General features: G+C 27.4%; 9 protein-coding genes across 13 annotated transcripts in view; 5 read left to right on the top strand and 4 right to left on the bottom strand.

The window, feature by feature from the left end:
* The window catches only part of LOC129963768 (uncharacterized), a 12,223-nt gene extending 6,341 nt beyond the window's left edge, over positions 1-5,882 (bottom strand). Inside the window, exons 1-4 of one of the 3 annotated variants that reach the window (XM_056078314.1) lie at positions 5,694-5,882; positions 2,566-2,642; positions 1,425-1,573; positions 1,203-1,268 (exon numbers count right to left, since the gene is read on the bottom strand). The gene's annotated coding sequence lies outside the window, so the exon portion shown is untranslated. Of the gene's footprint in view, positions 1-1,202; positions 1,269-1,424; positions 1,574-2,565; positions 2,643-5,385; positions 5,571-5,693 lie in introns of those variants that run through there. The other 2 variants (XM_056078315.1, XM_056078316.1) reach the window with 2 other exon arrangements.
* An 8,557-nt stretch (positions 5,883-14,439) lies between these two features.
* On the bottom strand, positions 14,440-39,298 carry LOC129964142 (probable leucine--tRNA ligase, mitochondrial). Its single transcript, XM_056078839.1, has 20 exons — positions 39,016-39,298; positions 37,775-37,855; positions 36,886-37,011; positions 35,368-35,459; positions 34,420-34,480; positions 34,222-34,311; positions 33,186-33,329; positions 32,154-32,511; positions 29,732-29,841; positions 29,433-29,597; positions 27,258-27,373; positions 26,397-26,563; positions 25,280-25,453; positions 23,132-23,223; positions 22,868-22,958; positions 21,570-21,730; positions 20,876-20,953; positions 20,274-20,426; positions 16,064-16,132; positions 14,440-14,774 (listed from the first exon to the last, which is right to left on the bottom strand). Exons 1-20 carry the CDS (start codon positions 39,118-39,120, stop codon positions 14,538-14,540), a joined length of 2,670 nt encoding a protein of 889 aa, XP_055934814.1. The 5' UTR covers positions 39,121-39,298; the 3' UTR covers positions 14,440-14,537.
* A 243-nt stretch (positions 39,299-39,541) lies between these two features.
* Positions 39,542-44,779, top strand: LOC129963817 (60S ribosomal protein L13-like). Its single transcript, XM_056078390.1, has 4 exons — positions 39,542-39,672; positions 39,829-40,080; positions 41,444-41,617; positions 44,521-44,779. The coding sequence occupies exons 2-4, from the start codon at positions 39,835-39,837 to the stop codon at positions 44,743-44,745; spliced, it is 645 nt and encodes a 214-aa protein (XP_055934365.1). The 5' UTR covers positions 39,542-39,672; positions 39,829-39,834; the 3' UTR covers positions 44,746-44,779.
* A 12,201-nt stretch (positions 44,780-56,980) lies between these two features.
* Positions 56,981-62,787, bottom strand: LOC129962475 (phenylalanine--tRNA ligase, mitochondrial-like). The gene is made up of 5 exons (XM_056076207.1): positions 62,150-62,787; positions 60,853-61,012; positions 60,256-60,387; positions 59,276-59,436; positions 56,981-57,312 (listed from the first exon to the last, which is right to left on the bottom strand). The coding sequence occupies exons 1-5, from the start codon at positions 62,744-62,746 to the stop codon at positions 57,028-57,030; spliced, it is 1,335 nt and encodes a 444-aa protein (XP_055932182.1). The 5' UTR covers positions 62,747-62,787; the 3' UTR covers positions 56,981-57,027.
* A 226-nt stretch (positions 62,788-63,013) lies between these two features.
* Positions 63,014-70,666, top strand: LOC129963597 (LYR motif-containing protein 4B-like). Of its 2 annotated transcripts, XM_056078065.1 has the most exons (4): positions 63,014-63,123; positions 66,058-66,178; positions 68,927-69,015; positions 70,329-70,666. In XM_056078065.1, exons 1-4 carry the CDS (start codon positions 63,041-63,043, stop codon positions 70,333-70,335), a joined length of 300 nt encoding a protein of 99 aa, XP_055934040.1. In that variant the 5' UTR covers positions 63,014-63,040; the 3' UTR covers positions 70,336-70,666. The 2 variants fall into 2 exon arrangements, with proteins under 2 accessions (XP_055934040.1, XP_055934041.1); XM_056078066.1 differs by lacking the exon at positions 68,927-69,015 and having other exon boundaries at positions 63,026-63,123.
* A 17,158-nt stretch (positions 70,667-87,824) lies between these two features.
* LOC129963642 (glycogen-binding subunit 76A-like) lies at positions 87,825-97,000 on the top strand. Its single transcript, XM_056078132.1, has 2 exons — positions 87,825-88,188; positions 95,962-97,000. The coding sequence occupies exons 1-2, from the start codon at positions 88,173-88,175 to the stop codon at positions 96,795-96,797; spliced, it is 852 nt and encodes a 283-aa protein (XP_055934107.1). The 5' UTR covers positions 87,825-88,172; the 3' UTR covers positions 96,798-97,000.
* A 23,905-nt stretch (positions 97,001-120,905) lies between these two features.
* LOC129963049 (glycogen-binding subunit 76A-like) lies at positions 120,906-174,302 on the top strand. Its single transcript, XM_056077071.1, has 3 exons — positions 120,906-121,460; positions 133,254-134,535; positions 168,106-174,302. Exons 1-2 carry the CDS (start codon positions 121,052-121,054, stop codon positions 134,303-134,305), a joined length of 1,461 nt encoding a protein of 486 aa, XP_055933046.1. The 5' UTR covers positions 120,906-121,051; the 3' UTR covers positions 134,306-134,535; positions 168,106-174,302.
* Positions 174,303-195,974: 21,672 nt separating this feature from the next.
* On the top strand, positions 195,975-202,953 carry LOC129963702 (protein phosphatase 1 regulatory subunit 3D-like). Its single transcript, XM_056078218.1, has 2 exons — positions 195,975-196,424; positions 197,784-202,953. The coding sequence occupies exons 1-2, from the start codon at positions 196,073-196,075 to the stop codon at positions 198,542-198,544; spliced, it is 1,113 nt and encodes a 370-aa protein (XP_055934193.1). The 5' UTR covers positions 195,975-196,072; the 3' UTR covers positions 198,545-202,953.
* A 2,830-nt stretch (positions 202,954-205,783) lies between these two features.
* Positions 205,784-223,460, bottom strand: LOC129963665 (zinc finger protein 341-like). Of its 2 annotated transcripts, none has more exons than XM_056078159.1 (9): positions 223,333-223,460; positions 223,016-223,111; positions 220,482-220,669; positions 218,387-218,971; positions 217,344-217,508; positions 216,595-216,714; positions 214,835-214,963; positions 213,629-213,828; positions 205,784-210,105 (listed from the first exon to the last, which is right to left on the bottom strand). In XM_056078159.1, exons 1-9 carry the CDS (start codon positions 223,361-223,363, stop codon positions 209,067-209,069), a joined length of 2,553 nt encoding a protein of 850 aa, XP_055934134.1. In that variant the 5' UTR covers positions 223,364-223,460; the 3' UTR covers positions 205,784-209,066. The 2 variants fall into 2 exon arrangements, with proteins under 2 accessions (XP_055934134.1, XP_055934135.1); XM_056078160.1 differs by having other exon boundaries at positions 223,260-223,353.
* Positions 223,461-288,358: the final 64,898 nt, after the last annotated feature.

Below are 288,358 nucleotides of genomic sequence, written 5' to 3'. Positions count from 1 at the left end.
ATTAATTGAAAATTAAGCGAAATGTCAAAATTTTTTTGCCATAACTTCTGAAAATATTATTGCACAAAAAGAAATTTTACAATAAGTTAACTCTCCAAGTGACAAGCCCAGAAAAACACAGAATCTTTTCTCCCTTCAAAAAGGCGGGCCCGTAAAAAGATAGAAACAAGAACTTCCTTGAAACTGTTGCTGCCCGTATTTTTACGGATTCCAACTTTTACCTTCCCCTAATCTCAAGCTGTGAGATAAGGAGAAGCGAATCGTTATCAGTGGACGACATGATTGATGTTTTCCTGCTTTTGTCCTTTTAAGCATTTTAAAATTTCGCTTACATTCTGAGCTGTTACTTTTGAGATTTTGATAATAAATACGCATCTAAAATGAGTTTTAAATAACAGGAATAAAATTGAACGTATGAAAATATATACCTGGAATATACCTAGAATGGTGGTGTCCTCAAATGAGGACACCTGTCAATCAGCCAATTTGATTTGTTCTTAAATTAATTTGATGATTAAACAAAATTATGATTTAAAACCTTATTGATATTGCAGGGAAATGGGTAATATATTTTGATAAAATTTCATCGCTTAAGAGGTAAAAATAATTCCCAAATTGAGGGGGAGAAAGGGGGTATTTTTAACATAAGATTAATGCCATAAAAGCAATGAAAATTGCTCATGCTGCCATCTATTTTTCTAAAAGGGGACTAAATATTACTTTTCCAGCAATTTTTTGGGATTTTAGAGCCAATAGTTTTTTTATACAAAATTTTAAAATTGGTGTTCTTTTTTACGACTACTGCTCCTAAGAGAATTAAGGCCTTTATAATAGTATCAGTGCTTTATGACTGTCAAAATTTGAAGCTTAAAAATATTTTGATGAAGAAGCTATAAAAAGATAAGTTTCATAAAATATTGAAATGAAAAGTTTAATAATCATTAAGATTAACAAATCAGCTTGTCACCTAAGGCAACTAGATAACTATAATAAGGCTACTAGATAACTAACTATAAGGGATATGCATATGATTAAACATGTTACAGATTAGAACTAATTATTGACTTAACACATTTCAAATTCTCTAAAACTGTAATCTCAATGAAATAGTGTAGAAAGTACTTTTAAAGTTCGATCTTCATTTTTTTAAATTAAAAAAAATAGAAATTTAGTGAAAATAATAAAGTTAGGCATAAACATACAATTTTGATATTCTTCCTCCAAATTATTGTCTTCTATTTCTCACTTTCCATTCTCACCTTCATTTTCTATAAGAAAATTTTACTGCGAGTCATTTTAAAATCAAAATAAACCAGGATAATATATGCATACTTATATTCTTAAGAAACATTTCTATTGTATAATTCTGAATAAGAGGAATATTTAATAAATTATCAATTAAATAGAAGCAATTTCTAGCTTACCATATGCTAAAATGAATGCTGTGTATCTCTAAATTTGGATATGAAGTTGATTATAGTATAACAAATATCCATCTGAAATTTTTCAGGGCTCCTTACACTCAGAAGCTACTGTTCCCCGCTTCCGCTGTAAAGCGACAAGACATCAACATCTGAAAATTAAAAAAAATAACATATAGTGAAAAATTATTTGTAAATAGTGTTCAATGAATTGTAATTTGTTTCATATCATTTATCAATCAGTAATAAAAGTAATCAGTTAATTATTTTTCAATTCTGATATTTCTGACTGCAAAATGTATCTGAATACAGCTGCTCAGATTTAGATACTTCGAAAAATTAATACTATTCATAATGTCTCTTTTTTTAAACGATTTTTTTTAATTTACTGCATAATAAAATGCCACATTAAACCAATTTAAAATGATAACTAAATTCCAATTTTGCCACCAAGCACATATACAGCAGATATCTTCATTATTATTACATTTTTTGCATATTGCTCAAGCAAAACATGTAATAACAATGCTTTTTTTTCCCTTTGAAAATGTAATTGATCACCTACACAAAACAATAAGTAAGCCCTAGGTGAATATGAAAATTATGTTACAATAGACTGTGCGCATTGTAAGGCTATTTTTTGACAAAGTCAATATACAATGTGTTAAGTGTAGTTCACACTAAAAAATAACATATAGTTTAAACAAATCTAAACATTATTTTAATTAAAGGTTAAGAATGAAACATACGTGAACTGGAAGAATTTTAATTACTATTTAATAAAAAAGACAAAAGAGGTTAAAAAGAGGTTATGTTAAAAAATTGGTGATTTTTGTTTCGGGCAATAGCTAACACAACTCTTTAAAAGTTTCATTGTAAGAAGTACATTAATATCATATTGTCTTTCACAAAGTGTTCCTTTTTCTTTTCATATGAACCATATTTTCATATTCATCCATTATTATTCATTCATCCATCCATTAAAAAAATCAGCAAGTTCTTGAGACTGCAATTTGTTTAACCACTTATAAGATGCTTTGTCATGTTTTTCACAATTATTGCTTTTATGAATAATTGGTGTTAAAAGATCATCTAAAATATATTAGTAATTTCTCAATTAATTATTTGACTTCTCTTTTCATACCTGGAAATTTCTCACTGCCAATTGTTTATGGAAGTTGAACAACTTTTTTGGTTTTAATGGTATTGAGGCTACATAACCTATAAATGGAGAAAGGTTATTTTTAGACAAATTAAATAGAAAGAAATAAAAATTATATGCAAAATTCTAGACATCCACAGCAAATGTTTATTAGACTAAATATTTATAAAATAGTTAAAAATTTATTTTATTATATATGTTAGTGTATTTGAATTACTTTTTATTATTTTATATGAAACTAATAAATTTTGAAGCATTTCAACATCAAGTTAGAAAGAATGGAACAAGAGCAAAACACAAAATTTAGTTTTTCCCAATGGTATATTGCATGTCATGCATATGGAATAGTTTATCTGTAATCTATAAACCTCGAATAAATAATAATAATAAAACCAAGCAAAGACATATCAATTTAAAATCTGGTATTGGATACTAATTAAGACAAGGTAGATAAAATTACATCATAAAACATGAAATCACTATTGTAATATTCAGGGAGAAATTGAAAAAGAAAACATATTATAGAACAAATGTAGGATAAATATCAGTAAGGGCAAAAAATAAATCAATATTACTTCTAAGCAAAACTACTGTCATCTATGTACTTTTATTTAAGATCTAATCACAAAGAAGAAAGATTGGTCAATTAGCAAATAGCCTTCTAAAAATAAAATGAAAATAATATAATTTTAATAGATAGGTTTTGGCCAAATATTTAAAAAAAATTTTTTAGTCTTTTCAAACTGACAATTCAATTTTAAGAGACATTTTAAATTAAATGGCATGTCATATAGAAGGTGATAAAAAAAATTTAAAGCATAATAAAAGAAATTTCTTTACATGAAATTTTATTTCTCAAAAATTATATTACAATATTGATTTAATGCTGTTATAACAATATACATACGATTTAAAATATTTTAGCCAAACAGAAAAACAGCAAACATAATAACATAAAGAAATAGTAATCCTTACTTCACTAATTTTAATTATAAAATTTAAATATGTAAGGTTCAGAAGGAATAAACACATGAATCTAAAATGGGGTAAAATGTCAGAATTTTCACTTCTTACAAACGGCAGAATATTAATATTATATATATATTCCTACATTCAGACCTTTAAATCTATATACACCCCAGAAATAAATGAAGCATTGCCAGTGGTACACCAAAGGTGAGCAAAGTATAATGATTTTCTTTTGTCCCTAGGTATTGACAGTGGTTTAGTAAATATAAATGGCACATGGGCATGGCATTTTCCCCCCTTAATTTCTACATAAATTTCACATTGAAAAACATAGTGCACTAATGTTTTGTTATCATAATACTTCATCCTCAACACTTTGTCCTTAATCACTTCCATTATATTTTTTATCAGTTTTAAAAAGCAATTAAAAACATTAATATACTTATCAAAACCAAAGTGTCAAGAGTATTATATAAGATCATTTATGATTACAACATAAATAACCGTAATAAGTATTTAAATACAATAATTTCCAGATTATCTGTAGATTTGAGTGGTAAAATAGGAAAATCCATTTGATTTGAGTTGTCAGGAAAATCCATAATGAAAAAGTTGAGCAGGAAAATCCATAAAATAGGTGACAAGAAATCAATTTTTTTTTTAAAAAATGCTTCAAACAGTTTTTATCTACGGAAGTCTTTTTTACCTACACATACAAATACAACAAAAATAGATCCTGCACTTACAAGCTCGTTGGTTACTTTTTTTTATATAAAAAAAAGTAACTGTTATTGTAGTTTCGTGTGCATATGTTAAAGCACTTTTTGATTTGAAATTGTTTTCCTAATAAAGTTTTTGATACTTGCGCATGGTTGGTGATTTTCTGATTATGCACAACTGAACAATCTTGATGATATTTTTCATTTGCTTTGCAATAAACTAAACTGACTATAAATATCTACAAGTACCAAATTGTTTGCTAATAAACCCAGATAACTGACAGTTAAGTATGAACTTGGTTATTCTATTCTTCTTAAAATTACACATAACATATCACATTCCCATTGCTAACATTAAATTTATAATTTTTTTCTGCTGAAATAAGAGATTTCCGTTTTTTTTTTTTTTTAAATAATTATTCGCTATTAAATCTGAAGTTTACAAAAAATTTTTAACATTCCAATCAGAATCTTGAATGTTTACATTAATAGCAAAGCCATTTTCAGCTTGAAAATTAAATATAACCATTACTTCATGACAAAAATATTATTATATATCATAATATTAAAGTATAAATTGTACAGAGTTTTTAAAAAAAGTTTAGCATGCTACAGATGTAAATTTCTCACTAAACCTACATAAGAATAATAAATTAAATAAGAAAATTGTCCAAAAAATAAGCCTGGATTACAATATAATACAGCTGTTCATATCTCAGTGAATAATTCACTATTACAAAAATCTTAGTTATTAATACCTTTATTCAAATAACCTAGTGAAAATTATATCGGGATAAAAACCTGAATAGTCAGATTATGCTTTTGGAAATATGAATATGAGATTTGTAAATGTCAGGATAAGAAAAGGTTAGATTAGAAGAACACAATTATGATTTTAAAATATGAAACTCACTTATAATAGAAATGAACATCGATTCATTGAAAATTTTTTCATTCAAGATAACTACTTTTATTCACGAATGGAAGAAGAAGCAGCTTACTGCGCAAATCACTCTGGTTCGTTTCGTTTTAACATTGTTCAAGTAAGAATATTATAAAACATGCAAGATGTAATGAAAATATTAGATCGATAACTAAAGATGTTATTACTCACGTTGCAACAGTGCAATAATTTAATGCCAGATTTTATAATCCATTAATTACTTTTCTTGACATTATGTGCGATTTCGGCCAAACGAGAATAACGGATAAATGGCGCAAAGTTGCACCTTTTTTTAAGGCAATATGTCATCGGATATAGTACTTTTGATTTTGTTATACCATAAAGACAATAGATGAGGAAAAAGGCTTCAGCTTACAATCTTAGGCTTACATTATCAAATCAATGGGATTTTATATCTAAAAATGCAATCCCAAAACTGATCTAACACTACAAGATCGGTATATTTAAATTGCACGTACCTGTTTTGAAGATATTATTCCCTTATCTTCAAAATCATAAACAAAAACATCAAATGATGAAAAGAAAAAAAAAATTCTAACAAAATATCAGTTTAAAATTTATTCTCAAATGTCAAATATGTTTGCATTTTCAAAGCGCCTGGTAAATTTCAATACAAACTAGTATCGTTTCGGTTCGAGACTAGACTCTTGCGCATGCGTCAGGCGTTACTTATTTCTTCAAAAAAGGGGTGAGAAGGAAGTCGAAAGGAAGAGGGGGGGATTCAGATTATTCGCGAAATTAAGAAGCTTTTACTTTTAGCTTACCGCGTTCGAGATCCTGTAAAGAACAATATCATTATTATTATTAGCATTTTGTTTAAAAATAATTTTGCAAATCGATATCTTTACTATAATAAAGATAAATGCGTTTGTGTGTGTGTGTGCGCATTTGATAAATTAGTTCCTACAGTTACCAAATTTGGTACATACACTAAGTGAAAAAGGTAGATGGATAGTCATATTGCTTCAGTATTACAGTCGTTATGCTTTGTATTTTGATACTATTGATCTAAATTTCTTTTTCTTTTATTTTAAATTAGTAACCTTTATCAACCATTACAAATTAAAAAAGGGAAAAAAAGGAAATAGCATTTGACGATTTTTGGTGTGTGGAAAAAGTAGGACACATGTTAAAATAATTATTTTGAAAGATATTGTAAACCTAGAAATGGGTGTGGTATTCTGTTCAACTCTTTTGTTAAGAAAAACATTCAATTTTATTAAAAGCCACCATTTTTAAAATGCCTAGAGAAAAATCTTGAGCTCCATAAAGAACAAATAGTTGTCTACAAGAATGACGGCAAAAATGCAAAAGAAACTGCAACCAGCTACGTATAGTTCAAATACTGTTTCGTACTTCAAAAGAAATCCTAGCAGTCAGGAGACCAAAAAGAAGATTGGCAGACCTAAAAAAAAACTGATGCAATGCGATCAAAGAAAGGTCTTTCAAGAATTTAAAAAAAAAAAAAAAAAACGCATGAGAGTGTTGCCAAAGTTTAAAATAATGCTTGCATGATACATGTTTCAAGATTTCCCTGCAACTACATCAAAAACGTCAGAAATTCGTATTCAGAAAAATAAAGCACCAAACTTAATGGACTGAAAGGTACGTTGAACACCGACTGCAGAGGGCTAAAAATCACACGTCCTGGAGTTCAGAATGACCTCCATTATATTTTCCGATGAGAAAATATTTAAATTAAATGGCCCATATGGCTACCAATACTATGGGCATTGTCTCAGTAACAAAGAAAAGATCTATTCTACTCTACAAATAGAAGAAAAAAAAATGTGGGTTTTTTTTTTTTTTTTTTTGCAGTCGGTTATAGAAGAACAAGCCTAATGTTCCTTAGTGGCAAGCTTGTTCCTGAATCCTGAGTGGCAGGCAAAAACAAACAGATCCAAGTTTTGAATTCATTCTATTTTCCTATGATATTCATTCTATATTCCTATTCTTCTTTCCTATGATATTAAGCTAGGTGGAAATTTTTAGATTTTTTAAGATGAAGGAATACCAATCCACACAGCTAATGGTGTTAAAAATTGGTTTGCAACAAATAATATTTCAGTTATTCTGGAACATTTTAAGCTTGCCGGAACACATTTAAGCAGCCTTTTGCTTGCTAAAAACTAGAACCTCAACATTGTAGAGAACATATGGGTAAGGAGTGTCCGTCGGTTTTACGGAGAAGGCAAGCAGTTTGAATCTGTATATGAGCTTCGGAGAGATTTGAATGCTGTATGGGGAAATTTTTGGCAAAAGAAATTCTTTTATATGATTCGATGCCAAACCGAATCTTTGAAATAATCAAAGCCAGCTGGAAGAATTCCCTATTAATTAGATTTTTATTTACACTATTTAAAAGTGCCCTTTTACTTTTTTTTATACATAATATAAAGTAGTCTAAACTGAATTTTTATTGTAATTGACTTGTGTGGTTTGTTTCAAGCTTCAGATGTAGTCATCTATTTGTAAATAGGTTTTAAAGTGTTGCTCATTAAATTAATCTGAAAAAAATTTCACCATTCTTCATTTAACTAGTATTCTTATATCGTTCTACTTTTTTCACTCACTTTGGAGGGGGCAAATGTACAGTTCGAAGAGATTTTTTTTTTAAAATTTTAACTAATTAAAAATTAAACTGAATTTTGGAGTTTCCCAGCGATAATATCCTAAAATATTGTACAAAAATAATTTTACTGCTTTTCAAATTTTAAAAATTCTCTTTCTAATGATACCAATTCAATAGTCAAATGAGGGTGGTTTTTTTTTTTTTTTTTTTTTTTTCTGAATCTTAGCAATGTTATTAAAAATATTTTTTTCTTGATTTCTAACAATAAAGTATATTGTTGCCCCGGGAAGTTCAAAGCGTTTTCATTGTTTCATCAATTACCTGTTAACGTGATTTTTTTCCATTGTTCAAAGTTAAAGAATAAGAGACCTTTTTAGTATCTGTGTAGTTTATGAGACGGATAAACAACACGAAATTTGTAATATAAATGAGCATGTATTTATATGTTTAATAGCACCATGATGTCATGGGTCTGATCTCCATTAGAAAGTTTCGTGCACACAATGGACGATTAAAGATTGAAGCTCTTGAAGACAACATCTTGAAGATCTGGCTCTTTCACGATATCATGAAATTACATCTATACAATTTAAATGAAATTAAAGATAGCCCGAGACCAAATATTGCGAAGCAATAGTAACCCATGCCTACCTCAGGAAAATCTCCACCGATGAGAAAGTTTCAAATAGTTGTCCTGTAGGGACAATCGTGGCATTATTCTAATAAGGTGCCTCAACTGTGATATTAATTGGGACAATAGTAGAAAGACAAGTATTGCGCTCAAAAATTGGCTTCGTGTGAACGTATTTATTTTATGTACAAATTACTCTCATGAAAATCAAGATACATTTTCAAATTACTTTTTATCATAATTTTTTTATTTTATGATTGTTTTAAAAGGTAATGTTTGCAAAAAAAGCAGTAATTAATAGCAATGTTTGCATCCAAATCTTATTGAGGCAGAGTCAGCTTTTAGTCATTTGGATCGATTGCTTCCAGTAGGGCCTTGCAAATAAATGATACAAAACAGGAACTCGAACTCATTCAAAAAAAAAAAAAAAAATCTAATATCGGTATATTTTTAGATAATTTAGGTTTTTTTAAAAACTCTTTTGCTGACCAACGTGATTTTTTTTTTACAGTCATCAGTTTCAAAAAAGTGGGGAAAAAAGAAGGGGAAGAAAAGCGACGGAAAAAAGCACATTGTTTAATCTATCTCGTATGCACCACTGCTTCCTGCATAGAAGAATAGCTTTTCTTCCGTTTTCCTTAGGGCCTCAGCACCAATACAAGAAAATTTGAATTGTATTCTTGATCATGTCTTGAACAGAAGAGGTTACTTGTTTATAGCATCAAATTTATAATTATTTGTTTGATAAAAAGCATTTGAAGTTCTAGCAATTCTCAACAAAAGCAAATTCTTCCTTTCTCTCTCTCATAGACGCACATTTTGGAAGGGAGGAGGGTTCATACATTTATTTTAGTATATGTGTAATGAGATTCACTTGCCATTAAGATATGTATCTACCTTCGGAGACTTTTTTTTAAATATTTAAATTTTTAATAAATAAAAGATGTTTTTATTTAAAATGAACTAAATGATATTTAATTTTTTTTAATTTTTATTTAAAATGAAACTTTAAATTTAAATGTAATTTGTATGAAATTATGATTAATTTTGGAAATATTAATAATTTTTATTCAAATTTTAGTGAAAAATTATACTTAAGGTACACTTTCTACCAAAAATTCTAATAAATATATTTCAATAATATTTATATAGTACAGAATTAACACCCTTATCTGTGTTATAAAATAAAATATTTCCAAAATTTTGAAAAGTTTTTGAAATGTTTGAAATTTTGTATTAAAACTCATTTAAAAAAAAAGATTCATGTTTTTTTCACAAAAAAAAAGCAATAGTTTTAAAAAATGAAGATGGAGATTAGATTTTAGTTCATAACACAGATAATACATATTTAAACATTTTCCAAAATTTCCATTCAATATCTTAAAAAGATTTTTTTTTTTTTTTTTTTTTTTGCTGATGTTTCGCGTAAAGCAAAATATTGAAAAACACAGTTTTTCAGAAAACACATTTAAAGATTTTAATACAACTTAAAATTTTTTTACTCATTTTTCATTCTTAAAATTCACTATATTTGTATGTCAAACCCGCTTTAACTTCATTTTCAACTAATTTTGATTTCTGTTTATCTTTCAGCTTTTTTCTGGTCAGTTTAGTAGAGGGCAATGATTGGCGTTTCGTTTTTATAATGGGCTTATCATCGATTCCCATATAGATTTTTTAAAGTCAGGGAGTTAATTGGAATTTCCAAATGTTTAAAAATAGGTAATAGTCCTATATCGACAGAATTAAACAATATGGCTGCCATATATGCATCTAAAAACAAAGTTTCCTGTTCCACAAAATGTTCTTTAGGTAATACTGACCACAAGATGTTATTGGAACTTTCATTATTGTTGTGTGTCATACAATGCAAGCATTTTTTAAATAATTCTCTATCACAGAGTTCTAATATGTGGATATTATCACTTTAATGACAGAAATAGAGAGACCTGGTAATTTTTCTGAATATTCTTTTCGTTCCTCATAGCTCGTTCATATCGACACCAACTGTAGATCCCTTCTCGACACAGCCTATGCGTTAAATTTCTACTGCTACAACAGCAATGAAAGAAAGCAGCTATAATAGCAGACTGCATTCTTTCAATATCTACAACATTACTACAGATAGTAATTCCATAGTAATTTTGAAGTTTATCGATAAATTTATTGTTTTATTTGCATTTTCCACTGAGTACATTGGTCTTCTTTTTTAATTTCCTAAGTCGCGACCTTACTATTTTTTGAACGTGTCCTACACATTCAAGTTTTGTAACCGTATCCTTTCTATAGAAATCCTTCACTTTCAGAAATGCCTTAGAGTCACCATCACCAAAATATTAGATGTATTGTAACTCTCGTTTCAATACTGATCACACACAAATTTTATAAGCACCAACAGCTTCTATATTTTCCGATGATCCTTTGTAGTTAGAACATTCATGGTTGCAAGAAATATTCCTTTCACATATCCTACAATATTGGGTCATCACTTTTAAATTCAATATTTTTCCAGTATCTATGGATATAGCTGAGACACAGACATTTAGTGACATACGGCTTCTCCGTTGTCATGTGCCATCTACAGAAACACCACAGGTTGTGCTTTCTTTCAAATTGTGTACTTCTTTAGATGCAGATTTCAGATTTTTCTCACAACAGTACTTCACTGATTCTAACAGTTTCAGTTCATGAGTTCTAAAACTCTGTTTAGAAACAAATGGCAATTTAATGTGCCTAGCAATTTCTTCCCAGAAGAAAAACTTCTACCAATCAATCTTAATGCGAATACCAATAAAGTATTCAAAGATGATCTTTTACTCATTTTGGGGGCTGATGTGAATCCAGTCATAAATCCACATTTACAAAATACTATAAAATTTGAGAAAAATTGAGCTCCTTCTTTGGAGTTTTCAATCAGTTTCAACTTCAGTATTCAAACTTGAATTAAAAAAAAAAAAAAAAAAATGCTACCAAGTTTAAAAAATGGAAAAAAAAAAAAAAAGGAAACGTTGAATTATATTGTTAAAAAAGATTTTGACATTTACATCGCTTTAAAAAATACAAAACAGTCGCGCAAACGTATTGTTTACATTTTAGTCCCTTTAAATTCTCACTTCCGGTGGAAAAAGATCAACTTCTGGTTTATTAATTAGGTTGTAACTTCGCTTCTAATTAACGTAAGAACAAAAATGAAACAGTTTTGGAATCTTAAATGTGTAGGTTATAAAATAAGCACATAAAAAAAATTCTGTAATTTTCACGAAATCGTGGATTTTAGGATAGGCACAAACCTTAACCAAGCTGATAAACTGGTCAGTTGACAACTGGTGTAATACGATGATGCTTTCGGTAAGAAACAATAGCGAAAATGAGATTCAAAATAAACGAATGCTATTAGATTTATGGCGGAATTGGATAACTGGAAATTTACTAATTTGAAAGTTTTTAATTCTAATTCGTTGGCAATTTGAATTTTTCTTCTTGGCCTATTTAATTTTTTATTAATATAATGCTAAAATATTGTTCTTCAAGATGAATTTGTTTAGTTTATAGTCAAGTCTACAAATTATAATTTAAAAAAAGAATCCCAACTTATTTTCATTAATTAATTACAGCCGTTTTTCATGTCTATCTTGTGAATAACATTTTAAGGCCCTTAATTCCCTAATGTACTTGATTGCTATTCAGTCATTGTACCCAACAAAAAAATTAATTTTTAAAAATATCTTAAATATTTAAGTAAGTTTATTATAAAATTACTATAAAATTATTAAATTTTTATCAATAAATATGATTTTTTATTTTTAAAACTTTATGTTTTATCAATTCAGTGTGTATATTTAATATAATAAATGAATCACTCTTTATATATTTTAGTTTTAAAATTATCATTTTCCCTTGGTACATACATATTCAGTAGAAGTTTTTTTAATTCAAATTTTTATATAAATTCTGTTTCTGTGGCAACTTTGAATTAATCAAAATCTGCTCTTTTCTTTATTTTCATTGCTCACATAGTATAATGTTTTTCTCTCTCTCTCATACACACACACAAAAATGATTTAAAGGATCTGTAAATGTACACAGATAAAAACTATCATTGGATGTTCATGGTAAAATAAAGAAGGAAATCATCAGCAGTAAAGAAAGGCTAAATAGAAAAAAGAAAATCAATAATAATAGAGAAGCAACTGAAAGCAAAACATTTTATTGTGTGCCACTATTATTGTTTTTTACTTGACTTACTTCAACCTATGACACTTTGTATGTGGCAGATAGTACCTACAACCAACGCACGTACCATGCCGAAGGGAATCTGAATATGATAGGCACACCACAATTGTTATCCTTTTCTTAGTCTGTCTAGTGCAGCTAATTTTCGTGCTATAGGTACTGTTCCACCGTTAATTGATTTTCGTTGTGGAGAACACGTTCCAATAATAATAATAATAAAAAAATGGTATTGCCATCGAAAAATTTTGAATTTTGTCATTGTAACCGTAACTGGCAGAGTTTAATTGTTGTTTTTTTATATAATTCTTGAGCGCATATCTCGCGCCAAAATTTTATGCTGTTCTTGTGAATGTTTTGATAATTATGGCCTTATATATTGGAATAGATTTTTTTATAATCACTTAGTATATATAACATTATTTTGGTTGAAGCTTGAGGAGACATTTCATATTTTTAAATTAATTTTAATATCCATTCTGGGAAAGCAATTTATTTACAAGCAGGCGTGGATAAGGCCCGTCCGTCACCGCGCGACACAGAAGCAGAAATAAGAAAATTGAAGAAGGGCCGAATCAAATGATCACTAGTCTTATATAACATGGGATTTCCGACCACGCGCCAATTCAATACATGTGTTGACCTTGAGAAGGGTAACGAAAGTATCACTCTTAGATACGTAGTACTGATGGCGCATTATTTTACAAAAGGATTAATTAAACAGAAAGTGGAATTACATCACGAAATAAGAGAATATTTTTAGAATGAAGTTACTATGAGCTAAATTAAGATAAAATCTTGGAAATTAATTAAATTAAAATTAGAAATAAAATATCATTACACACACACACACACACACAGTGGCTCAAAAAATTGAGAGTACACCTTACTTTTACTTGATAAATCTGCCTTTCAATATAAATAACACATTGCCGGGAAGTACAAACATGCTTTTATTTTTACACATAACAAATAATTTAATTTAGAGGTCGAATCGGTACCATGATGTTTAGAGGCCATTATAAAGCCAAAAGACATGCAACTTAATAGTGACGCTTAGTTTCTATGCATGATATTGCAAAAATTTCATTAGTGTATTCTCAATTTTTTGAGGCAAAATTTTGCGTATGTTTATTTAAAATGCTTCTGAAACTTTTTAATTTAGAAGTTTTTCATTGATTTTTCTTTATTTTTACTCTAAATTAAACCATTTGTTATGTGTAAAAATAAAAGCATGTTTGCACTTCCCAGTAATGTGTTATTTATATTTAAAGTCGGATTTATCAAGTAAAAGTAAGGTGTACTCTCAATTTTTTTGTCACTGTATATATATTAATAAAATTATTTAATTATAAATCTAAACAATTTTATTATTCAAATTTGACACATTAAGTTTTATCAAAGGATGTAAACAAATTTCATTTTCAATCAAATATTCAGATGTCATAAAATTAACACTTTTACATCATCAATAATAAAATACACGATGATTGATAACATAAAAAAAATAAACTAATATTTAGTATTTGTGGAATGTGTTTGCTAACAAATTGTGTACCATTTAATGAAATGTTATTCTATTACCTAAAAAAATAATATTGTCAATAATGAAGAGATAAAAAGGAACATGTTAGATTAACATATAAAATTTCTTAAATTTATAAAAATCCCTAATTCTTTTTAAACATAAAGAATTTCTGCATGTCCTTCACAAGTTCGTTTCTTTACAGAATAATTCCAAAATGCAGAAATTTAAATACAAACAACATAATAATTTATAATGGTTTATTAAATAATTTAAATATTTTTAGCATGTTTAAAAAATGTCATACAAAATTTACATTATGTACAATCATGTTAGTTTATAGCTTATGCTACATTAGAAGCTTTTGATTTTTTTGCCTTTTTACCAGGAGGTTTGTAAACTATATTTATCTCAGAGTCATGATTGTCCCATGCTTTGTACTTAGCATGTTTAATTTTTGATCCTTGTAGAACATCTAATACTTTAGGCCTATTCAAAGCTGCTTCAATTGCCTTCTCAGCAGATAACTTTTCTAAGTCATTCTTTGCAATGGGTATGCTGTCAACTTCATCCCCATTGATCTATAATCAAAACAATTTTTTGACTGTGATACTTGAATAAAATATAATGCATAAAATATTGACAATTTAAACGTAAATGATTTTTTTTAAAAAGTAAAAGATTGCAAAAGTTACAAAAAATGAAAATAAAATTGTTAAGGTACTGTGATTACACAAGAAAAATTTTAATCATCATTTATCAAAGAATAATAATAAATATGTTTCACCCTTCAATCGATTTAAATTCCAAATGTCCATGCATATGGAATTTAAAAATCTATATACTTTAAATTCCATAAGCATTGAACATATGGAACTAACAACAACTGCTTTCTTAATAAGTAATCCTGAGTGGTGAAAAAAATTAAGCAAATTTTTGTAAAGTATGGTCTTGAATAATAATTACATTACTTTAATTTAAAACAGAATCTGTTCCTAAAAGATGGAATAAAAACCATGAAATTCTCATCGCAATAAATTTCACGTCACTTCAAGTCCGTCATTCACAACATGTCAATGGAGTGGTGATAATCATCTATTCCAATTTTTAGACCATAGATTTAAGTTGGTCATTCACGAGTATCCCATGACAATTTCATTTTGACCCCTAAAAATGAACTATGCTCAAATGCCTAAATCTTTGCTTTCTAGAATAAATCTCACTATGTTAACCAAGCCTCTTCCTCTCCACATGCATTCATTAAATGCAAATTTCAAAAAACTCAAGGGAAAGGGTTTTATGAAAATTCAGGGTAAGTTGAATATCCAATCTTTCCCTCCACACCATGTCAATTCTGACATTCTTTAACACTGACGATCGATTTCGGCATGCCCAATTCTGACATTGATGTGGATTGAAATGATAGTGAATATCCAGCTTTAAAGATATTTAATATGATGGAGTAATAATAACAGCCATATAGGATTATGTTACAGTTAACACATAATGATACTTGAAAATCTTTATATGATTCTTGATTTAATTCAGAAAAATTTCAAACTAAAAGGAAACAAATTTCCTTATAATACATTATGAAAATATGACATTATCTATAAATCATAAGTTTTCTGGTTCAACTATACAAAGCATCATTTTTCATATGTAAATATGAACTTGTGTCTTGTAATAATAAAAATAAAAGAATGATTATTGTTTTTTGACTTTTCTTTCCCTGTTTGATCTTAATATATTCCTGTTAAAACAATTTCTGAAAGTAATTTGAACTATGAATACTGACAAATAACAAGCCTAAAATAGTTAAATGAAAAATAATTAAAAACAGAAGAAATATTAAAAAATAATTAAATACCTTAATAACTATTTCCATGGGGCAATCAACTGGAATTTCAGGCCATTTCTGATGTAGTACTGGTTTAGTCTACAATAAAAAGAAAGTCATAATTAAGAAAGAAATAGTAGAAAAATTATTTAAAAATAATGGAATTAATAATGAAAATAAAATGTTAGTATTGTAGTCTTCAAAATTATAATAACTACAAATAAAATAATATTAAAAAACAATTACAAATTGGATTCATACTATTTTCTTATAAAATTGAAAACACAATGTTTTAATATATGAAAAAAAAAAAAATGTTTTAACATATTTTGCTAAGCAAAAGAATTTGCACATGTCATTTGACTATTAAAGAATGGAGGAGAGGGAATATTTCTTTCAAAATGTAATAAAATTAAATAAGGGTATTGATATATTATCTTTTATTATACTTTATAATCTATACTTATAATAAAGCGTAATATGTGTGCGTGTGTTGGCGCTCTACAGGCCAGACCGTTTGATCTACAGTTATCAAATTTGGTACATGTATACCTTGAAGGTCTGATATGTGCATCTGTGGTCCCTTTTTTGAATTTTCAATTAGAATTTTAATTATTAATTTAAAACTAACTTTCTCGCAAAAAAAAAAAAAAAAAAAAATCTTTATTTCCCCACCGCCAAATGAGTAAGGTTTCAGTTTTTCTTCCCACTCTAATGAGGTTAGGCTTTCGACTGATTATTTCAAACGATTCTGTTTATTTTCTTAATGTTTGATGCATTTAAAATTAAACCTTGTTAATTAATCGATCTTTCAGATTCATTCTCAAGTATTTTTGAATTAAAATAAAACAGAATAAAGGAAATTTAAAATTTCTAATTTGCATAGCGTTACCCCAACTGGGGTAGAAAAATTCAAGCATTACCATGACTGGCGTTGAAAATTCATGCATGCGCATTGTGTTCTGATTGTTGACAACTATTTTCAACGGATGCGGACTTCATTTAAATTCTTTTTAGGTTAGTTGTATGCTTTTGTAATTAAATTGTATTTATGTTAGTTATATATTTTTTGTATATGCTTATATAAGTTTAAGTTTTATATAGCATTTAAAACATTAATAGTTTTAAGTAGTTTTTTTAACCTGTTTTCGACCGATTATTTTAATTGACTCTGTTTATTTTCTTAGTGTTTGATGCATTTAAAATTAAACATTATTAATTAATCGATCTACTCATGATGAATGTGATGATGTTATCAAAATTTTGTTGACAAATTCATGAGATATTACATAAATTGAGAAAGATATTTTTTAGTACCCATAAGGTTTAAATGCTCAGTGACTCTGTTTTCAGTAATCTTATTATAAAAAAAATGCTTTGTTTCAGTAAAAAATATTATTATATTAATTACAGACTAATCATTTCCACTTTAATTAAAAGTATAAATTCTACGGGAGCTAACAGAAAATTAGAGAGATACATATTACGTTATGACTGAAGGCCTTTATAATATTATCAGTGAATTATATGACTATCAAAGTTTGTAGTTTTAAAATATTTTGATGAAGAAGCTATTAAAGTCGGAATGACATAAAATATTTAATTATTAAAATTTTAACGAGCATTAAGATTGGCGAACCGGCTGGTCGCCAACGGCGGCTAGTAAGCAATAAAGATATTCTTTAAAGATGAATATTATGATTAAAATACAAGTCCGCTTGAGAAATTCTTTTTAAGTAAAGGAAAAAAAATTCCTTTCAATTTCTTATTCTTCTAAAAATTAATTCTTTCCTACATTTTTTCTTAAATTTAGCATTTTTAAGAATAATTCTCATTTTTCAGAATGTATTTAATTTTTTTTCCAGAACTGAAAGAAATTCTTTAAAAAATTATTTAGTAATGATGCTTATTATGCTTTTGTTGTTTTTAATTTAGTTTAAATTAATAAAAAAATACAATAGTTTTATACAAACCAGTAGAGAATCATAAAAGGTATTTGAAACTTAAGGCAACAAATAACAATTAAAAACAATTGGAAATAACTTCTTAAAATAATATCAACAGCAACTGACACATTTCACCAAATTACATAGAAAGAATATACCTGGAAAACCAAGCTTAGCTAAGCAGTTTTTTTTTGGAGGGGGGGGGGGAATTGTGCTTTTTTTTTTTTGAGAAAATATTTAGATACGAATTACATACTGATCACATATGAATATTTTTCAATCTTACCTACATATGAAATGATCATTTAAATATAAAAAATCATGAATACACTTAATTTAAAACGTTATTTGAAACAATCTGATATATTACGATATTCGTTTTACAGTTTATTTGTCATTACTTAAATTTTTGAGCTTACGCTCAGTTCTACCATGGTGAAATCTGGTCTTAACCTAATACTTCTTTTCATACTAGGTTGCAGGTATGTCGAGGATTTTTATTTAGAAGAAGTACTTTTAACATAGTTGTTTGCTTAACTCCGGAAAATGCTACATACACAAAAACTGATGATCTCGCAAAATGATGAGGTGCCAATAGGTTATCATCTTATGGCAACAACAAAAGTACCACAAAAATTTACAAGACGATGTTTACGAGATGGTGTCAGTATGACAGCAGATAGAAAAAGGTTATAACAGTTAGTTATAAAAAAAGTTTTTTCCCCCCCTTTTTTTTGTGTGTGTAAGTAAAATCCCATTTTTTTTTTCAAGAAATACATCAATATAGATACACTTAAAAAGCAAAACCTTATCTAAATATAAAATTTGATCCAAACTGTTAGAGCCATTTCCGAGATATATGAAATAAATTTACATAGTATACACAAGAAGTGCTCGTTTAAAATTATAAGATACAGGAAAGTCCCTTTTACTAGAATTTCCTTTTAACTGACATCACTTCTGAAATAATTAAAAATCATAAATCAAAATATTTACTCATTATTTTCCACTCTTGTTAAATGGATAATTATTAATTAGAAATTTGTTTCATTATTTATAGCATGTCAAGGTAAACAGATACATGACGGCCATGAAGAAATACAGCTAGTGTTGTTTTACAGCTTTCCTTTTTATGGGCTCTCCTTTTTTTACTCTTGTTAAGTGGATAATTATTAGTTAGAAGTTTGTTTTGTTATTTATAGAAAGTCAGGGTAAACAGGTTTCTTTCCGGCCATGTAGAAATATAGCTTTCCTTTTTATCATGAAATACAAGTCAACTTGAAAAATATTGTTTAACACATGATTATTTTGCATAAAAAATGTTTATATATTTTATTTCCCTATCATCTGAAATTTTAACTTATATAATCTTGGCAATCTTAGTATGTAAAAAATAACTGAGTCTCCATAACATACTTGCTGATTAAATCCATATTTTCCTAAATAACAACAAACAAACTATGAAAGTTCAAGTTTTATAAATTGCCTATATTGGAAATATTTCTTTAAAGAAAAAAAAAAGTCATAGAATGATAAATACTAGAAAATTATCAGTAACAGTAGCAACCAGCTAGAGTAGTCTCCCAGAAACTTTCTGACATACTCTTAAAAAAAAGACCATATTCCTCTTCCTCTGCATAAAATTGGGGACCTTGATTAACGCAGCGAGTACCTTACTTGGTGAACAAATAGTTACGAAATATAGACCTTTGGCTTGAATATAGCATTTTTATAGAATGTATAGCGAAAATATGCATTTTTAATGTTTTATTTTGCTGAATGGTGGACAACAAAATTTGACATGAAACTGTAACAGTACTCACAAAATCACATACCAAATTTAATTGATTTAAACCATTGCATTTATATATGCGCGGAGGTACAAATCAATAGTAGGTCAACAGTTTCACAGATTTATTTCACATTTGATAGGCATCTATCTATATTTTCAATGCTAAACTTGTGAACCAAAACCCTGCTCTTTGCGTTTTGTAATTGTCGAATTCACTTGTACTTGAACATCTAGAGAATGAATTTCTTTCAAAATTTGATAGAAATCTACAAAGTTGGTCGTAATTTTATATACCAAATTTTGGCTATCCAACTCAAAGCATTTTTTTGGTTATAATGATCACAGACTGATTGATTAACAGACAGACATAATGTCAAAAATGCATTTTTTGAACTCAGAAAGGTCTGAAACATGGAGACTTGTCAAAATTTCGAGTTTGAATTTTTTGACAAGTATAATACTTCTTACATACTTCATATACAGAAAGTAAAAAGACACTTACTAAATCATATGTTGAATCTTTTCCAGAAGCAGCACTACAGAAAGCAGACCAGAGTTCAGAAGTAAAATGAGGAGCCATTGGAGCTAGCATAATTAATAATACTCCTAATGTACTCTCAAAGACTTCACTTTGGACCATAGGTTTAGGAAGACGCTAAAAAGTGAAGTTTGATTTAGTGAAAACTTCAAAGTAATTGAAAAACAACAATGCAATTTATCCACAAATTTTGAAAAATAAACTATTTAAACTGAAATATTTTATTAACCTAATTTAAAAAGTTAGAATTATAGCAAATAGGTATTTGTCACAAACAATGATATTGGTGCTATTTAAAGTACTGCAAGTAATTATTTAAAATAAGTAAAAAAATTATTAATTATGATAGAACAATATTAAATAATTAAATGGAATTTAAATAGTAATAAATTCCTTTAGCTGAAAAGCATTAATTTTTATTATTAATTGTAGTCATATATTTAAATAAAAGACAAGAAAAAAAATAGTTGTCGATTTAAATTTAAAAAAAATTCTTCATTCATTCAGCTCATAATGGGTATATTGCTTATACTTTTCAAAATCAGTAAGATATAAATACTGTTTACCCTTAATTCTCCAATCAATCCTTGAAGTTTTGCAATGACTACACTCAACTGCCTAGTATGAATGTAATTATGTGTAACCTAAAATCAAACAAAAATACTGATTTTGCTTTCTGAATAGAAATGAAATCACACAAATATATGAAAATGAATGTTGAATATCATAGAACATCCTTCTCACACAAATATGTAATATTTTATAACAGAACATTCAATTTAATTAATAAAACAAATGGAAATTACTTACCTGCAATTTTCATAATAAATTGCCATTAAGCAAATTAAATTTAAATATATGATTATAATGTGCATTATGTGATAATCATTTGCAATAACTGTTTCATATAGAAAGCCTGTATTTTTTTTGTAATCAAAAAGAAAGCCTGTATTTTTTTTTGTAATCAAAAAGAAAGCCTATATTTTTTTGTAATAAAAATTATAAAATACCTATGAATAGTTAATATTTATGTCATATCAATAAAGGTATTAATCCAAATCTCAGGTAAATAATCCAAATGTATAAACTGCATTTTCACTACTACACATACTTTCTGGAAACTTGGCAAATATTTGCCATTCCAACTGTAAACTAGTTATTTCCAATTAATAGAATCATAGACAGCAATGACTTTGATTTACTGGCTATATTAAAGTTCCTAACAACTGAATTTTGATTCTTAATAAAGTGCACACATACTTTTTTAGTGTAATAATTCCGGGCATTATGGACCTTTTCTTCGTAATTTTGTATCTCTTCCAAGGAAAGTTTTTCATGCAAGTCATTGAGCTTCTTCTGTTCAATAAAGTCAGCAACAGTTAACCAAACTCTCCACTGAAAATTTTTTATACCAGGAAATACTACAAAGGAAAAAGAAAGAATTTGCCATTTAGAAAGTAATTAATATGTATAAAAAATAGATATGATTAAAAAAATTATCAAAAAGATCAAGCAATTCAGAAGTGTCAGTGAAATATAAATGAGTAATGACTCGAAATGCAGATAACAATAGATTAATAGATTTAGACAAATAAAATAGATATAAAATAGGTATATGGCATATTCCCTTTTAAGAGTAAAAGACAAATATGAGGTATGTATTTCCTCATATATACACTCATGCAATAAATACATCAACTATGAGCTCTCAAAGCAAAATACAAAATTTGAAAAACAAAAACTCTATTGAAAGTGTTAGTAATTTAAAACTTGAGCACTATGCTTAGATGAGCACTATGCTTATTAAAGCTATGAAATCAAAGAGAACTCTTCAATTTCTGCTCAGAAAATAAAGCTTTTTTTTTTTTTTTTTTTTTGATCTACTAAAGGATGGGTCATTTCTTATAAAATTAAATACCAATATTTTTTGTATATATCATTCTAATATAAAATAATCACTTATGATTTTTTAAAAAAATGCATACATATCTAAATTTAATCAAACTAGACAAAAAAAAGCAGATAATTTTGCTACATAAATACAGAAAAAAAACTCAGGTAAATAATCCAAAAATCAAAGCTAAAGTATGAAACATTCAATATTAAAGTATAGTAAGCCCCTTAACAGAGAGAATAATATTAACTTTTTAGATGCTAAATTAGCTTATGAAAACTTCAAATATATAATTATATAAAATAAATTTATTTTAGTAAAGTGAGTGATTATTTCTTTAAACAATAAAATCTGAAACAATATTTACACCTCTAATTTTTCTATCTATTAAAAATTCATTTTCAAACACATTTTATGGAAGTTATATTCATCATCCAGAATAACAGAAATTAGAATGAAATATAAATTTGATGTAAAAAAAAACAAAAAAAACAGATCAAATGAAATCTCAGCTCATTTACACTTTTCTTTCCGACATTTTATCTTTTTTTCAATAATGTCTTAAATAAGTTATTCACACATTTCTGCTATATATCATATCAGGCTGTATGATTACTCATAAGTGAATTACTAGTTTCATAATATTACCGAAATCATAACTTACATTCATCATTCCATTTTCTAGGAGATTGAGGAGCCACACTGCCTAATATGAACAAACGAGTAGTGTCTATTCCATGCTCTTCAATAACTTTCTAGATAGATACAGAATAATATATATAAAGTAATATGAAATTCCTTACATCAATAGAAAAATCCCTAAATAATCATAAGTCCAGAAATTATTCTGAAATAAAATAAAACAAATGAAATAAAAAAGAACATTTATGTGAACTCTAAATATGCAGTAATTTTGTGAGGTACGTACTTGAGGGTCTATACCATTATATTTTGATTTACTCATTTTCTCCCACTCTTCTAGAACCACTGAACCAGAAGATTTTTCCACAAGAACTTTGTCTGAAAAATATTATTTAAAGCTATTATAATTGCATTATAAAATATTTATATTATTATTTTTATTTTCAAAAACATAGTACTTACACTGATCATTTAAATTTCTTTGATTTTACACTTTTTGAATTATAAGCATAAAATAATAAAAGGAAGCAGAAGATTTTTTTAAAAATACCTTATTCATTTTAAATGTTAAATGAAAAATCTGATAGTATAACTTAATAAATAATAAGCAAATTTTTGTGAAGGTTAATTATTAAATAGATATGAGATTATAAATGATTTATTAACAGAAAGAAAAGTTGGCATAGTATATAGTAAAATATAATCACCCCTCTTTTTTTTTTTTTTTTCAAAAATGAAAATTTCCAGTTATAAGTTTTAAAACCAATATATTATCAATTAAATTTCCAACTTGAGGATATTTTAGTTCATTGCCTTTATATAATGCATCTATTTGCACTTTGTATGCTATGTTATAATACAATTCAGTTATATAATAGCACAAACAGAACTCATCTGCCAACCAAATTCAAGGCATTACAGAAAATAAACTCCCATCCTTCTTAAGCCATTGTATGCAAAGCTAATGAATGAAAGAAAAAAGTTTTTAAAACTGAAATATGTAACTTAGTTTATCCTATATATTATTTTTGCTTCAAAATCTCTTTTTCTCAACTGACAAAAGCCTGCAACAATGATTAAAATGTCAATGACTAGGATTTTTTTTTATTAACTTATGACATAGCACATACAATTTATATCAGTTTAAAATGTAAATATGAAGAAAATGCATATTTCATTTTTCTTCAAGCTAAATTATTCCCTGTGAGCTAAATTATTCTAATAATCTTTTTGGTTTTATTAACACCAGTCATATAATGCTAAAGAAAATGAAGATTTTGCAAAAATCAATGAAACATTACATAAAACATGCAGAAGAAAATTGCATAATTAATTAAAATCGTGATTTCATGCAATTTGATAAGATGATTGCTAATGAAATGCATTCTTTAGAATTCTTAAACAGTTTAAATCTATCATAAACAAACATATAAATTATTTTGAAGGATATTGTCAAGCTAATGAAAGATTTGATAGTTAAAAATAAATTAATATATAAATATTTAACAGGATTATTCAATTGAGCAAGAATGCTTATCACCCCCACTAATATATTGTCACTGCTCAATTAAATGGCACCAAAAAAAGACTGTTGTCATTACCCTGAATTAATCTCATCTCATATTAATCCCAATCATGTATTTCTAAAGGACTAGAAGATAATTATTATGTATAGTTGTTTTTGGAATGATCATTAACAAGTCTTGAGCACAAATGTATCAAAAAGCTAGATTACATCAATAAAGTTCTTTTATTCATGGTCTTCAAAGCCTTTTCAAAAATTAAATTTAACAGTATTTTTGTATCAAATGCTAAATATGACCAAAAAAAAAAAAAAAAAACTTGATTGCTTTCAAATATCAAATTTTATGTTTAAAGAACTATTGCAAATAAATTTCCCTGAACAAACAAGCTTTGCTATTTTATTTAGAATTTAATTTCAAAAACTTAAAATCGGAATAGATTAATTTTTTAGAAGGGAAGTAGATTGAATGTCCAAAAGCTTTGCATGCACTAATTGAAGTATCCATAATTTCATTTTTTAAACCTTGCAAAATATACATTTTTTTAAACAAAGATTTTTTTTACACCTAAAAAATACAGCAAGATAAAATAAAGCTAAAGGTGTTTTGATTTTGATATGAATTTTGTGGTTTCCTTCACAATTACAGATTAGAAATAAATAAATTAAAAAAAACCCTTAATATTCCCTTAGAAGTTCCACCAGAAGAGCAAATGTTTAATACGCTATAATTTTTAAATGTATATATTCTATTTGTTAATATAATACACTAAGATATCTTGTTTTGAATACATCATGATTTTGTACATAGTTGTAGACCTTTTTTGAGGACGTATTTTATAATAAAACCGAAGTTGTATAATATTATTCAAATCACTTTCCACTAAGAAACAACTATTTGTTGCAACTTACCAGAAAAATCAACTTCTTCTTTTGTAAGATATTTTCCACTGCCTTTTACACGATAACTCTTTCCTAAAACCATACCTTGCATCAGAAGTTGAATAAATGGCTCACGAAATTTCAACATCCCAATTGAATGAAGAAAATGGCAAAAGAAACGAGCGTAAAACAAATGTAAAGAAGCTAAAAGAGAAGAAAACAAATAAAACTTTGAAGAAAATCAAATTTAAATATTTTTAATACATATTTAATGAATTAAAACAATGAATAAATCATTCAAAACTAGGAGAATTTTTATTCAAACATTTTTAACTTTTTAATATAATACCATTTATTTAGAAGATTTTTTTTAATTAACCTTTTAACTACTATGAATGTACAAATATGCTTTTATGAAATTTCTTCTTTTGTAATTTGATGTTAATTATAAAACTACACTAACTGCTTTTGAATACAGTAAACTGATTTTAAACAGCTAATGACTTTAAACATGTCTTTGAATGCAGACTGATACTCATGAAACAGACAAGAGGAATGATATTGTGATATTGTAAGGGTGTGTCATGTATTATCAAGTGATGCTGTTGCTGGGCTATAAATTTCTTATCAATAATGAAGGAGTAAAAAAATAAAGCTTTCAAAATAAAAACTTTTAAATAAATTAAAAAATGTTTTATTTATTAAACTGGTCAACTTTATCATCAATGTCAATTATTAAGATAATTAATCTTAACTAAATTTAATAATCTTTCAGAAATATATCAACAAAATAAAGTTTGATTTTAAGTAAATCAATAATATTACCACCTTATAAAACCAAATATCTAGTCAAATTTTAAAAGTTAAACTATTAATTGTCTTTGACCAATTAGATGACTTTGAAAATGCAGTTGCTAAACTTAGTTGCTTTACTCTTAAATACATATATTTAAGAGAAAAACTTTGGTTTGTGCATCAAAGGATGACTATAAAAAATAATAATGCAATGAACATATTGGCATTAATATGAGTTTTAAATATTCTGTCGATTTTGTAAAATGTTACGTTACTAAACATGATTCTTTCAAATGGCTTTGATGAAATGAAAAAAAAAAAAAAAAGAAATAGAATAATAAATCATTTTTACCATGTTCTTTTCCACCAATATATAAATCCACAGGCATAGAATTATTGATTTTATCAACATTAAATGGTTCTAATTTATTATTAACATCCAAATATCGCAAAAAGTACCAGGAGCTGTCTACAAAAGTATCCATGGTGTCAGTTTCACGAGTTGCAGGCCCACCACATCTGAAATAAGATTATATAAGAAATAGGGAATTTCTTAAGTTATAATTTATATTCTTTTAAATTATTGTCTTGATATCATTGATAATTATTATAAGTAGCAGAGCTTCAACTCTTAATGAAATATTTATCATTTAATTCTTATTATTTTTCATTTTTAATAATTTTAAATAAATTATTTAGATTGGGTGAAAATATGATAGTTTTTTTAGCATACAATTGTAAGTTATGTAACATTAAGAAATGTAATGAAATCAAATTATTATTTATCATTTATTTTGTCATATTAAATAATTAGCAGAACAGTTAATTAAATATATCTATAAATAGAGGTTTTATCTACCATCATGGATTTCAATAATCACTTGCATATTAAAAGAATTTTAAATCGGAAACTGAGATTAAAAATATTAATATTTTACTATTTAAAAGTCCTTTATTGTTACAATTAAAAATATATAGTTCATATATTACTATTTCTATTTTAATTAATATAATATGTAAATTATATAGTACAAGCTTTCAGAAACTTTTATTTCAAATATTTGTCAATCTTTTCAGAATAACTGATTAACTGTGATTCAATTATTTTCTTCCTACTGTTCATATTATGAATTATATCTTAAATTCTGAACAAAATATAATATTTGCATAACTGAATCTCTGAAATGATGAATTTGACTAGACAATAACATACTTCGGACAGTTAACTTTCATCCAATCACTGGCATTTCTCAACGAACATGATTTTCCAGTAAAATCAGATATTTTGGGAAGAAATACTGGTAAATCTTTTATTGGAACTGGAACTGCCTAGAAGAATTTGAAATGAGGACAAACTAATTTTTAATACAGTAAAATACAGAGTTGCCAATGAAATCTGGAAAAAAATTCCCTGTTTTCCCTGTATGTATACTCAAGATCTGAGCCTCATATGCTATTTATAATGGAATATGGCTTTAAGGAAGCAACAATTTAACATTATTCGAAATAATAGCATATTAAAAGAAGGTTTATATTTACATACAGAAAAAAAAATTTATTATTTAGAATTTAAAAAGATAAAATTTATATATTAAGGGGGGGATATATTATCTCTCATGCTCTTTAAATGTAAGTCACATAAAATTAAGGACTTGGGTGAAATATAACACAAAACGTTTTTGTTGTCATGATACAAATCATTAAACGAACAAATAACTTAACATAAAACAACAAAAACTTCACAAAGCAAATTACTTAACCAAAAACATCACAAAGTAAGATTTTTTTTTTTATTTGTTCATTTTTGAAAATTCAAGAATTTAGGCATCAAATTATACAACTTCTGCAGATTTTTTTAACCATCAGTTTCATGGAGCTAATGGACCTAATCCATAACAAATAAGATAGAACATTTCGATATGGTCTTATGTACATTTTTTTAGCTATTTCACTTTCTGTGAATGTAAGTAAAAATATTTCCGATATATCATTGAATGAATTAAAGGACAAATGTGACACAAAAAGTTTTAATGTTCATAAAAATTCAGTATTAAATAATTGTTCTTGATTTCGGGCATTATTTACGGACAGTAAATCTGACGTTTCAAGATTTGACATGTCATTCCTTTTAGACATTAAGTGCAGCATCAATGATGACACTTTTGAACTGGCAAGCAATCTTGAATGTGTTCCTCTTTTGGCATGACTAGTAAGTGCCTGCTTTCCCATATTACTCAGGCTTATCATCTTCTTTTCCCATATTTCAGGCTTATCATCAATGTTAAGCAAACAGTAAGCAACAAATGAATTTTGAGGAACATCTCGAACATATACAGCAAATTCAGAATTGATATTTTTTATTCATCCAATTTGTATTAATACAGAGTTTGAAAAGCTCATTGCTTTAAAATAATTCACAAATCTGCTTTGAATAAGCTCACAGTTTCTCAAATAATAAACAACCAATCAATAAACTTAAGTAAGGTTGACTAAACACCACTGCACTGCTTCCGAAGATTGAATGGTACTAATCCTGCCAGAGAAATGTATTCTATTCTTTCGCGTATGCTCATTAGCTGCAATTCGAGAATGTCATGGATATAGAACAACTGTTTCACAAATCAAAACTGGAATGACCTGCACAGAAATAAGAGGTAATGAGAAAAGGGACAAGTTTTCGCATTACACAATCGTGAATGATATTGTTTCATTTTTGGAAGCTAGGACTACAATTATTTATTCTTGCAATCTTTAGAGATCAGCAATTTTTGGGTGGGAAAAAATATAACTACGAAGCATAAAATTCCCTGTATTTTCCCTATTTTTATGTAAGTTTTCAAATATCCCTGCTTTTTTCTAGTTTTTTTAAAGACAATTTTTAAATTATCTGTGTTTTCCTGGTTTTCCCTGTTTTTTTGGTGGTGAGGCAACCCTGAATAAATTATTAAAGAAATTTAAATAAAAGCATAAAACTGCCAAGTTTTAAGTAAAAGTATGTTTCAAAATAAATATATACATATAAAAATAATTTTTTTATAGTTTTACCGATAAAAATTTGATAATAAAAAACTATGCAATTATTTGAATAAAAATTCATAATTTATTGAGTGAAAAAGAAAGGCTTAAGAAAAATTTCATCCACATTATTGTATAGGAAGTATTATCTTTTGTGTGTGTATGTATGCTTACTGCTTAATTTTTAGACCACAATGAATATTTTCTATTGTTAAAAACAATATTAATCTATAATAGTTTTTACCTCAAAATTCTGCATAAATTATGTTTATAATTTTAGATATTCAGAACATTTTATTGTTTCTACTCTTTTCCATTTTGCTTTATCTTAAATATTTGTTAACGATATGAAATAAATAAAATGAATTCCTACTTTACAAGTTGGGCAATTTATGACAGGTATTGGTGTACCCCAATATCGTTGACGAGAAATAAGCCAATCTCTCAGCTTTCTGCTGGCTTGGTAAACTTTAATTCCATTATTTTCAGCTTTAGTAATAATTTTTTTTCGGGCAGTTTTTCTGTCCATACCTGAAAACTGATAAAAAATAATATTACAATTAATATAAAATCTTGCTTACATATACATATAATAATAATTAGACAGTTAATTCATTTTTTTTAAATCAAAGTTTATCATTAATATATGAAAAATGGTATAGAAATCAATACCTCATCAGAATTTCTGAGACAGTTTGAAGCTTCATCTATAATTTCAATAATATCAATGTTATGCTTTGTTGCAAAATCTAAGTGCTGAATATTTTCATTGACAGGAATACCTGAAGATAGAAAAAAATTTCGATGATAAATTATATGATTTGGGTAAATTAATTAGATAAAACACAATATACTTGCAAAAATTTGGCGTTGAAACCATCTAGCCTCTCTTACATTCAAGTATTTTCAAAAGAATAGGAAAAAATATGAAAGATAAAAAAACATGATGCTGTATGAAGAAGTCTGTGATTATGATGCAATCTAAAAAATAGGTAGATATCACATTTTTAACTGTATTTCATAATATTTATAATATGAAGCATAATTTCTTATACGATTTTGTATATTTAGTAATATTTTGAACATTAAACACAGGTTGCTTGACTAAAATGCATTTTTTTAATAAGCCTCCACTAATCTAGCGTTTTCACTAATCTGTCAGTCCTCAAGTCAGATATCTGCAAAGAGCCTACTGCATTGGGAAGGCTATTCACTATGAAAGAATTTATTGACATTGCAAGAATTCACAACAGGAATACAAGACATTGCAAGAATTCACAACAGGAATACAAGACATTGCAAGAATTAAATAACACATAAAAGGTGAAGAAAAATTACTTAACCTATGGAGACAAACTCAAACCATTTTGCAAATTTTCCCAATTTTTTTATCTCAGAAAATAGGCCTCCAAAGCCCTATAGACCCACTTGCATTCTAGCATTGAATTTTTTAAAAGAAGATTGCAATTAATTTTAATTTGAATTTTAAAGTGTAAATTTGTTTTGTTATTAATAAATAATAACTTCAGTTTATGTTTTACACATAACACATTTTTCTGTTTTTACTGCACAATAAAGCTCAAGATTCTTTAAATAATTTCTTGCTTCATTTTTTTTAAATGATGAATATTAAATATGATATTTATGTGAAAACTCTTTTGCATTTTATGTGTTGGGCTTTCATACAACCAACGTTTTCTGCAGCAGTGGTTTCACATTTTGTTATAATTATTTTTTAAATTTGCAAACCATAATATGATTTTGAATTACAAGGATCATGTGTTAAATTTTAGTTTCCATCCCTAGTAGCACAGAAATATTGTACAATATTGTATGACATTAATAAATATTTGCAATATTGTATAATTTTGTGAAATACTGATTATTATTATATAATATTGCACAATATTGTGGAACACGTTATGCTACCTAGGAAATCATATCAATATTTTTACTAGCCTTAAGAAATAACAAAAACAAAAATAAAAATTCAAAGCAAGCATATTTTCAAAGGAAAAGCAGCTTCAGAATATAATTATAAAACTATTTTGACTAAAATTCACAAAATTTTTTTAAAAATGTTATTATATCCATTTTAATCAAGACAAATGCAGAAGAAAAATAAAGAATACAGAATAAAAAGATTCAAAATTAATCCAAATGAGAAATTCTTTTTTTAAAAATTATTTTCATAAAAATAATCAAAAAATTAAAAAATGATTGTTTGTTAAAAATAAAATAGAGAAAATTTATTAAATGAATTTTGATTTAAAAGGATTATAAAATATGATAGACAGAATAGCAATTTATTATTTTTTAAATATAAAAGCAAAAATTTTAAAAATATACAGTTAATTTTTTTTCAATAACCAATCTTTTAGAATCAAATAATGTGATAATAGGAGATTTATGCACTTTAAAAACAGTTTATGCATATAAATACAAAAATAAATAGATAAACATAAATACTTAGGAATGAAAGATTTAAAAATAATAATAATTTAAAATAATAATATTTTATAAACAAGATTTAAAATAATATTTTATAAGATATTTTTTACTTGGCAATTTTAATACACAAAAGCTTAACTGAGAGTCAGATAAATGCACTAACTAATATATTTTAATTCTAAAACTACCAAAATAAATGATAAAATGAAGTTTTCAAACAAAATGTATGTGAAGTATCAACAAATGTAGAGTTAAAACTAATTTTAAAAAAAAATGATAACTTCAAAATCCTATTAATGTAATTTAAAATAACATATAATGTTATCCATAATACAAGAAACCTTACACTTACATAATAATTAATAAAATTCTAAATCAATTCATAGCAATGGTACAAAGCTGCTCCATTAATATTTATTTATTTATTTTTGCATATTTGAAAACAAAACTACTGGTCTAAATAAAATAAATAAATTATTTTTTTTTTTCAAAATTTCAGCAAAAATATATGTTTAAAATTTTTAAAATTCCTATGCTTTATAAATTATAATCTATTTTAGGTTATTCTCAACATACATTCATACTCCATATATATAACAGATTTATAAATATATGATAATAATTCTAAGATTAAATATTTTACCTAAACAAGAATCTGTAGCAGGACTATGATTTAAATTAGATGAAACAAATACCGGCAAGAGCTTTCCAGTAAAAGGATGCTTCACTGTTATATCTAAGCAATGGTCTTTAATAGTAGATCCACCACCATATTCAGATGCATTAAAATGATTATCAGGCGAGATTCCAATGAAAGCAGCACCATACAATAATTCAGGTGTATTGGTCCACACTGTTAATGCCTTTGATAAAATTTCATTTTTATGAAATACATCAAAATGAATTATGAAGCCATCAGGCTCCCCTATCCAGTGCTGCTGGATCTTAGTTACATCTCTCCACTCTATTAAACTTGGATCATTCAATCCATCATATAAATTCTAAATAAAAGAAAAAGGTAAATAGAGATGAGTTATTTATATTGTCTAGATAATTATACATTTAAATACTATTTAATGCATAAATTTATAGAAAAAAATATTAATTTAAAAAAAAATGAATCCCAGGGAAAAAATTAATTTATGATAGAAGTTAAAATAAAATTGAAAGCTTCATTTAAATTATATTGATTTCATTGTGCTATAGCATATAACTAGTATCTGGAAATAAAAGAATTAAATAATTAGTCGTTGTCAGGTATTGTAACATCTAAATGAGGGTGCATATAATATTAACTTATTTTATATTAGTTTTGATAGTTGAGATAAGGTTATTGTTGGAGGCTTTAATACAGTGGTTGTGCAATATTTGATTTCATGAAAGATAATATCCATAATATTCTTTGATATTCTAATTCTTTGTATTAGAATATCAAAGAAACTGTAATTTATAATTACATACGTTCAAAAAAACTGTAATATTTGTGAATGCAAAACAAAAAAAATTATAGAAAAGACAATTCTTAATGAGACTTAAAATTTTAATAGCCGTAATATCAAAATTTTTTCTATCACATTCCTATATGTTATAAATTTTATGTTTTATATGTTAAAAATTTTATGCCATAATATCTCTTAATTTCTTAAAAGAAAAGAATATTGAATGAAAAGATAACCTTTGAAAATTCAGAAGTCCGAAGAAACCACTGAGATAATCGCCGTTTCTCTACTTTACAGCCGGAACGCCAAGAAAATCCATTTTCATCCACTTGTTCATCAGCTAAAACAGTTTGATCAACTGGATCCCAATTTACAAGTGCCTGAACAAATAATACATGTAAAGAAGTTCATTTAAATAAATTTAAGAATAAAAGTATATTGAATATTTAGTGAGAATAAAAATTTAAAGATACAATGGAAAAAGACTTTTAATTTTTTCCCAAAATAACATTTATTAATGATATGAAACCATTTTAATTTTATGTAAAATATGGATTTAACCATTACTGTCATGCTTTTAGATAAATTTTAATAAATTGCCTTCAAAAAGATTGGTGTATTTGCTAAGAGGCAGAAAGTTTTGAAATGGAGAGGAAGGCCCTGGAGAAACAATACTGATATAATAAATACAATTACGTTGAACTCGGCACTTCTCTTCCGACTTCTCATGATTAATATATCTTCAATCTTGTACCTTGATACATAGTTACATTTCTTAAACTTTACTACAGAATCACTTGTTATCATGTAGATATGATGTCACATCCACAACGTTATAGTACACATGGGTGATTTATAATAAAAATGCCAATTTGATTTTTTATTACTTGAACTGAGTATTTCATTTTATTCACTATATAATAAAATGAATTTTATCATTATCATAAAAAATCATTACATTTTATGAGTAGAATTATGTAGAAACTGTTATGTAGAATTATTAGCTCCAGCACAAAGTAAAATAGAGCATCAAGTTCGAAAAATTACTGCATATGTAACTGTTCTTGCATAATTGATCACTCTTGAATAAAAACATCCTTACAGATACAACATATAATAGACAAACAATAGCAGATACAACATTTCGTTTTCAAAAATAGGAAAGGAAAAAAAATATTTAATACAATAACACTATGATAATGAAACTATATAACACAAACAATATTTTATCAAACATTGTATAAGATTTAGGTTAAAATATTTTATTTATACCTGCTTTTTATACGCTAATCCATGTTCAAACATCAGGAGAAATATATATTGAGTCCATTTATAATAAGAAGCATCACATGTTTTTAACTCCTGTAATAATTAATAAAATTAAAAATAATGAAAAATAACTTTCCTAAATTGCCAAAATTTATACTTCATAAAAGTATATTAAAAAATTATTTTTCCAGATATACTTACTCTATCCCAATCAAAGCATATATTGAAATCTTTTAGTTGCTTTTTCATAGTTTCAATGTTACTGAAATAAAATATTTAAATACCTTGAATAAAATCATTAAATTTAAATAAAATGCAATTATATTTAAAAGACAAAAAAGAAGGAAAATAAACATTATTGTAACACACACACACACACACACACACACACACACACACACACACACACACACACACACACAATCTTGACAAACAATACTCTTGACTCTTTAATATAAGACCAAAAGAATATAAGATTCTTAATTAAGGGATATAAAAAAATAGCAATAACAGAAAATGAATAAATGGTATTCATATTTTAAAATTCATATCAACTTTAAAAGTGAATAAACTATTCAGAAATTTGAATTGTTCAGTTTTCATTCAAAATTACCTTTTAGAAAATAAATTATAGCTTAGGATACACTAGCTAGGATTAAAACAGAATAGCAACTGAAATTATTGCAAACATTCAATCTTATGCCACAAAATTTCTTTTTTCTTTTATAACTGTTATTTAAAATTATTTATTGTCACTTATATCAAAAGCACATTTTGTAGCTCTATTTATGTTTAGCAATTGTTTATTCAAAATTTAACATGCATAAATTTATGAACAAATACTATGAAACTAAATATGGAAGCATGTAATTAAAGATAGATCAAAAAATTAAATAATGAAGCTGAAGATGTTAATTTTGATAAAGCAATAAATATTAGTATAATTAAAAAATTATATTTATTGATGCATTAACAAATTGGAAACAGTGAGCTACATCATAGAACAATTTCATAGGTGAATTAATTCATTACAGAAAAAACGATATTATAATCTTTTATCTGCTTCTGTATATTTTTAGTCATTTTTTTAAAAAGAAGATATTTTCTGTGTGAGAAATATTTTCAACTTAAACAGTAAAAATATCTTACTTCATGGTCCAATCAAAAGGATGTACATTTCTCTCCACAGCAGCATTTTCAGCAGGCAAACCAAAGGCATCCCAACCAATTGGATGTATAACCTTAATCAAACTAATTCATTTAAACATATTATCTAAATTATACAAAGGATACAAAAAGATTTGAGACAAGTGTTGTTGTCAAGAAACTGCTTTATTTACAAATAGGGACATATTTGCATCTTCTAAGTAACCTCCTTGCTGTTCAATACAACATTTCCAAATATAGCATTCCATCTTTTCTTAAATATGTCCAACAATTCTAATTATTTTGAAGTTCAACAAACAACCAAGCATTTACTGCAATTCATATTGGGTCTCTTATAATCTAGAGAAATTTGTTTTAACACTTGAATCCTGTTTGTCATTCTATATACTTTGAGTTAATAATAATTGCAGCACTGCAAATTGCTTGCAAACACATCTGTGTCATATTTGTTAAATTTCAAACAAAATTTCCCATCTTCATTCAAGTTTTTTATTCATATTAGGATCTCAGAAGTGGGTGAAATGAGGTCACTAGAACACAAATTGTCAAGCTACCAACATGCACCATATGAGATCCACAGTACAATGATTTATGAATGATGGAACTCTTTTTGACAATACTGCATGGGGCTTTGCACTGCTATTTGTTAGCAAGTTACAGAACTTGAATGATTTGAGACAAGTTGAGACACTGAATATAAGTTCATAATTTTTTTTTAAAAAAGCAAAAAATTATTTCAGAATTTTTTTAAAGAATTTAAATCCACATATTTTATTGCAAGTTTTTTTTTTAATATTCTATATAAAACAAATATCTTTTCTAAAACCACAAAAATTCAAGAATATTTTGTCCCATATATACCAAATAATTGACTGGGTACAAATTTATAAATGAAATCAATCCAAATTTTTATTTTTAATAATCAAGTTATTTAGAAAACTGTGAGAAACTTTTGAACTATCTTAGTTCTTTAGAAGTAAAATTACACTTTAAAAACAAATGAATTACAACTAATTCTTTCAAAATAAATATAGTATTTGCAAATGCTATAAAGTGACTAGCACTTTTTAAATTAAAAGACTGTAATGGAAAATAAATGCCAGCAACCACGTACAGTAAGCTTTATTGGCAGAAGGCAAAAGAATTTTTCAACAGTTTTTATAATATACCATTCTTTTTACACTGCTTGATAATTTTTTATTTAATGGAGAACTGTCACTGATGCATATTTCAGTAAGTTTTCAGCCAAAATGCAAGTGCTGAGACTATCAATTTTAGTTTACAAGGTTAATTATAAATTTGTTTCATAATTTTTTCATAATATGTCATTGATCTTACTATCATCTGATGGCAACTGCTCTTCCAGTTATTGAACAGTGCCCATTTTTCCACCTTTTTGTTATTTCATAAAATTCTTGAAAATAAAATTATTTTAGTTTGAACATATAAGATAAAATTACTAACAAAAGTTATAACAAAAATAATACTTATTTCAATTACCTTCTTGCCATTCATTCTGAAAAAGCGAGTTAGAGCATCACTGATTGTGTAAACTCTGACATGTCCCATATGTAAATTACCAGAAGGATAGGGAAACATTGAAAGCAAATAATACTTCTGTGCATCCTAAAAAAAAATAACTTAAAATAAAAGAAATATCAATCATAAAAAATATTTACAGCAGTAATGAATGATACAAGTTAAAAGAAATCTTTTTAGGATTCCAAATATCAGTTTAATTACATTAAATCCTGTTTTAAAATTAAATTATGATAGTTTGAAGACAGGCATTGTTATTTTGAAGAACAGTCAGATGATAAGGACAACACCTAAGCTGGCAAATCTCTCTCTAAGCTTCCATATACACTGAGACTACTAAAAAAATTATAACTTTAATTTCTTACTATATATAAAAAAAGCAAAATATTTATATATTTCTTCAGTTACAGATAAAATTTAACAGATAAATGGAAAGAAATGAGATAGAAACATCTGCATACAATAATCATTAAATATTTAATTATTTAGAGATTCAGTAATTTTTGTACTTAAAATGATCCTTCAAATAAAGAATCTATTTTGGCAGTTAATTAGAATTTTATGAAAGAATAACATAAAATATATCACTTCTAACTAATAACATTTCTGTAAAATTTGCAGTTTATTGTATTGCATCATATTATAACATCATAGCAGAGATAATAATTTGATAAAATACATATAAAGGAAAAAACTACTTGCAGATTTCAAATTCAAAAGAAATGAATAACTGAGTCATCACTCAGAATAAATAAAATAATTTGATATTTTTTAACAGTAAATTAGAATAGTATCAGAATTTTAAAAAAAAGTGCATAATTTAACTTAAAAAAGAAAATATAATACATACTTTTTCAACAGGATGCTGATTTACTTTATCTTTCCAATAGAATTCAATATTCTTCTTAACATCACTTGTTAATTCAGCATCCTATAAATGTAGATATAATTCAGACATTGTCTATGCACTATACTAAAGAAAAGATAATTCACAATATAAAAGACTAATGTGAAAATATATATACACAAGAACCGATATTATAGGTGAATAAGAATTATCTGGAAAAATTGGGTTGCAGACAAACATAAACTAAATAATATGGCACAAGTAGCCCAATTTTTAAAAAAAGTGATAAACTGCAAAATATGATAATCTAATTGTATTCATAGCTTTCAGAATATCAATAATAATGGAAATTTAATACTGTTTCTTGTTATGAGAACACTAGATGTATTTAGTGATGATTTTAAGTGCCCACCACTCTTATAAATATCATAGAAATTCAGAACAGGGAAGACTGATATATATAGAACTTGCATAAGAGTTGTTGTATTAAGGTTCTTATCAATACCCTCAATAAGACAACTTTTATTGACAAGATATTTAAGATCAGATCTTATTAGATAAAAGTTAATATGTTCACTCGCATCTACCACATATAAAAGAAATTCGTCACTAGAAATAAAGATAGTGAAATAATAAATAAATAGTGAATAAAAAATTTTCATAATAAAGATAGTGAAATAGTATTTAAAATTTTTAAAAGAAAATTTCCTTAATAGAGTTTTGAAAAATAAAAGTTTGCTAAGCTATCTTTCAGCTACAATTTAATAAAATATAATATTAATTTGATAAGTTCAGATGGAAATATATGCACATTTAATAAATTCAGCCTCAACTTGACTTAATCAGAATTTATAAATATTACTTTCAATCAACACATTAAAGGAAAAGAAAAGAAAGTATAAAAATTATTAACATCCAGGTTTCACTGAAGGAAATTATTGAAAATTTCTGTACTCTAAGAGTCTTTTTACATTTTTCTTCTTAAATAATTTGGAAAGTGTCCTCAGATCCACTTTAATATTTGATTCCTATTTATAGAATATGTTTGATTATAGTAACCAAAATATCTGAACTTCATTTTTTAAAAATCAAATTCATAATTAAACTTGAACGATGCAACTTAAAAATATACCAATTAGCTCAAAATCGGTCAGGGTAGGTCACTACTGAATCAATAATTTATTTTTGCCTTTGATATTTTTTCACAGATATACAGTATAATACATCAAAACAAAGTTTCTTACCAAAAATTTATTACAGCTAAATAGCAAGCGTGTGAAATTAAGACGATGTAAGATTTTAGACCAACTGTTTTTTGAAGGATTAATTAATTTTAAAATTCGTCCCATGTTTAAAAGTATAAATTTTTTAAAAAATTTTAAGCAGATTTATTGCATTTCATTTGAATCTCAAAATTTCAGCATAATTTTATTTTAAAAGCCTGTTTACTAGTTAAACTTTCAATTTCAATAAATTCGTTAAATTTATCCGTTAATATCGAATCAAAACTAACAGCACGGTCGGCAAAAACGAAAACTTTACTTGTAAACAATCACACATGTCCAATACAGTTAAAGTTAGCAGAAATGTATGAGATAACTTTTATATTTTCATAATCTTCATTAATTTCCTCGTAATTTTTTTAAAATGAACAGTATAATGATTAAAGTTTTCTATATCTGTTCACTGTTTTTATTTGTACTAGGAGAAGGGTATTAAATTAATTTTATCTTATTAAAAGAAGATTCGCAACATTTTTCATAACAATTTCTGAAGGTGGCAACAGCTAATGATTATTTCTACCATCAGTTCATCGGTGTGGCGATCTGTCGTGGATCGTATGTATAGGGAAATTAAATCTGTTATTTAAAAAGTAATCGTTCGCCATATTCTTAAATTAAGTAAGTAATTTTTTTCTTTGAACATTAATGTATATAAATACTGTATAATTTTTTTTCAAACCCTGTCATCTGCATATGTTTTTCATTGCAATATGATTAATGAGTGTGCTAGTTAAGACTATTGTTTTTGTTGATAATATTGTGTTTGGTTTCTAGATAAAAATGGCTCCGAAAAGGAATAATATGATACCTAATGGCCACTTTCATAAAGATTGGCAAAGATTTGTTAAAACATGGTTCAATCAACCTATGCGCAAGAAGCGCCGTCATGCCAGTCGAGTTAAAAAGGCCCGTGTTATTGCACCCAGACCAGCTAAGGGCCCTATTCGTCCTGTGGTTAGATGTCCAACATTTCGTTATCATACTAAACAAAGATTAGGACGTGGGTTTTCTCTAGAAGAGTTAAAGGCAAGTTATTTATAATGTCCATAACATGAATGTATAACTTCAAGTGTATTCTAAGTAGTGATATTTTTTACTTGTTCCGTTATGATTAATAATTTTGTTGTCATACTAAAATTTCGCAAAATGAAATTATTTTGACAAAAAAATTGTGCCGTGTTTTTATTCCGATATAATTTCTCCAAATATTAACATGTATATCTTGTCAGATATATCTTGTTTACATTGATCTGATGGAAAAAATATATAATTTGTAATTACTGAATATATAATGAATTGTTTTATTCATTGACACAAATAATTTTATTTGTATTGTTTTTCTTAAAATGGTAATGGGATTGTTTGCTGTTTTCAATAATGACTGAATTGGCTCCATTCGTTAACAGCATTGTTGATAATAAATATTTTTAAGTATCTTATGTCTTCCAAGAAGTATTAAATCAGTAATTTGACTATTGTAGAGGTATGAAAATAAGGTACACAGTAGGAGTACAGGAGTTTGTTTAGAATTGTAGCTAATGCAGGAGAATCAAGTACAAGTTCTTGCCAAGAATGAGAACACTAATTAAATCTTGCTTCTTTTGTCAATATTCAAAGCTTTTGAGTATGGATAGTGTATTATATGTGATATTTAATGGATTTTTGGCATAATGTACTCAGTTAACAATGAAGCACAGATTATTTAAAATTTGTAAAACATGAAAGCAGCATATTTTGTAATGATATAAGGTTAAACAGGTCTAAAGGGATATGCATGTGCATTATTAAAATGCAATTTTTCACTTATATATAAGCATCAGCTTTCAGACAGAAAGCTATTTATGTGAATGGAAGGTGGCAGTTTTGCAGTCTGCGTTTCTTATTTTTATATTTTGTTTAATATGTCATTGGAAGAAATTTCTTTTATCATATTTATAAATATCAAGCATTGTAAATAAAACATTTTTTTCCTATTTTGAGTTTTATTTAAATTAAGTATGTTAATCATTGAATTTAATATTTTTACAGTTGCCTAGAATGTTAAAATTCAAGATATAGCATTACGACATTATATACTAGAATAATTGCAAATATTTTCACATCAATATGCTGTTTTAATTACTTAGTATATATGCTTTACTATTTAATTTCTATTTTTCTGGTCTGTAAATATAAGTTTTTAAGAATTAAATGAACTAAAAAAAAATTTCTGTTTCTTCTGTTTCCATATAGTGTATTTTTCACTGTAATTATGATTTAAATTTTTATCAAGACTTGGTTGCTGTGACTTGCTAATTCTCCTTTGAGCTATGAATGCTTTGTTTAGCATTTGTAAATATTAAATCACCTTCTGTTTTATTTTTAATATCTCTAATATATTATTAAATAGGCTGCAGGTCTTCATAGGAAAGAAGCAAGAACCATTGGAATTTCTGTTGATTACAGAAGGAGAAATAAGAATGTTGAAAGTCTGCAACAAAATGTTCAACGCCTAAAAGTTTACAAATCTAAATTGATTCTCTTCCCACGCAAATTATCCAAGCCAAAGAAGGGTGATGCAACAGTAAGTTTTTTTTATTTCTTAAACCATTTATTCTTGTGTGCTTTAAAAAAAAACTGGTTTTCTTACCTTATGATGATAAACACTTATGATGATTCCTGATTCATTCTGTAAAAACTCTAATTTTTTTTGCTGAAGGTAAGAATTTTTTGTGTATTTAAAAATTTATTATTAAAGTTTTTGTTTGATAAGTTTATCCATGTTTAAAACCACTTTTATCACATTCTGTAACAAGTATGCATAAATCCTTCATGAAGAGCATTTTTGCTTTTTTGTGATTAGTGATTTATCCATACAGATGCCCTTCCACTCTTGCAAAAATGCTGTTATTTCTATTCTTTTCATTATCAACTAATAACAAAAATTTTCAAACTTATTAAGCTGACCCATACAAATGCTAATTATATTATTTTAAGTTTTCAAAATTGATAGGGTTCTTAATTTTGTAGATATCATATGGTGGTAAAATTTGACTATTGATTAATGTGTTATGAAAATATATATAGATTGTCTCCATCTAAATATTTAAATTTTATATGAATAGTTAACCTTTAAAATTTTAAAATAAAACAAAACTGAAAAATATTTATCTGCAGATTGTAATTGATTGCCTTCGCTTCTGACCATGTTTGTTGAAAATGGCTTTGTTTTGAACACCTATATCATTAATGGATTGTGTCTTCCCACTGTAGTAAATGGGTTACTCCTTTGTGGTTATATCCTTGTCTGGACAGTAGATGTGGCTTTGTATTGTAGTCGTTCATTTCCCCCTAAAATGCAATTCACCACTATTAAATTAAAATATTATGATCTGAATGAATTCTGCTGTATAGTTATATGGCATATAAAACCCAACTTAACCAGTTTTATAATAATTTATTCTTAGAGATAATACTAATAAAAACTCAATGTAATTATTTTAAATTGTGAGAAATAATTGGCATTTAAATGTCAACAGTTATTGTTTAAACTATGAATTTAGTTGTTTGGATGTTGCAATGTTATATTTCTGGCAAATCTATTTTTATAAACAAAATAGCATTTTATGTATAATATTTTGAGACTTATTACTTGTATTTTCTATTTAAAAATGCTCTTGTTTCTCTGTTTATTAGACAGGTAACACTGAAAGTTCATTCTATAGATTAAATGCTTAATTAAATAATTTTTATAATATAATGCATTGAGATTTTTTTTAAAATATACTTCAAAATTTGTTATGAATAAATAGTAGCATTTCTCATTACATCTTTTTTGCTTAGATTGCGTATTGAAAATTAATTTTTTCTAAAAATTTCAATTATTTATAATATATATCTCTTTTTTGAAAAATACCCTTAGTTTAACATAATGGTGGAAAATATAATTCAATTAAGTAGAATTGGATTTGGTTTAGAATTTTTTATACAAGTGTTAATTATCATTTATATGTGAATTCATGCTTTTACAATAGCACATAATGTGAGATATAATGAACCTATATGATGTCCCTATAGTGGAATTGTATTTGAAATTTTGAACCCTCTGGCTCTGAGGTCAAAATCTTGCTACTAAACCATCATGGTCTATTTTTGAAGCAATTAAAAAATTCTTTAATAACTACATTAAAGTAATGGATGATAAACTTCTAACTTATATAATTTATTTAACCTTTTGCTTTCGTGCAACTGCTGTACCAATTACAAATTAAGATTTCCTGAGTAAACTTTGCGACAAAAAAAAAAAATCTGTGTTATACTTTATAGGGTGAGGAAATTTCCACCAGAAAATGCTGAAATCAGTCTTAGTGCTGATGAGTTTTGCAAATTGTTTTGGTGATTTCCCTCTCAAATAAGCAATCTTAATAGCCTACATTGTTTTTAGAAAAAGAATTTAAACCTTTCAGAAATAACGCTTACTCTTTATTTAAAAATAAGTTTTATATTGAATAAATTGAAAAATAGTAACTTATAAACAAATTGCTTATTAAACTGATATTGTGAGCCCAGTGGTATGGAGGTTTAGAAATCTTCCAACTTGTTTAATTAAAGTTCAAAATTATGACTCCATCCCCAATAGTCCTAATGTGTATAATACTAAAGAGTATAATTGTAGTGTAGTGACAAAATTTTCTTATGAAGTCAAGAATATTTTAAATACCATTTCTTCAAGGCTTGAATTATTTAAGATAAGAGATGTTTTGAATATTTTTTTTCCTCCCACTCTTGGCCACTGTAAATGACTCAGGAAACTCTGAAAAAATATGAAGATTGAAAATTGGTTACAAAACATTTGTACCATAATTAATTTTTTAATATAAATTAAACTTTTAATTATTAGTTATAGATAGATTTAAATGTTTGGTCAGAGTGATGAAAAATATTCTCTGATACTTATGATGGTATAATAAATCACTCTAATTTTTTTCTGATGGCCATTTACTCATTACATTTTAAGGTCAATTTTATTTAACCTATTTCAGATACTTTCAAATTATTTGTTATAATGTGTTATAGTATGTTGCTACTAATATGAATGTAGCTAAAAACATTTTAAGATTTCGTTTGATATGTGAGTATTAATCAGTAATGTCTTACATATGCTTTTTCATTTTCTTATACATGTCATTTAGTCTAAATATTTTGGCATGTGTGAGTATGTGTTATTACAAATGTGGTCAAACTGATGAAAAACATAGTCTGATATTCATGATGGCATAATAAATCACTCTAATTTTTTTCTGATGACCATTTTATCCACTATTTGGTATTAACATGTTTTCTTTTAATTATCCATATTCATACCAAAGTGATGAAAAATTAAACTGATATTCAATGATGTTGAATTAAATCACTCTAATTTTTTTCTGATGGTATGAAGAATTTTTACTATGTTAACTGAATTAAACTGCATTTGCTTATTTTTAGGCTGAAGAAATTAAAATGGCTACTCAGCTGAAGGGAGTAGTCATGCCTGTCAGAAAGCATGTCAGGATTGAAAAAGCACGTAAACCAACTGAAGAAGAAAGAAAATTCCAGGCCTTTATTACACTCCGAACTGAACGAGCTAATGCTAGGTACTGGGGCTTGAGGCAGAAGAAGGCTAAGGAAGCAGCAGAAAGCTTAGAAGCTGCACCCAAAAAGATAAAATAGAATGTATAATGTGAATAAAGACAGTTCGTTTCAATTTTTTTTGTTGTTGATTAATGACATTTTGACTTTGCACATTTCCTTATTCCTTATATTGGCTAATTTCTTAAGGAAAAAGGGGGAAATTGATGTATTACTTATTAAGAAATATGCAGTGTTATTTTTAAAATAAATGTTTTTAAAAATTATTAATTAAAAACTGGCATTAGAAAATTCATTTGGTATGTTTAAATCTCAATTGAGGTTTTTGTATCATTATTTTAGTATAATAAAGATCTTCTCACTCTAAAATTTTCAAATTAAAATGTATTTTTTAATTTATTTAATCTGTAGAAACTAAATAGTATAAAATCAGATGAAATAATTGGTGTAAGGGTTTTTTTTAATTGTCTTAAGGCCTCATATAAACATAGCTGGATGTATTTTACATTTATTTTTGAGGTTATGAGCTTAATTGAGCATCTGATAGTTTATACATTCTGGATTCTTAAAATAATGCTGATTTATTTTCAATAAAAATTGTTTTATTTTGTCAAAGTAATTCCTGTGTGAAATCTAATTGTGAGTGCTAATTCCTTATGTAAAGTTACCTTGAGTCATTAATATCAGTTTTTATTTTTTCTCGTCTTATTAAATTGCAATTATTAATTATATATTCAACTTGTATTTTTAAAAATCTTGTATATTTAGTTGGACTATTTTTCATACAATTTCTCTGGAACGTTTTGGATTAGAACTCTCAGTTTGCTGCTAATTGTCATTGAAGCTGTTATACAGGATTAGGATTTGACGGTTTTTAAACACTGTTTTGAAAAACCGGTTTTTTTAAGTAAATTTGTCACATTTGAAAACTGGTTTTCTGGAACCACTGAATATTCCAATTCTTCAAAAAAAGAATTTTGTCGGTTGGAACCGATTTGTCTAGCAGTTGAGGGATTAAGGTGACAAGATGGGAATTTAGTTATTGAATGTAGAGTTTGACTGTTTTTTTATGTAAATTTGTCACATTCGAAAAACAATTGTCTGGATATTCCAATTCTTTTTCAAAAAAATAAAATAAAAATGAATTATATCGGTTGGAACCGATTTGTCTAGCAGCTGAGGGATTAAGGCGATGATATGCGAATTTACTAACAAGTGAAGGTATATTTGAATTTCTGATAAACGAATTAAAAAATTTGAACACTGAAATAAGTTTGAAATTATTATATGCTTTTAAAGAACGAATTCAAAAAAGACAAGTAGAATTAGCAACTCTTTTGCTGTATTTGCAAAATCCACAAAATATTTCTAATTCAGCAAAGAAATCTAGTGTGCTTTTTTTAGCTTCAAAAACTGAAATTATTAAGTTATCTAGAAAGATATTGTCTAGAATATTTCCACATTCTTATGTGGAAACGGATTCTGATGAAGAGCAAATCGAAGAAACTACTCAACAAAGTAATGCTTTTTTAAAAGAAGCCATGGAAAAATCAATTCATAAGTTTTTAAAGACCCCAAAGAAAAACTTACAAATCCAAAGATGCTAAAAGCTGACTTTTCATTATTTGAGGCAATGAATAAGAATTGTTATTTGATGCCATGAAAACTGTAAAACCAAGTTCAGAAGCTGGGGAACGAGTATTTTCAATTTCAGGCAATATTGTGTCCAAAATAAGAACAAGACTTAGCCACTGTTGTCAATATTTTATGTTTTTTAAAATCCTATTTTCTTTGGAGAAATTAAAATTAGTGAAAACAATATAAATATTATTGAAAATTTTTGTTTTTATTATTTTGTATATGTAATAATTTATATATATATTGATTTCGTTTTTTGTTATTTTATATAATTTAGAAAAAATATTTTTCCCTATTTTTTTTTTTTTTTTTTTTTGACAAATTTGAAAACTGGTTTTTGTATAAACCCTATAAAAGATGTGTAGCATCATGAAAAGTGCTTAAATTTGAAAACAGTTTTAAAGCACCTTAAAAATGCTTAATTTTGTAAAAAGATCCTTAAAAAGCATTTAGTTTTCTCAACAAATGCAAAAAAAGTTTTTTCTTTTTACCAGGCACTGCATACAGTAAATCTAAAGCGTGAAGTTTTTTATTTACTAGATGTATCTAGAAAGAAAAGCAACAAAAAGGGGGAAATTTGGAGGAGGAATCCAAGGGTACTTTACACATGTTAAGATAATCATAACCGTTTTTTCTGCTCCCCTTTTTTTTTCAGCACTGTGCGTTGAAGTTTATTGGAATAGCAATCAGTACGAAGAGGTAGTACGAAATACATCATACTTGTTGCAATTTGTAAAACATTCAAACTTTAATTTTTATATGGTGAAGAATTTTAGTTATGCCTGATAATTATATATTTAAACATTTATATGTTGCTAAAGAATAACAGAATGATTCAAACAATGGAGTATAAGAAAACAGCAAATGAATTTGGTGCATTGAAGGAATATATCGAACTTGGGAGTATTTTCTTTAAATTTACAGTGAAGCTTATTTAATATGTTATACATTCAATCACTCTCATTAAAATGTTTTGGAGCATTCCCTTGAACTACCTATTACAGGAATTTTACTATACTAGATTGAATTGTGATTCATTGTGTTTGGTAACTATATTAGTAGATTTTGTAAAATCCAAAATGGTGAAATTTTAATTTGAAGCCATAAGTTTTCAATTATTGGGATTTCTGTCGTTTTTTAATGCTTTTAACCACTTGAAAATTATTTGTTTTTACCAGTCTTTCCAAATTTTAGTTTTAAAAAAAATACTAAATCCGATATTTAAAATTTTAAAGAAACGTTTTAATACTTTTATTATTATTCTTCAGAAATCAGATTCTATAGGTTTTTTTTTTTTGTTTTGTTACTGTTTTTGCTTTTTCTCTTTTGAACTCGGATTTTTTTTCCAGTGAAATTTCTCTTTACAAATAAAGCTTTGTGCTGATTGATAGAGCACCACACAGCATAAGCCATAAAAGTTAGTTGCTTATTGAGTAAGTTTTGAGCAATGTAATATATTATCTTGTGCTGGTTTTAAAAAAGGCATCAAATGCCATTTTTTAAATTTTCATTTTACTTCCATAATTACAAAGCTGATGTCTTTTTAACTTCGTGAATTCTTAAATCATTTTCATTTCTTCGTAAAATATTAAACTCGCATTTTTCTGTAATTTTTTAAAAGTTTTTTTTTTCAATAATCCAACCATTATTTTAAAAAAATTCAATTAGAACATAACATTAATTTATCGTTAATTTCGTGACAGTTTTGTCAATTTTATAATGATAGCCATCCTGGAATGCTTTAGTTTCTAACTTTACAAGACTTCAAATAAAATGCTTTAGGTTGATAAATATGGTGAGTTTACACAAAAGGAAAATTAACACTTGCTATCGCAATCACGTCTTAATCTTATTTATTGCTGCATATATAATAATCAAGTACATAGTTTTTGTTTGTGCTATACTCCTACATTAATGTTGGCATTTTCAGAAATGAAGTATCTATTTAAATTAACTGTTATTTGTTAATTTTAAGAAATGTTGAAAAAGATAAGACATTTTTAATCCTATAAAAGTTGATTTAATTTTTTGTTTAAAGTTTTTTCGCTTATATAATTTTGTCAAAACCCAAAAGAAGCATCATCTATTTTACAATAGAAGACGCTGTGCAGAAATACGTTAGAAAATATTAAAATTTGAAAAAATATCCTTTTAAAATTATTTTTCTTTAAAGAATTTCTATTATAAACAGAAAACATGTTTAAAAAATGCGCAGGTTTATGTATGGTTGAATATGCAAAGGTGTTTCATTTTTGGGGGGAGGGGGCTAGGATGTTAATTTTTTCAGCATATTCTCAATACGCACCTTGTTATGTAATTCCTCTTCCCCACAATGATCACGTCACCTTTAAAGCAAATATGGGACTGGCATATTATGTCAAATATAATAGAAATCTTTATTGATCTGTTACTGTCAATAATATTGTAGTAAGTGTAAGAATTGGAGATATGGACGGTGTTGCTGTTGTCGACAGAAGAATGACTTTCAATTTGATATTATATTATTGATAGAAAATAGCTGTTGACTGTTGGGACATATTTATTTTTGTTTTAGACAATTGATATAGGTCTGATAGAATTCGAGCGGTCTTTGAAAACTCTTCATTTTTATTTTGCTGTTATCAAGTCTCCGAAAAAAAACTTAATTTTTCATTAGGCCCTTGAAAAATAAGCAAAATGTACAGTCGTCTTTCTGTTTTTCCTACAGTCGTCTATTGTAACTTTCCTATTTATTATCACATCTTCTTAAAAATGTCAGAGGACAGGTTTGTTTAAATAGTTACATTGATTAACTACACTAATTAACATAATTAGTATCGAAATTTTCAAAGCGTCATCAAAATAGCAACTAAAAAAATTTATAAGCTTCTGATGAAATTTTCAAGAGTTATAGTTTTGAAAACTAATGCGTCCTTTGATAAATGAATCATAAAAACTTTTGGTAATATCTCAGAAACAATAATATATATCTCATTTAAAAAAAAAAAAATTATTTAAAGAACATAATTTTTCTACACAAATAGATAAAATAAATTTTTTAAAAAATTAATATTTTTTACAAATTTTTAAAGATAGCTGTGATAAAGTAAATTGTTAACATAGTAAAAATTTTTACATAACAGCAAAGCTGAAATACTAAAATATTGGAATCTTAAAAATTACTCGCATATCTGTAATAGTTTTTGAAAAAATTGCAAAATTCCTATTGTCGATTGGAAACTGACTCGCCTGCTTGTATATTATCGTCGCTGACTGTATATTACTTCTAATTGTTTTAATCGATTTACTCATCATGAGTTTTAACCACTGTTATAAAATCGTACGTAGATAAAATTTATGCTCACTTTTTCTGTCGTGTCAATAATAACATGTGCTTTGGACTCAAATACATTTGTAGATAGTCTCATTGTAGAAATTTGCTTTACAGATACCAGAAGTAAGTGCCCTTTAAGCCAATCGGAAAATGAGAAAAATAAATTTTCCTTCTTTATGCAAAGGTTTATAAATTAATTTGCTTAAATGCCATTATGCGAATTATTTTTTTTTTCCAATCAAATAAAATTTCAGCTAAAAATATTGGAACCAATGCATTTTCGTTCACAATAAAAATTTCTGGGTGATATTGAAATATTTAGGAGCAGATCAACTTTAGAGGTGGATTCGCAAATATTTTGAAAGGTAATGAAAAGCTTGAATTTCCAATAAAAAAAACATATATTAGTTGAAAATGATTATTCAAGTTAAAGATAATCTAAGTAACATTTGGTTAATGTTTTAGAATCTCAATGAAATAAATAAATAAAAGAAATGAGGTTAATTTAATATACACACCTTAGTGAGTTGACTTTTTTTCTGATGGAGTTTTTAGCGTACAAAATTATAATTCAAAAACTATTGTGAATTTTGGAACGAAATCTGATATATAAAAATGCATACCTTACAGAAATATTGAGGAGAAAAAAAAAATTCTGTAATGGAAAAATTTCTAATTAATTAAAACTATGTTAATTTTCCGGCGGAGGAGCAATTAATTAACTATGTTAACTCGGCTAATCAGTTTTTTTAATGTAAATAACCTTCTTGAGTAACTTCCATCGACACCAATTTAGTAATGATGCGATAATAAAAAACGAAGTTACAAATGCGTTCTATTATTTATGTCGTCGACTGTACATCCATTTTTCAATTCTCTGAGAGAGAGAGAAAAATGTTTCTGTATGATTTCAAACGAACGTCGTTATAATATCCAATTTTATGGAAATGAAAAATGATCGAAAATCATTAAGTTTAATGGTTTTAAAAAACCAGTTACCATCAAGTAAGATTTTTTTTTCTGTATCAGATTTTATTTTTGCCAACAATTAACTTTTATTATACCTACTGAAATCATAGAACAACAGTTTTTAATACATTCTTTTTTCGGTCCTCGTGTTTGGATAGGCAGAAAAATATTTGTAGTCACTTTTGGAAACTTACTTTTTACGACAAGTCGAATTTTTTGAGAAAAAAAAAGTCAGATATTTTAAAGTTTTTTATTTGGCATTTCCTTGTATTTAACACATCAAATGAAATTGCAAAATTCTCACCAAAATTGAAGGGCAAGTATTAAAATTCTTCTAAATTGAAGCTTTTATAGAATTTTTCTGATATAGAGATGTCTTAGGATTCAAGTTAATTGCATAAACCATTTTAATATTTATAGCTTTTTAATTTGACTTTTTCCTCTCAGATTAATAGCCTATTATTTAAACGCGAAAAACTTGTTTCCACTTTCCTATCACATCCCTAATCCGATAACATATTTAGGTGCAAATTTAGAGGGCTTGTTTTAATAGCCAATTCAATAACCAACCAAGATTGGATATAGTGAAGAAATTCCAAAAAAAAAAAAAAAAAAAAAAAAAATATTGAAGATTTGCGACCATTGTAGAAGATGTCCTTGGATAATTTCTTGTTACATTCTGCATCGACAATCGATCTTATTTGTCGGAAACATTTCTCTTTCTTAGACATCAATGAAACTTCTTGACCTGCTAAATAATGCCATTAGTGTTGTAGAAAGAGGCCTTTATGACTTGGAAGTATACAAGTATCTTTCTGCCAGTTTACGGCAACCACAGCAGAAGGTGCCAGTTGATAAATGGTGGATGGAATTGAAAGTTCCAAACAATCTCCTCTTGTTTCAAAAAGAGCATTTGCGATGCTCACCTGCTTTCATGGTCTTAAAGTTGAGTCGAATTTTAGTATCATGAACTCGATTATCATTTTTGAAACTAAGAGACTAAGTGTAAAATCGTTTATGTCATTCAAATTGTGAAATATGACCATATGTTTCAAAAGAAATCTGTTGCTCAGTTGCATAAAAGAACACACCCTTAATGTAACGTGGTCAGAAATCTCTAAAAACATGAAGGCAGCAGCAAGGAACTACAGAGCAAAAGTTTTTAACAAGAAAAAAAAAGTTTGTGATAAATAATCGAGTCCAGGGAAAAAGCTTGTGTCAAAGGAAGTTGCAAAGAAAAAATATATAGCGAGGCTGCCAAATTGCAGAGAAATATTCATTTGTGGGAAGAAAAAAAAAAAGTAATAATAAAATTATCATGGTCTCAAAAATTTCTTCTATATCGAAAAATCTTGTAAAATAAATGAGCTGCTTGTTGTGCCAATGCAACTGATGCTCAAAAACAAACGGTGAAGCGCCAATTGAATCATATCAATGAAAAAACAAGCCTACAATGTGTTGGAGATATTCCACAAAAGGACAACTCAGCATTCAAGAAATGTTTACTAAAATATACTAGTGAGGTATATTTACAATAAAATACTGCTTTACTCTCATATTCATTGTCATATATGCATTTAAATTTGTCCTGAATAATAATACTTCTTAAAATGCCTTAGAGAAAAATCATATGCTATCGATTTGTTACTTAAATATAAAAGCCAGTTAAACTGTAGTTTTGATAATTTTTTCAATTTAATTCATACTTTTTGCATATTTTCTTCATTGTTTTTGTGTTACATGTTTGGATTCCCTCTCTTTGCTTTTTGGTAAATTACATCTCTATATTTGTCAATTTTGTGAGCGTTAAGATGCGGTTAGAATAGTCAAACAAGGTCTGACAAGACAAGATAAAAGCCATTCTTCCTGTTTTTGTGCATCCCAAGGGCTTACAAGAAAATAATGCTATTCTATCTTTAGGAAATGGAACAATTTGTTTGAATGAATTGGCCTGTAATTCAGTAAAATTTGAGGAGTTTGTAGTATCTAAAGTCGCATTGAAAAATTTTCAACAAAATGTTGGCAAGATCAAACACTTTATAAAAAATTGTGGGAAGTAATTGAGATTCTGATTTAAAAAAAAATCCCATAGTCAGATCACAGTTGAAAAAGATTCTTTCTTAAGAAAGAATATTGAGGTTGGAAAACTTAAGGAAGAAACATGTATTGCAAAATATCTAATTTCAACTAAATTGAAAAAAAAAAAAAGTGGTGGTTTAGATTTTTTAAATTACAAAAGAGCTTATGCATAAAAATGGATGCATGGAAATTACAATCTCAAAATAGTAAAATACATAAGAAAAAGAAACGCAGTGCAGGAAAACTAAATGATTTAAAATTCAAGAAAAGGCGAAAATTGAAGACACGATTTTTACATTGCAGAAATCTGCAAACAAACTAGCTGCAAAAACAAAAGAGAATAGAACTTTCAATACATAGCAGAATTAAATAATTTTACTCAAGAATATTTTAATAGCTCATTTTCTGAATATAAAAGATTTCTTAATTAATTAGTACTTTTTGTGTTTTCCTCTTCATTCTACAAACTGTTGGTCAAAAGCAAAGTTAGAAAATCTTCTAAAATTAAAATTTTTTTTAAAAATGAATATTTGTTTGAACTAATGTATGAATTCGTTTATGAAGTCAGCACCTTTTAATAATTTGGGTAAAATTAGTATTTGATAATTGTTATGTTGTGGCTAATGGCAAAGGCACTTGCATTGTGATTTCGAAACCCCTTTCAAATTGTAAATTTTAATTTATTAACTGAAGATGATCTAACACAATGATCTAACGTCCTCTTCGTTTAACCATTTAAAAGTATTAAGCAAGAAATTAAAAATGCATTTGAACATTAATATCAAAAGTTAAGGTACAACCTATCTTTTGTATCTAATTAGAGAATGAATGAACCTGGAAACAAGAAATTTGGTGGAAATGGGCAATAAACAGTTTTTTAATGAATGCAACAAAGAAATTTTCAAAGGTCAAAACAAACATGAAGCAACACAAAATGCACTATTGGCAGAGAACACCTTTCTTGGAGAAAACAATATATCACAGTTTATGTAGAAAAATGTCGCAGAAATATTACAAAAATGGATTCTAATAAGGAATGTGCCCACTGCCCACCCCTAGCTGCAATGCATTGTTGGTATTGAGTTTCCATGTTGAACATTACAATGTTGGATACCGAAATTGGAAACGAAGACCAGATGCAGGTTAATCCTTATTTCAGCTCATCTAACGACCTTGGAGGAGGACTTAAACAGGGCCGGACACCTAGGAGAAGCAGCGGATGCTATGTACCGGGGATTGAGGGAGCCTCAATGTGACCAATAACTAAAATAATATTTTGATCAATAATGGCGGAATGGAAATTAGAGAGAAGAAATTTAATTGGAAAAATCGAAGGTTTGGAAATATATGAAGTTTACAGATATATTACAGTTTACTGGAAGTGTGCAACATATTACAAACATAAAATAAGTAGATTTACAGTAACCAATCTTAGTTACCTCGATAACTAAGATTGTCTATAGTATTTTGAAAATTCATATCCTAAAATTTTTAATATTGTTAGATCTAATAACGCCCATGACAAAGAAATATCTTTCTGGGGGTCATAAAGTAAATCCGAGTTTTTTTTTCTTTTTTTCCCCTACGAAGTAATTTTGGCTTCGAATTCAGAAGTTACAATTCAATTACACATTACAATTGAATGGACAAGAAAATTCCGCATAAACTAAATACTCGTATGCTGGAAATTAAGAAACTGTGAAATTCATTGAAGAATCGTATGTTTATACAAATGTGATCAAATCAGAAAATAAGGACGAAAATAACAATAACAAATATGATCAAGTGAACATAAATCTTCCAGTCTATTGTCTTGACCATAAATTTTATTGTCAAGTATTATAGCTGATAAGTTTAGAATGTTGTATTAAACCCAGACCTGTTCAAACACAAAAAAGGTTTTGCAAAGAATGCTGAATTTAGATAATTTTCCACTATGTTATACTTTCAGAAAAATGCCAAATGATGAAATCTAGCTTGCAACAGGTTAATATATTCAGAAACGCAGAACAAGTTTTTTTCGGTGGTATATTATTTTACAAAAGAAAAGGAAATGAAAAATCTACACGATTTATAGGTGGCTATAATTACTGAAGATAGCTGTCAAATGTAATTCAAGATCATGAGTGTTTTTTTTTTTTGTCACTTTAATTCATTCATTGCCTAGAAACAATTTCTGAAGCGATTAAATTTATGTTCGGCTATTGATAAAACAAATCAAGTTATTATAAATAAAGAAACAGTACAATTTAATTTACTATTTCAAAGAATTGATAATGTGATCTTATTTTTAGCATATAATGATTTTTCGCTTCGAGGAACCCCTGAAATAATACAAACCTCTAATAATGAAATTTTTTAAAGTTTATTTGAATTATTAATTAAATACGACTCTGTGTTGATGGATCATATAAACCGAATAAAAAATTCGAAAAATAGAATTGCGCATCATTTAACACATAGACCACAAGAACAAATTATTCCTGCATTAGAAAGTGAAGTCTTTAACAAAATTAAAGACAGTTACAAAGCTGCCACGTACTATAGTATGCAAATGGATTATAGTCCTGAAATTTCCCTTAAGGAACAAATTTCAGTCATTATTCAGTATGCAAAGTGTGAAGAAAAAGTTTAATTATAAATGAATCATTCATAAGGGTTATTGAAGTAACTGAAGAAATATCAGTAAAAACTCTTGCAAACATTAAGTCGCTTGATTTAAATATTATGAATTGTAGAGGACAGGCATATGACAATGGTAACAATATGAAAAGGAAATATAAGGGTGTAGAATCTAGAATAATTGATCTAAACCCTCATGCAATTTATGTGCCTTGCCTATTATATTCTTTTAATTTATTAAACTTGAATACATCTATCTTCATTTTATTTTTATAATCTACTTTTAATTGTACTGAAATGATAATGAGCAGACAAATATCATTCCAATGAGCGTGAATGGATATGAATTCAGTAAATAAAACAATAAAAAATATTATAAAATATATTTAAAATGGTTTTTAAAAAAAATTATTAAGATTAGCGAAAAAATTGAAGATGCTTGAAAGAATCTAATGGAAGTAAAAATAGTATCATTGTGGTTGGCGCAATATGGCCAAAGATGCCTTTGTGCCATAAAACCAAACCAATTTTAGTATCACTGAACTGCTTAATTATGGGTTACAAAGTGAGATAAAAATGGTTTTTGTGCTATATATCCTGAGAAAATTGATAAAAGTCTTGAAATTTCTTATTCATTTTAAATCAAAATTTTCAAGGACTCATTTTCAGTGAGCTTTTGCTCTCCAAGATGTAATTACCTGTCGAATTTAATAGTTCTAACTCCAATCATCTGTTTTACAGAAGAATTTTAAACTATTCTATCTTCATGCATTTGACATGGCATTGTTATGCTAGCCAATAAACATTATGCTACGAATGAAGGTAATTTGTTATTTCGAAATAAGAATTATGTCAAACAGTATTGGTGAAAATAAATTGTTTGATTCAATTTAGTTATTTTGATAAATTAGTTCGATTCTTTGGAAATGCTTATGCGACACAATTTTTTCCATAATTGGAAAAAATTGTTGAACTGGGCATATTTGATTCTGAAAATGCTGAAATCCACATTCCCAAAAAAGTGTGTAAAGTCTAAAACTTTGCTCACATTCAAAAAGACTTTTCTTTGACCAGGAAATCTGGTAGCATATCAGGCAAACTATCTTATTAAAAAGCAATGATGAATTATTGATTGTATTTTAATATTTTCTTCACAGGAATTTGTCAGTAATGCTCAATTAAATAAGTTCAACACTGTATATGATTTAAAAGATTTTTTATTTACTTTTGAAAATAAACATTAAAAGTTTGAAAGATACATTTTGAAGTTTGATTTGTCAGCAATAAAACTCTTTCATATATGAATAGATGGATACCTTATTATCAAATCTCATCCCAAGCAGAAGAAGAATGCTCTTTTTGTAAGACAAGAAAATCCAATTGTAGAATTTGCAAATAAATTAAAAAACTTAAGTTTTCTTTTGTGTAAATTTGTAAAATTTAGAAACAATTGTAAAATTATACTAATTAATATAATAATGTTTTAGGATTTTTTTAGCCTTCTTTTTAAATATGTGGTAGTTTTTTTTAATCTGTAGAATAGCTTGAATAAAAATAGGAGAAAAAAATCACACATATTTAGCAATATATAACAAATATTCTAATGTAATAAGAATTATTAAAAATGAATTTTGTAAACTAAATGTCAGTTAAGAAAGGAAAAAAAGCAACGATTTATATAGGAAGACATCACACTTGATTATGTAAATTTAATTATTTACAAAACAATTTTGTAGGAGTTTTCAACGTATTTCTACATTTAGATTCTTTATAGCAGCAGCTTCTATTTGTTTATGAATTTCATTGACTTCTTTTTGGGCTAAAGTACGTTCCATATGTCTGTATATTATTCTATATGTATAACTTTGCCTTTTCTTTTTAGGATGAAAAAACTCATCTATTTTATGAACTTGTTCAATAATTTCTCCACCAATACCTCTGGCTATATCAAAGAAGTCATTTGGATGATAGTCACTTGGCACCCAAAAAGATATGTCATTGATACACTGTGGGAACTTGCTTATTTCCTAAATTTGGAAAAAAAAAAATTGAAAAAAATTTATAAATATTATGTAATTTTATAAATATATTTTAATGACATTTTGAACTTTTAAAATGAAATTACAATGTGAGTTCCATATCTTGAAATTTATGGATTTAAACTCTTGTCCTAAATAGATGATTTTTAAGATGTCAAGAATTTTCAGCACTTATGTCCCATGACTATGAGGTATGTCAAAAATTCTTTGAGCAATTATTTTGCATCTAGTATTTTTGGAAAATTAAATATAGTGTAAAAATTCAACTTGGATTGTGTGAAAGTTATTAATTTGATGAATAAGTCATTATTAATTTGATGAGTAATACTGTGAAAATCACAATGACAACTTTAAATAATAGTTATCGTATCTTATATATAATTTAAATAACAAATGAAAAAAAAAAAAGAGATGCGAATTTATGAGCAAAGCAGTTATAGAAGTTGTTACTAATTAAAAAAAGAATAAAAATATTATAGAAATACTTAACTAATTTCAATTGTCTATTTGATTAAGTTTTTGCAGTTTCAAATGATAAAGGGATCAACTAAAACTTTTCTTTCATGACAGAAAAGATGACAAACCACAAATATAATGCTGTTTTAGTGATATTGTATTATGAAATTTTTAAATCAATGAAAGAATTAATATACTGAATCTAGAGATCGACACCACTACTCTTTTTTATAACAAAAATATTCATCATAGATTAAAACTGATATGCAAATTTCCATTTCAAACTTGGACATATCTTAATAATATATAAATCCATCAGTAAAAGAATTAACTTTCCTTCATCAATTTTACAAAATACATATACAAGGACTGTAATAAGAAAATAATTTGTAATTGAATATGTGTGCTGACATGGAGTATATATAGCTAATATGCAAAGAAGGTATAAGCAACAAATATGCAAAAAACTTAAAAAAAAAAAAAATCTTGAAAATAGTTTCAACTTTTTTAAAGAGTGCCTTAAAGTATAACTACTACTACTAATAAAAGATTAATAGCATCAATGCATGTATTAAAAAATAAAAAAATCTACTGAATTTTACACATATTTCCAACAGCAACTCAACCTAAATTCCAGATTTTCATTAAAATCAATTGTACATTTAAAATCATACACTTTATAGAAAAAAAATAATGCAAGCTAAATCTAGTAACTGTGGTAGCCAAAAAATAAATCTACACAGTCCAATGCAATACGGGTCGCAAATAATACTGAAATAATTTTTAATAGTGTAAGGTCATTTTTTTTTGAAACAGTTACACTATATCACACAGGAGAAACAATATAAAAATCTTTGGCAAGATATCCAATAGAAAGATGCCCTACATGGTGCCATTCTATATATTTAGTCAACATGTTTGTTGTCATTTTGAAATATGTTCAAAATTGTTTTATGAAGCTCACAAGACAATTGAGACAATATGGCATTGAACAAAGTAAAAGTATGGTTTAATTTAAATGAGCTCAGGAATCTGTGCCATACTCAGTTCAGGTACTTCCTTTTGTGCTATTTATATCATCACACATTGAAAGGGGAGAAGTCTGGGTGGATGTGCTTCCAAAATTTCCAAATGTATAAAATACAACTTTATTAGTAATTGCATCATCATTGCCTTTATACTCAAAATGTATTATGCACACAAATGGCACAATATAATATGATAAATTAAATCTTTCTATCTACTTGTCTTTACACAGCCAAATATTTTATGATTCCATTGACACTGCATTACTAGTTATTTAATAAAAATAAACAATTCTTTGTTTTATGTTTTTAGAATTTAGACATTTTTATATTTATCATCAACAATTAAGTACTGATGGCTGAACTGCCAGCTATCACTATAGGAGTCTTAATAAAAGATTACTGATTGAAACAGAATAGTAATTCAAAATGATTTTGATGTTAAAAATAATAGACACACATACACATACCTTATATTTGATGGGTGTATCAATATCATTTACATCAAACTGACTTAAAAATCCAGAATCTTGACTCCAAAATAACCTGACATCAGGAATATTATACAAGGTCATAGCCAATCTTTCTAATCCTATTCCAAATGCCCAACCAATTTTTTCATTTGCACCAGCTAATAAAGACAAATTAGTTTATTAAAAGAATAAGGAAGATAAAACAGAAGAATCGGGCACAAGTTTCTTTCAAAGGGGGGAGGGGAATCCAAGCCAAACTTATCAAAACTTGCCAAGATTTAAAATATCATGAAAAATTAAAAAAAATAAATAAATAATAATGTATTTGGCAACTTATTGTCTTAAAAAGTTGCAATGCCCTTTGTTGCCATGTACCTGATTCTCCGTAAGGACAAAAATAATCCTTCTAATAAAAGTAATTTGTTTATCTTGCATTCCATTTTATATTTGAAAATAATGATCTTAATATTTCCTTATGATATAATATTTTATAATATCAACATAATAGTCTTAATAATGAAAAAATTAATCAAATATGTGCAAAATTTATTACAAATGACATTTTTTATGTAAAATAAACTATAAAATAATGAAAAAATAAAATTTTACATTTTTATATACATTATTAAAAAATAGGAATTATTAAATCAGTTATTAGGAAGAATATAAATGCAACAGTTTGAAAGAATATTTTAATTATTTAATATAATGTATTTTAAAATTAGAGTAAAATTATTTTTCAGTATGAAAAAATAAATTTTATGTATTTTCAAAATAACAAAGTTCCAATTCTTATTTATTACCAGATTATATTTTACCAGAGATATTTATAAAATTAACTAATTATGGAAAATTTAAGTTCATTTTTATCTTGCAAATATTTGAGCTTGTGCTAGTTACATGATAAAAAAGAAAGTGCAAAGAATTTCACAACAACAACAAAAAATATTTTTAAAAACATCTTCAGGTACTAATACCTTTATTTAAAATTTCTTGTTCCATTATTCCACATCCAAGAATTTCAATCCAATCACCTTCATGGAATATTTCCAGTTCCCAAGATGGATGAGTAAATGGAAAATATGATTCTGTCCATTTATATTCAATATCTGAAATAAATCAACCAGTTAAGTTTGTAAAAGTCATTTTCATAAGTTGTTTTAATAAAAATAATCATTTCTTATTTTTATACTCATTGTTTTTTTTTTTTTTTTTTTTTTTTTAAAATCTTACTCCAAGTTCAAAAATTTAATATTTTAATAATTTTAGGCATTTTTTCCCTGATTAATAATGCAAAGTTGACATAAACTATTTTTTATTTTTATATGTATCTAATAACTTAATTAATTATTGACTGTCCCATGTTTTATTTATTTTGTTTTAAATATCAATGAATTTGACTTGGAAAAAGTGGGAGAAGTCAAAATTTATGTCTAAAATATAACACAAAAAATGAATGTTATTTCAAACAAAAATTAAAACATTTTGATAGAATTTTTTTTTTAGACTATATATCAATTTTTTAAAATCTTAATTGAAGGGAAAAAGAAATACCAAATGAAGCAAAATCTTACCTCTTCCAAATAATCTCTTCATCAAACCAATCAAACAATTTTTTAAATCTCTTTCCATCAATTTGACTGCTTCTAGTGTATGACAAGCTTGTTTCTCAGGCTTTCTAACATCTTTTTCAAATACTTTAATTTCATCATTTGATGGCACAAAGCTACGGACCTGATATATATAAAAAAGATCAAATCAATAAGAAAAAGAAGTAAAAAATTATGAATTTAAAGAAACAGAACCTTACAATAAAAAGTTTATATAATGTATATTAATTTAAAATCAACAGTTTAAACTATATATTATCATTAACTTATATATATATATCAGGTTATAAGAATATTAAAACTTCTCTTATAACAATGATTTGGTAGGTAAAAAAATAAAATTGTGCTTTTGTTTCTTCTGAAGGCTCTAAAAGATAAAGTTCATAATTTCTTTTATCTACTTGTTGAGATTCAGAGTTGCTATTTTACTTCGCTCTTATCGAGTAATTAACAAGACAGTTGAACGATTTGAGTAGAGACTGATTAACCAGTGATGAAGAAAAATAAAAACCCTAATTATTTATTAGTACAGCAACAGCTGTATCATCCTGTAAATGAGATTAAAATTTCACTGGCATAGTATCTGCAGTCCTTCTAGAGAAAAGGTTCAAATTTTATTAAAGGAGATACCAGCAACATGTTCTGAAAATTGAACTTAACTCAGCAACAACCAAATTATGTATAAAAAACAATAAGTTGGTAAATGGTCCCGCATTTTATGATATAAGATCATTGCATTTGGTTTACATTTTAAATGCAGTCATATTTCCAATTTCATAATAGCATTTATGTTTAGTGAAACTGCTTTTAAGCTCACAGTACTTATTTTCTTTCAAGAGATATTTAACTGTAGCTTAAAATTTAGAATCTTAAATGAATTTTTTTTTTATTATTCTACAATGATTAGCACGTTGCATTTTATTCCTTAACACTATAATGAATATATTATTCAAACAAAAGAAACATGGAAGAAATTATGAATTCAATAACTTTTGATTAAATTCATATAGTCTGCAAGCACTCCATTATTGAGAGTAATAGCTAATAAGTGCTAGTATAGTATCAGCATGCCAATGATTAATCACCAAGAATGTCATGTTGTTTTATTCTCATGTTTGCCAATGACATGCGATTACATCTATAGTTTACTGGGAATTAATGAAAATATACATTTAATATTATAAATATATACAAATACAATTAACCAGTTTCATAATGATTCAAGAAAATGATAATTAAAAGTATTAAATGATTTGAAAACCTCATGGGGTGAAAGAAGACGAACTGCTTCACATTGATGAAATACTGGATAGTGCTTTGAGTCAATTTCATCTCTTCTATACACATCTCCTATAATTACAAAATGATCTAATCCACTTTTAATTAATTCTTTTTGATGAGCAGAAGTATGTGTCCTCAATAAAAATTCAGCATTTAAATAATAAGTGTCAGTTTTTTTTCGGCTAGGATGGTCTTTGGGTATTAACAAACTATCGAAATTTTGTTCAACAGCTACTGCAGGTGGAAGATCGTCGTAGACTGAAAATAATGGATTACCAGCCCGATTTAAAAAACTTCCATACATGTAGCGCATAATTCTTCGCTTTACTAAATATAATGGGTGATTTTTAACAGAATGTAACTTTCTAGAAACATAAGACAAAATGTGTGGTGTGACATTAGTGTACTCATCTCGTAAATAATTATTTCCACAAATTGAAACTGAATCACTTTCTTTTAATTCTGGTTTATTACACTGATTTAATTTAGAAGTACTTAAATTTCTAATAAAATATTCCGATCGTAAAACATTCTTTCTAGCTAATGTTTTGATCGGCGTTATAAAATGTGACCACATTGTTACATGTAAACAAACAAACCAAACAGTTTCCGATTGGTTTTTCCTGAAACACCTGAAAGAAGTAGTTAAAGTTTTTACAGTAATTAAAAATAATGGATAATCAGATTTACGATTTTATCTGTTTTCATGAAAACGTTCATAATTATTAAAGAAAAAGTATTTTGTTTTTAAAAATAGGTTTTAAGTAACAACAGAAAAAAAATGTGAAATGCAAAATTGTTTCAGATTGTAAAATAGATTAGAGAACTTTTCTTTGCAGCGAAACTGGCAATTGCAAATCATTATTTATAAATGGCGACTCGCAGTAGGCAAGTTTTGCGGCTTTATAAAGATTTACTTCGGGAAGCCGAAAAATTCCCTAGTTATATGTATAGGTAAGATAATAATTTAAAAAATGGTTTATTTTAACATTTCTTGAGAATTTTTGCTTTTAAAACTATATTGTGAGCTCTTTCAGCATTGAGTTTTTCTGGATTGTTATCTTAGTGTATTTTCTTTTATGAGATGTTTGATGATTCTAATTTTAATTCTGTTTACATGAAATTCTGCTTATCTTTGCGTATAATATTTCGGTTACATCAACATGCCCTTCATTTCTTCTAGATATGTCTGTAGATGGTCGAATTTTTCATGTGAATTCTAACCTTAATTTCATTTTGTTTCTCAATCCTACTACTGTGCACATTTACACAGTGAATATTATATAGTACTGAACTTTTCTAATGAATATCTGGATGCTAAATAATTGTTCTAATAATAGTTAAAAACTGAGCCACAACATTGTTAATAATATTCTAGTGAATTTTATTTTGATTAACCATGTTCACATTAAAATGACGTATATTGAGCTATGCAGACTTTCCTGTATATTAATATGTATAATACTTAACCATAAAATAAGCTGGATTAAAAAAAAATTTCATCATACTCTAAGGTGTTTTAGGTTGCTTGTAAGGGTGAATTAGAAACCTTTTCTGCTTTATGGGCATTAAATTATATCTTGAATCATATCCATTCCTATTATCTAGTTAAAATAGAATTCAGTTGAAATGATTTTTTCCTCTTTAATCTGTGATCTAAATATTTACAGATTGTCTGTAAATGTTTATATGTCTTGAGAGTTTTTCTGAAGTTAGAAAAGTACATTATAGACAACAAATCATACAGCAAGCATATCTTTAGTATTGTAAGGATAGATATCAGTCTGTTATTTATTCTCCTAAATTTTTGTATTTACAATTCCATTTGCAGTCCCGTGAATTTAGAAAGAATTGAAGGAATACACTGTATCTCCTCAACAAAACAAATCTGTACTTATTAATGTTTTTGGATAATTGATTTTTCAATAATCTAGAAAATTGTTGTTTTTATAAGACTTACATAATTGTTTTGCTTTTAATATTAATATGCATTAAATGATGCTTTCAAGCTGTAAAAATCTGAGTGGAGGAAAATTAGCAAAGCTTTTGGAACCAAAAGTAAAATAAGTTAAATGAAATTCAGCCCTTGATAAAGCCTTTCAAATCTTGTAGTTTAAGCCCAGAGACAGACAGTCCTTATAAACCATCTTAGAATCGGTAATGCAAGATTGACGCGTAAGAAGCATCTATTAAATTCAGAATACGTACCTATTTGTTCACATTGTCATTATCCCCTTTGAATTAAACATATTTTTGTACAATGCTCAAGTTTTAACATATGTAGACAAAACCAATTTCGCAATAATAAAACTCAATTAAAAGACTTGCTGGGAGATAATTCACATCAAAACTTATTTTATTTTTTGATAAGCTTATTTGAGTTCTTTTCCCATTTTTCCAAAGTTGCTTTTTAGCTTTTTGTCTCTTTGAAATGTATTGCAAATTTGGAAAGCTTTTTCAAATCATGTCTTTGGTGCAGAATGGTCAAATATTGTTTTTGCACCATAAAACCAAACCAAATCATAACAAATGAGGTATTTGAGGCTTGGAATTTTATTTATTTATTTTTGTCCTGATCATACATGACTTTAAAATGTGACATAAATGAGCTGTTGTTTTGTGTACTCCCCAATTATGTGTGTTCAAGTTTGGAAAACAAAACAAAAAAACTCTTCATATTGAAATTTCTTATTTATGGAATAAGTGACTAATTTGATATGTATTTTGTCCATTTTTGTATCTAACATAAAAGTAGCAATATCTTTTGTGTGATTTAATTGTATCCATGTTTTGTATCTCATATTCAACACAGCAGAAGCAAATTTTGTTAAATGAAGGTGTTTTTTTTTTAAAGTAATTTTTATTAAGAATTTTAAGCTAACCTGAAGGATTATATGTATAAATTAGTAAATAAAAATTACTGGAATGTCATATTTTGCACTGTAAATCTGTAATTTTTAAATAATCTTGCGTCTTGGAGTAATAGTAAATTGTGAGAAATTTGACTTTCCTTCCTTATCTATATATAAATATATTTAATTATGTCTACTGATAATTATATTTTATTTTTTATAATTTTTTTATAATTTATATTAATTATTATTTTGTTATAATGCCATCTTGTCAATACATTTAATATTGATAGTTATTGAGATAGTTTATTCATTGGTAGAACTCTATAGTTTTAGATGTCTTATTTATTCACATTATTAAGAGCCAAATTATTTATCCATATTGTTATAGAGATAATATATATTTTATGTGTTCTTTTTGTTATGAAGTTTTACTTATAGCATTGAAAGGAAAATATAACATTTTTTTTACAGATTTTTTAAAAATTTATTTCATTTATAATATTTTTTTGAGCTCTATTTTTATTTGAGATTTATATCCTAACTATTGTATTATCAGTAGCAATAAGTAACAGTTCTATGAATCCCTCAATAAAGAATTATGGTCAGATGAATAACCAAGTTTGTAAATCTTGATCATAGGTTTGAATAATCATAGTTTTATTTCATCCATTTTTGCTTTTATTTCCTTCTTACCTCAAATATTTGAAGAGAAATATTAATTCTTTTTATATAACACCTAAAATAGTTTTCCAATATGTATGATTATTGGGAATTGGCTGATATTAGAGATTTGTACTAGTCACTCTATAGAGTGAAATTAGTGGCAATTTTTATAGATAACTAAGCATATATGATTTGTCCTAGATTTTTAAAATCTAATATAATATTAGCAACTTTTCAAACTTGGTTTATTTAATTATATGTTTATAAGATTCATACATGATGCACTGTATTATATTTTTATTTCATGGCTATAATTTTCACAACTGAAAATGATTTTGTCTTAAAGGATTTTATTTTTATTGCATTTCAGAACATACTCTCTACGGCGAATCAAAGATGCCTTCCGAGAGCACAAAGCAGAAACTGATTATGAGAAAATAGATGATCTTATTACATATGGAAATGCTAATTTAGATATAATAAAACGTCAGGTATATATTTTTGAGTAGATTTTTTTTTTAAAAAAAATCTATGAATCATAAAATATATGTCTTGCAAAATGAAAGGTTTTGTTGCAGTTTGCTGAATCTTATTAATATAGTGTAACTTTAACACATTATGGATGGAATTGTGATTTAAAATATATCTTTATATATATTTGTATTCACTTTTCATTGCATATGTTTTAAAAACAATCTTTCTGATTGAGTAATATTACTTATGATAAAATGTAATTTATTAACTTATAATGTTTTATTATACAAAGTTGTTTTCAGAAATTTTTTATGATTAATAATGTTTAAACATATAATGTGTATATCAGAAAATGCTTACTATTTTGAAATAAAAATTAATCGAATAGTTTCCTGCTCTTAAAGAAATATTTTTGATGACAGCTATGATATCTGTTTTTGACAGTTTTATTATATAATAATTTCAGTGCCTAAAGGTCCTTTCAAATTCTATGACTCAGCAAAATAGCTGCCTTCTCTGAGGAATGTATATCCTTCATTTACAATTATTGAACAATTGCTATGATTAATCTTGTAAAAACTTGCCAAAGGCTACAATTCTATGATTAATGCATTGCCCACAGTAAAAAAATTGTGGTCTTAAAGTTAACTTTCTCTGGGAAAAAATTTAAGTATGATTCAATTGAAGAAATTATGTATAATTTAAACATGATTAGTTATTATTGTAACTAAACAAATTGTATTGAAGGGATTTTTCTCTAAATAATTAGATACTGATATTATTATTTTGAAAAACTGTTGTTTCTTGCTTGGAATAATGATTAATGCAATTAATGGTGAAGAGCACTGAGTTCTTCAATGCCTATCACTAAGCAATCTCTTTTTTTTTCTCTTAATTTTACATTGTAAAATTTATAGGTCGTGTTTTGTTTCATTTTTTGTGGGGCACTTAATTTTTTTATTCACTGTCGGATGGTTTTAATAGACTTATCTTTGTCCAATTCTTTATGCATCATTTCTTGTTATTCTTGTTCTTTAAATCTCTTTCTTCAATATCTAAAGGTTCTTTACTCCCAATTGCTTTTTCAATTTATGTGTTATTTTTGACTTTATTATTAATATGGCAACATATCTGATACTCTACAATTTACCATATATGAATGAAATTCTGGTATTGAATATATGAAATGAAAACAATTAAAATAGCACATATATGCAAATCTGCACTCAGAAAATATTTCTTGTGTCCTATTTTATGATACCTTAAACTTATAGCTTTTATTTTAAATGAAATAGCAAAGATGCACCTCAGCAGGTAATTTACCTCTCAAGCTACCCTATTATGTAGGGTAAGTTGAAAGGTAAATGTGAGCATTTAATCACTAACTAATTTAACATTCATAAAGCCCCCATTGTTAGTGATTCTAGTGATAAAATTTTATATTGATGTCGTGTTTCTTTGACTGCAGTCTTGAGAAATGCTTGCTACGATGTTATTATCCCACATGTTCTTTCAGAAATATAAATACATTCTTTTGTGCATAGAAAGTACATTTAATTAGAAAATATTTATTTATTTAATGTTCTAATTGATTATTTTTTTAAATACATTCAAACAGTTTGATAATCCAAAAACATATATTTAAAGGTAATAGGTGCTAATATCTAGGAATGTAAGTAAAAGGGTGAAGTATCAAATGCTATAATTCCTTGATAAAATGCATTATTTTTGTATACGGAAAATGTTATAAACATAAATTAATAGGATATATGATAGTGGTCTATTGTCATACTGGAGTGTTTTATTTTGATTTAACTAGATTTTAAATGATTTAATGTAAAAATATTTTTTTTTAAATACTATGTCAGTTTCTTTTCTTTTTTTTCTTTACTTTTTTTTAAAGCTTCTTTCTTATTGCAACATTTTAAAAAAGAATACCTGGTGCAGTATCATTTTTAATTTTACCTCCCTTTCAATCAATATGTTGAAGGATTTTGTATTTGATCAAAACTGTGTGAAAAAGTATTTTCAAATTTGATATGTCAGTCTATGACAAATCATAAATTCTAAAAATATTTAAGTTTTTGAAAAAAAAAGTTTAGTTTTTAAAAATGTTTGAAATGAATTACATAACTTCTGCACTGTTTCATGAAAACTTTGATCTCTAGAAATTCTAGTAATTTAACTTTTAATCAAAGAATAGTTAGTCTTCTTATTTATAAAAAAATTTGAGCATATTATTTTAATCTATATTTTTTAGGTGTGAAATACTGAAATTGAATTTCAATTATGTACTTAAATGGAGTTTAAAGTAAATTATTTAAAATATTTAATATAATTTATTTTCCATTATAATTAGGGAATGCAAGATTAATCAAAAGTTTCATTAAAAATATTTTTCTAGCTGTGATTGTCTTTCTGCTGTATAATCATTAATAATAATAATAATAAAAAAATGTTATTGCAATGGTTAAGTTCAGTGAATTTTATATAATCCCATTGGCTTTATTTTTATGTGCTGTTATTGAATTTAGAGTTAGGTATTAGATATGAGCATTAATTTCCCTCCCCTATTTTGTTTTAAAACTATCTTCCACTACCCCCAAATTTTCTTTCCTTTTTTTTTTTTCAAGTAAATTTTTAATTGATAAACAAATTTATACTTTAGTTGTTTCTTTTGAAGTCAAAGATATATTGAGTATTAGTTTCAAAAACAGTGTACATGAAATGTGTTTCTTAGTGACACTGATATCTTCCATTTTCAGAGAGAAATTTTTGCTCTTGTGAAAAGCAGTAAAAAAAGTGGTAATTCATATTTTTTTTGGAATAAAGAAGAAAAGTTGGGCAAACTAAAGTAAGCTGTGATGAAACAGTTGGGTCCATCATTTTAGGTTTAAAAAAGCTTTTTATTGAAAATGTAGTCATTTGAAATTTTCGGTGATATGTTTTAGCCATTTGAATTTTTATTTTGGCAATTCTTTAAATGTTAAATTTAAGTTTTTTAAAGGCTATAAATTCTGCTTCATGTACTTAAAGCATGTAATTTACATATATTTGAGTTCTATCGAAAGAATGGATCTTCTTTTGGCCAATTTTAACTTTGAAATCATAGAAAAACATGAATCAACGAAATTGAAATCTGATTCTTTGCTTAGTTTCTTTATCATTTCTCTTTGCTCTTTTCGTATTTTTTATTCCAAAGAATTTTGTTTAAACTTTCTTTTTATATTCAAATTATTATTTTTAAATAAGTTAATGTGTACTAAAGTAAGCATTATTTTATTTTGAAATGCATTATTTTATTTTGAAACAAAATTTTTGTTTTGTTTACATTGATTTCTATAATAAATTTTTGCAAAATTACATCTTCAGTTGAAAATAAAACAGAATTAAGTTCTATTGAAATATACTATATATTTTTTTCTGTATTTATGATTTTAAATTAAAGCCTAAATATGTTTCATATCAAAGAAACTCAGCTTTTGCATGGTTCAAGTTTTGCATGATATCTATTTTTTTTTTTTTTTTTGCATTACAACTCTAAATGATTTATTACCTTTATTCTGTAGTAGAGGCCAGCATAACCCAGTAAATAGAAGAGATTAGTTATCGAAATATTAAAGAATCAGTATTCATAACATATAATAGTTAAATTCAAGGTATTTTTTATTTTTCTGATTCTTCTTTACGATATGTTAATTGTGTTTTGGATTCTGAATAGTCTGATTTTCAATAATTTAGAAGAAGTAATCTCATTCAAATAATTCTCGTGGGAAAAAATATGAAATAGTTGTTATATCTACAACTTTTTATTGAAAATACTTCCAAGAATTGTTGTAAAAAATCAAATGAACTATCATCTGATTACCTAATACAAGATCATATTACTTTTATTGCTATTAAGGGAAGTAACATGGTTTCCATGTACTCTAAATCTTAGTAATTCAACTCTAAACTGAAGTCTATACAAGAATTTGTAGATAAAAAAAAAGATATTATAGGTTTTAAATATTGTAAGCTATGAATTTTTGACTAATTTTTTTACTCACTATTTTCAAATTCAGTGTGTTTTTGTTTTCTACTCCTTATAGATTTAAAAAAAAAAATTTTTTTAGTTGAACAGTGGGAAATATGAGTACCAACAATTGATTAAATTGAATTTTCCAGGTCGTGATTGGCCAGCTATACCGAGGACCTGAGACTGTGATAGAGAGACATCTGAAGTCAACCACTAAAGCAAAGCAATGAATTATATTAAATATCATGCTATTTGTAGATAATTTTTGTTATTGTTCACACATGTAAGCATTGTACTTACATTTCTATAAAAAAAATAACACATAGCTTTTTAAGCCATAGCTGTTTCATAAAATGCCTGAGTCTTCCGTTTACTGCATACATACTTTTTTGTATATATGTAGAAAAGACTGTTATGCTATGAAGGTTTTGTGTCCAATTTCATGTACACATATTTGCAATTAAAGTTTTTATTCATATGTTGCTAATTTCATTGAGTATTTTGTGTCTTAAAAAAAGTAAAATAAGTTTTGAGAAATGTGCCTTGTTAAAATTCTGAAATATATTGTGGTGTTTAATGAATAATGATTGTTTAATTCTCCCCCCCCCTATTTTTTAATTTTTTTTTTTATTTTGAAATATATATATAGTATAGAAGCTATTATTTGAGTTTATTGCAATATTTATAAAATATCCTCTGGAATTTTCAAAAATAGTTACAAAATTTCAATATCAATAGTTGGCCTTTAAGTCGTATAAATGGTTTTTCACCTTTCTTGTATTCTGTTCAAATGCAGATAATTTTTACTCATAGTATATATTTTTAAAGCATGAAATGATAAAATATTCTTAATATTTCAAAACTATAGTTAAATGCAAAAAAAGTTTGGTTACTTTCCTATAAAAGCTAATTTTTCTTGCCCGAAGTCTGTCAGATCAAAATAATTGGTTTCTGGAGGTTTAAAATTTCTTCACATTTGTAAGTATTGCAATCAAATCTCTAACTTATGAGATTCCATCATCCAACTTCAAAGCTTAGTTACAAAGAAAACGATCAAATATCAAATCATAAATTAGATTGATATATAAATATGTTTCAAATTAAAAGTTTTGTAGAAAACTTTAGTATATGGATTTTTAAAGAATAGAGACTATTATATTTTTATTTGAAAATTTCCATTAATTCTGGTGTGGTATATTGAGATGTTGGATGCAATACTAATATTGGCTTGGGTAAAAAACATTTTTATTTTAAATTTCTGAAGTAGACGGGATCTTTGTTCTAATTGTGACCCAATAGCTAATTGCTAAAATGTCAAAGATTGGCATATACGTTCAATTTGAAAATGTTTTAAGTGAAGTAAAGAATAATTCTTTGCTGTTTGAGTTAATAAATGTGCCACTGAAAAAATTGCAAAGTCAATATTTTATTCACATTCCTTACCATTCATATTTAGTAAATTATATTTGACACTCTTAGCATTTAAAAAAAAGTTCCACATTTCTGTGACTTAAACACACTGAATTATGAAACTTTGAATATTATTGTTTTAAACAATTTTAGTCTACTTTCAGACAAAATTGCAAATCAACAGGTTATACTTACTGGATAAAGGCATTGATTAGCTTAATTAAATTGAAAGCTTCTCAATTTGATCAGTTTTAGTTGTAGAAAAGAGAATATTTTGATTAAAATACTGGAATGTTAGGAATATCTTTAAATTGTTAGGAGGCTGGTGAAAGTTACTGTTATATATTTCATTTTACTGAAATCAATATTATGCAGATATTGGCTTCACAGAAACACTTGCTGTAACCTTGAAGCTATGAAAAAATTTGATTATATTCTTCAAAGCATAAATTGCTTTGCAGTCTTAGGTGTAATTGCCTCAAGTTGTTCTGAATAGTCCTTTAAAAGATGTGATGATTTTTATAAGGATCCATTTAGAGATGTGAAAAGGTGAATGCTCTAATAGTATATAAAGAGGCGATAATTTTTTTAGGGGAGCTCTGTCTTGAACAATGCTTTATAAGCAAATTAATTAAAGTCAATCATATATATATATATATATATATATATATATATATATATATATATATATATATATATATATATATATATATATATATATATATATATATATATATATATATATAATTACAATAACTGCACTAGGACATAATGTCCTTATTATAGCATGTAAAGCGAGCAGGGTCTGCACAGCAAATTTAGATGAATTGTTATGCATTCCTCCAGGGGCATAACAAGCATTAGCAAGCTGGGTCAGAATCCTTTGAAATAAAATTATTTTCATTATTTATAGAATTCTTCCATTTGGTGAATATATGTTTATCTCAAAAAGTTTAGAAATTAGCTTATAGGCCATGATTAGAGGAAACTTATATATTACATTTCTGTTATAAAACTACTTTTAAAAAAATGTTGTATTTTTGCCTTGGGTATATTTGTCATATTATGAATACTTTTTTAGAAACTGGTATGCATTTGAATGAAATTCTTGTTGAAAATACACAATCTTTATGTTTACAGATACTCTGTTTATCATAAATATGAGTAATGTGTGGATGGGTAAGCTAAATTATGCAAAATAAAAGAATTTACATCTAACACAAGCCTCTTATCTAAGATTACCTAAATGCTGAGGAAAAGGAAGAAAGATTTTAAAAAACTATTAAAAATTTGCTTTCTGTTGAATGAAGTGAAATTCAATAATATTCTTTTTATGTTATGTAGATAGGATGTAGATGTAGAGTCTAGATTGTAGATGTCTTTTTATGTTATCTAGTCGTAGATATGTGTGGAACAATGTAGTTTTATTATCTTTCAAATTTATGATTTTTAAAAAATAAATTTTAAAGATTTGTTTTTATATATATTCAAAAATTATTCCTGGTAATATTTCTCGTCAATTGTGCTAATAAATAAACTAATAATGCTTATTGCTTTGCTATAAATAATGTTTATAAATTTATGGAGTATTTAGTATTATCACATGATACCTGAGTATTTCTTATTACTTTTAATTCTATTTCGAAAAATGATGCCAAAGATAATCAGTTTTAAAATTTGTTTTTAAAAAATTTCTTTGAACGTGTATTTCACAGTAAACCTCATTCATTTAATTCTTGTATCATATAATAATTCTCTATGTTACTTTTTTCAATGAATAGTTTCATGTATACTCCAAAAAGCAAGTTTTTTTTTTTTGGTCATAAATGTACCTTATTTTGGGTGAAGATATTCTAAATTCTAATATGTTCAAAATATTTATCAAAGATTGTCTCAATTTTGTTACAATATGAACTTACATGCATGCGAAATATAATAATCTGTTTTTCTTATATTACATTTTATGACCTAATAATTGGTGCTTTATGTCATCTTGTAGAGGTAACGAGACTCTTTATAACTTCTTTATGAAGTAGATGAAAACAATAGAGAAGTTTCAGGAACAGTTATTTAATTATTTTTGAAGTTCCATATTGCACTAGGCAAAGCAAACACTAACACAAAAATCATAGCCCTCAGAATACAGTATAATAATGATCCCTATGAAGGATTAAGGGAAATATACTTTGATGTTAATAAGATAACGCCATCTGTTGTATTATAAGAGAAGACAGAGTTATGTAACCACTGCATTTTAACTTTTTCCTTTTATTATATGTAAGCTAATATCTAACAGTTTGCTGCCAAAATTATAATGATCTATTTTGATATTATATGTTTTTTTAAACTTAATGTTAACATCCTTAACAAAAGGGGGTTCAAATTGGGGGGTGGAGACTTTTGTATTGTTTTTCAAATGGATGATGTTGTATTTCATTTATGAAAACGTTTATATTTTTGGAATCATTTATTTGTCTTCTATTGATTAAAAAGATCCTTATCATGAGAATAAAATAAAAATTTATATCCTTCATTAACATTTTACAAGATTATTAGCATATACAGTTGTCATATCTTTTAATCAAAAACAGAAAAAAGCGTTTTGAAATGATGTAAATTTGTCTTTGAATTTAAACTTTTTTCCTAACTAATCATTGCCCATATTAATTATATTCACTACTTCTGTTATACTAAAATTGAAAATAAAATTCTATCTTTATATTGCAGAATTATTAATTTAATCTAGCTAGTATGGTTATTTCACATATTTATCGATGCTATAAAGTCTTATGTAAAACATAAAATCTTTAAAAAATAAACTACTCATCTATAAAATGATTACATTCTCAAACATTTCATTATATCACTAAAAGCATCAAAGATTAAAAAAAAACTTATTTATGTCACACGAATTTAAGTAATTACCTATAGTTAAATATCTGGTGACATTTCAATGATATCCTGAATAACTTGAATTTTATGAATGGCAAAACTTGCGATTGAGTGTTTGAAAAATTCATATAAATACTGAAATTTTTTCGAAAATTTCGGTTTATTTTATTTATTTCTTTTTAGATAGGATTTATGAAGTCAAGACTAAATTTTTCACTTCCTTTATACCAAGACTAATTTGATAAAAATCGTTATTTTTATTGCATTTAACACATTACTTAGTATTTAAAAGGTTTCACACATTCGCCATTTAGGTTTATTTGTTGATTACAAATTCTGGATGAAAAAGACTAGTTGTCGAAATCCAATTTAGTAGCATTCTTTTTTTAATAATTAATGTCTGCTAATCTGGATTATTATAATTTTACGGATGCTGCTCCTCTTAAAATGCCTTCCCCCTTGAACATTTTATTTTTTGCCATTTTTTTTTATTGCAAATTAAAGCTGGTGAATCAGAATTCTGAAAATATTGGATTTAGGAAATCTAATCATTTAAATTATATAAATAAATTCAAATTATTCAGAAGAATGTCAAAAATTCTTTTAATTTCGATTTCCTTTTTTTTTTGTGCTTTACTTTTTTAAACATAACATTCCCAATTTTCTCCAGAATTGAGGAATTCCCTCCCCCCTCTTTTTTTTTTTTTTTTTTCTTTATCAAGGGAAGACAAGTGTTTCAACCTCAACCGTTATAAATCACCTCTTACATGACAACAGTGCTTTGTCAGCTAGTAAGAATGTAGTGTCAGATAAGTTTCAAGATTATTACCATTATTTGAGATAGCATTGATTCATGTGGGGGGATATCTTGTTCACTGTGATTATTTTGAAAACTGATTCATAGAGAATGATAGTGATTTTGAATTTGACAAGAAACTGATTTCCTTTCGCAAGTGTAAATAATTGCTGACAACATCGGTAAATCTAGTGTCCGCCTTTTGCCGATTGGACCAATTACTACCAGTTGACGTTAAGCGAAGCTCAACTGGTAGCAATTGGCCCAACTGCTGTCTATTCGAGGCTCAATTTAGTAATATAGTTATTTAAAGGCTGGCAAGGCATGGTATTTTTTTCTTAGCTCAAAATCATTAGATTAATTTTTTTTTAAGGTTCCAACCAAATCTGGAAAAAACTTAATGCTTAGAGTTTTTTTTTTTTTTTTTTTTTTTACAGCCTGATCTCGGTTTCATTAAAATTCTGCACATTTTTTTCGATTTAAATTTACTTTCATACTGTTAACAGAGAAGTCAAAATCCAATGGAGACAAATTGTAATAAAAATGAAACGTTACATTTTTTTTGTTTCTATTTTTTAAAAATAAATATATTAAAAAGATTTTCAGTCCACACTATTTTTCTTAGTTTATTTCAAATCTGAAAACGTTAAAAGAACAACGGGAAAAGTGGTACAGGTTTACTCGGAGCCAGAGGGCCAACTTTTCCAGATGGGACCTGCTTTTCTTGAATCCGATCCTGGGCAATTACATCTAAATATGGAAATAATTTCATAAAACAAATTTCTAATATCTTTAAACTTGGCCTTGCGAATAAATTATCAACTCAAATTCACCGAATTTTACTTTTGATTTGAACAGCATTTGATCTGAATTATTTCCATTTGCATATTATTTATCGATTCCTAAAACATACTTCTTTTGGTGGGGGAAATATTACAGCAACACGAAGTAACAGTCGGTCATTGCCGCATAATGTGAACATTATTAATAATTGTGTATAGTAAATTTTTAAAAAATATACATGAGAATGAGGCATTTTAAATTTGTTATGGCAGACAATTTTATGTATCATATGTAAGCATTATAATTTGGTGTTATTTGAGAATACTAAATTATGATGTCAGATTTTTGCCATTTGATTCGTTCATTTCGTGTTTTTTAAATATCTTATTGAGAAAATAGAAACCAAACGTATGGAATCAATTATTAAATTCTGTAATCTTAGTAAAGATTATTATTAATTTTATTATATTGAAATGGATAAATTGGGATATTTAGCAGCAAAGACTGTCATCCCCTAATGCCTGAGAGTCACAGATAATAGACGTCAAAAAGTTTAAATGACCGAAAAAAAATTGTAGATAGTACTTATAAAAAACAATTTTTTGGAGTAAAATTTTAAGAGACGAAATTTTTTGGAGATCGAGAATGAACTTGTTCCAAAGGTTTGTTCTATGAGTTGAATATTTCAAAAAGTATTCGAAAATGCGTTTAATATCATTTTAGTTACAGGAGAAACAAATTACAAAATACAGATTTATTCAGTAGAGGTTCAGTTCATTCATCGGAGTACCTTAGTGAGGAAGAAGTAGAACGGATAATGCAATTTGATTCTTTAGGCGGATTTATGACAGCGGGACAATAATTTATGTTTAATACTTTTATCATATGTGGTTTTTGTTTATTTTATGGTCCCCGGTTTACTTGCAATTTTTATATTACGTTAAAATTGGCAAGTTTCGGGAAGCGTAAGATGCCTAGATAGTGATAATTTGCATTTCTTGGCGATTTATCGCGATGGGATGGGCGGAGGTGGTAAAAATAAACAAGTACCAATAATCTTTTAATTAAGATTTACTCTTAAAGATAATGCACACACACAAATGTATTTAATGTTGTTGAACGCGCGTGTGCCTGTACGCATTTACTATAATTAAGAAAAATATTGTTGCAAAATATTTTCAAGATTGTTTTTAAAAAATTATTAAAATTAGAGAAAAAAAATTACATTGAAATTAAATTAATAGAACTAAAAAGCTAATGTTTTGAATTTTAAAGTGGTTTAAAAAGGATTTTAAGTGTCGTTACTTTCCAAATCAGCATTATCATGTTAAGATGTTACTGACTAAAGTTGTGAATCACATTTATTTATTTGTTAAGCAAACAAATTTATTTGTGCAATAATGCGCTTCGAAGTTATTAACTTAAGGCGGGAAAAATTAAATGAATTTTTAATTAAAAATCTAATCAAATTTTGGTTTTACCCTCTCGTGTTGAGCTCTTATTTCCCAGAAATAACTATGTGCCAAATATTGGTAGCTCTAGATAGCTTGTAGTTAATGTCTTACAAGATTTTAATTCATGAATACCCCAATTATATATCAATCTATAAACATTATTATGTTGAAATTAAAAAGAAAACTTTTGCTTTTTTTATTATGTTGGAAAACAATTTTGTTTCTCTAAAAATTTTGTTTACATTTCATTCTCTTATTAGCATGAGATATTGTTTGATATCTCAACAACGTTGTCTGACATTCTGAATGCCGGCCAACATCGTGTGCATATCATAACAGTGTTGTTGGTCATTTCGTGCTCATAGGGTCAATATGTAAATTAATATAACGCAATTCATTACCATTTTTATTTTGGTGCGCTTCGTTATTTTTAAAAGATACATTACATTGAATCATTATGTAATTGAAACACCTACAAAATTTTTCGTGTTAGTACATTCTTATATTTATTTTCTTTAAAGAAGACATTTTAGTAAAGATCGGTTGGTCATAAAATTGTCTTGTTCTTTTGAAAATGTTCTGAAAATTCATTATGGTCGACAACGTAACATTTTATACTGTGTTTGTAATTGTTCATAAATAGATCTGTATGTTTCAAAACGCGAATCGAAATTTAATGGCTTTTATAGGCAAAAGGATATTTTTTCTTATTCCTGGAAATGTGAGCTTTTAAAATTTAATATATGATCCCACTGTTTCATTTGAATTAATAACTGAAATGGAGACTATTGTCTTGGTAAAATGTTGCTATTTAGACATCTGCCAGATGTCTTGTAAGTTAAATTCCTGTAACAAAATACTTTTTGTTGAATAAAACTTTAATTAAAAACATTACTCATCACATAATAATGATCTAAATGATGTTTTATAATATCATTTGGTATTCATTCGGGATATAGATTAACATTGATCGCCGGATATTGTAAAAATCACATTATTTGGTAATCAGTTCAGATATCCAACATTGATAGCCACTCTTGGAATTTTCCATGATATTTTTCTTTCGGTATTGATGTCATCGTTTTCATCTTACTAATCTTTTATACAACACATATTCGTATAGCACAGTAAAAGATTTAGTCATAATACTAAATTTTTTAAATCCATCCAATTTCTTGTTCATTGTGCATCCCTTTTTCTGATGTGCATAAGTTTTCAATAAATGTTATTGTGGAATTTTGGTTATCTCTGTATTGGTAATATTTCTTAACGATTATCTCATTTCTGTACAAGGTAATTACCTGTTTAGACACATTGTAGTAACAATAACATATTGATAAATAGATAACTATTAGTAATTAACTTAACGATTAATAATGATTTACGAATCTCATTTCCGTGCAATAAAATAACCTGTCTAGAATCGTTATTGTAACAATACCCAATAGTATTGTTATTGGGCATTAACCCAATAGTATTGTTACGATAACTTTGCGACAATTTACTGCGTTTAAAATTTCGAACAACGCCTTGGAGATATCTCATAATATCGTGTGCTAAGATAGTATCAAGGAAAAGAATGTAGTAATTCTTCTTACCGATACTTGATAAATACCTTATTTTCTAGGTACTAAATACAAGGCATTTTACTGTATATTATGTACAGTAATTGTATACATTTTGTGACAATTAGCACTGCATTAAAATTTAGAAAATTGCTTTATATTATATATAATTGTCGTGGAAAGGGTTTGCGACGATATTTACTTCTTCAAAAGTCTGGCATGGTTGTGATTGAGGAGTTGCCAAAACAATGTCTATCTTTTTGATTCATTAACCGTACTATTTTTGTTGCCACTCTTCTATTAAAACGCTGAAAGGATTTTGGAATACATGGCCCTATCACGCGTTCTGAGTCACTGTCTTCCAGTGGTATTTTTAGATGTGGCGTTGCAACAAAGAAATGGTATGGAAATATTTGGCTCTTCTTTTATTTTTATATGGAGGCCTGTCTTTTCAATAGGTTTTGTTCTATATTCATTATCTAGATAAGCAGGGGGGTCTGAAGAAAAGCAAATTGCGCCTTGCATAACAACCTTATTTCTTATGTAAAGAAGCATTTAGTAACTACGACAATGTTTATCTACTTTTTAAATGGTTCCTTTCCAACAGATTTTGTAAACATTAAAGAACAAATGGCTTACATTGAAAGCATAATAAATATTCACGAGTGAATTAACAAATCGCATTCTTTTTCAGTCACCATATGTTATATTTTGTAAATTATAATATGTTTAAAACCGTAGGAAACAAACTTTACATTATTAAAATGTCCATCCTTTGTTTTTAGGCAGTCTCAATTTTTGTAGAAAATTGTTTATTCTCAAATGTCTTCCGACTCAATGTTGAACAATAAAATTTAGATTTTCTAATTAAATGCTTTTATATGTTATATATTAGGTGGACATAAAATACTAGTAAATCGTGGATATTATATTTATTTCCGTTCTCTAAGCAATTTCGTAATGAATTGTTGGTTTAGTGCCAAAGATGTTGGAACTATGTCATCTATTAATAAATTAGAAAAGAAAGTATTGAAATTTTGATGAACAATATTGAAGATTTTTTTTTTAAAGATAAGAATTAAATGTAAGCGTAACAGTATATTTGTATTGTTCAAATAAAAGAATGCTAACCCCTTTTTTCTTTCATTTTCATTCGATTTTTGTAACTAAATTAATTTTGTAATTAATAAATTTTAATTTTTGAGGATGAAATATGATTTTTTAAATATTTTTATAATTTAATAATATTTTTAAGTTTTACTTCTCATATATAGAATATACATGAAAAAAAGTATTGTAAATGTTAAAAAAAAATCATTTCGAACTTTTTATTATTATACGTTTTCCAAAGTTGAAGAAAAAATAATTATTTAAATAATTTTTTTATGTACCACGCTTTTAAAACGAACTGAAGTATTAAAAAAGTATAAAATAATTTCTCTTAGTCCCATACAAATTTATAATATTATACAGATAAATTTAAAAAAAAATTTTCAATCACGAATTTTCAGGACGATTCATATGTGTTAAAAATCAGTATGGTGTTTGGAGAAATTATTTTATGCTTTTTACTCCACTTTTAAAACACGGTATGTAATTTTTTAATTAAAAATTATTTTCTGAAACTCGTACGATGGTTTGTTTCCATTTGACTGTAGACATTCGATAATGAGTTAAAAGATTGATTTCTGTGCCATGTACATTTGCATTTCATATATAGAGAGATTTGCAAGAGTAGTGATATTTAATTTCTGCATGTGCGAATGATATATGTTCTGTAAAAAAGGTGGAGTGAGCATTTATTGCGAGACAAATTTTCTTTTTATTCTGGGTTATTTGAGTAAAGATTTATTGCAAATATCAAAGAATTCAAAACTTAATTCGAAATATTCTTAATCTCTAGTTAAAAAATAATAAAAATCTTTTATACTTCAAAATACTAATTGAAATTTCACGTCTATTTTCTTTATTTTATGACCTCAATCATTTAATGTCTTTTTAATATCTAGAAAAGCTATTAAGAACGTAATTTACATTAGTAAATGAGGTGCAAGGAGACTTTTTTTTTCTTACATAATCCCCCTACTTTCTTTCTTGCTTGAAAATGAAAGGAGCCAAAAATGCGTTGAACCCTACACTGAGACTTCTTTCTTTTCAATGCATAGTTTAACACTAAGATATAATTTAACTCGCTTGAGATTCTCATTCCGAGGTGTCTGATGCTTGGTAGCTCCTGGCAGTTACTACATCCAAAAAATTAGAAGGTATATATAATTCAACATAAAGAAACGAAAGTAAAAACGGTAGGACTAGGATCGTTGACAACTGAAAGTACTTTTGTTAAATCTAAATTAAAATAAAATTATTTCCTGATTTAATTTCACCTTTTTTATTTAATTAATGCAACGGAAATTCTGTAAAATTGCTTACATCGACAAATTGCCACACTGAGAGTGAAGGGATAAAAAATTGTCTAGCTAAGACATTCTTTTAAAAGATCCCTATAATTCCCTTACCAAATTCGATACGTGTAGAGAATTCCCTATCAAAATCTCACAGTATATATTCACGGGGATGAAATTTTCATGAACTTTCCCTCATTTTCGTTCTTGCGTTATTCTGTGTTGATGTGCTCATTGCTTCTGTTTGTACATAAATCATGCCTCCCGGGATGGAATAAAACGAAATTAAAAATTTCAGTTTCATTCGGCCACGATTCTGCTTAAAAAATTATGTTACACACACACACGCGCGCGCGCGCACTTTTTGAAAATAAATTTTTCTTCAATTTCTGGCACGAATAGAAATTCTTTTTATTGCTATTGTATTAAATCTTACACAGAAAATTCTATGTATCTATTCAATTCATTTTTATTTCTTTCTGCACATTAGTATAATTTTAATGTAGTATTCATAAAGAAAAATATCGTGTATTCTTTAAATTTTTAAGTTACACAACATTCAATATTTTTTAAACATTTATCATAAATATATTAATATGAAAATAAATTCATTGCAATTATTGAACCTATATTCACGTATGTTAATTTTGAAGTGATTTTTTTTCCTATGCTCCTGATGTATGGTTATGAAAGTGAAGATTATTGCATCGTAACACATATTCCACGAGCTAAAAATAACAAATATTTTAAGAAACATATATTTTTCTGCTGTTAAAGATCAATCCTTTTTTTGGGTGTGAAAGAAGGCAGTTAAATCTAAATTTCTAATATTTTTATTTTCTTCGTCTTATAAACTATAAAAGCTGGTAATCAGATGTTTAATATTGTTACAGAATTTTTCTCTACAACAAATATCGCAAATTAATCGTAATGACGCAGCTCATTTAATTGCTGTAGTTCAGCAGCTTTCTTGCTGTCTAATCCTCCAGTTTCTCTACGTGTCGGCGACTCCGACTCCGACTCCTCTCACACCACTTGTGACGATACACACGACGACTCGGACGATCCACACAACAACAACAACTTCGTAGCTTGATGGTTGGGTTGACGGGGCGCCTAGCCCCGGCAGGGGCTTATCCCCGGTAAGGAGAGACTTCACAGTGCTTTGCTGTCTATACTTTGCCGTGGCCGTCTTCGACGAAATTTGGAGATGACGAGTGTCAGGACTCATTGTGATTGTCTGATATTAGGGTGAGGGTGTGGGGGGGGTACGCTGCCGTTGGGCTTAGTAAGTTTTTACTGCTTGTGAGCTAGAATTGGCTATTGAGAAACAGTAAAATTTGAGTTTGAAAAAATAAAAGTTAGGAAGAAAAACTAAGGGGCTGAGATAAATTAAAGTAGTATATTACGGGGTCTTCTAGAGTTTGTAGATGGTTTATATTTAGGGATTTTAGCTATTGCTTCATTTTCATTCTTATCCATGTTTTTAAAGAAGTTAGTGGCTAGATTTTTAATGAATTTTTTAAGAGGGGGATAGTCTAGGCATAAGTACATATTTGTATTGGGCATGTAGTATTTCATATTGCAGAAATTTCTAATTAAGTTATTTTGCTGGCGTTCAATAAGTCTAAGATTAGTCTTGGCAGCATATCCCCACACAGGGCAGGCATAAGTTAATACTGGACGCAAGTAGGCAGAGTAAATAAGCATTTTATTTTGTCTACTCATTTTGGAGTTTCGAGAAATTAAGGGATAAAATTTACGAGTTAGGTCTCGAAACTTTAACAACAACTTCGTAGCTTCTGAGTGCCCGTCTTTTATAGTTCCGGGAGGCGGGGCTAGAATCTTCTGACCAATCAGGGCGTACCTGGCTGCATCTCGGTTGTTAGTGGATGGATCTTGAAAGTTCTCGAACTTTCCGGTACTATCCATTTAGTCGCCAAACTCGCCAAATTTATCGTCAAGCCGCCAAATGCTCGCCAAGTCTGTCGCCAAGCTCTAAGTTCATTGATCTCAGCACGTACAGGACCGATCGTACAACGGTCTTTCTTACGATGACTCTATTCGTGCCGGGTAGCAATATTATAGGTTCGTAACAATATAATTTTACAGCATTTGACATTTTAAAAGATTAATTTCGTTTCTTATTTGAGATTACATTTTGAATTTTGTATACTATATTTTATATCCAGGTATTCTTAATGACAATTGGAATGTTTCTTTCCATATGCTTTAACCTCTTTATGTTTTTCATTGACAATAGCACCTCCAATTTTTGTCAGCATATTGATATAATCACATATTTCATTAATTTTGGTCATAATATTTAATTCGATCAACAATTTAACCCAATTGTTTTTAGATCTTTCAATTTTCAGGGGAAACTCAGAGAAAAATGGTGTACCTCTCTTCATAGAAGAAAATTTCTCAAAAAACTGCTTTTTAGGTCATTACCGATTTCTGTTGCAGAAATAGGTCATAATTGGTATTTCTGCATATGCAATAAGTAATAAAGTAATTTTTTCCTGGTACATGGTTTTAGAAGAGAAAAAAGGTGCTGTCTAAAATACGATACCAGTGATATTAAAAGCAGGGTTTTGGTTCGTTCCATAAGATAATTCTTTTCACAATTATACAGTCTGAAAACAAATTTAAAAAAATGAGAGATAACGAATAATAAATAAAAATTTTTAAAAAATGTATTGTAAATATTTTTTATTTACAAATTTGGAAATAAAAATCTACACACGTGCATTTCATTTTGATCTTACGTTTCCATGACTTTTCTATTGCTCAAAGTTAGGTACGAAAATTATCACAAACGTCCGTGAGGACTTCAGATCGTTTAGAAAAAAAAATACATTGTCAAAACAATAGCATATCCATTGTTGCGCAGCGTAGCATTACTTACAGCATCCCCACAACTATAGTGCACTAACTCCATTTGTATTCTAACTTGTTTGATTTGAAAATTTTAGATAAATATGAATATTGCATTTTAAATATCTTAAACAGTCCATGATTGGCTGAAAATTTTCAAGTAACTGCTTATGCTATATTTCATTGAGCTCTTTTAGAGTTGGGTTTCTTCATCTTCTTTTTTTTTCTTAATTGAAATTTCGGTGTGACATCTTTATTGCTTTCAGACAATAGTTATATTATTAAATTAACTAATATTTATTGTTATTTAAGTTTTTGCCATGAAAATTCTTTATTATTTAACATCGGCATTACTTAAAAAGAAACAAATAGATAAGAAAAAGTAACTCATGCGAATAATTAATGCAGCCACAGAGAAAGAGATCTCCTTCTCTATGGATGCAACCTTTAAAGAAATCGAAAAAACACTATATGTTTTGTTCCTTTTCTGAGAAAGAAACTCGCCGGTAGAGCTCCCCAGCCACAACCTTTATGCATATTTCGAAAATTTTTGATGACATCTAAATACTCATTAATGGTCGGCCATCCAGTTGTTCTCCATTTCAAGATATATGCCAAAATAAAACTTTGGCAGTGCCCTTAACTTCAATGATTGAAACAATTCCACCCATTTTCGACGCTAAAAATTTATTTAACCAATTTGAAGCATTATTAACCAAGCAGAAATTATTGAAATGACTAAACTAATTTTATTACTTTAGTATTTACTATACACAACTGGGTACTTTGAGATTATCCTGTTGACCATTTTCGCCAACCCGATATTATCGCCAAAAGATAGATTTGCGCCAGTAACCGCAAATTACTTTTCATTAAGTTTAGCGCCTTTTCGCCAAAATAAAATGCGGAGATGTTTTTTTTTTTTTTTTTTTTTTTTTTTTAAAGGGAGAGAAGAAGAAACTAATTTTAGACAGACTGTTGGACTAAGCCCACGAGTTCGGAGTCCGAGAACTACTCCTTGAGTGGTCGTGTTGACTAACAACTTGTTAGTTCCCTGTGGTGTTGTTTCTCCGTATTGATGGAGAACTGAGTTTCAAGATAAACCTTCGACTTCGACTGTTGTGTCTCTTACTACAAGTGTAAATAACTATTTATTTAACCAAGATTAGAACAAGTTGTTCTTTTGTATATATAGGGCTGTAAAATAAGGAATTGTCTGGAAATTCTGCTTCGTTATTTGATCAGTCTAGATCAAGACATTACAGGATGTACTTTCAGAAGCATGCAAACGCGATAACTCAAAAACGCAATGACTTAAATATATCAAATTTGGCATGATTTTGTTAATGCGCTTTTAGTGCAGCGTCAAATTCTGGTTCCCATCAATTGGTAAAAAAACGCTTCTAAAACACAAATTTCCCATAATTAGAGATTAGGCGAGAAATATTTGTTTAGATCAGCCCGAGTGGTTACTTTCTCGTATACGAGATATATAAAAAAAGAATTATAATCGTCAAAAAATAAAACTTGAGGTTTTGACGAATCTCTACAAATCAGACCAACCTAGGTATGAAAAAATATTTTAAAAATAATGTCTATCTATCCTTTTGACAGTGTGTGAGCACTACAAATCAGAAACGCTTTGTACTAGGAGGATGGAATTTAACAGATGGATTTTACACAAAATTTATAGATTTCTATTAAATTTTGAATGAAACCATTTAGAGGAAGTCTGTCCATCTGGTTGCCCGTGTACAATGGTATACGATGGTTACAAAACATAAGGAGCTAAATAGATAAAATTTGAAATACAAGTTTATCACTTAAAATGTAGATACATATCAAATGTTGATTAAAAATCCACCAAGAGGGTTGACTATTTGTCGGTCTGTACTTTTGTTTCTATATAAAAGCAATAACCCACAAATGGGAAAATATACATATTTGATTTTTGAATACTTGTGTATAAACCGATTGGTATCAGTAAATATTGCAGTTGAGATTTAATGAAAACGCTCGATTTTCAGATACTAAGATACTCGGATGCCAGGGATAAATCGCTAAAACAATCAAGAATCACACGATAGATTTAGTAAAACTGCTAAATTCAAGCCCAAGAAATGAGAGATTTTGTAACTATTGTTCGCCAGTGCCATACAATGTATTCATAGCCTTATTCAAGGTTCACAATTTTATGCGAGATGTGGAGGATAACATCTTGATTACATAGCATACGAGAAAGTCAACCAGTGGTTCACCACTCCCGCTCATTTACTCATGTTTATCTAATTCTTTTTCTCATTTAGAACAATTGATTTTTTTTTTTAATATTCCGGTTTACATTAGGTTTGATTTTGTTTTGATTTGTTTTTGTCTTATATCAGTCACTTTCGGTGAACAGCTGGTTTGTAGAGAATATTGGTTATGCTTAATTTCAATTCAGTCTCATGTTTGGCTTGTGGCCGATGATTCACTCAACAAATATTTTTAAATATCACATTGTGACAGGCATCAAAGCCGTGTTATTTTAGTAGCTTTATCCCTGTACTTTAACAAAACCATTCTAATAGAGTTCTAATCCCAATACATCATAGCGTCATTAATTTAGTTTCAAACTACACGTTGTCTGTGATTTAATTTTTCTTTCTGATTCCTCATGTAAACTATGCAGATAATTAACAGAATCCTTCTTCCGCAATCGTGATAGAAAAATCATGTAAATAATATACTTGAAAAAAAAATAAAAATAGCTTCAATTTAATTGTAACAATGTAATCTATTGGTGCAAATCAAATAAAAAATATTATTATTATTATTATTATTTTGAAATTTTACACAAAAAAATATACACTGTAATTAAATTGGCATTACTAAAAAGAAAACTTTTGAGATTTTAATATGGTATAAAGATTAATTTTGTGTATTTTTTTACTTAATTAAAATTAATTAAAACTACAAAAGAATCTTTTTAGATGCAAATTCCTACTTTTCAAAATATATCCGTACCAATTTTGGTAACTCTACATTAAATAGTTTGCTTATATAGCGTGCTCTTATTTACCTTTATTATTAGTAGACGTTTTAATGATGTGCTCTAAAAGTCTGTATATAAACATATAAATTTTGATGATACGAAAATTATTCATAATTGTAGGCAAGTAAATGTTACTGACGGCAAATAAATAATAATAAAAAAAATAAAAGCATTTAAGCGCATCAACTTCCTATTTGACTGTCGGCAACGTTTTCAGAAAAATGCACGCACGTGAAAAAAACGAAAAAAAAAAAAAAAATGTTGACATGTTTTATGACATATCCGACAGCTTACATGAACTGATTCTTAATTGCTCGAGCGAGTTAAGTTGAGGTGCCGCAAACTTCAGGCAGAGTGATTCGTCTGCAATGAAACCACGTTTAGACGAAATAAAATTATAGAAATCAAGTAATCTACCACGGGGTTACATGCTGTTTAGCACGTGTTTTGTTTACACGATTAGTTTCAGAAATAGAAAATTACCAAACTAAATAAATGAAAAGGCTATTATTATCGTTTTTCCTTTATCGAACAGCTAGATTAAAAATAAATAAGCAAAAAGTAGGTTTGGAGGAGAAGATCATGAACCTAATCAAAGGTGCTCGAATCCGTAATCTAATCAACTCATGAATTGGGACGTAATCTTAGCTTTCTGCGGTATTTTTGGCAATTGGCATTCAGATTCCTGTAATGATTATGAGTTCTGCTCTTACGTTCAGATGATTGTGTATTGTCACAGACGGACAGGAAGTTACTCGCTAATACTAAATTATCGGCATGGATCAAAACGATCGTAAGTATTCTTTTACAGCCTTTAATCTTACATGTCTATTTTTATATTCTGAAGGTTAGATAATTTAAATAATGTTCATTGAACAGATGCTTTATTTTCTTCAACAATTATTTACCATTAATTTTGAAAATATTATGTCTAATCTGTTTTTCCTTCATGTATTAAATGCATTTTCAAGAAATTTAGAATAAATTGCAGTTTATTACGATTAAAAAAAATAAGTTATGTAATGAGCGACAATATCGACACTCAAAAGTTATTTAAATGAAATATTACGTTTGATTTCTTTTAACTACTTTTTGGTGATTTTTTTAGTAATATGAAAAGATGCTTAGCACGCCATATAGTTTTTAAGACTATATGACACTACTTTAATGCAATACTTTTAAAACTCTGTGATCTAAGTACTGGTTTAAAATAAATAGCGATCCATTTTATTTTATAAGTTTTCAGATTTATAATTAAAGTTTTCTATCATTGCTTAAGATTATTAAAAGCCTGGAATTGCCGATGGATTTTCAACTAGGCAACTGCCTAAAACCACTTTGTTGAGGAAGATAGCAATCAAGTTCATTAAAAAGTCATTATTAATTTATTATGAATAAAATATGGTATTTTATCACCGATCCTTATTATGTTTAACAGACTAATTATTACAATATTTAGTTAATTACATTCATTTAGTTAATACAGTATTTATGAACATTAAGTATCTGTCTAGATAATATTGTGAATGAACATAAATGACGCTCAGTTATGAGTCACAGTAAATAAATGAACCCATTTTCATAAGGTTACTAAAAATAAAAGTAATTAACACACTGATTAAATTAAAAATGTTTTGAAATAATGAAACTAAATGGATTAGCTTATTAAATTAGAGATCTCAAAGTGCATATTGTCCACATTGGCTAAATGCTTAAATCCAGTGTGGCTTGGAATTTGGTCAGAATAGGTTATTTCATTATGTGGCTTAGTAAATCCAATAAATTACTTGATTTAGAAGTTTTAGCATTTTTTGAGCTTGGGATAATTTACAAGTTTGCTTTCAAATCACATCATTGAAAATCAAAGGTTTCCAATCTACAGATGTTTTACACCAATGAAGTCCTAAAGCATCATTAGTACTGCTTCCGTTAGATTTTTTATACCAAATGAAGTCCTAAAGCATCATTAGTACTGCTTCCGTTAGATTTTTTCAATTTAGTAATCAAATATGATTCAAAAAGGTATTTTAATTTTAATCACTTTACTAACTTCAAATGAATGTTTTAATTTCCTTTTTTTTTAAATTATTTGTCCAAAGGCTTTGAGCTAGTGGGTTGAAATTTGGTATAGTCTTTATACGAAATTTGCAGATTTTATCAAATCTTTAATAAAATTTGTTTAGAGAAAGTCCGTCTATCAGGTTATTCGAATATAAGTTAACACGATATTTACAAAACGAAGAGAGCTATATAAATAAGATTCGGTACACAGATTCAGCATCTATAGTGTACATACTTATCAAATTTTGAGACAAAACCGACAAAGGATTGATTGTCTATCTGTCTGTACTTCCAGAAACATGTTAACGCGGCAATTCAAAAACGCAATGATTTAAATATATAAAACTAGGTATGGAATTTTGTGATTCCTGTTATTATTATGATTATTTTCTCATACTGTTTTATAATAGATATTAACAGATATTTATTGAAATTATTTCTTGATTTTTGGAGCAATTTTATTTGATTCTATCATTAAAGATTTTTATCAATGATTTCATTCTGTATTCGCGGAAGTACCGAGGATTTGAAATTTTAATGGACTATGATATTCGTTTGAATTAAAAAACAGAATTCATTCTAGATATCTTGTCACATAATGACTTTGAACTAACGATAGTTTTGTGATAACATATCTATTTTTATCGGTATTTATTATATTGCATAAGCTTTCAATTAGTAGTAAAATATGTTCAAATCAGAAAAAAATTATTTCAAAAAACCATGAATTGCGTGTTAAATATTTGTCATTCAATTTACTGCTTATCTATTAAAACTAAATATAACTTGTGCAAAAATCAACTATAAATATTTTTAGCTGAATAATGTCCACAATTTTTAACTCAATCGCAAACAATTGAATTGATGTAAAAGTAAATAATCGTCTATATTAAATCATCCAATGCATCAGTTTATCGAGAAAATTGTTTGTTCAGCTATCCAGTGTTTTGCATACATCAATTTTTTTCAACTTTCATAAAAAGAAATTTTATTGCTATCAGAGATTTTCGAAAATTTCTATCTTAAGCGAAAGTGTTATAGTTGTAAATATAATTTTACCCGAAATATTAGATGCGACAGTTTAAGAATTGTTGGGAAGTAAAAAATAAAATGAATATTCGAAATATAGCGAATAAAAGGTTCTCCTGCTGTTGTGTTGTGGAAGTTTGGAGGAAGGGGGGGGGTCATCTCAGTTGTCTTCCTCGTCATCTGACCGTGGTTCAAAAGTACGAGGTCTGTCCCAAAGTAGCTCTAGTGCTGCTTTAAATGGGGCGTTAATATCACTAAATTAAACTAAACTGGAGAAGGAAAATTGATTATTTCACTATTACATCAGTCGTATATTATTTCAGAAGTATTTAAAGTGCAATTATTTGAAAAAAAAAAGAATTAAAATTCGACATTTCAATATTAATGGTCATGTTAAAATAATTCACCAAAGGTCTTGCTTTTTAAAAAGTGAATTTTTCTGAATAAAATTTTTAACGAATTAACTAATCAGATTCAGATAAAAAATTTATAAAGCAAGCTTCTAGCATTGGGTCTGAAAGAAACATATGCAATTCTGTTGTAGCAAATTTTTAATTTGTTACAAACGACACTATTAGCTGTCATCGATACTGAAATTGTCAACACTAGTGCATCAAAAAATTTAAAGGGGGTTCGAATCTTTAGCTAACAATGAAACATCATAGCATGATAATATTTTATTCTTGATTTATTTGTCTTTATTTTGCTTTTAAAATTTGTTCTTAACTATTGTTAACTTATAGATATTAAATTAGATTGTAAGGTATCAACTGACATCTCTTATTTTTCTCAATGAACAAACTAATAAACGGGTGCTACCAACTAACTGGGCAACTAAATTATTATATGTAATCTCGTTCCCAACATTCTCCACAGCCTGGCCAACCTTGAGTAGGGATGACCAGGGAGACCGGACGGGTTACTTTTCGACCATTAACTCTCAGTTTGCAGGATCTTATATCTCCGTCGCGTCCCTAATGTAGGTCCATCACTTTGGCCTTCAGCATGTATCGTTGTCTGACGTCTTCTTGCAGGAGTACGATATCGCCAACTCGGGCGTAAACGGAACTTTCTTGATTTCGGCACCAAATGTAGGTTTTAAATTAGACTAAAAGGTATCAACCGACATCTCTTTATTTTTCACGAAGAACAAACTAGTAAAATATCCGCTGCCAGCTGGGCAACTAAAATATTATATGTTATTTCGTTCCCAAAAAATATAATGCATCAATAATTGAAAAATGCATTAAATTTTTTGCTCTGGATAGACATGCCATCGAAATGTGTTTGTCACAAAATTACCTACGGCGTGCTGTACACGTCAGCAGGCAATTATTACAGAAGTAGCCAATTGGATTAGCCTCCCTAAAACACTCTTGAATACTTTCTAATGAAGGTGTTATTACCTGCCCCCTCACAAAGAAATTGTGGACCTTGAGTAGAGGCAGAGAACGTCTTGCATGGCATTGGCGTACAATAGGTACGAAATATTAATCTGTGACATGATTTTAGCATTTTTACTGAATCGATCATGTGAACCTTGGCGAGTTTTTACCGATTAATCCCTGGCATACGGTTAATATCATACAAATTTTTCCTTGTGCCTCAAGGTGGGTTTGAGTAGTCTATTCTGATTGCAGGCATGCAAAAATATAGACAGATAGACTACCAGACTTTTGGAAGTTTTGATTCCAAATTTGACATAAAATCAATAATTACAAAATATAGATCTTTGGCATGAATTTCGAATTTTTATTGAACCTGCCATGTGATACTTGGCTATTTATGATTAATCCCTGGCATACGGTTAATATCATACAAATTTTTCCTTGTGCCTCAAGGTGGGTTTGAGTAGTCTATTCTGATTGCAGGCATGCAAAAATATAGACACATAGACTACAAGACTTTTGGAAGTTTTGATTCCAAATTTGACATAAAATCAATAATTACAAAATATAGATCTTTGGCATGAATTTCGAATTTTTATTGAACCTGCCATGTGATACTTGGCTATTTATGACTGGCATGCGGCTAACAATATCCGAAAATCGAGTTTGTATTTCAGAAGTGTGTTTTTCTTAGCCGATTGAAACCAAAATTTTGCACGGAACTATAACTGTAATCACAAATCAAATTTCAAACATTCAAGCCACTGCGTTTTTGAATTATCACATTAACATGCTTGTGAAAGTTCAAACAGATAGATGGTCAATATCTTGACGGATTTGGTTCAACATTTTATCTGTACTTACATTTAGAAGTTAAATCTGTATCAAAATTTTACCCATCTGGTTCTTTCCGTTTTGTAATTATCATACTAACTTGTATTCGAACAGCCGGATTTTCTTTGAATAGATTTTGCTCAAAATTTGATAAAAAATCTATAAATTTGATGCAAAGATTGTATACCGAATTTAATCCATTGATCTGAAAGCGTTTTTGAATTTTCATGTTCTCAGATATACAGACAAACAGATATAATGCTAAAAGCATGTTTTTCGGATTCAGGTCTAAAACGTGGAGATTCATCCAAAATTCCAAATTCGAATTTTTCGACGATTCCAACATTTTTTCTATACTTCGTATACCTCTTACCTTCGAAACTGATTTTTATTTAAATAATTTTTTATTTAATAGACTTTCTATTTTCTTTAATTGACGGACTAAAATGATAACTTTTGAGGAATTTCTCTTCCTAATTTTTTCTTTACAAGGACTAACTATTATAGATAGAATATTGAAATAGGACTTTTTATATATGGCCAATGTGGATGAATCTGGTCTGAAGTAAGAATATCGAAAAATAACTGCAAAATATTGTATTTTTCTTTAATTCATCTTTCTTTACCTTGAAAATTTTCTAATCAACTATTTAATTGTTTCTGATCTTACATAAAATTTTATTTAAGACAACTTTTTATAAAGAGCGTTATAAAATATACTCTTAAGGTACTCAAGTAGGAAATTCAGAAAATTTGGCCGCTTGAATAAAATTGCAAATGAAGAATTAAAATAAGGTGCCATGCAATATTGTGTTTAACTTAATTCTATTTTGAACTCTGATATTAAGGAGATATCTAGATCGTCAAAGAAAAGTTATCAGGATGAGATAGAAAAGATGACATGTGTGTAAACATAAGAATTACTCAAGATGCAATTGTTCTTGAAAAATAGAGAATGTGAATTTTTTTCCTTGTTTTTTTTTTCTATTCTATAATTTTTTTGCATTTTAGTTTTCATTCTAGATTTTTTAAAAATTCCTTTTCAAGTGCTATATTATTGCAGGAACGGCAATTCCTGTAATATATTTGAAATTTTACATGTTGAATTATATTATATAGATATAAAAAGGAGAGAGAGAGAAATATATAAAAGGGAGAAAAAAACTAGGAATTTTAAGTTTTGAATTATTGATTTTTTTAAATTAATCGCTGCTCTGAGAAAGCAATTTACACAATTCTAATTTATTTAGAGTTCTTACTGTTTGTGGCAGGTAAAGATGATCACGCCATTCTTAAACATTTGTATACCTTCATTATTTTTTTTTTGTTCATACTTGCCCTTTTGAACTAAGCGTCGATCAGAATAAAAAAAAAGGGTAAGCTGGAAAACAAAGGTAGATTCCTTAACGTTAATATTCTTAAATTCCTTTCCATTCGTAGGCAAAAACAATGACACATTGCATATTGAAGCGACCATATATAATGATTTTGTTGAAATCGAATAATTCCGCATTTATTCTAAAATAAATATTGAATATGATCGTGTTAATATATTTAAATAAATCAAACACATTCAAAAGAGCTATAGCGCGTGTAGCTTCTAAAATTTTCTAAAACTGATCATTTTGTCATAATATTGACAATAAATGTTTTTGCACATTTTTTAAAGTTTTTTTCAAGCTATTAAAGACAAACATAATGCTAAAAATGTGTTTTTTCGTACTAAGTATGTGTGCAAGTGCTTTTAAACGATTTAAAATTAAGGGAAAAGAATGCTTAATTTTTATTTATTTAAATGTGCCAATACAGATAATTTTAAAAATAGTCAAAGCTATGTGCTGAAAAGTGATTTTCAATCCCTAACTTCTAAGCGATTACAATGGTCGAAAAACATTTTGTTCAGAAGTTGTTCATCTTAACGTGACGTTGTTTCGCCTAATTTGATTCATTTTTCTATCTTCAGTCGTAAAGAAGATACAGAGAAATGAAAATCTCCACGCCCTTAGAGCCAAATTGCCCAACTTCGAACTCACCCAAGATTCTTATTCTCCTTGACCTTACAGTGCATCGTGTAGCCGTTTGGCTACACGATTATTTCCATTTATAAGCTTTACGTGACTGTTACAAAAGGCAACAATGGATGTTTGAAAAGCTTTTTAAATGCTTTTTGATAAACATGAGTAGACAAGGTCGATATATGGCAACAATGGTATTAGGATAAGATTTTATCTGGGAACTCGGGAAAATACTAAGACATATGAATAATTCAACCATTAACATGCATTTTTTAGGGTTAAAACGCTTTATTCTCCTTAAGGTAGCCGACTACGTTCGAAGCAATATTTTTGAAAAATTGGATTTTTTAAAAACTATTTATGGTTTTTAGATGTATTGTCAATTATAAACACTATATATACAAAAAAATTATTTGGAAATATAATATATTTTGAGAAATAGGAAAATTTGTAGTAAATTTTAATGAAATTTAACCTAAACGGTTAACACTCTACACAAAATTATAATGCAGCAATCCTATTTTTCTTTGTACAGAAGTTATAGAATATAATGATGAATGAAATGAACCACAATCTAAAACATTTTCAGATGCAAAGAAATTATGGGTAAAAACGTACGTATATATACATTTTTTCCATAAATTTACAACTTAATTTTTCTGAAAACACCTATAAATGAAAAAGTATTTCACCAACAATAAAACTTTTGGTTTATTTCATTACCCATATTATTTAAAACACACGCTGAAATTTTTATGTAAATACCTCAATTAGTTTTTGAGATATCATGTTAACGGTGGATAATTTTTATGAAAATTAAAGTTTGAGAAAATTGAAGTTAAAGAAATATTTTAGCTAAAAAATTGTTTAAAATTCTCCTGAATGATAGGTCAGACCTTCTTTTTCCTAGAAAATACTATTTTGGAAAGAGGAAAGCCTGAACTATAAGAAATAATAATAAAAGAATTCGCCAATGTGGTCGAAAACCAGTGTTTTTAACGTAGTCGGATACCTTAAATTATTATAAAGTACTCTTCTGAAAAGAGGGTGGTTTTGGGTTCTAGGTACTATGATCGGTGAAGATCTATAGAAATTTCACCAAAATCACACCTTGAGAGACATTGAAATATGCAATCTACAAAGAATCCATCTAAAACGTTCAAATATGAAATTTGTCGAAATCTTTTAATAAAATCCTTAATTAATATATTCTAATTTCAAAATTTTTCATTCTTTTAGGGAGTACAGAACTCAATTTGAAGCACAACTCCTCTCCAGATTCTCCATTCTCAGACTGCAACCCGAATTCCGATATTCCGACATTTAAATTTGAGAATGAAGACAGAGGTGAAGTATCCGAGAACAGACGTAATGGATCGGCCACTTCAAATAACGCAGATGTGGCAGAAGATGCATCTCAACATCTCACCGTTCCATCTAAAGACCCTCGCATGCTGCGTTCTTCTTCGTTGAAAATTGGTAAATCTTCTGCTGATGGTGCTTCGAGTGATAAAAAGATCGTTCGATTCGCAGATGCAATGGGTTTAGATTTAGTAGACGTCAAAGTCTTCACAAACGATGGGAGTCTTCCTAATATACCCCCATGCGCTTTCAATGACCTGATGGTGAATTTAAACAATGACAAAAAGCCTCTTTTATCACAAGACCCAACCCAAGACAAATATGTACTTGTTCCTCAGTTTGAACAACCAGGATCTGGTGCGAATTTTATAAATCGAGTGAAAGACCAAAAGGTGTGCTTAGAAAATGTGATTATACTCGATCTACAAGTGACTGGAATAGTGAGGATATCAAATCTGCATTATAAGAAAGTAATTATAGTGCGATACACGACAGATAATTGGAATTCTGTACTAGAACAGCCTGCGATATATGTGGAAGGATCATCCGACACAGTCACGGACAAATTCAAATTCACCATTCATCCCCGTCACATGAAGCCTGGTGATAAATTGATTTTTGTATTGAAATACGAAGTTTTAGACCAAGAGTTCTGGGACAACAATAACTCCAATAATTACACATTACTGTGCAAAGCAAAAAGATCGAAGTAAATATTGCAATCATATGGTACGCAAGAAAAGCATAATGTACAAACTGGTTGGTGTAATGTATTTTGAATATTATACTTTGTTACATGAACTGCTTTTAAGACTATTTGTTTTAAGTCATCAAGACAATTTGCCTTGGTTTTTTTTAAGTCATATTGAAATCTGGACATATTGCTTCGGTTCTTTTTTTATATAAAATGTTTTTAAATGAGATTGCCAATTCCTTTGTTTTGAAATACCATTACCTGGCCAATGCAACGTATTTGTTTTAGCTGATGATTGAATTCTGTTTAATTACTGTGATTAAGTTACTTTAAAAACCAAACCATGAATGAACTATGACCATCGAAAATTTAAGAAAATTAAATAGCATAAGTTATCTCATCAAATGTACATATGCCCAGTTTCTATATATTCAAATGGAGCTGAGGCAGCAATTTTGAATACTTGAAGCTATGAATAAGGTTGAAAATTGCGGTAAAATTTCAATTAAAAGAATGTTTGAGCAAAAAACATAATGAGGATGTTAGAAGAGACTTTGATGTTTTCTAATAGATTTGTCTTAAAAATTCAGAAACCGCAATAACAGGAAAATTACTGATTAGGAGGAGTTCACTCTACAATGCTTCTATATTTCACAGTCTAACCAATCTTTCAGTCACTGTTTATCAAAAGTATACAATTTTTTTTACTAATTTTTTTACCGAGTAAAAATTAAATAACCAGTTAACCATTTCGATCTCTTCGGAAAATGCGTATTTAAATTGTGTCTCAAAAATTTAGCGATACCGAGTATACACGTCAAACACAGACTATTTGTAATATGAAATTATGTTGTAATGAAATGACTTTTATTTTTTTATTTCAATAATCACATTTATTTATTTTAACTAACATACCTTTTTTTGCACATAAACGAAAAGAAACATAAAAAATTAATTATTTAAATTTGCTGTTAAAGAATGGTATTGAGCAAAGCATTTTACAACGCATAATAATATTTTATTTACACTTTGATTTCGACATGGCCTCAAAATATTTTCAACATCTTGAAATTTACAAATATGTTTGACTTTTTACTAAAATTGTAATTCTAACTGCAAATTGTCACTAATTATTACTCCTGACGAATAAACTCGTCAAAGCACATAACGTACTTTTTACAGGACGAGTATACTCGTCAATAATAGTTAACTGATTAACTAATATATTTTGAATTTTTTAACAATAGAGTAATGGATGCAACCTCATTTTGGAGTAATGCAACCTCATTTTGTTCACAAAAAAATTGTGAAAGAGAAAAACAGCAACTGTTTATACAGAAATAAGAAATATTGAGGAAAAAAACAAGAGTTATGGAATATGTTAAATATTCCCCGTTTTATTAGCATTTATTTGAACAGAATTTGAAGTCTGTTTAACCTACCATATTCCCAGTCAACACTAGTCTTAAATTGCATTCCTGTGTAATAAGAAATCAGAGTAAAAATATTGAACATTTTTATGTTAAATATTAAAATTGGTATTCTCTTATATTTAAGGAAACATTGTTACAATGAAAATTCGACTGATTGATCGAAGTCTCTTTTACATTAAAGCGCTTATTTAGGCAGGTAAGATATTAAAATGAAGTATAAATATTGGCAAACACTTGTAATTTCTTTCGCTGATGCTGAAATATTGAATAGAAATATAAAAATGAATTTTATTTTTAAAGAAATACTTATAACTATACAAATTCTTACTTCCAGCTGGCTGTACAAATGATATTTGAAGATAAAATATAAAAAGAATAGTAAAAATTGAAATTATCTTTACATTTTAGAAAACACATAAGTCTTGTAATGCATTTTTTTCCGAATAATTCAAATTTACAAATTCTTTTATACTTTTGTGAGAAAATCATGAATATGAAGGATTGAAATTTAAACATGAAAAAATATTTCATTTTCTCATGAGCCAATGATTTTGAAATTCATGTTTTAATATACCGTCTAAAATTTCTTGTCTTATCTTATGATTAGATGCTGCAGCAATATTTTCTGATTTTTCTGTCAGTTCCTTGTTTTCAGAATTCAGTTGCACAACTGAATCTTTCCTAGGAATATTTTCGAAAGTGTCTTCTACTACTTTTTTTATATTTGAATCGCCTTCTGAATTGCTGTTCCATTCTTGATGTTCAGTAACCAATGGATTTTTTTTTCTCGAATTTTGGAATTGTCTTGTTGTTCCCATTATAATATCAACATTACCCTTTTGTTCCTCGATATTTTTAGGATTCATTTTGAAATGAAATGTTTCAAAGTTGCTTTGACCATTCAGTGTACCATGATATCCGCCCTCCCCTATACTAGTATGGGCTCCTCCACTTCCACTCGCAATGACATAAACTTGTATAAGAGGAGATTCCCTGCCAAAAGTTTTATTCAATTTAACGCCAGCAGTATGAGGTTCGATTGCAGCCACTTGGTGATTTACTTGATCTTGAAAAGGCGAATTTAACTTAGTAATCTCAGTTATGTTCGATCTGACTGTATGTTCGTATGGACGCTGATTAGATGTATTTAGCATGGTAATCCCTGTTATGTTCGATGAGGTAATTGTTTGTTCGTATGGACGCTGGTGAGATGTACTTAACGTGGTAATTCCAGCAATGTTCGGTATAACAGTTTGTTGATCTTGACTATGATAAGTTACATTTTGATTTTGGACAGAAATAATTGAGTTTATTTCAGTACCGTATACTTCAGTGGTTGCCAGTTGCTGATGATTTCGGAAAAGAGAACCTGAGGTCCCAGAAAGGGGTGAAAGGGTTTGCCAAACGAGAGCCTTGTCCCTTCCTCCTCTTACTGCATCGCTTACTCTGATCTCCTCATTGCTACTCTCTTTGTCAGATTCTTCTGTCTTTTTAGAGCTTTTATGAGTTTTTCTCCTCTTTTCCTTTGGTTTCTTCGTTGTTCGTAGTGTGATTTTCTCGTCCATATTTCCTGTAAATTCTTTGAAATCAATCCCAGTGGGGAACATATCTGGTTTCCAACCTAGCCATGGAATGCATGGAATTCGTATACAACCAGGAGGAATGGTTTTCATGGGGTGCATAAAGGTATCCGCTCCATACCAGTTACCGAAACCAGTAATGGCATTAAAAAGCAACTGTCCTTTCGTCACAAAGAGGATGCAGTTGACAAGAATAAAAATCTGAAAAGACAGAAAATAATTAGTTTAATTAATAGCTATTAACGAAAATAAACTACATTATTAAACAGAAGTATCTAACCGAAGAGTAATGGATTGATAGGGCATGATTGTAGAACATTAATTGTAGAAAGAAAGTTATGTTTTCTGTAATTTGCTTAACTTATTAACTTGTTTCAGAAGACCGATAGATCCTTTAGCAACGAATTGCTAGTTGTTCTCCAGTTATCTTTTTTTCCTCCAAGTGAAACACAAATCTGTGTTAATTTTCTTTAAAAGCCTAACATGAGAGTATCTTACTTCCATATTTTTGCATCCGAGTTTAAGTCAGATTTTAAACTCGAATGTTACATAGTTGCTTTAAGGTTTCTTTGATCAATTAATGGTATCAAACTTTATTCTTGTCATAAGCCCTAGGCCCACAGATTTAATCAATAGACCAAAATATATTAATACGGAATATTCTTCTCATATTGATACATAAATAGATGATTATATTGTTAACCTCCAAGTTAGGTACATAAAATATGTATTCCATTAGTTGTTTAAAAAAAGTTTAATTCTATGACTACAATTAACAAATATTTATTTTAATTTTATAAGCGACGAAATTACTGATAAAATCGATTTTATTATAATACCAAATTTTTGTTTGGAAATAAATTTTCCCATTTATTCAGAAACATTTGTAAACTTGTTTATAAAAAGTACCGAATGGTCGTCAAAGATTGCTCTAATTCTTAACGATTGCATTTATTACAGAAAAAAAACTGTTTAGCACCTGAATAAGTAATCATTTCACAAACAGCTTATCAATTCCTAAATGCAACAAATTCATCTTTACACCAAATTTGCATAATTTTGTCAAATTTCGTGGGAAATCCATTCAGAGGAAGTGTGTCTTCCGGCTGACTGAATATAAGTTAACATGAAATCTACAAAACGAAAAGAGCTAGAGAGACAAAATTTGGTACATAAATTCAGCATCAATTGTATTGAAACAAATCTGTCGTGGGGAGAACTTTCTGCCGTTTCTTTTTTCTTTTATATTTTCACATGTATGTAATAGCGATAGCTCAAAAACTTAAAAGTGCAATGACTTAAATATGTGAAATTTGATATATGATTTTATGACTACACTTATACTCACTTGCAGGTTCTGTATGAAATTTTAATTTCGAACGGTTGGAAATAGCGCTTGTAAAACAAAATTTAATTTTCGTGTACTATAATAGGAGTACTATACGAGAAGATTAAATCCGATTTTAAGTATGTATAAATTTGCTTCAAATAAAAAAAGGAATTCATTGTAATGAAGCATAAGTAGATATGTCAATACTTGAATGTAAAACTGAAGTATTTATATTTACAATAATTGCTGAAAAATAAATTCTATAATTCAATATTTTTTTCTACAAAAATAATTCTTTAAATTGCATCGACTTTTATCCTTAAATATATTAACGTTGCGAGTAATTTTGACAGTCTTAGCGTCAATGGCCCGACTTAGATTTTATTTCTTTTCGCTTAAGCTATTTTTTTCGGGCAGTTTGTTTTGTCTGAAGTCGCTAAAGTCAAAAATTAAGATGGCTGACAATAATAGTTTTACAATATTGTGTATCTGATAAACCATCTTGATTGGCGACTTGGCATTGTTGGCATCTTTGGCGAGATAAAGATGCACTCGAAACTAGATATAAAGCTGCATTCAGGCGATTTTTTGCCACATGTAATCTTGTTATTTTTTTTATTGCAACTCTAAAAGCGATTTGTTACTATGTCTTTAGGCTACCCAAGATGGCAGACTCTTGACAAATTTTCGAAAGCCAAGATTTTCTCGATTTGGTCATGCTTGGCGAAAAATCGACACTAATCTTCTCTTAAAGATAATTTCTATTATACATTTCTTTATAGATTTTATGAGATAAATAAAAGCTTCCAATTCCCATTGAATCAGAGAATTTCGTTTATTGCGTTATTAGTGGTAGATTATCCAAGAGTTATTTTATAGCGTAGTTTAATGTAGCTTAATTAGGCTACATTTTGGATCGATGCGAGAACTATTTCGGCCGTAATTAGTTGATAAGGGCAATTCCTAGTCAGCATCTCCTTTTTGAAATTTTCATACTACATCAGTGGCAGGAAGTTTCATCATGATAGATTTAATAGACTTGAAGTGCACTAGGCTTTTATTTGATGGAAACGGCTCCTAAATCTAATATTCTGGCACCTGGTCATTACGGACTCGTCTGGTAAAACTAAAATGTATTGATTTTTATCCAATGCCAGTCAAATCAGGCCAAGTATTAAAAATTCAACAAACGTTCGCTGTCTTGGAACGAGTTTTTTCCATCCCAAACCAGGCTTTTAGAATTAAACTGAAATTAATTTAAAGATTGCATATGTCAAATTATTAGCATAGTAAAAATTTTTTGACAATGTTATCGTATACTTTAATCTAGCCCCCCCCCCATTATTTACAGTATGATTCACAAAGTTATTTTTCATCCAGAGCAATCTCTGATGAAATGTGAAATAAACTTTACAACTCAGTTGTGCAATCAAACTCGAAAGTTTTCAAGCAATAACTCGCTAAACTTTACATTATATTTAACATGTTTCGACAATTAACGACAGCCAAAAGTTTCAAAAACTTGGCAACATGATCGTGCGATGTCTTTAAGTTTAACCAATCTTTTTAAGACACACTAAGTTTCTTCACTTTCAAAACATTTATAGCAGCATTTTTTTTAAAAAATTATGATTTTTTTAAACATTTCTTCTGAAGGGCTATGAATTGATATATCTTGATAAAAGGAGTGTATAGAGATTTAGATTTCAAACCAATTATTCTGTTTTGGGTTGTGTGCAGTCTAAAAGAAAAATGAAAAATCTTATAGTGAATAAAAATAAGTATCTAAAAAGTTTTTCAAGCATTATCTTAATAATAATAATTTTTAATTACTTATTTTTATAAATTCTGACAAAATATTTATTCTAGTTTAATTTTTAAAAATGAGAGCTGACAAAGGAAGTAACCCTTCCTTGCTTCCGGAAACAAAATTTTTGTAGGAAGCCATATGTGTTGGTTTCATAGATTAAAAAAGAAGTCTGTTTTGTCTAAGGATGTTGAAAGAAAGTTTCCGCTAATATCTGTCCCTATTCCAAGAATCTTTAGCGAGTCTGGAATTTCCCAATTTGGCTGCAAAATTTCTTTCTATCAAGATTAATATCTAACATTATATATATATATATATATATATATATATTATAATGATAACATCGGTAAAGCGTTTTACGCATGTGTGTGTAAACATATATAAACTTTTAAACGGACGAGAGAGGGGGGGGGCAGTTGGTTCTTAGAGCAGTAATTTTCCAATAATTGAGCTATGAAAACTATTGCAGTAGATAGCCTTCTTACAAAGAATCTATCGAAAGCTGATCTAAAATTAGTTGGTAGAATTTTTTGATACATATCATATTGTCATTATGATATGTATCAAATAAAAAAAAGAAACGAAGAACCCTCGTGACTCGAAAATCCCCTGAAATTGAAGGCTAAGAGATGCACCATTTTTTACAGAAATAAAACAATAAATTACACGAGGGGTCAATAATGTTGGACAAAAAGTCAGATCCCTCACAGAAAAAATCTCTTCTTTTGAATCCCTGCCTGAGGGTGACCCTTTAGAAAGTTTTTAGGCCGGATTCATTTTTTATTTTGTTTGTACTTTTGATTCTAGTTTTATTCCTTTTTATTTTTAATATGTTGGTTATATATATATATATATATATATATATATATATATATATATATATATAAAATGTAAAATGTATTTAAAAAAATAAATGCAGCGCTATTCTATCAGTCTTATTTCCTGTATAGTATAATATTCTTTCTAAATTCATTTGAATGCTTTTTAGAGCTTCAGTTAATATTTGTTTGAATTTTACTCTAAATATCAAATATTAAGCAATCATTTCTTTTTTACTTGTCTTAGACAGGCAAGGAAAAAAAAGATATTCACTAGGAAGCTGACCCAGGTTTTGGCGGAAATTCTTCCTTCGCAACCACACACATACACGCTCACACGCACGCACACACGCACACACACACACACACACAGAGAGAGAGAGAGAGAGAGAGGGAAAGAGAGAGAAAGAAAGACAAACGCGCAAGCGCGAAATTTAATTTTAAATTAATCAAGGGATTTTTTTACATATTTTTAAAAAAAATATATTTAATTTTTACAATGAAATTCACACCGTTTTCATTGTTTCATCTAATATTCATTAGAGTTGATTTTCTACATTGTTGAGAAAGATTTTGTTTGTTAGCAGGGAAGTTTATCCGAGAAATAAGAAGTTAGAGTTAAAGCATTCCGAAAAAGACAAAAAATGGCAGTCAGAAGAAGATTACCTGGACCGTTAAGTTTTTAATGACATTTATTATCATAGAACTTGATTCCATTAGGAAGGTTTATGTACATAATAGAATAGAAGGCGATTAAACTAATATATATTATAGCTTTGATTTTATGACATGCTTATAACAATTTGATGAGAGTTTGAATTGTTGAGAGCAAATTTGAGTTGTGAAAACAAAGTGAACTAGAAAGAGGAGCGATGAGAGAATTAATTGAAACTAAGCACAATCAATATTCATGGTGTACCATTGGTCGCCAAAGGCGGATACCAAAAAATAAAATAGGCTAGTATCTTCAGGCATTTTCGAGGAAAAAAAAATTTAATTATGAGTTTAAGAAAATACAATGGAAAGATGATTCTGGATACTATTGATGCCAGATGGGAAAATATACGTGAATAATGCACTTCAAAAATTATTTTTGATCACATGTTATAAATGGCGTTTGTATTTGTAAAAAATTGTATTAAATTGTATTTGGCGTTTGTATTAAATGTAAAAAAAAAATAATAATGACGTTAACAGAACATTGGTGTTTTTTATCCTTCGCCAACCTTTTCACCTTTTATGTTTTAATTTAATAGTCAAATTACGATAGGAGAGACAAAAAAAAAAAAAAAAAAAAAAAAAAAAAAAGAGAAATTTATAAAGTCCAGTCGTAAAGGTGGCAAAAGTTTCATTCATCGCTAAAACGGTTGGAAACTTCTCCAATCATTGGACGTATATCATGAAATGCAGAATTAAATAAATGAAATTCATCGATGGGGGATTTAAAACAATTTTTCTAGTATCTTCAAACAATGAAAAATCAAAAAAAAAAAAAAAATATTTGTAATGCTGTATTAATATCACAATGTCTCTCTAGATTTCGCTACGAATGCGTATTCAAAAGAAGTATTATGTATTCAAAAGAAGATAAGATTTTTATTATTGAAAGCTGTTTTTAGTAAAAAGGCAAAACTTTTTCATTGGAAATGATCTTGAATAAATGCTCAAAAAATGCCTAAAGTCTTAACAAATAATTTGGAACTCGAGCTATCGCAATTAAATATCAAAATCAATATTCTTGTGTATATTTTGGCACACCTTAATTATTGGATATTCCATGTAATACCTATTTTTGGAGTCATATGTAAGATTCGATTTAAAAGAAAATGGCGGAAGGTTTTGTTAACCATAAAAATTCAGGACTGTCTCATTCGTAACAAACTCATTTTCGAACATAAAAATTAAAAAAAGAAACAACTTTTAAAGGAGTATTTTATAATTTTTTTAATAGTTTAAGCTATTATATTACTTCTAAATATTCTCTTTTTGAAAATATAACTCCATTAAATTCCTTTTCCCCATTTTTTTCAGTTAAAAAGTTTTTTGCATAATTAGTAATGAATCAAAAATGGTTTGAGTTCAAAGTTGTAGTTTAACTAAGATTTTTCACTGCAATTATTAAACAGCTACTATGGTGTTTTGTTTGAATTGTAAGTTTTAAACGAAAAAAATATATTCCTACCCGTCATAATATCGATGGGATTTTAAAGCTTATTTCCGGATCGATATTAATTAGTTAATGCACTTCTAATATTCTTGCCACACATAATTTTTTTCAAACTTATTATTTAGTTTCGACAGAAATGAAATGCTAGTTTTTCTAAATTGAAATTTCATTAGTTAAAAGTAAAGCAAAAGTGCGCATGTAAGTAAATGATTATAAAGAATTCATTTAATTTAATTTAAAAGTAGAAAGAGAATAAAAAGAGAATGAAAGAAATTGCGCTTCATGATGTGATGATATTTTGCTACATTCAGGAGGTAATTTGATTATCTTTTCTAAAACCTAACCAAAACATATAATTTATTTTTCAACGATTTGTTGACGTAGTTATGTAATATTTCCAGGTCTCTATTTTCTCTATTTGATGCTTGTTCTCTAAAAATAATAATACTTAACAATACTTTATTTTCTTTCTAAGAATTTAATTCTCTACGTTTCATAGTGCAGTTATATTCTATGGCTTAGAAAACGAAAATATATCACTTTATTTGTAATTTGTGCAAATACCTTTGTATATCATAAAATACTCACATAATTTTATCAAAGATTTAATAATATATATCATAATAATATAATACATCATGTAATAGTACATCATAATACATATCATAATTGGCAAAACTAAACTAGTACCAACCATTGGATCGATTTTACCGTTTTTTATTTTTTGTGAAATCTTATGACACCCTAGATTCGTCATCAATTGTCTCTCTCCCCCCCCCCCCCTTCGCCTACAACAAGCTCCAATTTAAATATCAAAAAATACTACTTCACTCTACATTCTCTAAAGGAAAAAAAGAACCTGGATAGAAGTCCCCAGTCTCAATCTTGTATCGATTTCATCAATTTTTATTCTACATAAAAGCATTCTACCTCTAGTACGCCATTAATAAACGTTTGTCTGTCCAATCGTTTTATTTCCAAGAAAAATCTGACAAAATACTACTTTATTACATTCCTTTTAAAGGGAATACCTTCAAAAGCTACAATTCACAGCTACAATCTTTCAATTTTGAATTTAAATGAAAGCTCATAATACATAGATACACTATTAATATTCGCAAATTACGTTCATTTTTTAATAAAAATTTCAAAACATTACTTCCCATTTTCTATGGTGCAAAAAGTGAGAGTTCCTCAATATTAACTAACCATCGTTCTGATTTTTTTAAAATTTTGATTTTAGAAGAAAACTCTTATCCCCTAGATAGGTCGTTAGTGGATTCCAACTTTACTCGCTTTATTTTCCAGACATACTGCAAAAGAAAACACCAGCTTCAACAACTGGATACGTTTTCACTAATTTATTTTGATATTTTGCAAACCAATCAGAATGCTATTAGGATATAGCTATTTCTGCATTAGCTTTCAAAATAAAGAATTAAGAAATCATTTTAACACTGTAATCTTTAACGCATTCTATATAAGAAGTAAGAAAGCAAGTTGCCGAATAAGATAACATGTAATTAGAACATGATGTTAGAAGGCAAAGATAACTAAATTTACATGTAATTATTTACATCGTTATGTCATTTGATTTGTATCCATTAAAATGATCATGTACACAATAAATAAAGTAAATATAAGGCTACTAAAACAGCGCAAGCTAAATGTATATGACAATTTGATGCTTAGAAATGATTTGTTGAGGGGATAATGGCAATCAAATCACGTATAGGAGATTTTAATGAAATTAAAAATACCCAATATTTTATAGATTCAGTTGGTCACCAATGATAGGTAACGGTATAATATATATATATATATATATGACTATACCACCAACTGAATGTGTGTCTTGCTGTATTAAAATGATTAAGTATTGTCTTGAGCTCTTCTACACAAGTAAATGCTTAAAAATATACTTTAAATGATTTTAATAATCTAAAAATTCAATGATTAAATAAACATTAAGATATCGATTTTTTTTCGCTGAAAATGAAGTAAGAATCTTCTATTTTATTTCTATATAGTTTTAAGAACAGCAGAAAAATTAATATTTATATATATTAATAACAAAATTCAATTATATTTATTTTTAATTGCAGTTAAATGTTAAAATGTTTCTTCTAAACAAAACATAAAAATTCCTTTCCTCAATATGTATTTGTTTAATTCCTATGACGCTTCACTGTTTTATCATAAAACACGTATCTTAAGAAATGCAAGTTAGCAAGTTAAGGAAAGTAAATGAAATAATATTTCGAACATAGGGTTTTAATCAAAATTAATTGATCAAACATTTACATATTTCAAGTTAAAAATTGTTTAGATTAATTATTCTATTAGCTTGGCAAAGTGTTCAAGTTCAAAAAAAAAAAAATCTGATGAAAACATCTAGAATTATACATATTGAGGTGCATACATATGGAAGTATTTAAATGTATATCTATTTATATCATCATATAAATCAGATCTGTACATATATGTTTATTCCATAAATATAATATATTCAATAATCATACATATATAATGCATATTAGGATTTAATTAATATAAGAATAAAATATTTTCGGATATAGATAATACTTACTTTTATGTAGAACTGCATGTTCAAATCTTTTGTACTGGGACAGCAATACTTTTGTAAGTGGACAGCAATTTAAATTGTGCTTTTTAACAATTCGATAAGAAAATCTAATTGCCTAAATTATGTCCTAGATCTTTTATATATATCACGTATTGATGACAATAACTTTTAAATAGACGCATGACCTTATGTGAGAATTATTTTCGTCCAATATCATGAGAGAAAAGATTTTCTCATGCCTCATTGTTCTTTTCAATGTTTTGACTGAAAAAGTCATTAATAAAACCTGATTTTATAAAACAATTCCAACTGTTTTCACATACAAATCTGGAATATTGAAGAGATTCTCTTGAATCAATTTTGAGACCGAATCTCTCATAATTAAGACCATTGACCTTCAACAGTGCTTTTTTGAAAGAATATTGATTTTTACCTTTTCAAAATCTTCAATTTTGTATTGTTTATTTGCAGAACTAAAAAAGGGTCATTGAAACTCTGATAAAAAGTCGAAATATTATGAATACAATTACATGCTATTTATTTGTGTAGATTTTCTTAAAGTAACCTATTTTAGCATCTGCTTGATGATATACCCAACCAAGCCAAAATGAAATTATTTTCTTGACGAATTTTAGCTATAAAATACACAAAATATTAAATATTAGCGTTTAATGGAATGCCAACACTCACATAAACAGTAAAAGAATTTTTTAAAAATATATAAAATAATTTTAATATAATAATCATGATATAAAATAATTCTATATAAAATATATAGAATTAATTTTAATATAAAAAATAATTCAATATAAAATATTTTAATATTCAAAGTAATTTTATAACTATTTGGAATAATATTCCAAATAGTTTTCGAATTTCATGAGCTTATGCAAAACGATTCTTAAAATCAGCTAAAAGATAAATTTTCATACTTTATTGGCTTTTTTTAACAGGAAATGTTCTTCAAAGTTTTGTCCTTCAAAAATGAGCTTTTCTTTGTTCTCTTTCTAAATAAAATTAAAAACTGTATTTAATTTAATTTAATTCTAATGTAGTTGTGCAAAATTCTTATTGATCCAGAGCTACGCTATAATTTTAACTGTTTTACTCACAGTCCAAATTAAATTTGATTTTCAAAATAGTGAATCGGAAAGATATAGTAATTCAATAAAGGACATAGTAAATAAGATGATTAAATATTTATACAATGCTCCTTCTTAAAAAATGATAACACTAAAAACAAAAAAATTTCTTCTATATTTGAAAACTAGGAGAGTTTTAATTCATTGAATTTGATTATTTAATTAACTTTCCATGTAACATTTAGTAAAAATCTTCTTATTCTTCAGAATTTGTAAGCAAAATTTGAAGATCTCTTGAATAATCTGGACTTCTATAGTTTTTAAAATTGTTTATGAATTTTCTTTTTATTTGTACAGATTTCAGGAAATAATCAAAATAGCATAATAAACTCGTACTTAAATAAATTTTCCTTAGATATATATAGTAAACATTCCGTACTCGCAGCAGTTAGTTTGTAGCATTACATATTATTTAAATCAAACGCTTTTACGCTCTTTGTACCTTAAGTATACAAAAATTTGATCTCGAGATTTCGATAAATTTACTTAATTCAAAACTTCCCGGAAAAATAATTTTTAGAATTATGTCCTTCTATCTGTGAGCACAATAAGTTCTGAAATGTTGTGAACCATATGGAAGAAATTTGGTCTGCTATTTTCAAATTAAAATTGTAGACTTCTTTAAAATTTGAAAAAAATCCGTCTGTATGTCCAACAATGGGAATATGAGTAAGATAATTCTAAAATATAATGAACTAATAAAATATTATTATGATATGTATCATTGTTCCGGAATAAAGGTTTGAATAACAAGTTCTTTTTTCTTTTCATCATATTGCCACTCAGTCAGCTGGAAGCGCAGCTGGGCGTATATTATTATAATTTTAATAAATAAAACTTGTGCAAATGATTTATTTATAATTTTTAGCTGTCAAACTTTGTGCAAATGCAGATGAGATTAAAAAGTTTGATAACATAAATGTAGTTCCGTTATGTACTTTGAAATGAAAAAACAAGGAAGTTGGATTCGATATTGAAACTAAGCTAGTATCAAATGAATTACAACCAATCGCAAATTAAAGACATTTTGAAGAGTTGACGCTGTGTATTGAATCAATTGATAAATCTTAAAAGGGTAACTCAAAACAGCTACTACAACAACAAAAAGGATATTTTTTTATTAATATCAGAATGTTATATAAGTTGCGGAAAAAAAACCTCAGTTGCAGGATCTAACAGATACGCATTATTGTACAATTATATCCATGTTAAATATTTATGTATCTCTGATGTTAAGTCTGTTAACCACGCGCCTGCATCTTCGCTATAAATTTGTCACCGTCACAGTATATTTCAGAATAATAAACAAAGGAGATACAGCAGGTAAAGTCACCAACAATTTTTTCTAGCGATCACTCGTTAAATGTGACAATACACAAAATCTTAACTGCAACCGTACAAAATAAAGATTAAATATTAAAAAAAAATTCGTTTTTTGTCGCTATCTGAAATGGCATCTGTTTGGCGACCATTTTAAATTTTGCTGGAAATTTTACGTGTTTGGCTACGAAAGTATGCGGTGTTTTTAAATCTAAGCAATGACAGCGACTAGCGGAGGAGTTTAAATGGAAACAATTGAAGAAAATTCCCCTTGTTATGAAGATAATAGGTAATGTTTCAGTTACACAAGGATATTTGTTTAATTATCAAAGCTATAATGTAAATTAAATGGAAGTATTTTACAAATTTGACCAGAAAAAGATTTTGTATTTTATAAAGCGAAGCGTTAACTAGTATTTAAAAGAAAAATTACTCTAAAAATTCATTAATGGATCTTTATTTAGAATTTTATAAATTAGAAGGATATTTAAAATATATACAAAAGAGAAACTACATTAAATTTGAATCGTAGTTTATATATTTTCTCTATCTCTTTCGCTACTTATAATAAAGATGAATGTGTGTGTGTGTTGTAGGTGTTCTACAGGCCAGACAGTTTGACCTACAACTAAGAAAGTAGACATGTGCACCTAGGAGAGATTTTTTGAAGTTTTTATTTTAATGAATTAAAAATATAATTGGATTTTGATGTTTTCTGCATTAACTTCCGAAAATATTATTGGACAAAAATAAATTTTATACCGCTCCAAAATTTAAAGAAATATCTTTTAAGTGAAACTAAATAAATAGTCATACAATTTTTAAAAATATTTTTTGTCTAATTTTTTTACAATATATTACATATTTGCCTCAAATTCTAACCGTTTTCATTGTTTCATCGAATATGTGATTTTCTTTTATTGTTAAGAGCTAAAAAAGGAAGATTTTCTTTAATATCTGAATAGCTTACAAGACAAGTAAAAAAGTGAAGTTATGGTACCACGAAAGTTAGATTACAGATGAACCAAAGAATTACATTTTCAGTAGTGCAATGATGTCATGGGACTGGTTTCCCTCAGAAAGGTCTATGAACTTAATAAACAGAACTTAAGTAAGACAATTAAAATAGCATGGATCTTAAAGTTTGTTAATTTGGTAGAGTCTGAGACATGAGGTAATATCTAAACGATTTATCTGAAGTTAGATATAGTCAATATAACTGACGAACCAGCTGGTTGCCAGAGCGACTAGCACCGAATAAGAAACAGTGACGAATCAAAACCTTTTGCTAGCATTTACTAAATTCTGTAAAGGCAAAATATTCATCATTAATACAATGGTCCGAATAGATGTTTGAAGAATATAGTAAATTTCCTTTCCTGGGTATTTCTGATCTGTTGAGGAGATCCCTATCGAAATCTTTTAGTAAAATCTCCGAAGGGAAAAATTTCTGTCTCTTTGCTCTCATCTCCTCGTGCGAAGCAGCGCGTTCCAACTTCGACCATATGTGCAAATTATGTTTTCCGTAGTAAAATAATGTGAAGTTAATTTCAAAAGTGTCTTCCTTTCGAATCTACTCTACAAAATTATGTTTACAATATTTTGCGAGCACACATACACACACACACACACACACACACACACACACACACACACACACACACACACACACACACACACACACGCGCGCGCGCGCGCGTATATTTATATATAAATGTAAGTAGTAGAATAAGAAATCAAGGAAAAACGAATAATATTTTTGTCGAATATGCAAATAAATTATACTTTGTTCTCTCTCACTCGCTTGTACACTCACTCACACGCACACACAGACAGATAGATTTGATACTGAAATATGATCATCTGCATTTCTTTTATTTGCATTTCAGTATTAGCTAAAACCATCTGTTTACAGAAAATTCCCAAAATTTATATCAAAGTTAGAAGAGAATAGTTAGGATTACGTTCAGTCTGAACAAAAAAGTGCCCGCATCTTATATAATGAAATATTACATAAAAGATCAAAGGAATCAAGTGCAATACGTTATCTAAATCAAAGATAACTTCTATACGTTTTAAGCTTTACTCTGAAAAAGATAACGAATTGTATCAATCCAATAAAAATGACAGCCAGATTGTTCGACTTTTCAACAGTTTACAATCTTTAAAGTTATGATGGATTTATGTGCGTTACTGGAATCTTATAATATTCTCTGACTAAATCTAAATGTTTCTAATTTAGGAACAGAAATAATCAATAATCAGAACATGATTACATCAGAAGATAGTAATAATTGTGTAATGGAATACCAATCAGTAGTCAGTGTATAATAACAGATAAAAATAATAATTGTTACGAAATACAATTAACAATACTAGAATCAAATGTAATGAATTATTCATTGAATTCATTTTTCCTTTATAATTTATATCTGCTAAGTTGTGCCAGTAAAATCTAGAATCCATTGCACATTTGACAGCAAGAGAAAGGAAGTGACATGTAACTTAAAGAAAATGTATATTAAATGTTGGATGATATGTGATTGTCAAGTGACTGTGACAAAACACGTCTCAATCACATGGCAAACGTAACTGCGCAGTACATATAAAATAGTATTAAACTCCTTGTTTAAAAATGTTTTGATCGTGAAAATAAAAACATTCTTATGAAATGAAAAAGAAATCATCATGGAGTAATAGAAGTACATAAATTATTTAAGAATATTTTAACATTTTCGAATTTTAAGAAACATTTGTAAGTGTGGATAATGCCTCAATTTATCTTCAATGCTATTTTTTCTTAATTATAGAAGACATAAAATATTGCGATAGTAAAAAAATTCGAACTCACGATTTTGACGAATCGCCATAATTTTAAATTTCATTGAGTCCTCCACTCCATCAAATAAATAAAAAACAACAACAAATGAATAAAATAAAATAAAAAAAAAAAAGAATTTTACTATTTGTCAGACAACACCTACTTCAAAAATGAAAGGGGCTAGAAGAATGAAATTTATCATCATTATTCTGGCGATATCGCATGTATATATTTAATTCTGATTCGAGATGGTTTGGACTAGCTTTTTTAATGTCCTTGTTTGTAGTAATAAGAGTGCCGCTTCAGGACGTTCATAACATAACAATCAATATTTCCCAGTTTTATGGCCTGGTGAAGTCTCTAACGAGGACTTTACAAAAATTCCCTGCCATATCAGTGGATGGACATTTGACCCCAACGGATTTAAAGAAAAATGTTTATACATTATTTTTTCAATGGAATCGAGTTTTGAGTGCGAAATCTTTCGGCCCACCAAGTACCTAACCACCAGGTCACCTAATGAGGGCAGGCAAGAATGTGTAATCTCATTCGTAGTCAAAATAAAACTAAATTTTATTTTCGAATAATTTGAACGAAAGAGAGGGAAATGTCTTAGCTTTTTTTTCATTGATATTTTCATCTTAAGAGACTAGTGAAATATTACTTGTTGGCTGCAAATGTACTAGTAAATCAAAAAGAAATGATTAAATGTATCTTCAAGTTAGTTAAATTGACTTCCCGTTTTGGGGTTATTCGACAGCATTTTTACGAAGTATTTTGTAAATTGAAATCATGTTCAGATGACAAGTAAAACACTTGAATTAGTATCTTTCTCATTAAATACAGGGCTTGACTTTCGCCGGATGCGTTAAGTCAGTAAACTGGGTGGATATTCCATAAACTGGGGATTCGAACTCGTGATATTCCAGTCCCAATGCCAAGAGCTCGCTTCATAGAAAAAGGGAATCTCATTAAAGAAAGCAAATTAGTTAATTGCTTAATTTGATATAATATGATTATTAATTTGATACAATAAACAGTCAACATTATGCTTTGTAACAAAATATATATGATTTTCAAATTATATTGATTTTTTAAAGCTTGGTTTCTTTTATTTATTTATTTGAGAATGTGCGTCAGAGAATATTCAATAACATTACCGAATGGCACAAAATAAACTTAAATCAAAATAAATAAAAATGAAACAGAAAATAAGTACATGAAAAATATTTATACACTGAAGAACAATATAATCAGCAAACAAAGAAAGACATCAATTATTTATGAGTTTAAAAATTGAAGACAATAAACCTTGAAAATATTAAAAGACAAATGGAAAGCATTAGGGTTTACAAAATATTTATTAACAAGATTATAAAATTTATAAGAAGGAAATTTTCGCTGTAAATAAATTTTAAAAAAGTATTCTGACGTAGTTTTTTGTTTCTCAGAGTTCTTACTGTCTCGGCAAAACAAATACTGTCGAACCTTACAAAGTAATCAATCGCATGATCTTTCATTTTATAGCGAAATAGCATACAATTAATATACACATGGGATTTCAAACTATGCACTGGTTCGCTAATAGGGGAGATGGACTAGACTTCGGGATCAAATAACAGAAATAATCCTTTCCCTCCTTCAAAACAAATTTAGGTTGAACCTAGGGAAATACTATATGTGAAATATAGAGAGTTTCCACGTAATTTAGATTAATTACTGTAACGAGAATTGTGGGTTTTATACAGAAAATAAATGTAAAAATATAGGTTGACACTTAACTGGCTCTATAAATAAGGAAAATGAAACACTTTCTTAAATAAGAAATAAGTATATTTCCCATATTTTTGTGATGACCCCCTTCTTTTCGCTGTGGGCTATGAGTACTGTAACGAGAATTGTGGGTTTTATACAGAAAATAAATGTAAAAATATAGGTTGACACTTAACTGGCTCTATAAATAAGGAAAATGAAACACTTTCTTAAATAAGAAATAAGTATATTTCCCATATTTTTGTGATGACCCCCTTCTTTTCGCTGTGGGCTATGAGTACTGTAACGAGAATTGTGGGTTTTATACAGAAAATAAATGTAAAAATATAGGTTGACACTTAACTGGCTCTATAAATAAGGAAAATGAAACACTTTCTTAAATAAGATATAAGTATATTTCCCATATTTTTGTGATGACCCCCTTCTTTTCGCTGTGGGCTATGAGTACTGTAACGAGAATTGTGGGTTTTATACAGAAAATAAATGTAAAAATATAGGTTGACATTTTACTGGCTCTATAAATAAGGAAAATGAAACACTTTCTTAAATAAGAAATAAGTATATTTCCCATATTTTTGTGATGACCCCCTTCTTTTCGCTGTGGGCTATGGGAATTTTTACCCTCCTTTTACTTCTCCATTCTCTCGGAGTGAATGTTGACTGACTATGAATATTGAAATTTTCTGCGTTTTATGTAGTTCCTACCATTAAGGTATTTTACTTTAGGAAAGTTTCTACAAGAATTCTTCCCGAAATTATCTTAAATGCCAAACGGAATAAAAAAGTTAGAGGGAAATGCAAATACACAAAGATCTCAGACCCATTAACTGGTATTTCCTCTTCCTCTCCACACATACTACAATTCGTTTGGTTAATAGTAGGGTAAACATCTTCTCTGCCGATACCAATCCACGAATACGAAATGAGTACTTTTTCTTTTAGAATGCGTCTGGAGGGAAAATGTTTCGTCTGAATAAAAGTTTTTCGGTCTGCGTCTTTTCCAATTTCTCTCTGACCTTCTCCGTTTTATGTGCCGATAGCGACTTCGAAGGTGACTTCCACTCTCTAGGATGGAAAGGGGGAAAAAAAAAATCGCCAAGATGGTGCTGCTCTGTTCTGCCATAAAAGATATTTCCCTAGTGGTTTCCAATGCAGGAACGCGTTCCACTAACGCGTCGTAAATCTAGAGAGTTGCGATAACCTATCACTTCTTATTCCAAACAATGCGGTGACAGCACCACATTGAATGAATTGAGCGCAAGATTATTTATATTCAATGTCTGAACGTCAGCATTTATATTGAAGGGTTGCTGACTAGATGAAAAGAATGGTGCAGAAACAGTCTATAAAAATGGCTGGAAATTTTCCGAAATTATGGTAGCCCTAGAACTGAATATGTGTTAATAAAAAATGTGTCTTATCTTAGAAAAAGGCATAGATGTATTACTGTATGAAGTGCCCTCGTGTTCGAATTATGGTCAGGATAGCTATAAAATAACGCGAGTCCTTTAATGCTTAATTTATTGTATGAAATAAAACAAATAACAAAATTCAACATATTCGCGCACAATGTAACATACGGTTTCGATTTCTAAATATAAATACAAATCTTTTTATATGCACTTTTCAAAATAAAATTGCTATAAGTTTCATTGTCCCAGATTGAACATCTGTTTCCGAAGGGTTTATCGAATTTTTAAATACCGAATATATATTTTCACAACTAAAGGTATACCCTATTTCAAAGTTGTCCAAATTTTTTTTCCTTTGAAAAATTATGGTTGCCCTAGAGCTGAATATGTATTAATAAAAAAATGTGACTATCTTCTTAGAAACAGACAAAGATGTGTCCCCGTATTCAAATTATACTGAAGGTATTCACAAAATAACGCGAGTCGTTTAACATTTAATCTATTAGATGAAATAAAACAAGATTCAACGTGCAATGTTTTGGAATTTCTTCTAAATACTGAATAAATATAACACTTTTATAATTAAATGTATTCTCTGTTTCTAAGTTATAGAAAGCCTTATCATTGATTTGATTTGTCTTTTTAAATATTTGAGGTTCGGCAGTGATAAGCACACTTTTTCGTTCTATATTCCCAAATGGCCATGAACCAGAATCTTCGAAAATAGCATCGAAAATATTAAACTAAAAGCTTTTACCGTTTAAAGACCATGTGAAGATTACAATAAAAGACCTTTAATGTTTTTTTGGAATGATGGCTTATTCTTTTCAGAAATGTTAGAATAGAATTAATTACATATATAACTAAATCTTTTTCTCCCAAGCTTTTCAGAGTAAATCTAGTGTAATTTCCATTATATAGTCCAAATGGATCCCTTAAAACAGTATAATTTATATTATTTCTGGAAAATGTTGAAATTTTTTTCTTAAGTTTTCATAAGCAATGATAAAACAGCTCATTTTTATCGTCTGTTGTATACTTGGTTCAAACTAATAAGTAATGGTTGGGAACAAATAGAAAAAAAAAATTAGACATTTGTGATACAAATTGTGCTATTTTTGAAATTTTTGAAGGGTTCATATGAATGGGCCTTTTAATTATGGAAAATTATAGTAAAACCTACAGCGAAACTTAAGAAATATTTATGTAATAGCTGAAAACCGCATGTGACATGGTATTTTATTGCAATAAACAACAGTCGCATGCAGCATATAACAATCTGAGAGCAGATGTTAATAACTAATGCGTCTTGCATAAATAAAATATTTCGGCACATTTGAGATATGACATTTTTATATAATATTGAAAACAAGTTTTAGTACTTCACATCTGACTTTCCGTGTCCATTTTTACTCGCCCTATTCTAATAAATATTTTTTGTTGAATTCCGAAAATTTGCAATGAATTTTGGAATTTTAAATTCTTATTCTAAAATAATTTTTAAGACAAAAAGTTGTCTTTTATAAATATTCAAATTTATTTCATTCAAACACTTACGCACAAAAGGCAAAAATTTGCTCTAATTTTTAACTATTAATAAAAGTTTTAATAGTTTTAGTTGGGAGCATGGACACGCATGCTCCCAATTCTTCACAACTATGATTGAATTGCCTGCATTTAATGACTTTCAACAGCAGGTGGCGCTTTCTGAATGTGCATTTAGCTTTCTTTTTCAAGGAGTTAATTATTTTAAAACAGCCCTAACGATGTTCTGGAATTTGAGAGTGATTAACTGAATCAATATCTAATTCAAACGTTTTTCTACTGATTCGAAGAATTAGCAAGAAAAATACCGTGTTTTATATTATTTTTCATATTTTATTTCATTATTTTCATTCTTTTTCATTATTATTTCCTTTCCAGCACATACACGTTATGTTAAAAAATTCTCGCACTAAGTAATTACACAATGAACTGAGCTTTGATGCGAGATAATCATTTAAATCTAAATATTTTTTTCTTCTAAATATCAAAATAAATAAATAAGCTTTAAAATAAAAATTTCTGAGAACTTGAAAAAGAAATTAATTACAAAAAATTATAGAATAAATAAACATTGTACAAAAATAATAAAGGGAACGACGTGATCCAATAGCGCTTGTTAATATGTTCATTAATTCAGCTTGTTGGAAACAGGAACCACTCGATTCTGTGTGCACTGATTTTCTACATCACGCAATTTGCGGGCAGAATGCCAACTTAAAAACATTATCATGTTAAATAACCCTGACCACTATATGAAGTTTATGATGAGTCTCACTGCCATGATTATAGAAGGTTAGTCTTGGAAACTGAATTATGATAAATTATTATTAGAAGAATTATTAAGCATTGCTTTATAAATATAACCAGCGGACGTGGTTTCCCTAAAACTTTCTAGCAAATATTCTAATTAAAAGGTGATCCTAATGAACGCCTTGCATTGCACTGCCGTACAATAATTATGAAATATTAACTTTTGGCATAAATTTAGCATTTTTACTGACTCTGTTATGTGATCCTTGGCGAGATTTTTTTAGCGATTTCTCCCTGACATGCGGTTAATAGTATGTGAAAATCGAATTTGAGTTTTAGGCGCGTTTTATTCAACCAATTGAAACAAAGATTTGACAAAGAATTACTATTTCAATCACACAATCACATACCTAATTTGATATATTTAAGTAATTGCGTTTTTAAATTATCGCGTTTACATGTTTCCGAAAGTATAGAGAGACAGATGGTCAATCCGTTATTGGATTTGACTAAAAATTTGACAGATGTCTTCATTATAGATGTTAAATGTATGTGCTGAATTTTACCAATCTAACTCTCTTCGTTTTGTAGTCAGCGTATTAAATTATATTCAAACAGCCGGACAGCCAGGCTTCCTCTGAGCGGATTTTGCTCACAATTTGATAGAAATCTGAAAATTTGGGTAAAGACAATATACCAAATTTCATCCGTCTAGCTCAGAACTTTTTGTGAGCTATCTTTGTCATAGACAGACGAGCATTTTCCAAAAACGTATCTAAAACTCAAGGAGAGCTAAAACGTGGAGATTCGTCAAAATCTTGAGTTCGAATTTTTTGACAATTACTATATTTCTTCTATATTTCGATATGAGAAAGTAAAAAATGCACTTAAAGAGAAATTTGAGATAATGTGATCTTTTTTTTAAGTTCTCCGTCTAAATCAGTGGTTCCCAATCGGTGGTTTACGGATCAGAGATGGTTCGTGACAGTCCCAGGAAGATTCGGCAGCATATATAAAAAATCATGTAATACATAAATGCGTCAGAAAATTGTTTTAAAATGCACTTTTTTGCATACTGATTTTCATAAAAGAAGGGAAGATTCTTGAAACAGAAGCTTCCGGAATATTATTGTTTTGAAATCTCATATCTAGCTTTGAAAAGAGACACATACGCATTAATGTTTTTCTTTCATGGCATCCATTAAGGATAACGTTCAGGGTATATGAAATCGCTCTGGTGGCCGAAATTCGAAACAGGATCAATCAATTTGAAAAAGTTTCGAATTCAGACAAGATTAGATTTAGAAAAAAGTCACTGAGTTGGTAGATTTTCACTTTCGACAATTAATGAAAAGTAAATAATAACAATCCTTTGAACGAAGCTGAAATCGGCTTCATCGTGCTGCAAGAGCGATTTTAAAATAATAGTCTGAGCAAAATGCTATTCAAATTATCAATAAATATTTCAAACTTTTTAGTGTCCTACTTTAATGCCCTCCTCACCCCAAAATTCATTGTTGGGAGGGGAGCCATAACACACGCCGGCCGGCTCGATGAAAACGAAACCATCGCGCATCTCCCACAGATGGCGCTCTGTGCCCATCCAAGGACGTTTGGCGGTCACACGAGGCAGATCAAACGACGATCAGGCGAAGAGCGCGATGCCGCTGCGAAGTCGGAAGCAGTACCGGCGACAATCGTAAACAACCAACTCTTGCCTCCGTGCCTCTCAACCTTGAGAACAAGAAAGAATTATAGCGCGCTTCTAATTTTAGACTCCACCTTTTCATGCCCGTCCTGGGCTTCCGAGATCACTTGGCTATGTCGTGTAGCCTTAACCTGGCGAGTTGTCGCCTCAGAGCGGAGGCACTAGCTCGCCAATTGAGCACCAACCTGTGGAGCCCGCGATCGACACAGGGGTCACCAGGAGACAGTGGCTGTGTGTCGCCTTGCTTCGGACTACCGACTTCTCACTTGGTGATTGACAGGCCGCCGCTCAAGATAGATCAGCATTGGAGGATGTCCAGCCTAGATGATGAGGAGGAGCAGGAGCAGCTCGTGTCGTCGTCCTCCCACCCTGGGATGCGAGGGGAAAACGGAGATGTAGGGGTCTGTGCCTCACCTCCACAAATATCTCCTCCTTACAGTCCCATGGAAAAAGCAGGACTCATGGGAAAAGATGCTTCAGGCATTTTCGGTAAGGGACCAGTGATTTGTTTGTATACAAATGCATGACCTATATGTAGGTCATGTTTTGGTTCAGCTTCTAGATATTTCTGAATGGCAGTGGGATATGAAAACTCCCGACAGGGAAAATTCTTCAATAAATGACATAAAAAAAACCCTTAACAATTTTATACGTATATATACTTTATGAATTTCTAATATCATTTTAAATTTTTGCATGTGCACCCGTAAATTATGACAAAAACAATTTCAATATTTTGGAAATTTGAACAATTATGCTACGATAATTTTCATATAATTATTAAACTGAGAGCTTTTGATTAAACATCAGTTTGCTATATCATGGTAATTGACATTAATTATTCGTAACTTAAATTTAATTTTTGTTATAGCAACACCTAGTATTGTATAAGAAATATATATATATATATATATATATATATATATATATATATATATATATATATATATATATATATATATATATATATATATATATATATATATATATATATATATATATATATATATATATATATATATACACGCACACACAATACATACAATAAATATAATAATTTAAAACTGGACCACATTAAAAAAAAAGATACGTCATTTATATAAATACATCTCTATTTCATTTGTTTTTATTAAATTTTAGGTTTATAGAATATCTATTATAAACCGATAAAAAAATAAGGGCAAAAAATCAGAAATTTTTACCTTCATTCTGTTAATATCCGCAGCTTTTTAGAAAATATATGCAAGATTTTTTTAAAAGCTGATTAAATTATCCTTTATATAAATATTTATCATTATCTTTGCCTGCTAAAAAATAATTTTTTGAGAACTAAATTTTAATGAAAAATTATTCTGTATATATTCTACGTTCCAGATTTAAAGGTCAATCAAAAATAAAAGCTTAAACAAACAAATAATTTCCAGTATTATGTATCTTCTTCTGGTTTCAGTATTATTTATATTTTCTGTATTTTCTACTAATAATTTCAATTCGATAGAGTTTTTCTTAAAAAAATACGTCATTAATCACGTTTTGCAGTTTTTTTTTAAAAAATGTTATTGATTTTGAACGCATACCTTTATAATTTGGATGTTGGGGGGGATAACCTATTTTTTGCCCTTTAAATACTAAATATATCATAAATCCCATATATACATTTTTTTTTACATGGTTGTAAAAAGTTACAATGCTTTTAGTGCTCTGATATTTTCACATTGGCAAAATGCCAAAGTTTTTTTTTTTTAATTGTGAAAAAAAAATATTTTTATGAATTATTATTTTAGTATTTTTATGAATTTGGGCTTAGCTTTTCTTTTTATGATATCATCTCTTAGCATTTAAATGATTTTTTTTATATCGCGGTATCTCTTTCTTCGTTAAAATAATTCATTTAATTTACGACTTACTTTTATGTTTCATTGTTAGAATGATTTATAATCTTTAAGAAACTATCAATCCATAAGTAAACAATGTGCAAAAACACCTATATAATTTTTCTGAATCTATATAATAATAAAATATAAAATATACATTGTATTTAGAGAGCGCTAATGCTGCTGCAACTAAAACACAAATGAACTTAACCAAATTAGAAATCGGGCCGGATTCAGTTAATCTTTCTTTTTGATTCTTTGACTATTAACTTAATATTTATTTCTAATTTGGTTATAATCTTTAACTAAGACATTTTTCTGAGATGGTAGTTTTGTTCACATTTATTAAATTCACATTTAGGCTAACTCTACCATGGAATTAATTTGAGCTTGATCTGAACAATTTTTTATATTTTATACAAGTTTTTATAATTTTCATTTATTTTAGTTTATTTTTCATATCATATTTTTAAAACAATAGTTTAAATGAATGTTTGAGCAATCAAAGATTTATATTATAAAGCAATTAGTTCACTTGTTTTTTAACAATTATCATTTTTTTTTGCAATAGATTAAATGAAATCATAAACTTTTTAAAATATGTAATGCATCATGAAGCTAAGGAAAATATATCAAATAATTTTTAATATTTCACTGAAGTATTATGTAGGAAATATGTTCGCTAAAATTGTTCGTTAAATAAGCTTTTAATCCTACTAAATATTGATCAAAGAAATAATCATATCGACAGTGGATAAAATAATTTTATAGAATTATCATTAAAAATATCAAAGTACCATCCCTCCCCGTTTACGTTATTTTTATCCTTATATTATGAATAAATTTATTAATTGACATTATAGAAATAAATTTATATTAACAAAATAAATGCTTAATTAGCACTTAAAATTGAAGTTTTCTTGCACATAACAACTTTCTTTGAACCATAATACCATTTTAATTGTATTACCGAAAAGTCTGACGTTTTATTATTAACTGTTACTGTATTTCCTCCTATCAGCGAAAAAAACTACTAAGTTTGTTTAATATTGCAACTATACATCAAGAAGGTCAAACTCAAATGCTTGAATGGACCTAATGAATAAGTCACAAACTCATACGAGCCTAAATCAATTTTTACTGTTTCCGAAATAACTTATGAAAAAGAACAAAGGGCGCGTAAGGTTAATACTTTTTTACTTATTTTCTATCTATCATCTTATACTATCTTCGGTTAATACTTTCTTTTCATATTTTCTGTATATCATCTTTCTTACTACGAGGGATATGTTGTCCTAAGTAAGTCATTTCAAAACTGATTCAAGATGAATATCAACAATTCTAGATACGACAGGACAATTATTTTCTTTCGTTAGTGAATATAATTGCAGGTATCAACAAGTACTACTAAGTATACAAATAAATTCACATGACAATTTTTCAGTGTTTTCCAATGAGGTTGACAATTATTTGTAAAATTCATGTATTCTAGCTTCCCTGAATTTTGCCTTGAAGTAGGAAAGGTTTTGGTTCTCGAGTACTTTCATTTGTATTTAGTTAGGTGATTTTATATATATATATATAAGGAGAATCTATTTTATATTTATTGATTGCTGTTAATGTTTATATATAATTATAAATTTAAAATTAAGTTGTGATTTTTTTAATTATTATATTGAATGTTTCCTATTCTATAAAGATATTCGTTTATAGATTACATGTATCCATGGACGGCGATTTTAACTCATTTGTTTTGCTAATGCACAATGCTAATTTTTCAATATGCTGGCACCATAGATACTTAGAATCATATAAATTACTGTTAGAAAGTTTGAAATAAAAATATATATGCAATTTTAATGGAAGCATAATAATATTTTTGGGTTCTTCATTTTTTGAAATTTTATTAATATAACAATTAATTATCAATTTTAAAAATGAAATGTAATAATAAATATTGAGGAATGAAATTAATGTAAGAAGACTCAAACTGCTACTTTGGTCAACAGGAAAAAAATTAAAAATATTAAATTTCCGCCTGTTTTTTTACTACGCTATTCGTCGTTTTCCTTCTAACTAATTTTAATGCTGTGAAATAATTGACTTCCCTATTTGCTAGACTACTAAATGCGCCACATATCAGAATAGCATGTAGGTATTTATTTTTACCAAAATATGTAGAAATAATTTTATACATTATTGTGCAATTTTGTATAAAAGTTAAATGAATTTAATTAATTTGTGAATTAATAATGAATAAATGTGAATTTGTGAATTAATAATTTACTAATATGTGAATTAATAATTTACTAATATGTGAATTAATAATTTACTAATATGTGAATTAATAATGTTTATTATTTTCGTTAATAATATTTATAAGTTCATTGGAAATTACAAATCGATAAAGATCGTGATATTTCTGAGATTTTTTCAGCTTTATTTAAAAAGCATTTCTCAGATCTTCAGTCTTCGATTAAGTTTTATAGATTATAATTGTGCTATCGAAAAGTGTGGCCCGTCATTGAAAAATAATCAATGGCGGTAATATATATTACGAATAATTTAGTTAATAAAAGATAGAAGTAATGTAATTTGATTTTTTATATCAATGAAAACGAATTTTGAGTACGTCTTTTTAAGTATTATCTCAATTATTTTTTTAGTTTTGGTATTTATTCAAACATTTCTTTTACTGAGACACTTCTTTTTCTTTTTGTTGGAAAATTGCTTCGAAATTTCTGAAAAAAGATAATAATTTCCTGTGCGAATCACGGATTCATTTTTAAGTCCTCCTAATTTTATGGTCAAAATACTAATGGAATTCTATGTTAGGTTTTAATATCTTAGTTTCAAACCGAATTCAAAAATTTTATTGATTTAAAAATTTTAAATGTTTTGAAAATAAATATAGATTACATTTACAAGCAAAAACTGATGTCTCCAGAAATTCATTTTAAACATCTCTAATCAAAATCTCTCTAAATTGGCTTTATTTGCATAGCTTTTATAGTATGCAAAGATATTTTAGGGACATCTAAATATTGCATTAGCAACAAGTATAAAAATGCAACAGTTTCAAACTCGGAGCGAATTAGATTACCTGCTATGTTGACTTTGATGATAACTATTTTAATTCTTTATATTAATAATATACTATAATATACATTTTTATGAATTTCTTTAAAAAATTATTTTTTGAAGTCCTTTCTGCTAAATTTTGTAATTTATTTTACCAATATAATTAACGCAAAATATTAATATTAAATATGTGCTTCAATCAATTTTGGTCATTTATGCCCAAATTAACTTTTATTTTGGAACCACACTGGTATTGATAAAAAAACTTTTTCATTATACTTTAATAGTGTAAAGATATATAGGTAGTATTGATCAGTTTTTAGTTTGATGGTTTGATGATCATAATACAAGTGCATATCCATCAAAGTCGATGTTAGAACATAATAGCCTGAAATTTTCTGTATAGAGTCGCTCTAACAAGTTGATGCTTGACGTTCGACCTTAGATAGGCGAGTATATATGCTGAGGAGCATTTTTTCTTCACTTCTCACTATTGATATATCTTTATTCGGGTGTTATATAGGAACGAGGCGCAGTCAAATTTAGCATGTTTTAATTCGAGATCACCTCCTAATTTATCAGAATAGACTCGTCTAATATTGCGTCGTTCTTGCGTCACATTCGCCGTCTCATCACAACTAGACGGTAGTTATTTTCAGTTTCTCGTTTTCGTATTTTATTATTTGCTGCGGTATCTGTAATTAAAAGGTGTCTTTGCTGCGATGCCTCTGCCAAAGAAAAGAAGAATGTAATGAAGAATGTTCTGAATGATAGAGATAGAAAAGGACACGAACCCATTTTGTATCCTATTGTTTTCTATGCCGACTTGTGAATAATGTTTATAAGCTGGCATACTTTCTGTAAATTACCACATGTGTGGTAATTCCTGCGTGATAAAAATATTTTATAACCATTCATCTAGAGATAACAAGAATGCAGAAATATCAAATTTAGCACATAATCAATTCTTGATTAATTGGTGCATCCTATAAAAGGTTTCTCAAAATTTAAATTTAATCAAAACGTTAGTGTTTTTTCTCAGTAACTTATAAGTATATTACTACGTAGAAAACATTTTTACATCGTTTTAAAATTAAGAGAGTTTTTTTAGTGATACTAACTTTATTTCTATATAAAATGCTTCTTTAATTTTAATAAAATAATATTTGTAAGTATATTTTTACTTGTTTTGGTGACTGAATCTATACTCATGCTCGTTGCGATGCTGTTAATTAAATTTTCCTGTGTATACCTTATTGCTGCTATATAATTGAGAATAGATTTTAGAAATAAGATAAATATTCACCAGAAAGTCTATCATTATCACTCTACAATATTCTTACTAGAGATTAAAATCACCTTTATATTTTAAAATCAAATTAATTAGTTTCAGATATCGATGGAAATCATTTCATCAAGATCAATAAATTTTTTTAGTAAGTTCAGGGCAGATTTTTTTTTGTTTAAAATTTTAAAGAAAGGAAAAAACTGAACACTTTAAAATTTTAATGATATGGGTTTATCAGAACTTGAAAATATTTAATAAATATAAGTTTTAAAGCGATTGTCAGTGCATTAATAATGCTATGAGTTATTTATTTAATTCTGTAATGTACTGACACTTTTCTTAAAATCATAATTACTTTCAAACAATGTGTATAATATTTTGAAAATTTTTGAAATTTTCATTAATTTTCTGCTTATTTAATCAAAGAAAAAAAAACAGATCCCCAATTTTCAGTCGTAATACATTTAATAGCAAGAAATAAAAAAACAATTAATTTGATAACATTTAACGCATTAAATGATGTTGAGCTTATGCATAACATTTATTATTTTCATAATCTTTTGTTTTCCCTGTCGAAATTTCCCCAATATTTTTAATGTAAAATGTGATCAGTTACTGTAATGATCCAAACCATGACACAAAACACCTTTTTATGAAACGATAGAATATTGAATATATGAAAGCCTTCTAACTAAACTGATCAAATACAAATTCATCTTTTAATTTTCATAAATCTCTGCAAATTGTTTCTTTAAAATCAGAAAGAATTGCGGGTACAATTTCTTTTAGCATATTATTTTTATTAAGAGAAATATCGAATTCAGCTTAATGATTCTGTTTACACACGTGGAAAATAGTTTCAAGTGTTTGAATGTGGTACATTCTGGAATGCTTCCAATTCAAGCAGATTATGAAATTAAACGGTTTTCCTTCTAGAACTTATCACCTATGAAAGGATGACAAGCAACAACATACCCCTTTCCCTTTTGGGCGAGCGTACAACTATTTACTTTCTCATGGTCTATGAAAGTATGAGTACACAGGAAGAGAGGATAGCTGTTCTTAAATTAACATCTCGTTTGTCATACGATTTCGTATGACAGGGCTGGATGCCAGCTGAAAGAAGTCATTTTCATAAGGTCGCTTTTGACGTTTGCAGCACGTGCATCTGTTTTGTTAGATGGAGTCTGCGAACTTTACTCTTGGAGGCAGCTGAACCACAATTTCAGCAGCTGTAATTCAATCTGGGTCTTAAAGCAAGCTAAAGTCTTTCGGAGTTTTGAGGGAATTTATAAAAAAAATAAGTAATACAAATGATTTAAATTTGATGTATTCTTTTATTTCATTTAAAGAATGGCTTTTTAATTGTATTTTAATGCAGGGTAATTTCTTTTGTGGCAATTTGAATAAAACGAAAGAAAAGAAATTACCTAATACAAAAGATTTAAATCTGATACATATAAACAAGCATCTATAATCTATGCCAAGAATCTGTAAATCTGTCATAATACATCTGTAATAAAAAGTTTGGGTCGAAGATTATTTTATACTTTTTAGTCCGTTTTAAAAACACTGTATATTAACTTTTTAAAAAAAATTAAATAATTATTTTAGCATAAAAAGAACATTTCTTCGAATTTATAAAATAAATTCTACTTGCCATTGTTTAAATTAATTATATTAGTAAAAATATATTTAAAAAATTATATCATCAATAGTATTTACATTTTTATTTTCATATATGCTAAAATGTTAATAAATTATATAAATATATCTTTGTGTTTATTCTCTAAAAAATTAGATTCAAAGGCTCCTAAGAGTAAATAAAGGGAAATAGATAAACTGAAATTTAACAGAATATTAATAAAAAGTCATTTGTAAAAGCCAGATCAATAAACTGAATCTTTATTCTAAAGAGTTTGATTAGTTGAATTTTTGATTGCGTTTTCAATGATAATTTTGTATTTTTAATTTAATAATATGACCCTATATAATTCATAATAGCAAATAGATGAACTGAAATTTAACGGAATATTAAAAGAAAGTCATTTTGTAAGAACCAAATCAATAAATTGAATCTTTATTCTAAAGTATCTGATTAGTGGAATTTCGGCTTGTGTTCAATTATAACTTTGCTTTTCAATTTAAAAATATAACTCTATATAAAGCATAAAGTCAAATAGATAAACTGGAATTTAAGAGAGCATTAAAAGAAAGTCATTTGCAAGAGTCAGATCAATAAATTTATAATTTAAAGAATCTGATAAATTAAATTTCGGCTTGTGTTCAGTGATGACTTTGCTTTTTAATTTAGAAATATGATGTTATGCAAAACATACAGTTTTGTGAAACCTGTATTCATCTATTTTCCCTCAAATTATTTATTTATTTTTCAAAAATTCATTAATTTCTATAATTTATTCCAAAACTGGACAATTAATCACATTCATTCCTTACTAGCAGACCAAAAGGAAATTTGATTAAAGGCGTTCTGAAAGTAAATAAAAGCAAATAGATAAACTGAAATTTAACAATTAAAAGAAAATCATTCCTAAGAGCCAGATAAATAAATTGAATCTTTATTTCAAAGAGTCTGATTAGATGAGTTTCTGCTGGTGTTCAATTATGACTTTTCTTTTTAATTTAAAAATATGACGCTATAAAACATAATGTTTTTTGAAACCTGGGTTCATTTATTTACCTTAAATTATGCATTTATTCTCAAAAATTTATTAATTTCTATAATTTATTCCAAAATTTGGCAGTAAACCACATTAATTTCTTATTATCTATCTATTTTATTTGAAAGTAATTAGATTAAAATCCTCCGAAATGTAACCAGTTATATTGAAATTAATTAACCGACTACTAAAAGAAAGTCATTTTAAGATCCAGATCAATAAATTAAATCTTTATTCTTAAGAGGGAGAGTAATTTAGGTAAAAGTCGTAAAATATGACGACATATAGGATAGGAAGAGATGGCGAAGAAACGGAAAGTGCTTTTGTCTGTCAGGGATTGTCTAACACGGAAATAGCGGCGGATGTGACGCTCGTCGATTTACCGTAACATCGATAAAGTATGGAAGAGTAGTGTCCTCATTGGAACTTCTCCAATTGTTTCAACGATAACATAAAAGTCAAAACAACATTCTTGAGATGAATGTTTACAATTCCTGAGATCCGATTGAACCCTTCGAACCCAGATTAGGTTTTTGAGATAATACATAAGATTTTGAAGTTTCCGGGAAAAATATTGATTTTATATTGATAACAATATGCTGTTATGATACTGTCTCAAGCTTATGCAAGTGAGTATAGTTTATTCATTTGAGGAATTGCCAAATCTGGAGTTAGTTTGCTTTTTCTGAAATTGTTTTTAAATGAAGATGCATTGACAAATGTTAAAATCACGAATTGAATTTCTACACGAGTTGGAATTGCGAATCTATGCTTGGGAATGAATATTAATATTATTTGCCTCGATATATCACTTGTATAATGTAACTTGAATTATTTCTTGTAGCTTATTCGTGACTGAAGAATAGAGAGATATTTTTCTTCTAGAAACGTTGTTATATCCTATTGTTTTGTTTGTTACGAAATTTAAAATTAACCATTCCATAACATGCTTGAGAATATAATTGTGTTTGTTGAATTTTAGCAACTATTGAGAAAGTTACTAGATTTAGTGCGATTTTTTTTTTCATTTCTAGATAGTAATCATCTAGATATTGTTGTTAGAACAATACATTCGAAATAAAGTTATTTGCATTTATAAAATATTGCATTAACTGACTAAAGTGTAAAAAAATTGCTCAGAGTTAAAAGGAAATTATTGTAGATTGGAAGATGATATATTTTCTCTGAAGAGTTTTAATTCTATATTTGATATAGTAGTTAAAGCCATTACTATTTATATTTTTAGAATATTTTTTGAATCTTCCTTATCCTGAAAATGATCTTTGCACGATTTAGTATGGAAGGCTGAATTTTTCTGTACGATATGTTTTGATATAGATTAAAAAACTTGCCATATTTTTCTTTAATGATGTGGAATGTTAGTTTTTAATTTAATCAGTTTTTAATCTAGTAAAGTTTTTATTACATTTTTTTTGTCTAATTTATATTTTAATAATAGCTTTTGGCAATCGGCTATTTCGCTGGGAAATTTGGTTTTATTTAATTTCAGTTAAATAGTTTCTACATTACGTGATATTTATAGTTCCTTTAACAAAATGTTTTTTAACAGCAAAAAGTGATAAATATTTAAATTGCGTTATTTATCTGTCCCGTTTATTGTGCACATCAACCTTCCTAATGAAGTAAAGTCACGGTTGCATGCAAATATAATTGTTCAAGTCACCTAGAATCAAATAAATTTCTAAATCGGCAATGTTTCTTTCTTATATGTATATAAAATACAAATTTGATTTTAATATTAAAATGACACATTTCGATTAAGTTTTAATTGAGAACATCTATCAGCTTGTTAAGTGGATTAAAACATGCTTATAAAAATTAAAGAATGGTCACTTTAATCTTTCAGCATATAGATATGTTACTTAATGTCTTAGAAAAGTTAAATAATAGATTTCACAAAAAAAAATAATGAAATAAAATATAAAAGGAAAAATTCATAACGACATTGCTAAGGAATATGAAAAAAATATGCAGAAAATAATAGGAAAAAATATACAATTGAATATTTATAAAAATAATGAAAACGATTTTATTTTTAATAAATTAATTATTTTATTTAATTAAAATAAATTTTTAATTTTAGAAAACATTGTTGTCTTATTATTATTTAACATATTTGTCCTGAATTGTTTTAAAGTACTTTTAAATTTCTTTTAAAGCACTAGCATATTATTTTTATCAGGATAATATGCTATTAGATATTCATAACATTGTATTAAATACTTAGAGTTTTATCATTATTATATAGAACATCAGATTTTCATATTTGGATTGATATTAGGAATTATTATTATTAGGAATTTATTCAATTCCATTTTAATATCAGATAGAAATTCAGTGCTTTTAAAAAGTGCTCTGACATTGGAGATCAATTCACATCCGATCAAGGTTAAATCTTGGAATTTTCATTATAATAAAAATCTTTATTCATTTTTTAAATATATGTTTTAGAATACTTAATACTATTTTAATATTGAATACTGATTTTATATTTGACTGCACTTTATTAGAAAGATTCCTCCGGTAAGAGTTGATGTTGTATCAAAATTTCCCACATAAGATCTGTGAGATCTTGATTTTTTAATTTACAAAAAGAACAGGAAATAAGTGGCGTAAATCATTTCATTACGTAATTGACTATAGAACATTGAAGAAGTGTAAAAGTAAACAACAAGGAACCTAATTAGATGAGCCGTTTGTTTTAATTTTATGCTTGCGTTTATCATTGTTGCTGACAGTATATCAACAATTATTGTTGTGGTGAGAAAAGATGCGCAATTTTTATTATCAATGCAAATGATAATTTGCAGAACTTCCATTTTTATTAACTTGCATTTTTGAACCTTAATTCCTAGCCTGATCAATTAAAAAAAATGGAGATTTAAAAGTACAGAATAAATATTTTATGTAAGGAATATTTAATCAAATTTATTTCTGAATATTTTTTCTTACTACTATCTATCCGTATCCAAAGGAGATACAACTAATCAGGAATTCATTAGTAGATTTAAGAAAATAACATGAATGGAATGAAATAAGAATTAGCGTGACTTCTATTATTGTAGTATTTTCATTCATAAATATAAAATAGATGGAATAAAAATAGACTGCTGTCATGTAACTTTTTGTTTAAAACGTCTTATAAGAAGACCGTATCAATCTTGAGATCAATTATCATATCTTACAATAATTTAAACTGTAATATTCTGTTTCTGAAAAAGTCTTAGCTATAAATGCTAATAAAAATGTGGAATGATTTTCAAAACGAAGTGATGAAAATATCTTGGGAATAACTGAGATATAATTAATAAAATTATTAATGTTTCTTTTTTTTCAGGTAATTACAATAAAGATGAGCACCACGTATGGAGACCCGATTCTCCTCCTGAGTCGTTTGCATCTGAATCCGAAATGCAGTCTGATTCTCCTGCTCTAACAATTGAGACAGAAGAACCTAGTAGCACCACTTCCAATAGTACCGAAACAGTATCCGAGCTGGCTAGTCCGATATATGACTACAAAGACGAAGGAAGTCCTCTTGCAGACGAACTTCGGAGTCGTCTGCAGCTGATAGAATCCTCTCAAACAAATGGGCTCTGTATGACCAGTCCAGTAGAAGATGTCAAAGAAGAAGACTTCAGTGTATCTTCAACCCTGTCCACTGAGACCACAGTTTCTGAAAATCTACTCTCTCCACCAGATTGCCATCGATTGGTACGCAGCACATCTTTGAAGACGGGCAAAACTCCACCTGGGACTCCAAGTCGAAAGAAAATAGTTCGATTTGCGGATGTCCTTGGTCTGGACTTGGAGGCCATTCGTCATTTCGTCAAAGACGACGACGCGCCCATAGTTCCTCAATCTGCCTTCGCTGATCTGAAAGTTCGACCATCCTCAAGCAATCCCTTTTTGCCTTGGAGTAACAGTACACCAGGCTTGACACAAGCAGGGTGCAAATTCGTTACTCAGTTTGAACAACCCGGGTCCGATCCACATTTTCTGGATAAAGTCCGGCAGCAAAAAGTGTGCCTAGAAAATTGTATTACCAACGATCTCCGCGTAACAGGAGTCGTAAGAGTGCTGAACTTAGGTTTCGAGAAACTGGTGGAAGTGAGATACACAACCACAGAGTGGGCAGCCCATACAGACCTCAAAGCGGACTATATACCATCCTCTTGCGATGGCTTTTCGGACAAATTTACTTTTACTCTTCATCTTCCTCACCTTTCTCCTGGTCAAAGACTGGTTTTTGCTTTGAAATACGTGGCTAATGGCCAGGAATTTTGGGACAATAACTCTAGCGAAAATTATGTGTTAAAGGTTCAGGCCAAAAGTCCTGAGTCGCAAGACACAACGACAGGCCCGAGGTGGTTGCACCATTTCATGTGATGTCCCATTGGCTGCCTTTTTTCCATTAGTAAAACTAAAGTAGATACTAAGAAACTTCAATGGTGCTTTATCCAGGGTTGTGCTGCCTCTAGTGAAAGAAACTGTAGAACCCCTTTCCGTTCTCAGCCTCTTATAACAAGTTTCTATTTATCAGCTTTATTCTTTTTTTTTATATATCTGTGATAGCATCTCCTTGGTCCGGGTCCTTTGCATCTTCTCTTGACATGCGAGTAAGTACATTTTTTCCCCTCAATTTAATATCATTATAAATGTATAAGATAAAAGTTTATCTGATGACACGATTAAATATAATAAAAGTCAATTTTGAGTGTTCTTAAAATTTACAACGTTGTTGGTTCATAGTTTGTTTTGAGTGAAGCTATTGAAAAATTTTCTAAATATGAAATTTTCTAAAGTGTCATTACAATTTTACTTTTTAACTTAAATGTATCCTTAATTATATAAGTTTCTTATTAATAAACTTGAACTAACTTTTTGATAAATTGATTCGATTGCTTATTGCTAAATATCAGAGCCCTATCCAGACGGCACAAACAATTACAGTGGTTAAGTTTAATATTGAAAAGAATCTGAATTGCATTAGTGTTAATTAATTTCACCTGATGACAATACATTTTCTCCTGAAACAGGGCATATCTTTTGATTTTAATAACATTTAAATTTTGATAGAATTGTACACAATATTTTGATGCTACAATAAAGTTTTTTTTTGATGAAAAATTGCTATTAAAATTATTTATCAATATTGCCAATAAATAATAACAATACATAATAATAATGCATATAATTTTTTTAAAATTGATTTTTTACTCTGTATCAAGGAATATAGGGTTTAACTGAATAATTTTGAATAAGGAGTAATTGAAAAGAGTGATTACGGTGCACACTGGTGAGGTCTTAACGAGCTAAGAAGCATGGTTTTATAATCAAAAGAAGAAATAAAAACTTTCACCTTTTTTTTTTTAATTTTTGTGTTTTTTTCTTGCAATTCTATTCTTTAAAAGTGAAACTAAAACTTTCGTAAGGCTTCATTGTTATTTCTCTACGCTGATTATATTCAAGAAAAGTTTTTTTAATTAGATATTTCTATAGAACAAAATGGTTATCAAAAATTTAATATATATATATTTTTTTGAATTTTCCTTGAGAAATAGCTTAGTTACAATTTACCTCTTGACGACTGTTATCTCAGAATACTTGGGAACATGCGTTTATAATAATAACCTATATTTTTATGTATTTGCGATAATTTTTTAAGATAGAAAGAAATATTAATCTTTTAAGGGAGATACTTTTTATGCTATCAATAATATTTATTCTTTCATGTTAGATTAACAAATGGCATTTAAAGAAACTGCTCTGCAACGTAATATTACTTTTCAAGTATAAAAGTAAGTTATTAATATTGATTTAAAGGCGTTTGACATCAAGTATAGAAGAAAGAAAGGAAACTGATGGTGAACTAGAAGAAAGCGTATATTGATGGAGGAATATGAAGATGATTATTTTTGACTCGTTTCAATAAGAAATGGTGGCTGAAGCTATAGTTCAGCAGTTCATCTCGAATCTTCCTTTATTGAGTTTTCAACAACCATACATAATTACGATTGATAACGTTGAAGGTGTCAGAATGAAGACCCATTATTCCTATGTCTGGGGGATTGGTGGAGTTGACGATGGTGAACACGAAACGATAGATTTCAGAAATTTGGTTTATCAAAATTCAGTTCATATGGCGAAGACAAATTTTTGATTTCTTTAGTTTGGTTTTGAGTTCTTTTCTTTAAATCTTTAGTTCCAGAAATAATCTTTGAAACAGATAGTGAGAAAGAAGACTTTATTTTATCAACGAGTGTACATGTCAGAGAAAAGAATGAGTAAATAGTGAATTGAACATTCTAACCAAAGTTCAAATTTTTATTACCAAATTAAAATACTACTTTTTACTGATTTTTTTGTAAGTTTTTATTTCTAATTCTTAAATATTTCTTTTTTATGTGCCATAATTCAGCAATTTCTATTTTTATACTAGTTCATTTCCCAGTTTTTTTTTCTTTTCTTAAAAAGTTCAAATTCAGAGAATGAACATGATATGATTGCTTATATGCAATATTCCATGAAATTGAATTTGATATTTTTGCTGAAAATAAGTAAAAAAGCTATACTTTGGAATGACAGAGAACAGCCAGTAAAATATATTTTCTGCGAAATGTATTTTACTGGTTCTGCATCTCATCATTTCAAATACAATCTCTTCAAATCGAATAAAAATTCTGAAAAACGTCTGGAGAAAATTTTCCAACTATCTCAATTGGCCTAATTAAAAAAAAAAATAAAACAATATGAGTTTCATTTCAGAATATTGATTTTTTTGGACCAGAGTCTACTGCAAACAAACTGAAAATATATTCTCTCTTGCACTAGGTCTGTCAACGTAAGTAGGACACCATTGTGAATTGATAAAAAATTGCACTTATTGCGAATGTCTTAAAAATTCTATTGTTCTCTCTATTTCTGCGTATTATTCCTGAGCTTTTATCCGAATACTTTCTAAGTTATTGACAATATTTTTATGCCCTTAAATGACTGAGGAAACTCTTATTTTGATTTCTTTTTCTTATCTAATCCTTTGATTATATCTTTCTGAATGTCAATAAAAATCTTTCAAGTGCCTCTAAGAAAATTATCTGATAAGATTGCTTTTATGTCAACAAGTTTGGAAGTTATGACATTCCAGATAAAATAGCTTTTATTTGTTTTGAAACGGATTTAGGACTCAATTTGTGCAATTTCTTTTGCCTGTTCAGCACATTAGATGCTAATATTTCTGCCTATATTTGGAGGAGAAGCAACATTATCAGTTGGCAGCCTGTTAATATAGTTTATCTGTAGTTCAATGGTTATTCAAAAAAAATTTATAAATTTTGTTGAGCTAAGCTGTTTACTTAAATTTGATTCAGACGATATTTTACTTTAAATTCTTTTTTAAAACGAGATGAAATAACGTGATTAAAAACTATCATGTGATCGTTATTAATTATTTAATATAATCCATAGAGAGTGATCTCTCCGAAACTTTCTCGAACATTCTCCAATATAAGTCATATCGCACTCTGCTCACGTAAAAAGTGGACCTGTGTAAAGCCGCGATTGCCTTACATGGCATTGGCGAACAATAGTTACGATATATATATATATATATATATATATAGCTGTTGTCATCAGATATCATATTGAATTTTATTAATTTAAGGCAATACATTTACATAAATACGGAAATCCAGCCAACAGACGACCAAACCTTTAATGGATTAGGTTCAAAATTTAATTGAATCTATATTTTAGATGTTAAACTGCCAATATGCCAATTTCATCTTTCTAACTCAACGTGCTTTTGAGTCATCATGTTCACAGATATACAAGTATAATGCCAAAAGTTGGTTTCATGGAGATTTTAAAAAGGGAAATTCGACGAAATCTCAAGTTCGAATTTTTTGGCGAGTCCATAAAAAGAATGAAACACTTTCCGTTAGGTACTTAATATAGTGATGCCTTTCTTTAATTAGAAACACCTATATTATGAACTTATGCGTAGTTTTTGCTTGTTTTATTGATTCTAATAATATGTCATACACAGTGAATATTTTTGCTATTCCTTTATTATATCCGTTCCCAGACTTTATTTGGCGACTTAAGCTACGCTCCACGATTGCAATTTCAGTTCACATTTGTTAGAAGACTACAAACATTTTGGTGATATTTCATCACCATCTGGACGACAATGAAGTTTTATGAAGATTGAAACTTTATAGAAATAGCTTTGTTCCATTAATTTTATAATAGCTTTTGTATTTAATGTGCACATTTTGCATATTGAATACAAAGTAAATAAATGTCTACAGAAGTATTAGTTCTTTTTCTTAGTAAATCACGGTATCATCATTTTTCAAAGTTATACAATTCATTTTTTTGTTAACTATTTTTGATAGGAATGGTTATTTTCTAAATTAAGTTCTAACAATACTGAAAAATTTAGAATTCTAAACATAGATTGATACAATTTATTGATTTCTGTGATACTTGAGAAAATTATTCGGTCTGTTATATATGTATAACAATACCGTAAATAATTACTAAAAATTGTATTTATTTTATTAAAAATTAATTTAACTACTAATATTAATGACAAATACTCTTCCGTATTTCTATAATTATATTCAATATAGTCTATAAGTAAAACTTATTTCTTGTTTGTTTTTTTTAATTAAGAAAAAATATGAAGTTCCTCTTTGAGAAAGTTTTCTCCTGATTTCTTTGTTAAGATACAAGATCTATGCTCACCTAGTTACAGAAGTTCTTCAATAAGCCCGGATCATTTATCTTCTTGAATTAATTAAGTGACTCGACATCTTTCATCCTGAAATAGATCAGTGAACAGCATGTTACCAGACGCAAACTGTCTAACTGTCTTGTAGTCAATGTATCACTTGGATTACATGAAGCACGCATATGATTATTGGATTATTTACGAGGAAATTACTTTTGTCCATATCTGATATTCGTAATTAATTGAGTAATTGCTCAAGTTTAGTAGTTTTTCAGCTAAATTTTTTCATACAAATAATACTTGTGTATTATGGTGATCTACTAGGGACTTATTTTATATCTACTGTATTTATTAAAACTTTTCAACATACAATATTTAGAATTGAATTTCCTAAATGCATGTTATTCTTTGAACTCTTATAGAGCTGATAAATAAATAGCATTTTGATTTTGAATAATTTTAACGGTATTGTTTAGGTACTTTTGAATAATTCATTTTAATTTTTAAAATTTTTTAGAAAAGTTTCCATATGAAAATTTTATTTTCAAAGTAAACTATACAGAATAGAATTTATCGGTTTTTATCATATATTATTAAGATGTTTTAATTGAAACTTTATTCACATATAACCTATTCCGATTTAAAGACTTCAACGAAAAATAAAGTTCGTAAAGAATTCTAAATGATTAGTTTTTTTAAATTCGGAAATGAAATTTTTTATCATTTATCTATAATTTAGCTAAAGATTTTGTTCCATCGTTTTTTACCGATTTCAAAAATTTTCATAACTAAAATAATTTACTCGTTAAACTAAAAATATTATAAAGAAGGTAACCACTTTTTGCTGAATGCACCATTCTTTTATTTTACTATTTTTCATTTTTTTTACTAAACTATCATTTCTCTACTTCCATTACTTCTTCTACCATACTTCTTTTATCCTTCTTTAATATTATTAGAGGATTATTCTAACATTTTGTTTTGTAATTAATTCATTCTTAGTTTTCCTTTATTGATTTATTTCATCTCTTATTAATATTGATTATAAAAAAATTGTAACAAAATTTTTTAATAAATTGTTTTACAAATTTTAAATTTTAATTAAATAGCATATTTTTTATAATATAAAAACATCCCATCATTGAGTTCGAAGACACGTGCCTTCTGAAAAAAAGCTTAGACGGAAAAAACGTCATATCTGAGAACTTTCTAAACGGATGCTTATTGGGAAATGAAGGTCCGCCTTTATTTGTAACCGATTAACAATTTCCAAGTTTCTGAATTCAATTCCTGTATTTTTCATAAAAGGATCACTGAATAAAATTGTACATAATTGCATTTTTTCCCGAATATAAAGTGTTGTTAGCAGAAAGAAGCACTTTAAATGGTTTTGTAAATGAAAAGCATTAAACATTTAATACAGATTACAAAGCAAAATCTTCCTTGCTTTAATTACAAAAAAAATTACTATAATCTGGCGTACGGTTGCTTCTATAAAGACATCTATAAAATTTTTAATAAAATCACGTACTTCAGTGAATTACAATGTGAGTACCCTTGGAATTCAAAGAAGGTCAAGGATATACTGCAATTCTTTCCAAGTATTATCCACCATTTCAGGTGATACACTAGAGACAGCATCTGCGATCCTAACTTTGAGTGTAGCAATATCTTCATCTGGCCTTGCAAACACTTTGTATGTTTTGTAACATCAGATTGACAATGAACAGTTATGACCGATTTGAAATTATGGAAGAAAAAACACATTGAATACTTTCCTTCGCTGATGCCCTTTTGTTAACAATCGAATACAAAATTACTATTTCTGCATTAACTGCACTATCTATTGAACTAAAAGACATTAAAATCACGATTATTCCGCAGTAAAATTTCACAATATTACTTTCAGGTAGTAAAAGTAAAGTACTAGTACTTTTTTGTAATCAAGAAAAGATTTTATGATTACTATATTTTTAGCACAAGATACTGTAGGATACCTCCATGATGCTTTTCGATATTTTGAATGCTAGACAATACCATGAAGATATCGGAAAATTTTTCTTGGTATTTTGTACTAATAGAATATAGTTTAAAAATACGATAGAAGTGTTTTTTGGGGTGGAAATATGAATTTTAAAATAACTTGTAGAAAGTGGTGCTCTTTACATTCTCTGGTATAAAGTGCATAGAAAAACAATATTGTTATTGCCGAGAAATTCATTCCTAAGATTTCAATTAAATTTCACACTTTAGACTTCACTAATTAAAAAAAAAAGAGAGAGAGAGAGAGAGAGAAAATATAACAAAATATATTTTCATATAAGAGATTTTGAAAATGAATTTATCATCTGAAATATTCATTGCTCAAATTTTGTGTCATTTAAACTAATACAATGGCATTGATAACCTTAGAGGTGATGCAGTTTGATTGTATACAAAAAGAATTAAGAAAAAAATATTCCCGCAGATTTAATGTTTTTTTTTTTTTACGTTTTATATCCTACTGAGAAACAAATTTTCTCTCACAGTGTTTTCATTTTAGCTTATGGAAAAATATTTTAATAATTCATACTTTTTCTCCATCGTATTTCTATCAAATTAGCGCTGTTGGAGATAGAAATCGATGAGCTTATCGCCCTAATACATTGTTTTTATTTACTCCATACATGAATAATTTAAATCCTATAGTTAAGTTATTAATTTCCACAACTAGGTTATGGAGCTTGTGGATATATTTTTGCTTATCATTTTTTCCCTACCATCGATTTATTACCTATTTATTTATTCCATTATGACGTAGCTAAAATTCATCCGTCCATTAAACCCATATATACTGATGATAACTTGCTCTTTCGTGATTAATCCTTACGATTTGATTAAATATTGATTTATATCTCATTCGTAATAAATTTTGGTTACGATGCTATTTATTATGAACTGTATTTTTTGGTTGATTTAATTATGAGGAAAAACTTCTCATTAGAAATAAATTTGATGAAATTGGACAATGTTACAAATGCCTAATTTTGTAAAAAATATGATTTTAACTCCTTTTTGGTCAAATTAGACTTGGCTTTCTGTGTTCATTGATGCATTTGGGATTATTGCTTGAATTCGGTAAATGATAGTTTGGAGACAAGATCTGTATTAAGGATATGTGTTCTTTAGAGATCCCATAGTTACTGTTACAGGCAATTTTCGAGTGTAGTGTTAATAAGTTCATTTGATCTTTCCAGATTCCTTGAACTATCAAATTTATGTGCCCTAAAATTTGTTTTAAAACAATTTTAATATCCTTGGTTCCAGATTTTTTTATAGTACGTTAAAGTAATATAAACATAGCTTAAGATGGAAAATAATAAAAAAAAAATTCCTTTCATACAGAAAATTGAATGACTAAACGAAGGGGACTTTCCATGCATTGAAATAGCGTGCATTAATTTTTAAAATGATACAGTGAACAAGTTATTTTTCTTCATATTATAAAAAAAGGGATTTTTCTAAAAAATTATAAGGAATAGAGGAAACTAGTGGGAGTGGTCTTCAAAAAACTTTGTGCTTTTTACTTTTTAATAAATATTTTTGAACATTATTAACAGTATTTTATTGGCGAACAATAGTTACAAAAGAATCTATTAACGAGCAATCTTTACCGATTTTATTTGGTATTTAGTCCCAGGAATGAGGTTATTATACAAGTACTAGAACATGAAATGCACATTTTAGACTTCCTTTTTCCTGCCAGTTTCAACTACAATATATGATAAAGAACTACTATTGTAGTTATAAAACCATTATTATTATTAATGCTGAGAGTTTTTTAAAATTTTTTTTACTTTTGACATTAGGTTTAATTCTTGTAAAAGTATAAACCAACGAAAAATCATTCCAAATTTGATAGGTGTCTACCATTCAAATGTTAAACTTGAAATGTAGATACCAAATGTTCTTAATGTTCCAAATATTATTCATCTAGCTGTATTTGTTTTGTTACTCTCACATTAATTTATAGTGTCGTATATATATCATATTGCATTCGGATTGCCGGACTGACAGACTTCCTCAAAATGGATTTCGTTCAAAATCTAATAGAAAGCGGCACATTTTGTGTAAAGACTATATAGCAAATTTCATTGTGTTTTTGTGTTATTGTGTTCACAGACAAATAGACATGATGCCAAAAATATGTTTTCCGGACCGTGAGAGGTCTGAAACGTGAGGATTTTTCAAAATCTCGAGTTCGAATTTTCGGATTATTATTATTATCTATATAAATATTTTGTTTAGCAGAAAGTAAAAAACTGCTTATTTTGAGCATTCATTTTCGATTTTTTTTTGCAATTACAATAACGTTTTCTTTGTATACTTTATATACGTGAAGGTAAACATTTAAAGGTGATTTGAAATTTAATCTGAAACATTGTGGCATGCTAATCTTTTGAGTTTTATTCATCTGTTTTTATTTTAAAATTTGCTTTTAATTATATAGCAGTAATTATGTACACATAAAAGTGAATAGATTACTAAATAAAACAACTAGAAAATTGTTATAAAATGTAATTGAAAATATTTTTTAAAAAATGTTCAAATCAGTTAAAAATGCTCAGAGCTTAAATTAATATCTCTTAAATACTATTTTTGAATTTTAAAGGGATGTAAAAATGATTCAGAGCAATATCATGATCTGATATTTGTGAGAAAGAGACTAAAAATTATTTTTAATTAAAAACTTTAAAAAATATTTTTTGAAAAAAAAACCATTTATATTGAGCGGCTACTACCCAAGAAGTAACTAGGTGCTAAATTTGGTAGTTCTAGTTCAAATGGCTCCTGCAGAGCGTTTTGAAAATTTTTTGGATCAAGTGTGTCGTATGATACAGTTTACAGATACTGTGAAAGCCTGCTAACATGCATTAAAAAACCGGTCTGATTTTTCTGTCAAACTCTTTATCTATACTTATCTATACTTTATCTATACTTATAATAAAGCTCAATGTGTGTGTGTGTGTGTGTGTGTGTGTGTTGGCGCTCTACAGACCAGGTCATTCGACATACAGCTATCAAATTTGGTACATATATACCTTAGAGGTCGGGAATGTGCACCTGGGGTCTCTTTTTTTGAAATTTTAATTAGAATTTTAATTATTAATTAAAAACTAACTTTCCCGCCAAAAAAATCTTCCATTTTCCCCAGCGCCAACTTTTCCGCCAAAAAAATCTTCCCTTTTCGCCACCGCCAAATGAGTAATGTTTGTTTGTTTTTTCTCCCAACAATAATGAGGCTAGGGTTAACATTTTTCGGCGGATTATTTCAAACGATTCTGTTTATTTTCTTAATGTTTGATGCATTTAAAATTAAACATTGTTAATTAATCGATCCTTCAGATTCATTCTGAAGTACTTTTGTATTAAAATAAAACAGAATAAAGGAAATTAAAAATTTCTAATCCGCATAGCGTTACCCCAACTCCCGTAGAAAAAAAATCACGTATTTGCGTTACGTAACTGGCGAAAAAAATTCACGCATGCTCATTCTGTTCTCACTGTTGTCATGACAACCATTATCAGCAGATGATTTAAATTATTTTTCGGTTAGTTGCATTCTTTTGTAATTAAAGTGTATTTATGTTAGTTATATATTTTTTGTATATGCTTTTAATTTTAAGTACATCGTTTTTTAAGTAATTTTTTAAAACCTGTTTTAGACCGATTATTTTAAATGATTCATTTTATTTTCTTAGTGTTTGATGCATTTAAAGTTAAACATTGTTAATGAATCGATCTCTCATGATGAATCTGAGAAAATTTTGTTGACAAATTCTTGAGATATTACGTAAATTAAAAAAGATATTCTTTAGTGCCCATAAAGTTTAAACGCTGAGTGACTCTATTTTCATTAATCAGTTTATAAAAGAAATGCTTTGTTTCAGTAAAAAATATTATTCTATTAATTGCAGATTAATTCTTTCCACTTTAATTTAAAGCATAAATTCTACGCGTGCTAACAGAAAATGAGAGAGATACATATTACGTTATGACTGAAGGCCTTTATAATATTATGAATGAATTATATGGCAATCAAAATTTGAAGTTTTAAAATATTTTGATGAAGAAGCTATTAAAGTAGGAATTGCATAAAATATTTAATTATTAAAATTTCAACGAACATTAAGATTGGCGAACCGTCTGGTCGCCAAAGGCGGCTAGTATCAAATAAATCTGCTGATGTAAGAATAAATTGGTTTTAAATAATTTATTAGATATTTAAATTCTATACTACTGACTAAATTTGTTTATTTGTACTAAATAAATGAAAATCATATGCTACCGGAGGGAGCCGTTGTGTACTGTTTTATAGAATTAGTTGAGTGAGGTAAAAATACAGTTTGATGAAAATATTTCGTTCAAAACATAAAAATTAAAATATTTCAATTAATATCATTTTGAATCTGGAAATCAAATATTCTAATTTTAAAAATTTGATTTTTTGTAGTTCTCTCAAATTAAAATCTGTATATGCCTTGATTATTTGTAAAATTTTAAACATTTCAATTTTTAAAAAAATCAGTTTTAAGTATCTAAAAGTTGCATGGCATTGACATCATGTTTAATCAGCAAGATATTTTTTTTACCCATCTTTTATATATTTATTTCACATTTCACTCATCTTAAATCCATTAGTGATAAAATTATCTGTAAAACTTACTTCATTGCAAATAATCTTTTCTAGCAGAGAAGTACTTTTGCGACGTTTGAAACTATATTAAAAATGCAGTGAAACGGGAATCGCAAAAAATGTCCGTGACTAACTGTACTCAAAGTATTTTTACGCCTTAGGCAGACTTAAAGTCAGACAGTTTCTTTTGCTTTCATACTTGAGTGGTTGATGCAAAACGGTAACGAGATTCTTTAGTAGCGCGCATAAAGTTTTGATCAAGTAACGAATAATTTAGTATCATTGATGAAATATAAATCGTTTGCCGAGGAGTTAGGCAAACGATTCCTTCAGGCGAGGAAAGATTGGCTAATGGAAGTCTGATATTCTCTCTCCATCATACTATTTTTACACTACTTTATTTATAATAAGGAATAGTTAAGGTAAGCGTTATACTTCTTTATGTTTTATTAGACACTCTGATTTAGACTTCTTTATGTTTATTAGACAATCATCACACTCTGCTCCGCTTCAAACAAATAATATTTTTCTAATTCATGTTTTCCGTGCATTTTCGCCATGATGTTTTCTTATTCTATTCTCTTGGCAGATGTAAAAACATTGGTTTATTTACATAAGAGATGAATGTCGGTAATTTTTCTATCGCCATATTGATTTACTTCTTTTGAGATGTTTGCTTCTAAATTTTTGATTTTTATGCAAATTTTAATCTAATGGGAAATTTTTTTGTAAAATTTTCTAACTAAATGCTATCGTAATTTGTTAGTACATACTTGATTTCGTTTCGTATTTTATATTTTATTGCCTTATTTGTTTCATAAGGCATTATAACTCCTTTTTTTTGTAAATGAAATTTTTCTTATTTCTTTGTTTCTTTTGCAATTATAAAAAAATATAGACATACAATAGGAATTTTGGAGATCGAATTTAATTTTCTTTTATTATATAACACACTGAACTTATACAAAATGTATTTTAACTGAATTTTACAAGTATATTTTGATAATCTTTTATTCTTCATATATAAAAAGGGCAGTTAATAAGAATTGATATTTTTTCAAAGATAAATGTGTTTTAAAATACCATTCTTTAATAATTTTATTTGTTGGAAAAGTTTATTTTAAAAAGTTGATTAATATTATGTAAATTTATTTCTGTTGGTTGAAGTTGCTTATTTTCAGCTTAGAGAAAGTAATAAATATTAATACTTGGAAAAGAATTGATAAACCGAATAGAAGATATCACAGTAATTTATTAATTGATCGAAAATTTTAATTTCAAGCAACGAATTTTCATTAGAAAATGTCAAATCAATTATTTATTTAAAACAAAAATTTATATTGCATGTATTTGACTGCCTTTTTCTTCAATAGAATTGCTCTGAAATTTGATTACCTTTAGAAAGTTTGCTTGTTATGTATGTTATGGAATTTTATGAAATATTTAGAGCATATATCATTAATAATATTTATAAATTATCGTCGATATTTGAGTATACCATATAATACATAGTGTCAACAATCATTTAAAGAAATATTGCTATTACTGCATTCAAACTGTTAAAATTTACCCAAACGATGATGTAAATTTGAACTTTTTACATATTTCGAACTGAAGCATATGAATTGATACATACAGTATTTTAATCATCTGTGGCAACTGAATCATCTGATAATTTGTAATGCTAAAATTAAATAACAGTAAGTCGTATTATCTCTTGAATGTAATTAAAGATTTTGTAGTTAACATCAATAATACAATTAAGTGAAAAAATATTTTATTCGATATTAGATAAGTATATTTAGAAATAGTTTTTGAAGCTTCTATACTTTTCTTAAGTTAAAAAAATTCCTGAATTCTGCATGTTTAAATAATTATTTGTAGATATTTTAAACATTTATATGATTATTACGAAATGGCGAATTTGTTTGTGTTAGCATCATTTGTTAAAAAACAAGCATAATATGCATATTTAAATATGCATAATATTTTTAATATGCATATTTAAAAAAAACTGATATCTGAATTCTTAAACAAAGCTTTTTTTTTCTTTTCTGGTTATTCGAACGATATAATATGAAAACAGTCAACAATATGAGGGTTTTAGAAGAAAAAAATTGTCTGTAGAAAAACAACAGAATTGTCGTCGAAATCTCATATGTAAACATCTTGGGAAAACACGCTGATATGGAGATTATTCAGTCAATAAACGATGTTAGAACTTTTCTCTGTTCTCAAAAAAAAAAAAAAAAAAACTAATTTTTTTAGTTCTAAAATGAATACAGAATTCGGATATGTACTTGCGAGTTAAACTATTATGCGTTTTCTAATTTATTTTAAATAGATCACAACCCAGTTTTTTTAACTATTTTCCTCAATATATAACGATCGATCATTGCAGATTTTCCATAATTTCAGCAGAAGATAATAAATGTCACTTCTTTCCAGAAGGACTAATGATAGGATTCACAATGGCCTCCCATTAGCCAAACAATTTATCATGGCTAAAGGCATCCAGGCATAATAAAATTGCATCGACAGATTATTAAGAAGTTTTTCTCTTAGATTTTTCAACAAATATCTTATAAAAAAAGTTTTTATAAAAGTTCTAAAGTCTTTTATGCCTAACAGCAATTTCAAATACAAATTCAATGAAGTTAGCACTTTTAAAATAAAATTGAAACAGTGAAATACTTTTGAAACTAATAAAAAATAAAGAGTTATGCATATAAGAATCTTTTATACAAATAATTAAAATCTTATTTTTATTCACATATTTTAGACTATCAGGGGGTTGTTAAGAAAACTTTAATTTCTTATGGAATATTTTATTAATAAGTTGATTAAGGGTAAAAACATTTTTGCATAGATTTTTTTCGATACTTGTTCAATGTCTGAATGTCAGATTTGAAGATTTTCGATTAAAAGACTCGAGAACATATTGATTTTGTCGATCCATTTCAGATATCATGAACATTTTAGCGTTACTTTTTCTTATTTGTGTTTAATGCAATCCTACCATTAGCCCTTCTTTTTGACTTTTTGTTTATCCACAGTATGGAGATATTACCCAAAATCAAAGGGAGCGGTTTTCCGGAAACTTTCTCTTATATTCTCTGTTAAATTTCTTATCTTTCTCCCTCGCATAAAATTTTGGACCTTGAGGAAGGTCTCGAATGTCCTGCATGGCATATAAGTACGAAATGTGGATCTTTTACGTGAAACTAGTATCAAAATCTGTAGTGCGAATATTGAATTTCATAGATGTAAGTCACTACATTTACGAAGTCACTAAGTATCTACGTTATGTGAAGGTATAGACCTGGTACATAACAATCCTTTGACAAATTAGGTTCAAAATTTATTAATAATTTAGATTTTTTATGCTAAACCTGTTATCAAATTGTATTTACCTAGCTTTTTTAATTTTATAGCTGTCGAGATTATTTATGCTCTAACAGATGGCCAACCAGACTTCTGAATGAATTTCGTTCAAAATTGTGTAGAAATCTACAAATTATGTCTAAAATCTATATGCCAAATTCTAGCTCAAAATGTTTTTGAGTTATTCATACACAGACAAACATAATGCCAAAAATGTGTTTTTCGAATTCAGGGAGATTTGAAAAGTGGAGATTCGACAAAAGATTAAAAAAAATAATAATAAACTCATAGAAATTAATACAGATAAGGACTTCACAGGATGTCATGCTTTAATAATCATCAGAGAAAATTTGAGTTAATATATTTTTCTGTTTTGAAATAAAATGAATGAAAATAAAAGAATAAATATCTTTTTTACTAATGTTAAACATAAAATAATGGAGTTTGTATATATTGTAGGATATGTGAATTTTTAATTTGAAAAAAGACAACTGGAAATGTGTGAATTGCGCTGTTTTAGTGATGGATTTCCGATTAGGCAGACAGGCTGTTTAAGCTGTTTAGAACTGCTGAATTAAAGTAGGGTCGGAGACAGATTTGCTAAAAATTTTTATTGGTTTAAATAAATTTGTAAAAACAATTATTTTCTATCATGAAAATATTAGGACTACATTGTTGTGCATATTAAATTATTAAAATCATTAATAAAAATGTATCCAATTACTTTTAATACTATATTGGAATATTAATTACTCATTAATTATATATATTATATTCCAATAGATAAGTCTTGTGTAACAATAATTTGAATGCGATATATTTTCAAACTTATTATTTCTTTATAAATGGTTATAATAATTAAATACTTATAATAATAAGTAAGGAAATCACTAATAATTATGATTAATTTTTGATGAATTTTACTTTTTATTTATTTTTCAGATCATGTGCTTGTTAAAAAAACTATATTTTTATATACATATTTAAAGTTATTAAAATAATAAGATTACACTTTTAGCATGCTAATCAATTATTAGCATGTTAAAAATATGTTAAAATGTATAATTAAATTTACCAGTTATTAAAATAGGGCCTCATAAAGTGTATTGATCAAGGCCGAAAAATATCTGCCATTGTGTTGTTTAAAAATCGTGAAAAATGTGCATAATAAGCGTGTTCATTGAAGGGACAAAATTTTTTGAGAATTATCTTTTTGTAGTTTTTTTAGAAATATGTTGAAATTTACCTTTATCTCACTTCAATGAGACTGAGATGGAGATTAAAATGCAAAGATAAAAAATATCTGCTATGTCTGTTCCATTAATTTTAAGCGAGGTTCTTAGCCTTTGATTAAAAAACAAAATAGTACCTGCATATCGCGTAATGCGAAGTTTTTTTCTCATGTATCTCTTAAGGTCAAATAAAAGCGTTATCTTCTCAACCTTGGTTTTGTTGGCTCCATCACGTAGGCCGACAAATTTATTTCAGTTTCACTTCTGTACAAGAATAGGTGCTTCATCATCACGATTTCATCTCAGCCGAAAGTGTTTATTGAATTAGACCTGATTTTGTTATCATAAACTTGCTTTTGTTTCTCACCCTACATTCATTATTGCTTTTTTTTATTCAAGGAATTATCAATTAATTTTTTATATTATAAACGTTTGCATGGATTTTATTATTTCTCTCAGAAATAGATTTTTTTTTTTTTATTTAAATCTATAAATTTGTCTTGAAATAATACTTGGTATTGTAATGAATATTTTTTAAAAAATTATTATATTATATAATATATAATAGAGCTAAAAATTTTATTAATTGATTTGAAATCAGCTTTAGATAAATTCTATATAAGAAGACTATATGTTGCAATGGTTTTCATTATTCAACTTTTCGAAATTGGAAAAATTACAGAAAATTATCCCCCTTCTCTCCCTACCGTTTACACACACACACACACACACACACACACACACACACACACACACACACACACACACACACACACACACACACACACACACATGATATATATGCGTTGCCGGCCTTATCTTGCTAATACGGTATTCCTACAAAAATGTAAGGAGTGTAAAACTCTTGATCAAATTCGTAGATAGATCATCTATCTCAGACTGAATAGATATCATGAGGGATCGACGTTTTAATTTCCCCTAATTTCTTTACTATTGAAAATAGAAAAAACAATCAATTTATGTGAATTAGCATCTTATTAACCCTTTCGCTATCCTCTCCTATCCGCGAAAATTTCTGTTTTCGCTCTGTTTTTCGTTCCATTAGAACAAACAAAAATAAAAACTCAAACATTTAAAAAGCGTTTTAAACGTTAAAAGCTTTAAAATGTAAAAGAACGGCGCTTGAAGCGCGTTACGACTGCCTTGTAGAAGTTTCACTTTGAACGCACTAGATGCGTTACGGTCAGCGAAGAGGTTAAGACGAACAGACGTTGTACTAAAATACTTTGATAGCTGCAATTATTGAAAAAGTAGAGCCTGGAAATTGCAATCTGAATTTGGCGATTTTTGACATGGTCTGTATTACCAAATTTAAATAAATTTCTTTCCTTATTTAAACATGTTTCAAATGCATATTAATTACAATTTAATCGCTTTATAAAAACTAATTAAATAGAAATGAAGGAGCAGTAATAGTTATTTGCCACTGCATGTAAAAATAGTCAGCTTAGAAAATTTCAGAAACTGCGCCTGCTTTGATTCTTTTGAATGTATTGGATTATAGTTATTTATTATTTAAATATGGCAATATAAATCATGTTGTGTTTATTTTGCAATAAATGCTGAATTGTACGATGTTAAGAAAGTCATTATCTGTGGCAAGACATTGAAACCTTAGGTAAAAACTCATGTTATAGAAAAATTTGCCTATCTTGCGTTACACATTTGAAAGATGATAGTAAAGATGCCAATGACCTGTTGGATTCACATATTCACATAGCAAAGAATTGGCAGTCGAAGGCTCTTAGATATTCGTAACGTACCGCAACTATAAAGTCAGGCCGATTTACCAAAAAAAGTTAATGATTATTACAAGTTCGTCAGATGATTTTTCTCTAAATTGAAAAAAAAAGTTATAAATTTTTAATAGTTTTGATTAAGGAATGTTTTAAAGCTACAAGAAAAGGAAAACTTAAAAATATTTGCTTATCCAGACGAAATTTTAGAATCTTTTAATCGAGATAGATATTTGATTTTATGAAGCTATCCACATTGAAATAATTCCATTTAACATAACATTCTTATTCTAATATGTGCTAATTTTTATTGGCATTTTTGAAAACAACTTTATTATTCATTTTTCTCTCAAAGAGCTATTTTCTTGACCAATGTCGCCATTTAACACATGTGCAGTTAAGAATTTGATTTAAATGAAACTAAGTTGCGCGTTTTTTGTCGTTCTCACCTATTTTAATTTCGGCATGTTACTTTATTTAATAGGGTTGAAGATATAATTTTGTGTTAGCTTTTCAAAAGGATATATAGATATTAAAATTTTTTTACTGGTTTTTCTAAAATCATGGAATTTTTTTTAAGACATCGATATCTTAACTGCTTCTTCAGTTTGCCGCTATTACCTTAATTGCTTATCACTCGGATCTTTTTCATGTGATTGAGTTGATTACTCTGCGTTCTACTCAATTACAAAAAAATCACGTTATCGTGGAGATCATGTTACATGATTTTTGTGACCGCGATCTTATTTATTCTCAAAAGAAGGATGGAAAATTATTTTCCCACCGTTTAAGTACTGTTGTCCAAGGCCTTTTTATTTCAAATGAACTATACAGTTTCACAATTTTTTTCAGGTTAATTACTTTTAGCGATGTTAAAAACATTTTGAAAAGTTAAAAACTTCTTTTTTAACTTTTCTAAAATAATCGGATATATTGATTTAGAAGGGTTAAAGTTTTCTGTTCTTGCTAATTCTATTTTAAAATTCAAAAGGTTTTTATCTTTTTTATGTGATGAATAAATGAATTGAAGAAAAATTAATTCATTTCAAGTAATTAGAGAAAAATTATGTTAACAAACTCAAGTTAAAAACTAAGCTGTTTTATGTTCAAAATCAGGATATGAGTCTTAATTATATGCTCTTTTATGCTGTATTGTGTAGAGAATTGGATATACATTTTGGAGCAATGCCTCTTACTTTTAAAGTTTGGTTCAAAATTTGTCATTTATTTACAGTTTTAAAATTCATTTATCTGGCTCTTGTTAGATTTATTTATTTTGTTCTATCGAATTATTGTTTGCGTATTCGAATTAAAGATAATACATGTAAAAAGCTCGTTGCTTTGAAATTATTGTTTACTTAATTGTCAGTAACGTGTGACATTTCTGTATACGTTCTTCACTACGAAATATATTTGTGCTTTTAAATATGTGTTAACCAGAATCAATATTTTATAAATCATGTTGAAAGTCATATATATGAAATATTCCACAGTATTTCCGCATAATATTGGCCATTTTCTGTATCTAAAGGGAAGTAAGCTAAAAAGGGCGTTAATGTAATGAAACTATTTTTTTTCTTTTTTTCCATATGAATAATTAATATAAGCTTTCCTTTCTTGGAAATGCCATTAAAAAGACACGAAATTCTTAACTTTATGTTGTACAGAGTTTTTCAAAATTAACGAAAGATTTAACGACGTCTCCATTGTTTATCTTCTGAAATACATACTCTATGTTTTTTTGGCCAAGATATGTATTAATAAATAAATAATTTTTTTTAGCTTTACCCTACATGATTTAGATTTCCCCATGGGAAATTCGTCATATTTCAAAACCAATATTGTTTCGATAAATACGGAACATCTGTCACTTTGCTACTAATGACATAAACAGTTGTATATAGCATGAAAGAATAATATTCAAAGGAATTAAGATAATAAATGACCATTATATAGTAAAATAATGGATTAAAATATGTGTAAAATTTGATTCCAAGTTCAATATATAAACTATTAAGGGAGGCAAGAAACAAACATACTCAAAAAAAGAGTCAAAATCCCAAAGGAAATCTGGCCCAGTAACTTCAGTACTAGAAGAAAATATTTTTTCCAGCATAAGTATTCTAATTAGATCGGAATTGCTCAATATATTTACCCTAGATTACTTCTTGTGAGGGAACCTTAAAGTCATATGTGTAAGTCATATTTTTAATACCTCCCCGCAGGTCTGAAATAAAATGCATCGCAAGAGTCTAAGAGGCTATTTGCAAATGTCCACACAATGCTACCTTACCTCGAGAAAACTAGACGATCCAAGCGAACATAATTATGAATTTTAACTTTTAGCATTCCTCTGACGCCACTATGGGGACTATGAATTGCAAGTATATATTAGTCTTAAAATTTATATAATACAATTTATATCTGAACCCGGCTTCATTTTCCTTTGCTAAACTATTGATAATGAATGGGAGCAAAATATGGACTGATCTTTTCTAAAGTCACAACTATTAATTTTGTTTGCTAATCAAAGTAATAACATTTTTAAGGAATTTAACCAGTGAATGCAACTAGGTGAACATTTTATTCCTCGAATTGGTTTTGGATGGAAAAAGAGAGGTAAAAGTTACAGATGATTTCGTCCAGAGAGTGATATAGCAATGGGTGACAAAAAGGCAAGGATATGGATACCCCCATCTGAAAGGCGTTATGAAGAAAAAAAATATTAAAGTGTTTGTATAGCTTTTTAATGTAAAATACAATGGGGATAAAGTGAATCATTAACCGGTGTCTTTTACCGTTTCCAAACCACTGATAATGTACGAATAGGGGGGGGGGGATAATGATATTTTGCCCTGAGCAGCACCTATCGTTGTATGAACCATTGCATCCAAACATATATTACACTGCACTCCCGAGTATCCGGTTCGCGATTATCCGCCTTTCGTACTGTCCAACCTATATTTCTTTTGTTGTAATTAAATGAAGAAGGCAAGGCAACATTGTCGAAACATTGGAAGCGAGAGTCTGCTGCGATCCTCCTACGTACCGTGTGCAAAATATAAGTTGTGACAGGAAAAGAGCAGCCTTCTGCTCGTTGTTTATTGTTTCGTCAGTGTGTCAGTTGTTGCCGCTGTTCCTGATTACGACTGCACAGTACGTAAGGATTCGTAAATTGTTCTTGAGATATGCTGAATGTTTTTTTAAAGTGTAGCACAGAAAAAATTTCAAAATGGGTAATAACCGAAAAAAAGTTGTAGTGACTATGGAGGAGAAATTACACGCTATACAGCCACTAAACTCTTGCTTAACAGCAAAATCCGACAACTGCTTCTATGATTCACCGGGCCGCGTTCACATTCTTCTTGGCTTGATATAAATGGAAGTTTTAGTACTCAATAAGAAGTATGAAAATACGAATTATAGCGGTGAGTTTTAGCATAAAAATATTGTCTTTTAGTGTTGGTGAGCAAAGAAATGAGCTCATAAAACTCCGGGCTATCCGGCTTTTTTTTTTGTTATCCAGCCTACCCTTCTACCACATTAGACCGGACACTCCGGAGTGTACTGTATCGCTATATAAAGAGTAAAAAAGCAGTACTTTTGTAGTTTATTCGGGTTGTGTTTCCATTCATAAATTACTATGTAATTCTGGGTTGCTTTTTTGCCTCCCTTTACGGTTTATATACTGAATATCTTTGTTAAGTAGAAATTTGGAAAAGAAATGCTAAAAAAGTAATTTTTAAAAATAAAATCCAATCTATATTTTTTTAAATTAATCAAGTGCAATTAAAATATTTATAAATAAAATAAACAACGTGATAAATTCAGATACCGGATATCAAACAAAGTCAAATTTGATATGTTTTTAGAAACCATAGCAAAAAGTTAAAAAATCGGGTTTGCCCATGATAAATTGTGACTTCAGATGATTTCATTATAAATAAGATAAAACTTAAAGATTGTTTGGTTCCTATATGAAATTCTGTCTAGACAGGTCAACTTTTGAAAAGTTATCAAATATTAAACAACTATAACAAAATAAGTTTTTAACTTTCCTTTTCCTGATTATATCCAATTATTTTATCAAGGAAAACGAATGAGTAGGTAATTTCTCTGACAGAAATTTAATATCTATATTTCCAATCAGAACGAAAGCAAAAGCTAATATTTGGGGAATAGATACGTCAAATAAATCGAGACGAAACTTTTATTAGTTTCGAAATCTTTCGAGACGCTTCGCATTCTTTTACCATCCTTATGACTTGTATGATTGTATATGCATCTGGGTCCGGCAAGCGCATTAAATTCTTTACGGCTTTTATCATAAATCTGGAGAGACTCATATAAAGTCATACGACTCTTGTTCAACAAATCTACGAGGTCTACGAACTGTGCTTATCTTTTATTCATGTCTTTAAAGGTTACTCCAAGGTCGAATTGTGTGAAAACCGTTTGAATAAAAGAAGATGAATTTTTATTTGTTCTTCCTAAATTTATTAAATTTATTGAATTATTTATGGCACTTTTATTTTTAAATTATATCAAAGGATGGAGTGTTAATTTTTTTAGTCATGTTGAATAGTTTCCCCAAAACAGGATGTATTTCTTTTACGTGCAACTTTGTTTTCACACAAGTTTTCTTTCTCTGCTCTTCCGTTTAATTAGTTTTCACTCTTCTTAATTTCAAGGATTTTATCTTTTACTTTTCTTACTTTACTAATGATCATAAGAATGCGCGCGTCCGCGCACACGCAATAAATTTAATTATATATAAATTTAAATAATTTTAATCCCCATTTAAACGTAAAAACTATTTCCCTTTTTTACTAACCGCCTTCAAAGACTAGCTGTTCTCCCATGATACTGATAGTATAATTTTAGGAAAGTCAACCAATTTCGATGACTTTCATCTTATCTCATCAAATGAATTATTTTAAATTATATATACACAATAAATATAGAGCAGTTTGATTGGTAAACTGCGGATAAAGAGACAAAATCAATTGCCGAATAAAATTGGCGAAATCAGTGCAAATGTTCTAAGGACTCTGTCAACATTTTATTTTGTAATATATTTCAAAAATGGAGGGTGACAGGCGACTTTTGAGAATGTCTCTAGGTATCACGAGGTTTCATCTGATGTACAAATTTACGAAATTAGCGAAGTGGTTGTGACCCGATATTTCTGTTGAGTATTTCCCCATCGAGAATATACAATGAAATAATGCTGGTTTTTTTATTTCTTTCAAACCAGAGGCTGGTAGAGGCAAGCGACCATTGGTATTATATCTTGTGTGTTATGAGCTTTCATATGAAATAAAAATTGGCAAAATCGGAATTGCATTTGGAACTGGTGGACTTCTTTGTTTTAAATCAGTCACTGTATTCCTAGGAATTTTACGAGTTCCTTCGCATCACTGAATAAGTGATTCTTTATCTACTGCATTCCAAAATAAAGATATTCTTGATTTGATTTTATAAAAAAATCTAATTTAATTAATTTTACAAATTTAATATACCCTTATCATGTTTAAGCATTTCCTGGAATTACATGGTTTCATGGTCCGGATTTCAATGAGTTCATGACCTGGAGATGGGTATTTTTTTTTATTTAACAATTTATTACACCAAAATGTTTTGTCTTTAAAATTCATGAAAAGAATGCAATAAAACATTTTGAATACTAATTGGATCGACTTTTCCTATTTAAAATTAATACACCAATTATACTTTTTAAAATATACTATTTATTACTTTTATCTTAAAATAATAATTAAAGAATATGGCAGAAAGGCGCTATTTCTAAATTTCCAGGGCTCTAAAATTCGCAACTTCAACTTCATTTCGAATCTCTTGGCCATACATATAAAAGCTTTCTTTTAGTTCAAATGTATTTTCGACATAAATGGCGCTGGCTGTTCAATATATACATTTTTAAAATACGAGAGCTGTCTTGAATAATAATAAAAGCGAATGCATGTGCATGGAGTAAATCACTGGACTTAAAAATGCCAGATTTAGCAAAAATATATTTCAGAAAATAAAAACCTCGTCTCGGAATAAATTTTTGAAATCAAATTTGTAATTAAATAAAATTAAAGCAAAATTTTGTCTTTTTTTTGTTGATAACTTTCTAAATATTATTTCTAAACTATCTATTTAAAATGAAGCAAAAATGACTTTTACATCATTTTAAAAATACAAAAAATGTCTTTTTGATAAGAACATATAATTCCGAATTTTTCCTCTGAATTTTATTCCGAGAGTACTTACAAAAAATTTCATTTAATATTTGGAACAATACTTTTCATTAATGCAGTGAAATTCCAACTGTTTTCGTTATTTCTACATGCTTCTCTGACATTGTTGAAATCCGTAAAGAAAAATTCTTTTTTTTTTAAAAATTTTCTTTGGCTATGTTTTATTTTCTTATTTTAATTTATCAATTATTGTGCGATCTATAAACAATATTTTCTAAGATATTAAATACTATATCTAGTACATTGAATAATTATATTTCATTATTCACTATTTATTCTCTTATAGTTTTTAAATTAATTTTCAAGACAGCTAGCATACTATGGACATAGTTTAACGGAGCTTCAATGTTTCATCTTCGTGTCATTTGATTCAGTAAAGCGATGGGAAATCTATTTAAACCATAACCAAATTTCTCATTTATATCTAATATGAAGCTGCTAACTTAGAACTTGATTGCATCTTTTAATTCCTTTCTTAGTATTTAGAATATTGAGGAATTTTTTTTTTTTTGTTTCTATTAATATTTTAAAAGAATACAGAATATCTATAAAAGCAAAGGAGATTGTTAAGAATCCGTAGTTAGATCGTCATTTCATTCTTGCAGCAATATCTTTTGACATGGGGCAATATGACTTGATTACAAAATTCGGAAATGATAATTTAAGAAATCTTGTATTGTTTTTCGCTTTAAAAAAATCTACTGACAGAAAATTTACAACAAAAGAAGCAGCATTTATTGTTTTAATATCTATTGTATTTTGAAGAATATTTAGGCAAAAGTCGCGTTGGAGAGGTGTTTTTTTTTTGACAATTTTGTAACTAGAAAATTTAAATAAAACCATTAAATTCTTAATTGCTTTTATTCTTTGTCTGATTTCAGTGGAATTCTTTTACTAGGATTTTTTAGCGGGAAAATGGTTGTTTCTTCATGTTCAGCGCGCTTGCGCAGACTACTTGGAATGTTTGCTTTCTTACGACAGAAAACATGAGGAGGAAATTCTACTGCTAACTATTTCAAGGATGTGAACATGAGCAAACTGGTGACAGGAAATGAAGTTCCGTAATTGATTTTCTAGTAATTGTTGCCAGATGGCAAGAACTCATATTATTTGCATTTAATGCTATGTAATTTCAAAGCATACATTTTTCAATTTATTAAAATATCATATTGTGTTCTGAATTTCTGAAAAGTACATGATCAAATGATTATGTATTGCATATCTGAGTAATAAAACCTAATTATAATTTTTTAAATTCATAATAATTTTAAAATTTTACTGTTTTTATGCTTTGAAAAAAAAGTTAAATTTTATTTATTTATTAAAAGTTAAATTTTATCAATTATTGTTATAAATTATAATTAAAAGTATAGTTTTAAGAAATTGTAGGAAAAGGTGTAAAATGTTTCGATAGATAATTTACTACAAAGAAAGAATATATAATTATTTTGAATTTCATGAGCGTTTTAAAGACCATTCACATAAAATATTCCGATGAAATCGTGTTAATACATCAAAATTGCAAAATATGAATTGAATAATATTCAACCATATTCGAAAATTCAATTTTGGCTGATTTATTTAAATATCAATCGAAAATTTCGTTTGCATTTCACGTGAACTCTGTCGTATTTCTCCATGTGTCGTAAATGTCATTATTATGTGATAATATACAAATATATTGAAAGGGAGAAATTATTATTAATTATTAAATTAAGAAATTATTATTTTCCTTAGGTATATATTATATCTTTTATCTTTTCATTTTTCATAATCAAAGCATTAAAAAAAAAGGAAATATTGTGAGTGCCAAAAAACTCTCTTTTCGAGAGTTTTATGAGTCCTGTAATTTAGACTTTTCTGAGTAAAAAAAAAATATATCAGTTTTTGTTATTTAATTTGTTTATATGTGAATACGGCAATTAAAAAATGAGTAGACAAATGAAATTTTATTTGTGAAACACCGAAATTATTTATATGTTTCACATTTTGAACAAAATTTGTGGAAGAAATGACTGTATGTATACGTATATGAACTCGATAATGCATATGGTTTTGTAACTAGAATGTATTATATTTTAAATCATATTCTTCTACCAATTGGTGATCTATTGTCAATCTATTCTACACAAATTCCCAGGAAACTAAATAAATGAAATTTGGTATATGATCTTGACAGAAAAATCCCGTCTTTATGTTGAAGTTGCAACCAAACTACTTACGGGAAAAACTCCCACAGACCAATGCAGATATATTGGATTATTTTTTGCATAGCGCTGTATTATTACGGAAAATAAAAGAAATAACACTCCGACAAGTTATTTCTTAAACTAAAGATATACTCTTGTGACCTCTTGTTCACTTTATAAATGACTGGTTGTTCCCAGAAGAGTTTGATTCTTTATTGAACCAAATCAGATTATATTTATCTTCGTTGTTATTAACGTGTTGATGCTTTTCCCATGTGTATTAAAGATGAAAAGTAAAGTGTTGAGATACGAGAATTGAATAAAGTAACCTCTTAACGTGCTTGGTTTCTATCCAAAATTTCTTTTTACTACCATTCACTAAATATAACCGTTGGCATCGTTTGTTATTTATATCACATTTCTTGCTAGGCACTCAACCGAGGAGGATGTAACACCAAAATTTTACATCAATGTAAAACAAAACAATAAATAAACAAAGAAAGAACATCTTTTGTATGTTTTAATATTTTAAGGAGATTAAATAAATATGACAGGTTTTAAATTGCTTTGAATCAACGGAAATTTTAAAAAATTCTATAATTAATGGAATAAAAAAATAAAAATTCTGTATTTATTGGTGAGAAAAAAAAAGAGTTCTATATTTATTGAAATTAAGAAGAAAAATGTTTTATCATTTATTTATTGCAGTTTTGCGAAAATAATTTTTAAGTAGTTTTGAAGTTTTTAAACATTCACTTCTTTAATTCAAGCTTATTTGCTATTTAAAAAATTAAATTTGTTTCAGTTAGTTTGTAATATAATAAGAAGAACTAGAGACTCTCCTAGTTAAATAGGACAATCTTCAATTTTGTTAGTTTGTTCTTTTCATTTTTATTGACTTGTTTGACAGTTTATTGACATTTCATGCTTGTAAAAACGTAATTTCGCAATCGATATTTTCACTCACTTTCTGATATGCTAGGATTTTGTAATTTTGCAAATTCATTTATTCTGCACTATGATATATACGTAACAAAGAAATAACTATAAAAATCTCATAATAAAATCGCTGAAAGTAAACATTTTTGGCTCTTTTGCATTTGTATAATGATGTGAACGGGCGTCAGTTTATTATCGCTTCTTGTGCATAAAATACCTCCAGTAGAGAAATAAAACGAATTTAAAAATTCAAAAGTTTTTTATTCGGTCACACATCTCCTAAAATCTGTTTACACACACACACACACACACACACCAAATATATAATTTATGATGCTTCTTTACTTTACCTATCCATTTTTATACTTTTATAATACTAATTAACTATTTCATTGTTTTTAAAAATTGTTTATTTTTTATATTTTCATATTTTTTTAAAAAATTTTGTTTGATATAACTTTTTTAAAATGGCGAATTCATTTCGTTTTCCTTATCAATTTTTTTATTGTTCGTTCTCTTCTTATTGTGTATATTTTATCAATTTCATTTCCTATTTTTTTAATGAATTTATTTTTTTCTTTTTATAATTTTGTAATTATTTATTTATTCTATGTTTTACTTTTTAATATTTTATGTCTTTTTATTTTATTTATATCTTATTATTATTTATTTTTTATTATATTATCCTTTTCTATCTGTTTGTTATTTTATCTTAATATTATTTATATTTATTTTTATTACTTCTTTTTACTTCTTTTTCTTAATTTATAACTACTTAAATATATATTAAAGTAATATTAGCTGTTAAAGAACTGACATTGAAATGAAATTCACTAATTTATGGGATGACGAAGTTATTATGAGAAAAGATTTAACAGATTTTTCATTTAATTTTGATGGAAATTATATGCAATACAACATGTTCGATAGTCTCTTGTCGAAGTTTCCTTATTTAATTTGTTATGTCTGAGAGGAGTCTCATGCGACAGTTTGTCAACAAACCACTTGTTCAGTATGGGTTGGCCGGAATTATTCTGCATTTACTCGCGGTATTTTTACTGGCCCTAGATTTCTCCTATTAATTTTTTACTTTACATGTGATCTTTCATTTTTTATGAAGTACTTCAACTTGAAAAACGATCATTTTTTGAAATCATGATTTCAAATTTTAAAATAGAGGAGAAGTTATAACATTTTTTTTGAATTTTTCTACATTTCATTAATAAAAAAAAATTCTTAAATTATTTGAATCAGTGATTTTTAATTTCTTATAAATTCTTTACCTGATTAAACTATAAATGATTCTCCTTGATAAAAAGTATAGCATCAAATATTTTGGAAATGACACATGATTCTTCAGCAAACCTATTTTTGTTAATTTTATGAAGTTGACAGAATTTCATAGCTTATGAATTTATAGTCAATCTCCTTACTAACACTACATTCCAAAATCATGTCTTTCATATAGTGCTTAAAATATTTAAACAATTATTATAACATTTGTTACACTTGGCACGGATGACATACAATTTTGATGGGGGACTGCATTTAATATCAGAAAATCATATTTCAACACTAAATATTGCAAGTAATTTTAATTATAAATAATATAGTAAGTTATCATTTATTAATCATTTATTATTAATAATTAAAAAATAAAAGATATCAAAAATTATGCCATAACATTTGCTTATATGTGTTCATAATACGACAATAACACTCATATAGAAAGGTATTCTGGAAAGAAGAAAGGTTAGCAATCATTAAACGCTAAGAAAGGTTAGCAATCATTAATGCTTTTTATCCACTCATGATATGTTTATTCTTTATCTTTCTTTAACAAAGGAACAGGCCTGCCTACAATTTCTGTACAAACAACATTGCACCATCTGTATAGAAGTGGAATCTTTTTATTTCCATTGTATCGATAAACAAATGACATATTTACATAGTATTGAGTCGAATCTAGTAATGATGCGCTTGTTGCGTCTTCCCATCAAGCGCATAATTACATGTTAAGCGCATGTTTATTATCTTTTATAAGCATAAATAGAGACGATGCATAAAAGTCTTAATTATTGATATATAAATGTTATGAAAATAAGCCTACGAAATTTGTTTTGGCTCAGTTTATTTTTCTTTATAAAAACATAAATCTGTATATCCTTATTAAATTGCACTAGAATGCGAATTTTGGTCAGACAAAGAAATGAAAATATTTTGAGTTTCTTTCTATCATAGTGAAATTATATTGAAAATCAAAACACAGAACAAACTTTTTGGCATGGGAAAGAAGAAAATCGATTTCCCTCGTGTGCAGGTGTCCCTGAAATTCGATAATGTAAATTAGCCCCCTGTAAGAAAATGCGTTTTCTTTAACTTGTATAAACAACAGAAAAACTTCTATCGTAACTTTTTTTTTCTTAATGTCTAAAAGCTTTTAGACACTGATTATCTTGAAGTTTGATATTTCCTATGGATGAAAATGCAGGATTTTCTACTAATCACTATTATTTAATAAAGAATTATAATTTATTTCTTCTATGTAATGTTTAATAAGTAATTTTAATTCTAATATCCAGTTTCTTTCAAATGTTATTTTCATCTTTTAGATTTATTTAACTTTGAAATTCTTTCAATATGTTGAAAAGAGACTGCTTGTTTTTATGACAATTTTATTGATTATTCGTTATTTCTCTGACATTTTCTGTATAGCTTATATTACAGTGTCTTCAAATTATAATGCCAAATTATAAAATAATTTTTATAATTTATTATCTGGTACTCGGCGCGTTGTTGCCGCAGAAAAAATAATTTCGGAAATATCGTTTGAAATTTAAAATAGCCGATAACATCCTATGTAGAGGATTATTCATTAATTAGAATTAAAAAAATTAGCGCTTGCACTAAATATTTTCGATTTAATTTCACTCACATTGATTGGCATCAATCATAATAATATTATTTTGTTTAATATATGTGCGATTAACTCCGAATGACATGTGCCGTTGCCGTTTACTGTCTGACTTTTATAATTTTAAAATATAACCTACGTGCAAGTGCAGGCAATAAATTGGCAAAGTTCCATCGGAATCGGTTGAACGGTACGGTAGTACATAAGGTACGAAGAAACAAAAATTAATTTTTATATATTAGATAATCTAGTTAGAAAGTATATTCAAGAATAAATGTTTTATAATTTATTTAATGTATTTATCACTTCATTAAGTCATTTCCTACATTGGAATTACGAAATGGAAGCCACCTAAAAATCTTATACCAATTAACTCACGCAAGATGAAACTTTAAAAAAAGCAGCTGATTAAGGGACAATTAAAAACTCCACGAAAAAATTAAAGTGCAATGAATTGATTTTTTTTATGTATATTTTCTTTGAATCTGCTTAATTGCCAGGATCAATATTGTTTGTTCGGTTTATTGTCTTGCATCGTTTATACTGATATCTTTGATTCCACTCGAGTACAACTATTTTAGATTTTTTTTTTTTTTTTTTTTTTTTTTTTTTTTACGAAAATGGATTTTTAAATCTTTATTGTTTCTGTGAAAGATGCACTAAAAAGTTACATTCTTTTCCTCTTGGACTTTTTTGCACGTATTCCACATAACAATGGCAGTTTTACCATTCTGGCAAAAATGTTCTTATCTATGTGTTTGACAATAAAATATTTTCGAATGGCGTAAATAAAATTTTCCTGAAAGTATCTCCTTTTTACTATCGTCGTTTTCTTACGTAAAAGCTGCATTTCAATATTACTTGGTGTTAACTTCGGAACTTTTGGGAAGAAAACCGATTTTCACGCCAACTTAAATTTATGTATTCAGGAATAAGAAACATCTTTGTTTTTTATTTCTACAATTAAATCTTAAAAATTATAGTCGCACTAACTGACTTCTAAATCAATAAGCTTTGTAATTCTCAATAAGCTTTGTATGTTTCTTTAAAATATCAAGTCATCAATTTCTTATCTAAAGATTCTTATTTGTGAATATTCTCAGTTTCTAAATTGTAAGAAGTCTAGTCACTAATTCATCTTTTTTTTCTACAATTTTACGTTTGTTCGATTATTTTCGCATTTTCCCATGCAACCTTTCTTTTATAAAAATGTACATTTTTGTAAAATTAAAAAAAAATGAGTTAATCTATCTTGTGCACTGATTTAATCTAAACTGTCATGTACATATACCTTTATAAAATAATGTTAATTTTAATCTGTATGATTCGTTGTGTTAATGAGTTAAGATTAATTCATTGTTGAAAAAATACTTTATTTTGACTCATGGAAGTTTAAAACTTCGTATTTACCAAAATCTCGTAGTCAAAAATTTTTAAAGAATAATTATAATATTTTCTGAATGAGAAAAAGGGACCAGCCGGAGAGGCCACCCCGAAATTTCCTTGCATACTCTCCAATAAAGGTTTTATTTCACCCCCCCCCCCCCGCATAAAATTGTGAATCTTGGATAAAACCACAAATGCTTTGCATGGCATTGGCGCACAATAGTTAGGAAATATAGAATTTTAGCATGAATTTAACATTGTTATTGAATCTGCAAATATGTATTTTGCACTCCTTTTCCCCGATCGATTAGAATTAAAATCTAGCACAGAACTTCAGCTGTTGCCATAAGATAGATACTGAATTTTATTGATTTAAGTCATTGTGTTTACATGCATGCCAAAGTACAGACGGAACAACAACCCTTTGACAGATTAGGTTCAAAATTTAATAAGAATCTATATTTTATTTATCAAATATGTGTACCAAATTTTATCTAACTAGTTCCTTGTGTTTTGTAATTATTGAATTTGCTTGTGCTACAGTCAGATAGACAGACTTCCTGTGGATAGATTTCTTTCAAAATTTAATAGAAATCTATATCATGTGTAATGTTTATGTTCTAAACTTAATCCCTACAGCTCAAGCGTTTTAGAGTTATCGTGTTCATAATGTGGAAAAATGGGATGATACCTCCACTTAAAATGTTCAGAGCTTCAAGAAACACAATGGCATTTTTAACATGAACAAGAGTATATTTATTTTATACAAGAACAAAACATAAAAAAGATTAACAGAAGAAGTTGAAGTAGCTCTTTGAGCTATGAAAGAAATATTAAGTTCTGGCCGGCCAGATCACATAGTGGGTAGTGAAACAGCAGTACCCACAATACATAAACAGACAGATATAATTCCACAAAAGTGTTTTTCAAACTCAGGCAGGATTGAAACGTGGAGATTCACCAAAATCTGGAAGTCAAATTACAATACTTTCTCTGTAATTCGTATAAGAGAAAATGAAAAGCAGGATTTTCGATGTTTACAAACAAACGTGGCAATTCATATAACCGATAGTTATTTTGTTTAACATTTAAAGGCAATATTGTATCAGCTGATGTAACGAGAAACTTTAGAAAAAATTTAAAACTGCTGACAAGTTTCAGAATAGAAGAAATATACCGCTTCTGTTGCTCGTAAATAATGAAACTCGTGAGAGTTGTATTGCCAAGTCTGATTGGATGCTGCTTCTTTTGAAATAAAATAGAACCGAGGAATTTCAACCTCATTTGCCAGTTTCGAAAAGTTCATAGGTTGGATGTGTACTGTTTCGTAGACAGTTGGCAAATCAGATATGTAAAATTGCTTGCAATGGCAACATTTTTTTAAATTCAAGTGAAGGATTAGTGGCGCCATATTCTTTTTAAAAGCTCTGAAAATTCAATTGTCAGAAAAAAAAAAAAAAAAAGGTGAGACGAAACATTTACACGCGTTCCAGACAGTTTATTTCCGTCGCTTAAAGAATGGCTTTCTAATTATAGAATCGCCTTTTGAGATATAAACAAAAACTTTTGTTTTTGTTTGATTTTTTTTGAGAATGCATGAAAAGTTTTGTCTTCAAGTTCAATGATAATAGAACTTTTTTTATATATCGAAAATAATGCTATTAGTTAATATAAAATCTGGAAATTTAATATAAAATCTTTGAACTTGCAATAAATAAATAATTTGAAAAGGAAAATTAATTGCAATAAAGTCATTGCTAATGATTATTACAATTTTGTATGAAGGCGATTTTATGGTCTGCAACTTAATCTTACTATTTAAAAATGATCCATGATTTTTTAAATCTTTGTATTGAAAATTTTTAATTTAGAAATATTGTATCGCGAAACGAGATCAGTGACGAAAAACAGAATATACTTTTTAAAAAATTACTTTATCAAAAATTCTTTTTGTGCATTTAATAATATAATTATAAATTTTATTCAATTAAATTATTATGATTTTATCGCTATTCTGTTTTAACCTATTGTATTATTTTTCCCAACAACAATTGATTTTAGAAAAAAAATTATTATAACCGTTTGGTAATATAGTTTTCCTAATTAAAAGATTGAGAATTGTTCCATTTTCTGTATTACAGATATTCATTTGCATTTCGTTTGCATTGCAATGTTATAGATTTAGTTAAATAAATAAATTGTTTCTAAATTCAGGTGTTTTTTTTTCGAATTTTTACCCAGTTTTTGTTTTACAAAATTCTATTTTTTACACAATTTTTTTAGATCAACTTGATCAGTACTTTAAAAAAATGTATTGTCACATTTTATTTAAAGTTTTGAACCATGAATTTATGAAATTATTTTTTGAACAAGCAGAAAAAAGTTTTACGATAAATATAGCCGTTAAATTTCTATTCCTCATAATTTAAAAAGAATGACGCTTTTTCGTTTTTATGATTCGCGACTTTTATTCTTGAATTTTGTGAAAGAAAATTTACATGCACACTGGTTATTTTATTATGGGATTTATTTCATGCACTTTAATTTAAGAACCACATGAATTACTTTTTATTGAGTGCAGAAATTTTTCTACTTTTTATCTGAAAAGACAAAAAAATATTTGTTTTATCATTTGTAATGTGATTTCAGTTCTTTGACTTTAAATAATTAAACTTGCACATGTTTTTAATGCCTTTTTTTATTCTTTTCCAGGTGGCTCAAGTAATTCCGGGGAATTAGGACAAGGAATGCTATTGTCTTCAAACTTTCTGTACAAAATTTGTGAACTGTGAACAGATGAGCGTATTATTTATGAAGAATTGGTAGATTTTATCAACAATTCACATGTATTTTTAAAGAGCTTAAAAATTTATATATTTACTAATATGCTGAATGAATGATTATATTAAAAACATGTGCATTTAAATACAAAACAAGAACATTACTTTGAATTTATCACTGAATTGTGCTTGAGAATCGAAGTTTTCTTCAAATTATTTATTTAGGGCAATCAGTGCTAAATTTGACATTAGTTCTATTGGTTAGGAGAAAAGCAATAAATAATTATATCTAAAATTGTTCATTATATTAGAAATTTTATGAAATGTTAGATGTTTGGAAGGTTGATCATATATGCAATAAATAAAATATAGTTGTGACTGATTTAGTGAAAGATAAATGTTAGTGTGAAAGAATGTTACGTTTTTAAAAGTTTTTAAGTTGAAAATGTAGAAGTACGGAAAATCAGACGTTGAAATAGTGTTTCTAACTGGAATGAAATCAAATATTTTCGGAATGTCATACGATTATTTATGGTATTTAGTTCAGTTGATAGCATGCATTCTTCGAATTGAATGACTACATTTCAGAGCCAGATATGTTGCATTTGTTTATTACATTATCTCAGGGTATTGATTCCATGCATGTATCTAAATCAAAACAGACATTGAGTATTGATTTTTCTAATAAACTTCCAAACTTGGCATTTCCTTTGTATCGTTTTGCTAAATCTTAATTTAAATAAAATTTATCCACTAATAAATCTGAAAAATAAATTTATTAAAGTTTAAAGATATAAGTTAAAAGTGAATCAGTATTTAATTTTATTGTTTTAATAAAGTATTTTCTACCTTTAAGTAAAGTGAATTGCAAATTTTGCAGTACTAATAAGTTTGTAAAATATGAACTTAAATACTTAAAAGTGTAGTCATATTCGTAAATAATATTTTTAAGTAAAAATGTCTGGAATATCAAAATTAACGTGACATGTTTTAGGGAATTCCATATACTGATTTGGATTTCTCATACATGTTATTTATTTGTTTAAACAAAATCATTTTGTAAAGTATGTGATCAACTTGTTTTAAATAATTTTAATTTGTTTCTTATTTGCTCTTTTTTTATGTATCAAAATAACTTGTATTCTATATTCTTATGCTTAATTCAATTCTCTTAAGTTTGGCTACCATCAGATTTGCAAAGACAACGAACAACCATTGACTGAATTCTTTAATACAATTTAATAAACGTTACAAATCTTATGGTCGATATTGATATTTATTAAAGTATATATTATTATTTGATAACTGAATATGACTTTGTAAGAGTTTTTCTCTTTCTTGTACAAAATATTATAGAATTCTCCTTATAAACACGCAACAATAAACGTTTCTCGAAATAACGTGTCTGTGACGAGTTGGCAGCTGATCCTCGAATGCAGGCAAATCAATTGAGAGAGAGAGAGAAATATATGAAACGGAGAACGAAGAATATTGTGAAAAAACAATATAGTTGCAATAAATATGAATATGTTGAACTTTGCGCACATTTTGTACTTCTCATTTTTTGGTATATCTTTAATCGCATGTTCTGGAGAAGAGAAATACCTGGCACATTATGATGTACATATGCCACCTAATTTACCAAAATATATTCGTCTAATATCATTTAATTCCTGTGTTACAGCTGCCAACTCGTCAGAGCCGGATATAATATCCTTTTCCTTCAGGAGATGTTACCCAAGGAATTATATTTTTTCGACACTTTTATCACGTTTGTAGTTATAAAGCGAAATAAATGTATTGCTATTTTGTCTCCTTGCCGACTCTAATATTGGTGCAAGTTGCATCTGTACACTCTCTCTGCCTCTGTAACTATGTCATTAAAATTCCTTCATTTCGAATTTTGTGTAACAATTTTAAATTCTGTTTTATTCATATTTTTTTCTTTCAGAATTTTTATTCCTGTAAATAGCAGATAAGACCCCCATACCATTTTTTTCTCTGTTTTCCGTCCACTTACAAAAACAAATTTAGATTTTTTTTGTGGTCATATTTTACATAACAGAAATATAAGATAAGAAAACACCGAGGATCTATTACTAAGATATTATTAACCTTTTAACGGATTTTGACCGGCCAGATTCGATATTAAAGTGTTTTTAGAATGGACTTATTTCTTGGCATAAAAATTATGTGGTATCTTTAAAAATTTGAAGTGTCTTATGGAAACTTATATAAATAACAATAAATTCTGAAACATAATACATTATCGAATTAGATGGAGAAAATTAAAAAGTTTTAGACTTGGGGTACACCAAATAGTTTCCTAAGATATATTATGATTTAGCAGATCTACATTTCTGCCCATTATAAAATATTTACTGAATTTCTTTCTTTATTCTGTTAATTCATCACTATTTGCTTCTTATATTTATCGATATGATTGATCTTGAAAAAAAAAACCCTGAAATTTAATGTATATCTCCCTTTTTTCATTTGTTATATCAAGAAGCAATTTGTTTAGCTAATTGGTCCAAAATTTCATCAATTGTGAAAATATAATTTTATTGATTGTATTTTAAATTTAGGTTTTTGCTGCAAGTGATCTCCTTATAGTATCGCATTTGAAAAAATTCAAAGTTAAAATCGGTCAAAAGTCAAATCTAGGAGACGACAAGATTAGAATGAGATGTATTTCATCTTATTTATTTAACTACCTGCTGCATTAATTTATTATATTTCACTGAAACTGAACTATACTATCCGACTTAACCTTTAGAGATAACAACAACTACAAAGGAGATATAAATTTCTCTTCGCCATGTATAAAATTTGTGTCCTTTCACGCAACAGCATATCATATTACAAACGAAATTCCGCATCTATTCTGCCCTTTGATGGCACGTTTTACGTCATACTCTGTGACGTCACGTCCTTTTCCCTCCTATAAGAGAATCAATGGATTCCAATATTGAGGGAGCATGAGTTGATTCCATTATTGCAAGAGGTTTTTGGATTCACTTAAATTTTTGTTTTAGTTATTTTGTTTTAGATCTGGCAAAAAAAAACAAAAAAACTTTAATTTTTTTTGGTAGGAGGCGTATGGCTTTACACTTGTTATGACTTTATTAGAAACTTGGTTTTTTTTTTCCTTTCTTTCTTTTGGACAATCTAACGTAATAGCTTTTCGATGTTTTCAGTAATTGATTTCTTTGCTAATTATGAATATAAAAATAATTATAGTTTTTTTTCCTTTTTGAAACTTAAAATATTAATAACTCTGTATGCTTCAGATATTTATTTACTTTTCATATTCTTGTATGTAAATATTTGTAACAACTTAATGAACTCTAATTTTCTCCCCTTAATTTCTATTAGCACGTATGAGCATCAATGGGCTAAAGACAAAAAGAAATGCACTGTTTAGCTTTTAATTAATTGAGAGGGATTCCTGATCCTTGATTGCTGTCTTCACTTTAAATAGCCATTTAAGGGAAAACTATTTCTTTTTTATAATTTTCCGAAATAGCAATCTTTAATAATTATTTCAGATTATTAAAATTCGAATTAATAAATAAAACATGAAAATTTCTGATAGGCAGTTTGTAATATCCAATTTGTTTTATATGTTGTTAATTATGTTTTAAATTAATATTTATTTCTGAAATTCTATAATACCATGAAAGAATTTTAAAAAATCTAGAAAATGAGATATGTTGTAAAAATAATTATTAATAAAGTATTAATTTTTATAGTTGAGATCATAAAAAGTACACAAAATATAAATAATTTATTATTTTGATTATTTATTTAGTTGTAAGTTATGATAAGAATTTATCTGAGTGTTTGAGAAAAAAAATATGAAGTTATTATACATAAATAGTTATTTTATATGTGTTCTAAAACATCTTTTATATTAATTGTACATTACATAAATATTTTTAAAGACAGAGATTTTAAACTAATAAATTAAAATATTCCCATACATGAAAAACGACCAATTATTCATATTTAAACCTATTGTTAAATAAAAATAATTTTTATTGTAAATTATTTTAAATGCTAAATATTTGAAATGTATGTAGATATGTAAAATCTATTCATTTTAGCTCATCTGTTAAAAATGTGAATATGTAGAATTATTAAAAGTGATGGGTGCTAGCTAGTCTTGTGTATTGTTTTAGCATAAATAAAAATAATTTAAAATGGAAATGTATCCTAAATAGAAAATCTATGTTAAAATGTTTCAATTGATATTATAATTCTCAAAGTATAATCTAATCAAATGATACGTCCTATTGCAAAATGGTAGTATGAATTTTGATGGCGTTAATTCATTAAGAGTATAACAAATGCCCATAGAAAGTTTATCTGTATGTCATAAATGAATCAAGGGATCCATTTAACTAATGGTTCTGAAATATAAATCATGGAATATATATTTAAATTGTGAAAAATGAATGGTGTTTAGAAAATGTTTTTAGCTGTTGATTCGAATGCAGTTTACTATCGATGTTAACATTTGTTGTTTCTTCATTAGTAATTATAATATTCTATACTGAGACAATTTCCTTTAAATGTAGTGTGTATGTGTGTTAAGAGCAAAGTGAACTAATTGAATTTAATAATGTTAGTGATCGCACTGGTGACTAGATTAGAAGATATTTTGATGACATGCTGTGACTACGAATAATTATTTTTTAAATATTTATGAAAGAAAGAGTACAGAAGTATACCTGTGTATACTTCATAACAATCAGTACATCTAGTTTCGCGAATTGTTGCAAAACACGAATATGTTCTTAAGTGTGGCTGAAGCAAATTCGCGATGATAATTATTTTGTTGGAATTTATATCAAAGATTTCTACTTTTCATATCATTTGTTCCAAAAAACAAATATTGCATGTAAGGCAAACTTTTATAAATTTATATTTATATGCATCTATTTGTGAAATATAATAGCAATAAAATAGTTTACACGAACATTGAAACTTTATCAGGCTAATTTTTTTCTAGTTTAAATAATTTACAAGTTTCTCATAAACATTTATAAAGAAGATGGCATAAACTCAGCAAAAAGGACACTGTTTTGCATAGAAATTTGAATAGCAATCCATTCATAGTTCTAAAAAATCCACTCGAAAAGATGAAGCACTTGCTGATGATAATGGTTCTGAAATGGAAACTCTGCTTTATTAACGAAAAATGCCAATAATATCATTATGATGTTGTGAAGCATTCATATTATAGAACAATATCATAGAAGTATTGTACAATATATTATGCAATAAAGAAGAGTTTCATTGCACATACACCCATCTTGCTGACTGACTGAAAGAGATCAAAGATTATTATCCTGAAAGCTGTGATTAAACTGTGTAGGTAATGAAGCATTGTACTTAATGGAATTGGCTTAGATATCTGGAGCTGCGGTTTGTCTCCACGCTTTCCATACTTAAAACCTTTGGATTTTTTCTTCCTGAGGGCTTAAAGCAGTCAGTGCAGAAAATCTTTGTGAACAATATGAGTGACTTGCATTCCTTGTTTCTGTGGAAAATATCATTCATTTTGCTATGTTTTATAACGTTTTATTACTGTTGAAAGAATTAGTGGATGTTGTATAATTTTTTTAACATTATTTAAAATGTTTATCAAAACATAATGGAAGAATTTTTTTCAAAAATGATAGGCTAAAAGTGCTTCTCTCACTTTGTTTAGTTAAAAAAACTTTTTTTTTTAAATATCTAAACATTTAGAAGTAAAGCACTATTGATTGTTATATTAATTTCGATGAAAAATCAGGTATTGTGGTGCTACAAGCAAAATCTTCCGATCAAAATGACTCTCTAAATTTGAAGCAATGTCCTTTGGAGTTTATATTTATGACATATTTTGCTCTTAACCCACACTAAAAATCTTTCCTCCAATAAATAATACATTGTTGTATTTTTGGGCCCTGCATAGCTTTAAGTACAAATCGTTGTAAATTAAATTGTACGTATTTATTTTCTGCAATGGAGAGAAGAGATTATCTCAAGAAATTATATTTGACTTATAGTTACATGTATTGTTGTATAAAGTATGAAATATGTATAATAAGTTGGCAATAAATGTATAAAATTTATGCATTTAGTTTGTTTGTGTTTTATTTCTATGAAAAACGCAATAGTTGACTTAAACATAACAGATTCCTGAATATTGAAAAATACTATTTTATTATTTTTTTAATGTAATTTCTGGACCGGTTCTGGAAAATATCCAGCTTAAGTCTGGCCTGTCTTTAACTCTTTTAAAGTAATTTTACTTCTTTGAATTAATCCCTCTTCATATTATCTGAGAAAAATATTAAATAATATGGAAACTCTAATTACCAAAATATTAAATTTACTGAATAATTATGAAAATATATGATACCATATAACTAAATTCAATTTCTTAAAAAAGTTTTTGATAAATTTCTTCTCAACTGGCAAAAGCTAGGACTTTTTAAAAGAATTAAATTTATTAAGATAATAATAAATATTCACATAACACAAGCATGGAATAGAATTAAAGTTTATATAAACAGTTCATTGAATTAAATTAATGAATAAATTAATAGACATTTACATAACACAATGTGATATTTTTAATTATAACTAATAAAAACTAATATTTATGATATAAACTAAATAATAATAAGTCGTTTAAAATACTTCCATTATTTTTTTGGGGGGATAACTTAATTATTTTTTTAAGAAGATATCATTTCCAATATTATTTATGTTATAAATATAATAGAATATAATGAACATTTCTGTTTTAATATATTTTATTTTACATGACTGATTTCTAAAGATGAAATATTTTGTAATTGAAATTTCACTTCCTGATGGGCTAGAATTTAATAATTTTGCATATTTATGTATTCTCGATGCAATATATTATTTTAAAAGTTTCAGAATTTGATTCTCTCTTAAACTGATCAACCTCTTCATCGACCGTAACGCGTCTAGCATGTTCAAGTGGAACTTCTACAGGGCGGCGCTTCAAGTGTTCGTCTACATTTTAAAACTTGTAAACGTTTAAAACGCTTTGTAAATGTTTGAGTTTTCATTTTTGTTTGTTCTAATGCGCCTAAAAACAGAGGAAAAACAGAAATTTCGTGGACAGGAGAGAACTGCGAAAGGGTTAATATGAAACTGATTACATTTTAGGAAAATACCTGGGAGTGAAACTGAGAATAATTGATTTCAAAATTCAGTATGTTTATAACACTCAGTTATAATTTTGTATTTTTTTAGTAATAATTATTTATAATTACTAAAAATAAAATAAATATTAAATATGTATATTTTATATTTTATTTATTATATATATTATATAATTTATTTAAATACTTTTAAAGAAAAATTCTTTTATCACATTAATAAACAGTTTCCAAATTAATTTTATACAACTTTAACAGTTTTCCAAATTCATTTTAAAATGTTAACTATTTTTATGATGAGAAAAAGGGCGTCATATTTTATGACTAATATTATATGATATTATTATAAGCTAAATATTTTAGATTGTATATTTACAAGAAATCAATCGTTATGCATTCCGAAAATAATTTTTAAAAGTGTGTTATACTTCTCCACAAATAATGACCATTTTTCTCTACAACAGTGACGTAACAACAAAAGAATCTCTTCCTCTCTCAATGTGTGTATATATATATAACTCAAAGGAGAATTTAATTCTTTTGTCGGAGAAAGGGAGTGTTAAAAATAGTTTTTCTTTTATTTTTCTCTTTAAAGTGAATATAACGATTGTTAGTGAAGGATAAAAATTAAACCTCAGAGAAATTTTCCATTTTCTAGTCCAATGCAATGCAAATATTGGTATTTGATATTTACCTAAAATTTTCTTATTTTAAATTGCTACTAAGATTTCATGAATTCCCATAATCGGAATACAAATAATCACATACAAATAATTATAAATAAATTTACAAATCATGATAAGTGTGAACTGTCTATAATCTCTCTTTTATTGCTTATTGAAATTAACATAAGATCGAAGGTTATTTGTAAATGAGTTGTGTCTGATGGCTGTCTGAAAAATGGAAATTATTGATCAGAATATTTGAACGCACCCAAGGTTATATACCACGTATTGATTTGCTCAAAATATTCGGGAGGTATCCAAGTGAAGAGAAGCGAATCTAAGTCCTTGACCCATACTTTACACATTTATATTTTCATACTAAGCCATGATTAATAAATAAAATCTTAAAACTGTAAACACATTTTGATTAACTTTTGCATAAACATTTAGTAGTATGGCATCAAAGTTTCATATTTAAAATTGTCAATTGAAATGTTGAATTTTTCCACTCATTACAAGTTTTTTCTGTTTTCCATGGAACTAAATGATAAATTTTACTTTTAATCTTGCTGTTTAATTAATTGCAACTAAGGAAATGAAAAGTTATTTTATTAATTGGTTACAATAATGAAACTTCCTTCAATTGACAAGATTCAATATCTATTTAAATTAAGTTGAGTACTAAAACTTTGATTTCTGTTGTAAGTTGTTAATGTATTAGTTTTTCAAATTTTATTTAAATTTTTGGCTTTCTGTATATGAACCTTTTACACTAATATTCATTCTTTTGAAAGAAAAAAATGAATTAATTTTTCAAAAATGAATTAATTTAACATCAAAAGTCTTTTCCGAAAAAAGTCCTTACGCATCTTTCAAATTTATTTTAAACTTACATTACTCGATTCGACAAATATTGTAAGATATAGTTAAAATATATGTATCTTATATCTAAAATTTATAGAAATTTAAATATTATTTATATACTGGAAAAAATATCCGTATTATTGAAATTTTATAATACAATTGGGATCGTCAAAAATTTCCAATTTATGAAACTTTATAGTGTTGTTGCATCAAAATATATAAAAAAACTACGATTAATTCAAATAATATAATTAATATTCTGGAATTAAAAAGTTACTAATTATGAAATAAACTAAATTAAATGATAGTTTATGTGAATTGGAAGTCTGATTAAATAAATCAGTTTCTAATTAATTGCATTTTATTAGAAATAAATTTTTAATAAAATACTTTGAGATTCGAAGAGTATTTAATTTTTCGAGCCACATTAATTTTGTTCAGGATTTTACTCTATGAAAATAATTTTCATATTGTTCGGAAAATGCTGAAAATAATTTACTTTAAATTCTTTCTGGTTTGATTCAATTTCTCTTCAGCGTCTGAAAGCATTACAAGTTTTCTGACTTCAGAACTTTGATGTCTATTTTATAGATTTTTCTATTGTGGAAAGTGTATATTAAAGTAGTAAAATATAAAATATCTATTTCACACTAAGAAATAGATATTTCAGTAGTGAAATATCTATTTCATAGACTTTTTTTTATTGTGAAATGTGTAGGCTTTTCTAATGCGAAATCTATGAATTAGACTGAAATTTTAAACATTTTTAAAGTATTTTTTTACATAATTTTGATTTCATTGTTACAGTGGTAATTACAATTTATTTCATTGTTACAGTGGTAATTACAATTTATTTCATTGTTACAGTGGTAATTACAATTTATTTCATTGTTACAGTGGTATTCATACTATTTTCATTATTTAGCTAAATATTTAATCTCATAATTTTGAGAAAGTTTAAGAAAGATTCACTTTATCATCTTCCCAGGTTATTTGAAAAATAAGGAAATGAAGTTAAAGCATAGCAAAGATAGATGTTTAATGAACAATGTTTTTAATGATACAATGATATCAATGTATTTGACTTCAATAGGTAGATTCATGTGCATAACAAAGAGAACAAGTGTAAAGCATTAAATAACACAATTTTAATGTCCATATTCATATAATGCTTAGAATACCTTGCTGAAGAATTCATTAGCATTAACTTCTGCATAAACGATTTAATTGAAAAACAAACGAATCAGATGGTCATTAAAAACGGATAATGTTTTAAAATTTAAACAATAGTAAATATGTTAATGTGTTATTTAAAAATAACAAACTGAGATCAACTTTATTAAACCGATCTTGCAGTGTCTTGCATAAACGTCTATTTCTTCTGCAATGATAAGAATTTCTATGCAAAATTTAATATACGATTGTTTGAGTCGAAAGTTTAACAACAAACTATGTATTTTGCAATGGTTAGTAACAATATATCAATGATTGCTAAAAAAAGTTTTGCAATCACACAACTCGAGCAACTATTCCGAAAAACATGTATTGTGTAACCATACATTCATCTTGATGCGGATCTTTCAACTAGTCCCGAACAAATAATGGGAAGAGTTGTATGTTCACGAAATGACATTCAGCCGTTTCCCACCAGAGACTTAACGTTCCACAGGGCTGTGTTTCTTCAACAGCAACCATCTTTTGCATGTTTTATGTTGCATTGTCCACAAGTAATTTACACAGCTCGTTACTTCGCTGCATCGCTCTTATTTTCAATCATTATTAGATTATGTTGTCTAGAAGAATGCCACGAGAACGTTGTGCCTGAAGTTAATGTGTTTCTTTATGAAGTGGTTTATAAACTAAATATTATTCATCGCAAAGAGAAGAAGAGGTTATTCGAAAGTATAACAAACGATCAACCTGAGAAATATTTTTACTTTTTCGCGTAAAAAATGTAATATTGGGGTACTAGTTTATACATCCATCACTAACATATGCCTTTTAAATATGTAACTGATACAACTCTATATATGTAATGATTTCCTTAATATAATTTAAATCTTAAGTAATTTCCAAATTTTTATCTTAAGTAATTTTTTAAGAATTTTTTTATTTATAATTTAGCTCATATTAACTTCATTCTAAAATGATCTTTTATTTCCTGATCCAATTCTCCCTTTTTATTTAATTAATTCTACACATGCTCTAGAAAACTGATGATTTCAGCATTTTCCTACGCTACGAGTGAAGAAATAAAAATTCGTAATGCTTACAACATTCTTTTATACCTAAATTTCCCATCCCTAAGAATTTGTGGTGAAAACTTATAAGCCATTTAACAGCTATGCTACCCGAGAAATAGTTTTTGTATTGTGGTCATGTTACTGGGCTGCGAACCGCAAGGTCCCAGGTTCTGTCTTCGCACATCCCAATTCGCCACATTGGTGACCTCTGACGATAAACCTTCAACCTTCGTACAGCTGTTGTGGCGCCATTTACCCGCAACCAAAGTCGTCAGACTCACTTGACGCAGCAACCAAAGTCGCCAGACTCACTTGGCGCAACAGCATCAGCAATCACTCACCCACACACGCTCGCCATAACGCTTGGCGCTACACAAATGGGTACAGGCGCATTAGACTCAACAGCCATATCGTTCGTCTCACCTCCGACTCACTGGAGGGAGAGTCTGTGGTGAAAGCTTATAAGCCAGTTAACAGCTATGCTACCCGAGCATTTGCTTTTGTATTGTGGTCATGTTGCTGGGCTGCGAATCGCAAGGTCCCAGATTCTATCTTCGCACATCCCATTTTGCCACACCTTCAAGTGTCAAAGAAATCCTTATCAAAATCTCAGAGTAAAACTGCCAAAGGGAAAAATTTTGATCTCTTCTGCTCTGGTGTTGCGATGTAGATTGATGTATTTCTTACCACTGTACGTAAATTATATCCCCCGTGGTGAAATGAATCGATGTTTAAAATTAAAGAAGTCCATTCTATTCGGCCACGCAACTGCTAAAATTTACTTGCATTATATACATATAATATATATATAATGTTATCCAAAACAATTGCACTGGTTACAAATAACTATAATTTCCTTGTAGAGAGGAATAAGAATAAAAAATTTGATCAAAATACATAATGAAGCTTAAAGTTTTGTTTGCATATGTAATCATGTTCATTGGTGGCATTCCTTTGTCATATGGGCAACATCTATACAACAGTCTGTTTCATTACCTACTGAAGGTATTGAAATAGATGGTATCCTCAGTCTATGGTATTTCCAGTTCACTCACAGCTACAAACAAAGGATGCGTTCAAACTGAATATGAGATATATCCTAATAAATTGAAGATATGTCGTACATCTGTAACACATGTAGTGCATTAGATAAATTAAAAGCAACGAAGGAAAGCATCTTTATTAACAAAAATAATTTTTATTAATAGATCCAATGAATTTTTGAGCGTCCATGATTTGACTTACAAAACTTTACTGCAATTTCAGAATAGAAAACACTGCAATGAAATAATAATAATTTTTTCATTAAAAAAAAAGTAGAATAGAAATTTTTTGAAAACCGCTGAAAAATCAATTAAATTCAACACAAAACTGGAATGAATTCTTTCTTTAGGTTTTTCATTCAAAGAATTTTTTAAATAATTGATTTCGGTTAAGCTGAATTTCTATACACGATGTTGTTAGAGCGAGACATTATTATGTTTTCTTTTTTATTAATATTATTTTCTTATCACGTGACAGCTTTAATACCTAAAGCAACTCTGTACTTCTAACAGCTTCTGTTAGAGTGAGACATTATTATGTTTTCTTTTTTATTAATATTAGTTTCTTATTACGTGACAACTTTAATACTTTGCAACCTAAAGCAGCCTCTGTATTTCTAACAGCTTTTCTATTGCCTGTTTTTATCACATTGTCGTTATTCTAGCAAATGTAAGCCTTTCTTTTGTTTCAGTGTTCTTTTCATTTCTATTTCATGTGAAATTCCAGAAACGCATGACAGTCTCATTGCTTATTCCGAGAAAGAACTCTTGTCGAAAAGCCATGAATGTCTTTTGTATGTGATATAAAAGTCAATTAAGATTGTTTATGGATTTAAATACTATCGGGATTAGTTATAAGGCTTTTTTCTCACAAAACGTCTTAATTAGAAATTCATGAAGCAGGTTTGCTTTAAAAAAAATTCTTATCGCCAAAAATTTTATTGGAATCAAAATGATAATATTAATTTCACGAGACAATATTTGAGTCTATTATCTTCTAGAAGAATTGTAACGCAGCAGAAGAATTTTAAAAATTGCCGAAAGCTAGTTTTCCTCATGATTATTAATAATTTTTAAAGATCGAAAAAACTATATTTAAATACTAGAAATGGGAATTTGAAGTCGAATAAAATAATTTAAAATATATTTGCATTTGTTAGGGGAAATAACATGTACTATTTTCTCATATTTGGTAGTAATTCGCAATTAATAAATAATTATCTATTTAATTAATTGACAGAGAGCCTTTTCTAACCTATTCTTTGTGTTCCATAATAATCGTGAGTGATATCATCAAAAAAAAAAATATTGAGTTGTATGAATTACTATAACGCATAAATAATTTATGCACTTCACTTTTATATTACTTTTCTTTAATATATTAAGCACTTCACAGTAAAAAGTATGCGAAAATTTATAATACAGTAAAAAGGGAAAGGATAAAAAGTTTCTGAATGTGTGATTATAAATCCATTACTTAAACATAGAATGTATTGTTTAAAATTAGGAAAATTGTATGGAATTAAAATTAGTATCAATAAAAATCTTACTTTTTGAATTTTAAATGGATGTGCAAATGGTGTTTACAAAATAATATGAATCGAAATAATTGATGAAAAACGTTATTTTTATTATTTTTAATTAAAAATTGAATAAAACCTTTGGGAGCACCAACTATTTAAGAATTATATGCAATATTTTGAAGCTCGAAATCCAACTGTTAATTTAGTAGAGCGCTTTAACCAAAGTTGCTTGGAGTTTTGAGCGAGCTTTTCATCATTCGTATTGTTAAAGAAAATCTTCAAAATTAGTCCGTAGATTATACGGTGAAATGGGTAAAGAACACGTTATTCTATATGAAAACACGAATACAGTAGCAAAACAGCACTTCCAGTAAACAACAACACACAAGCAGAAAATCGCTAATAAGCAACCACAACAGCGTAAAGCGCTGAATGAGAACTCGCTGTAGACTTCACTCAACTACTTGTTTGGACTCAACTCAGCTGCTGATTACTCTTAGAGTTCCATCTCTCTGGTTTTTATAACCTCTATGATAGAGCATTGAATGTTCTAGAACAAACACTGGAACTCGAGTTATACTGGAACTATCAACAAGATTCGGCATACTATATTTTTGTCAGCAAAATAGCTAAATTCAAGTTGTCGCTAAAGGCAATGCTGGACGTCATCGACACAGCATCCATTTAACAGTCTTTACTACCTCTGTAAAACTATCCTTCTTATCAGACATTTACAGTGCAGGGAAGCAACATTATAAATTCGCAACACTATGCTATTTTGTAAACATTATCATAATAAAATAAATAGAGGTTAAATTTAATAAGTTACTCATTGCCATTCTGATCAAAAGCTACTAATGATAGGAAAATTTAGCTTAATCTTTAAATAATAATTAAAATTAAGAAGAAATGGCCCAGCAAAATGCTTTTCTGTTATTACAAAAAGTTACCATGAAGTAATCATCGAAAATAGTAAAGTAGAATTTTTATTATTTCATTCCCTTATTCTTAAATTCTTTTCATCGTCTGTTGTCAAGATGAAAGTGTGAACGTAAGCGCAGAGTCAAAAATTAATTTTTAATGAAATTGCTTCAATAAAATAAAGCCACAATGAGTTTTTGTGATCTAGTGACACAAAATCGGCCATTTCTATTCAAAGGGAGTTCCAACTATTTCTTACCGAAGTACTTTCGAGATGAAGACTGATGCATTTCTCAACCAGATAGTTTATTGGTTTCTGATCAAAAATTTTTCTGAACTTTTAATCACTTAATATAGTTTTTCTGTGGAAATTTTGTTAGCACTTCGGATTTTTTAAAAAAAAATTCTCATTCACTTTAAAATATTGCATTTTTTTCACACTTTTGACATCAGGCTTTTATAAATTTATTTTTTGAAGCAAAATAAATTTTCAAACAAAATGAAGTGATGAATTTTTCTATTCGAGCGGGATGCAACAATTTTTATTTTACATTAATATGTGTTGTATTTATAATATTTATTTTGTATTAGCCACCTTTAAAAACCAAATAGTTTGATGATAATATTGGTTGCATTCAATTACGATAAAATCCTTTATGTATAACTTGTTGTTCATGATTCCTTTAACAAAGTCTTTTCATACTACGACAGATAGACGGAGTTCTTTTAATAGTCTTTCTTTTTAAATAATTTATTTTGTACATATATATCCTTAATTGAATTGTACAATGACATCATAGAGTTATTGAAAATGTAACTGATCAGATAATCTAAATTCTAACTGCATGCTAACTTTCTCAGCATATAAATTCACTTCTTTTTATTTTTCATGTAAACTGCACAGATAAAAAAAAAAGACTCTTTCTTCTTTAACTTTAATAAAGAAAGAATATCACGGGATTTCAATTTAGTCAAGCATAGAACATGTTTTATTTAAACTAATTTTGAAAATTATGTAAAAAAAGCACATTAAAAATACAGGAAATTCAGGGGAAAAAATCGAAAGACAGTTAAATTGGTATACTTCAAAAAAAGTCATTTTTTTAAATTTTAAAATAACATGAAATTTAGCCTTGTGCTATTATAATTTCGAAATTTATCACGGAAAAATGTTGTTCAGTTATTAATTAATTAAAATTTCAAAGCAAATCCATCCGATATGCCCATTTCTCCAATCTTTCCCAATCTATACAAATGCTAGTTTCAGTAATTCTAGGTCAAACTACGGAGCTTGTACAGAACTAATACGCACGCGCACACTCTCTTCTTCACAAATTAAAAATTTTTCTTTTCCTTTCGACTCATTTGCTGGCCGATTGGATCGACGTATATGATAAACGATTAAATTAAAGAAATACGTTTTTTCAGAAGTATACAAATTTTAAGTAGCAAAATTCTTTATCACTCAAAATTTGCATTTTCAGTACAATTAAATTTAAATACAGGTTCTTCAAGAAATACAAATCTTAAGTACTACAATTCTTCCGAAAAAAAAAAACATAAAGACCAATCATAAGTTAAAATAAATTTTTCTGTAACACAACAGACCTCCATAATTCAGAATATATCTAATGAATTTGAAATTTGTAAGGTCATTCAATGATTTCTTATTCATAAAAAATTTAAATTCCAGTATAATTGTAGATTATTGACAGTACAATGAAGCTTCTTTGTTAGTAGAAACTGTCTTCAAGTGTCGTTCACAAACGACAACCTATCAATCCGAGATTCAAAATGCAATGAGCTGCTATTTTATATGTTTGTTTCGAAAAAATTTTTTTAATTAAAATTGTCAAAATTTTGATTTTTGAAAAATCAAAATTTTACTGAAATTAAAATTTAATATCGGATCATTAATTCAATATCGAAATTCATTCAACTACAGAATTGAAATAAGCCATTGTGAATTAGATTCATATCCTTGAAAGCGTTTCTCCTATTTCACTAAGCAAAGTATAATTGAATATCTGCGATAATATAAAGATTTTCCCAAATATTGAAAAAATAGAAATAAATCAAAAGCAGTGTACAATGTGAACGATAAAATAAAGAAGTTTCATTGCATAAGTTTTAGAGATTTAATTTGATTCCAGATACCGCTTTTAACTACAATATGGAAGAAATCAATTTATGTACATCAAAAACCTATTTTTAATATTAAAATATTCTAAAATATTTTTAATAGATGTGCTTTGTATTTTATTATATAAACACAATTAAAAAATTTTAATTTAAAATGAATTTAAAAATAAGAATTAATTAAAAAATTGGCATCGAGATTCAAACACGTAATACTTTCTTTGCTGTAATTACTTCAAAAGGTTTCACAGAATTGTCATTGTCAGCCTGTTAAAAACTGAACAAAAACTGCGACAGGATAAATGTTAAAGTTCAAATTAATATAGGAGAAGAAAAGATTCAACTCTCGCGTTACGCTTTAATAATGCGTCCTTGGCATGATTTCGGGTTCACCAATAGGTCAAAGGCACAAGCACAGAAAATAACATGATCAGGTTCAATAAGCCATTGACACTTTTGATTTTTTGGTCCTTGAAGAAAAACGGTCGACTATTGAGGTCATTATCCTTCTATTGCAGCAAAAGGATATCCTGGTTTTATCATTTCACTCAACATTTAAATCATTTGCAATCGAGTGGTTTGATTTTAACACTTCATTTTATCTTTAGATACAATTATCGATTAAAATATATCATCGCCACAAGATAATATTTAGGCTTTCTTTTTTTTTCCTTCTTGAAACATTTATTGATGTCTGCCTTTTTTTTTATAGTCGACATAACAGGATTGAAACCAAGTTTTTTACGTTCTAGTATACCAAGTTTAGAGAAAACATAGTAATCGCCAAAAAAATTCGAACTCCAGATTTTCGGAATCTTTACGCTTCAGGCCTTTCTGAGTTCGAAAAACACATCTTTTGAAAATGTCTGTCTGTCTGTAACGAAGATAACTAAAAAATGATTTGAGCTATACTTTCGAAATTTGGTATACGGTCTTTACACCAAATTTGCAGATTTCTAGTCAAGTTTTCAGTAAAAACTATTCGGTGGAAGTCCGTCTGTCTGGCTGTTTGAATATAGGTTGACACGATAATTACAAACTAAAGAGAGATAGATAGATAAAATTCGGTATACATATTTAACACCTATAGTGTTGACATCAGTTAGATTTTGAGCCGAATCCAATCGTTGATTGACTGTCTGTCAGTCTGTACATTCAAAAATAAGTAACCACGATAATTTAAAAACGCAGTGATATAAAATATCAAATTTGCTGTGAGGTTTTGTGACTACAAGTGCAGTTTTGTGTCAAATTTTTGTTTCAGTGGAGAAAAGCGTGTCTAAAACGAAAATCGATTTTTGGATACTATTAACGCATGCCAGGGATTAATTGTCTAATATCTCGCAAGGATCACATGATAGATTTATAAAAATGCTAAATTCACTCCGAATGTTAATATTTCGTAACTACTATGCACCGATACCGTGTAAGGCGAATCTGCTAGAAAGTTTTATGGAGACCATTCCCATTGATTTTAATAAGGATAATATAAAGGTTAGTTTTCCCAACAAATTGTTACATAATTTTGAATGGTATGATATTAATTCTGAAAATGATTAGTTGGCATCGACTATCGACAGCGCCTGCTGATTTGTCGATCATTGTTTTGAGTGTCTTATATGAAAATAAAAGTAAAAATACTATACAATATTAATGGTAGTTAATAGCGTATTTATGCAGTCGAAAACATAATAAAAAGAAATGGTTAGAGCTGAAGACATAATTTAATTCGTTAATACTTTTTTTTTCCTCGCCAAGAAAAATTAAATTATTCAGTCACATTTTTTTATCCAATTTAATTATATATTTATATTTAAAAAAACTTTTATGTCTTATCTGCTAGATGCTGAAAATCAAAATCGAACTATTGTGACTCTTCGGTTTTATTTCTCATAAAGGTTATTTATGGGTATCCCTTCCACAACGGATCATCAGACAAAAAATAGTTCATATTTGGTCCCTTAATATGGTCTGCTATCAGCATAATATGCATAATGCATGTTTTCTACGTAAACGGCACCACCGAAATAAAAAGGAACTCAACTTAGTATTTTTGTTGATGATACAGCCATTTTTCTGTCAGCAAAAAGCCCTTTTAAAGGAAACCAGACGAATATCTTCAAAAAATCGAAAAGCTGCCGATACATTGGAAGAACTAGATATATTTTAATAAATGACAATCTATTTATGTTTCACAGTTTTTAATCACTGGTTTTTGGTCTAGAAATTTCAGTTAAATATTTTTAATAGCTTTGTCTTAATATCTTCTGCATTTTAGAAACTGAAACTTACAATTCTTTTTTCATTGTGCTAAGCTTTTCCTCAATTTTTTTATATCTTTATATCCAGTTACATCACAGAAAAATGTAGCAGTTTTAAAAAAAGCGGACGCAATTTACATATTTTTCACCATTGCTTGATTTTGAAGCTAAACCTTGGTTGCAAGTACAAAAAAATAAAATAAAATAAAAAAATGTTGTTAAGAACATACATACACTGAAATAAACACACACACACAAATCGAATTTTCATATCTTGATAATCAACAATAGGGGAAAAAAAAATGTCAAGATGACATATTAGTAGCAACAATGACAGCGATTTAAGTTTCACTTCAATAATGAAATATATTATCGTAAAAATGCAACTGAAATATTTTTTAAAAAATTAATTAAAAATACATCAACGATGTAGTTTAAAATATCAATAATCTTATATACCTAAGCAATTAAAATTAGAATTTAAATTTTTATTAAAAATCACTACCAGATGCACATTTTTCCTCTCCAAAGTAAATATGTTTTAAATACGGTAGCTCTGCGGCAAACGGTTTGATCTATGGACCGCCAACAAACAAGCACACACATATATTCATTTTTATAATTAGTAAACATGGAAATGAACTTGAACTCTTATAAAATTATCAAAAAAATTTTTATCTTAGAAAAATGAAATCATATACCTTAAAATAAACCGCAAGCGATATCTTACATATTTTCACAAGAAGAAACTTTGAAATCGCAAATATATATATATATATATATATATATATATATATATATATATATATATATATATATATATATATATATATATATATATATATGACATTTTTCTATCCCGTCACGCAGAGCGTGTGAAAGTGAAAATTTTTTGCAAAGCTTCTCTTGAATTAATTAAGTAGAGAAAGTGGAATTAGATCAGGAAATAAGAGAATATTTTAGAATGAACTTACTATGGGTTAAATTAAGATAAAACTTTGGGAATTAATTTGGATTTAAATTGGAGTTTAAAATATCTCTACACACACACACACTCATATATATAAAAATTTTCACTAACAAGAAATACGAATAAATTTACTAAATGATTAAATTTTCTAATCCAAGCATTCAAAAAACCAAGGTAAAAAGACACCTCATCGGAAATGGCTTAGCTAATCTGGGTCATCTATTGCTTTGTTACTGAGAATAACGATAGCAAGAGGTAAACTTTTCTAAAATTTATTTAAAAAAATTAAATATTGTTATTTTTTAAAAATTTATTAATGTGAATTGTTTTGAATAAAAATCCAAAGAATTATTCCTTTGAATTTATAAATTGCTGGATAAATATAACATATGTTTACCAAGTCAGTCAAACAGCCAAAAGCTGAATTAACTTGACTAATTTTAATTATTAAATGACCAGGAAATTTGCTAAATATTGTTCGCATTGATATTGGATATTTAATTTATTTTAAATGGATATCTGGTAATACATTGGCTTCGGAAATTGAAATAAAAAATAATTATAATTCAAATAAAAAAAAAAAATTTTTTGTTTTTATTGAAAGCAGTTATTTAAGCAAGTTACTAACTACTTATTTTGTAAAATTAATAATTATAGAACTTTTCATTTTTTATCTGATACAAAAAAAATAAATGGTAATTTCTTTCGATAATTCTGTTTATCCTTTTCCTTATTTAAATCAGCAGAAACGTAAAAAAAAAAAAAAAAAAAAAAAAAAATCTGACAATCACAAAATGACTGTTTTAAAAGTTATTATCTATATCATTATTACCATTCTCTGTCATTAAAAGTCTTTTATTGTTAAATAATTAGCACTAAAAAAGTTCATTCATAATAATCCTATGCATTCGAAAATAGCACAGCGTACGTAAATTACATATTATCATTCTTCGGTCAAATTTGGTAAGAATTATCAATTTTCAAAGATTGGAAGCAATTTTACAGATCTCCTTATTTTCCAAATATGTTAAAAACTGACTAAGTTTCACAAAGCAACAAACAGAGCGTAAGTAGCAAAATTCTAATGTCATTAAGTGATGCTCTGTAGTGATGAGGATGCTTTCTCTATAATTGTTTCCGAAGCTCACCTTGTCCCCTTATAGACACACTTTTCGGTGATCACGTGCACAGCACGTGAAATCTCCGTTCCCAACAAAATCTGGAGCAGATCCAGATCGATACCTTGCGCACTATCTTGCGCAGTGTAATGGGTTGCTCCCGTTTCGCGCCCAATTTAACTTGCACTACCATTTTGGCTCTACAAATATTTGAATACTGAAAGTTTCTAAAATCTCTTCTGAGCTAATAAAGCAAAATATTAGTTTTTATTAGCATTCATACGATTATAAATAGGCGTGCATATATTTAATACATTTTATATCTTACTTCATATTTTGAATTAAAATGTAAAAAATACACCTGCTTTTTAGAATAACTTCAAATGATACCTAAAGTACACACATGCCACTGTAAGTAGCGAATACGAAAGTTAAAATAAGAATAAACTGTGGACACACAAATTACAAAGAAAAAAGTGTTCACACTTTTTATAGATTTATTAAAAATTATTTAAAATGTTTTACGTAGATTTTAAAACAAGCCAGTGATTTCTATCAAATGTGTTATAATATTAATATAAATAGATGACTCTTATTTTAAGAAATTTAGCCACGAGTATTCTTTCAGGTAAAATTTTCCCAGCGATTAATTTTCAGGTAATTCTTGGAAATTTTTGCTATCTAAGGATAATAATAATAAAAAAATACCCTCTTACTTTTTAGATTTAATACAAATATGCACTTATAAAAATTTTATAAACTCATTAATAAATGTGTAAAATTTTATAAAATATACCATAATTTGAATTGTTTCTTAATGCTGTTAATTTGACTGTTAGATCCTGAAACATGCAACTAAGGCATAAGTTTGCCTGATTATATATTAGTATCATATAGTGAAATCCTAAAATTTAAACTGAAAAAAATCTATGACTTCGAGAGATTCTGTAGACATGAATTTTGCTAGTAAGTTTATCCGATTAATGACATAATATCAAAGTAGACATTTATGGTTATGTCAAAAATCTAAAAAATGAAATGTAGGTATATAATTTCATGAAATAATAAAAAAGATAAGAATGAATGATAAATTATCTTTAAATTAAATTAAATGTTTTTTATCTGGAAAAATACCAAGGAAACCCAATTTTCGAAGAAAAGATCCAAAACGAACAATTCTCACCCCAAACTAAATTAGAAAAAAAAAAAAAATCCTCTACAATTTCAGCAAAAGCGCAATTTTGCACTTACTTCAGCTAGTGATTTGGCGAGGTTGAACGAACAGAACTGTTTTCACTAATAAAATTGTTTTTTCTTTTCTTTCACGCTTTTGTTGTTTAAACAACTGCTTTAACGCTCGCGCATAGGCGCTGCATCCTGAATTCTTTCAGTGTATAAATATAATCATCACATTTTGCATGTGGTATATAACTTCAACAATTTAATATCATTCGTTTTAGAGCTTTTAAGGCACAGGGGAAAATGATATACATTTCTTCGTAAGGGGAAAAGTATTCTTAAACAATACAAGATTCCAAACACTACCAATTTCTGTTATTGAAAAGAATGAATTTCTGAAAAAGAATTCGTTCTATTTCATAGTTTGTGGGGGAAAGAAGGTATTAACGAAAATACAGCAACTTCTTTCCCTCCAGATATGTTGGAAAAGAAACTTAAAACGTTTTTATTCTGCAGAATTCTTTTTTCACTAACCTGAAATTTGAAAACGATTTTTTTAAAAATGGAGGATCATTGATGAAAAATAAGAAAGTTGTGCTATAAATTTTTTCGAAAACAAATACGATAGTAACATCCGAACATGAATATTTATCTTAACTTTATACCTTCAAGATTTTTGTTATTGATTAGCCCAAATGAGCGAATCTCGATGAACGAATGCGAGAAAAATAAACGGAAGCATATATTTATAAATAAAATTAATTAAAAATTAACAATTATTTAGAGACAATTCATTTGATGTATCTAATACACATCAACCAAAAATGTCTTGCTAGATACTGCATTCGATTGCTTTTCCCCTTCTAGTAATTAAATTATTCATAATTAATTATAAGGTGAAATGTATGCAAGTCCGAAAGGCATCATTGTATAATGTAATACACGTTACAGCATTTCACTATTTTCTATGAGAATCCAAATAAAATGTATTGTTCACATTATCCTTAGGGATTGGTAAAAATTTTCAAACTATGAATTAAACCCGCAATCGGATGGTATTAAATGGAAAAATTTCTATTACTATATGAAGAGCTGCAGTCCCACTAATAATAAGAATATAATATAATTAATTTAAATGAATATATAATATTAATATAATTAAGAATCAATATATAAAATGTGTGAAAAATTGGATATTTTTATTTAATTGGAGACCTAATTACCATTTTATGGATTTTAATTAACATAGTGTAGATAAATGTGCGCAATTTGTTGCACAAAACTGATAAATTTAAAAAGTGGTAAAAATATTTCTTATAACATAATAATTCATAACAGTAATTTAGTTTCGCTATATTTATGTCCTAATTTTACACCAAAAATTGGACTATTCTGGGACAAACTTTGTAATTTTGTCTTATAAAGCGAGCGACGCCGAAGCCAGTACATTGTTCTTAGGCTTACGTGCCGCATCTTCATACGAACATTTAGATAAGCGGATAGACGTAAAGGATTTGGAGGTTCTAGACACGCTTACACTGCCGTTTTTTTAATGGAATAAATAGGGTTTCGAACTTTCAATCCTCCTCCCTACTAGTTCGAGACTTCGCTATCAGGGTTCGTTCAATCTTAGGAAAAGTATCGTCTGTTCGTGCCTAATGTTCTGCGACAAAAGCGAGAAACCGAACGAAATGTATCTTTTGGAGATGGCTCCCTTCTACATAGCTTTACATATTAACATTTTAGGAACACTCTCACGCTGCCTGTGGTAACAAGGTTAATTATCAAAAATAACTAAATCTCTTGCCTCTGGCATGTCATTTTGTATCTTGAACACTTTCCAAGTATTCGAAACACTTAACCTTAAGATGTTAACGACTGAAGATATATTAGGAAATTAAGTACGATTAGTAAATTGGGAATTCTGGTTAATTAATGTTTACAAATAATAATATGATATAAATTTTTAAAGAATTTTTAGTCACTTGTCCAATTTATTTACTTGAAATATAAAAGCGAATTATTTTGGGAAAAATTAATTAGTGTTGTTTATTGAAGTTTCTTTTAATGATCGCGAACAATACAAACATAAAAATAAAGTTCAAGAAAGTTTTATGAAAGTCAAGCAAATTTATAAAGAAAGTAATACAAGTATAAATAAATGAACAACATTTTACACAAAAAAAAATCTAGAGATATCAGTACTTTAATAAATAAATGAGTTTTAACTAAAAGGGATGAGTTGAGATGAAACTGTGGATTTAATGAATTGTGGACTATCCATAATTCCACGAATTTCAACAGAACACTAATACATGCATATATCAATCAACAACTATTTAAAAATCTCGTCGTTACTATTACATAAAAATATCGTCTGTCAAAAAAATAAAAATAAATTACAAAACTGGAAATATGAAATTTTGGTGTAACAGCTGGACCACTAGCGCCAGATGGCATTTTGTTATAATTTAACAGCAACCACATACCATATGCATCAGTTTGAGAGCAGATGTATTTAACCTATGAACAGTAAGGCTAATGTCAGTAAAATAATTTAGTAAATTTTAATATTTTGACAAAATATTGATGTCGTGTGAAGCAAAACTTGCAGCTAAGAAGTATTTAAACTATCCTTCCAAGGAATGATATCTTTATGAAACTTAATCTGTTTAAAATAATAATTTATTTCAAACAATAATTTAAGAATTTTTTTTTTTACAGTTATTCAACTTGCAAACTACTGTTAGGCGTTCATATCGAATCTCAAACTTAAAGTCTAACGCGATTTAAAAATTACATTTATTTTAACTGAGAGTACTTGCCTGTTGATTTTAACATATAATTCCATATTATTATTGCACAATTTGTTTTTAGTTTCTTTAAGAAAGTCGCATTTTTGTAACTTGTTGGTTTTTGTCGCATTCATTTCACATATACACGAATAGATAAAAGCGAAAAAACAGATATAAGAGAAGGAGTTTATCCAAAATTTTACACATATCTGACACTTCGACTATAAGTGACATGACAAATTTCACCCATCCAGCAGGTTATGATTTCAGTTCTACATGCAGGCAGAACAACATACTTCCAGAAAACTAAAAACAGTCTTCCCTTTGATGCATTTCCCCCAAAATTTGTCATAAGACTATAGTCTTGTTGCACAAATTATAGTATAACATATTTCAACCGCGTAATTCTCTTCATTTCGAAAAACCAATTTCAAATACTTAATGCCAAAAATGCTTTTTAGAATACATGGAGATCGAACAAGTGCTCATAAAAGTCATCAGCTCAAGTTTTTTTTTTTTTTTTTTGACGATAATAGTCCTTATTATTTGCATATACCAGAAAATAAAAATCGTGCAGAATAATGAAAAAAGTTTAAAATGTTTTGAAATCTTTCTTAATATTCATATTTACTGTGTAGACATAAAAATTTATGTTTAGAAAAGGCTGATTTCACAATTAAGTCGAACATTAAATGTATCGAAATACAAATCATTTCGATATGCGAAGAGCAAAATTTATTTTCTAATATTTCAAAACAAAAGCAGTCGCACTAAAATGAAAGTTACTGCCACATTTTTAAATTCAGTTATTTAATTCTTATTTTTAATTTCATTCAGTTTTCTTAAATTCGAAATAGTTAATTAAAAAAGAGGCATTGTTCATTCACACAATACGAAAATGAACAGCGATCTGCTGTTCAAGTTCGTGAGAAAAGTTCTCGGGATTCAGATTTTCAATTAAGAAAGTATTGACTTTTTTTGATAATTTGATTCTTTAACTATTATTTTAACTTATAAGGAATCGTACGCTCATTTTGGTGAAAGGTTACTGAACTATAAATAATTTTTTTTTCACATCATTGCTGCAATATATAGTAAATCCATTGACCTTTAGAAATTCAATATTGCCCTCATTCCTCTGGAAAATATTCATGAAATGGGTAATTAATTTGCAGTTTTTTTTCTCAAAACGCTCTGCGCTAAAAAAAAAAAAAAAGAAAAAAAAAAAAAAAAGAGTCTATAAAGCTGTCCAGAATTGAAGATCCTTTTTGATATAGGAAATACTGATTAAAACATGGATACTGATAGAATTGAAATAAATAAATAGAACAAGAAAAAAATTATCATGCTTAAAAGTCAAATTTTGACCCTTAAACCTGAAATATAGTAACATTATAATGTTTTATTAGTCTGGCTTAATCGTATTAGTCATTGTATTCTGCGCATAACACCTTTTACATCATCCAATTTATAGAAAAAGATGTCAGCTTAAAGACATTGTCGTTAATAAAAGTGATAGTTTTGCCTTTTAATTACTTTTCGAAGAGAACACTTATTTTTATCGAAAGTGAACGTTTTTCAAAAGCATGCAAGCAAAGTTTGATGAGGAGAGGAAATTTATTTGAATTCCATTGCAACAATAAGGGCAGTTGTTTACATTTGCAGAATAAATACAAATTGCATTTAAAATTAATTTTGAAAAATTTATCAAAATTAAAAATAACAGAAAAATACAGAAATAGTATGGTATCACTGAAAAGCTAATTTGTTTGAATTTTAAAATGGTACAAGAAAAAAAATTATGCAATAATCTGCTCTAAAATTATAGAGAAGGAACGATCAATTAATTCTAATTAATTAAAATTTCAAAAAAATTCTCTTTAATGAGCATTTACAACCCAAGAAATAGCTATATGTCAAATTTTGCAACTATAACTCCAAAGATTATCTCTTGCATTTAGGGCGTAACGGCATATTTAAAGGGGCGGGGGGAATCCAGCTTAAGAACATTAAAAAATATAAATTTTCTGAAAACATAGGTATTAAAGAAGGATAAGATGAAGGTCTTTGCGATAAAAGCAATATTTTTTGATATTCTTGTACTCAAATTATGCTCTGAGTTGAAAACATCACGCTTTTAAGGAAATATTTTATTTGAAAAATGAAATTTGCAATAGCCTTGATTAATGATTTCGGTTGCAGCTGATTCATAATGAGCTGTTACAATGATGTTGTTCTAAGTAGGTCAAAATTATCAACAGATATTTGAACATAATAAGAATCATTACATAAATTTCTTTGATTTTTAGATCAGTACATTGTAAATTAAATTGAATGTTATTAAGACGCAATCATTTATTCTTTGAAACCTTTTAAATGACAGTTTTTAAGTAAACGAAGATACGTGATTAATAAATTAAGAGAATAATCACGTCTATCATACATCTTCGTTCAATTTTAACGGCACGTATTTTTTTACAAGTCGTGATTATTTCATAACCACTGTGGTCTAACCTCAAAATATTCACCTGCTTCACGTTTTAATAGCTTTAAAACGATATAAAAATATTCACGTTTCGTTTAATTTTACAGATTTGTATAACAATTCTACTTCACAATTTTATTGACATTAAAAATAAATACGAAACTTCTGAAAATTGGAAAGATGAGTTGTTACCTTTCTACTTCTAGTTTCTATGCATGTTAACAATAAAGAAAAAAAATTAAGGAATTGATATTTAATTATAATTATAGATTATGAAAAAAAATATTGGCATTTAATGATTTCTTAGCGAATCTTTTGTCATTTATTTTGATTTTTTTCACTCGATTTTTATTTCTAAATCTTATTTTTAGTTTACGGAGAATGGCACCACTTTCTCTAATGTCAAATCGAGGTCAAGTTTAACATGCTGTCTGCTCTCATGCAGAAGCAAAACGTAAACAAACAGTGACTCTTTTGCAATTTCTCATGTCAAAGTATTGCGAATGTCTGTCTTATCCTCTCGTCCGTCAAATATATTTACCTCAGCAAACAGAAGAAGGCAATGGCAATCTGGTTTACAAAGACAACAAAGTTTTTCATTGGACTTTCCTCAGAATATTTATGATAATGACAAACTTTCTCGCGGTTTAGATAGTAACATCTGTTTTGAAGAGCCATTGAGATGCAGAGAAGAGGACAGAGTTTTTTTATATTTACCCCGGAATTTGTCTTATTGTGAAGTTTGCTCTGATGTTATTAGAGACCATGTGCAAAAAAAAGTAAGACTTCTAAGCACTCGCCTATGTCAATATGATGATGTGCCTCCTACTCCAGACTACACTCGACCAATATTCGGTTAGTTATATTAATTTATCACTTTGTTTTGTCTACTTTTTATATCAATATTGAGTTATTTTTCTAAAGTTTTCTTCGTTAATAGTAGTTAAATAGCGGAATATGTAAATAAAATCATTATTAACTTTCTAAAACTGATGTTATCAAATAATTATACTTCTCTTCCTTTATTTTATAAATACATTTTAATACTGATTTTAGGTCTTGATCATGCTTTTAATGTTGATTATTTTGTAATACTAGAGACTACAACAAAAAATTGTGTGTAAAATGCAATGCAATGTTTGTGTTCATTGAATCAAATAAGAGTAGTATTTGTAATAAATGAAACTGTTACTTAAATGTATTGTATAAATGATGATTTCAAAATGTTGTAACTTTTTCTACTTAACTACCAGGAAAGAAAGACTTTTTTCTAGAAAAATCAGTTTTAGGCAGTGTTTTCCTGAGGGATGGGGGGGGGGATTCTTGTTGCTTGTATTATGAAAAAAAAAAAAAAAAGAAAGAAATGTATGGTGCACTAAATTTTCTTGTTAGAAGTGATATGAGTTAAATACAACTTATGTAACAGTTAAAATGGCTTCATATGTTATATCTATAATTTTTTTTTGTGCTATTCATAATTAATTTTTTGATTAATGCAGAACAAAATTCCTTTCATATATATATGCTGTCATGTAGCATAATGCTTTATAATTTAAAAATTATCTGCTATAGTTTTTCATATATTTTATTGAATTTTTATTGCCTTTATATAGTTGGTGTGAACTTGGTTAATTTCAAGTTAATGGGTTCTCAATAATAATTCAATGTATTCAAAGATTTTAATTAAGAAGAAAAAGTGTTAAAAGCTCAGTACAACAAGAAAAAATATTGTTGATTTTCCAATTAAAATTGGTATTTCAGATTTATTATATATATACATAACCCAAAAATAAAAAAAGTAATACATTTTAAAAAATAAAATTATCATACTTTTAAATAAAGTAATTTTAATAAAGAAATAATCTTAAATAAAATCATGCAATGAAATTCTAAAATAAACAGTGCATTGTAAATCTGTTGTGTTTTAATATAGCAATTTTTAATCTAATTGCAAAACAAACAAAAATTTTTTTTATATTTTTCAACTTGCCAATTCAGCTGAGCACTTAAAAATTTTATTTAAACAAATTTGAAAATATGTTCTGCTATTCTCCTTTTTCCTATTTTTTATTCAGTGGCTACATTTTTGAAACAAAACATGATTATGACATTTTATTACAAAGATGCAAGCATTATTGTTTCTAAAAATTCAATCTTAGCTTTCAAAAATTTTGTGTTCCCAAGTTAAGTAAATTATTACTACTTTACTTCTAGGTGTTGGAGAAGAAAGTGATGATGAAGATTTCAAAGATGAAAGTAAAGATGAATATCAAGCTTGGTGTACTGCAAACTTTAAATTAACTTCAGCTCCTAGTTACCCAGGCAAAAGACCAATTCTAAAAAAGAAAGTGAGAGCTGTTTCATTTCCTGCTCCTCGTAAAGAGGGGAAAAAAATTGTAAGATTTGCTGATGCTTTAGGTCTGGAGTTGGAGTCTATAAGATATCTTGTACAGAAAGATTTACCAAAAATAGTTCCTTCATGTTCCAATTTAAATTCAGAAAAAGAGAAAGCAAAGAATAATAACAATAATAAGAAAATCCAATTAGTCCCTGCATTTCTTCCACCATCTTTGAGTAATTCATTTGTGGGACGCCTTAGAAAGTTAAAAGTTTCTCTTCATAGTGTTAGTACAGCTGATAACACTGTTTATGGAATTATAAGTGTAATTAATATTACTTTTCATAAAACAGTGTTCATCCGTTATACAGCTAATGGTTGGGCCAGTCATCATGATGAGCTTGCTACATATCTTGAAGGATCTAGTGTTGAGGATACAGATAAATTCACTTTCACCTTATTTTGTAATCCTTCAGATTTGTGTACTAGGGGACATTCTTTGTTTTTTGCTGTATGTTATGAAACAGCCGAAGGTGAACAGTATTGGGATAATAATGATGGGAAGAACTATTGCATTAAATGTGAAAAAAGAGATATTCCAGTAGTTGGCAATCACAGTTGGGTTCATTTCCTTTAAAAATAAGAATACAGGGTGTTTATAATTATATGTTGTATAGTAACAAGAATTCTTTGAAATAAGTCTTAATATTTATATTTTCTGTGTAACTGGTTGAAAATGACACTAAAATATCAATGTTAGAATTCTAGAAATAATATTTACTGTAAAATATTGTTCATTATACCAAGTCAGTTAGTTTTAAGTTTTGAATTCATAACTGTTGCTATAAAGTTTTCTTGATAGCCATTTTATGTTGATATATTTAGTAATTATATATATATAATTATAATTTATTTTGTTTTTAGGTAATTAAAATAAATTGCAAGTAATTATAAACACCCTGTATGAATTTTCCTATTATAACAAGCAAATTAAGAGAGCTTGAAATATATAATGTTTTGTTTATAATGTTATATAAGTTTAATCATCTTTTTTGTTTTAGATAGTCGCTAGTCATTTATGTAGTGTTTTTCATGCATTGATTTCATTCTTTTATCAGACAAAATATTTTTAATTTCATGACTGAATTATTTTGCTACTCTATCATTATATCAGATGATCTTATTATTTATGATCAGTGCAATTATAATGCATATAATATTTAATTTAACAAAATATTAAATAATGAGAATGCCATTTATATTTATAGACTTCTGTTATGAGAAATTATACATAATTTAATAATAAGTGAAACAGAAATACAATATTATGATAATTAAAAACCAAATTGTTTTTTGCTTTTTAAATGTTTTATTATCAAAAGTCATTACTTTCATTTTGTTTGGAAAGTTAATGTTTGAAATGAATTTATTTTTATTAAATATATATGTATATAGTGTTAAGTTTATATTTATGTTTTTTGGCCTGTTCAAATGATAATGTCAGGTGTAGTAATCTATCCATAGGCAGTGTCAAAATGCACTTTTAACCTTTTTCAATTATTTACATGTTTATTTATTTTAACCTTATACTTCTATGATTTTATTATTCATTCACAGTAAGAAATGGAAATAAATAAATAAATTAATTAATTAAAACCTAGTTGTTTCAGGTAACTAACTGGTTTTCTGGGAACATTGGTTATGTTTGATTTAAGATAAATCATTTAGATATGACTTCAAATCGATATTAAAGCCATGATGTTTGCCTTTAAGTTCTCTTTATCGTGTTATTGCAACTTCATTTATCTTGTAAACTACATAGATATTTAAAAGGATCCTTCGTCTTTAGCTTTCAGTAATGGAAGAAAATCAAGCTATTAAATATTTGATAAATAGTTTGAATTCCAGAGCAGCAATGTAACATATTATAGAAAATTAATGTAAATAAATATTTTTTAAAAATTACTAAAATTCAGCAAATAATATTCGAATGATTATGAAATTGGTATTATTAGAAAGACTATTTGAAAATTTTTGAAATGGTATTACAATTCCTTTTTTTCCCCCAATAATATTTTCAGAGGTTTTCATGAGAAAACAGTTAAACCTAGCTTAATTTTAAAATTTAAAAAAATGTCACTCTAAGGTGTACATTCCTATCTTTCGAAAAAATTCAGAAAAAAAAAGATGTTCCAAATTTAATGTAGGTCAAACGGTCTGAGCTTTAAAGCACCAATACACACACTCATCTTTATTAATACCAGATAATGCTTGCCTATAATTTCTTTACTGAAATTTCTCAAAATCTTAATGATGATTTTTTTTTAATAGTTTAAGAAGATAAAATTGCATAATGTAGTATAGCACCACCATGCATATAATGCATAAGCTAATACTGATTATATTGCAATTTAATATTTTTGTGTGTGTTTTAGATACATTTAAAGGATGTTGAAATTAAAAATAATCATAATATATAACATGTATATTAATAATATTTTAATGTATCTTGTATATCAAGTTACTAGTAATAATAAACAAATGATAAGACTCCAGAAAGATAAACATAACTCAGAATTCAAGTTTCTGGTTTTGAAAATTTACAATGGGCTACATTTTGATAATCAGAAATATTTATCCAAAACATTGCTTGACTTTGGATATTGTTAAAATTATTGCTATAAAAGTTTCATCATAAATACAGTAAATTTTCTAAATATTATGATAATCTGAAATTTAGGCAGAGTTTCCAAATTTGTTTCTGCAAAAATTTTATTTTAAAATCCCAGTTGTAGACTGCTGAGACTTTACTGATTAATCAATAAGGAATGGAGTTGAAATTCTCAAAATATTCCAAGAGTTTAAACTGTGTATTTCTGAAAAATAGTGATAATCTTAATGGATAGAAAATATGCAACAAACATGATTTTTTTAAAGTAAGGAATGATAAAAATACCATATAGATAAAGTTGAATTTAAAAGTGAAAAAAATACAGAATTCTTATCAATAATAAATTTATACATTCTTACCATTTTTTTTAAAGAGAAACATTTGTTTTCACTTTTAAATAGTTTATTTACTACATATCTCCTAATTAATTCTATCTGAAATGGTTCTATTCTAAATCTCTGTAAGGAAATTGATAGATCGTCTTTAATTTTTAAACAATGTATGAACTTTTTTTACATGCCAAAATATTCTATTGTCTAGTCGGTTACTTATAGGCAGTTGTAACAAATTGCATAAATATGCAAAGAAAAAAATCACTATTACATTGTTCAACTCACTAGATTGATTTTTGTAAGACTTTCACTATTTATATTTGATTAATTCATTTTGCAAACTGTTTAATTTATATGTATAAGTTGCATACATTTTATATTACTCATAGCCATTAGAAACAAATATATGATTGTATTGTTCTTCAATGAAGGATTTGAACTTGTCTGATAAATCTTTTACAATTTCTGAAACTTTATAAAAATTGTTAAAGCTTAAACATTTTTAAGTTATATTCAATAGTATTTTTCAGAGAATGTAATTTTCAAAATAATATTTTAAGCTTAATTTTTTTTATCTATATTATCATTATAGATACTAAAGGTGATTAATCAACAAGGTATGATATTGAAATACTCAAAATATTGCAAGAGTCCAGATTTTATTATGTACTAAATATTATTAATCATAATATAATTTAATGATTGATTTAATTAAATTTATTATATAGCCATATAAAACTTTAACCATTCATTTGTCTATGAATGCCTCATCTAAAAACGCTTACAAATTAAAGGGACAGAAGAAAAAAATTAGGATAGCAATATTAATTGTAAATTTTCAGGTTTTATCAATTAATGTGTTCATTAAATTCATACTGGAGCTAATTTTCCAGTGACAAACAATCCCCCCCCTGCATTATAAGTGAGGAAGCAATTATTTCAATATTTGGGATCTATACAAAAAAATTACATTTTTTTTGTTTTTAGTAACATAAAAATATATTAACAGTATCAGCTTTATTTAAATATTTTTCTTAAATGGAAGTGATTTTTAAGATTAAAATGCTCATGTCAAAGAATTTTTAATTTATATTGTTAATGAATGCTCTGTTATCATAAAGCTTGATTTAAGATGTAATATTAAATTTTTATTTTTAAAACATAATCAAATTATAAAAGAAGCTATTCACTTCTTTATAGTTAGTATTTTACAGTTACATTAATTGCATTCCTTTTATTAATTATTTATTATATGTTTACATTTTCAGGACAGGATGATGATGATATTCTTGCATTTAATATAGGCATAAAATTTGATAAACAATTAACAAGAGCTTTAAAGCCATATGCATTTAAAAAACAAAGTTAAATCAAATGTCAAAAATGTGTTCAAAACATGCATTGATAAATGTTCTCTATCAGACAACAAATATGGTGCTGCATGTGTTATGTATGTGTGGTCAGTGGTGGGTGATTTTCAACTAATTTACTTATATTACAGGCATCTAAAATAATTTTTCAATATCAAAATATTATTATAGTTGTTTTTTAGATGAATTAGTCTTGGTCTAGGCAAATTTTTTTAAGTATCAGAATGCTCATGCTCACTTGGGAAAATTAATTTTCCTAAGATTTTTATAAAAAGTTATAATAGGCCGACCAAAATAAATAATTTACAATATAGCCCAGCATTCTCATTACTTATCATACTAAACTTTATTTGCAAGAAAAGATAATTCTGCAGAAGATGTATGTTCACTTTAAGGTGCAACACAAAAATAATTAATTTTTGTGACAAAAAATAAATACGATCAGGTTTATTCTCTTTGTTACTTAGAACTTTTTGATTTTACATATCTGGGAAGGGAGAGTATTTCCAATTGGAATGTTTAGATAAAAATTACATAGTTAATTCTGAAAATTCTCTACTTTCTAACCACTGACCATTTTCTCCATTTATGAAATTTTATACAATTAACATTATCTGAATATTTTTTAGTATTTACAGTATAAATGTATTTCATTCCTTATTATTACTCTAAATCAAATAAATGTACTGAAAATTATAAAGAATCTGGCTTGCTATTTTTTTGTCTTCTAATGATTTGTTTGATTTTACATAAAATACAATTAAAATGGTGACAAAAGATTTTTCGCTATTGATCTGTTATGGGTCTTCTACTCATCTGTATAAATTGGGCCGGTGAAGGCATTCCTAACATTTACAATTAAGATTTGAAAACTTATTAGTCTGCTGCTGTCGTTTTTTTTGTTTGATAAAAAACACTTTTCTCTAATTAATTACACACTAGTGAAATTATTATAGGAATTAAAAATATTAAATTTTTCTTTAATCTTCAATTTTTAAAAATAATTTAATAGATTATCTTGCATTTCAAACGAATTTAGCGGTTTTATGTAGTTTGTATAGTTAAGATTAAATGGTATGCATAAATTTGAATACTACTACTAATAATAAAAAAAAAACAAGCAGAAAAGTCTAAATTATTCATCTCACTCTATTAATTCATTATAAAAATAAAAGCCATGTTATGGAAATGGTTTCGAATAATTATTTAAATTTTTAATTATTTTATTCACTTACTTTGTTTACAATTTCAAATTAAATAACAATCGTGCATGAACTATTAAGCACTGTAGCTATTAAGTTGATGACTATGATTTAGAGCCAGAACTGGCTAAACCTACATCTATTCAAACAAACCTTTACTCTGGATTACCCTTTGGTGATCAGCTGGTTTGCCAGGTTGCATTTAATTTCACAATTGGATTTCTTAGATTTAACTTCTTAACCATAATTCAATCAACTAAACTTTTTAAGCATTAAATTCTCAAACATTAAAGCTGTGTTTATGTTCATTGCATACATGAATCTTAATGGAGACCAGTTCCATGACATCATAGCATTAGAAAAAATGTTATTGTCCAGTACATCCAACTTTTGTGGTTCTGCAACACTTTTTAATCCATCTTGTAAAGTATACATTTATTAAATAGAATCTTCTTAGTTTTGAACTACTGAAGAAAACCATTCAATTAAATATTTGACAAGACAATGAAATTATGTTTATGCAAAGTATAAACTATTAGTACCATTAAAAGAATTAAAAAAATTGAAAAGATGTGAAGACAATTTTATTAGTAATTTTTGTCGCAATAATTCCTTATTTTCTGAAGTTATTGTGGAAAACACTAAAATTCAAATTAATTTTTAATTAATTAAAATTTCTTTGAAATGCACATTTCCATCTTCTAAATTAAATATGTGCTAAATTTGATAGCTGTGGGTCAATGCTTTACCCTCTAAAGTGCTAGTACACATATTTATCTTTATTAGTAGAGAAATATAATATAAAACATGAAGAAAAGAGCCATATTTTAATATAAATTACTTTGCTTGTTTGAAACATAAACAAATGAATAAGGGGAAAAACAAACAAACTTGCAGATGGTTTTACCATATTTATAATGTATAATCATCCCTTAATAGTTACATCAGTATCTGTTAGGAATATCACTACTTTGAACAGTAATTTGATAATGAAAATTATATCAGACGACACTCCACTTTCCTAATTTATACATTACGTCTGTAAGAAAATTTTATACCATAGTAGTGTACAGCAGATTACCAATTTTATTCATATTTCAATGTCATATGATAATAATGTCAAACTAGAGTTGTAAACATAATTATATCTGAGATTAAGGTCTGCCTCAATGCAGACAAATTTCTTATAAAATTTAAAAACAAAAGAAAAACTTTTTAACTTTACAGAAAGATTTAATTTCAAAATGACGCAATGAGAAATGTTTGTCATAGTTTATACCTTTTTAAACACTTCTGATTTTTTAGTCTTACCATCATACATTTCTGTAGTACATTTTTTAAAAATTAAATAATGATATGCATATATACTATATATATGTAATGATCTCTAAATCTAAATTAAATCCTAACTAATTTCCTATTTTTTAAAAAATATTAATTTAACCCATGTTAATTCTAGAATGTTTTCTTATTTCCTGATCCAATTCCATCTTTTTTATTTAATTAATGCTGCACAAGCTCTGTAAAACTGCTGAAATCAGCATGTTTCCACACTCTGAGTGAAGGGAAAGCTAAACAAATTGTTTTAAGAGATACCTATATCCTCCTTACCTAAATCGACACATGTAAAGAAATCCCTATCAGAATCTCAAAGTATATAATCATGGGGAAAAATATTTCGGCCTTTTTTGGTACTCTTCTGCTCTTATAACGCTTGCGAATGAATTTCAGTTCATTATCACTTTTTGTATGTAAGTTATGCCTCCCGGAATGGAATAAAACAAAGTACAAAATTTTCTAAAGTGTCATCTTTCTCTTCGGCCATGAAACTGCTTAATAATATGTGTTTACATTATATATATTGTTTGATATTTTGAATAATTACATTTTAAACATTGACATTTATTAGGGTACTCAAGGAAACATGCAGGATTATCATTTTAAGCTTATAAAATGTAACTTCTTATCTAACGATGAAACAGAGTGTATATGAAGGAGGGGAAGAAGAGAAAATGAACCAGCTAATGAATGAAAATTAATAAAATTAAAGGTTGACTCTTCAATATCTTATTTAACAACATTAAATTTTTTATCAATAAGAATAAAATTAAGCATGCCAGTCAGAGTTCTACCAAACCAAATTAATTCTTTATATTTTACTTTTCTCTATTCTTTTACTTTTTAAAAACTTGTAGTATTAATAATTGGAAATCAAGATTTCAAAAAAATGTATCTTTATTTACACACATAATACCTATAACTATTTACAATGTCATGGAATTAAATGCTAATATACAAGAAAGCAAATTTAAACAGAAAATTAATGAAATGAAATGTAGAATGATTAAGTAATATGGTGAAAAGTGCAATAAATGACAGAAAATAAATATACAAATTTTATGTTTAAATTTCTGTAGCTTTCAAGCATATTTATATATTCTATTCCATGTGCAAAATATATAAAAAAAATCTGTTTAGCTCCAATTTCACATAAATTCCTTTAAAAATGATTTTTTTTTTAAAATTCATGCTAACAATAAAATAAAAATATTAACTGAAACAAGTATAAAAAAAGAACAAATGCACAAAATGCTAAATATCACAGATAAATATAAATTCAACAGGTGGCAATTTATCATGAATTTTGAATAATACCTGAACTGGATGCCATGGTTAAATCCAATTCAAAAAGCTTTTGATATATTTGGTGAAAACTTGCAATCATCAGAAACAAATATCAACCCACTTTTAATAATACAATTTAAAAAACAAAAAAATGTTTTACATTTTACCATTATGTTCAAATCTTAAGAACAATATAAATATATATATTTAATATTTTGTGATAAATTTAAGCACTCAAAGTTATTTCAAGCATAATGATTTTATAAACTCTAAACTGTTTAATTCTCTACTATACAATTTAATGAAAACTTCTGCTTTGGGAATGTTTTGCGAAGATGATACAATAAACAGTTTACAGGATACATGAAATATTTATGGATTGTGCATAATTTTCATCTTATGTTTAAAAATACAACTGACATATATACAGCACACAAGCAAACAAATTATTATGATTGCAGATATGAATGTAATCACATTCATTTTCATTGTAATGCAGAAGGGCTTTATTGGTATAACATTCGAATTAATAAACTTTATCATTCATTCAATTCTAAACACCTTCAGATTTTTGAAATTAATATACATACAGTACACTCCCGATTATCCGCGGAATTGGGTGGCGCGGTCACCGCGGATAACAAAAATCGCGGATAATCCGAAAAAAGCTAAAAACGGGTATAGCAAAAGAGAAAATAGTTATTCCAACTTTGAAAAATGTACAATAAACAGCAGGAAATGTTTAACTAACGCTTAATATTTTAGTATATCACTCAAAACTAACCTAAAATGCATTTTGTTAATGAAAACAGAAAAGTGCTTTGTACTTACGAGAGGCGTCAAGGATACACAGAAAAATGAATACATATGTACTGTTTTAATACTGTAATGTATTATGTAATTACAAAAGCATAACTGTAAAACTACACCTTTTTGAAGAAATCAGTCATTTGTGTTTGCTTCTTGCCTTGGAAGCATTTTCTCTTTGCTTGAAAGCAAAAAAAAAAAAAAACCTTAGTGCGGCAGGCGCGGATAATCGGGAGTCTACTGTATTACAGTAATAATTAAGAGTTCTTTCCTTTTCTTCATTTTACATTGCCTTTTCTTTTTACTATCATCCCTGAATAAATTATTAAGGAAAAGTTCATGAAGTTAAAAAAAAAAAAAAATGTATAAGAGGAATTCATTTGATATGGTTTACTACGAAATGCAGCATGCAATTCATAATAAGATTTTTAATTTTTGTAAATAAAATCTGCAAGTATAACTTTCTTTTTACAAATGATATATTCATGATTCAATTTTATCTCATTTGAAACCTTTTTAAAAAATACTTATGAATAAATGAAACTAATTCTTTTTCATCAACAGCTGAATGTTTTTATTAAAGTTCTTTAAGAACATTAACAAAAAATTGAGAGAGATATTGACGTGCCACTGAATGTTGATCTCCATTATTTTTTAATTGATTTTTATAATGTAAAAGTGCAGATTTAATTAATGTAAAAAATAGATTGAATGATAAGAATCCAATTCTGTTTTATGTAGAAACAAAGCAAAATTTCATTACTTTCATCCAAATTAAATTGTTGAATCATTTTACACCATAATTTGGTATTAGAAAGTCAAATTTGGGAAACCTTGATAAAAATATTTAGCATACATCTTTTAATAAATAGATGTGCAACTGCCATTTTTCCAACTTATTTATCTAAATTGTGTTTTGTTTTGTATTGCTGAACATACAAATCGACAGATGGTCAATTTATTGACAGATTTGGTACAAAATTTTGATATTGATATCACATTGTTAAGTTCAAAAATTGAAATAAAAATACTTAAATAATTCAATAATGGAAAGCCAGAAAATGACCTTAAAATATAGCTAACAGATGTTCGACATACAAGTAATCATGTGCAGAAAAGCAAGGATGAGTAGAAGTTACTGTTCAAAACATAACATGGATACACAAAATTATTTCTAAAAAGAAAGGGTTTTTCACTTATCTAAACAAGCAAAAGGAAATGAAAAAAGAGTCAAGTAAATGTAAAGAATATATTTTTTCCATTCTATCAATATGTCTCTAAACTGAGAAAACTTTTTACTGACCTCTGAATTCATCAAGTATTGAAAGATCTGACACCACAAAGAAAATATAGCCTATAATCGGGCAGATTTAGTGTGGTGAAATGAGTTTTTTTTTTTCAGAAGAAGAAAAATATAAACATCTGGATAAAAAGTAAGCACTTTTAAGGTCCTTGCATAAAAAACCACAAAATAAGCAGTTTTTAAGGACTTTTAATAACACTACACATACTGTTCTCACCAAATTTTTTTTTATATAAAAACAAGAACTTAGATGATCCAGTAGGGTTTTTTTATATTAATGAAGGGTCTTTATTTATGAATTAATTATTCATAAAAACAATTCTTTAATTAAGTAAATATTTAATAATTAATTTTATTTACTAAGCCTAATTAATCATTTTCAATATTGATCTCAATTGGGATCTATTAACTAAGGTATGTTCTACATAACAAAAGTTTTCAAAGAAACAATGATCAAGTGTAATATACCATATGTATCACAACTATGTGCATTTAATTATTAAGCTTAATGTGCAATATAAGACAATAAGCTTCATTTAGTATATTTCTAAATAAAAAGATAATGTAATTTTTAAAAGTATCCTACTTATTTTGAAGAAGGAAAAATGGCAGTTTGAATAACTAAAGGCAGATAGATGGAAGGAATAATATTTTTGTTTCTTTTTCAATACTTTTCATTCTGTTTTCCAATTTCTACAGACTGAAAGTATGAGTAAAATCTAAATTAATTAGCATTAAAACATTAAAGCCAACTAAATTTACTATAATGACACCTCAACTCATGACATATTTTATAAATTATTATGATAATTGAAAGTTAGGAAATATGTTAAAATAAATTGGAATATATCAACTGTAATCGGCCAGTTCAGCTGCAGTTTGTAGGTCAGTTGACAATAGAGAATTTGAATTTGTAGAATGTATAGTTTCAACAGATATTGGAGAGGCATCGGGAATGTTTGTTTCTTCTTCAGTAGGATCAAAATGCAAATCACTGTAAGTCATTTCGGGTGGTAAAGACATTTGAGTTAATTCAGTATGTGATACAATACCATACGAAGATATAATTTCTATATGAGCTGTAGGGATATCATCTGCTATTTCAGAACTACTGTCCATATCATGATTATTTTCAATTTCTTCAAAGTCTAAGCATAAGTTTTTTTTCAATCTGCTTTTCTTTTTTTGATCGTAGGTAGGTTTTAAATTGTTCAAATAAATAAATTTCTTTCTCTGCTTACGCAATCTATGAGATTTCTTGATTTGTATTGGTTTATTGCATTTAGAAGACTTTGAGTCATCAGAATCTGTCAAGGAAATACCAGAAGTACACTTTTCCGAAGTTTGCTCTTCATCATTCAATTGTTTCAATTCTTCATCATTATGATTTTGTTTTTCATGATCTCGCAAGTGTGCTTTGCGAGTAAAGTTTTTACCACAAAGTCTACAGGCAAAAGGTTTAATACAACTATGAGTCAAAATATGAGATTTTAGCTTATCAGCTCGATTAAATTCTTTATTACAACCACCATGAGTTCGAAAAGGGCACTTAAATCGTTTAATTGGCTCATGAATCAGTAAATGACGCTTTAGTTTGTCTTTCCGATTAAAGGCAGCCTTGCACACACTGCAATCATATGGTTTTTCTTCACTATGGACAAGCATATGCACTTTTAAATAGCTTTCAGTTTTGAAGCCTTTATTACATATATTGCAAGTGAAGGACTCAGACTCTGAATGAATTTGCAGATGCCGCCTTAAGTATCGCTCACATGGAAAAACTTTTACACACCATGAACATTTATATGTATGGGAAGAAGTAGCTAGATGGTGATCTAAGGCTGCTGGTGTTGAGTATTTGTTTAGACAAGTATTACACTGGAAGAACCTAAAAAATGCATCCTACTTTAATAAAAGGATAAAAATGTACTTTCATTCCTTAAAAATATGCAAGTGCAAACAAACAAGTATAATAAAAGAACAGAAGCATTAAAGTACTTGAAACTTAAATTAGAGGAGAGTTTTTACTTAAAAACATTTTCAGCGTCTGATGTCAATATTTATATGTTTAAAGTAATATGATAGAAATAACTTTGACACAAAAATTAACACTATAATTTTTCCCCACAGTAGATTACAATTTCAATAATATATAAATGCAACAACAGCAACAAAAATATCAGCCACTTATTATTGAAACATGACTTAGGATTACACTACTACCACCAAAAACAGCAATAAGTTCCAGATCCTGATTTCAGATTGCTTTGTAACCAAATAAACTTTTTCTGAGATACTGTAACTTCAAATATGATAGATGGATTCCATATAAACATCCTTTCAAAGAATTTACAAGAGATGCAAGATCTATTTTTTTCTCTCTATTTAAAGCATTGATGATAGAATGAATTTTGATGCTCTAAAATTTGTCAGTAGCTTTGCAAACATAACATTTAGTATAGAAAAAATGGTTTAAATTACTAGAGAACAACATATTCTTATTGGAATAACATTTTAATTATCCCCTTTAATAAGGTAATAATAAAAGGTCAATCATTTAAGTGATGGATGAAATCATTTATATTGAGCCTATTTTTACTAGATTGAAAAAACAGCTTTGTTTGAAATCCTCATTATTATGTCATATTAAATATATATTGGGGCAAATTTTGCAATTCTTATGAAATAAATACTCCTATTCTTACCCCAGTTTTGTGAAATGTATCACATGTATTTATTATGCATTTCCCATTAGTAAAGAAGCAAATATTATATTCAGGTTAACTGTTTTCAAAAATAGTTATCATACTAACATTTAAATAAAAGACCAGGCAAATACAAATACAAACTAATAATTTATAAATAAATTAAATTCTAACATGCTAATCAATTAAAATTGACAAACATTTTCTCTCATTCAAATACTTTGAGTTTTTATCATGAACATGAAATGATAAGCACAATCATGGTTATTTTCAAATTTAATTAATAAAGTATCAAATAGATTATTTTAATTAAAAAATAAATATAACATTTCCCTATTGCAGTAGTAAAAAATAACACTAATCATAAAAGAAAGGCATACATAAAATATAACTATTCAAAATTCTAATAAATAATTCGAATCTAGAATTCTAATACAATCTCAGAATTCTAATATTATAATTTCCTCTAAAATCACTCTGCAGCAAACTCTTTTTTAGAAAAGGCATATTAAAAAGTACATTATCGATTTCTGGTCTGACTTTTTAAAAAAAAATTCTAATACTGAAATAAGAGCTTAGGAATATATGGTATCTTATTAATACAGGATAAATGATTAATAGAAATCTGATCTTAATAACAAATCACTAAGCTCTCCCTTCTTATCTATTAAGATTTAAAATTTTGGTTTCATCATTATGCAAATGTGAATTTTATGCTAATACAGACCACTATGCTCTTAAATTTTCTTTTTAGAAAGGATGAGCATTTAATTCAGCCTTCAGGTTAAAATAGAATACTTTAAAAATCTGATTTCCAAAAATCTTGATAGGTAAAAGAAACAAAATTGTTTTAGTTAATCTTAAATTAGTAATGGATTAAAAGTACAGAAGAACTTCAATTATCTAAATTAAATGGGAATGGGACTGATTCTAGATAAGCTCTGAGATCATGAAAAAATATATCAATTGAACGAAAAATTTAGTTATAATTTATGAAATTAATAAACAAAGCACAGAAGGCTGCAAAATCTAAGATTTACATATAATAGAAGCCACAGTATTGATATTTGTCAACTTTTTCTTTTCCCTTAAAACTGCTAGGTATAACAAGCATTCTACTGTTAAAATTTACTATTTGAAATTTTGATTTTTTTTTTTGCATCATTTTTTTTGTGTGGAAAGATTGCATTCTTTGTTATTGTGGATTTATTTTTTTATTTACTAATTAATCATATGATATTTTTAAAGTTTTTATTTTCTCCTCTTTGTGATATTATCCATGGAATTTATTTTGAAATAAGATTCAATCTTAGGTAAAAAAATTAATTTGTGCTTTCTGAATGATTTTCTTCTTAGTATCATTGATAAATTCTACTTTTTAATATCTCATCCCTTCAAGGATAGGGGATATTACAAAAATTTTTACTGTTTATTTATAGATATATTATTATTAACATTGAATGATTTAGCTCTGATAGTTGTTTTTTTCACTCATTGCTTAATTTTTAGAATTAAGCTATAAATGATACATTTTTTTATTATTATTACTGATTCTATATTCCATGTTGCAGCCTTCATGTCTTCATTCCTTTTGTTAATTTGCTATTGTATATAAAAATAATTTGCAAAAGAGAAATTTATTAGTTCTTGAGAGATATAAGAAAGCATTTATCTCACATGAATTTTTCTGTAGTATAATATTTGTTTAGAGATTTGGTATTTATATATTGATACTCAGTGTAATCTGATTTGTTACTCATTAATTATTATGTATTGTATAGCATTATATAAATATTTCTCATTGTTTTATATTTTTATGTGCACTGACAAATCAATGAAAGTTTATGTGGCTATTGCATATTATTTTTAATTGCAGATTTTTGCCACCCACATCATCTGTAAGCTATTTTAGATACAGCACAGGCTTTGAACAAAACACTCAACTTAATAAAAATAAATTAATGAAATGAGCCAGACATAAACATCAAAAATTAAATAATCTCTTAAATTTATTGAAGTGTAATTGCCTTGCTAATTACAAAAACCCTTACAAGTCATAAATAGAAATCAATATGAGTTAGTAATATTAATAGATGTATAGAAGTAAAATTAACATAAAGTATAAAATTTATCTTTCACATTTAAAAATAACTTAAGACAGGCAAAATGAGACTATTTTGTTATTAGTCAAAATATTCACAGTTGCAGCAAATACAATAAAAAGAAGAAAAAAAATCTTTTTTTTTTATATATATATATATAAATAGCTGTTCCATTAGAAGTTCTCATTGAAGGAAATTATTCAATTAAAAATTTATAGCAAGAATTAAAAAAAAAAATTGTTTCTCCTTTCTAAAATTTTACCCTATTAATTATATATTAATTAATGAAAGAAAAATGACTCACATTCATTTAAATATTATATGAATGTGTGTGTGCATCATTACAAATTTCTAGTCAGAACTTCTTTTCAGCTACTTTCAAGAACAATTGAGGAAAAATAAGTATGACTTATTTGAGAAATCATTATAAAAGAAATAGGAAATATACCTGAGAATAACTACCTTCAACTTCAGTAACAACTGAAACATAATTATTATGTTTGTTAGATACTTGAGTATTAAATAAGACAAAACAAAACTGAGTTTTGTTTTGAAGTGAAATTATGTTCATTATTCAAAGGAAAGTAAAAAATACTGAACTTACCTACGACTACTTCGTGTTCTTGAATTAGGATAAAGGCTATGAGTAAATTGATGAGAACCAAGATCATATAAAGATGGGAAGCTTTTGTTACATTCATGACACCGGTATGTCATCTCATTTTCATGAGATTTTGTGTGCTCCAAAAATGGATCAAGTTCATTAAACATTTGTCCACAAGTGCTGAGAATACATTTATATACCTAATATTCAAATAAAACTTATTATTTTTTGAATAAAAAATAAATAAATGAACATGATAAAAAAAAGTATTGTTAAAATATTATTTACTATAAAAAAATATAAGTCTTTTTTCTGTAAGTTAAATAATATTTACATATTTTTACTTCAATATATGCTCTAATTTTTTTAAAGTACAGGATAAGTAATCAAATACCTGCTTTACAAAAATGAGCAGATATCAAAAATTTAACTTAAGATTACAGAATTGTGACACAGCAACAACAAAAAGAGAACATTGGCAGGATAGAATCCATCTATAAAAGCATACTGGTGTAATTATACAATAAGGAATTTTATCTTTTAGAAGTTGTAATAATATAAATTAAATTTAAGTTAGTTAGTAAACATTGCTACAACTAAACATAAATGAAGCTGATATTATATATGTAATCAAAACCAAGGAAGACCAAAATAAGAGAATGTTAACATTCTCAGGTGAGTCTCAAACTCTCATCCAATGAATGTTGAGATTTGCCAGATATTGATTGTTCACTGTAATATATGTATATGTGTGTGCATAATAATTACAAATCAGCTACTTTTAAAACAATTTCTTAATTGCATGAACTTAGTCCAAACTGTAATTTAGAAGCTGCATGGGCTTATAAATTTAATACAAATTCAAAATGCTGAGGCTTGTAAATTCCTTCTAAAACTATACATCAAAATTCTTTCTCGTGCTTTATTTTTATCCTTTATGCATATCTACTTAGTTTGCTATTCTGTTTTCATCATGCCTTGTACAAATGAATCAGCATCTTTGAACCTAATGCCTTTTATTCTAAAGAATAAAAAGCATGAAAAACTCCAACTGTTTCTCCAATCTAAATTTCATATATATGCGCACACTCTTAAGTTGTTAAAAATTAGAATGAATATAAATAATACAAATATAAAAAACTAATGTAAATACAAAGTATTTTTAATAAAGAATTATTAACAGAAAATAATAATCAATTCACAAACCTTTTCAGTATCATGCTGTTTCATATGGCTTTTTAATTTATAATAACTATTTCCAATATATGAACAATAAGGACATGCATAAGAGCTTTTGTCAATTTCTCCAGAACCACTTCTGTCCGTCTCTGGATCCTGTTTAAATATAATGCAATTGCTCTTTATTTAACTGAATTTTACACATTGGTCTTAGTATAATTAATGAAAATACTCATAGAATAGGTTTTAACAGCTATACACGAAATCAATAAAATGAAAATCGCATTGTCAAAAGCAGGGATAAGCAATTCTCCACACTTTTAAAACTAGAAAATGATAGAATAAATATAAGATATAACAAATAAAATATTAAATTTAAGTAAAGTAAAAAAAAAAATCCTAACAATACCACATTAAAAATATTTGTACAGATTACTATTCTTATTTAGCTCCTTCATAATAAATACTTTCTTATTATTTAATGATACTAATTAATCATTTTTTCCCTTCAAAAAGAAGAGGATTTAAAAATCAAGGGAATGCAAAATTCAAATGTATTATGTCTTAAAAATTAAATTAAAAAAATGTAGAAAGAAAGAAATTTACTTTTGCTGCACATAGATTTACTGAATTAGATTAAAAATCTTTTACTTGATTTAGATTAAAATTCTTACAAACACTATACATTTTAAAATTTGAATTTAGTCATTAGATTTCAGGAAATAGAAAAAAGTTTCAAAATTAAAAAACAATTATAAAAAAACAACACAACTAAAAACATTTCTAAGAAAACAATAAAACCATTTTTTATAAAGAATCCATAAAATTACATTTCTTTTAAAAGCTTTTTAAACAAACATTTTTCACAATAGAATATTACACATTACCATGATTTTTTCAAATAAAATAAAATGATATAATAAAATATTTTTATTTCTGGATTATAAATATGATAATCATGTTTATAAATCATTTATTTTAATCCTATTTTTAAATACAGATTTTAATTTTAGACTAAAAATAATTCACAACTCAAAGAAATCTAAAACTGTTTGGAAAAAACTTATGTTTGATTTTAAAACATATTATTTGGAGAAACAAACTTAAAACTTATGAATTTAAAATTTGATACATTTTTAAAATTTGTCTAGACAATAATATTTAGTTGTTTAATATCAATAATTTTAAGTTATCTTTTTTATTATCTGTTATCTTATCTAATATCAATTCTGTAACTTTTTCAAATCACTGAAAATTTCTAATACTAAACAGAAGAAATATCTTTTATTCCAGAAATAAGGGAAAAAAAAAAAAAAAACTTTTTCTGAATAATAATATTAATTCAAAAATCATTACTCTGAATTTAATTTGATAAAAAAAGCACAAGTTTGTTTATTAGTCAATCAATGATAGATTTTTTAAAAGTAATAATAGAAGTTCAACTTTGGTTATGACAACTTTGCTTTGACATTAATAATAAACTTGATATCTTTGAAAATTTAAAATTTTGATATCAATTAGCACAGTTTTATTTTTCTTTGACTGAAAACCTTGCTTGCAGCAAATAAGGTTCTAGAATTTAAAAAAAAAAATTACAGACAAAATATATTTTAAATTCACATTTAAAAAAAAAAACATCTGTTCATTTTATTTACAAATTTAATTTTTTTGAAAAATTCAGAATTTGATGACAAGACACAAATAGCCATTCATTATATTAGTATTTATAGACATGCAAAGCAAGTAAATTATAAAAAAATACTTATAATAAAAAATACATTTCATACAATTTGCTGACTAGGAGCATCTGAAAAAACACGATCTTGGGTCATTTCATTATCACTGCATGAGGAGCCATTTTTTCCAAGCAAATGGGGCAATGTTTTGGCCAGGCCATCAGGCCAAACCTGAAATAGCAATAACATTTTCTTTACAAAATAGTTCATTGAAAATTTAGATAATGTAGCTATTTTGTAAAAATTAAAATAAGTTGTCAAATATTCTCATTAATTCCTAATTTTTAAATAACAACTGTTGAAACTTTATTATCAAAAAATTAAAATTTTTGTTAAAGTATTACCCAAGTAACACATTTTATTTTTCATAATTAATTCCTTCAACTAGCTATTTAAGAAAAAATCATCACTTAAGAAAAACAAAACATCAAGTATATGAAATTTATTTCTGTTAAAGAAAATAGATAAAATTACATTTTTGCAGTTTGAAAAATAATTTAAGATTTAATTACTTCAAAATGATTGCAAGCATGAAGTTACTATGCACATATTACAGCAGGTATTTAATTTTAAAGGATGCATATGGTACATTTTTGATAGAATCAAATCTGCAAATAAAGATTCTCTTATTTTGAGACTATGATACTCCACAATAATTTAGTGTATGAAACTATTTAAAAAATTCATAATGGATAGTTTCATATAGGTTTAAGATTTTAAAATATACAAGAGATATTCAAAAGAAACAATTTATAAAGAATTAACATCTTTCTTTACATACAATTGATCTTCTATCTTACCTTATGTGTTTGCATATGCTTTTTAACATTTGATTTTTGAGCAAATGCTCTTCCACATACTATGCATTGGAATGGCTTTTCTCCAGTGTGGCACCGAATATGCTGCTGCAGGTCAAAATTCTTAGTGAAGTTCTTACAACAATAGGCACAACTCAATTTGTTATCCTGCCAGAGCAAAGAATTTTAGTTAAATCCCAGAAGAGCACTTTACATACATCAAGTTCCATATTTAAACTCATTTATAAAGAAAACGAAAACATGTAAAGTAAAATACATTATAAGGAATTAAGAATAAGTTTTTAATTTCTAAAATGCAGAGAGATATAGAACAAGAACAGAATTTCGGTAAAAAAAAAAGGGGGGGGGGGGGCAAATATTTAAATGGTCATTTATAAAAATTCACAATTTTTTAAAATTTTATAACTTGTGGGATTCAATTATTCTTCATATGGTTTCAAATAATTAGTATAATCGGAACTTAATAATTACTTGAAACATGTAGTTTTTATAAAAGGTCTTTATTGCTTCATTGAGAAAATCAAGAATATTTGGAAACATATGTATTAAAAAAGTTGTATTAATAATATATTTTATTCAAAGGTATACTCAAAGAAATTCTTTCATATTTAAATTTGATAAAATGCAGACTTAGCAAAATATGACAAATTTTTAAGTGAAGATAAATATAAAATGGAGGGGGAATATTAATAGGCTAAAATCGTTTTTTACTAGTCACTTTTGGTGACCAGTTGGTTTTCCAAGATGACTAAAAATATCAATTAAACTTTTAATGTAACTAACACAGTAAAGTTTATAAAATAAATTTTTACAGACACATAATTTGTATTAAAGTTCAAAAATATTTTGCTGTGGAAGTTATTCAGATAACTCCTATAGCAAAATATTTTTGAAAATCAATGAAAAGTGAATTGTTTCAATATTGTTACATGAAGAAAAACAAAGGCATTTAAAAATGACCAGTAGTTTATTATTTGTAACTAAATATAAATGAATAAAACTGCAGTATAATAATAAAACCATACCTTTTTATTTTGATTTTCTTCATTTTCATTTTCAGTAGCTGGTTTTTTTGTTTTAACCATGCTACTGTGAAATTCTGTAATGATATTCACAGTACTTGGTTCTTTATCATTACCATTTTGATCATTATTGTTCCCAGAATCTAGAGTTTCACATTGTGAAGAGTCTACAACAATGTTGGAACTTTTATCCGTTTCTGGATTTCGACAGAGAACAGAAGTAGGCTCAGCAGCATTGCTGATATTCAAAACCACACCAGATATAGCATTGCTTGCCTGTTGACTAGTTAAAAATATAGGCCTAGAAATAAACTTATCATTGATGATTGAAAGTTCAACTGTTTGAGGGTGTTGAGGATCTTGATTAGCAACTTGCTGGAGAACATGTTGGACTGTAGCTGGCAGAGTTTGAGAAGTATATGTAGTTTGAGGCATTATGGCATGGCTTGGAACAACATTTATATTTGAATTAGATGTCACACTAGTTGTTACAGCAGTAGGATCTAATTCTGCAGCTGACAGTTGTAAAAGATCTGCTTCTGTTAAGACTAAACTCTGTGGATAATTTGTTAGTGTTGATGAAGGAATCTGAAAAATAACAATAATACTCAGATGATATTGGAACATTACAATATCATAACTAATGATGATACAATTGAATACAGACAGTAACTGTTTCCAAACTAAGTTGTCAATTTTTGAATTTTTTTCTTCTTCTAACAAACTGAAATTTTTCTAGCCATTAAACTCCATAAAAATTAAATTGGAAATTTTTGTTCTAACATAAATTGCTAAACAGTTTTTTCATAATTATGGGATTATTTCTTCACTAATATTAGCATATATGGTTAGCTTATAACAAATAAGACAAATCAATAAGATTGTGTTTTTAATGAAAATTTCAATAAACTCAATACTACTACAACTTTATGTTCCATCAATTTTCCATTTAATACAACCAATACAATCCATTTAATACAATAAATTTTCTAGTAATTTTTGCATTTGTTTTTGAATAAGGAAGTTGGATAATTTTAAATGCTAAGAAAATTATATCAATAATTTTAGACCTTACAACTATATTTATGGCGGAAAAAAATCCTTCAATTTTAAACCTTTGAATTTATTTATTTTAAGTAGGCAAAAGTATAAGTGAGTAACAGAAAGAGAGAAAGATAATTGCATTATATACAAGGAAAAGAAAAAAAAAAAAAAAAAAGGGACTAGGACCAAGAAGAAATTAATAACTAAAATGATATATAAAACACAATTTAACAGCAAAACATTATATAAAGTAAACATTACTTGGTGTTTCATTATAATAAAACATTTCATCATCTTGCTTAGCATAAAAAAAATAAAATTCTTCCAGAGTTCTTTTTTTTTTTTTAATGGAAATTAAAGTAGTAGTTTTGCAATAGATAAAACAGTAAAACATTATAATTTTTCTTTCTGTTATAAGGTATGAAATTTTGTCTCATATTTTCTATAAGAGCTTTATTACAATGAAAAGGGAGGGGGAAAAGTTACATTTTTCTAGGGGTTATTAGATAATCTAAAAGTCTGCTAAAGTTTTAAAATAATAAGCAGTTCACTAACTAAGTATTGATAAATACAGTAAACTTTTAGATTATCTAATAACCCCTAGAAAAATGTAACTTTTTCTCCTCCCTTTTCATTGCAATTATTATGTAAAAAAAAAAAAAAATCTGAATATAAATTTAAAAACAAAGATATTTTAACAGAAAAAAATAGATATTTTTTGTAAAAAAGTAAACTAATAATTACAGAAATCCAAATCATACCATAATTGTATATGTAAGCAACACACTATTATAAACATTGTTAAACATTTTCATGCTCAGTACCCCTCCCCCCTTTTTAATTTTTTAAAACTGTTTTGTAATTATTTGAGTTGTGGTAAATTCAATTTCATGCATAACCAGAAATTTACCATATTTTATATCAGCATAATCATTTTACAAACATAAAATAATTCTGACAAAATAAACTTTTTATACATTATGAATGAATGAATTGTCACTATAATTTAACATACTAATGATATTCATAATTTTAAAATATAAAGGATACTTACCTGTATTTTTTGTACTAAAACAGTATTCTGAGGAACTCCACATACATTGGATGGGAGTGTCAGATCAGTAATAGAATTAACTGTTGAATTACTACATTCTGCTTTGTGATTGACAAAAACTTCTATTGACAGGAACTGCTTTTTACATTTTCCACATTGAAATACATCACTGTCTTCAATAGTAGAACCTTATAAAATAAATTAATATATTTTATCAGCTTTAATTTTCGTTATTTTAAATGCACTTCAGATCAATTTGGAATTGAATTGTAATTTTTATTTAAATAAAGGAATTTGTCAGTATTAAAATTTAAACTAAATTAAACATATCCTAATTAAGAATCTTTTTTAATTATTTGAAATGAACTCTAAAACCCAAAAAGTACAGTTAACATTTAAGCAATCAAATATAAAATAAATCATTAAAAATATTTAAGTATTTATTGTCTAAATTGACTAGCTTTGTATTCTTATGTGCACGATAGTATTGTGAATCTGAGATACACATGATCGTATCATTTAAACTAAAACTAAACTAATTTTATAAAACCTAATTTGTAGTAAGCATATTCCTCCTCTCCCCCAATTTACAAATAACAGACACAACTATCATTACCTTTTAAGAAAAATTTATTTAACTTTTTTTTTCAATAGTTTTAATTAATCCAAACTTCTCATTTAAATTTCAGCATTTAACTAGCAACATAATAACAGGCATTTAATTATCCAAATTAAATTACTATGAGATTAGACTAATATGGATTTAAATGTTATAGATGCATGTTTATAAGCTGCAAAATAAATTTTATTGTCAGGTTTTTCAATAAAGCCTTTTAAGGGATAGTAGTTTCATGTCAGGGTCTTACATGTGATTTTTAATTGTTCAGCTGTTTAATTGGATGTCAAAAGTCTATGAAATTTAAATGGAGCATGCATACATTCAGGTGAACATTTGTCAGACTAAACAATCGAAAAATTACACTGATTGCCTACTTATAAAAAGAGCAGATCATTATCAGGCATAGATTTCAAACCCAGGAATTTTTGTCGTGCATATACATCCAATTAAAAAAGATTAACCATCAATCAACAGGAGTAAAAAAACAACAGGAATACAGAAAATGGCATGTATTATTACTTTTCAGATATTATGTTTATAAAAATAGTGATAATTTTGCATATTTTTAATAATTGTAACTCCAATTTTAGTAACAATATATTTTACAACAGCTACATTATTTGAATTATTTTAACTTTATACATGCAATAATTATAGAGGTATGTTTGAAAGATCTTAAATATTTGCTTTATAATAATAATAAAAAAAAGCATCTGCTTTCACATAGCAAAATTACTTTGAGTAAATGATACAAGAATTTATTCCTTGCATTATATTTCATGAATCAAATTTCAGACTGTGAATTATTTCATTAAATAATAACATATACTGAAATATGAAAATAAGGGAAATGCTTATATGGATGCTTATGTAATCTGTCATTTCTTTTGTTTATGCATCCTTTTATTTGCCCTCTCCTGAAGAATTATAGTTTAAAACATATTATTTGCCTTTTCATTATTTCAAATTTGTTAGCAATAATTCAAATAAAAAGGCAAATTTGAATATATATATTCACAAAATACTTTAATAAATATTAATAAATGCAAACTTGAACTAATTTCAAACTGACAGAATCACAGCTAAATTATGGTAGATTGAGTTTAAAAACAAGTATATAGCAGGAGAGAAAGAACATTTTTATATTAAAAACAAATAAAGATTTCATGAAATTTTTGATTAATAGGCAACAGTAGCCACAATATAAAAATGTTAGTATAAAACATAGTCTTAATGTAAGTGAAAATGACATGTCATAAGAGATAATAAATCACAAGAAAAAAAATCAAAATGTCATAATTATGCATGACATAACAAGATTTAGATGCTCTTCAGTGGTGCAATTTGATATAATTGACAAGCAGCTTTTAACTACAATCTCATTAATAGAAACTTCTTTAATCAATATACACTATTTTTTTTTGTAGATATAATGTTTATATTTTTACAGATCTGGAGGTAATTTCCTTTTACTAATAATTTTTAACACTGAATGTATTAATCTATGCACATATAATCACATTTTACTTCCTTTTAGATTGGTATGAAAGTATTACAAGTCAAATATTTCTAAGAGATCAGGAAAACAAAATCAATTCTTGGCTTTCTTATCAATAAAATTTTTCTGCTGTACATGCCATACAATGATAAACTTTTTCAGAGTAAATGATGGTATTTAAGAAACACATACTACATTGAGTGATTGAAAAAGAATAAACAAAATATAAACAAACATTGAATATATTCAATTTCAGTCAGAAGTATATATTTCTTTCTCAGCCACACAAAATTATTTTTTAAGGAGGTAGTGAATTAAAAGAAAATGATGGACTAACCAAAATCAATAAATAGTACAAAAGCATTTACTAATGGTCAGTGGTATTAAAAGAACACATATAATATATTTTAAATTTACCTGCTTCAGGTTGTGCGATCAATTGTGAATCCAACATACTGCGAACCGTTAAAACTGTTTGTTTATCATTTAGCGAAACTCCTGAAACACTGGCAGCTGAAAAATAAGCATTATATTTTGTATTTCATTTGGAAATAAGTAGGGGGAAATATACCGAAAAAGAACAAACAGCACAATTGTATAAAAAAAGAGCACTTAAAATTTGCAGAAATTTTTAAAATACAAAAAAAGACTTTTTACGTACGAAAGGATGTTTCCTGCTTACAATCGTGCAAAACAAACAAATATTATCTATTTTAAAAAGAATGTAAACTTGCCTGGGATTGTCTCGAACATCAGTTGCGCCATCTTGAATGTTTTTGTTGATTATTTTTTCAGTTGGAGTAGTGATGTTTATTGCTTCTGCTGCAGAACTTTTTACTAAAAATTTTCTTTGTGTTTAACTACCGTTTAGGGTCGAGGTTATACAAAAATCATTTGTGGTGGACAAACAAATGATGAACAGCCATAGTATATTATGTAAGATGTATTCCGTTATATGAAACTAAAATTTACTTTTAGATTACTTTTATCAGAACTTTTTATTTTATATCATCATTTATGAATGTAATGTTTTCAATTCAAATATTTGCAAGTGTTAAAGTAGAGTAGACATCGTTAAGGCTGCCTTACATTTATATAGTTTGAAGTTAACTCTTTACGTTATTATTGTCCTTTATAAAAAGTAATTAATCTTTATAAATTCCTGTTTTGGGAACGTTATTTCTCTTGTGACGTCATTATGTTTACTTTCAGATGTAATATCGGCACGAAAAGGAATTGTTCGTTGTAAGTTCTTATACTATTGTTTTTCCAGTGAATGTTGAATTTTATGCATTTAAACCTGTAAATATTTGTAAATAAGCACTGATGCTGCAAAAATTTTATATATATATCTAAATCCTGAATGAGTTTTTATTAAAACAGTTTCATTAGAACATGAAGTGCTGTGAATTATTTACTGGCGTCTGCATGCAATTTATCAGAAAACTAAGTTAGTCAGTGACTTATTTGATACGCTTTAACAGGTAGTAATCTGTGCATCCAAAATTTGACCCTTGTTCATACTAAGTTCGTAGACATTTGGAATTTCGAATATTTTTTGATACAGCATATAGATTACAATTTTTTCGGGATTTCAGATTTTTAAGCAGAATAATTTGTTTTCTTAGATCTAATTCTAAATATTTTACATTACTGTCAGTAAAATTCTTTGTCCATGAAAAAACGTACAGTAATACGTCTCTGGAGTTGCGAAATCTCGAGATATAAAATTTTTACTTTGCATAAAAAAATTGTCTCTGAAAATTGATTTTTTTTAATATTGAATTGGTTTCTACATTGGTTTTAAAGCACTTGATTTAGACACATTTTTTTGAAAATTGCGTACTCGGACTACCTCAGGTGTTTGTCTTTTTAACACGTCTCTAATACACCACTGAGGGCAAAATTTCAATGACTGTTTTGGTGATATATATTGAATCACTGATCAACATTAAATATATGTTTCAATTGAATGATCTTTTTTTTTATACTCGATATTAGGCTATGTCAAATACATGGTAACGTTGAAATTAACCTTGAGTGTTGATTGGATTTTTCAAAAATTGAAAGAAATTTAATCAGATTTATTTAAAATAATTGAAGCTGGTTATAGAGAGTATCGAATACTAGGAAAGATTGATAATGTTCGAGGTACCAATTACTTTTAAATAAACTTTAGTGAGAAAATAAATGTTCTTGCAGAAAAGAAAGATTATGCTTTGTCACAGAATGAACCTTCAAAAGCTTAAGACAAATACTTTATATGCATTTTAGAATATATTATATCAAGTAGAGAGTATGGAACTAAATAAAAGAATAACAAGCTAGTTGTAAGAGGTTCTTTTTAATCCAAAATATTGTACGGTATCCTCAGTCCCGACTTATTCTTTTACAATATTAGGCAATATTATATCATGCAATATTCATCAATATTATACAATATTGCAAATATTGTTTAATATCATTCAATATTGTATAGTAGATGTGTGCCACCAAGGAAGTGGTTTTTGTATATTTTGAAGGTTTACAGTATTGTGAAGATATAACATGTTAGTAGACATTGTTTGCTAACAAAGTTACAAAATCAAAATTTAAAATGAAATTCCTGTTAATCCTCCGACTTCTAAACATATTCGATCCAGTCGGTAACGGCAATAGAAGGCCGCTTTCTGTGACATCCTTTCCTTCGGATTTCATTTGAGAATTTTTTTTGGGTACTGTGTCGCCTTAGATACAAAGCTATCTAATGCGAAAAATTCGTTCATAGATTTACAGAAATTGAAAGGAAAGTTTAGGAAATGTTTGCATCATCAAAATAAATATTTGAAGAAGAAATCTGTAAAAATGAATAGATTTTTACAATTATATACAAGTGGTGTTATATTTTTATAACTTGTCTTTAATTACTTTCTCAATACATTAAAAAATTAAAAAAATGTTTATTTTTTGTTTTTATTTTTCTACAGTTAGTACCTATGAACTCAAAATGACAATCAAATCAAATTTAGGTCTCCACTCTGTTAAAGCAACATTCCCAATAGGTAAGCGCTATAATTTATACAGAAGGTAAGGAAAGTTAAATATATTGAAAAAGAAAAAAATGATAAAAATTTATTATAATGAATAATGGAAGAAATTATAATTAATAATATTATTTTAAATTTAAATGAAATTAACGGCAAGGATATATAGTAGCTTTAAATGGAAAATAATCACGAGTTATTGAATTTATATATAGTATGTATATAAATTACGTTTTCATCTCCTACATTTGATATTTACCTTGAAATAACTGTATTTAATTCATAAACAAGCTATGCATTTCCAGTCCTCGTAAGTTGTTACTGCATTTGAGCATCACACTTATCCAATAAACATTAATTACCATGATAATCAGAAGAGTTGAAATTTTGAAGGACTTCAGAGAGACTGACCGGTTCAGCCTATCATAAATCCTTTAATTAAAAAGTAAAGATAAAGAGAGTCTTGTTGAATCCCTTTGATATAAAAATAAAATCATTTTCTTTTAACAAATATTTACAGAAAATTAAGGAATTGGACTAACATTTAGAATTTTGAGCATACTATAACGGCTGGAATTTTAAAGTTTTAGCAATTGTAATAAATAATCTCCTTTGGTATTTTATAAGCAAAGAAAGATTTCTGCCATATTGAAATTAGAATTTAATAGCTCACTGAACGTAGATAATAATTGTTTCTTTGCATTCTGAATTACAAGAAATCTTAATACAGCACATACTAAGAATACCTTGAAAAGCATTTAAGAGTGAAATATGATCAAAAGTAAGTTTCAAACTTTAATAAACTGAATTCACAGCATTAAGTCTTTACAAAATCGGAGGCATTTGGTGAAATTCATTATAGTTGTCATTTATAAAAATTCTATACAATAAATTTTTTTAATGAAGCACCGTCAAGCATATACCAAAAAGTGTTTGGCTTAAATTTAGAAAATGTGACAGTTTGTAATAATCTTATTCATAGGTGTTTTTTAGATACAAAGTGATATTTTCACTATTAAAATTTGTTTCGGAATAACATTGCCGACAGCAAGAGATAACGGCAAGGGATAAATTTGGAGCATTGCTGCATAGTTCAAATATATACACTAATAGTTCAATTTTCTAATTTCACACAGGTATTTAATCACCGTAAAATCAGCATTTACCATTCCAGATGAACAATCATATTGAATTTTTAAAAAATAAAATCAGAATGGGGGATAATAAAATTAATATTATATATAGCAATGAAGATGAAGTGATGCTTAATCCTAAATGAAACCACGCTTCTCTAGTTACACAAAACATATATGAGAAAACTATAGAATTTAAGGAAAATGGTTTTAAGAATTCGTCTGAATTAGTTTAAGTGAAATATACGGCTAAATGAAAATCTTTTCTAATAGATTTAAATTTAATTCGATGATTTTAGAAGAGTTTTGTAAAATCTATTTAAGATTCAAAATAAATCAACATATAATTTGAAGAACAAAATGCGTTTTCAATGTTAGATGCATTTATGGAGCAATTATTGCTTATTTGAGCAGGGTACAAGACAAAATATTCACATAAACCAATGGTTTTTAAAGTGTGTGCCACGGAATTTTAGAAAGCTTCAAATTTTTTATTTATTTTCATAGGTCAAAGCATCTTGCAAAATACTTATGACATATATCGGGATACATACTTTCAAAATAATAATAAGACTTCTGAATGGATTTAAGATCCATCCATTTATGCTGTTAGAGGTACTATTTCTATTTAGCTACAGTAGTTAACCCGAGTTATTTTGTAAGTCATTAAAATAAAATATAGAAGAGGGAATGAAGTAACTTTTATTTCTCAGTAAAAGTTAATATCCTCTTCAAAATACTAAAGTTCAGAATTTAACTTCCATTTGTTGTTTCTAATCTATGCGAAGCTGTGATTTTGGAAGTTGTCTTTATAAAGTAACGGAGATTAATTTATTTGCAGAATCTGAGGAAATATGAATGATCAATTGACTACCATTTTTATTTAAACCTATTGAATAAGTTTTTATGTAACAAAAAAAGTTGTTACAAATTATGCAAAATTGAATATTTTGCAAAAATATTTGGTAAACAATCTAGATTTATCAAGATTTTCAAGAATCGAAAAAGTATGGAAATCTTGGTTTTAATTAATGAAAAAATGGAACAATTATTGACAAAAGAATTAAAGAAAACCAAGTATATTTCTATTCTATCCAGTGTTCGTGAACATTTTAAGCAGAGAAAATGTGAATGTTGGCCACGAAAATTTATTTAATTCTTTGATACTTTTAAATGTTAAAATTTACTTTCGAAAATCATAAAAAAAAAAAAAAAAAAATGAAAAGTTCTTGATATGAAAGTAACTTGAAGTATGGCTGTTTTCTTTGAAGGTTGAAGAATGAATGTTTTTAAGAATTACCAGAATGATTTTAAGTTCCATACAAGTTTAAAAAGGGTTTAAAAAGATGCAAATGTCACATATTTTAATGCATTGTCCATTATGTTTTCCATCAGAGCTGAAAAGTAAAAAAGTGCGAAGATCAAAATCCCGAATATGCAGTTTTATATAACAAAAAGATAACAAAACTTTAAAAATGTCATAATAAATCTAGAGCAAGAAAAAGATATCGCTTTTTTGCAATTAGATGATGGAAGTTAATATTTCAATGTTTTTAATCTATGTTAATTTAAAGCATTGAAGCATCAATTTCCAACAGAAGCAAAATATTTTTAAATCGGTTAAAATTTTCAAAGTAGGTTTAAATTAGTCTTTCAACATCTAGGCTTTAAAATCTCCAACTCTTGAGAACTTACATTTAAACATTTAAGCTCTTTCTTAAAATTACCTAGTAGAATACTAGTTTGGGTATTACTCAGCAAAAGGTTAGGGTTTAGAATTTGATTAGAAAGATAATTAAGAAAGATAATAAGATTAGAATAATAATGAAGAAAGATTAATAAAGATAATAAGGTAAGATTCTTTATTAACTTTGAGATAAATATTATAGAAATGTATTGAAAAATTTTACAATCTCGCCTACTTCACATAGTTCTATTGATTTAAAAAAGGATTTTTCCACAATTTTTTTTCAAAAACTTGTAAAAGAATGCAACGAATTACAAAATTTTGGATAAAAATTGTAATGAAGTGAAAATAGTAATTGATTTAAAATACAAGAACAAGTTTAGCAAGCTTCAATAATTTATGTGCTACACGTTCTTAGACGAATTAAAGCAATGTTCCAGATCGAACGAGTCATCTAAATAAATGCACATTTTTGGGAATTCAATAGTTTAAAATTTTATTATTTAGCTATCTAAGTGATGAAATGAGCCTTTATTCTTACAACCGTTTGATATTAAATTTATTTACTGAACTGGGGGATTTAAAATTTTCAGGATTTTAATGAACATTTTTTTTGGGTGGGGAGGGGTATTTTAAATATTTGTTTCAAACTAACTAAAATTTTATTTACGGAATTTATTAATACATGCTCTATGAATATTTCGTAAAAAATATACTTCTAAAAGTTTTAATATATTGTTACAAATATTATTCTCGAACAAAAATTATATTTTGTGCACCTTTAAATCTATATAAGATTGGAAAAAATTATATAAAATGCAGTATTTTTCTTTGCTATTTTAAATAAACTGAGAAAACACAATTTTACTTTTTCTTATATTAGAGATATACTCAGAATTAGATGATTAACGGAAATATTTATTTTGAAAATTCTATTTTTGTACTAGAACTAAATAGACAAATATGTTCAGCATGTTTCAGTCTCTTTTAAATGATGGAAATAATTCAAATTTCAAATAATTCGATGCATTATAAGTTGTAAAGATGCAAGAATTACTATGTTTATTTTTATAGAGAGAAGTACTTAGAATACAACAAACAAATATGTAGGATTTAAGTTATATGCATTATCTTTGTTTATTAATTTTACATTTGTCCTTATTTTCTTTACTAATTAAGAAGCACAAATATCTTTAAAATACTTCTTCGATAAATTAGATTTAAATTACAAATGCCTTTCCACATCTTATTTTTGAAACCTGATTCAAATAAACTAGCTTTCCCCTATAAATCGAAAATAATCTTCCAAAATTGCAATTTTCTGATTGTATAATTAGCTAGGTAATTTTAAGAACATTTGGAGTCATCATAATCTTAAATTTATTTTGTTAAAACTTTTTAATCAACTGCTTCGATTACAATTATTGTCAAACTCATACATTGAATTATAAAATTTGATAAGAAAAATTTGTAATTAAATCGAAATAGTAAATTAAATCAAAATTAAAATACTCTGATGCCTTTTACATTCCTAAATGTACTGAATAATAAACTGTCATATAACATATGCTATTTAATTAGTAAATTAAATATTTTCGTGAGTGAAGAGAATATTGAGGGTAGATAGTTTAACTGAAAATATAAAATTGTATTATTTAAGAATTGAAAAATATTTCATAAACAAAATATTTATTACAAAATTTAATTAAATATTAACAAGCAGATCAATTTACCTCATTACTATCCAAAGTTTGTAAATATAATCGATTTCTACAAAAGAAATGGATCGAAATTCACATACAATTTTCATTTCCAAAACTATGAAGATATTGAAAAAAAGTTAAAACTAAAGGTGGGTTCACACGAGGCAAACAGTTGCGCGCAATTGTTGTCTCTCTGCTGTTGTCCCTGTATTGTCCCCGTGTGAACAGCTGAGACAACGTCGATGGGACAATGGCAAATGGTTGTCCCGACACGGAACAACCATTTGCCATTGTTCAGTTGCAGTCATGTGATTTTCTTGATCTAGGCGAGACCTTCTATTGCGCGCAATAGTTGACCTCGTGTGAACCCACCTTAACAAATGATGCTGCGTAAGATGTTCAAGTTCTCTTCTTCCAAAGATTTTGACCCTATAGACGCTTAGTAGTCAAGGTTATTGAAGAAAATTATAGTAAGGCCACATATTAAGATTCGGACCCAGAAATGTAAAGAGATAGATGGAAAACTCTTGGATAATTTTATCATGTATGGAAAGTAATATAAATTATTAGACAATATTTAGCAACTAGCTAAAAATAAAACTTTCAGTATTCGTAGAAAATTAGGAAAATGTTGTTTCTCATTCAATTAGCTTGTGTAACATGACTTCAAGTAAAAATGAGGTCAAGATTAAAAAAATGAAGTTGGACATTAGAGAAATTAACAAAAATTACATTACCCCCCCCCCCCCGATAATTTGATTGAAAGCTTCTGCTGAACTATACTAATATATTTAGTGAGACTATATTGGTTGAGTGGTTAAATATTTATTTCAGAATTAAAAAAATCTTGTCTTGTGATGAATACAAATAGTTGTAACCTATGGACCGATCCTAATCTCTTGCATCGTAATCTTAATCGTAAACGAATTCGTACGATACACTCGTCACTCTAATCGCCAACAGGCAATCAGGCTCAGCTCGAAGGATATAAAATGTGTTGTTGAATTTTAATGTTAAAAAAATAAATTTATTTTTGTAATAAGAAAGTATTGTGATTGGAGTCCGACACCTAACATGCACATTCCAATCCCCATAAGATTCAATTCACGAAAATAATGATTTTTTTTTATTTGTAGTTATAACCGCTATGATCTAGTGATGTAATCTTGGCTTCGGTACTGCCGTTTCCTGTTTCAAAATAAAAGTCCAACTAGGATTCGCCGTGTATCAGGGATTTATTTAGTTTAGTTTTGTCTTTTTTGAAACTAGTTTACTTACTATAGATAAAGTAAATTTTCTATTTTTGTGGGGATGTCTTAATATACAAAATTGGTGTCATGACTTTCTCATGGTTAAGTCAAAATCCAGTCCATTCTTTGCCTGGAAAACCTACGCCCTACTATCACTTCTCCAGTATAAAGAAAGCTACTACTTTAATGGAAGCGAAATTTAGATGTAAGGAATCGTTATGCTGAATGTCCGAACATCACTACATGTTTTAATACAGCATTTTGATTCCATAATTCTATAGAAATGAGGGTGTTTGAACTTTATGTGAGAATTTATCCGGGAGCTGCAGCAAACGAATTTTTTTTAATTGAAGTTAAGGCAAACTATTTATTTTGTCTACAGAATTTATCACTTGTTCGCCAGTCTGTCTTCGAAACTAAATCGGCTGTATCATATTTAGGATAGTATAGGAAGAGACATTGCATAACGTATATACTTTCGCCACTCTGTAGTTCTTAAAGTCCTTACTGTTAAATCATAGGTTACTATTAGTTGAAATTTGATATAAATCAGCAGCAGTTTCATTGATTAAACAATTACAGTAATTTAACTCTTAAGTCTATTTAAATTTCGGTTATCAAACTCTTCACGAATTCTAGAAATCGTTTTGGTAAGTATATGGAAGGACACACTGTTCACAAAGGGATTTAGTACAAAATCTGATAGAAATCTGCAATTTTAATGTTAAGGTCATATGCAGAATGTAACCCTCTAATTAGTTATACTCTTGAGTTACCATGATATTAGACAGACCTAGTTCCAACACTTTTATTTGCAGATTGAAAGTCTGAAATATTGAGATTAATCATAATATACTAGAGACTAAAGGTGCTCAATCGTTCTAAAAACTTGTAGCGGATTGGAATGAGCGAGGATAGAACCTGGGACCTTGTGGTTCGCAGCCCAGTAACATGACCACGATACAAAAGCAATTGGTCGTGTAGCGTAGCTGTTAACTGGCTTATAAGCTTTCACCACAAACTGTTAGAACAATAGTTCTTCCTTGATATTTTGTACTTAGACAATGCAGCACCTTTCTCTGTTCTCCTTTTATTCTCATCAACATCACTAGAACACGTAGCAGAGATGAGATAATGTAAGAAGGTTGATTGCAAATTCTTGAAGGCCGTGACAGTTCACAAATGCTCATCAACGTATGCACATCAAATGCACACCATCTTGCACGTGCAGTGACACAATACGAAGCGTTTTGTGCTTTGTAATGAAGAGAATTGAGTATAGATTTTAGACATCTATCTTTTCAAGTATTGGAAATATGTTTGCAGTATTGGCTACAAGATTGCATACCAGATTTTATTTATTTGCATTATTGCATTTTTGAGTACCGACGTCCTGGCATAGGGGTAGTCTTCCTATGATTCTTCCCCGTGATCTGGGCGTCCTGGGTTCGAGTCCCGGTTCGGGCATGGTTGTTCTTCATCTGTGTTCTATCTGTGAGGTGTGTGACTGTTCCCCCCTGTAAAAAGGTGTTGTGCAAGCGAATGTGTGAGTTTCATCTTTATATGAGCTAGAAGTCAGACTTCTGCCCTCGGGTGCTCAGGGGTCTTTACCCTCAGAAGCTACTGCACCCCCTTTCCGTGTTAACGCGGACGCGACATCATCATTGCATTTTTGAGTTATTGTGCTTACTTGTATGGGAATATACAAAACAGCAAATGGTTCTCTATTTGACAAATTTTAACCAAAATTTAATATACGTTTACAAATATAAAACTGTGTGCCAAATTTCACTCATATAGCTCTTTACTCTCTCTTAGAGGATACTCACATTCATAGGGACAGATCATATTCATAGACAAATTTCATTTCAATAGATCTTTTCCAAATTTTCTTAGAAATCCATAAATTCGACGATACGACAATATACCAAGCTTCATCACGCTAGCTCAATACATGAGTTATTGTGTTCATGAAACCGATATAATTCCAAAAATATGTTTTTTTTTTCGGATTTGGGTAAGTCTGAACGTGAAAATCTCGAGGCCAAATTTTGTGATGATTACAGTACTTCCTCTTTTTATACGAGAAAGGAAAAAATATTCTCATTATCTGGTGCTGCCTTCCTCAGAATTATTTGTCGTCTGAACGTGCTTTCTTTCATTCTTTGATGCACAATAATCAGCAAGCCTAATCGAATATCCAATAATACGGGAAGAATTCGTGTGTTCTTCACATCTTTTTGGGTAGTCACGCAAATCAATTGCTGAGCAGTCATTAGCGAATTCCGTCTAACGGTGGACAGCAGAGACGTATGGGCGTTTTGTTTGTTTGCCACATAGTTTTTGTATCAGACAGTTGCCATATGCATATTGTCATCTAGTTTTCCGTCTGTCTTAGCAAAATAGAAGCCAGCTGCTTCGTTTTTCTCTTTTGGTTTCTATAATTAATTGTGACACACGAGAAAATTACATAATGATTGTATAGCTTTACTGCCTTTCTAATAAAATCATCAATTTTCTAGTGAATATTTCTTTCGAATTGCAATATATTCCTAAGTATTGAGATAAAAAATGATTTATTGATTGGAAGAATGTGCAATTTTCCCATATGGTAGTAAAAGTTTTTTTTGTTTTAAATTTTAGTGTTTTTGAAGGTTTAGTTTTTTTTGCTGTGCATCTATAAAGAATTAAAGTGCTGCAATTCGCAGAAATGAAAAGAAAAAAAAATATAAATGCCTGAAAGAAGTTGTATGAATATCAAATCTGGAAGGTGATGCATTTCATAATAAGGTGAAATGAATGAAGTAGAAAACAAAAGGAAAAATTAAGAGCAAAACACGATCGTTTTGTGGACATTGATCAAAATAGTTTAAAAAGAAATAAAAACACTGCTTAGTCAGAAAAAAGAAACATTAGTCATCTTACCAAACATTAGTCAGTTAGAACGATGAAATATTGGTCATTGTCATCAAACATTGGACCTAAGTAATAATAAACAAATATGTCTCTAAAACGTTTTCTACGTATTTATCAAGCTAATATTAGAAAGTTAGGGATCTTCATAGTTCTTTATATAAAAAGTATAAACAGGCAAGAGAAAATAATCTTAGCTCGCAACTCTAGTTCTTTAACTTTAAACTCATTTTTACGGTACAAATTTTTAGAATTAAAAAAATTTATTTAAAAAGTTTCCAATAAAAATAAGTTAATCATTAATAACAAATAAATTAAACATACTACGATTCCCCACTCTCTAGACAACGATAACTCTAGTTTTCAAGAAAATAGTGTTTATAAAAACATCCAGTTACAAAGAAATTTTCTTCGAATTGTGGAAAACATCGGAACATGCGTGAAGAACAATATATAAAGGGGTAACTGATTGAAATTATGACTTTGTATCTCAAAATATGATTGTGAGCTCTTAGAATGATGATTTGAACCTGGTTTAGTTGCAATTTGTTTACAAATCTGTAAGCGGCGTGAGGGAAAGAAGCAATTCGATCTGCTTTCATAGTAATTGGGATTGATACATTAATTTGCTCAAAGGCAACTTATAAAATGATTATTTTGATTTTTGAATGATTTGTTGCTCCTCTAAATATTATGCTTTATGCTTGTTCATTTCAGATTAAGTTTTCTTGTATACAGATACGGCGTTTCTTGAAAACTGTGATCTCTATAATCTCATGATTTTGCACGATATCTCCAAATGTTGTTTGATGTTCAAAATATTGTCCAACATCTTAAAAATAGAATACTTTTAATATTGCTTGCACTTTTTTTTGGGTTATATCTCCATGTTACTGTTCGATATTCTGAACGCTGTGTTATTGTCGTAAAAATATAGTAATGATAATGTTTTGGGTTTTGCTTCTGCAAATAGAGATGGTTTTTTTGGACACGACATGTTATCATCTGAGAGTGAGGAATTATACTTGTTGATTTTACGCGGTCGTTACAATACAAGTACGGAAAAAGCTATATGTAGGAATGAATTAATATTTATGTGGTTCTTGCAGGAAGAAAAGACAATTAAATGTTAGAAAATTAAAATTTAATGAAGAAAAGACAAAGTGCAGTTAAATGTTATATATTATTCTACATTAAGTTTTATAGCATATGATTGAGGTGATATATAGATGCCATTATATTGGATAAAAATGGCAAAAAAACTCTTAAAATTAAAAATAAATATTTATTTTTTGTTATATTTGTTACTGCTAGCAAATAAATAATTTTCTAAAGATATTTTTAATTACTTTTAGATAAAAAGTTATGTGCATTAAAAAAATCCACTTTATAAGATGAAAAGGTTTAGAGAAAAGAGGAGCTAATATTTTTTTCTCTCTCTCTTTTTAAATGAATGTCATAAATTAAACTTGGCAAAGAAAGGAATATGGTGAATATTTTTAAAGGAACATTATAAAAATTTCTTATCATGTTTATAAAAATGATGTAGGAAAAGTCTGACAAGAGATATGTCAGTAAATGGAGTTTTTAAACAATATATGCTTAGTGAATTTTAAGATTTTTGTAACAAATTTTAAAAGGACACTTTCAGATTTTTTCCCTGACAATCCAAATGCATTAAAGATTTTAGTGGTACCATATTATAATTTTTAAATGTTATTTAAAGTAAATCATGAGAAAGATTCGTCCATGGTTTTTAAAAAAAATCTTTCTTTTTGATCTATTTTATTTATGTGCTTTCATATGAGATAGAATAATTTTGCATGATGAAATTTTTTGCACCATCAAAAAATAAGAATCTAGGTTGTTAAACTACATATTTGATTTGCTCTTGCAAAATATTCAGATGGAATTGACGAAGTTTATTTGTTTCCATTTAGAAAAGTTTCATTATATTTTTCACGAAATTTTTATTTCAATTAAATATTTTATCTAATGTAATAAATTTTTAGCTTCAGATGTATATGGGAAACAAATAAAAATGGCAAATAGATAAGAACTTTTTTAAGAGAAAAGAGTGTTATTAAAGATAGAGTGTATAATAGTATTTTAAAAATCGTTTAAAGAGCTTTGTAAAAATTAGTGAAAAACTCTAACCCTAGATGGCAGCACAAACAATTATTTTATCTTCCGTTTGGAGCTAATTTATACTACTAATGCGTAGATAAATTTTGTACTTTGAAAATATTGAAAGACAAAATTATTAAAAAAAAGAAGAAAAATAAAATATAGCTAATAAATTTTTTTAATTAAAAAAAGAAACAAATCCATTACTTTGCTATAGAATTTTTATCATCTTTATATTACACTTAAAAAATACACTCACAATTAGGGGAAAAAAAAAGATTTCATTTGGATTTAATAATAACAGCCTTTGTAAATTTATTAATGATAATATTTAATGTTGATTTTTGTGAAAATGCTTTGAGTTAATATTTAATCACATTATATATCAAAAGTTTTAAGTAGGATTGGATTGCTCTCTTTAAGTGGGATTGGATTGCTCTCTAAAGGCCCATGAACATCAGCTTTATTTATATCTTTCAAGACCAGATATTTTTTTATTGGTTTCAATATATTATTTATAAAAGAAATTTTTCAGTTATAAATATTTCGACAGAATAAAATATCAAAATATTTAGTAGCAGTTCGCAGTCAAGAGAGTTGATTTCGTTATTTCGAGTATAAAAAGCTAAGAAATTTAAATCCAAAAGTAATTTTAAAGATATGAGTAAAAATTCCAAAACTTTTTAACCTAATCTAAATTTTCAAATAAAATTTTTGTCGGTCTTTGACTAATAAGTCAGTCAATAGAAAACTTGATTGAAAACTACATTAACCTACAAATGATTTAGAAATATATAATAAGAAAAGAAGTCTTGAGAATAATATTCTGAAATTTAAATGATGACTTTTACTTGAATATCCAAGTATTTATTTTTAAATCAACTGAAAGTTTAAACTTAAATTATCCTAAACATGCCACAGAAAATCTCTAGACTTTGACTTTTCTTAGCAGTTCTCACATTTCCTATTTGAAAAACAGACACAGACTATAATCTGCTATATGTAAAACGCATTCAATTAGTTTATTGTAATTTAAACTTTGAGATATATTTCTATTATTGGACATGTTTGGGAGTAATCTCAAATATGTTTTTGCTGTTTTTGAATAATAAAATAATTATAGAATAAGTCAGATTAATAAAATAGTAATAGAAAGTAAGTTTTAAAAGAAGTAAATTCTATAACTGGGTTCAAATAGAAGTAAATTTTATTTGAAACCGGTTTTAGTTAATTCCATTTTACTGTAATTATTTAAAAACAATGCAGTCTGTTAAATCAAACTGTGCATAAAAAGTTTATTTGGATTCGTTGATTTCAATCATTAAAAAATTCTCATTTCAAAATGAAAAAGGACTCGACAGGAAGATCTGAAACAATGGTGGAATAATATTATCATAAAACTTACCTTTCAAAGGTATTCCATAGAAAATTTTGATATGATTAATTTTTGGAGACAGTTGATTATTTGAATCGAAATTCCGACTTTGAACTTCATTATACGTGGAGTCAAAATCTGGTCTATTATATAATGGTTTGGTTTAGTTATATTAACGTCCCATTTGAAGCAACGCTAGGGCTATTTTGGGACGGATTTTTGAACCTAGTAATTTTGAACCGCGGTCAGATGACGAGGACGACACCTGAGCCGGCACCCCCCTCTCCACACCACACCACACCAGCGGGAGGACGTTTGGACATGACAGATTTAACGTGCAACAGACCCACTTACACGACGGTTCTTCGGTGGAATCGGGTCACGAACCTGCGACCCTCCAGTTCCGAAGCCGAGACCTTACCACCAGGCCACCGCGGCCCGTCTGTTATATAATGATTATTATACCACCGTCATATACTGTCAAAGTTGAGGAATGACATCTTCATCTCTCAGCTGTTCCTAATATCTTCAAATATATAGTCAAGAAGATATTGCATCTAATAGATAGTTTACCTGGCAAAAAATATAGCAATTAATATTTAACAATTAAACAATGCATGTGGAAATAAATATCTATTCATTTATAGAATTAGATACTCTTAATTTTTCTTTGTCTATGGCATTAAAAAGTTGCAGGAAGATGAACTAGCTGTGTCGACCATATCATGTCACGCATTTAATTTGATGTTTTAAGAACTTTCTGTAAAAGGTTCATTAGAGCGCTTAAGCGATTCTGTAATATCTATGTTCAAGCGACTGTGCAGCATGGAATGGCGGAAAAAAGGTAGAGGCAGAAAAGAATAAGGCAATAAATGTATGAATGGGCAGCAAGTACGTTACAAAGTTTTACATGCTGGGTATGAAACAGCGTTGAGCTTTATTGCCTATAACTTTCCCAGAAATAACAAAAAAAAAAAAAAAAAAAAAAAAAATGCAGTTAGCTAAAAAATAATAGAGTGAAATTACCTGATTCCTGAATAGGTAAGCAAAAATATAAATTTAAGAGCAAAATCTTTTGTTTTTCAGTACGATAACAAATGCGGCAAAAGTATGAATGAAGATCTATCTGGAAGATGTCAATTAAAGTGATGAATGCACTACTTGCATTACAGTTCAAAATCCTTACCGAATTTGAAGGAACAATGTAAAGTATTCATTGCATTCGCATATGATGAATACCCTATTCATATGAATGATGAATATTTATGCACTCGTTTGCTATTTGTAACTGTACAAAAATCTAAAAAAGAAATTACGGTTTGACTTCTTTAATTTTATCTCCATGCACAAAGTCTATGGCTTACGTAATTGTGCAATGTTTTCTTTAATACACACACACACACACACACACACACACACACACACACACACACACACACACACACACACACACACACACACACACATATATATATACAGAGAGAGAGAGAGAGAGAGAGAGAGAGAGAGAGAGAGAGAGGGAGAGAGATAAGTAAAGAACCGTTAAAAATTTAAAAATTTTTTGGAACTTTCTTTGATAATGGTTCATTTCTAATGATATAGAACTAGTTAAAGGCTCTTCTATTATATGGTGTTACAGAGTTGTGGCTCCGATATTAATTAAAAATATGTTAATTCCTTAAACATATGTCAAGATTAACTTTCAGATATTACGTAATTAAACAAAAATTATTTTTTATCGAACTCTTTTTTTTTAACTCAGTTTATTTTGTAAAAACCTATTGTGTTTCACGAAATGCCATATAAATTTGAGAGAACTCTTAAATTGATTGCACTTAAAGCTCCGAATCATTAAAAAATTATTAATTAGTATATTGAAAGGACATATAAATGGAAGAAAAATAAATATAGAGAATTTCTGGCTGTAGAACTAAAAAAAAAACACATCTTGTCTTTTGACATGGACAAGCATGAGGCTATCTCTAATTTATACCTTCCTTCCCTTCTTTAAATTTTGCTTGGTTCTTATGTAAAAAAATATTTTGTCTTCATATTTTAATGATTTTCTGCTTATTATAAATTATTTGATTATTGATTTCTATTAAATGAATTATTCCAAGAAGTATAATTTTCCTCCAGAAAAGATTATAAAGATATTTATTAATATACCACTTTGTTATCAATGAAGTTTCTTTAACTTAAAAGAGAATTTTCATTGCATGAACTATTATGTAATGAAAAAAAAATAATGTTTTTAGAATGTACCCGCAACATATTTATTCATATATTCGAAGATAAAATGTTACATTTCACCAAAGAGATAGAAGATAACTTTATTTAGTTATATTTTTAGCATTTTTAATCATATCTTTTCAAAATTTGTGTTCTAAAAATGTTTGTTCTTTATAAATACAAAGCTTTTAAGCTGAATGATAAAACTTCAGCATGCAAAACCATACTCTCGAGTGCCCCATCCAAATCTCTCACGAAACATAATAAAGCTAAATGAACAATGGCGTGACCATATTTCATCCCGATAACAGTTCAGGTTCGCTGCAAGTCTTTCCAACTTTCCCCGGTGACTTTTGATAGCTCCATTCTTCACGCTCTGGTATCCAGATTCATAATTTTCGAGCTGTTTTGGGACAGCATCGCAAGAAAAAGCAATATCTTCTTAAGGTATTACCTAATGAATAATTTTCCGATGTAGTTCCGGTTTGAAACAGTGCATGAAATAAGCTATACATATTCGAATACTTCTATTTCAGAAACTCTTAAGCTTTGGATACAGGCTCAAGTTTGATCACATGCTGGAGACGGAAATTAAAGTCTTTGTTCAAATAACAAAATATTGAAAATAATCAACGGTTAAAATGAAAATGTTATCTAAAAAGAGTTAATTGCTAAATGTTAAAAGAATGCTAAGGTTGATAGGCTGGTACATTATCTGATTTTTTTAAAATAAAAAAAAGGAATATTTTAGTGACACCAATTTTATCTTAATACAATTGCTCCCTTTAATTTCGACAATTAAAAATATTTTTGACACATTTTACAACATTGTTTTAATTGCTGTGTTTGTATGTATGAGAGGTGAGACATAAAAATAACTTTTTAGAGAATGCAATTCTTTCATGTTATTACAGGTGAATCACATAAAATTAATCTAATATATAAAAATCTCGTGTCACGGTGTTTGTGTCCGTACTCCTCCGAAACGGCTCGACCGATTTTTATGAAATTTTTTATGTGTATTTGGTAGGTATGAGAATAGGTCGTAAAGTATATTTAATAACGCTAGGTAAATAGGGTGTTCCGTCATTCCACGTTCAACGTACGCTGAGTGATTAACGCGAAATGTTGAAAAAGTCCAGCTAAAAATAAACATACGCATCCAAATGCTACAAGATCCATCTGCTGACACATTCTCGGACCAATTGTTAGATATCGGCGATGGAACAGTTGCTGTCTATAAAAAAACTGGATGCATTTTTATACTTTAGGATAAAAAATATATTACTTTTTTCACTTTATGTTTAACTTTTAAGAGATCAAACAATGTATATGTCCGTTACGTTAATTAAATAATTGTATTGAGAAAATGAATGGTTTTGTTTTTATCGGCGATCATCGTCTACAGCGCTCCATTCCTCTTTCTGTCATAGATCCCACCCCCACACACTTACAATACATTCGTTATTTTTTAATTAACAACCAAAATATTCACTAGAAATAATTTATATGACAGAACAATGTTTGCCGGGTCAGCTAGTATAATTATAATTTTAGAATAAAGATAGGAGAATTAAGCCTAAAATATGATCATGCTTTGATGTTTAGGATTAGAGATTTGAATATCCTTCAAAGTTCTGAATATATCCCAAAGATATTCGTATACATTTTAATTTGTCTCCTTATTCTGACTTTAGAATTTTCCACTCTTCTCATCATTGATAGAAGTATAAATAATTGAAAATTTTTAACCACCAATTCTTTGTCTGGATAATTGCGAAGCGGCAGCTCTTGGTCTTATATATACAGTCTAGCGTGAATTAAAGCTTTATGATAATACAAAGAGTGATGGAATTTTGTATGGTCAAAGTAACTTGGGGCACACAAGTAAACTTAGAGGCGGATGCCCTTCGGTATAATATATATAGACAAGATTTGAGAATTTATGATAATGAAAAGGGAGTGTGCATCATTTATTGATCAAAGAAACCTGAAGACCTGGACCGAGATAATATCTGAAGTGCACATCAATATAGTAATATAGATTAGTATAAGAATTGAGGATTTGTAATGATATATAGGAAGTTGGAATATTTTAATAGTCAAAGCAACCTGAAGTACTAGATAGTAGTTGAAGTGCATTTTCTCTAATATATATAACCTAATCCAAGAGTCAAAGATTTATGAGGATAAAAAGAGGGTAGGAATCCTTCATTGATCAAATCAAGTTGGTTGATGTAAATAATAATCGAGGTGCACTTTGGTTTGGTTAACAGTTTATGATGATACAAAGGCAGTGTGTGCTTTTTATTGGCAAAAGAAACCTAGGTACACTTCGGTATAGTATAAAGGGAATAGTATAAAGGACAAGGACATATGGTGATACAAAGGAATGTGCTAGTGCCCAAAACAATTTGAAGCACCTAGATAATACCAAAGTTCAGCTTCAAACTAATACGTATATAATCTAGTCTAAGTGTCAAGGACTTATGATGATACAAAGGCAGTGTGTGCTTTTTATTGGCAAAAGAAACCTAGGCGCACTTAGGTATAGTATAAAGAACAAGGACGTATGGTAATACAAAGGGATGTTCTAGTGCCCAAAACAACTTGGAGCACCTAGGTAATACCAAAGGTGAGTTTAAAACTAATATGTATATAATCTAGTCTAAGTGTCAAGGACTTATGATGATACAAAAAGAATGTGAATCGTCTATCGGTCAAATCAACCTGAATCATTCAGTTAATATCTGAGATAGAAATATATCTCAAATCGTATATTTAAGAGCTTCTTGGTTTCCTGGAGAAGTTTCAGTTGTAACTGATCGACAATGGCCTTTTGCTTGACGGACAACTCGTAAACTCTCAATCAGCTCGTTTCCAAATAGTGAACTACTTTATTTGAAACTTTAAAAGATAGAATTTCGATAAGTATAAATATTTGATTCAGTTTCTAAAAAAATCAAGCTATATTTAATACCGCAGCTTTTTGTATAACATCATTCTATCTTTTATACCATCAGAATCATACCGTTTCATATAATAAATAATCAGAGATTATTATTACATATTTACATTTTATTCTTGGTTTGAAGCCATTTGAGGTCTATTTTGAAAAAAAAAATCATTTAATACCATTGAGGATAAGTATGAAAGATCCCAATTACACAATCTAGAGATCAAACAGGCTCACAAACGTAAGCCTGTTTGATTTCTTCTTTAACATGTACTAGGCCATATAAATGACAGATCTTCAATCTAGTGAGTTTTCGAACATGCGATCTGAAAATGGAGACTCCTAGATTGTTTACTACCCTATACGAGAGGTTGATGTCAAATTGACTCGATTCCGTATAGGACACACTCGCTATACTACTCCTCATCTCATCTTCGGTGAAAGGGTACCACTTGTAATATTGCTTTTAAACATATTTTAATTGAATGCCCTGATTTTAAAGCTCATCGTCGTAATTTTTTCTATTACTCTTCTCTTAAATTACAAGACCTGGTGGGTGAAACATACCATACAAATATTTTTAAATGACCTGTTAACATGTTAACATAACAAATTTTTAAAAACAATTGTCTTTTAAACATGTATTTAATACTTTTTGACTTCTGCTCATGTTTAACTTTTTACATCGCTTCATCGTAGCCCTTTTATCGCATTAGTGTTTCATTTAAATTTATTAACATTTTAGCAATTTAATTTTGGCATTTCTATGTTGATACCTTTTGCTTTTGCATTTTAATATGAGCTTTTATTGTCTGCTTTATTTTCTTACCATTTGCTTGGAGCATCATGGCCAAAGATGACTTTTGCGTCAGAAAAACCGAGACAACCAACCAACCAACAACCAACCTAGATTGTTACAACTGGCGAGTATGATTGCTTAATTGCTGTCGTAAAATAATGGAATAGTTCGATGACCTCAAATAAAAGTTAGTGAACAAAAAAATCCTGAAGTTTTAATTATTCTAATCATAATATTTCTTTTCCTTTTTTAAATTTTAAAGCTATTATTCGAAATTCACTTGCTTGAAAACTACTTGAAAATCTTCTAATCCTAAAAAAAGAACATTTGTATTACCAAAATTAGCAAGAAAAAAGCTAAGCTGCCATAAGTCTCATCTTATAAAAGACATTATTTAAAATTTAAAAGAGAATGGCGTTTAAATAATTAGAATTTTTGAGAACTCATCAAGAACAAGTATCTATTAAGAGCTTCCAATTCTTCAGTTCCCGTGCTGAGCCAGCTCGATAGATCCATTTATGACAGGAAAATTAGTTACGTTCATAAAACAAAGGAATAAAATTTGTTTTTAATCAAAAATACAATATGACATCCCCTAAGAGAATGAGAAAGAGCTTAAAAAAAGATCTTTCTAAAACAAGTTTCTTTCTATACTGTGCTCGTGATCAAGACACCGTACACGAGTTCAGCAACTCTGCACTCAAGTTATTATTAATGAACTAGTGGATTGATGAAGTATGAACAAAAGATTACCGAAACAAGATCTTTTTTGCTAAGTATTAATTAGCAGGAAAAAAGTTCTTTTCTTCTTTCTTAGCACATCATCAAATGGTATTTAAAAATCGATTTTCGTAGCGCCGGCAAATTAAAACATCATGTATAAAATAAAAGAAAAATACAAAACACTGCCGAAATGGTAATTTTTTCATTCATTAATCCACGGTTTTGTTTGTTTTAAATGAAATATCTATTATAAACGAAAATAATTAAAGTCGTAGACTGAGACAGATATTTCAGCAAACTGTATGATTGGATTTTTTTACTGGAGGAACTGCAGCGTTTTCTTTTATTACTATTAACAAATTTCTTATTTTGTTATTAATATGGATAAATAAAAAAATTTCTAACAATAGAGTGCATGTTCTAACGTTAACACACACACACACACACACACACACACACACACACACACACACACACACACACACACACACACACACACACACACACACACACACACACACACACACACACACACACACACACACACACACAAAGCGGTATTTCATCAGTGAAGAGTCTGGGAACTTATAACTTGATAGAATTCCCTATAAAATTATATATATGTGGTACAATAACGGCCACTTGTATCAAAGGAGCTGTCGAATTATGAAATATAAAATGTATCTGTATAATATCTTCAATAATTACTATGGTTGTGATATGAGAGAACACTTTATTTGCGATTATTTACATAGCAAAGTTTCGAAAGCATATTTACATCGAGAAAGCGAAATCTGAATTAATTACACTGGAGCGGAGCAACTGGTATGACGCTTACAGTATCTGTTAAAAACATATTAGCAAAAAATAATCTGTACATTATTTAAATTCACAATGTTTTCTTGTTGTACTCTTTTTACGAATCTACAGAATCTATTTTTATGAATCTACTATGTTAACAGACAACATTCAATAGTAGTCTACTAACATAGATGGGTCCAATTTGTCTTGGTAGCATTTCTCCATACAAGGAATGCCCTATAGCTGCTAAGAAAAATATAAAGATAAAATGTAAAAAAAAATAAAGTTTTTTGAAAGGCCAAACTTTAAGGAGCACTTCTTTCCTTTCAGCCACTAACGAAGAGTTGTTGCAGAGTAGTTGTAATATATGGGCAGGACCCATGCTTTATCTTGATCAATTCGTGTTTAATAGAAGGATAATTTGCAGGTGGTTCTTACTAGTAGAATCTTTGTAAAGCAAACATAAATTCTTTTTTTATGTAAAAAAAAACTTTCAATTTCACAAATTTCAAGGCATTCGTGTACTAAATACACTTACTTTCTGATAAATTAGAAAAATAAAACAATGCTTAAAGATAGAAATTTTTTTTTATAATTATGTTATCTGATTTCACAAATAGAATTGACACGATCGTTCAGTAAGAAGCAATATCTGATTGGTATTAAAACCTAGAGGCTGCTCACCGAATTATAAAAGGTTGTAGAAAATTTTAATGATCAATGTAATGATTTTACAGTTAAAGCAAAAAGAAAAGCAAATTAAATGTCATATATTTCATAAAAATATAAATAATAAAGTAAAATAGAAATACCGAATTTCATGCAAATAGAGAACAGAACCTTAACAAATTTGGAGACTAGTGCCAAATTGAAATTTTTATTTTTAGATTTTTGTTAAGCGCTTTCAATCCACTGAACTTCGGCTACTTTGATATTTGAAGCTTTGTTGATTGTTCACCTGTGTAATCAATTTGAAGCTGAATTCTTGAATTTAAATATAAATAAATATTAAAAAAAATTAAATCTATGATCGCAAATTTCAAGTTATTATGTGAGAACATTATTATTTTTTAAATCATTATTTGTTCTTCATTAATTTAAGTCATTAATCAGTTTAAACCGGTTTGAAATAATCACGAGACTTCTCTATTAGTCTCTTTCTCTCTCTCTCTCTCTCTCTCTATCTATCTATATATATATCTATATATATATAATTTTTTTAAATTTTAATTTTTAATTTTTCTAGCTGGCAAACAAAGTTTTAGAGCTCGACCGATTTTGAGATGAAATAACAGTTATGATGTCATAGTTCTACGTCAATCTTTATGCATATGTAATAGTATGTAATAATAAAGCAATACTGGTTAAAGCAGGCCAACTTTTTAAAAAGCATCTGCTTTCAAAGAAGCATACATAATAATAATGCAACACTGGTAAAAGCAGGTAAAAAAATATATGCGATTAAAAGATAATGATGAAAATTGCCATTTATTCTTTATTCGTTGTCTACGCGATTTCGAGCTTCAATAATCATTGCCTACGCGATTTCGAACTTCAAAACCCCCAAACGAAAACAACATCATGTTCTAACATGATAAAAAAATGTTAGCTAACTTACATATTGATATTAAAGACAGAAAAAGGGATTTTAATTTTACAATGAGAGATAATGAAGGAGGAATTAGTCATTGAAAAAAATCTATCGAATTTAAAAAATATTATATATTTTTGGAAAATAAATTATTCCCAAAATAAAAATAAAGATGCAGCCATTTTTAAGAAAATGGCATAACAGTTTCTAAAATCACATCTATTTTAGGAAACACACTAGTTTCTTTATAGTGAGCGAACAAATTCAACCGATAACATGAAGCAGTGTTTTGTGACACATGTCAGGTTTTCACCGTAACGCCAGGTCTCACATTTCCTATTGGTCGGAGTATGTGCCGCTTTCCGGAATTCCGCATTTCATCCATCACATAGTTGAGTCAAATGCCGAAACGAGAGGAATGTCGCAGTAATTTGGTTACCGTTCAACATTTGAAGCATGGACAAAAGTATGGTAATTATTGTCGTCCGATCCTAAGTTAGTGAATTCTCTCTCATCCGTTTTCACTTGATGTCTGTTTTGTATCCTTTTAATATTGAATATGTTACATTAAGGTTCAAAAAGGCGTAACTAAGATATCAGCTAACTCACGAAAACTTTCAAAAAAGTGATATAAAAGTTGTATATAAATGACGATAAAGGGATATAAAAATGAATAACGATGAACATGCTTTTACTTTCAAATAAATAACATAAAAATAAGTGAATAAGGTAATTATCAAAATAGTCTGCTCCAAAAGTAGAGTTACACTTAGAGTAGAGTTACACTCCAAAAGTAGAGTTACATTCCATTAAAAATGAAAAAAAAAGTAAACATTTATGAATTTTTGTGTTTAATGAAGAATGTATTAAAAACAGTTTTTCTTTCTAGTATTTGAATTATAGGTATAAAGTGTACTTATTTACTTATTCATACACTTTAGTGTATAAAGTATAGTAAAAAAAAATAAAATAAATCAACCCTGAGATTTTGACATATTTCCTTGCTTCAGACCTTCCCGAACCCCCCTAAAAATATTTTTAGAATTATGTTTGCCAGATTGTTTATAGTCGCTCTGGCTGTGAACATAACTTAAAAACGCATTGACTTAGAACCTTTAAATTTAGTATGCTATTTTATCAACTTTACTTTTCTGTCAAATTTAGATAAAAAATTATATTTTTGGAATTACATTTACCAGAATGTTTATCCGTCGCTCTGACTATGAGCCAAATTTATAAACGCATAGAGCTAGATCAATTAAATTTAGTATGCTATTTTATCAGCTTTACTTTTCTGCCAAATTTAAATGAATGAAAAAAAAATATTTTTGGAGTGACATTTGACAGAATTTTTATCCGTCGCTGTAACTATGAGTCTAATTTCTAAACGTATTGAGCTTGATCAATTAAATTTGGTATGCTATTTTATCAGTTTTACTTTTCTGTCTAATTTGGATGAAAAAATATATTACATTTACCAGAATGTTTATCCGTTGCTGTGACTATAAGCCTAATTTATAAATGTATTGAGCTAGATCAATTACATTTGGTATGCTATTTTATCAGCTTTACTTTTCTGTCAAATTTGGATGAAAAAAAATATATTTTTGGAATTACATTTGCTTGAATATTTATTCACCTCTCTGACTATGAGCCTAATTTATAAACGCATTGAACTAGATAATTTAAATTTGGTATGCTATTTTATCAGTTTTACTTTTCTACCAAATTTGGATGAAATCCGACAAATAAAAGTTCATTTATTTGTTTTTTGTCTGTATGTATGAGAAGATAACTTAAAAATGGAAGGAGCTATGTAAATGAAATGTAGATATGTATTAAATTTTAGAGTGAATCTGTTAAAGCAGATGGCATATGCTGATATGTATATCTATACGTATGAGAACGCATAAATTAAAAATCTTGAATGTTTACATAATTATTATTGGGTATAGAATTTTGTGATCAAACTTGTATATATGTGACAAATCATGGTTTTCAATTGGTAGAGAAAAAGGTGTCCAAAATGCACACTCAATTATTTTTATTGTGAAACATATTACGAAGCAGAAAACGCGTTATACTACGCCGCTGCCCACACCACACATAATTACAAATTACAATACCATTAAAGATATGTATTCTTCTCTACATCATCCTACCTTGCCTCTATGTTCAAGAGATGCAAGGAAAGAAAAGAGAAACAACGAGAAGAAAGATGTGCTACTTTTTGATTTCTAAGGGCTCCCCCCTGTTGGCGATTTTCAGACTGCGCTAAGAATGACAAAATGATGGGTTCATTTGGCGATTTTTCAGATAACACCAAGCTCCATTATGCATAAGATATCAAAACTTCGCCAAGATGGATGAATTCCCGAGTTTACTTGACGATTTTTCAATTACGCCAAGATTGACAGACTGAATTGCCAAGTCGAAATGATTTGCCTTTTTTGGCGATTTATTGTGGAGACTGTAAAAATAAACAAATATTGAAAGTGTTAGATTGCTAGTATCCGAGAAAATAAAAAAGAGAGTATTCCCATTGAGTTAACAATGCTTAAAATATTTCATTATGTTCATTATTGCTTTTAAGCAACAAAGTCAATGTGAGAATTCCACCAAATTTTTATGAAACTTAGGAGAATCGACACATTGTCACAAATTTATTTCTTCAGTCAATCCTAAATTGCTGAGTTTGAAGGTGAATTTCGATTTCGTAACCAAAAATTTGCGCAATGCATTCGATAAATATTTACATACTATAAACTAATCAAATACTTATGCCATTTTTTTAATGTTGCACCATATTAAAACTATAAGGACCATGTTAACTGCATGATTTCATTCTACGATTACTTCATTAAAAGTATCCCTAATATTTTATTTAATGAATTAAAAATAATTTAGTGAATTAAAAAATAACAAAGATATACAGAGGCGATCGAATTTGAGGTTCTGAACTCGCCGTTCCATTTTATTTTTGCAGCGATATATTTCTTGAATATGAAAAATTCTTAATCAGTTAAAGCTCTTTCCATTCAGCATATTCAATTCATACTTCATTTGGCATAAAATATTTAGGATCTGAATTATTTTTCAAAAAAAAAAAATACTTTCACCAAGTATGAAAGAAAGTAAAATAATAAAAAATATGCATACATTTATTTTATTCCTAAAAAATAGTTGTTTGTTGTCTTTTGATATATCACTGCGCACTAACAGCATTAATTAAATGAATATCGAACATCTATCCTGAGATCAATACATTGAATAAAACATTTTATGTTTGACAATTTTACAGATAATAATTTAATAATTTTTGATAATTCTGATTTTAATTTTATGTCCTTTTCACTACCGATTTATAATAATTATAACTGCAAATTCGTAGAAAACGGAACTCAAATCATCTAATGTTAATAGCCTTTCAAATTGTACATTTTAGAATGAAAAAACGTATTTCAAATATTTCGAATATCTGAATAAAATGAAGCAAATAAAAAAATAATTCATTTTTAAAGTTAAGAATTTCGTTTTTAAAGAAAGAATTTCGTTTTAAATCTTTTTTAGAACGGAACGCTACGAAAGCATTCATATAACTTCCTTCGAAGAATTATTTGTCGAAGTTTGGAATTGGAGGCGTTAATGGACACTGATAATCTGCTATTTGCATATTTGTTGTTTAAAAAATCTACTATTTAAAAAATAGCGTATATATAATCAATAACTGCACTATTAATTCAACAGATAATAAAGAAAGATACTTAGAAGGGAATATTTACGAAAGCTGGCAATGTTTTATGATGAAAGAACACGTTGAGGAAATAGCATCTTACTTATTTAAAAAGCGAGTTAAAACAAAAAATGTTAAAAATAAGACATAAATAGATTTTGACAACTGTAAAAAGGTCAATGAAGTAAAAATACATTAATATTATTTCCTAATTACAACTTAAATTAAAAAAATCATTTTCTTAAAAATTTTATATTACATAATTGCATATACAGAAAATACACGTGACATTTCATGTTAGTATAGTGGAAGTACAAGTCAGAAGGTTAAGTACTTCACAAAAGCCATTGAAAATACTTAATAAAATAAATTTAAGTTTTAATAAATTGGTTTTATTTTTAACTGCTTAGTTGAAATTAGCAAAATTAAATTCAATCATTGTTGAAAAATCATACGACCAATATGTGTGACTTGCAATGTGATGTGAAATTTCCGATAATTTAAATAAAATAAACAAACTTCTTTATATATATTTTCTATTGTTTTAAAAATATATTCTAAGAAAAGTATTATTTTATGCTTGAAGTATAATTTAAGAGTAATATTTGTGAACAGTGTTATAAATTATACTTTTTATGCCTTTCAATTGCTTGGAATTAATTCAAATTTTTTAGAAAAGAGATAATTTAAATATAAGCATTTACTTAGATAGCACAATATTGTACGATATTATATTGTATATATTATTCAATATTCAACAGTATTATACAGTAAGGAGAATATTGTTTAATATGCTGCATGATATATATGAGTACTACTAGAATAGTCTGAAAAACATAAAATATCTCGGACGGCAGAATTCCTCAAAATAAACCAAATTTCTTCAAAATAAACTAGCAAAACCCCAGAAAAATGCTGGTTTGATGTCGAAGTTAAGATAAATTATTTCCAAAATATTTGCTAATAAGATCTTGAGAGGAATTTTTTGTCAAAAACTTCATATCTATTTCTAATAACAAGAACGAATTATATATTATTAAGAATATAATATAAGTGATGCATTAAAAAGATAAATTTTTCTGTTTGTATGTTAAATAATCTAAAAGTTTTACGAATTTTTATTGTATAATTCAAAGGTTTGTTCTGTAATAGGATTATAGAAGGATAATTAGTTTACACTTTTTGAATTCAGAAATTTTAAATTTAAGACTGTAAACAAACCAAAAAAATATTATTTTACTTTTATTTTCACCATAACAACTCCTTCTAAAAAGTAAATTTCTTTTGTGGAACCATGCTAGAAAAAGAGAAAAGTTAAAAAAAAAAAAAAAAAAAAAAAATTCTTTTGAAAAAAAAAAAAAAAAAAAAGACGACGACTTAATAACGCAAAACATATATACAATAAGTTTGGGACATATTTTTTCGACTAAAGATTATCAAATAACCTTATGCAATACGAAGTTATTAATAATGCATAAACGTGTATAATATAAAGGAAAAACAAGTAATGTCTGCGAGTGCAATTTTTTTCTTTTCTTTTAAGAAGATTTTGATAGAAAAGAAAAGAATAAGAAACATTTATTTTTTAGAAAAGAAGATAGAAGTGCAGGGCAGAAAGAAATATAATCCTTAGCAATGCTATGTTCGGTATCCTATTTGCACTAAGGATCATGCTTTGTTAATTTTTGTAAAGATGTGTCGTTCATCCTGAGATAAGGAGTTTCTTTTGTGATTGAGAATAATGGCGAGCTTTTAGGTTGCGTTGGCAGAAATCTTTTCATATTGTTCGCCAAAAGTAACTGCAATATCTTAAGGTCTTTTTCTTTATTTTTCTGGAATGGTATTTCATGCTGACTTCAACGGTAGGATTACTGCTAAGTAAAAAAAGAGAAATATTTGTATATGAGACTCAAATGCAAGAAATTGGACCATAGGTAAGCGCATTTAAAAGATTAAAATAAATCAAATGTAAATTGCAATAAGGAATACTTTCTTTTGCTTTAATATTTGTTTCTTTATAATGGAATGAATAATCAAAAAGTATTTACAAATATAAGACATAATAAGAGTAGTTTTATTTGAAATTAAAATGCATTAATTTTATTTTAATTGGAAATACGAGCTCATTTGTACTTTTATTTAGAAGAAATTTAAAACTTATAATTCATTGTCTAAACGTACACTTCTGTATTGTATTTATATATTATATGTAATTTGGATGTATTTCATCATTTTTTCATTTTTGTGTGTATTGTAAAATAATTAATTTTTTATTTAATCAAAGTGCCGAATACATTTTTTTAGTTTTTTTTTTGTTAAGCGATGCAAAAACAATTTGTTAATTTGTTTTTGCATCGCTTTTTATAATTTTGTTAAACTTTCAGTATGATTAATGAAAACAATATTGCATTTTTATGCATTATGTTGTACAGTATTCCCATAGGATAAAAAGGAATATTCTCAATAAATTTTTTAATTCTTCAAGGAATGTGCAACAATTTTTAGTTATTTTTATTTAAAAAAAATCAATTGAAAAATTCTTCTATCGTAATTCTAGCAGTTCCTGCTTCAATGCACAGTTTTCTCAGTTTCAAATTCACATATATTAATTTAATTTGAAGTAAAAAAAATCTTTTTTTAGATAATATCAAACTAATACCTTTATATGCATTTCATCATTATGAATTGAGAAAGTCCAATTATAACTGTTTCATTAAGGAAAGTATACTGTTGATTTCAATAGATAACAATTTCACATATTATTAATTATATTAAAATATTTTTAATCATCTTCAAAAGCTCGTATTCATATAGAAGATTATATTTAATCTAAAATAAATTTAATAAAAATTATTACTAGTTTGATAAAATATGCAAATTTTTTTTAATGCTCATTATTTTTTAGTTTTTAGTGTTTGTTTAATTCATTACTTTGGACTAGACATTACATTAGGACTTTGGACTATAGATAATACTATTCGAATGGAATTAAAAAATAACTAACTAGTTAATTAATTTTAATTCAATATTGGAAATATTTAACAAAAGGCATTGTCATCTCTGGCATACAAATAACACAACATTAAAAAATGTAGCGTATTCATTACAGAATTTCGTTTTTATAAATATGATACGAATCAGAGGAAATAAAAGTGTCTAATAATATATTCTGAGAAACAGACAATGAAATATCATGCCTTTTACTTGCATTTTATTGCATAAATATATAAAAGTTCAAGAATAATCGATGACATTCATGGTATTCAGTACCTTTTATTATGTAAGGATGATGCATAGGTGAAGTCTGCCCTACATATTTATAGGAATTCTGCGTGAGGGCCGTTTAGTTTTATTTACCGATTTCAAAGTTTGTGGGTATTTATGATAAATTATAATTTTTATGAAAGGAAGGTTTTATGATATAGGAATAGCATAAGTTTCTAATGTTTTAATATGTATTTTAATCAAGATCTTAAGTGTAATAATCCATATTTTCTTCTCTATTTTCTTTTAATAAAAGAAGAAGAAAATAAATGTTAAGGTAGATTAATAGGATGGTTTTGAAATAACTACTAAATTATTAATTTTGGTAAAAAAATTCTGTCCATCGATCGTACATTGAAAACTCCACCAAGCTCAATAATAGGTATTCATTATACATAAATACATGAATACGCTGTAGAAAATTACAGCTGACGCGAACTTAATAAGCAGCATATCACTATTAAACAACTGCAACAGCGCAAAACGTTCAGAGAGAACTCAAGTGCACTTTCTAGACTTCGCTCACTGAGCTTTTAACTTCTCTTGTTTACGCAACTCTGCTTTTATAGCTGACGTTACAGGTCATTGAAAGTTCAAAAATAATTGCAGAAACTCGAATAATAATAAAGTTTTCACCAAGATTCTAGAATATTCTTGATCCTTCGTTTTTGTCACCAAATTCGACGCCAAATGACTAAGGCCAGGGATTACAAACTGAGCAACCACTTAATATCTATTTCTATATCTGTACAGCTATTTTCTTTGCTAGGAGACTTATTAAAATAGGAAGTAATATTACAAACTTTTAACAATATTGACAATGTTATTCGAAGAAAATTCGAGGCTGCATTTATTAAAATTTGGTTGAATACTAAACAGAAAAGTGATGAATTGTTACTTACTACTGTTCCTAAAATATTTATACCATGTCCCGGTTAATAATAAAATCCATCAAAATTTAATTATGAAATACTTGACATATTTCTTCATTTCAAAACGAATTACGAAAGTTGAGTCTCTATCTAAGCCGTCACTTTTCTGTTGAAGATATAACCTTCCATAAGTAATAAATTTCCCGGCTATTTAAGTGACTGTGCCTGCAGCAAAATTCTTCATAATATTACTGGCGACATCTAGTTTAGTGGATTCTATTGAATATGTCTTAGGATCTGAGTAAAATTGTCGAGAAGAAGACAGAGGGACCGACGGTTACGGTATTATTACCTTTTTCATCTCAATCAGTTTATTCTTGTCAGTCCAGGAGGAAGAGAAATGGCCACTATTCTCATTCTGGAAATTTATTCACTATAAAATTCTTAAATTCATATTTATATCTATAATCTTTTCCTTGTAATTGATTTTGAAGATTTTTTTTTATGATCATATATTTTTTTTTGAATTCGTATGTTCATAATATGATAATTAAGAACAAATATTATTTTCCGCATATTTTACAACTTTGAAATGATTATTGAAACTGAAATAGAGATAAATATTGAAAAAAAGATTGTACGACACATTTTAATAAAAGATTATTAGTGTTTATTATATTAGAATGAGTATTTTTTAGATGTGAAAAAATTCATCAAAGCGATTAGTTTGCATTAAATGGTTATGAATAATTATGTATTGTGTATTTAATTTAATTGTGTATTAAGTAATTTGGATAATTGTGTATTTAAGTAATTTGGATACCTTAAGAGATAAATTTAAAAATGGATTTTAACCCTTTATTTACTGAATTATTTTACCATCAAGTTTTCAACATTTTTGCATCAGCAATTATGTTTTCTTGCAGAATAATTCCAGAATCCAAGATTTTTTTTAATTCATCGAAATATCTTAATTAATTTAATTATTAATTAATTATTTTTAATTTCTACTTCTAGCTTTTATTAACTACTTGCTATCTGAGTTACATTCTCCGTGTTCTTTTGAATACTATCAGAAAATATAGTCATATTAAGAAGATATAAGCCGGATTTAAATGGTACTTTTAAGTACCGTCAGTAAATAAAAGGTTAATGTTAAAATCCGAATGATTCTTATAATTTTCTTGAGATAGTATAATAAAGAATTTAATTAAATTGATGTAATAAAAGAGGATATTATTTTTCACCATTTAATCACAGTTAATTTGTGCTCTTATCCTATTAGATATTATCAAATAATTATTTAATTTTTCGAAATTAATTGGTGAATATGCAGTGAATCGGCAAGTTATTCCAATAATAAGTGAAAAACATCTATTTATTAAAATCTTCTAAATATTATATCCAAAATAATATTAGTCAAATGAGTACTTGAATAAATTCAAGAACCTTCTTAACATTTGATATTTCAATATCAAACGAGATCCAAAGGTAGAATTATGAAATGTATTTAATTAAATGGATACGAGAAAAGAGGATATTATTTTTCATGATTTAATTGCAGTGTATTTCATATCTCATCCGACCAAAAAATTATTTAGCTCTTTGAAATTAGTTGATGATATATTTCGATATGAAATGAAAAAAAAATTTACGCACTGAAAACTTCTAGATACTATATCCAAAATAATATTGGTCAATAAAGTATTTGAATAGAGTCATGAACTTTCTTAAGATTGAAATGTTTTGACACTTTTATTCATTTCAAAATGATACGACGAAAGTTGATTTTTTCTATTTGTTGCCATTCTCCATATGAAGATATAAATCTTCAGAAGTAATAAATTCTACGTCATCTTCAACTGTTTGTGCCTGAAGCAAAGTTTATAGTAATATTACTGGTGACATATCATTTAGGCAGGGAAGATTGAAACCTATTAAATTTTTTAGGGGGGGGGGGTTGAAAATCGAAGGAATATTGTCGGGAAGAAAAGAGTGAAAGCTATAGAAATGATAATTCTCTTTCCTTTGAATCAAAAGGAATTCTGAGCTCAGAAAAAAAAAGATTGTTGCCATTCCCGTTTCAAAAATATATATGAGATGCGATGTTTAAAAAACGGAAATTGTCACTTCTCAAAAATTGCAGTGATTTTTTATCGTAAAGTTTATGTGTACTTATTTTAATTTTAAGTTTTTGAAGAATTCAAATAAGTATGAATTAATAATGACAGGAAAGTTCCAGCAGGGTGTGTCAGTTTCTTTTCTAAACAGTGTTTGATGATAAGATAGAAATAGAAACATTCAGAAATTGAGTTTATGTGAAGTTATATTTTAAACGTAAAATTTATTTTAGAAAAATATCATTGTCTCAACAACAGAATCTTCTATCTAAAATTTTTAAATTGTACAAAATGGAGAAAAAAAAAAGCAAAAAAAAAAAAAAAAAAAAAAAAACTGAAATCTTTGCAACTATTAATGAATATAGAGAATTTTCCTTCATCTATTCTGATGAAAATCTGTTCTATTTGCTACTTGCTGCAGAAATGTAGTATTTTCTTTCTTTTGTAAAATTTGAATAATTGGGATTAAGGGTTTTTTTTGTTGTCAAATTATATTTTAATGCCAGATGCTTAAAGCTATTTGTAATTTAATGGTGAAAGAATTGGATTTCTCAGTATTGCGCTGAAACAGTGCATATTATTCTAAAACCATTTCATTTATAGACGAGAAAACATTTTATTTTGTAAATTCTGTAATTCCAATGCAACAATTCTAATGTATTTCTGGATTGAATCTGCATTTCTAATTCTGAATTTTTGTAGAAACATTGTTTCTCACTGTAATTGTCTTATAAATATTTTAATTATACATCTCATTTTATTCAAAGACACTGCAGATAAAGGCTATAGGAATAATCTACGAAAGTATAATCAATGAGAATTGTGTCTGTCCGTTTATTTGTGAACAGAGTAACTCAAAACGCTTTCCTCTAGATTGATGAAATTTAGCATATGTATTTTGCACCAAATTTGTTGACTTCTATGAAATTTTGAATGAAATTTATTCATAGGACGTCTGTCTGTTTGTCTAAGTACAACCAAAGTAGTTAAAAACAAAACAAAAAGAGCTAGATGGATAATCTTTGGTAGACATATTTAACATCTCATGTGTAGATATGCATAATATTTGGAGCCAAATCTATCAAGAGATTGAAAATCTGTTGGTTTGTACTTTTGCATACATTCAAACGCGATTATTTTAAAACGGATCGTCTAAAATGGAATATGGAATTGGTATGTAATTTTGTGACTACATTTGTAGTTCTACATCCAATTTTGTTTTAATTGATTCGAAAAAATATGTACAAAATGCATTCGTTCTCTGATATTATTTTTGAGTTAAATTCCAGCGATTAATCACCAAAAGAATCGTCAAAATTCGTATTCTAATAGATTCTTTCGTAACCATTATTCGCTAACAGCATCCAGTAATAATATATATTTATTAGAGAATATTCGAGAAAGTTACGGTAAGATCGTTCTTTTTGCCTGATAAAAATGGACTTTAAAAAAAGTAAATAAGTTAAGGAAGTAGAAGACTGTTAATTAAATAAAAGAAATTGTGATTTTATTTCATGATAAATATTAAAATATTTTTAAAAACAACTAGGCAATGGAGGAACATAGGTATATTAAAACATTATTAACAAAGTCTTTTTTTTTCTGAATGTGTGTTAATTTCAGGATTGAAAGATTAGTTTGGGGACATAAAAGATTATTTTTGCAATTGTTGATAACACGGGAAATACCTTCCATAATTGCTTAGTATTTCACGTAAAAAATGAGTTACATTTTTAGGATACATCTTAAAAATGACTCTATGAATTTTAAAAAAATGCAACTGATGTGCAATTCTTCAAAATTTAATACAGGACTTATTAAGCGATTTAGGTTGAACTGACGTTTCACTTGATGTTTTCTCTATTTCTTTATAATTTCTAGACATTCCTAGGGAAACGCACCACAATATGGCATTCTGAGCGTTAAAAATCTGAAAACGTTATCATTATACTAGTACCATAAATTCAGAAAACCTTGTGATTAAAGATGAGGAAATAAAGAAACGGAGTTTTTTTAAATAATTGAAATGATTTAGTTTTAATTTATCAATTACATAAAGAATATCATTAAAATAATGATTATAAGAAATGAATAAACGATTTTAAATCATTGATTCTTTAAGCATTTCGATATTTTATTATCGTTCAAAAATTGATCATCACGCACATTTCAGAAACATCATTGACTTTTCATGCAGACTATAAATACCAACCTCTCCATTATTTATAGTAAAATATAAGACAAAATATTTATAAATAATATTGAAATTTATTAGAAGGTTTAAAAACAAAAGGTTTGATTGGTGATTTTATGAGCTAATTTACGTTGAATTAATATGTAAAATCAGATGAATTTATATTATCTGCAAGTTATGAGGAGCAAAATGAAAAATGAGTTTGCAGAGATTTAAATCAAAGCATTGAAAATAAAATTCTTTTCAACATTCAGAAATTTGTGCTAATTAATATTCGATATCGTTTCTGAATTGTTTAACGCGCATATAAATATTTGCCTTTAACGCATTTCGTATTTAGAATCTTGCATATCATAATAATAATCATAATTGCATATCATAATAATAATCATAATTGCATATCATAATAATAATCATGATTGCATATCATAATAATAATCATAATTGCATATCATAAAAATAATCAAATCATAACGACCATTTAATGTTAATTAAACAACATCATTCATTCGAATCATTGGTTTATTATGAATTTGATGCCATAAGTTGTTTTGTAAATCTTCAGATGATTATGATATTAACCAATCAATGAGCATAATTTAAAATCGTTTTCTAAATCTATACGAAAGACTTTTTCCAAATATAACACTATACTTAATATCCAAAAAAATTGTCTCTTAGATATTGCTTTTAATTTTTAATAAAATGAAAAAAGGATTTAAATGGTTTGTTGTTGTTATTTTTCTTATTAGCACAAAACTCGTACATCAAACTCTTGAAACAAATCAAAGATAAATTTAATAAATAGAAAAATGCATTATCAAAAAATAGATTATTAGTCTTTTAAAAATAAAATTTTTCTATTTTAATTATTATCTTACTCTTTATATTTAATCTATAATTCTTCATAATAAATATTATTGAAGTTTTAAAAACAAAACTCTATTTACGAGTATCATTCGTAAGGAATCAAAAGTTAATTAATTTCTAATTAAATTCGGAAAAAATTGATATAAGGTCTCAATAATATACGAGTATAAAAAAATTGAAGACTCAAGCATATCAAGAAATGAGGGAAAAATCGATAACTAAATTCTCTTCTTACAAATATGAAACAAGTCAAGTTGAATGAAAGTGTGTAAGAATACATGGTATGTAAAGCATGTGAAGAGAAACGAAACATTTATTCCCTATTATAAGAAATAAGCCTGCATTTTTTAGCAATGAAACTTTCTTCCGCAGTTACGGAATTTCCAGTGTTTATTTGAGAGATGCAGGTTATATTTACGCTCGAAGAAATACATTTTTGGAACAAGGAGAATAAATGATTTAGCCAAGAAACTTCGTAACCGTGCATATCTTTCAAATTAAAATAACTCTTTCATACATTTTTTTCGCTTCAATTGCTTATCCAAGCAATTTTGAAGTTACTCAGTCAAAGAGATAAAGAAAATGCAATGCCCTTAGAAGCTAAAAGTATAAAAAAATGCCGAGATTACACGTGTCAATTTAGATTACATAATGTTAAATAAAACTGATTTCATGGTTGACTTAGTAGACTTTGTGTTGGAGCATGGAGAAAGCTCAGATAATATGTGTTTAAAATTATTATATATAGTTATATCCAACTGATTTAATTAACGGCTGAATGAATGCTTTTTGAATTAAAGGATAAAAGGAAACTCAGATTGTACGTATGGATTTAGATTCTATAAAGTTAAATCAAATTGATATAACAATGAAGTTAACAGAATCTGCAACAAATTCATATTTAAATCACGAAAAAAATTAATGCATTTTAACTATTTTTCTGTATTAATGAAGTACATTTAAGATATAAAAGTGTATGAATAATTCAAAATTCATATGTATCTGCATTTAATACATAGACGAATTAAAATTATGGTGGCGTAATTTACTTGATAAAAGTTTAAATATATACCCACTGTATAAACTCAATTCATTTCAACCGTATGTTAAATTAGGATCCAAGAGACCCTATAAAATGATAATATATAATGCATTTGTTCCTTTTGTTATAACTTAAAGTTTGGCATACAAAAGAAAGAGACTATGACTTTAATCATTGTAACTTTAACTCATCCAAATTATATTTAGCACTGTGATTATACAATTACTTTCTTAATATAACCTTTCATTAAGAATATAATCATAATATAATTATTTCAATAATATATCCTTTATAACAAAAATTATTATAGAAAAATTATTCTAACTTGGCATATGGCTGTTGGTTGTAGGATGTTTATAAAGGTTTTAATGAAATCACTTACAACTCTAAATTTAAATGTGAGCAGTCTTGGTATCTCGAAGAAAGTCAAGGCGGTATTCCAAATCTGGATAATTATTGTCCAAAATTTCAAGCGTCACATTAAACACAGCAACTATGATTTCAACTTTGAGCATATCAACTAACATTGTAAACACTCTGTCCTTTATATAATCACAAAACTGATATTTAACAGTAATGCCAACTTGAGTTCATGGAACAAATGAACACAATGAATGTTTTTACTCATTTGATACCATTTTTATAATAATCGAATGTAAAATCACTATTTGTACATATTATATTGAATGCCTTTTTTTGTAATAATTTTTTAGAATCAGAGAAAGAATTTTTGACCAATGCACATTCGAAATATTATATGTATGAAGACAATTATCATTATTCAATTTAATTATATTGAAACCTCTTCATCAATAATTGTGTTCCAATATTTGACACATTATTGTTGTAATTTCACTGCACGAGATGGTGCTCTGCATTCATTCAATGATAGATATTCGTTGAGAGATGTCAATGGAGAAAGGCTGGACCGGGGCTAGAAAAGAGATGATATTCTGAAAAAAAAAAAAAAAAAAATCCGCAACTGGAATTCTTGCGTAGAGGGATTTCTCACCAAATATCCAATGTACCACGTGTAAGTGGAAAAGATCATGCCCTCATGTAATCCAAATTCCTTCATCATTAATCACTCATATGTAAAAACCATCATGGTCATTTTTAAGTCACCCAATAATCAAAAGATTAAGTTACCCAAGTGGATTCCTGATACCCACTTTATAGATAATATTTTTATAAAATAAGCTTGATTATGCTTTCTGAATTTATTTTGTATTCTTTACTTTTTTAAGAATCATAAGAGGATACCATGAATTGTTTTTTCAGATCTATTATGTTCGTTGTTTTCTATCAAATCCTCGTATGTATTTGACTTTCTAAGACACTATTGGGAACATGATTTATCCTTCGCATTAATTTAATTCCTTAAGCCTACATCTCATGCATAAATTATTACGCATGCACTGTGTCAAGTAACAGTTAAGCTGCTGTCACATGTTAGAAACTTCACTATATTAGAATGGATATGTTTAAAGGGAAGGGAACAGAATCCACTAACCAATATATTTTATGAGTAATCAGATCTCTTAATGCCGGTCTTTCAAATTGGAACTGGAGTATCCTTTATATTGACATATCCATTATATATCAACATAATCTATCCTATCTCTATCCTTTATAAGGCACTATATCCTTTATACTCTCAACTGATATTGACAGATCATTTAAAATTTTGAATTAGTTATTAGAATTAATTAAATTTTATTAATTGATCATTTTCTTGCAACGAAATTTAACACCAGAACAAATGACCTTTTGGTGACAAACAGTGTATCATGAACTTCTGTATATAATATTTGATATCGATTAGAAAAGTTAAACGAACCATCAAATACATTATATGAATCACAAATATTACAGGATGAATATTATGCACTTTAGAAGATGTATAATAAGTCACATACTTCTGCAAAAGGGGAACTTCTTTCAATTTCAGAAAGGTCTGCATTCAACTTGTCGAGGTTATAATACATTGTTACAGAAATTGTATGATGGGTGTACAAGTTAGATAATGACAAATGAAGCTTTATTCTACGAGAAATACGAATAAAAGGCGATAAAAACATAGTTGTACACAAAGAACAACACAAATAGAAATTAATAGCATACAAGCATACCGCAAATCGTTAATGGAAAACAACAGCAACAGTACCAAGCGGTTGCAGTTCCAGCTCACATTGTGATCAACACTTCGAAGAGAGAATTTTTTTCTCGTTGGCTTCACGGTAGGTTCCTGACAAGACATGATGTAATATGAAATTTTTTAGAAGGTTCTCTGAACATTGGTTTTAAAAGAGACAGTGTCTCCAATTTCGAATCCGGTTTCCATAGAGAAAATGATATATAAGTTGTAGCGGTACACATAAAATCGAAGGGATCATATGCCTTCCCAGTAGAGTGGCGAGTAAACTTAGAGAAAGAGTAGCCTGATCATGCATCGTTCTCGTTATTTGATAATGCTTCTCAAAACAATTCTTGTTTTGCTTCAAAAAGTAATGCAAATATAAATAAACTCTGAAAATTTATTTTCTTTCGTGACTTTTGAAATCTCGTTTTTTTGCATGTTTTTTACCGTTATTGTAAATTTCTTGAATTAGATTTTAAAATTTCGGAAAGCAACCCCAAGCATCTTCTCGACAACAAAAATTATGGTTTCAAGATTTACTCTTATTTTTAATAACTACAAATTATAACTATCAATCTAGACTTCAATTTTTTTAACTAAAAAAATTAGTCTGATTTCTTAAGAAAAAGTTTCCTTTTAGCTTTCATGATACTTTCTAACGCTATTTCAGGTTAACAAGTTTACGATTGCAACAATTATCGGAAAACGTTTTAAAAAGAAAAACGAATCAAGGAGTTGCAAGGACTTGTTAGTATTCAATCGATTTATTGGACAATTTTACGCGACACTCAGGAAAGTAAAAATTGAAAACAAGGTCCAGACATCTCATTCTGATTTAATTACGATGTCAAAGCAACTGATTCAAATACTGAAATAACTAATAAAAAAACAAAAGATATTTAAATGTTTCACTTGGGAAGTTTTATGCCATTTTTAAATGAGTTTAACTAAAATGATTTAAATTTTATAGTTCAATAGCCAAAAACGTTAAATGTAATATGATTAAAATTTTTGAAATGTATTGTTTTCAATATAACTTTTAAAAAGAAACTAATGAAAATCCGTATCAGTAATTATTAGCTTTATTGCCAGCCAGAATGTTTCTTTACTTGGAAGCATTTCAGATATTTATTTGAAAATGAAAACATTTTGTATGATAAATTTCAAAGCTTATTATTGCAGTATTACTTGCTGCTTTTTTTAAAAAAATATTCATATCATAGAAATTAAATAATTAATATACATAACTTCAGGAAAAATTTAAATTTAAGGAAAAAATAGTGTATAATATTTTTTCGGGTAGACACGACGGACAAGAAATAACGAAATAATTTTTCTTATTCTCCTAAAAATGAATTAGATATTTTGTTTCTTCATTTTGCAATCGTTATTTTAAAAAAAGTTTGGTAATGAAAAGGAACGTGGATATTAGAAGTCTCACTAGAAGATTCTGGTCCTAGTTGGAAGACTACATAGTTGGTTATAAAAGACAATCTAACTACGAACCCCGAATTTAAAAGTAACATATGAAGTAGTGAGTAATAATAGAATGTTAGAGGAATGGCCAGTCACTCGATTCATATTATGCTCGATATTATTCGACTGTAAATTCATATTTGTTCCTGAACTGCGGATTAAGTTACTTAACTGAATTTTAGGGAACTTAAAACTGTAGTTTAAGTTCTTTCAACTTTGTGTAGCCGAATTACCGTTCTTACGATTATTCCACCAAGTAATGTTTCCTATTAAAAAAAATCTTTGCAATCTAGTTTCACAGAATATCATTTAATAAAGAGCAATTAATTTTTTTTTCACTTTTCAGAATTTGAAAAAATTAAAATAACCTCAAAATTAAAAAAAAATTGACAAAAGTTATTAATAAGTCTTTAATTAGAAACGAACCAAATAAAAGAGTTTTGTATAGATGTTAATATATACAGAGTGTCGTTCCATTTACAAAGAATGCGGGAAATAATATTATTGTCTGGCTATTGTCGAGCCATCGAAGATAACACACTCAATATGTTAATACAAGGTATCTAAGTCTGTTATTGTGCAAATATTGAAATCGTTCCAATTGCATGCATTTGCGAATGAATAGATATGTAATAAAGCAGATGATCCTATTATTGTTAAAGTGCATTGGCAATTGCTTTGCAGTTACTCTATTGTTGTTCAGGAAAGACGATAAGATGCTTTGTCTAAAATTGATTTTGTATTCAGAGGAATTAAAAGAAAAATTTTATATGAGGGTAAACTATATTTCTAATGACATTTTAGATATAATGTTCTATTTAGATTATGTATTGCACATTCGGAGATAATTTTCTCATTAGAACATTTGTTACATGTTTAGAAGATTATACTGTGTCATGTTTTTGACAATTGGTAATATAATAATTCAATAGAATGAAAATTCAGAGTTGCTAAATAGTTTTCTTCATCAACAATAAAATGTATAGTAACCAATCCTCAATGAAAGAAGTTAAAGCATTTTCGTATTTTTGTTATGAAAAGTCATATTAACTATCACTTTGAAATTAGATTTTAATTCTTAACTAACAACTACAAAATTATATAACTTGAGATAAATTCTTAATACTATCCACCGACAATATCAAATTAATTTCCTAATAAAACAAAATATTAAAGTATAATTCCTTAATTTTTTCGTCTCTACTAACAATTTTAATTACATAAATACATAATAATTCACTTAAAAATGACGATGTCTATACTACAAAATATGCTTATGTAAATTTGCCCATTTAGTTTAAAAGATATTTGAAAGACATTGAATTTGAATGAATATTTTTTCTAGTAAAAGAAAACTTGTTCCTAGTTTTTCGCAATTTGAATAATTTCAGCTAATTTTTCAGTATTTTGAATAATTTCAGCTAATTTTTCAGTATTTTGAATAATTTCAGCTAATTTTTCAGTATTTTGAATAATTTCAGCTAATTTTTCAGTATTTTGAATAATTTCAGCTGTATTAGAACAAATATTCATTCATGGTTATACATTTCCGATCTTCACTTTGCAAAAAGACATTTCTAACATTATTATTAGGGTATTAAGGAAGTTATGACAGAGGAAAAATCCCCCCCCCCTTTTGGCATTAAAAGGTTGTGTGTGCGTGTCGGTTCAGGTCTCGGTTCTCATCATTTAACCATGTCTAAAAATTATGAGATCCATCGCAAATAGTCGTAGGCTCAAAATAGGGCATAAATTTAACTGAACTAAGCCAATAGTTATAGAATTTTTATTTTTATATGAAACATTTCATATGAAGTATTTTGAGGAATATAGTAAGTCAGCCATCTGACTCTCCGACCCGCCACGAAGGCACACGGATTTAAACCATAAAACTGAATGACCGGACCGTCGCAACAGCAACACTGGCGGGAACTGTGGTTGAGTCCTAAGGGCCATCACCGGCCACGGCACAGCCCTCCCCGAAGGAAGTACGTCCGGCCATCGATGGGAGGAGTCAGATTCCCCACCTATTTGTGTACCCTCCAGTGTGGCGAGATCCAACCACCCTGCCAGAAGCATTTCATCCTCACGGATAATTTTATATGCACATTTATTATGAAATATATCCCCAAAAGAATAGGATATATCAGCAAAATTTTGCATCATTTTATCAAGCCAAATTAGCAACGGAATGTCTCCATGTTAGTTGCAAGAAGTTTGATCACATATGTCAATGGATAATTCCTTAGCAATTACTATGCAACTGGTGGATATTAGAGACTATATCAAATGCTTCGAGAGAATCCAACATAGAAGTCTGGATTCTCTGAAAATTTCCATACTTTCATGATAGGACTGATTAATTATTAACCCTTTCTAGGACCGTGGGAAGTATGCTTCCCACTAAATTTATCAATATTTGTATGAAATTATATAGGTTGGCATAAGTTCTGACAAATTTTTTGAGAAAGACAGAAACTTAGATACTTTAGTTCTTTATCTCACATAAAATGATGTGTCTTGATTTGTTACTTAATTATTAATTAACCAAATTAATTAATTAATCAAATTAAATTTATCTAAAAAGCTAAATGAATCCCTTTTCTTATTCTAATTTCAAGCCTAAAAATATTTAAACATAATATGACTAGAAAAAAATGGCCCTTTAAAGGGTTAAAGTAATTCGTACTGTAATTGGACAGAAGCGTGAGAGATTACCTTTAACAATGGACAACGATACTCTCCAATTCGAATAAAATTATAAGTAAATATTCAGTTATGATGGTCGACATATCGTTGTATTTATCATTCTCTATCTTATAGCTGTAAAATAGACACAATATTTGTGCTATTAATTAGCAGCTCCTTTCATTTGTAGAGAGTTTATTTTATTTTTGACATTTATAGAATGTTTCGAAAATTAATTTCGAAATGGTATAAAAGTTTTTTTAATTCATTTGGTAAAATAATATGTAAATAAAAATAAAAATTAAAAATTAAAAAAAATTTTAATATTAAATTTTAATTATTATTTAAATTATTATTATTTATTTATTATTATTTATTTAATTATTATTATTATTTATTTAATTAAATTTAATATTAATTTTTTTTCTATTTATGTAGATAAATAGAGCGTTTTTTAATTCAAGAAAAATTTATTTTTATGTTTTTTTATGTTTATTTTTATGTTATTTTATTTTTATGTTTTTTTATGTTATTTTATTTTTATGTTATTTTATTTTTATGTTTTTTTTATGTTTATTTTTATGTTATTTTATTTTTATGTTTTTTTTTTGTATTGAGTAATAATTTTAGAAATATGACTAAGTTACAGGATTTCACTGTCATTTTGAGTGAAAAAATACCATGAAAAATTAAAACAATTAAATTTTAGTAAAGACAGAATAAATTTCTTCCGTTTAATCGATAAAACAGTTTTGAATAGCAATTCATAAAGAATGGTACAGAATTTTTCATCTATTGATCTCGATCAGTTGCTTTTATTTTTTGAAACTTCATAAGAAAGAAAATATTAGGTTTCTTCATTTTGTTGAGAATTGGATTATTCAAAAAAACAAAACAACTATCTCTATTCAAAGTGCACAATGCTGAATTTTTAAAAATAATTTTAAACATTAAACTTTCAATTTATCAAAGATGAAGAGCTGTATTTTGCTTTATGAAATTTATAATATGTAGTACAAAACAGAATATTTAATGTTTTTATAAAAAATTTAGCATTACATTATAATTTTAATATTGTTTCGATCAAAAAGTTTTTCTGAAAATTTAATCTTTATTTTAAAATCATAAAATTTTTATTTATAGATTGATGAATTGGAGAATATAAAATAAACTTGGTAACTTGTAATGCAACTTGATAATTTGCTTTGTGATTTGTCATACTTTTTAGGCTGGAATATTTATTGGAAATTGTGTATTGCAAAAACTGCTCAAATCACTCTACAGGGCTTTATATTTGAGTCAGAGCTACCAATTTTGGCACATAATTAATTCTTAGTCAAAAATTTATCACTGAGAAAGAGCTTTTCAAAATTTCAGTCAAATTTTTAATTAGTTAAAACTAATCGAAACTTTAACGTTTACCTTCAATAACCTCAGGTTATTCTACGGCACAAATTATTAGATCATTAAAAAATTAAAACGTGATACCTATTAAGTGATCAAATTAAATCAATTATTTAATTTATTGATTAATCAATCAATTATGATACCTATTATTAAATCAATCTCTTTATATTCATATATTTTTTTATTTAATAGAATTTTTGGTACTTACGTATTAACGCAACCAGGCCAAAATTCGCATAAATCGCCAAATTTGGCGGCCCTACTTACGGCAACCTACTTACGGCTTTCTATTCATACTTTCTTACTGAAACTTACAAATCGCGCCAACCTGGTTGCGATAATACGTAAGTACCGAATTTTTATAATGTGTGAGTAGTCAATCAATTTATTATCAAACCTTTGTATATATTTGACAAATGAGAAATGTTATGCACTTTCTTGCCTAAATTAAGATTTAATATGAATATGATAAATTCGCCATTGAAGCGTATCAAAATCTACTGCTAAATATCGTTTCAAATAGTGACAATACTAAAAAGAGATTTACAAGAATTCATGACGGATTAAAGAATAGTAGCTGTTCTTTCCCAGTTAATTACCCAAATGTTTGGATAAGTCTGAAAGATATTATTGTGTTACATGTAATAAATTACTAGCGATTGTAAAATCTATAGAACATTTCCTTACTACCCCTATGGGCGGAAAATTCTTTTTCTGTCTGAACGTACTGTATTGAGATGGAAACCAGATAGATCATTGGACGCAATGCCCTCAGGAATGTGATTTCGAATTCCAACATCTCAAAGAAAACCCTCACGGAAATGCAAATATCCTCCCCAGGAAGCCCCATAATGAGAGTTGTAACCATTACTCGAAAGCCCAGAAAAAGATTGAATTGAAACAAGATATTTCAGTTTTATAACACTTTTCTGTAAACTCTATTTGCTTCTCTATACCGTATCTAGGTATTCGTGCTCAATTTTAACTTTTTTTTTGTAATTTTATTTTATTTTATGCAATCAAAATAGAATCGTATTGACTTCGGTTTGTTCTTAAAAGGAAGAAAAGACAAAGCCTAGGTCCCGACGATTTCTCTAGTATTCCTTTGTTGACTTTTTTTTTTTTTAGCAAAAGCTCAGCTTTGTTTGGAGAGAGAGAGACAAACATTTTGGATATTACTTGCTTGGTGGATGCTCACCCGTAAAAATATTTTGTGTCAATTATAGTGTCACAGGTAGACTTCAAGTTCTGAAATTCTTTAAATAATTTTCATATTACCGTTCGCTGCTCCTCGGTAAGTCCTTCAAGATTCTCCAAGATCTTTAGGAGAAATTGTGTCGCTTATTCTTCAAGATAAGAGACGATATCTGTGATTGGTTCGAATATCGCAATTACAGTTCTTTAGTCCATTGCTTAGGATTAATAGTCCAAATTTAGAACTCGAATTTGAATGAAGTCCCTTTTCAAATCAATTAGTAGGGAATTTGGATAAAAAAAGTCACTTACATCATACTTGAATTATCAAGAATATTGAGAAATTCCTTGGATAAGACATTCTACACTTCCTGATTTTCTTTGTGAATTACATTGAATGCTCTACAATAGCTGAAAATACAGGAAATTCTTCTCTTATATACTTCTTTTCCTGGCTTATAGTTTAAAAAAATAATGAAAATCCGGGGAAAGAATATATAGATTCATGATATCAGTGGCCTTTGGAATTTTTTAGATTCATATTCGATTAACGCATTCAGGTTTCTTTTTTTTCCGCTGATTTTTCTCCAGCTTTAATCTTTAGAGAAATTTTAAGCACCGTGTAAATAGGAAGTTGTTCTTTCAATTTTTTTATACCCTTCATAACTAGCATCCATCAAGAATCCTTGTGAATCTCTTTTTTCAGTGATGATACTATTATAGCAAGAAAAAAAGTTTTACAAATTCGTAACAAGAATCTATCATTTCTTTGCCAACTTAGGGCCCTCGCTAGAAAGAGAAACTTACAGTTTCCTTTCTATATATTATTCCGTGTATCACCAGCAAATTTAATATGAACCAAAAGCAAATATTTTTTGAAATTAAATCAGTACCCAAAGAAATACGTTATATAAAGTATGCCTCATACTTTATATATTGCTTTATATAAAGTATAATCATATTTTATATACTGCTTTATATAACGTATGATCATACTTTATATATTGCTTTATATAAAGTATACTCATACTTCATAAATTGCTTTATATAAAGTATTATTATACTTTATATATTGCTTTATATACAGTAGATCATACTTTATATATTGCTTTATATAAAGTATAATCATACTTTATATGTTGCTTTATATAAAGTATGATTATACTTTATGTACTGTTTTATATAAAGTATGATCATACTTTATATATTGCTTTATATAAAGTATGATCATACGTTATATATTTCTTCATATAAAGTATGATGCAAAAATATATTAATTAAAAATTGATGATAAAATTAATGTAAAAACATGATATCTTAACTGAAAAGTACAAGTATTTAATTTTTTGAAACTGTTTAGCTATAAGTAAATACAAGGATATCATCAGCTTGTTTTAAAAACCATGCGTCAAAAAAAATTCAGGAGACATTAACAGCTCTTTAAACGTCCATTAAGAGTGTTAATTAAAGTTTTTAAAATGCCTACTACGAGTCTAATTCGATGTATTGACTTACGAGTGTTTTGAAATATTTCTAGATTTTTTATATTAAAATCCATATAAATATAATTTTTATAAAAAATTGGAATTATGAGGTTTTGAAACTGAGTCGATAATATGCTTTGAACATAATTCTAACAATTAGAATTATTATTATGAAATTGGGGATTGAAAGATTACGAAAAAAGAAAGGCATAGTTAATTGTAAGCTCATTTTCCTTAATTTGAAGTTAGGTAATATTTTTTTAATTAACAGAATTTCTTATTTAATAATTAAAATGCTTCTAAATACCTATCAAAAATTGAAATTGATATTATTGACTGATATAAAATGAATTTCGATTCTATTAACTTCTTTGAGTGAACATCGAATCTTTAATTTCGAATAATAGAATAATTAATTTCTTTGAAATGAAAACATAAAAAATTATTAGATTGACGATTTAAGTTTTTGAGATACTAAGAAAAGATCATCAAACTTCATTTGAAATATATATTACATTTTGTTTTAGATTAACGTTCATAAAAGTTTTAAATTTTTTAATGAGTGAAAATTTTTATAAAAAAATATGATAGATTTAAAATATTTTTAAGCGATATGTAAAAGATGTTTATCTTGTTGTTTCTTAAATGAAATCTAGTAAATTAAAAATAAATTGAAAGAAATAGTTAACATGAATTTGATTATAATTTTTATGAGACAGAAAATTTATATTAAAATTTAAGTCGAGGGATTAACATATTTCAAAAAGAGAATATATTAAAGCAATGCTTTAAGTTTTGTTTTTTATTTGAAATCACTTTAATTAAGAAAAAAAAACTACCCAGTTTTAAAAAGGATATATAAACTGGATTTGATGTAGAATTTTGATGTTTCTATCAGATGATATAAAGTTAGATAAAAATGGAGAAATAAAATTATAATGACAAGTAAGGAGCTTAAATTATGTTTTCAAACTTGTGACAGACTTTTCCGTGAAATAAATTTAGGAAAAAAATTTCTTGAATATATAATAACATAAAACTCACATAAAACTCAATATTATTGAGTTATCATCACATTATTAATGCAGCACACATCTTTTATTTCTCGAATTCTTTATTCTTTCTTAATTTGATTTATATCTTTTTCTTTCGTCAAAACGGGATTGCAGCTGATATGAAAGACAAAATTTCCATCAGCATATAATTTTAGGTGAAAAGATAAAAAATGTTGCATTTATAATGAGCGTGCATTTCTTATAAAGAGTAATTTAATGCAAAGAAAAAGGCGATTTAAGAAATTAGAAATTAAAGGCAATTTATTATTAGCATAATTTTCAAAGTGCCTCGAATAGCATGTAAAAGGTTCGTAACAAAATAAATATTTTATCATCTTTTAAGGCAAATTCAAAATTAGTCTTTAATGTGATGTTTTTATAAAAAAGCATATAATTGCTTCATCAAAATTCTTCTTATAGTGGAAAGAATAGAAATTTCGGAGTTTAAAAATACATCCTTTTAATGATTTATTTTTTTTACTATTCAACTGCAGTCATGATGGTTTTCATGAAATTTTATGTCTCTCCACTAAATGAAATGAAAATGGGCAAAAATATGATAGTTAGAAGAGTATAATTTATAGGATGTCCATGTTTGTAAATATTATTTGAAGGGTAAATATCGTGGCTCAAAAGATTATTTTTAAATCTTTAGAAATCGGCAAATACTTCCGGTTGTAAATATCCATTGAACAATCAAATAATTGATTTGATTGTTCGAATCAAAAGAATATATTTCTGAATTAATGTGAATTCTAAATTTTTATATAGTCCTCCACTCCTTTTAATCTTTTTCGGAAAATAGTTTTTATAAACTAACATTAAAAAAAAACCCAACTTTCCTCTCTTCTGCGACCAAAACCGACTTGGTTCAGAAGCTTTGAATTTCATTATCTCAGGCTAATCAATAGTTGCCAAGCGTTGATGAAGTACAATGATTGGTTGATCTTTCTCGAAGCAGCCACTGAATTGAAAAAAAAAGTGATATTCAGAGCTTCGAAATTCGGCAATTTTTTAAGGTAAAAGAGTGGAATGTTTTGTTTAAAATGCTAGTTTGTTAAGAAATTGCAATTGAATAATAGAATCAGGAAGATTGTTTAAAAATTTATAATTCACAACTATTTTTAGAAGCACATTTATTAATTCACAAGACAAAGAATATAATTCTTTATGCCATCTAAACATTTTTCCACCTGAATGTATGTACCTAATTGTAAGAGTTTGGAAATCATCAATTTAATTACAGTTAAATTGGAGTCTCAGCACAACCTTTAAATTTGTAGTATGCAAACAAAAACAAACTTTCTTAAAAAAATTTTAAAAAGTAAAATCAATATATTATTTTCTCTTTCAGAAACTACAGTACCATAAAAAATGTTTCTATAGAAGTAAATTCAGAGTGCTACATTATGACAAATATTTATTTCTACGTCACTAAATTATGTAAAAGTACATATGCTTAGAGATATATGATTTTCTGAAACTTATTTGTCGAATCGAATTTTAAAAATCGATTTAAATGATCTTAATTAACTGAAAATTATTACCTGACAGATTTCAATAAAATAACAGTTTAAACCCAGCGATCACACCAATAAAATCGAAATCAATTTTACCAGTTTTATTTTCAATTCTTTAAAAGGATGGTCATTCAGAATAAGTATAATATTTTAAGTTGCTGTAAAAATTAACAGTTCTTTGTATAGAAGCACACAAAATGTGATTTTTGTATCAGTAAAAGTTAAATGTGTTGAACATAGTTTTTTTTATACTAGGTCCACAAAAAATTCTTTGTTAAGTTAAAAAATAATTTTAAAGTAAGAATTTTCATTTTCTTTAGGATTCTGAAGCCACTTTTGTTTAAGAAATATTAGTCTATAAATTTTTAAATTATTTCAGCTTTTTTAAATAACAATTTTCAATTAGATTAATATTTATAACATAAAATACTATTTGCTTTGAGAATACTGATTGATAGTACATAAGCAGTTTTATAAAAATATATTCTTTTCAGATTTTGTTATTTAATAATTAAAAAAAAATCAATTCAACCTATTTTAATCTTTCTAGAACAAAGATGACAAAGTCATGACCTATGACAAATATTTTTAAAACTTAATAATCGGAGCAGTTTGTAACAAAATATTTAATACAAATTTCATAACTACGTTTTTAAAACTTCTAATTATACAGAACTTATTCCTCAACATTCAGAAATAACTAGTCGAATTGCATGTGCTGATTATTTCCCCCTTCCATCAATAACAAGGGATATTTTTGGAACCAGATAATAAGTCTAAAACCTTATTAGTATTTTGTAGTTGCTATGAATGGAAATTAAGTGGCTGAAGTGAAGTACTCCTTATGATGTATAGTATTCTAGCCAAATCGGAAAACACTTGAAAATTGGCATTTAAAATCCTTTCTATGTTTAGAAGTACTTATTACAATTATTTCGATAATGAAGGGTAATAAGTTTGCTGTCACAACCAAATTTACTGACATTTACATTGGAGCAGGATTGAAATTAATCATACAAGAACATACTTTTTACTGGAAACTTACATACATTTCTAATTCAAACTGATAAAACATATCATAATGTAGTATAGCATTATAAGTTGTAGTATCATATGTGTATAATATTATAAGTTGCAGCCAACACGTGTATTATAATACATGTAGTGTATGCTTGCCCACTTTTCTAATTCAAACTGGTAAAACTTACCATAATGTAATATAATATTATAAGTTATAGTATAATATGTAGTATAATATTATAAGTTGCAATCTACACTTGTAGTCTAATATTATAAATTGCAGTCGTCTTTATGGTTACAATGTACCAGCCACCTCTATATAGGATAATAAAGTGAAGTAACATTCATATTAATTTTTAAGGAATGTTCAAGTGATTTAGAGATTTAAGCAAATGCTTTAAAATGAAATTCGACTATTTAGTAGATTTATATATTAAGCCACTTTTTACAAATGAAATATGTTGTTTTATACGTATTCTTATAAGTCAAAATGTTATTTGAAAAGATTTTTTTCTTTAAATACATGCAAAGAAATTATATGCATATTTTTACACAGATTTTTCTTATAGCACGATGTTCAGAATTCAAAATCGTTTAACAGTTTTCTAGAAGTAGTGAAAGGAAAAGCGTACAGTATGTATAAGAAATTAGTGAGCAAAGAGAAACATTTGTTTTACTATTAAAAGGAGTAAACTTTCAATTCTTTAAAATGAGGCGTTTCTTTGAAATTATGGAACTTTCATTTTAGAAATGCGGGTTTAATTAGCAGCTGAATAAAGGAATCTGCGGGTTCAAATTAAATTTTACAACCTAGAAGCATTTTACGAGCTGAAAAAGACCTACCCTTAATTATTTTATATTTCAATTGTTTATTTTGTGAACTTAATGTGTTTCTGCAGTTTAGTGTTAAAGAGCCTCAGTAGATTCAAGCTTATTATTAGCATTCACAATTGTATGTGTGTGATTCAGCTATAGAAATTGGACTCAAAATAAATGGGCTCAAATTGCTTGTCGAGATATTAATTATATATAAAATTGAAATATACTTAAGATTATATTTAAATTAACAGATTGAAACATGGAAATAATCCAAAATATGTTTTGAATAAAATATAAAAATATTCTTATTTTTGACCGTTTTTATTGCTTAACTAAACTTTTGCATGTGATTCTATATATTTATCCTCCATTCCAGTAATTTGGGCAGATTATCCATACAAGAATAAAATGCTACTAAAAACCATGAATTTATGTCCTTCTTTAAATTGATTATAAATCAAATTCAAAAGTCAATAATTAAGAATTGTAAATAGTATATTACAACTCGAATGAATTGAAAGATTTATATACAAGAGGTAGCCTTAAAATCATTACTACATTTCACATCATTCGCAATTATTTAAATAGTTGTCTCTTTAACATTTCGTTAAATTTTTTTGACTAATTTGGAATTTGTAACATCCTAGCCTAAATTACAGATCTTTAACATTTCGTTAATTTTTTTTGACTAATTTGGAATTTGTAACATCCTAGCCTAAAATACAGATCTTTAACATTTCGTTAAATTTTTTTTTTGACTAATTTGGAATTTGTAACATCCTAGCCTAAACTACAGATAATTTAGCATTGAATTTTTAAAATACTTTTTAAAGTAATACTATACACCTTTTACTTACTTGCATACGAAGTATAAAATTATTGTAATCGTCAAGATACTCAAAATCAAGATTTTTACTAATTTGATTTTTTATGATGGATATAACCTGCCCTTCACATTAATGAACACTGTTCGATTTCTAGAAAATTACTGAGGACCAGTTTCCCATATTTTACTCTGGACACTCTGGAAAAAGGTGTTACCCAAGTTGATAACACACTAGGTAAACCCGAAATTTCATTAAAGTGAAAGATATTCACCAAGAAGTTCTGATTTAAAGATACATTTTTATTAGATATTTAAAGATATTTTTTATATTATAATTAATTTACAGTGATTTCTTAATCGAAAATAATTGGATGATCTTGAGTTTGGAGGAATAACAAGTTAGCTGAACATATTTTTGATAATTTCTCTGCATTTGGAGGAAGAATTAAATTTTCCATATATTTGAAGTATTTTTTTTGCATTATATGGGTATTATATTATCAGAAAACACTGTTAAAATCCTTCCAAGAAATTCAAGTATTTTGAATCATTATTTTAATTGTCATCTAGAAAATTAAATCTTCAAACATTTATTTGGACCAATTTGTTTTTGTACTTTTTGTATTCCGAAACCCTTGTTGATAAATTTTTTTATTGATATTTCAACAAGTCAGCACATCCAAAGAGGTGACAACTTTTATTTTAAAACTTAAAGACTGTTTTTAGTAACAATTGAAGTTAATTATCAATCTATATATTTGGCATTCTAACGAAAGCATATCAAGCAATTTCTAAAACATTGATAGCAATTTAAAATTCTGCCCTTAATCTTATCTAAGTCAATAAGTTTACAACTGCAACAATTATCGGGAAATGTTTTTTTTGTTGCTGTTGAGAAAAAACGAACTAAGGATTTGTGAGAACTTGTTAGTGTAGAATCGATTTATTGGAAAATTCGTGCCACCCGTAAGTTAAAAAAAACTTTCTTGGCCATACTATTGTGATTTAATTACAATATCAAAATAATTGAATTTCTTTCAAATTTTTAGAGGAATAAATTAAAAATAAAAAACACTTTTAATTACTTCAGGCACCTTGTTTCATCTTTGGAAACATAGGGAAGTGTTTAATTATTTTCTATTATATTTTACTGCTTTTTTATCAATAATAATAGGAAAGTCGATGAAAATATCTTTGAGAAGAACTTTCAAAATAGAAATATTGAAAGAATCTAAAGAAAATCTTTATTAGTAAATTAACACATTTTTTTCTCTCAATATATCTGGTTTCTTTGTTGAAGTGAGATCTGTTTTGCAGTAAAAAAGAAGGAGGTAATTAATTTTTTTGAAAAAAAAACCTTAATATAAGCTATACATATGTTCTTCATTTTCCTGCATAACATTTTTTGCCAATTTATGCATTTATGATTATGAATAACAATTTTTGCATTATGTTCTATTAAAACCCAGTTTCCTGCAATGACATCCATTCACGCATTTTTATGAAAATTAATAATTATTTTGCATGAAAAAATTTTCTTCCCAATAATTTTCTATTACAGAAATATTTTAATGAAAAATATTTAAATCGTTTGTAGTTTAAAATGATGGGCACTGAAAATCTGAATTAATTTTATAATAATTGAGTAATATTTTTGTATTGAGTATAATTGAGTAATATTTTTGTATTGAGTATAATTGAGTAATATTTTTTAAAAAAAACTTCTAATACTATTGCTAAGAAAATCTGTCCAAATGTTTTATATTTACCAAACAGAAAGCTGTTAATCAGAAGACTCTCCCACAAATATCTGGTTTATCTGCAATTAATCCAAATGATGCCATTTTTAACAAATTCTCAAATAAAATATTATCTAGAATATTGGATGTCAAATCAGTATATTCCGTTTAAAAAAAATACACTATTATAACTTACTAATACTAAAGTCTTCAATTTCACCAATAATGTTTTATTACATATTCTTTGGTTTCAAATTACGTAGAATTGCTAAAAGTTTATTGTTCCAATAAAAGCGTGATAATATATGAAAGAAATAGAGGATGGGGTGATGCTAATATATAGCTATGCAATTTAGATTAAAACGTAAAGCAAAGTAATTTTTCATTACTTATTTTTCAGTTTTAAATTTCGTAGAATTTCTAAATGTTTATTGATCCAAGAGAAAAGAACAAGGACATATGAAAGATACAGAATATGGGTTGATGACATTATTTCACTATACAATTTAGAATAAAACTCTATCAAAGCAATTCTTCTCTACAAAAAAAAAAAAGAAATTATTAGGCAGACAAGTTATTAGCATAAAAATACAGATAACGGAACAACAAGTTTATTATCAGTGCCGTTCTGACTGCACACAAATATAACTTTACGATGACAAATCCTAAGATATTACAAAAAGATAAAACAAAATTTAATATCGGGTGAGAGATTATTGAGTTAAATGTGGAAATTATTAGATAGTTATAACTGAATTCTTTGTATAAAAATATTTAATTTACAAAGGACATGGGAGCTATTATTGAACACACTATTTACTGAAGATAATCAATACAACACATTAATGCAAAGATTTGTAACGCAATGTCAGCATTGCAAATACATTACATTTACCTGTAATACATAATACATTTTCAAAGCATATATTTAATAAATAGAGAGAAATATGATTCCCAAATTGGATCTTATCATTGATCAGGAGGAATAATGACAAAACTGGGATAGAAATTGCTTTGCAGTCTTGCTATAGTTGCTCCAGTAAGTTTTGTTTATAACTTTATTGTTTTTCTGTAGAATTAATTGAAATAGGTGATTGGATATAGATGATAACTCTAATGAAGTAGAATGTCTTGATTATTAGAATATTTCTTGAATGCATAGAAAATATATGGTGAATGAATTGTACTTAAGTTTTTCCTACAATGTTTAAGGATTATTCAAAAAAATGAGTAAATCAAAGACATAAATGATATGATCGAATTAATTTTCATCGTAAAAATGTAATTTTAATTTTCATTCTGAAAAAAAAACATAGTAGTAATTGATGTTATATCATATCAGTTTCATTCGGTTTAGTTTTAAAAATTTGTTTATTTAAAAATAATATAGGATGATATGATTTTCAACCCTACCAATTGTTCAACTGATCTTGCAAGTATCTATATTCCGAACAAATATGCACAGAGCATGAACAGGCATTGCTTAATCATAAAATGTTATTGAAAACATAGAAAAAAAGAATTGTAATAGGAAATAAAGTTCTTTTTCAAATTTTTCATTAAAAATCCCAATAATATCAAAGTAAAATTTATATTTTTAATCAAAAGTTTTGAAATTTTATTTTATTGATATCATCCATACTATCATGATAAATAAATAGTATTGACTACAGAAATGAATGCTTTTATTATTTTTCACTTGTCAATTTTTATTAAGTTTTCTGACATCAAAATTATATTTTTGATCTATATTGGTGGTCTTCATTTCTTAAATGAACAGTGGAAAAATATTCAACTTGATTATAAAAAAGAATATTTTTTAAATGAGACATTTTTTTAAATTTATCTAAAACCCTTCTATAAATATTATGTCACATTAAAACTTCAATCAACGTTTTGTGAAACCATTTAACTTTCATCATGAGCGATGTTAACAATTTACGGAATTTCTTAGGAAAAAACTCTCTATATGTTTTTAAGAAGTTACTTTAAATGAAACTCCCCCCCCCCTTGTATTGACATATAAAATTGAAAAATCTTTAATAATATGTAATAAGATAATAAGGTCTCTTTTAGCATTTAGTCTCTTTAACAAGCATTTCTAACATTTTGTTACTACCACAGATATATAAATAGAAATTGTCATTTTTACGATAGAGTAAAAATATCCCAACGGAACATTTTTATAATTTTAAACCTGCAGAAAATAAAAGGACCATAAAAATAAACATTTTTTTTCTTTACCCAATATTCTTTCTAAAGAGTCATTTTTCATACTTTTCGAATGAATAATGAGAAGACAATAACTAATTTAATTGTTATCTCTTTCTGAGTATTCAATCTATCTCCTTGGAATTTCGTGTGGAGTATCTGGAATAACGTCAACTTCCACGAAACCTTCTTTCTAAAAGATGGCCTGATGGCCTGATTACCAGGCCGAGGAATTGATGGTAGTTTGATATTTTTGCGGTTTGAAATTTTTTCTTTGGATGTAAAAACTATCTACGATCTCCCTCAGAGCAATTATTATAAGGGAAGTATTGCGCCTGCCAAATATGATGGACGACTCCTTGGGTGTTCGTCCATTCCTATGTTATTTTTTCATTTTCCTGATAGAAGATTTTAAGACAGCAGACAAAGGAAAAAACAACGGAAAAAAATTATAATCATCTCATCCTTCCCAGTGCTTCACAAAGTGAATCGTGCGTTAAATTTCCCCTCCCTTCCAGAATCGATCAGCTGATGGTAGGTTGAAAGTCAGAAAATATGTTTCTTATTTTTACTATTTTCTTTCATCATCATTTTCAGAGACGGAAGCTATACTTTCGGCTTACCACAGCAGTTTGAAAACAAAATGCTTTCTCATATCTTCAAAGTTAGTGATTCTCCATTACAGGAACTAAGCAAATATTTTCTTTTATTATTTATTATTTTTTTTCGTTAAGAAGTTTGATAGTTATTAGAGACTTTGGTAGCGTGCTTTGGGAATTTGTTTTTAGAAATAATACCAAGATATTAGGGATTAATTCGAAAGTGGATAACAAAATAACATGGAAAAAGCAAATTCTTAAATACTTTAAAGAGATTATATGTTTTAGTTTGTAATAAGAAACTCTTTTGTTTATTATTTCACAAATATTAAAGACATTTATAAGTAATAGGGTTAGTTTATTCCTATTAAATTAAGGAAAGCTTTTACTTAGAAACTTATATCCTTATTGATTTTGTTGAGTATTTTATTCTAAAAGAATCTTTTTTTCTTTTATTGAGCTAAAGAGACGCTATTTTTTTGAAAGTATTGTAAGAGACATTTTTTAAAAATTTAATTTCACATAATAAACTATTGTTTAATATTAAGTGGATTATTACGAATAGGAATTCAGATGTAGTTGTATATTTTAAATCACAGTTTTTCATTTATTCCAAAATATACTTTAATTGAAATTAAATATTAAAGAATAAAAATGAAATTGTAATAATTCTTAAATGTGTTATAATTGGCATTTCATTAATAAGTTAATATTACCAAAGTTAAAAAGAATATAAGAAAGCAAATTGTCTTTAAAAATTTATTTTATTTAATTTATAACTGAGTAGATTGTTATTATCAATACTTTTATTAAAATGTATACAAAACTGGAATTATTAAAACCCCAATAATCTAATTCTGTTATTCTCTGAAGCACATAACAGACAGGGAACTATTTGTTAGATCATTATTTTTAAGTCTAATTAGGCAAATATCATCTTCATTTAATAATATACACACATTAAATAATATTCACACATTAAAAAATAAATAGCTATAAAAATGGCAACTTTTCTAATTCCAGGAATTTGAGAAAATGTATAATTTATTTTTAGCTATAATTTGAGAAACACCACACAATTGCAAAGATATAGAATGTCATTATTTTTCCAAATTTCATACGTTATATATTTAATTCTATTATTCAAATTTTTCTTACTACGATATTAGAATATGAGGGTACTCTGACAGAATTTTAGAAATTATTGCCTGTAGAAAAGAAAATTATTGCCTGTAGAAAATACTATAGGCAATAATTTTAAAAAATAAAATTAATAAAATTATGATTATGTAGAGTAACTAAAATATAGTTTTCTGAACTGAAACAAACTTTTATATAAGAATTATACATGAAAAAATGTGAGTTTATTATGATGGAATCAAGTGGATGATTCAGAATAAATCAATCTAGCTTGATTGAATTTTTGAAATATATGAAGAAATGAAATCATTGTAAAAATAAGACCATTTAATAATATTATTATTGATTATTTAATAGTATTATGAGACTTATCATCACTGTCAATGCAAAAGACAATTACCAAATCAAAGTTAAATTTGTATCTATAAACATTTTCACAAAAAATGTTACAGCCAATGTAAGAAATGAAACTTATCAAGTTAAAAGACCGAAATTAATCAAATCTTCTGCAATATTTGAATGGCGAATTTGTTGAGGTTTTGGATTCAGTCTAAATTTATTTTTTTTATATCTCTCGAAAAGGCGGATGGAGCGGGTAACATTTGATAATGTGTTTAAGTATAATTAATTTTCATTTGAAAAAAAAAGGGGCAAAATCGGTACAATGACTTTGGATGGAAGTGTCTATTTAATTTTGCTAATTACTTTAAATGTAAAACTGGTTAACGAAGATGATTCATTTATTGTATTCTTTATAAATTTATTATAATAATGCGTTGACTATTTGTATATTTAAATTTTATAGAAATCAAACAATGATAAAAAAAAATTAAAAATCACTGAAAATGTTCTTTTAAGCACATGTTACCCTAATTACATCATTGCTCGTAAACAATTAGTTCAATTATATTAGCGAATAGTTTTGAAGCAAAGGAAAAGTGATTTTTAATAGGAATTTTGGACTGGAGTCGGCTAAAGAGTAATAACATTTCAATATTCGCATAGCATATATGATACTGAGTTTTCAAAATGATATGACGAAGGAATTCAGCAACTCTGTTCATTTGTAATCATCCTAGTCATAAAGACATAAATCTCCAGATGTAATAAATTCTCCATCATTTTTGACATACCACGCCTGGAGCAAAATTTTGCCTTGATATTACTTGTGACATCTCGTTTAGTGGCGGAAGAGTGGATTTTATTGAATCTTTTCTTGGAAATGGAGGAAAATTGGTGAGAAGAGCGATAGGAATGATAATTCTTTTTTCCTTCTCAATCGAAAGTAATTTTTCTTCTTGCAAAAAGGAAAGCGATGGTAGCTATTCTCGCTCCCGAAATGTATTCACTGCGTGATGACTGAAAAAGGGACCTGTCAAATTCCCATTGATTACTGCTATTTTTTTCTCACCCCGGCTTTGCACATTTTTCTTTGGTTCATATTTTGATTGAAAAATTCTAGGATATTGAAATCACAATGATTATTTTTGATTGGAAACTTTATTGTCATCTTGAAGTTTTTATTTTACTACTAGCCGCCTTTGGCGACCAGCCGGTTCGCCAATCTTAATGTTCGTTAAAATTTTAATAATTAAATATTTTATGCAATTTCTACTTTAATAGCTTCTTTATCAAAATATTTTAAAACTTCAAATTTTGATTATCATATAATTCATTCATAATATTATAAAGGCCTTCAGTCATAACGTAATATGTATCTCTCTCATTTTCTGTTAACACCCGTAGAATTTATGCTTTAAATTAAAGTGGAAAGAATTTATCTTCAATTAATATAATAATATTTTTTACTGAAACAAAGCATTTTTTTATAATCTGATTACTGAAAATAGAGTCACTCAGCGTTTAAACTTTATGGGCACTAAAGAATATTTTTTTAAATTTATGTAATATCTCAAGAGTTGGTCAACAAAATTTTCTTAGATTCATTATGAGCAGATCGATTAATTAACAATGTTTAAATTTAAATGCATCAAACACTAAGAAAATAAAACGAATCATTTAAAATAAACGGTTGAAAACAGGTTTTAAAAAAATACTTAAAAAACGTTGTACTTAAAACTATAAGCATATACATGTTGTCATGGCAACAATCAGAACAGAATGCGCATGCGTGAATTTTCTTTGCCGGTTACGTAACGCAAATACGTGATTTTTTTTCTACGCCAGTTGGGGTAACGCTATGCGGATTAGAAATTTTTAATTTCCTTTATTCTGTTTTATTTTAATTCAAAAGTACTTCAGAATGAATCTGAAAGATTGATTCATTAACAATGTTTAATTTTAAATGCATCAAACATTAAGAAAATAAACAGAACCGATTGAAATAATCCGCCGAAAAATTTTAACCCTAGCCTCATTACTGTTGGGAGAAAAAAAAACTGAAGCCTTTCTCGTTTGGCGCCGGGGATAATGGAAGATTTTTTTGGCGGAAAAGTTGGCGGTGGGGAAAATGGAAGATTTTTTTGGCGGGAAAGTTAGTTTTTAATTAATAATTAAAATTCTAATTAAAAATTCGAAAAAAGAAACCCCAGGTGCACATTCCCAGCCTCCAAGGTATACATGTACCAAATTTGGTAGCTGTATGTCAAACGGTCTGGCCTGTAGAGCGCCAACACACACACACACACACACACATTGAGCTTTATTATAAGTATAGATTACCACACCCAGAGTTTAACTGTCATAAGTTCAGTTTTGCTGATTTTGATGTTTTTATTACTTCTGAATTATTTTGAGACGTAACAATTTTCGATATTTTAGGTTTCAAGAAAAAATAAAAATTAGATTCTCTTCAAAAATTACTTGCAGCAAGCTATATACAGCATTTTGGCTGTCTTGTAAATTGTTGAAATTTTTACTTTTGATAGTTAGGACAAAGTTAATAATAGAAATTGAGATGCAAATAAAACATTCTGAAAACAAGCAATAACTAGTTACCATCGGTGACCTCCAGTATGCCCATCATTTATATTTTTAAAATAATTATAAAAATTAAAGAACTCTTTCCCAAGTTACAAGTATTAGAGAGTATACGAAAAAAGTTTTGTCAGACGATTCCCGCTGGTCTTACTTATATAATTCTCGTACTTGATTTAAGAACCATCATTTATACATGTCTTATTTTACAAAATCTGTACTTTTTCGTTCCCTTTTTTTTGCTTTTGCATACCTGTTTTGAGCTAGCTGAATTCTTACTATATAGGGCATGAATTTGAGCTAGTAAAACGAAACTAAAATTGAATTAAATTAGTTAAGAGATCTTATTTTACTTTCGCTTCTATTCAGAAAGCACTAAAAATCTCAAATGCGTTTGTTTTGATTGCTATTTTTACATATTTTCGCTTGTTAAATAAAATATTTGTGTCAATTTAAAATTTAGAAAGAGTGATTTAAAAAAATACAATACTATTATTGGTTACTGAGATGTCTATCTTAATAAATATTGGAAGGATTCGAACAATGTAGTTATGTAAAGGATATAAAAAGGAATTCAAATAGTCGTGGTATAATTAACTTAATTTAAAAATATATTTTATTTTAATGTTAAAATCGGACCAACTTAAATATTTCAATGAATTTTCAAACGGTCAATTAGCATAATTTTTGGTTAGTATGCGTTGTTCTGATGATCTTTCCATGTCTCTCAGTTTTACACAGCTCGCTATGATTTTAATGGATATCGACTTATAATATTCGATTTTAATCAATCGTAATAATTAAAAAAAATATTTACTCTTAAATTAATATAGACAGTTAATTAAGGCATAATAATTGTGAAAGCGTTGTTAACTTTTTTGTATACGTATTATGGAATGCTTTGAATTTAAAAAATATTATCATTACATCACGTGGCATTATCAAGTCACAAAATACGAGTAAAATCCTTATCTATGAGATAGATTATGTATAATTACACTTCGTTCATTCTGGGAAATTGTGTGCCCAATTTTTACATTTTAATCTTTTTAATTTGTAGTAAAATAAATTTAGTTTAATTTTTTACTTAATATCCTCTTATTCTTAAGTATGTCTTAGGAATTAAGAGCTTTACCGCTTTAATTTTGAGATGGTTCTGAAAAATAGTTTGATCGCATTTTAATCCTATTGCTTAAAAATGAATCGTTCTAGAATATTACTGGAATAATCTTGGGATTACAGCAATTATTGGAAAACGTTTAAATGGGAAACTGAATTAAGAAGTTGTTAGAACCTGCTAACTTTGAATCGATTTATTGGGGAATTTGCGTAACAGATTAGAAAGCAAAAATTTCAGATTTTCTGCAAATCTCATTATAATTTAATTACAATGTCAATATGACTGAATATGATTTAAATACTAAAAGAAATATTTAACCTTAAAACGCATGACTTTTTATTTTTTTTTACAAAAATGTATGAGCTTTAAGTACCTGCATATAATTTAAGAAAATTATTCAAAAAATATTAAATTATTTTTAAATTTCCTTAAATTATTTATCAATTTTATTAAAATTAATAAATTATTTATTAAATTATTAAAAAATATTAATTTATATTTAAAAAAATTAAATGTGCCGATTGATTACACTATGGATTAAGCAATATCACAATAATACACAATTAAACTAAATTGTTTTAATCTTATAACATTTCTGCAATAAAAATAAAGGTCCCTTTTTACTAATTCATTTTTTACAATTCAAAAAATTACTTCGATAATATTTTTTTTTTATAATAGAACTGTTCGTACAACAGACATCCTGGTATTTTCCCATGTTACCAGTTTAAATTTAATTCTAGAACCGCTACTGCCATATATCAGTCTTTTCTTCAAATGTTTAACAAAAATCATTTAAAAACGGATTTCCAAACACTCATTATTACATTTTGGAACAGTCATGTTAAGCTTAGAATTTGAAAATAATATGTAACCTAACGGCTATACTAAGCATTGTAGGGCTAATGGCTATACTAAGCATTGTGCTAATTTGAATAATTAAAAAGTTCATATGTTTAAGCTGAGAAATTTAATTTGATTTGTGCGAATATTTTTCAAATGCATTAAAATTTTGAATTGTGTATCCAATGATATTAAATGTAATTTGACTAAAATTTCTTTAATGCAGTTTTTGGAAGTAAGATTTCGAAAGAAACTAGAGAAAAAATTACAATAGCAGTTAATCGCTCTACTATGATGTAACGCATTTATTTCAATGTAATTACTATACATGATATAATGTAAACAAAGATACTATTTCAAAGATCTAGTCTGTACTGTTGTTATTATGGACATACTAATGTTTGCATAGCATACAGTCATAAAGAATAGAAATATCATTCCGTAGCAATAATATTTATGTCAGAATAATGCCATGCCTCGATGACAGTTGATGTACAGTTAAGTAAACGTTGTTAGGGAATAAAGAATCAAGTCAGAACAAAGTCATTACTTGATGACAGTTATTCTGCAGTTAAGTTAAGGTTGTTTCGGAATAAGAATGGCAATGTTTTTAATTAAATTTCATTTGTTTCTGAATGTATTTATCTGAAATTTTATCGTAAGAATATTTCTAATCCTGTAGAAGAACCAGAAATAATGCCTTATTAGAATTTTTTTATATGCTTAGAAAAGAATAGACGGAATGCAATTTGCTTAAATCTTTTTACTAATATTTTGATATCGTAGAATAAATATAAGAATACATAAATGCCAAATGGTTTTAATGATTTATTTTTATTGTAAACGTCAATCTCAATTAATAAGTGGTGACAAATGTCGTTCTTAGCTAGTTTGATGCCTAATAAGCTTTAATTCTCATCGGATTTTTAAAAAAAAACTATTTAAATCCTTAAATATAAAGAACTTATGCCGGGATATATCCTAGTATTTTATGTAAATTAGCATGATTTTTATAAATAAGTAAGAAACAATTATTATTCTTCGATTAAATATGCTGCATTGCGATATTCAATTAGAAAATATTGCCTTAGCACTGAAATTTGATATTAAACCTTTGGCCCTTGCAAAATCAAT

The sequence above is a fragment of the Argiope bruennichi genome, chromosome 3 (assembly GCF_947563725.1).
Source record: "Argiope bruennichi chromosome 3, qqArgBrue1.1, whole genome shotgun sequence".
Lineage (NCBI taxonomy): Eukaryota > Metazoa > Arthropoda > Arachnida > Araneae > Araneidae > Argiope > Argiope bruennichi.
This window is presented reverse-complemented; position numbering and strand designations above follow the sequence as displayed.

Bases quoted from the DNA above. Each gene is read 5' to 3' on its own strand.
- LOC129963597 (XM_056078065.1), top strand. From the start codon at position 63,041: ATGGCGACTCGCAGTAGGCAAGTTTTGCGGCTTTATAAAGATTTACTT. The intron at 63,124-66,057 runs GTAAGATAATAA...ATTGCATTTCAG, and splicing joins TTCCCTAGTTATATGTATAG to AACATACTCTCTACGGCGAA. The intron at 66,179-68,926 runs GTATATATTTTT...TTCCATTTTCAG, and splicing joins TAGATATAATAAAACGTCAG to AGAGAAATTTTTGCTCTTGT.
- LOC129963665 (XM_056078159.1), bottom strand. From the start codon at position 223,363: ATGGCGCAACTGATGTTCGAGACAATCCCAG. The intron at 217,509-218,386 runs GTATGGTTTTAT...TTGCTCTGGCAG, and splicing joins AAGAAAATCAAAATAAAAAG to GATAACAAATTGAGTTGTGC. The intron at 213,829-214,834 runs GTTTGTGAATTG...TTTGAATATTAG, and splicing joins AACAGCATGATACTGAAAAG to GTATATAAATGTATTCTCAG.
- LOC129962475 (XM_056076207.1), bottom strand. From the start codon at position 62,746: ATGTGGTCACATTTTATAACGCCGATCAAAACATTAGCTAGAAAGAAT. The intron at 61,013-62,149 runs GTTTTCAAATCA...TATATATATCAG, and splicing joins GTCTTCTTTCACCCCATGAG to GTCCGTAGCTTTGTGCCATC. The intron at 60,388-60,852 runs GTAAGATTTTGC...GATTTATTTCAG, and splicing joins GAAGAGATTATTTGGAAGAG to ATATTGAATATAAATGGACA.
- LOC129963049 (XM_056077071.1), top strand. From the start codon at position 121,052: ATGCCCGTCCTGGGCTTCCGAGATCACTTGGCTATGTCGTGTAGCCTT. The intron at 121,461-133,253 runs GTAAGGGACCAG...CTTTTTTTTCAG, and splicing joins AGATGCTTCAGGCATTTTCG to GTAATTACAATAAAGATGAG.
- LOC129963817 (XM_056078390.1), top strand. From the start codon at position 39,835: ATGGCTCCGAAAAGGAATAATATGATACCTAATGGCCACTTTCATAAA. The intron at 40,081-41,443 runs GCAAGTTATTTA...ATTATTAAATAG, and splicing joins TTTCTCTAGAAGAGTTAAAG to GCTGCAGGTCTTCATAGGAA. The intron at 41,618-44,520 runs GTAAGTTTTTTT...GCTTATTTTTAG, and splicing joins CAAAGAAGGGTGATGCAACA to GCTGAAGAAATTAAAATGGC.
- LOC129964142 (XM_056078839.1), bottom strand. From the start codon at position 39,120: ATGGGACGAATTTTAAAATTAATTAATCCTTCAAAAAACAGTTGGTCT. The intron at 22,959-23,131 runs GTACGTACCTCA...GTATCTATCTAG, and splicing joins ATAATGGTATAGACCCTCAA to AAAGTTATTGAAGAGCATGG. The intron at 16,133-20,273 runs GTAAGTGTCTTT...TTTTTATTGTAG, and splicing joins AAGATTCAACATATGATTTA to ACTAAACCAGTACTACATCA.
- LOC129963702 (XM_056078218.1), top strand. From the start codon at position 196,073: ATGTCTGTCTTATCCTCTCGTCCGTCAAATATATTTACCTCAGCAAAC. The intron at 196,425-197,783 runs GTTAGTTATATT...CTTTACTTCTAG, and splicing joins CTACACTCGACCAATATTCG to GTGTTGGAGAAGAAAGTGAT.